The 288,358-nt window shown below is 40.2% G+C and overlaps 1 protein-coding gene, 1 long non-coding RNA gene and 1 other non-coding gene across 5 annotated transcripts; 1 reads left to right on the top strand and 2 right to left on the bottom strand.

Annotated features, from left to right (window-relative positions):
- Positions 1 to 68,251: 68,251 nt before the first annotated feature.
- TRNAA-UGC (transfer RNA alanine (anticodon UGC)) lies at positions 68,252 to 68,323 on the bottom strand. Its single transcript has one exon. It is a non-coding gene; the product is annotated as a tRNA-Ala (tRNA).
- A 34,015-nt stretch (positions 68,324 to 102,338) lies between these two features.
- Positions 102,339 to 126,380, top strand: LOC140687667 (uncharacterized). The gene is made up of 4 exons (XR_012062088.1): positions 102,339 to 102,451; positions 121,955 to 122,165; positions 124,369 to 124,527; positions 125,447 to 126,380. It is a non-coding gene; the product is annotated as an uncharacterized lncRNA (long non-coding RNA).
- COL21A1 (collagen type XXI alpha 1 chain) lies at positions 122,320 to 286,998 on the bottom strand. 3 transcript variants are annotated; one of them, XM_072944782.1, is made up of 30 exons: positions 286,807 to 286,998; positions 236,502 to 236,621; positions 232,465 to 233,016; positions 219,882 to 220,050; positions 219,574 to 219,790; positions 216,724 to 216,897; positions 215,584 to 215,661; positions 213,721 to 213,729; positions 213,328 to 213,411; positions 206,864 to 206,926; positions 193,594 to 193,647; positions 193,448 to 193,501; positions 183,398 to 183,451; positions 182,867 to 182,924; positions 182,241 to 182,290; positions 182,064 to 182,117; positions 160,350 to 160,403; positions 141,597 to 141,641; positions 139,526 to 139,579; positions 137,924 to 137,977; positions 134,861 to 134,914; positions 133,133 to 133,204; positions 131,413 to 131,448; positions 129,397 to 129,441; positions 127,394 to 127,426; positions 126,474 to 126,620; positions 126,332 to 126,386; positions 125,634 to 125,834; positions 124,764 to 124,841; positions 122,320 to 123,592 (listed from the first exon to the last, which is right to left on the bottom strand). In XM_072944782.1, exons 2-30 carry the CDS (start codon positions 236,581 to 236,583, stop codon positions 123,405 to 123,407), a joined length of 2,868 nt encoding a protein of 955 aa, XP_072800883.1. In that variant the 5' UTR covers positions 236,584 to 236,621; positions 286,807 to 286,998; the 3' UTR covers positions 122,320 to 123,404. The 3 variants fall into 3 exon arrangements, with proteins under 3 accessions (XP_072800883.1, XP_031544530.1, XP_072800884.1); XM_031688670.2 differs by lacking the exons at positions 213,721 to 213,729; positions 215,584 to 215,661; positions 216,724 to 216,897; ... (3 more) ...; positions 236,502 to 236,621; positions 286,807 to 286,998 and having other exon boundaries at positions 206,872 to 206,926; positions 213,328 to 213,403; XM_072944783.1 differs by lacking the exons at positions 182,064 to 182,117; positions 182,241 to 182,290; positions 182,867 to 182,924; ... (11 more) ...; positions 236,502 to 236,621; positions 286,807 to 286,998 and having other exon boundaries at positions 126,474 to 126,618; positions 160,350 to 160,388.
- Between the last annotated feature and the right edge of the window lie 1,360 nt (positions 286,999 to 288,358).

Genomic DNA, 288,358 nt, shown 5'->3' with positions numbered 1-288,358 from the left:
ATAGGAATTTGCTGGCATGCAGTGTTAGACTGTCCACATACACTGGCATCAGAACCACTTAGACGGATAAAAGCAGTAACTACAGTGCATGAGTTTAAAACTCATCGCCCTATAATCTCTATCCCGCCCTATAATCTCCGTGCTGTTTTCTTGGCAAGTCTCCAAATGCTGTCTGGATGCCTGACTCTTCCACTCGGCACCCTTTTCCACTTTATCGCTTAACACGTGCTCAGAGAATGTCAGTCAGGAAGCCAGATTTATATCTTGGTTTGGGCCACTTAACTGTCTGAATGACCTTGGAAATGTCATTTCGGAACCTTACAACTAGAGACACTTTTTTGAATCTAAGTTGCTTCATCTGTGAAATGGGGCAAAAAAAATAAGACCTCACCATGGGGAGGAGGGTGATTAAAGCCATTAAAATGAGAGAAGACATGAGTACAAGTCGATGTGGCTGTATTTCGCGTCTCATCGTGGGCACGTGACCCAGTGCAACTCATTCCTGTAAGTTTTTCCATTGGTCAGTGCACATTGATAGACTGAGACAATGTTTGTATTCCTGTTTAATCAGCTGATGGGGAGAAAAACGTTTCAGAATTGCTATGGAAAGATCATTCCCTGAAATAAGGTTGTTATGTCTGCAAATAGACAAAGATCAACAAAGCCAGGGATTTTACACTGTTATCTTTATGCACCATCTCCCAACAACTTGAAGGACATAAAACCTCTTTCTCCTTGGTGACACCCCCTCCTGGTTTTATCAGCTCATCTCAGTTCTCCACCCTATGGGATCCCAGTGCAGGACCAAAAAAAAAAAAAAAAAAAAATTGCTTGACTAACAGCTCCTGCACTGCACAAGAGGGAAAATGTAAAATGCACCCTCCGTGGAGGTTTTCGGTTAGTGTTCATGGAAACTCGGTGAGTGAATGAGAGGAAGAGAGAGCTTGCTTCTCTTGGACTCAGTGAGCAACACTGGACGGAGGATAGGGGAAAGGGACTGTCCAATGCATATGGGCACGTGTGCAAGGGAAGCAGAGATATTTACACAATTTAGAGCCCTGCATTTTGGATCCAAAGACTTGAGTCAAGTAGAGATTTTGGTACTGCCTGCTCTGTTCCACATGAGAAAGGTCACTTAACACCTCTGCCTCGGTTACATCCTCTTTTTTAAAAAAAAAAATGGTGCTACATTTATTACTCAGAACACTGTCATTGAGTGGTGGACTGGACAATTCTCATACTTTTAGCCGAGAGACTACTCAAAGCATTTAGCATCCTGGGGCACCTTTAGAATAAACAAAGTTAGGTTAATGGTGGCAGTGATGGAGCAGAGTTATAATATGCAGTGTTTTCCAAACAAATTTTATCATTTATTTAAGGAGCCAATTGCTGTTTTGCGAAATACATCCGAGGACTGATCTGCAGTCAGCACTTTTGGGGAAAGAATTCATCCGTGTCTTGTTATCATTGGGGAAGCAAGATAAAACCATGATCAAGACCCTGTGCTCAGAAACCAGACTGAATTTGAATCCTGGCTCCACTCTTTTGTGTCACCAGGCTTTGCCTCAATTTCCTGCTCTGCAAAATGGGGTTAAAAAACAGTTCCTCCCACACAGGGTTTTATGAGGATTAAATGAATTAATAAGTGTATAAAGACTCAGCACAAGGTCTGGCACAGACTAAGTAATACGTGGCAGGTAATAATGGATTTCACGACTTAGTGACCGGCTCCTGGAAGACAGGATTTTCTTCCGATGTCTCACGAGACCCCTCCATGCCTGGCATAGTGTTCAGCACAGAGGTGCTTAATAGAATAACTATCTACTCATCTGTTTCAAAAATGTTTACTAAGCATATACCAGTAGCTAAACCACAGCAACTATTAAACAAATCAGTGAGTGCTTGCATATCTTATTACCTGCGAATATAGTATCAAAAGCTAAGAAGGGTAGGCTGTGACTGCGACTGGTCCACAAAACTGTGATGCCGTTAATAACACAGCTCAACAGAATCTACCCTGCAACTGACCACACAAAAGGTCCAAACGCCCAACTCCTATAGGAGGTTTCCGTGCACCAGTGTGAACCTTAACATCATTAGCCACGGGCAGTTATCACAAAGGAATCTAGGACTATGTGCTTTTAACAGTAGTTTTCTTGAACTGAAAAGACACAGCTTCACTTTCTCAAATTGTACAAATACTTTGAGAAATACTCCATGGGAAAAAAAAAATAAAGATCATAAAAATGAGTCCAAGGTATTAAAATCAGTTCATGGCTTTTCATGCTTTCTCTTCCTCTCACTGACCAACTGGAGACAATCTGATTGTCATTCACATTCATTCTGTCAATAGGGAAGCAGGGCAGCAGAAGAAAGATGATATTAAAATGAATCAAACCTGCTCTGTCCTAGAAATTTTTCTTAGGTTGGGGGTAAAGGAGCTTTAAAGGAATAAATAGAGTGATTTTATTAAAAAGACTTCGTGCCTTAACACAGACAACCGAAAATAAAAGGTGTGCTCATTTTGATAAAATTAGTTATAAAAACTAACTTTGGTTCACCAGCTAAAAAGAGCTACCATCCGAATACAACAAGACTGTCTTTAGGAGCCATTCTAAAACGAGAAGTACTATGAATGGTTCATTAATTGGTCTTTGGTCTTTATTTGCCAAATCTAGCCAATTATAATTTTTATATATAGTAGGTGGACAGAGATAAAATCCCCGTGTCCAAAAATGGAGCTGTAATAAATGGAAGAGTTTACTTTTTCCCACATGCGTGGGAATGAAAATGAAAGTCTTCTGGTGCCCAGACCAAACTCAAAACAAAATTCCTAAACGTCTGTTTTAGGATTTTGATGCCAAGCTTTAGCTAAGGAAAGAACAATCCACAGCACTGTTGAGACGCTCTGAAAAAGGGGGTTTTATACAAACGCTGACAGGCTCTGACCACCAGTTGTGACACAAGGCACCCGGGTAATTGCAGACTCCTTAAGACGTAACTAATTTTAGACGAAGTAGGAGAGCCAATATTTTGTATTTTAATTAAGAAACCGGGACTTTGTTTATAATAATTGACTGTTAGGTCAATTCTTGCCAGAATACACTTATAAAAGAGGATTTTTGCCTCCTGCAAGCTTTCATTTAAGATTTTGGAGCAGATTTAGGGTTTGGGATTGAAATCTTTTTAAATTTATGTTAGTTGCTTTCATTGCAATATTCATAGCTTAAGAATATATTGGTGTATATTTTCAACCTACTTACTCATCGGTGGTAATAAATATTATTTGCTTCTTGAAGAAAACTTTCAGCCAGAGTGATGAAAATATATTGTCTGTGATGAACACAAAGCCAAACTGTTTCCCTCACTAATTACTTAGAGCTGAAAGTAAATCAAAAGCTGGCAGAGTGTTATAAAATGAATCCATCAATATTCAGGACAGAAGGCAACACCAAAGAGATCATCTAATAACAAATAAAATATCTTAGAAGAGAAACACTCACACGCTGATTTTGAAAATGTCTTTTTTTTTGGCTCTTCAGATTAAAGCATTCTATACAATAAATCCTCTAAAAGTGCCCATTGTCAAAAAAAATTTTTTTTCTTCTCAATCATAATTATCTTTTGGCACAAGTGATAATAGTAACATTGCTTAATATTTGTTTTAAAAGTAAATTAGAGGCAGGATACATCTGAAAATTATACATCTAGAAGATGAGGTTCCAAAGGATACCAAATGGAACACTGCCACCTCTTGGTTATAGAAACTGTAAAGTTGCCGAAGTTCACTGGAGGCTTTTTTAATGAAAATGTTTAAACATACTCTCAGCTTTTAGCACTAGTAATCCTATCTCAGTTGCTGTGAAAATATCCATCTTTAGATTTTTGTTTCTCAGTTGTAGTCCTTTAAGTATTTTGGTTTCCATTTTGCAAGCTGGTCCCCAAACTCTTGAACTTTAGAACCTGGAAACAATTCTTCCTGTTTATTTTGTAAAGAATGGGAAGTAATGACCCAGTAATGAGAAACACAAAGGGACGTTTATATCCTCGGGCTCTGTTGTGAATATTTCTATTACTTCTTCTTATACCAAACCACACCACTCGCCCTACAGAACAGGATTTTGCAGCGACACACTCAAAATCACTAATTGCATTTCTTTCAGCTAGAAGGATTTATGCCTTCCCACCCATAAGTGTTTTATGTATACAGTTTTAAATTATAAGGCAAAAGAAATGATACAGTAGGTGCCTAGGTGCATGTAGGGACTAATTGGTGGGTGAGACGGGATGGAGGGCTATAAATAGACAGATTTCATTTAGGGCAGCATCTGAAATTATGATGTTTTTCTCTGAATGGGACAAAACAAGGAAAATAAAGATTGGAAGAGTAGACAGACTTAATAAATAAATAAAGGAACTGGTTGAACAGCATATTATACTATTTTTTCAGTCCAGTTCTTACAATCTGGCCCTCTGGCTATAAAAATAGAAAAACAGTAAGTAACATATAATCAAAATAATAAGAAAAAAATACATGTGTAAGAATTTAAAGGAATGAAAGAGAAATTCCTAGGAGCCAGCAAAAAAGAAGAAATGTAAAACAAAACTTTGTAAAGTGACTCAGTAGGTGTTCATGAGGTTATTAGACTCAAGTAAAACCTCAGTTGTAGGGGCTACAGATTAAATGTCCATTTGGGATAAGAACATGACCTTGGACATACGTGAGGTTTGATGTGGGACCTGAGCTCACTATAAAAAGCTAAGAAAATGAAAAACTGACTCGTGAGTGATAGAGGAAAGGGATAAAATCACTGGGAAAGTAATGAGGATCTTTGGCTTAGCTTGAGGACCTAAGTGGAAAAAAAATTCTCCTTTAAAAATTAAAACAAAAGATTTCATGGTACTAGGCTGTCTTCCAAGATGATGGTAGAATCCCCAAGCCTAGAAATTAAAAAAAAAAAAAAACCTAGTCCTAAACCAATTGAACAAACATGAGTACCGAGCATCACTTCAACATTTGAGGGTACACAGTATTCCAGCAAGGGGAGAAATTCTCACTGAAGAGAAGTTCACAATCACAAATTACAAACTGCACAAGGAAACAATCTAACAGTAGCAGGTGCCATCAAATAAGACAGCAAGAGGTGTCACCAGTGCCAACCCAGAGGCAGAGAAATCATCTGAAACAGACTGTTTTAAAGTATGCTTACAATGGTGAAAGAGACAATAGAAGACATAGAAACCACAATTTTTTTTTAGAGCAGGACATTGAAAAAAGAACAGGATGATTTTAAAAAATAGAAAATTTTTAAATGATTTTCAAAATTTTAAAATTCAATAAATGATTTGAACAACCAACTAGACATACCTGAAAGAAAAATTAATGAACTAGAAGACTGATCTGGGACGTTTACCCAAAGGCACTACCAAAAAAAATTTAAAAATGAAGTGAAAAGACATACGAAGAGGAAGTGTTGGAAATCTCTGCAAAACATTGTGGCAGAGTTTCTCTTCAACAAACTCAGGGTGTTTGTCTCAATGTAATGTTTATAAACAGATTTCAGGAACAATTATTCAGTTGATCACCAATGTGGTACTCTCATATATTGCTTGAAATAATCACAGAAAAAAAATGTATGTGCACGTCGCCAAATAGTAAGACTGGCTTTTAAATTATTGCTCATTTTGTTTGTTTTATGAGGGGTGGTAATTAGGTTTAGTCATTTATTTATATTTGGAAGAGGTACCTGGGGTTGAACCCGGGACCTCGTGCATGCTAAGCATATGCTCTACCACTTGAACTATACCCTCCCCCCTTAAATGATTGAAGTTAAGAATTTTCACATGTTCTACACTGTGGAAATTTGAATTCTTGGAGATAATTCTAGCTTTGGCATTAGGTCCTCATGAGGAGGCAGCCTCTAAAATAGTTTCCTCGTGTTCACACCCTAGTGTCAGCGCCTCCCCTTGAGTGTGAGCTGAACTTACTGACTTGCTCCTACTGAGTAAAAGAAGTCATGGGGGCTCACCTCCACTCTCAGGTTATAACAAGGCTCGCCCCGTCTCAGGGGCTCTCTCTCTTTCTCACTCTCTGGCTCTCTTTCCTGAATCCCCAGCTGTCCTGCTATTAAGACATCATTCAGCCTAGGGGAGGTCCATAAGGTAAGGAACTGAGGCTTCTAGCAACTCCATCAGTAAGCCTACAGGCAGATCTCACCCTTCATCCACCGCCATCAACCCATCAGACGGGACCACAGCCACCACCACCAGCTTAACCGCAGCCCCGCGTCTTGAGCACCAGTGTCTGTTTATGCCAGGGTCAGATTTCTAAGAGAAAGTTTTCTTTTTTTTTTTTTGATGGCATGACTGGGGATTGAACCCAAGACCTTGTGCATACTAAGCATGTGCTCTACCACTGAGCTATACCCACCCCCGGGGTCAGATTCCTGACCCAGAGAAAGTACAAAATAATAGATGTTTGGTTATTTTAAGCTTCTGAGTTTGGAGGGTTGTCTGTTATGTAATAATGGATAGTTTTTTGCAAGAGCCTTTTAATTTAGGAAAAGTGTTGCTACCAGCATCTCAAAACTCATAATAGAAATAGTATCACCTGATGGAGCAGTTTCTAAAGACTCGGCGTCAGTCATCAATTAGCTTTACAGAGATCAACCCATCAAAGAACTTACCTCAAAATCTGTTTTCTGATTTTTAAAAATGGCCAGGAAACGAGCCATTTAGAAAAGATCATCTCATGGGCATGTTATCCAAATACTTCGTGAGAAAACTTGATCTAAGGATAAAGTGTAAAATAAGCTATGCTGGCTTAGACCTTCTATAATACTGATGTTGAGAATATTATCCATCTCTAAATATATCACTTGTAACACACCATATGAAAACTGTATTCTAAAATTTGGTACCAGGGGAAAATGCTTCTATAAATTCCATTCATTCATTCAACAAACATTTTATTTATTGCCTTACCATAAGTCAGGCATCTAGGTTGGTGCTGGCAGTATGTTCGTTAGAAAAAAAGTGTCCCTGCTCTCACGGAAGTAAACGTCTAAGAAGAAGCAAACGTGAAACAACTGACCACAATTACAGAGTGATAAGGTGGAAGCTTAACCAACACTTTCAAATGACAGATCGTAGACATCAGACATAAAACTGGCCAAAGGAGGTTTATGAAAATCAGTTTAAAAATCCCCTAAGTCCTTCACCTCAAGAGTAGCCAGAGGTCAAAAGTAGAGAAAACTGCTGTTGCGTTGAGAGTCTCTCCTCCGTTTCAGGGGAAGGAGTTGGGGAGGGTGTCTGCTTCTAACATCAAACTGAATTACAAGGATTTCAGTGCGCTCCCCAGAGAACACGATGTGCACATCCTAGAGGTGGGAGTTGCAGTGGGTCGTGTTTTACTCCCACCTAGAAAATGTTTAAGGCATAAGCCACTGGTTAATGGCTCCCATGGTGAGCAAAGGAAGGATGGAGGCAGAGCTGAGGTGGGCTCCTATTCCAAGAATACAATAAGGCCAGAGATATTTGAAGGTTTTCTACAGACCATGCTATAATTTGGGGATTTTATCCTAAAGGTTATGAGGAGCCTCTGAAAAAATGTTTATATAAGGGTATTGTAATTAAACAAGTTTAAGTCATAGTTCCAAGCCATATACTCAGGTAGGCAAAAATTTAGGATCATTTTTCTATAATTCACTTTAATCTCAATTTTTAATTTGCATTATCATACTGTAGTCAATTCTTTGAAAACACTTTTATTTCTAATTTAAATGCCTTCTACTCAAAATTTTCCTTCTTTCCCCTCCCCTTTCTCTTTGGATGGTATTTAATTTTATGTAATGATAAGCAGGCATCTGGTCTCCGGCCATCGGTATCTGTCCATTTTATCATCTACTGAAACGGTGAGTCAAGCACCCCAGGCTCCTGCGTTTCTAACTGCATCAAGTGGATGAATGATCTTACCATTTACCAAGATAAAAAAAAAAAAATAGAGGAATAAGAGCAGGTCTGAGGAGGGATCAGAATGAAAAATGCTGTCTTTGCCGAGCTGGATAGACAATCAAGGGGTTAACTCAAGCAGGCAGATGGGCAGCTGAGGCCTGGCGCTCAGAAGAAAGAGCTGAGCTGGAGATTGTGATTTGGGATTTGTCAATGCCATGCCTGGGAAAAGAAGATGCTCCATAAACACTGGTCTAAAAAGTGATGGTTAAAACCACAGGAATGTGCAAATATAGAATGATAAGCTACAATGGCTAAAAACAGAAGGCTAGGAAACACTAGTATACATGAAACAGGTTAAGGAAGCATCGTTCTTTAATGAGTCAGATATGTAGGAAAAGAAAAAGAGAAAGTGGTGTCACAGAGCCCAGATAACAGGGCGTGCAAAAGGGTGGAGTAGTCACAATTCTCAAATAGTTTAGTGAGGTCAAGTAAGATAAGGAATAGAAATAATCCATCGTTTCAAGCCACAGACTGATCATCAAAGACCTTTATCTACAATTTTTTGGTGGGGTAGCTTTGGTGGAAACCAGATTTCAAAGTGTGTTGGAAACAAAATCATGGAAAAAATAAATGAAAACAACTATTTTATGAAAAATCTGAAAAGTAAAAGGAAGGGGAGAGAGAAGTTTGCTACCAAAGAGTAAAAGGAAGTTGGATAGTTGGTTGCATTTAGATTTGTAGAACATGCTTTCGTCACTCAGTCTCAGATCTCTGGGGATGATCTTTTCTTCATTCTCTACATCACCTATATCAAAATCAAAAGTGGTCACTTGCTAAATGCTGAGAATTCTTTCTGGGAAGCAGATTCCACGTTTACTTATTTCATTTTCCTACCCACCCTCCTCTGAAGCATACAGCCTCCTCAACCTTCCTTCATCACCTTACACAGTTGTACATTATCTTACTGAAGTGTTGCTTCAGTCACATCGCATACCTTCACAATCTTTCTCTCCCCAGTGCTTTCCTATCACCTAGCAAATAAAGTAAACTCTACTTGTATGTTTACAGAGAAAAAGCACTCAAAGTTGTTGCTCAGTTCATACAATTAAACATTTTTTACAAGACAGTATCACTTTTCATGCCATTTCCTCTGCCCAGAGATAACATCCTCTCCACTTTCTCCACTTATCCAAATTCCACTCACCATCTAAGGCTCAGCCCAGACATCATCTCAACAAGGATATTTGCTTTGATCTCCTCGAGTGAAAGAGATCCCACTCTCCTGGGAAATCTGGCAGTCTTAAAGCTTGACAGCTCCTATCACATTTTTGACACACCGTGTATGTTAAAGTTATTGGTGTGTTTAACTCTTCTATTAGATAGCACGCAGCTTGAAGACAGAGATCATGGCTTGTGTATTTCTCAGTCCTCACAGAGCCTTACGGAGTAGATGTTCAATAGCACGAGTAAATATGTGAATCCATTTGTCAGCAATGTGAAAGCAAAAAGAGTGAAGAAAGGCAAGACGCAGAAGAGTGAAATAATAATTTTACTCTCTATTTAGTAACTGCGACACTCAAATTCCTCCATTATTTTTGCTATGATTTTGGAATTTCAAAGATCATCCTATGTACAAAGACTTCTTAATGAAGGCTGTGAAAAACAAGTTTAAAAAAGCAATTAATATACACAAGAATAATGATGTTAATAGAAAAGTCTCTAACATCCATTAAAAACACCATGGAACGGTGCAGCGGGAAGGGATTCTATGCCTTCTGGCAAGTGCTGGGTTTTTATCCAGAGGGAGTGTAGTAGTGAGTGAGGAGATTAAGGGTGACGGCCCCTTCCTTAGAGCACAGGGAACTACACTCAGTATCTTTAAGGAAAAATAATATGAAAATGAATATATATATGTATGTGCATGGCTGGGACACTGTGCTGTACATCAGAAATTGACACACTGTAACTGACTGCACTTCAATAAAAATTAATTAATTTATTAATTAAAATTAAATTAAATTAAAAGATGGCCCTATGGAAAGTTTTGAACTGACATATAATTCCAATTTGATTCAGAAGATAACTTGGAGTGTATTTTATGTCCAAGACATTTTGTGTTAACATAGTATGTAATAGAGAGATGGTAAGATGAAGGACCTCCTCCAGAATCTTGTAGTCTAATAAGAGAGACAGAAAGTTTTAAACAGCAGGAGGCCCCACACCAAACTTAACATGTCCATGGAAGTCACCAGGGATCACAGTCATGGCTCCACTGTGGCCCCCAACTGGCTGTCATCTGAGACCAACAGAGACCAGAACCAGACATGCCCCACTGGACAGCTCCCGTGTCTTCAGCTGTGGCTTCTCACCCTGTGGAGCTGGGGACCCCAGGTCTCACGGCTACAGTGCAGAGGTGGAGCCGGGCTCTTTCGCCATCTCGCCAGCATTCATGTCATGTCCACCCCTCCCATCCTGAACTAATGCCCTCTAACTCGGATTTCTGGTCGGTCAGAGCTGGACAGTAGAAATAGAATGCAATGCAGTGACCCACATATATAACTTTACATTTTCTACTAGCTACACTTTTAAAAGGTACAATGAAACTAGCGGAATTCATTTTAATAATATATTCATTTAACCCAGCATATCCAACATATTAGCATTTCATCATGTTATCAAAAAATTATTAATGAGGTAAGGTATTTTGCTTTTTTTGTATTGTCCTTGAAATACAGGGTTGAATTTTATGCTTACAGTATGTTTCAACACAGAATAACCACATTTCAGCCCCAGGTATACAGTCGCCCCCTTACTGCAGAGTCCACCTGGAGGCATCTGATATCCACAGGGAGACTGAGGTAGGAAAAGATACTCAGCACAACGCAGTTTTGATGTCTGCCTTGCCCACCCTAGACTACGCCACTTACAGATTCCAGCAGGGCATGCGGTCCTCTGAGCCCTGACAGTGGGAATTATCATAGACACTTATCTTTAGGACCAGGACATCCTAAACAAGGCTGGGTATAAACTGTGATGCTGAGCATTCCTCTTATCCCTGATTCAAAAAGGAATGTGTCTGACACTTCCCCACTAAGCATCATGTTTGCTCTATATTGTCAGTATACACTGCCTTCTATTCTTAATTTGCTAAAGTCTTTTTATTTTAATCAGCAATGGGTTTTGAATTTTATCAAATGATGTATGTACTCCTATTAAGAAAAGCATCTTGATTTTTTACCCCCTTCCTTCATCTATTAATGTGTCAAAATTAATTAATAGACTTTCTAATGTCAAGCCAAACTTGAACTTCTGGAATAGAAGAATTTCAGTTTATATATTTTGGGACATCATCTGAACTCAGTTTGGCAATATTTTGCTTAGGATTCTTTTGCATGCATGTTTGGGAGTAGATTGACCTGTAATTAACTTTTCTTTTATTGTCTTTATTTAATATTGATATCAAGATTATTTTAATATTATAAAATGTGAGGGGGTAGCAAGCCCTGGTTTTCTATTGTCTGGAAATTTCCATATGACTGAAATGATCCATTCACTTAAATGTCTGTAGGATTCACTTATAAAATTGCCTAGATCTGAAGTTTTCTTTGTGGAAAGATTAACTAATGATTTGATTTTTTTCAAATGTTATAAACTCCTCAGATTTTTTATTTAAAAAAAATCAAAAGAAAAGACAAACTCAAATAAATGCTCTAGTAGAGATACAGATGTAACTGCCGCAGAAACACCACGATCAAGGTTGCTAAGCAGAAATGGGAAAGAAGAGGCTGCAGCCCTGACTCTGGTTTGAAGGAGAGGGTAGATGTGATGGGCAGGAGCTAAGTCTAGTGGGTTTCCCAGGTGGGGCAGGAGAGGCGTGGAGACCTTACACGGCGTATCACAGGAGCCAAGTCCAACTGACATAATCTATTCACGGGGGAGCAAGTGGTCCAGCCCGGGTGTGCTGCATGGGAAAATATAGAACAATATGGAAAGCAGGTTGGAAATTTGAATTCAGGGCTTAAGTGTTTAGATCTGATCTTGCTAATGACCCGTAGGATGTCAAAATCATAGACCAGCTCTCTGATCTTTGTTCTTCGACAGACTGGAGTTGCCTAGTGGCATTGTGAATCAGCGTGTACTTCATTTTTCTAGACTATTTTTCTCAGATTTTTCTAAGTAGCAATTCCCTTCTTCTCTTGTGTTCTGAGAAGGCATCCTCTAGCCAGTAGTTAGTTACAGCACATCTTGAGTGGCCTTTGCCTCTTACATTTTATCTGAAAGGAGAGAGTCAACCCCATGATTTATCGCTTATTTCCTCAGATAAAATAATTATTTTATCTGGGGAAAGTAACAATTTTATCTGGGAAATTAACAATAAAATGGAAAAGTGTAAAATTTTAGACGTTGCTTTAAAACTGATTGAACATATATCTAAATTGTCGTTTTTTTAATCGTATATTGACTTCATGTTATTTCTCTCCTAGCTGGTTTAACGTTAGAAATTGTCATGAAATATTGTGAGACATAAAGTAAGAATTCCTGGCAGATTCCTGGCCCCAGGAATTTAGCGGCTTGAAAACTGCTGGGGAAGGGGAGATAACCACAGTTTACTGACTACTGGTCTGTCTAAAGCACTAAGCTAAATGTTTTGCATCTATAACCTTATTCCCTCCCCACAATAACTCTGTGAGTTTCCTTGGATTAATGATGTAGCTTAAGTTCTGAAATGTACACACATTCAGCAAATAATTTTACATTTTAAAATTGATTTAAAAATCAATAAATGGCATATCTGTTTCCAAAAAAAATATCTGTTGGCCAAAACAAAATTTAGTAACTTAGACAAGGTCATACTCCTACTACTTAGCAGACATGGAATTGAACCCAGGTCTCTGATCCAAGGACTGCAATCCTAGACATGTTTAATGGACGGCAGCATGGTTCATAAAACACAGTATTGACTAAAATAAAAAGGTGGTTCTTATTTCGTATAATCTAGATTTCTTAGGTATATAAACTACTTAACTCAGCACTGGGCACATATGAAACAATCAGTTGATACTGGTCATTATTACCAAGATCATTAATAATATTGATTAATAAGATAAGCCTAGCCAACCTACTAAGCAGTAAAATTTCTATTTTAAAAAATCGAAGTACTGTGTTGGAATTCACCAGATGACTATAAATTCTTTGCTCTGCTTTGGAATCAAAGAACTCTGGGGAGAAGGATCTCTGTGAAATGGACAGGGACATTCTGTGTCTGCTGCAGAGACACAGACACAGTAAGAGCCAAGGCATTCTTTGGAAAAGTTCAGAATATTTGTTTTTCTTTTCCCCAGGCTCAGATTTCCAGAGACCCCAAACATAAGCAAAAGAAGAAGAAGAAGAAGAAGAAGAAAAGAGTTGAAAGGTAAGGTTCAGATAAATGTGACTCATTTGTTCAGAGAGAGAGGTTGAATTCCAAAGAGATAACAGGACAGCAGCAGTCCTGAGGACCAGGATGGGCAGAGAAGGGGCCCAGGCTGGGTGTGGGTTTTGAAGAGCCACGGAAGCAAGTGTCCATGCTATCAGAAACGCCCAATCGAGACTCTGATGGCACAGAGAGCTTATAAACCAAGAAATGACTCAGAATTGATCAGGAAGCCCAGGACAGTACAGGATGACACAGTCGCATTTTCCACTCGGAAAACGGGTACTGGGGTACTCAACATTTGGCCCAAAGATATCAAGATGGAAGTTTTAAAAGTACACAAACCAAAATAAATGGTACTTAAGACAAAAATCCTTGTGTCTTATGAGATGATTTTAAAAAAAAGAGAAAATAAGGGATAAAAGCAAAGCTGTATCTTGGCACTGCTCTCTAAGCGACTGTCAGCAGTAGAAGTAAGCAAATGAGAGGCAGAAAATAAATAGAATTAATGAAGAGAGATGATGCCAGGACCTCTGACTTCAATGCCTAATTCAAAAGGAATGGTGATAAATACCAGCAACGAAAACATTTTACCCAGAAGAAAATTATTACTGCTAAAAGCATTTAGTAGTGAGCAACTATTAAGTAAACAAAATAGCTACAGAAAACTAATTTTTAAAAGCATTTTATTAAGGAACCCAAGGAAGAGATCTCCTATTTAATCTCTCTCCGGCTGAAATTTGGAATAGAATGTTTCCCACAGATTTAGAAATAATCCACTCAAAAAGAACTTAATCGTCTTACAAATGTAAGGGACCTATTCATTTTTTTCCTTCTACTTACAAAACACCCAGGCATTGGGTTCAATTAGTCTCCAGGGACTAATGGATGTCAATGACCCTGGACACAACCCAAGCCTGCAAAGTCCTGGCCAATATAAGGGAAGCCATTACATTTATTCACTTATTTATTTTTAATTGAAGTGTAGTCAGTTTACAATGTTGTGTCAGTTTCTGGTGTACAGCATTAATGGTTCAGTAGTACATATATATACATACACTCCTTTTCATATTCTTTTTCATTATAGGTTACTGCAAGATATTGAATTTAGTCCCCTGTGCTGTACAGTAGAAAATTGTTATTTATCTGTTTTATATATAGTAGTCAGTATCTGCAAATCCCAAACTCCCAATTTATTCCTTCCCACACCCGTTCCCTACTGGTAACCATAAATTTGTTTTCTGTCTGAAACAAATTTCTATTTCTGAAAATGGGGACATTTAAACTTTTCTCTAGACGCTCTGTTTCTGTTCGGTTTTTTTTTTTTTTTTGCTTTTGGTGGGGAGGGGGTGAATTTGGAAGGGAACACTTTCTAGGGGAGGGGCTATACACGTACGTGTTAACTTCATGAAACCAATACCATACTTATCATTGTTGGAGCTCAAATGTATCATCAAGAATGTTTCCTAGTTTCAAAGCAACCTAAATATCCATTGACAGATGACTGGATAAAGAAATTGTAGTATATTTATACAATGGAATAGTACTCAGCCAGAAAAAAGAATAAAATAATGCCATTTGCAGCAACATGAATGGACCTAGAGATCATCATTCTAAGTTAAGTAAGCCAGAAAGAGAAAGAAAAATACCATAAATCACTCATATGTGGAATCTTAAAAAAAGAAAAAAAGAGGACACGAATGCACTTACCTACAAAACAGAAACAGACTCGAAGCATAGTAAATAATCTTATGATTACCAGCGTAAAAGGAGTGGGAAGGGATAAATTTGGGAGTTTCAGATTTGCAGATGTCAGCCACTATATATAAAAATAGATTAAGAAAACAAATTTCTTCTGTATAGCACAGGGAACTATGTTCAGTATCTTGTGATAACTTTAAATGAAAAAGAATATGAAAACGAATATATGTATATACATGCATGTCTGTAACATTGTGCTGTACACCAAAATTGACACATTGTAACTGATTATACTTGAATAAAAAATTTTAAAAAAATTTTTAAAGAATGTCTCCTAGTTTCAGATAGCCAGGAGGCTATAAAGAGAGATACGATATTATTTCCTGTTTCCTTCCTTAAGGACTTGTCTCTGCCTCCTCTAGGAACTCAAAAGTCATTTTTTCCTTATTAACTACACTTTAAAATAATGACACTTATTAATTACACTTCAAAAGTATTTCCTTCATTTGAATTGTTACTAAAATGCACAGACGAAATCCTCCCGAATTGTTACTAAAATGCACAGACGAAATCCTCCCCAGACCGAAGAGGAAGGATGGAATTTGTAACCAGTACAATCAAGGAATGTTACCTAGCCATCACCGGTGTTGACATGAATGGGAAGGAAATACATGGTAAGAATGGAAATGCTACATCGGGCTGTGGGATGGAGAGGGTGATGACTTCAGACATGGTGATGTGTGAGCTGAGTCCTCAAGGAAGACTTTATTCTTTGTTACAGAATGGTCTTTCTTTCCCTGAAAAGGTCATTGTTTCCAAACTTGTGCTTGAGCCAGAATTGGGACCTGGAGGAGAATCAGGAAATCTACTAAGCCACGAGATAAATGAATTGTCACCACAGATTCCACAGGCTAGTTTTGCTGCCTATCAAAACCAATCCATAAGAATTTGAGATGGTAAAGAAGGTAAGGGAAAGAAGTCTGTGGCACTGACACAAATGTTTAAGACAAGAAAATTCACTTCACGACCCCAAGACCTTTGAGGAGCTAAATGGTAGGGTGTGTTTTGAAGCATCTTAGAGGGAAAAGAAGTCAGGAAAGTGCGATGGGGCAAAAATGTGGATGGTTTTGTTTTTCATGCAGAAACATTTAGTCGGGCAGGAGTGGGGAGTGGAGACTTTTTAGGAGAGACTTTGCATAATCAGCTACCAATGTGGAGACGCTGAAATGGGGGGACACTGAGAGGAGGGAGACTCGGTGGAGGCAATAATCCAGGGGAAAAGTTAGAACTTGAACCAGAAGGAGAGTGGCGAAGAGTGGATGGTTTTTAACTAAATTGCAGAGACAGATGCAAACAACTTTTGAAACGAACAGTTGTTTTTTTTAACCTCCCTTTTGGTTGGTGTAGATTTGTGACCAATTTTCCTACTTGTGAAATCAAAACAGCTTAGTCCACAGGATTTACCAAATTTTCATACCAACCATAAATCCATTCGATGAGTTCCCATCTTGTCATGACAAGCAAGACTTTCAACCTTTAAAAAAACAAGCATACAAGCATACGTTGGGAGTTTTTAAAAAGTCAAAACTTCAAATTGGCAAACTAATGATTGAAGAATGTGTTAGTCAAAGGTTGCCTTGAAAGGTGGTTTGGGAGGAAGTGGTCATGTTAGAATTTTTATTCAACTATCAGATTTAATTAAAACACCCTATTAGATGTCTCAGTCATAAATAGTGACCAGGAGAATCATTACTCACTTGTACAGTATATTTCTTTAAAATGTAGAGCCTGCCCAATCTATAAGGGATTTCAAATATTTGATAGATGTAATTATATACAAAGGAAAGAGGCTGATAAATACTACCAAAATACAGGCATCTCTCATGCTTTCAACTAAGCATTTAAAATTTAGTACCAAACTTCCTGGAAGCATTAATTTTTTTTAGCTATTGGGAAAAATTGTCCATCAGCCATTTAATCTGAAATTCTTGAAAATTCTATCACCAGCCATTTTAAATCCTCTATAGTCAAAACTGCTTCAAACTGACGTTCAGATGTAGCCAAGTGGATTTTTCAACCAGAGCCTCAAGCAGCATGTAAGCCATCACCTTCCCCAGCCAACCAGTAGCTTAAACCAGCTTCTCTGAAGTGCCTATGAACGGTATCATCATTTTTCCAAACCTCAGCAATCCATATGCATTGTCAAAATATAAAGCAATAGAGAAAAACACACTGACATAAGGCTTGCTAAAAACACATTTTCAAATATGCTCTACACAGCATGCATATTATTTTGTTAACGGTACAATAGTTTACATACTAGCCTGTGACCTACATTACTACTTAGATTGTGAATTTTTGATGTTCAAATATTTGGATTTATACCTTCATTTTTGGTGACACTCTTCTATTTTGCTGAATAAACTATCGATTTGTCCTAACTCGCTACCTCAGAAACAAAGCTGCAGTAAAAATCTTTGCTCATACACTCTAACAGGCTTGTCTGAATAGTCCCTTAATTATTACCAAAAATGGAATTGCTGGGAAAAGAAGCATGATTGTACTTTTGTTTTTATCATTTCTAGTATAAATTACCGAATACCCCTCTTAGAGATTTGGCTGATTTATATTTCCACCAACAATGAATGAAAGTTCCTCTTTATAAGACTGTGGGTCTTTGACCAATGGCATCTTTACTCCTCTTGTTCTTACTTATGTTGATGTTAATTACTGCAAATAATATATTCTCTCCCTGAATCACTGTATCCTTTCTTACAACCGCCATTATGGTACCCGACTGCCTCACCTCTCACCGGGATGATTGCACAACATTCTAACTGACCCCCCAACCTCCAACAATCTACCCAAATCATTTTAAACACACACTCTCTCTCTCGCTCTTTTCTTTTTAGTATCAGAAATCTAAACATCTTATTCTCACATTTAAACTTCTCAGTGTCTCCTTTTGCTTAGCAAATTAAGTACAAACTCCAATGTATGACACCATTCATAAGAAATGAATTTAAGATAACCTAAGATTGTTGACACATAGACACTTGGCAGGAAAAAGAAAATCAATTTCTTACTAGCAAAGGATAACCTCAACCCAGATCTCATTCACCTTGCGCCCCAGCCCTTACCCATCCAAACACAGACACATGAAGAAAGCATGGGAGTGAATCAGCACAGAGGTTTAAAAAAAAAAAAGCAGATTTGAACTCACAACACCTTAATATCAAAGTCTTGAATACAAAATACTGACATTTTTAAATGTTTAATGAAATAAAAAGAATGAATGAAAATGATGAAGAAATTTAAACTCTACCAAAGATGAACCAAGTAAATCTGGAAATAACTAAATAGATTTTCTAGAAATATAAAAACATACAATTATTAAAATTACACTCAGCAGGTGGAAGTACATATTTGCAACTTACATTACTTACAAAAATTATCTATCCAAAATATATGAATAGCTCCTCAAATCAATAAAAGAAAGGCCAATAACTCAATAAGATACTTCAACAGACATTTTGCAAAAGGGGACAACCAAATGATGGGTAACAACATGAAACTCATCAAGGGAATGAAAACCACAACTTGAACGAGATTCCACAACCAGAATTACGAGTGTTGGCCACAGGAACTCTCATACGTTGATCGTGAAAGCAGAGTTGATACAACCCTTTCTGAAAAAGAGTTTGACATTATCTACTAACATTGAAGAGGATCATAATCTACAAAGTCCCCTACTAGGTGACCCAGAAGAAATGCCTACGCATATACACTGAGAGACAGGATTGAAATGTTGACAGCAGCATCATTTGCAATAGCTTTAAACCAGAAATAACTCAAATGTCCATCGGTGGAAGAATGTGGTTTATTCACATGATTTCATGCTATACTGAAAATTAACATATTGTAACTATGTGCAACAGTGTAGGTGAATCTCACCAAAATGATGTTCAGTGAGAGAAGCCAGAAACAAACAAAAAGATATGGCATAATTCCATTTGTATAAAGTCAAAAAAAAAAAAGCAGAGTTAGCCCATGAAGTTAGAATTCTAAATAATGGTTACCTTTGGGGAGGAGGAAGAGGGTAGAGGTTGAACAGAGAAGTAGATTTGCAATGAAGCTGGACATGGCCAGGTGCTTACATGGGCCCCTTTCAAGGTCCTAAAGAAGCCTGCTCAATGTTCTCCCATGATCATAAGTTTTGTAAAATTTTCAGAAGAAATACAGTTGACTGCAATTAGTTAAGATTGATGGCTCATTCCTGTCCAGATTCCCCTCTGTCATACCTCCCCCTTTTATTGGATGCCTTAAGAGAGATAATAGGCATTCAGGGGAACTATCCAAAAGGAAGTCAAGTTGGCGCTCCATTGTGTCAAACTCTAGTGTCTAGTGTCAAAGTCGAGCGTCTAATATCTAGAATATTTCTTTGGTTCACAGTTACTTTTGTGGATAGCTAAGTTATTGCCACCATTCCAGTGTAGGACTGGCTTCTAGGAATAGGTACCCCCACTGTGTTGACTTGTCAGCTTTGTGAGTAACCGTGTAGAGCCAGTGGTCAGATGGTAATGTAAGTGGATCCTACAGCGCTAGGCTCTGGAAACGGTAGGGTAATGGGGAAGACACAAGGTGCAGTGAACAGGGCCAGAAACTACTCCATGGAAGCTCCTCCAGTCATGATCTATAAGATTACAGGCAGAAAATTTATTTCTTTGTCATGTCAAGTCAAAACAGAAGTTGTCTCTTGACAGAAATATACTAGAGAAAGCAACATACACAATTATAAATGCATCCTAAATACGTTTTTCCATTTGTATTGGGAATTAAGAGAAATCAAATTTATTAAAATTCTCAGGTTTTGGAACCTGAATAAACCCTAAGCAGAATTAAAAACAAAAACAAAACAAAGGAAACCCACTGCTAGAAATGTTGTGGTCAAAATAAAGAGAACTTAGAAGTGGCTGGAAGGAAATGAAAGATGACTTACAAAGAACAAAAATAAACTCTCCGCTAAAGTATCTGACAGCCACACAGGAAATAATAAATAGTGGGATCCTTTCAGACAGGGGGAGAAACGTCTCAGTATCCCAGTGCATCACTGCGCTTCCAACAAAACCATTTTTCACGAACAATGTGAAAAAGACTTTCGCATACAGAAATGGAGTGCTATGGAAAACAGTTCTTAGGAGTGATTCAAAAGGAAAGTAAATGATTCCAGAAGGAAGACTTGAGATTCAGGGAGGAATGAGCAAAGAAGCTGGTGAAAGTGTGAATATACCCACATAAGCCTTGACTATGAGGATAAAAAAAAGAAAGAACTAATACTAGAGAATAATTGCCTGAGAAAAGATGTTGATTCATAGAAATACCAGATATCATTCATATGTGGAACCTAAAACAAAAAGACACAAATGAACTTATCTACAAAAAGGAAACAGACTCACAGACATAGAAAACAAGCTTAGGGTTACTGGAGGGGAAGAGGGTGGGAAGGGATAAATCAGGAGTTTGGGATTTGCAGATACTAACTACTGTATATAAACTAGATAAACAACAAGTCTCTACTGTACAGCACAGGGAACTATATTTAATACCTTATAGTAACCTGTAATGAAAAAGAATATGAAAAGGAATCTATGTATGTTCATGTATGACTGAAAGATGATGCTGTACACCAGAAATTGACACAACATTGTAAACCGACTATACTTCAATTAAAAAATTTTTAAGATGTTGATTCACTTTAGAATTTATTATTTTAGGCTGCATGTTATAATTTCTAGAGTACTAATAAAAAGAATAGAGAGTAAATAAATCATCTCTTAACCAGAAAGAGAAAAAGGTAAAATAAGAGGGCCAAAAAGCAAATTTAATGTAAGAGACAGCAAAAAAGAAGAAGAAAAATAGGAGAGAAGAGGAGAGAGAGAGAAGGAAGGAAAGAAGGAAATGAAAGGGAGGCAGGTGGGAAGGCTGAGTTGCTCGGGACAAGGTGGTACAAATTACAGAGGAGATGTGCTGGGATTCAGAGACCAATACAGACTGAAAGTGAGAGACAAAAACTATTTCAACTGGCAGATCCCAAGGGTTGGCTTCACAGTGAGACAAAAGCTACCCATGGTGAAGATGTCACAATGAAAACAGGTCAGGCAAAGGATGCTGATTGTCAAAACTTACCTGAGCTTCCTCTGCTACCAAATCTCCTAGCTACTGATGGTGCTCTCTAGGACCGACCTCAGAGTCATCCTGGAGTCACATTTTTCAGAGCATCCTCAGAAGATTCTCATGGTCCTCCTCATGGTCACCCACTGATGGATGATACTTGCTATCCAACCTATCCAACAACATCTCAGATCATAAATTGAAGCCATCAACCATATGCATAACCCTATAGACATCAGTTTCCACTGATCCCAACTCTTGCATTACATGGGATTTTACGTTAAAATTGGAAGATTACTTTGAAAAATGGGAGGCAATTTCTTGAAATTGTTTAAAGGAAGATGTGTTTTTATAAGGATCCAAATTAGAGAAATAAATGAAGCTGGAAAAGAATTATTCTCTTCTCTTGTCTTCTATATTAAAGAGAGCGAGACAAATGATGAACATTTTTAATCATAATTTGGGGTCAAGTTCTGAGGTTTTGTAATTGTATAAAAAAAGGATAGAATACATTAGCAAAATATATCAGAGGCAAATGATCAAATCTCATTATATATAAAGGGTTTTATAAATTGATAAAGATATAAATATACCCCACAGAAAATATATAAATGATACGAGTAAGTAATTCATAACAGAAATATAGATGGGCACTAGACATGGCAAAGCCCTGTTTTCCACAGTCACTGAAGAAATGCAGACTAAAATGAGAAATCACTCTTAAGGATCACATTTGATTAACAGAAGTATACAGAACTATCCAGATCCTGTTTCTGATGCTCACAGTTTATCATATTAAGGGTTTTTTTTTAGTGTTTATGGGACTAAAATAAAGAATATAATTGCATTATGATTTGTTTAACATTTTTAGTTTATTAAATATCTTTGAAACTAGGCTCATATCCAGTTGCTAACACAACAACTGAACTCAGCATTTCCAAAATTAAATTCTTCTTTCTACCAAAGCTTCTCCACCTAGCACTTTGCCCATCTCAGTGATAGACACGCTGTCCTCCCATCCCAGTTCTCAGGTCCAAAACCCTGGCAGCATGCTCTATTTTACTCCCACATCCAATATGAAAAGCAATTCTGCTGGATCTGCCTTCAAAGTCTATTCTCGGGGTGACAATTTCTCATCATTTCCACTGCTAGTGGGATGGTCCCAGCCACCATCACTTCCCGTTAGTGTGATGGCAGGAGCCTCTTACCAGGTCTCTCTGTTGCTACTCTTGCACCTCTATGATCTGGTACCCACAGAGCAGCCAGAGTGGGACTCAAAATGTAAGTCACATGAAATCACTCCTCTGCTCAAACCCTTCCCTGGCTCCCCATCTCGCTCAAATTAGAAGGCAAAGTCCTTATAACTACTTCTGCATTCATCAGATAGGTTCCTGTTTGAAAGAGAAATCTTGATGGCTTAACACAGTGTCCCAACTGATGCAGGGAGGGTGTGTCTCCTTGATGTCTCTCTTCCCAGGGGTCTCTCAGGAGCCTAGTCTCCTTCCAGCATGTGACTCTGCTGCTCCCAAAGCCCCTCTTGGAGCACTCTGCTGAACCCTCCATCCAGCTGGCCAACAGTGCGGCACACGAAGAGAGACGGGGACAGAGGCAGATCGAGGAGGGGGCAGTGAGCTAGCTGAGATGCGACTGTCGGCTTTAGGGGTCACCATTAGAAGAGGCATACATCACTTCTGTCCACATTCAGTTGGCAAGAATTCATTGTATGTCCCCTCCCAGACTTCAGGGAAGAATAATCTAGGGTAATTACTTGATGGTAAGTTTTCTGCTAATTTCTCTAAAACATGCCATATTCTTGAATGTCCTCAATAACTCTAGCGATGGTTTCTTTTGAAAAACATTTAGAGAAGTTAAAATGATTTTAAAATGTGTACATAGAAATGTAGCAGAAGGTCCTTTTTTCCTTTGGTAGAGTAATTAGAGTTCCCTTTTGGAAAATAAAAAAGCGAGTCAATACGTCGGCAATTCCAATGAGTGTCTTTAAACGTTGGCTCTGCTGATTTCAAAAGACGCCGATGGTGCTGTATTTTGCCTCTAGGCTCTCAAGAGACAGCAGCCTCATGTAAGACCTGTCTACCTTGAAGACCACCTAATGTTTTACAGCTACAGTTTCTAAAGAAAAACATGACAAAAACACAGCCTGAGGCAGTACCATTACACGAACAAATGTTCCTAAGTCACAACGAAAATCCTACACTTGACCAAATTTGCGCACTTTCTATATTTAGCAGGAACAGTAGCCATTTAATACTATGGGAAAAACGTGTGCATGTTTATACACACATCTTTCCTTTAAATCGTATCTTAAGGAATTCTTAAAAAATAATGCCCTCCAAAGAGGGAGCTCTGATGAGGTTTAAATCAGAGTGACAGAAAAATCTGCTAATCTCCTATCAGGCCGAATTAAATCACAGTGTTACTAGAGAATTTGATGATTTTGGAGGAAAATTTAATTATGATATAAATCAAATGTTAAAATAATCCTCTAAGGAAACTTACTTCATTTGGGAGAAAAATAAAGTTTCACCAGTAACCATAGTGAGTTGATATTATTACAGTTGTTTTTATAAGTTGTTACCATGACTTTTTTGACTTTGGGGCTAGATTTTACTTCAAATACAACAGATGGCAATGATTATACTTCTGTAACTTTTTTTTTCTTGAATAACTAAACAGAGCACAATAAAATAAACAGTCCTATACACTAGAGAGTTTTGTTTTGTTTCCCATTTTATTAAAACTAAAACTGAATAAAGTCACTCAAACCAAATATCAAATGAGACCTCCATGTATCCCCAACTTTACCCGCAAATTTAAAAATATTAAAATATTCTATTTGGGACTTCTCTCATGGTTTTCACAGGACTAAAATAAAGTAGAACAAAAATTTTGTAAGCAAGAAAGTTCACAACACAGACAGCTCAAATTAGAAGCAAATGTTAAAACCGTAGGAGAAAGTCCATTTGCATCTGTCTCACGGGCTACAAAATTTGTGAAACCAGACTTTGATAGAATTAAAATCTGAAAAAAAAAATCTTACAATGGAATTTTTATTCCAAAGATTTCCAAATTGATTTCTTAGTATTATATGATATCTATCGATAACCCTGAATCTTCCTTTTCATGACCTCTCTGAAAAAAGAAGATTTGGGTCATTTTCAAAACTGAAACTAAAGCACACAAATAAAGCCAAATGAAGGTTACTGTTCACAGAGCCTATTTTAAGTAAATTAATTCTCTAAGGACTATTTAATAAAAATGGTGTAGTTGATGGTAAATGTACTCTAATGAATGTGGCACTTAATTCGATGTTAGGGACCAGATTCCCATTGCCAGATATTTAAAATGTTGATGTGTGTCCTTGGGTAAATCTTGGTTAAAAAAAAAAAATCTTGGGTAAAAACTTTCATTTTTTATTTTTCCTATTCTGATGAATAAGACAATAAAGCTTCTGACAAGATAGAATTTGTCAATCATGCTCAAATGTTGACACACAATTAAATAGGGACTTGGTATCATAATAGTATCAGTGTTAAAACGATTAGTCATTGTGATTTCATTGGCATAGATAAAAGCCTTTCTTAAACAGTGTGTGGAATGGTTTCTAAAGTGCCAAATTGCCTTTCTAATGATCTCATCGTGATTTCATTCTTCAGTTAACAGCCTGAACATTTGATGGAATAAAGTGTTCTGATTGAGCAATACCCAAAGTATTTGCCTATAAAATTTTTCTCTTTTAAAAACAAATTCTGCAACAATTCAGCAAAATTACTGAAGAAGACCAGCAAAATGAATCTTAGGCGTGCTTCAAGATCTAATCGTTCTAGTAATAACCATTGATCCAACAAATCGAAGAACTAATTACTCAGAACTGCAGACCTTAGGCTGCTGATCCTAGAACAAACAGACTGAAGTTTCATATTCATGGCATGTTGCCTGACTATGAAAATAATTCTTGATGATTATTTTTAAAATTCAGAAAAAAACAGAAAGCGTAAAACAAAGAAAATAATAAGCATGCATGTAACATTCCAAAACAAACTGTTACATTTTCACTATATATCCTTTCAGGATTTTTTTTTCTATGCAAGCCCAGGAAGTCCTCTGTTTACATATGGTTGCTTTCCTGGAAATATTTTAAAACTTAGAGGCCTAAAAAAATCAAAATTTTAAGTATTATCTGTAAATAAATCAGGTTATGTTCACAGGTAATTAAATTCATACACGCACACGTGCGCACAACACACAGGTTACAAAGCCTCCTTGTTTCAGTTCGGATGGGCCCAGGGAGATGCGACGTCACAGGCACGTAGAGGTCTCCAGGAAGACCCATGCCTTTCTCCCCAGAGCTGGTCTCTCCCCTCCCTCGGTCCTATTTGCAGGATCGGAAGCAGGAGCATCCTGCCTGGATGGGTGGCTGGGAGGGGACTGGTCTTCCCTTGCACACACCCTGACCTGACGGAGCTCAGCCAGCCCTGCTCACTGAGACCACCAACATGAGGGTCCCAATGTAGCTGCCTGTACTCAAGAAACCCCATACCACCCGCCACTCAGCCCACCCCCATTCTGCCCTGAATGCACCCTGCAGGAAGTAAGTACAGTAGCAGGAAAGCTTGGGTCACCTCTTCAGATGGTCATGGGACCTGAGAGTCCTGGGCTTCCTGGAGCTCCCTGAGCCAATGGGACGGGGGCACCGAAGAGCAGGACAGCCCGGCAGGCTGGGTCAGGGCTCTGTCTGCAAGACATGGGGCCAGCAGGACCACAGATTGGCCAAAACACACTTCTAAGACCGTGGCAACCTGTCCTTCCCTGGCGCTCTAGTACAGAAGACTTCAAAGGCATTCTGCAAAAATCAACTCTGTATAAAACTGTGCATGTACATTAATCAAAGAAAGGTGTAAGCTGTAGAAACGCCATGTAATAGGCTTGTGTATTGATATAGTCAAACATGCACACCTGTATACATCTGTAGATACCTGCATATGTTTAATTATAACATTGCACTATGTGACCTTATTTGTTAATATTGGTTTCTCCATGTTGCTCATTGTATTGTTTTAAGTTATTCTCACTTATACTAAGAATTTTATCTTCATGTCATCATGGCATCCAGGGGGGAATTTTATTCCTAGAGGTAATAATAAATACCACATTTTTAAAAATCATGGAGGGGGAGGAGGGTATAGCTCAGTGGTCGAGTGTGTGCTTAGCATGCACGAGGTCCTGGGTTCAATCCCCAGTACCTACATTAAAAATTTTTTTAAAATAAATAAACCTAATTACCCCTCCCCAAAACAAAACAATTAAAAAAGCATGGAGAGCTACTGGAGGTTGATGACAGTGCCCTCTTGAATATTCCTCATGTGACTTCCTAGGACTTGGTGGGGAGGAATGGTTTCAAAACTACTTCCAGAAGGCTTGCCTAGGAACATGTGGACGGGATTTGGAGTTAGGAAATCCCAGATCTTTCTAGCTCTTATTGGACATGAGATCTTGAAAATGACACTTAGATTCCCTTTCCTCCGTTTTCTTAAGATTCGCTTGGGGATTAAACCAACCTTTAATCCACCCCTTCCTCAATACTTTTAAAATGCAGGTGATTAAGGTGCTTTAATCCTTGCCAAGCAAATGAACAGGACGTGCTGTTAGGAGTCACAGCTATAGACATCACCAGCCAGGGAGAAGATGAGGCTTGAATGGGGCAGAGGATAAACAGAGACAAGTCCACAAATGATCTCCGGGGGAAATTAGGCAGAGAGATGGCGGGGGCAACACTGATGTGGAGGGAGAAAAGGAAGGGGAGGGGTGGTCGTGTGTCAGAGGTCTCAGAGGAGTCAAGAACAAGGAGAACACGGGAGCTCATCTGTTGTCATTTTAGTTCAGTAAAGACAGCGGACACCTGATGGCAATGGATGTGACAACTTGACACTTACCTTTTCAGAATCTTGGGGTGACACCTGTTAGCCAGGTGACAGCTTTAGTTTTCTTCAGGTGACGTCTCTAGTTTTCTTCTGAAGATCAGAAGAGGATCTGGGATCATCACTTAATTAATTAGTCATTTCCTCCTTTATTCCAAGGTTCTGCAATGCATAGAAGTTGCCCCAATCTGATTGAAGCTCTATTCTTACGCATCAGTGCGGGGGGCCACTCATGGCCTGAGGGCTGCCGAGCACAGAAACTGGGCCTAAACTCCCAGAGTGCGGGGCGTCAGGCTCTAAGGCTGACTGAGCAAAGACAATCTCTGTCCCGCCACCCCTTTGTTAGAAAAACAGCAGGTGCATTTGGAGTCGGAAAAACATCTTGATGCCATTGAGTTATTAAGAACAGGGGCTTCTGGAAAGAGAGATACAGGTCACACAAGTTAGTGATCTTAGTAACAATCACCTGAGTTACCAATACACAAGTTACATAAGTTAGTGATCTTAGCGACAATTACCTGAGTTACCAATACACAAATCTTAGCCTAGAGGAACAATAACAGTAATCAATAATGTTAGCTCTTGGGGAACGGTTAGTCTTGATTGATGAGAAATATAAACAATAATGATGTATGTAACTATGCACAAGTTACTGATTTTAGTACACATTGTTAAGAGATCATAAAAACAATCCGTTACCTACGATACTGTTGCCTATGGGTTAAAAGCATATAAATTAACTGCTGGAAATAAACACGAGGTCCACTCTTGACCTAGCGTCTTGCGGGCTAGAGTGAGACCCTCTCCCCCACCTTTTAGTCTTGTCTTCCTTTTAGTCTTGTCTTTCTTTTCTCAGTCCTGCAGCACAGATTTCTGGACCCGATCGACTGTCGGCTGGCTCCGACACATCAGTCACACCCAGAGCTTGGAGTACATAAAAGGACAGGGGCGAACTCCGCAAAGACACGTGACTTAGTCATCTGCGCAGCTGCAGGAACTACTGCTGGGCCATTTTCGAGTGTTCAATAGATGCTCGGAGCTCATGTCATCAGAGACCCTTCGCGTCACTGTGTTCAGAAAGGCTCACGGAAGGGTTTGTGCTTTTGGGTAGGGGGCTTCTTTATTTCACTTTTATTTTAGGCGGGGTGGACATTTAACTTGCTTATATATGAAGGAAAATGAAACAGCAAAGGGAAACGTACAGAAAAAAAGGGGGAGATTACCGACAGACTAAAGATTATCAAGGAGGTGACAGAGGATGAGACCTGGGACCCAGACAGGGGTAAGAATTCTTTCCGCTGAAGGGGGTTGTGATGGAGATTAGGATGTGTGCAGACGCAGACAGAGGTCTCCGTGCCTGTGGTGGGGAAAGTGGAGGAGTGGGAACGGGAGGAATCTGAGAGTTGCAGCCCATGAAGCAGTCAGGTTGTCTGCTGAGCGTGAGGAGTGAAGCAGGCAGAGTCTGACCCCAGAAGGGCTGCCGCGATGCTCAGAGCAGAGCAGCTGTTGGGGGCGACGGGCTGACTGACATAAATAAGTAAAAGGAATTCCTACATTATGAAGTCAGAGAGATGCACCAACTTAGATCCTTAATACCCTAGATGTAAATGTGGTCACATGATGTAATTTAACTGCAACTGGAACGAGAAACCACGTTTATTTTAAATAGATGAAGACTTCCAAACTGTCCAAGAAAGAAAAAAGTGAGAATCATAAATTCGTAAAACCTGTGGGCATACGAATCATAAAAAAAAATGGAAATAAATACAGGAGAACTTCAACTGCACCAGGAATCCAGTAATATCAGTTAACGTCACCATTCCTGCCTTTCAAATCAGAAAGTTGCGTTCTTCTATAAAACTTACCATGTGGGTAATACACGTTCATGTCATAAAAGAAATACTGAAACTAAAAATGTCCCAAAGGAAAAAATAACTCAATCACCTGAAATTCATCCACGAAGAGATAATTCACCACTTAAATTTTGCGCTCTCTGCTGTCAGATTTTTCTTATGCTCACACACGCATAAATGTGTGCCCACAGTCACAAATACATAGGTACCACATATTATTTTCTTTCACTTAATATACCAGGAATATCTTTTCATGTTAAATACCCACATAATCCTTGTTAACAGCCATTTACCATCACAATGTAATAACAGAATCTATTTAACAAAACCTCTTTGGGATATTTTGTTTATTGCTGTTACAGTGTGTTCCTATTACAAAGAATCCTTCAAGGAAGGATTTTTCTACATAACATCTTGGTGCATCTGTGTAATTATTTCCCACAGGAAAATTTTCCAAGATGAAATTTCTAAGTCAAAGATTTCGCCCATTAAACCCTTTGAAACAAGTGTCCTCCAGAAAAGTTATAATTTTTGCCCTAAGAGCAAGTTTTTCATTTCCCTACGTCTATTTAATCCTTGCCAAGCAAATAAACAAGATAAGCTGTTACTTAATTGACATTTCTTTAAATACAAGTGAGACTGTAATGTTTCAAAATTTTAATAGTCATGTGTCTTTCTTCCCTTTCTAAACTGCTAATTAATGTCTTTTGTCAACATATGGTAAATACTTCTAATAGTGATAATATTCAGTGCCAACGTCACCTGTTATTGGTAAACTTACAAGCTCATTCATTCTTGCCTCCAAAATTTTAATAGTCATGTGTCTTTCTTCCCTTTCTAAACTGCTAATTAATGTCTTTTGTCAACATATGGTAAATACTTCTAATAGTGATAATATTCAGTGCCAACGTCACCTGTTATTGGTAAACTTACAAGCTCATTCATTCTTGCCTCAGCTGTGAGGCAAGAATGTTATTTAACCCATTTCTTAAGTTTTCAACTTTTTAAAACTTTCGTCTCATAGATGTTCCTTTAATTCTTTTTTATTTCTGCTGGTTATTTTATAAGCCTTCTTTTCTTTCTGGTTTTCTATTTTATCTTTTATTTCTTCGTATATTTCGTAATTTAAATGACCAGGCTCTTGACCATCTACATTGTAGCTATTGCTGCTGTCCTTGCAAGTGTCAGCAGTTTTACATCTGGTGACATTTGAATGTGAGCTTCTCTTGATCAGTAAAGAGCTGGAATTCAGAGACAACGGAAGGAAATGGGCATTTTGTAATAGACCACAAGACACAGTGTGTCATCACTTTTTGTTAGGAATTTCCTAAATTTGTGTAACCTATTAGAGAAGGTGTCACTGTCCTGCCTAAGTTTCAACTGGTGAATCACCCTCAGCGGATTTGTGAACGTAGGTGACCATGGATGCTGGTACCCTAGCGGTGCTACTGACCCCCAGTGAGGTGCGGTGTCCCTGCCACGCTTCTCAAGACACTGCCTCTCCCTCCACTCACAGATTCTATAAAGTTTGCAGGCACTCTTCCTCAGGGCAAAAGCAATGCCTGCATGTCAACTCAGAGTAATTTCACTAGCAAGCTTCTTACGTCTATGAACATGCCATATGAATTCAGCATCTGTGTCTCCAAATTTTCTCCCTCTGAATTAGTTGGCGGACCATCAAATGAAGGGTTGGAAAACCACCTGTTTTGGGGTCTCATATAGTAAGAGATAAGATTGAAAGATGCTTTGAGAAACAAATCTTAACCAATTCATCTTAAACCTGGTGTGACGATCATATTAAAAGTGTGACTTCCCTGTGCAGACAAAATATTTGAGACATTCTCAAATGAGCACCCATTAAGTGCAGGGGAAGGTGAGTGAGGAAGCAAAGAATTAAATCAGCTTGAGCATCAGATATAGAAGAGAACTCTGAGGTGGGGACGGACACATGGAGATGGCTGGACGCAAAGATCTCAGAAGCCTAGAATTTTTGAGCAAAATGTGTCATCTAAACAACCAAGAGTCCAAAGAGTCCAGATGAAATTAAAGAGAAAAAAAGAAAACTTGATTGATGCAGACTTAAAAGTTCCTCTGGGACCCTAAACTTTCACTAGCAAGAGGCAGGTTTTAAATGTATCCAGCCACCTTTAAAACCAGCCCTTTCAGACACGGCCAAGGAGAATGCAGATCAGGAAAATCAATTCAGAGGGCAAAGGAAAGAGACACAAAAATAACTAGAGAAGAGATGCCTTCATGGAGACCAGAACAGGAGAGCAAGCCAAGAGCCTTCCTCACCGCCCTACATGGCAGTGTCTACGGAGCGAGCTCGCTGCCCGGGACCCCAGCTGCTGTGGACCAGTGACTTCTAGGGTGGGGTGTCTTCCTGCCTTTTTCCCCATGAGAGGTTTACAAAGTTTATCCCGTCCTGATCGCTATTATTTATCCAGTCCAGGACAGGGCGAGGTGAGGAGAGGGAGGGAAGACTAGATATTTTAGCATACAGATTAAAGTATCAAGAGCAGGTCTGTGTAGACTTGATGGAAAGGACCACAGAGCCCTGCGGTCCTGGACTTCAGGCAGATGTAGTGACTGCCCGGGATTTCATGCTGTCTCTCTGGAGGACAGAGTGAGGGACGGTGGAATTGACGGATGCTGCTTCTCAGCCTAACCCCCAAATGTCTCTTGAAGCCACTCTCCTTTCTCTCTATGGCTGGGACAGAAGGAGTCTGAGGCAGAGCGGCAATGCTGGAAAGAGGCACCGTCCCTGAGTGACTGCCGGGAAGAGAGCCACTCAACCAGCTCCAGGCAGCAGTGAGAAAGAAACCGGAAGACCTAACAGAGTGGCTAATGTCCTTTACCCTGAATAAGACAATGCAGATCGTTTAGTTGCTCCCAAACAAAATCAGACCCTATAACTGAGCCAGTGAAACACCATCTACCACAGATGGTCAACTTTTAGAAGAATGTTTCTGGGAGCAAAAGTGAGTGAGACAAAAGTGGTAATGGACTTACAACGTCCTCCCAGAGGATCAGTGACCTGTTTAAGGCCAATGATTTATCAGCCCCTGAGAAGGAGAAGGCGAGGAAGGTGGCGGGTAGTCATGTAACACAGGAGAGTGACTGTCCCGGACTGAACACGGAATTTGAGCTCATGCTTTCGGACATGCACTTTTCCCTGAAAGTTAGCTCCCACCTTGAGAGGAAAGGCAGGTCCTTGGATGACCTATGAACACTGGCTGGGACAGGCTTATGACCTGAAGGGGCCACCTCCTGATCCGAGATCGATGAGCTGGGGCAGATGTTAGAGAAACAAGGCAACCAACGTAGATGCTGCTAAATTCTGGAAACTTACGGATTTAACAAGATGCGTGACAGGTGACCTGGGTCGAATTGGCACCATAACCTGACCCCACAATGGCGAGAGTGGACATTTTCAGAGACATAAAAATAAAGAAGAGTTGTGGAAATTCGGTAAATCGCCGCTCTGGAGGATTGCTTGTGGTTTACAGGCAACAAATTCATCAATTTGGGCTCACGGCAGCTTGTATGCCTTATGATAAGTCCTCTACCGGCCAATTATACAAAGGTGGCAAGAGCTGAAATTTGCACACTGTAACGGAGATGTAAAAAAAAATGCACCTTTAAAATCCAAAGATGATGTCATCTGTCTCCAGTTGCCATTTCTACTCAGTAGATAAAGAAATCTTTCTAATACTTTCAAGGCACCTTGGTCCTTTCAGATTCAATAGACTCTCTGAGGTATTAGTAACTCAGATTTGTTCAGTATTACAAATTCATTGAGTTTCTGATTATTCTCTTCCTCCTTCTTCCTGTTTCCCTTGTGAGGGAACCTATAATCTTGGGGGTTCAGCAACCTGCCCCTGCAATCAGACTTAACCCAATTGGTCATGGAGAATCCTCGGCCCACATCATCTGCTGGGATGTGCTTGGTCCCAGCTGGTCCATTTGGTCTCTGTGCGAGCATCAGCTGCTGAAGTCAGCTGCCCTTCCACTGCATCAGGACAAATTCTCTGCCGCCCCCTCATATAATCTGGTCCTTTTAAGCACTTCCACATCAGCCGGCAGGGCACAGGGAACTTCTGGGTGGACGGGACACCAAACTCAGGTTGAGAGGCTGTGAGGCTATCATCTTAGTCTGATTTCCCCAGAAATTTGCTTCAATTGGTTCTAATTTACTGCCCTGTCTCATTCTCAAACCATACTGAGGAGAGAGTTCGGAATGTCCCAAGGTCTGTCCAGAGATGAACGGCAAACTTGCTTTGCCCAGATTTTCCTGTGTCTTGTCTCCGCCCTCCCCACTGGGGGAGGGGAAGCACAGACCCTCAGTTCTCCCCCTTGACTTAATCTTCACTCTCCTTCCCTTCCTCTCCAGCTCGACCACCGCACCGCGGGTGGGATTTCCATTTTCCATGCCTGTAAGATAATAATTTCCCTAGTGATGCTTTCTTCTTCGATGAGGATGAGCCTTGGTGTCAGAACAGCTTGCGGGGCTACGGAAGAAATAAGGCGATGGACAAGGACGGCTCACTCTCCCTGGAGGAAGGGGCATCTCTGGGGTTCCGAACTGAATTTGGGGAACAATCCAAACACTGGGAGTCTCTTCACAGGGAAAATCGGTCCCTACTTCCCCATGCTTATTGAGGTAGAACGAACAGATCGTAAGTCCCACCCTGAGAGCTAACTCAGTAAGCAGACTCAGTAAAAGAGGTCAGATGCAGAGTTTACAGCCTTAAGACAAATTAAAGTGGGACATATGCAAGCAACACGTGCCTACATTTTCACAGAAGTGGTCTTCTTACACATGAGATGTAAGGGTAATAAATCCTTTATAAGGAAAAGAACCCACTGTATACCTATTTATAGCTACCCATTTATAACTTTGGAGGATTTAATAAAATTTATATAAATATATGGTGTGGGTTCAGTCATTCTCAATGTATTTAGAAGTCTTTTTGAAAATCTAGGTTAAATCCCCTCTTTATTTTTATAGATAAACACTTGCATTGGGTAAATATAGCTGACAATCAGGGTCAAAATTCCAGTGACCAGTGACAGCAAAACCAGGTAATTAGTCCCCCTTAGCAATGTCTTAACCGAAAGTCTTTTCCAAGCATTTGAGCCTTCTTGATTTTTCTGGAAAAAACCTGTCTCGGGGCCTTTGCACATGCTGTTCCTGTTGCCTGAAATGTCCTCCACCCCACAAATCACAGAGCTCCCACTCTCCCTTCACCCACATTTCTGCTCAAAGGTTAGCCCATAAGATAAGCATTTTTGGCCTACACTTTAGAAACTAAAGCCTCACATACCCTCTTGCCTCCTTTCTTTTTCTCAAAGAACCTATTGTTACCTAACGTAATAAATATGCATGTATCTGTGTAATATTTTACCTCTAGAACATAAGCTCCTCTGTGAAGGCAGAAACATGATCTGTGTTGTTCTACTGCATTTCAAGCACACGAGAAATGTTATCAAATATATGAACTAGACTACAGCATCCTGCAAATGCTACCTATTACTTATATGTGTGGTCAAAGAATTGGAGAGCACTAAACTGCATGGGAAGAGTGATAATGTGGTGAGATTATAAGTGGGTTATTTTATGTGTTTAAACTAGAGTTTAGAATCTGTACACTGAAAACTGTATGACCTTGATGAAAGAAACTGAAGAAGACATGAATAAATGGAAAGCCATTCCATGCTCATAGACTGGAAGAATTAATATTGTTAACATGTCCATGCTACCCAAAGCAATCTATAAATTTAATGCAATCGTTATCAAAATTCTAATGGCATTTTTCACAGAAATAGAACAAATTATCTTAAAATGTGTATGGAACCATGAAAGACTCCCAAATAGCCACAGCAGTCTTGAGAAAGAAGAACAAAGCTGAAGGTATTGGGGGTCCCTAAGTTCAAACTATATTACAAAGCTGCAGTCATCCAAACAATGTGGCGCTGCCATAAAAACAGACACAGAGGTCAGTGGAACCAGACAGAGTGCCCAGAAATAAAGTTTAAAATTGTTAATAATGATAGTTTTATATATATATATATATATCATAACTTGGGGCTAACAGTACTTTCTCAATCTTCAAAAGTATTTTGGGGAGGATCAAATAAGCTAATAAATATAGAGCTGTTCTGACAATGATAAAGACTTTGGTTAATGGAGGAGACTGCATAAATGTAATGTTATTTGGGTTAAGGACATATGGTAAAAGTGAATTATTAAGATAATTAACAGCTCACAAATGATGCAGAATACAAGCAGATTTGGGGGGCCCTGAATAATCCATATCATGTATCTGCACTTCCTAGATTATCTATCCTTTCATTTTTTAGGATATAATCTACATCAACATCTCCTGCTACTTTCTCCTGTTTCTCAATATGTCAAGTAGACTTTTAACTATTTCCTGGATTATATATTCTCCAAACTACTTCCATAAAAATATGTCTCATATACAAAGGAAAACCATGTATATACTCTACTAAATAGTATGACCTCTGAATGAGTTCAATTAAATAGTATGAACCATACTGCAGAACACAGGAAATATTTTTAGATCACATATTTTAAGAGGAAACAAAACCCCTACTTTTATAACTAATGACAAAGTATGTCTCAAAATATTAACAATGATCTTGACCTCTGCTGCATGGGAAGAAAGAATAGACTGAAATATCAGAGATGACAGCATATCAGAGTTGACAGAGCACCTTGCTCTACCTCATACGTGACTCCCCAGGGTGAGGAGCAACCCCTAGAACTCAAATCACTTTTCTAAAACTTTCTGCAACTTCACATCACTTTAACACTTCTTATTTTACATGTAGGTAAATATTTTTCCTTCTCTAGTTTTCCTATCTTTTGAACACACTGGCCTCTTCCCAGAATACTTCAGTAACAGCTGTAAAATGCATTACTGTATCATTTTATGGCTTTGAATTCAAGCCCGTACAGCCAAGGAACCCAAAAGTAGACGATTATTTCTTAGACATACAGCCTTACTCATACAAAAAGTTATGATGAGTAGCACAATCCTGTAGGCAAATAATGTATGCCAATGATCTAAAAAAAAAAGTGAATATTCTGTCCTAGCATTATTTTTACAACAAGTACCTGGTATTCTAGTCAGGGACTGTTGGACCAATCAACAGGGTGTTTAATAGGCGTAGTGAAGTGTCAATTACGTGATAAAACACACCTGGTGGAAAAGCATCTCCAGACTCTCCTTCCTGCTGGGCGGACCAACAACCCTTGAGCTCCTGCGCTTGGACCTAATATTATTTACTGAGTGATCGATTTACCTTTTGCTTGTTTTTTCCCTCTTTACAAAATTAACATGTGCTTATTGTGGAAAATGCAAAGAATATAAAAGTAATGCATATCAACTACAGTACAAAAGATGAGTATCCTCATTTCTAAAATAGGGATTGATTATCATTAAAAATCCATTAGGTACCTACTCCAACATTTAAAGCAACTTTGACAATGTCTAGATTTTAGTATTTGTTTAATAAATTTTAATAAATATTGTCAATATTATTATTGATATTAATATAATATATACTATATCAATAAATAATATATTAACATATAATTAATTATTTATTAATAATATATTATTAATATCATTAGTATGTTAATATATTATTAATATCCTCACATCTGGAGTACCTAGGATAGTTCCTGAACAAAATAGGCACTTAAGAAATGTTCACTGAATTAACTTTTGAGTTTAAAAAATGGGCCAGTCGTGAGCCCCTTGGATATTTATTAATAATGAAAATTCCCCAGAGTATCAAGGTGGTTCCCAGCTTGGTCCAGAATTCTGACCATTTAGGAGACGAATTTTAGGAATTCAGTTTTTAGTTTTGTACACTTGTGTTCTAAAATGGTTTGAGTGATTCTCAAGGCATCCCAGAAACTCAGATCAAGCTTGAATATTGTCTGTTTGCCCAGAATGCAACTGAGAATGAGTAAGATTTAGTAAAGGATACACTCAGTGTGCTGTTCCCGCTCTGTGACCTCATAGCCAGGTGTGGCTCAGAGCAACTTCACACCCGATGAATCTGTTTCCTTGCATATAAAATAACTGAGGCAACACAAGAGATTCAAAGTGCTGGGAATACAGTGGATGCTCCAGAAAGGTCTGTTTCCTCTTTTAATTGCACGGTAGAAATGAACAACGCTCACTGCTAAACAGGAGGGGCTCAGGCAGAGCCAGAAAAGGTCTGTTACAGTCCCACTCTGCCAAGCTTCTCAACTGAGTCAGGGGAAGGTGTCTAATCCAATCCAGTCACAAGAACACCTGATCAAACCAAGTCTCGAGCCTGCAGTGCCAGGACATCAAAGCTCACACTGCTGTTGGCAAAATGCACCCACCCCATCCTCAGCCGGGGCTGCCTGGGAGCACCTTCATATCAGACCCCCACTGACTGGGTCAAGTGGTGTTTGTTTACTGGAGATCTTCACTCTATTTAAATCAAACTCATCTTCACCACCATCCCTTCCCAGCATGCTTCTACACCTGCATTCCTCAAGGAAGACCCGGCTCTTCCCAGAGATGGTTCCTGCCACAGCTTCCTTGGGTAGTGACTTCTCTTCCACAACCTAGTCCTTCCCTGCTCCACGTTCATGTTCAAAGTCTCTGCTCCTATGAATTTACAGCTGCTTTCCTGGTCATGTGACCAGGATAGTCCCATATTCCCCTGGATCTTTTGATAGCAAACTCCTAAGGTCCTTCCTTCCCACCTGCCAAGTGGAGAGTTCAGCACCTGTAAGCATTCATGCTCCTAAATCTCTCATCTTGGGCTTATTCCCATGTCGCTCTGTTTTCTTGTCCTGCACGCTGGCATATAATCCCAGGTCCCCATCTACAGCCCACCCGCCCAGACTCCCAAGTTCATATACTTTGATCCCCAGACTCTATATAGCTGTTTCCATGTAAACAATCTACAGGCAGCTCTTGTGCAAAGGCTGAGAAATGAATTTATTTCTCATCACCACCACTCAGTTGCCCAAGTCTAGTCAGTAAATGCCATCCTGATGTGGCCCCCTTTTCCTTTGCTTTCCAAATCTGAGCAGCCTCTGAGTTCTGAGAACTGCATTTAACTCTACCCACTTCACTGAACCCACTGACGCTGCCTTTGCCCCTGCTCAAATCCGTCGTATGCGTTGCCAGAATATCCTCCCAGCCAGCTTCCTTATTCCGTCTTAGCTCCTTCAGATCTACTCCCGACAGGGCTAAGGGGATTCAGAAACCCACATCGGTTGCTACTATTTTCCTACCTAAAATCTTGAATGGCTCTTCCAAGTTTTAAAGAAAATTCCAAACTCCTTAGCATGCACTGAAAGGCCTTTGCTGGCTTGTCCTCTTTCTACTTCACTAGACTCAGGGATCTACTTACATCTTCTAAACATCTCCTACCTCCAGACCCTTCACTAGGCTTATGTGCATTTCTCTCCACGCCTTCTCCTTCCACCCTAGTCTGGCTAATCCCTGAAAGATGTTTCAGTACTCTGTCTGAATCAGATTTTACCCTTTCAGGGAGCTTTTCCCCCAGGCTGTCTACTCCCTCATCCACACCACTTCCCCACCCTGGGTCAGACGGCCCTCGCAGTAGTCCCCGGGAATCTGTGCTTAACTCTAGTCCTGCAGGACCTGATTGTACTGATTTGTCTTTTGGGTTGTCTGTGTTCTGTCCCTCTTTCAACCTAAACTGTCAGTTCCTTGAAGTGCGGGTTTGGCTTGACTCATGTAATCCTAGAGGAATGCCTAACATTTGATACATAATGCCTAACATTTGATGATGAAGGAAGAAGAGAAGAAAAAAGGAAGGAACCTGGCTTTCTGGAGCAGCTGGGGTCCGGAGATACTCCCCAGAGGTTCTGGCGAACACCAGCACAGGCTCTGATCAAAACCATCACAGGAGATCAGGAACACCACAAAATACTTAGGATATGAACCAAAGAATTCTGTTAGGATAGCTAATCAGAGGTACTTCATTTGGCAAATAATGCTATGGCTTTTATCATGCTCACAGTATGATAAAAGCTACACCAAGTTTCTTGCGTATATTAATTAATTCAGCTTTACAAACGTACCAGGCAGCTGTACTGTTATGATACCTCTTTTGCAGAGGAGGAATTTGGGGCAAGGAGAGATCACATGACCTGCTCAGGGTCGCACTGTTGGGGGTTGGGGGTGGTGAGAACCCAGGGGGTCTGACTCTGCAGCTCATGTGCCCGTGTGTCTCTTTTAATTATATTCGTTCATGTGGAATTACTGTCCACTACTGATTTTTGGTTTTAGTTCTTATTTGTTTTATAACATAAGCCAACACGCACACACACACATGCGTGCACACACACACACACACACATACACACACACACACAAAATCAAGAACCGGCTTAGAACTGCAAAGGTAGGGAAGGCATTTTTCATACTTAGAGCAGCCAGGAGTTAAAGTAAGGAGTGTCTAAGCACCATGGATGAAATATTCAACAGGGAAGCTGGGGCTGACCTCTTCTTTGCCTACTAGGTAACATACTAAGCGGATGTTATCAGTTAGAACCCTCGAAGGGCTGTCCTCCGATACTCACCCTTCACATCTCCCTGCCTAGGAGCCAAGGCACAAGACATCAGGATGCTTAGAAAGCCATCAAGTATAGACAGACAGGCTTTCCAAGCACTGAGTTCAACTTCTAAGGGTTTACATCAATTCCTCTCTAGTTCAAGTCTCTTTCTGTATTGCTACAAATGATTCAGAGGAACTATTACAAAGAAATGGCATTGGACCAGTTTTTTGACCCCTGAATAAAAGAAAGCTCATCCAATTTTTTTTCCCAGACTTAACATTTAATGACTGATTAAATGGAAGATGCTCTATTTTTATAGCAGATTTGTAAAATCTGTATTGCATTCATAGTCGCCTTTCAATGGTCTTTCTATAGTTAATGGAAGATATTGGAGTCCTCAAATGTTAATGTGCTATAGCGTCGTAGGCAAAACTCTAAAGATTCTGGAGATTATAAAGCACTTCCTATAACATCTCAGGGTCACTTTACATAGGCTAGTGGCTCAGTCAGTATAAACTCTACCCAGCTGCCTGACCACTAGCAATTTTAATAGTAACGTCCATGGCATAAGGCATGGACATTAGCATTGGAAAGCTGAAAATAAGCCTTTAAAAGTAAATGCAGGATACGAAGCAAGATGGTGGAGTAGAATGACACTTGTAGCTCACCCTCTCCCACAAATACACCAAAACTCACATCTACGGACCCACTCAGCCAACCAGAGAACCTGCCCAACTCTGACAGAACATCGCCCTCTTCGAAAGACAAAGATGCCAAAAATCTGGTAGGAGAAAAGGAAAAAAGAAAGAAGAAAAAGCAAAACACTGTGGGACCGGTCCCCCAGGGAGGGAGTGGCAAAGGAGGACTGGTGCTGGTTCTCTGGGTCTCCCCACTCCAACGGAGAGGCCAGTGGGATGGAGGGGGAGCCTCCGACGCTCCGATCTTCCCCGAGCACCCCTTGACTGATAGAACTGAATTAAACGGGCACAAAGGGTCCCCACGACACCCAGCCTGAGACGCGAGCCAGCAGCTGGGGCAGGGACAGGTCGCCGGAGCCGGGCAGAGGACAGAGGCGGCTGCACTGAGACGGCCCCGGGGGACCGCAGGGGGCTGCGCACCGGGGCTCGGAGGGGATACGGAGCAGAACAACCTCGGTCCCCCATAAATTGGGAAAAAAGTGAATCAACACAGCTTGTGTGCCCTGGGGGGAGGGGCACCATAGCCTTTGTCTCCTCAGACCTGCATCGCCATTACTGGTGCTTCTCAAAGGAAGAGATGCCGGGCTCAGCAGCAGCCTCCATCTCCTCCTGTGCGCAGCACCTGGGCGGGGTGAGGCCAAGACCTGAATCCGCACCCGGGGGCTCCGCAACCTCCTAGGCAGGATTGAGACTTGTTTACAGCCGGAGGCAGAGAGGATCTTTCTGCCCTGGCACCTCAGAGAATTCGCACTGCCAAGACAAACAAGGAGCTGAGATTTGGCATGGAGCAGGGGCGGGGCCATTCCATGGTCTTCCCCGAGCCCGTCTAAGGAGCACCGACCTGAGGCGAAGCTGGCAGCTGCATTGAGCAGTGGAGCAGCTGGAAGAGGGCGGGCAGCCACCCGCTTTCCTGGCAGGAACGCAGCATCTGACCAAGGTACTGGGAGAGGGCACGATCCGCCCACCTACCTCGCCCAAGCAGCATCGGGAGGGGAAGGGGGAGTGACCCGCCCGCCCACCCATCGGATAAGAGCTCAGCACCTGACCCAGTGTTGGGAGGGGGCACAATCTGCTAGCCAGCAGCCACTGGGAGCAGCACAGAGGAGGGCGCCAACAGAGGGTCTCTGGAAACAGCAAGCTGTGTTTGGGAAACAGGGCAAAGACACAAAGACCTCTCAATAAAATCATTAAGAGCACATCGTCTCCAGGAGAACTACATAACTGATACTCCTTAAGCCACAGTGCCAGAGATATATGAGCAAGATAAAGAAGCAGAGGAACCACTCCCAATTAAAAGATCAACAGAAATCCCCTGAAAGCATGATCAAGGAAATAGACATTGATGGCCTACTAGATCAAGATTTCAAAGAAGGAGTGATCAAAGTACTGAAGGAACTAAAAGAAATAGTGTTTAGAGATATAAAACAAATAAAAAAACAATGAAAACAATATAAGGGACCTATGGGGTAATATAAAGCATGCCAATCTATGCATAATAGGGGTTCCAGAAGGGGAAGAAAGAACAAAGGGGACTGAAAAGGACTTTGAAGAAATCATGACTGAAAACTTCCCAAACCTAAAGGAATCAGATATCCAAGTACAGGAGGCTCAGAGGGTCCCAAACAGGAAGAACCCAAACAGACCCACACCAAGACATATCATAATCAAGATGGCCAGAGTCAAGGATAAAGAAATGATTCTAAAGGCAGCAAGAGAAAAGCAAAGAGTAAGTTACAAGGGGACCCCCATAAGGCTCTCAGCTGATTTCTCTACTACAGGCCAGAAGGGAGTGGCAAGATATATTCAAAGTCCTGAGTGAAAAAAAGATGCAGCCTAGGATACTCTATCCAGAAGGGTTATCCTTTAGAATAGAAGGAGAGATAAAGAACTTCACAGACAAGCAAAAACTAAAAGAGTTTAGCAACACTAAACCCATGCTAAAAGAAATATTGACAGGTCTACTCTAAACAGAAAAGAAGCAGGATGCTACGAAAATGACAAACTCACAACTGGAAAGGTGATAACTGCCATGAATTACAAATAGAATAAACATAGCACTGTAAAAGAAGACATCTAGATTACTAACAGTGGGAGAGGGAAGCAAGGAAAGCCACCATGGAAAACAGTATGGAGATTCCTCAAAAGACTAGGAATAGACTTACCATAGGACCCAGGAATCCCGCTCCTGGGCATATACCCAGAAGGAGCCCTACTTCAAAATGACACCCACACCCCAATGTTCATAGCAGCACTATTTACAATAGCCAAGACATGGAGACAGCCTAAATGTCCATCAACACGTGACTGAGTAAAGAAGATGTGGTGTATTTATAGGATGGAATACTACTCAGCCATAAAAACTGACAATGCCGTCTGCAGCAACATGGATGTTCCTGGAGAATGTCATTCTAAGTGAAGTAAGCCAGAAAGAGAAAGAAAAATACCATATGAGATTGCTCATATGAGGAATCTTAAAAAAAAAACAAAAAATAAATACAAAACAGAAACAGACTCATAGACATAGAATACAAACTTGTGGTTGCCAAGGGGGCAGGAGGTGGGAAGGGACAGACTTCGAGTTTTTAAAATGCAGAATAGATAAACAAGATTATACTGTATAGCACAGGGAAATACATACAAGATCTTGTGGTAGCTCACAGTGGAAAAAAAATGTGACAATGAATATATACATGTTCATGTATAACTGAAAAATTGTGCTCTACACTGGAATTTGACACAACATTGTAAAATGATTATCACTCAATAAAAAAAATGTAAAAAAAAAAAGACAGAAAACCATCTGGAAAAAAAAAAAGTAAATGCAGAGTTAAATCAGCATTAAATACACCAAGAGATGAAAAACAAAACTGATGTTCACTTCAAAATGCCTGTCACACAGGAAGGATTCCATGAGTTTTGTCTGCCTTCTTTTCAGAAACTGTTTTTCTTTTTTCCAAATTGCTCTTGGGTTTCCAACAGTTCGGACTTCTCTCTCCCTGCATGCACTCTTGCAAGGGCCCTCTGGAGACCCATAAAAACATTTTCTTGTATCCCAGATAGCCCTATTCCTTTGTTTTTCTTTTTTTTTTAGAGGCAGTACCACTTAATAGCTGATGGTGAGAAGTCCCTCCGCCGAGTGGACTGTTTCTGGTGTTTAACAGAGAGGACAATTCTCCAAGGAACCCTGCTTAAAGAGAAATGCAACAGCTACCTGTGTGCAGTGCAGGAGTAAATTCCGTCTTAGCTGAAGTCTGAAGTGTGCTTATTAATGAGCATCCAAGAAATACTCCGTTTAGAAGCTATAGACATACACACACACACTTTAATCCATGACATTCATTAGGTTTGTCAGTACTTTTTTACACATGGAGGGACTGAGAAATAAATTCTAAACTGTGAGTTAACACGGGGCCAGGTCTCAAAAGAACCAATGTTCCCAAACAGCGTCAAAGCCTGAGTCCAGGCCTGGGGAGCCGCAGGTCCAGGCACTGACTCTCTGTTTAACATGGTAACAGGACGCGGCAGATGTACGCGATTCCTGTCCCAGGCACATCATATCACATCACATCACCCAGGAGACCTTCTCCTTAACCTGCTTTCTTTAATCACCTACCTACCATCATCCATAGATGGCAGTGTAAGTAAGTGCCCATTACGGACTGAACTGTGTCCCCCCCAGATTCATGTGTCAAAGTCCTAACCCACAGAACCGCAGAACATGACTGGATTTGGAAGTGACTGAGATAAAATGAGGTCCCCTAATCCAGTACGACTGGTGTCCTTGTATGAAGAGGAGATGAGGACACAGACTTCAGACAGCACAGAGGGAAGGTAGACACCTGTCTACAAGCCGAAGAGCGAGGCCTTGGAAGACACCAACCCTGCCAACGCCTTGACCTCAGACATCTAGCTTCCAGAACTGGGAGAAAACACATTTCTGTTGTGTGAGCCCCCCGGTCTGTGGAAGTTTGTCACGGCACCTGGAGCAGACTAATCCCGACATAGGCCTGCTCCACTGGATTCCCAGCCCACCGCATCACATGACAGCCTCATCACCTTTTCCTTAATTCACCTGCCCAGCTAGTCATTTGTAGAAGGCAATGTAGTTAGGCTGGTCTGGAGCCCAACGGATACACGTGGCTTCAGAAAACAGGAACTACCTGAATAAGAGGAACACGCAAAATAGTTTTGAAAACCAAAAGCTAAGCGCTCTCTCCAGTAGTTACGCATTTCACATCGCCCTGGTTAAAAACCACGTGAGGAGAAAAAAGAAGGCAAAGAATTCACCTTATATCCAGTGAGAATATTGTCAACAGTAATAGTGGCAACACTGTCCTTTTCATCTGTGTTTTCTGTTTCTTACAGACTACTTGTTCTTTAGTCTGAATGGGCACCTTGTGTGGGACAGTCTCTGGTCCTCATCGAGCCTTCTAACACCTCGAGAGTATACTGCCATCCGGCCGGTAACAGCCACCAAGACGATCACGCTAATAACTCTGTATTTGAAATGGAAGCCTCAACTCTTAAATCACTAAGAAAACATCTTCGGAGTTGTATGGGATTGGAAAAGCCGTTTTAGCACTATCAAGTCAAAGCCACCGCACTGACTCGTATACAGTTGCTTGGTATAACCTGTTCCCAAGATCATGAAAAGGAAGTGTATAAGTCCACTTAGTGCTTTGTAAGTCAGGGTAAAAAGTGGTTCAGTGACTCATGAGAGACCCCTACTGACCTTTCCAGGTATTATGAGAGACTCTTCAATGAGATGAGGCTTCTCTGTGTTCCCTGGGGCTTGTGGTGAGCATTTGTGTTACGTCAAGTGTGCTTGAGATCAGTGGTTATGTCTTATTTGTCCTTGTTACTACAGAGCCCAATAACCTTAGCAGTCCAGTAATACCCATTTCGTAATACTGAATTGGATTGGCTAGAAGTGAACTGCTCACAAGTAGGAGACTATGTGCAATGGAAGGGAAGTTACAGAAAGGATGTGGGCACCTCTCACAATTCAAAGAATAGGACTAGAGTTGGGTCTTAGATACAACTGGAACCTGGCATCTGAGTGCAGTCAGGGCTCTCTGTCCAGCTCTTTGCTTGGTTCCTCTCTGTTCCTCTCTCTCATTTCTTCCCTCTCTGCTCCTTTCTCTGGTCCATACAAGGAATACAGAGAGATTAGCAGAAACAACATATTAAAAGTTGCATTTTTTCACTATGTTTGGAAAGCCTGCTTTGATTGGTCCCTGGTCCAGATTCTCTAGTGGAGTTTCAGCAGAGGAAGCTGCAAGTCTTAGAAGAAGACAAAGAGCAGACATTCCCATTGGCATCTTTTCCATAGAAGAATGAATGAATGAACAAACAAACAAACAAGTTGTCAGCCCCAGAATATTAAAATAGCCCGAGAATACAAGGACCAACACTGATTCTCTATGTCAGACAGCTGTGAAGGGTTCATGTAGCCAATTAATCTAGCAAATGATGTATTATCAATGTAGCGGGGAAAGTTGTTAGTAATAGAAAGTTCCAGAAATACTAAATAAGCTAAAAATCCCATTCAAAAACAATTATTTGATGGTGAGGCTGAATTGCATAAAATTCTTAAGGTGTGAACATTCTTTTCTTTCAAAAAAATAGCTAACAGATTTATTTAAAATGTGGACTGAGTAGACTACAACATTGGAATATTGGAAAACAGAGCCAAAAATCCCCCTTTTTGTTGGACATCTGATAAATTTACTTTAGTTTTAGAAGCACCGTCACTGCAAAGACAAGAGATTCTCCTGTGGCGATACTTATAGATTTAAGTACATCGTGTGACAGGCAGTTATGACTTGTATAGGACATCCAAACGCTTCTTGTAATTTACCATACAGTTCCTTTTTGCAACGTGGCTCTAATCTGGTACTGGAAAACAGATTAGGCTTTTGTACTTTTTGTAGGTTGTATGACAATCATCAATGTGAACAGAATAAAATAAATACATGTAAAATAGGGGGAAAAATGTGTTTCCCCTCCCCCAAGCATAATTAGTCAGATTGGGTGTGGATTTAATGTTTTGCAGGAACTTTTCTGAAGAACTAAAATAATGTTTCAGCAGCATCCTATCGCCTGCCACATAGGTTCTCAGTAAATGTATGTTGAAGACATGACTCTCCGCTGCTTACTTTCTCAGTTCTCTGGCTGCAGACTCTGCAGTTTTCTGACAATTTCCCAAGTGGAAAAAGAAGAGGATGACTAGTGAAGTGCAACGAGTGGAAAATGAGAGAATTTATATGATTCCGGAAGTCAGGGAATTCTAGGTTAAAATGCTAAATGATTATGGGATGGATATTTGGTCTGCAATCGAGATCAAATTAGCTGTTCCACGAAGCACTGGCTTCAGAGAATTGATATCTTGTAGGCTTGGATGATTCTACAGCTACTGAGTGATTCCCTAATGTTCCTGTCCATCCTCTAGAACCAGCAAATGTTCAAGCCACACAATTGGGTCGGCAGAGACCAAATCACCAGAAAATAGCTCAGTTCTTTAAAATCTTCGATAGTCCGATGATCTCCAAGAATCTCTAGAAAATATCTAAGGTGATGAAATGACCACTGGGAAATGTCCAGCGACCAACAATGCTAACGCAGCCTCATCTGAATGAAACATAGGGGAGGTGTCTGCAAGGCGGACAAAGAAAACAACCCTCACTTGATCTGTGGTCACCATTGCTCCTGTGTACCCCTAGGCTGACCGTGATAAGGTGAAAATGTGCCTCCCTCCATCCCTTCTCCACTTTCTCCTGGAGTTCTTGCTTAAAACTTTCATTTCTCCTCCTCATCCTCCACACAATGGTCCCTTTAACCAAATAATCTCTCATTGATCCAAGAAAAACCCTGGATTATGATGTGCACTTTCCTTGTTTTTACTGAATAATAGGATTGAGGTATTACAAATCCTACTAGTTTATCCTGTATAGCTGAAGTGTTATTAATAAGGGGCATGATTTGTTTATGTAGAGATAGATTTCACTCCATTTCCGTTCTCTATTTCATCTGGAAACCAGGGATTAAATAACCCTCCTCTGACTAAAAAGTACATGGTTCTACTGACACAATTCAAAGCAGGAATTAGGTTTAAAGATCCTATATAATCAATTTTAGTTCTCAGTTTCCAAATCCCATGAACCATCTAAATAAACTTTAGATGACTTCCTTAAATGTTCTCTTTCAGAGTATTTACTTACACTGCCCAAGAGCAAATGTGCTGTGTTATTCTTGATTAATGCCCAATTAAATGTTCCAAATTATAAATCTGGCATGTTTACCCAGGAGTTATTTTTCCTTATAAAATAAGGTATATATTATTTATTTTATTCAACATTTTTCTTGGATTTTATCTTTGAATTATATCATCAAATGGCACATTATTGCTGAACATGCTACTGAGCTGTTAAATTTCCATTATGCAAAGATGAAGTCACTATTAGTGCTCACCTTCAACTCTCGGCTTTTGACAGATATACTGGCTACACATTTTACTTTGCATTCTCTCAGTGTGCTACTGATTTACCCTTCTTCAGAGGGGATTTTAAACTGTTTTCATCATATCCACTCAATACCCACAAGGTTGGACGGATCTATATAATAGGCTCAGGACAGTGTCTTTACTTGCTTTGTTCTGCTATGTAAACATAAGAATTCAGGGCATGTTGATTTATTTGATAACATATTTTAAGTGCCTTAATAATTTAAGCTGCTGATTTTTTCACTTCATTTAGAACTAACCTCAGATGAATTAAGCCTGCTGTCAAACATCCATATTGTGTACCAGGACTCAGAAAAGGTCTTATATAAGAAAACTACCACTATCTCTTACCATGATAACAACAAAAAAAAAAAGGCAAAGGATATTCTCAGCTGACTTAATTAAATCTTGTGAATGCAGGTTTAATTAATATCCTAGGATACCAACCATGCCCTTGGGTGATTTAGTATTGGCTTCCGATTTCATCTAAATATTATAATTAAATTTAAGCTCACTAGCTTACAAAGCCCACTAATTTATAAAGTCACAAGTTTAACTACTAAATTAGAAACTTTAACGTATATAAGTTCATACAAAAGTGTCTTCTAAAATTCTTACTCTTTTCTTCAACTCTCTACCTTCTTTAAAAAAATCCTTTATAAGTGTTAAAAAAACACTTTTATCATTTTAATAAATAGATGTTATAGAACTGGTTTCTGAGACAGTTTTTGTAATTAAGTTTAGTCTTTTCAGTTTTCCATCTGCATGTTTTAAATAATATAAAGAATCTTACCATGGGGGACTAGGAAAAGGAGGGTGTGGGGAAAGTCTATTTATTTGGCCAGGGTGGAAAATAAAGAAAGGTAAATGGAACAAATTGTCTCACTCCCTAATATTTCATTTTTGGACAGAAGAGAAGAAATGCCCCCAACATTTGTGCTGTTCCTCAGATTGCGTGTGGCTGACTCAGCCTGGACTAAGACTTTTCTAGTAACCTGAGAATCCACAGACATCACAGGGAAATCATTACATATTTGACAGGATGAGGGTTGGAGGCTTGGGCCAATTTTATTCACATGTCTAACCACAGGTCTCTCCATATAGAAGCTCACCTTCCCCCATGAACACAGAATACACCTACATGTGGAGCGGTTCCCACTGGAAACGGACAGCAGACAGGCAGAAAGACTCTTAGACAACCAAGGCAGTAAGAAAGATCCACACAGAATCTGTTAGGAAGGAAAGAGACGCAATCAGGCGGGGACCTGTGCCCCTGGGAGGGGACTCAGAAGAGCAGGGCAGTCGTGCGAGCAGAGGCCAGGGAGTAAGCGGCTCAAGCCCAGCCCTGGGGTCCAGCTCCAGGAAGACGAGTCCCCGGGGCTGGCTGGAGGGCTGGCTGGAGGTCTGGGAAGCTGGATTCCACCTGTGAGAGCGCACAGGCTTGCTTACTCCCAAAACAGGAAGGAGAGGGTGGAATGAAACAGCGTGGGCCACTGGCTGGTAGCCCACGACTGCCCTGACAGGTGCCCCAGCCTGAGCCTAGCAACTGCTCCAGCCCCACGAGATTCACGATGCAGCTTCACACGGGGGTGCGGACTGCAGTGGCCAAGGAGAGAGCATGACTGTGAGGCACAAAGGTGACTCAGACCTGGAACAGCTTCTGAGCAGGGCGGGGGCGGCTGTTACTGCTGCTAAAAGAGACAGCACATCAGAAGCAGGCTGGGTGGCTGATTGCAGCCAGGGCTGACACAGTCCACGCCCAGACCCTCGCCCAGTGCCTGCACCAGCCCCTCCGGCCCCAGGGCTGCTCCTCTATGGGGCGAGGGCGCTGGTGCTGGGAGCGGGGAGAACACACACTTAAAGGAAATGGAGCAGCTCCAATCCATCCCTCAGGGCTTCTGCTCCAGCCACTTGGGAACTGACTCCTCCCCTGATACGGCAACAATGGCCACTGAGCAGAGGCGAATCCCCAGCTCACAGCTGGCTCTGGCCATTTACAGCCCCACCTTCTACCTTCCACACACAGACCCAGCTCCTAACCAGGTGACAGCTGCCAGCCCACCCCGCAGAAAGATGTGACTTTGTTCATCAGATCCAGCTTTCCCACCAAAGACAATGGGTGCAGGCAGACTGTGTAGGCATGCTGCCACACAAAGACACCCCTCATCTCTGTAAGACCACAAGAGGTAACTGTTTCACCTAATTTCAGAGAGAGAAAGTCAAGCAAAATGAGAAGACAGAGGAATTCATTTCAACTGAAAGAGTAATAGAAAACCCCTAAAAAAAATTAATGAAAAAGAAATAATTCACCAGACAAAACACAGTGAGAATTTTAACAAGGAACTAGAAACTATAAAAAAAAAAAGAATTAGTCAAAATTGAAGAATATGCTAACTGAAATGAAAAACACACTGGAAGGAAATAAAAGCAGACTAGGTGAAACAGAAAAATGCAGACGTGATCTGGAAGCTAGGATAATGGAAATCACCAAATCAGAACAGCAAAAGAAAACAACAACTAAAAATGAGAACAGTTTAAGGGCCCTCTGGGTCTAATATCAGTCATACCAACATTCACATTATAGGGGTCTCAGAAGGAGAAGAGAGAGAAGAAGGAGCTGAAAATGAAATTATGGTGGAAAACTTCCCAAACCTGAAGATGAAAACAGATAACATAGGAATAGGAAGCTCAGAGGGTCCCAAACAAGATGAATCCAAACAGATCCACACTGTGACATATCATAATTAAAATGACCAAAAGTTAAAGCTGAAGAGAGAATTCTAAAGGCAGCAAGGGAAAAATAAAAAGTCAGATACAGGGGAGCCCCCATAAGGTTACAAGCCAATTTTTCTGCAGCAACTTTGCAGGCCAGAAGGGCGTGGTACGATATATCCAAAGTGCTGAAAGGGAAAAACTGACGAACTAGGGTACTCCACCCCAGCAAGATTATCATTTAGAGTCGAAGGAGAGAGAAAGAATTTCCCAGACAAGCAAAAACTAAAAGAGATCATCGATACTAAACCCACCCTAAAAAGTGTTAACAGGTCTTCTTTAAATGGAAAAGAAAAGGCTGTGACAAGAGGTAAGAGTCTAAAGGAAAGGAAGGTTCCCACTGGTAAAGGCAAATACACAGTGAAGTCTGGGATCACCACTAAACAAGCTCGCTGGCGAGAGTATGGGGAAGCAGGCACACTCCGATGTTGCTGGTGGTGATTCGTCTCCACTCTTCTTGCAAATTTCCTGTAAGTCAGAAAGGCTTTTTAAATAAAAACTGAAAACAACATAACCACCCCACAAGCTCTAAGAAGTACAAGCTGAGCAAAGTTGACGTATAAAATGGAAATAATTATGTGCGTTGTGAAGCTCAGAAACAGATAGTGAAAGGGATGTGAAACTACGCTGAAAAAAATCATAACGTGTTATATAAATATAAGGTAATTTTACAGGAATTTTGAGGCTGGAGCTTAAAAGGGAATAATTGTCAAGCATTATCGATTGTCCTTCAGGTCTACAAAGCCAACTTGGAAAGCGCAGTAAATCTTGAATACATCACTCTTTGAAGCCAGTTATTTCGCTATTGTCTTTTGGCAACAAGTCTAACCTTCTGCACGCGCCTCTGTGATGCTGGAGCTGAAACGCTGCAAAGCACCTTTCCAAGAGTCCTGCGCCAGCTGGCTGCCGTTCAGGACTAACCAGAACCTACCCATCACCTCTGCCCCAGCAGTCTGCACCCTCCAGGTCACAGCCACGTCTGAGGTCTGACATCCATCAAGTCTGACCCCTACGTCAGAATCCCAGCACGGTTTGCAGAGCTTCCCTCCGGGTGTCAAAGCCCCAGCCCCACCCCACCACCCGGAGTCCCGCCATCACACTCCTAGGTTCCGTAACTCCCCTCTACCCTGCTGTCGCTCTTCCTTAAGAACTTCTCACAGTCATTAAAATTAGACACCTCAATATCCTCTTTTCACTCTTTAAGCCTTTCTACACATGTGCAACCAATTTCTAATACACCCAGTTTGAAATACCTGGTGGATTTTCCATAGCCGAGAGAGACTGCCTTCGAAGGAATTTCTGGGTTGGGGAAGGGCTTTGTTTATAGTTCACTGATATTATTTTTTTGTTTGTTTTCTTCTTTTTTCTAACTGAAGTATAGTCAGTTTACAATGATGTGTCAGTTACAGTTCATTTATTAATGTAATATTTCTAAGGCGAATACTGGGTTCCTGGGACAGACAGTGAATATATAATGATGAAAAAGACAGAGTTCCTGCCGTTAAGTGTTCACAATCAATGGGTGAGGTAAATATTTAAGCCAGTAACCACTCCAAGTAGATAAGCTCTCTAACCCAGGACTGCTGGAGGGGAGACCTGAGAGCATTCCAGATCACACAGACATCTTAAGGAGAGGAGGACATCCTGGCAGAGGAAAGGACATCTGAAAGAACCTCAGAGATTCAAGGGATGTTACCCATGGATAGGAGAGCAATACACATTGAAGCCAAACGGCCAAACATGGATGGTCCTGAGTGACACACCAGTTAATTTCAAATTCACCCGAAAGGGATGGAGAACCGCTGAAGGGTTTTTAAAAGATATTCCCTTTTTAATGCTACTTGTGCGATATATACATGTATGCATAAAAAGACATCCCTGAGCCCCTAAACCCACCTTCCAGAAATGTTTTTTACATCTCCTTCCAGAAAGAGGTTGAATAAAGTATGAATCCAGAGTCAACACTAATACAGATCTTATTACATGTCAGACGCTGTTTGAAGTAAGGCATCTTTAGTAACCCATTTAGTCCTTACAACAGCCTTACTCTGATAGTTACTGCTATCATTTCCATTTTACAAAGAGGAAATTGAGGCACAGAAAGAAAACCAACTTGCCCAGGGTGCGAGAACTAGTAAGTGGTAGAGACAGGCTTTGAACCCAGCAAACACGGGTCCACATCTATGCTGCTAAACCACTATGCTACGTTGTCTCCGATATTTATGCGAGTTTGTAGGTACGCCTGCAAACAACAGGAAATAAATATCCTAACACAAGTGACTCATTCATGCTCTTCATTTCACTTTGCACCTTGTTCTTTCAATTAATGATACACCTTGAAGGTAGTGCCTGTCAACACATTTTGGTTCACTTTATTCTTAAGACGGCGCAGTAATCCATTATGTTAACATTCCAAACAATACTTGAAACACATTTTTGTTGATTCATATTAACATTCATTACAGGTTTGGGTCTTAGGAACAACGCTGCAACAAAAATTACGGCCGAGGAATTGCTCCCAGGGAATATTTATTATTAAAAATATCACACCACTGCCTGTCACAAATAGAGATGCTCAACAGCCTGCTCATCAGGGTACCTATCCTCCCAATGGTTCTTTTTTTATGGCTGATCAATTTTTTTTAATATATATGTTTTTATTGAAGTGTAGTCAGTTACAATGTTGTGTCAGTTTCTGGTGTACAGCACAGTGCTTCAGTCGTACATGAACACACATATACTCGTTTTCATATTCTTTTTCACCATAGGTTATTACAAGATATTGAATATAGTTCCCTGTGCTGTACAGTAGTGCAACTTTTTTATCTATTTTATATATAGTAGTATCTACAAATCTCGAACTCCCAATTTATCCAATGGTGAGTTTTCATCACATTTTGTCTTAATTTTTTTTGCCCATCTGATAAGTAAAAAGTGATCCCCATAGGATTTGAGAAATAGCCTGATGGGATGAAATGTGTGTTTTAGAAAGATCAGGTGGAGGCAGGAGGCAGTATGGGGGTTAGCTTGGTCACGCCAAGACTCAAGGCAGAACAGACAGGTAAGAGACAATTACAACAGACTATGTAAGAAATAAGCATGACTTACCCAGAGCAGTGCCCTGACTGTATTAGGAGGAATAAACAAGAGAGAGGTGACATCAGAAAGGCCAGCTGAGTAAGTAGACCCTTGTTCATAGTATTTAATGTGGGCGATTTAAGATGGGCGAGAGGGAGGACGGGTTCAATGTATCTCCCTAGCTTTCTGAGTTACGAAGCTCAAGGATTTTAAAGATAACCATTCTATGAACCCCAGAAGAAGGCAAGGAGCTGGGGGTACGGGAGAGGCAATGGGATGAAAAAAGTCCTTTACAAATCTCAGATTCTATTGTTTATTTCTAGAAAACTACTTCCATCTGTGGCCGAGGCTATTTCAGAATCTTCATTTATCTTTTTTTCCTTTTTTTTTAATTAAGTTATAGTCAGTTTACAGTGTTGTCTCAATTTCCAGTGTCGAGCACAACTTTCCAGTTATACGTGAACACACATATATTCATTGTCACGTTCTTTTTCGCTGTGAGCCACCACAAGATCATGTATATATTTCCCTGTGCTATACAGTACAATCTTGTTTATCTATTCTACATATATCTTTAACGTCACTTAATGAATCACTGAATTTTGCAGCGATGTGGAGACCCTTAAATCACATCACCCAGCACGTGCAGGAAGCCGGAGCATTCTGTTAGTATCCTGCCATCTAGTGAGTAACACTCATCTGTGCAGCTTGGCCCATAAACGGCTACTTCAGAGAACCCTGAATTTTCTGCCTTTTCATCATAGATCTTTTCAGTTTCCACATCATAGAAAAGTAACCTGAATTGTGTCCCATTTGGGGCAAAAATCTAATCTCATAAGGATTAAATTCTTAAACACAGAGGAAAGAATGAAGGCATAGAACCTATCAGCTTAATCCCAAAATTTGATCCCAGGCTCATCTTGAAAATGCGTGTCAAGTCATGGGGAAAGTAGCTGGGAGTTTCCTTTACACCACTAATTAAAAATGACAACAAAAACACAAAATCAAAACATTTACTCATTAGCAACGTTCTTCTCTGTAATAAGTATTTTTTTTTAAATTAATTTAGTTTTCCTTTTTTTTAAATGGAAGTACTGGGGATAGAACTTAGGACCTTGTGCGTGCTAAGCATGTGCTCCACCACTGAGCTATACCCACCCTCTCCTTTTTAAATTGTCTTTTTTTTAGTTTGTGTTTTTGTATGTGTGGGTTTTTTTTAACATTTTTTATTGATTTATAATCATTTTACAATGTTGTGTCAAATTCCAGTGTTCAGCACAATTTTTCAGTCATTCATGGACATATACACACTCATTGTCACATTTTTTTCTCTGTGATTTATCATAACATTTTGTGTATATTTCCCTGTGCTATACAGTGTAATCTTGTTTATCTATTCTACAATTTTGAAATCCCAGTCTATCCCTTCCCACCCTCTACCTGCCTGGTAACCACAAGTCTGTATTCTCTGTCCATGAGTCTATTTCTGTCCTGTATTTATGCTTTGTTTTTGTTTGTTTGTTTGTTTTTGTTTTTGTTTTTTAGATTCCACATATGAGCGATCTCATATGGTATTTTTCTTTCTCTTTCTGCCTTACTTCACTTAGAATGACATTCTCTAGGAGCATCCATGTTGCTGCAAATGGCATTATGTTGTCAGTTTTTATGGTTGAGTAGTATTCCATTGTATAAATATACCACATCTTCTTTATCCAGTCACCTGTTGATGGACATTTAGGCTGTTTCCATGTTTTGGCTATTGTAAATAGTGCTGCTATGAACATTGGGGTGCAGGTGTCATCCTGAAGTAGATTTCCTTCTGGATACAAGCCCAGGAGTGGGATTCCTGGGCCATATGGTAAGTCTATTCCTAGTCTTTTGAGGAATCTCCACACTGTTTTCCATAGTGGCTGCACCAAACTGCATTCCCACCAGCAGTGTAGGAGGGTTTTTTGGGTTTTGTTTTTTATTTTAAATTTTTGGGGGTGGGGAGGTAATTAGGTTTATTTATTTATTTAATGGAGGCATGGGGGACTGAACCCAGGACTTCATGCATGCTAAGCACACACTCTACCACTGAGCTATATCATTCCCCCCCATAATATGTAACATTAAGTAAACAATTTTCATCCATTCATGGAGCTATACTTAATACTATCAAAACATATCTGAAAAATTATCCTACCTGACACATGAGGGAATGTATTTGAATGTTGTATATTATGAAAATTTTGTTTTCCTATATTTCTACGAAATCCTTTGCTGATTTCTCCGAAGTTGACTGCTTGTTTTGTGCAACAAATATACTTTTGTGTGGTTAATGCATATCAATTATCACACCTTATATATATACACTTTAAAATTATTTTTTGCAAGCCTAATTCCCCAAAGGGCCTATAATGTCTTGATTAAAGAGACAATGTCATAAACAGGTTTACATCCCCTCTAATTCTCATGATGTATATAGTAGCTATGAGTTTTCAATAAATGTTAATGAATGAGTGATTTGAAATGATTGAAAAGGATGACGGCAAATGTTTGAAGTTTCACTAATTTTTTATTCAAATTATATTAATATGCAATTTAAAATAAGCACTTAGCTTTCTTAATTAAGCCTAGAAGAGAGAGAGAACATACTTCCCGGGTCCCCGTGGGGCACTAACATATAGATGTCTGCTCATTAGAGTTATGAGAGGTAGGTAGACAAAAACCCTCCTTTGAAATTTGTCCTCAGGTGATGGCAGTGTCCCCAGGCTTGTTCACTTCTTTCCTTCAGCAGATCTCTGTGGTCCATCTGTTGAACGTGAATGCTGAGAAGCTTCCAAAATGAGCATGTCTTATGTGTATGTATCTTCACACAGGTCAGCAGAATATATAAACTTGAGCTATATCAGATGGTCAGCTGAAATCGTTCCCAAGAGAGTGCTTCATTGCCCTGTGGATAATGATTATGGCTGAAGCCTCAAAATTACAAAATCTGTCCTAAGAATTTGATTGACACTAGTAACGTACAGTGGTTGCAAAACCTCTTGATCCATCTACATGTCTAACCTCTAATTTTACTCTATCCGAATGAATTCTAAGGACTTCAGATAAGGGTCCCATCTTCTTTTTGTGTTTTTTTTTAATTGAAGTACTGTCAGTTACAATGTGTCCAGCACAATGTCTCAGTCATGCATGTATATACATATATTTCTTTTCATTTCCTTAAAGCGCTCATACCAACTTCTGTTCCTTTGGGCAGCTGTTGCCATTTTTCTTTTCATTTTAGCACCTCTGCTTTTAAAAAAAACAAGGCTGAGTACTTTGGGGGTCTTTACTTGTTTGTGTATTTCACAGAGCCCTTTCCCTGTTTATCTAGTTATTACTGAGGCCACAGAAAGAGAAGGAAAGTACCATTTCTCTTAGGAAACTTAGTCTACTTTAAAATTGATGACTGATCCCTATGATATCCCTTTTCCATACCTATTGTCTCTTGGACAGCGGTGTGTCTCAGCAAAACTTAGACATGACCGAAGTCATCTTCCTGGGCAGGTAGAGTCCCATCAGCATAACTTGATAACGGGCTCAGGAGAGGGAATGAAGCACATTCCACTTTTCCCCTTCTGGGACCTTCTCTCATTCTCCTCTTTCCCAGTGGCTTTTCCTCAAGAAACACCCATGTTCTGCTCCATCAGGCAGTGATGTTATAGGGCACACTCTGTCACTGAAGCTGGGGTGGGTGGGGATGGAGCTACAGTCATCCAGCTCTGGCTACGGACAGTAACTTAAATTTAGAACGGATTATTAGAAAATGCCATTTGGCCCCAGATCCCAGCCATAATTGGGATCTTAACTCAGCTTTATCTGTAATAAGCTGATGTACTGACAGGCGTTTGCCAGACGCTTGGGTTCCCCTAGATGGCAGGTGCTTTTCCGGGAGCCAGTCTTTTTTGGGTGACCTGGAACCAGCTGTTTCTGCTGCATTCAGGAAGGTAAGTAGAGTCAAGTGAGGGATGGAATCTGTCTGGTTCTTTTCATGAAGTCACTGTCATCTGGAAACCAACATCCTGAGTACTTCCAACCTCTGTTCTGTTCGTTTCCCTGGATCCATCCATTTATTCATATTCCAGTAAAACACAGGTTTCACTTCTGTACATTATATGGTAAGTTAACCTCTGGTGGGGGCTGGTGCACTTTTATTTTTCACCCTCTTAGAAGTTGTCCTGTGTGTTTTCACATGTTAATTTACTTTCAAATAAATTTTAGTATCAATTATCTCTAACTAAAAATAACTTCTTTTATTTGCATTGGTATTGTATTATGGAGATTTATTAAGGGAACATAAATTAAGAGAGTGTTAATACCTTTAGTTCAAGTGGAAATAGTTCATTTTTTATGGAAATGTTTCCATGTGCTGTGGCAATGATGCTGTATTTTAAAAGTATTTTTGTGTTTCTTCTGGCTGTTTTCCGCCATTAAAATATCAACATGTTGTGGGGAGGGTATAGCTCAGGGGTAGAGCACTTGCTTAGCATGCACAAGGTCCTGGGCTCAATCTGCAGTACCTCCATCAAAAAAAAAATTTAAACAAATAAGTAAATAAATCTAATTATCTCCCTCCTCCAAAAACAAAACTTTAAAAAAGAAGTCCTAATAAATAAAATTTTTGAAAAATTAAAAACCAACATATCTTTATTAAAAAAAGAGAGAGTGTTAATCATACTACACTATTGAATATTCTTCTCCAGAACACGGTATGTCTTTGTCTCTGTTTTCATTTGGGTCTCTTGTATTCCCTTCATTAGATTTTGACAGTTACTTTTATATTGGTAGTGTGCAATCCCTACTCACTTTATCCATAGGTAAATTATTTTCATTTTTATGAAATGTTGTATTCTAATATATCTTCTGTCCAGTTATTACCTGTATGAAGAATGCTAAATTTTTTTCTTATTTGTTTTCTAAGTAACTCACTCAATTCTGTAATCATTTTTACTATTTTCTCAGTTCAGAAGACATGTTCTCATGTCTTCCAGGGATGCATCTGCAAAGGCTGAAGATCTGCACCCTTGCCATTTATTTTGTGCTCCTTTCTAGCTAAATGAGCAGATACTTCAGGAACAGCCCTAACGATGGTGCTAATGGCAGCTCCCTCGCCTTCATCACAGCTGAAGGGGATAACGCCGGCCATTCATTTGAAACATACATGACACTGCTGTATTTAAAGTGGCTGCCTTTCTCCCTTTCTCCCCTTCTCCCCCCCCCTTCCTTTCTTTCTTCTTCCTTTTCTCGCTAGAAAACAAAACATCTTAACAAAACTGAGGATAACAAAGACAATGTTCCAGTCCAAACTGAAAAATAAGTTGTCAGATGTGAAAAACAGAGACAATACACCATGACACTTCTCCCCTGAAACGGGCCCAAACTCTAATGGATGCTCAAGGAAAACCCTGCAGCTCCAAGTAAGGAACCTTAAGGAGCTTTACCAGTGAACATACAATCCCAGAAGAGAAGTTTTCTCAGGAAAATTTTGAGCTGGAGGGAAATAAGCAGGAGTTGACCGATGTAGGCATGACGGCTAACCCAACATTCAGCAAGGACCTTCATCCAATAAGGAAACTCCAGAATAGACGGAGGCTCTGCAGATACTCTGAAGACACCAAGTTATTGTTTACTGGAAAGTCCAGGGCACCTGGCTCGATACTGCTGCTGAAGAAAGGGCTTTTGACAGGGAGGATCCACAAGCTACCTTCCTGAAACATCACTTAATGCACTGTTTCAAAGCTTAATCAAGGTCAAGTTAATGCAGAAATGTCCGGTCATAAAATTCCTCTGCAGAAAGACGGCCGAGCTCTGTCACCCCAAGCTGGCGGGTTATGTATCCATTCCTGATGATTGATCCAATGATGTTCTCTTCTAAGCTTAACAAAGGGAAATGTCTAAAATAGATGTGTGCCTCTGGATAATCACCCGCCTGGTTCTAGCACAGCCGCCGAGTTTTCTAGAAACACATCTGTCTCTGATCTGAGTTCCACAGCCAATCATTACTGAGACATGACCAAGATGACTTCTTTTTATTTAGTCCCTTTCCCTGTGAGCTGCAGATCTGAATACCCTTTGATCAGAGTTGTGTCAAGAAGTTGCTGAAAATTTCAGACCTGCCTCCTTCTGGTGCTGAGACACCAACTGAGGGGTAAAGAGAAAGCTGTCTCCCATCTGGACACTAGAGATGCTTCTTTGATGCACAGAAGCTAAGACATTTCTCTGCTCATGCTGTGAGTGGCCAAAAGCCTCGTTCCCCTATGGATAAAGGAGCAGAGAGACCAACAGCCTTGATTCACCCGGGACTGCCCTCACTTCAGCACTCAAAGTCCCACGTGCCAGGAGACTCCCAAACAAACCATAGCCATTAGCAATTCTCTTTTTTCCCTCCTGAATCTAAAGGATGTATGCCCTGGTATTATGAGAATAGCCCTGATCTGGAGAATAACGTGTGTTGTTTAGACAGATTTGTACATCGTATCTGGGCCCTAACATATCTCCCTGCCTTGGAACGAAATTTACTCTGGAATTAATTTTTTTTCTGATTACTATGTTTGCCCTTTTTAACACAACTTATTTTTCACTACCCTGGCCTTGGACATTCTTAAAGCAAATCATTCAACTCTGATCATACGTTTTTAACTAAATGCAGACCACCATTTAAATAACTGTCTACAGCTCTTGCATTGGGCAAGACAAAATACTTGTGCTTTATTTCAGTTAATGAAGCTCAGGATAGTGACAAATGATATAATAAGAATTTAAATTAATTCTTCACAAAGCCACGTCTATCCTGGAACCCTCCCCAGGGAAAGGTGTTCTATTTTTATTTCTGAATAGAGGTCCCTCTCGTCTCTAATTCCCATGTTTGGTTAAGCTCTATGGAATTTTTCTTTCCTTCCTGGATTTTCTTTTGATGCCCTACATGAATAATTCTTTTTTAAGAGAGAGAAAAGATGGGGGGAAAGGGAGGGGGGGAGACAAAATAATATAAATGAATATACTTGCTGAGAGAAAAAGGGAAAAAGTATATTAAAGATATATTCTATGGGGAGGAAAAATATTCATATAAAATCTAACTGAGATCCAGTGGAAGCAAAAAGTTAAGATCTTCACGTCAATTAATTAACTGTGTATTCTTGAAATCCATTGGTTACAGTGGACTCTGGGTTAATGTGATCCTTTAAATACTAGGTTGCCAAAAATTGAAGCAATGCCAATTCTAAGTGTTTTCCAATTAAAATTACAAGTAAAACAGAACAAAGCGAAAAGCAGATTTGGAGACTTGCGGAAACTTTTCGGCAAACGACTGAGACGGAAACTCGGTTTAGTTCCCCGTTTAATCGTGACCGCGAGGCGGGGTTCAGAAAGTCATCTTCACGCCCTGAGCTTCTCTAGTCAGAGGAGAAGATTCATTTGTATGCTCGAACACCTTTTTCCGGTTTTTAAAACAACATTATCTTAAATTTTACGGAAAAAAATTCATTTTTTTAAAGAAGAGAATTTAAGTCACCCACGATCGCTAATATCAGATTTTCTGTTTCATATTTTTGCAACACACTTTATATCGTACTTGGAAATGCATACTTAAAGGGGAAAGAACAGAATTAGATTCACACTGGGCCTGATTTTCTGTGGTGGGGGCAGTGGTGAGGATTGAGGGGGTAGTCTTACTGGAAAAATAATCTGGAGTAATTCCGAGGGAAATTGCACTCCCGGAATGAGGAGTGACCACTGCCAGGCGAGCTATACGGTCTACTCTGCCATCTATTCCGAAATTCTTCACAAAGCCACGTCTGCCCTGAAACCCTCTGCAGGGAAGGGTGTTCTATCTTTTTTCTAAATAGAGGTTCTTCTGGTCTCTAATTCCCATGCTTGGTTAGGCTCCATGGAATTTTTCCTTCCTGCCTGGCTTCTCTTTTGTTGCCCTATGTGAATAATTCTTTTTCTTAAAGGAGAGAAAATGTAGGGGAGGAGAGTGAGGAAAAAAAAAAAGAAAAAATGATAATAATATATATACTTGCTGAGAGAAAAAGGAAAAATGTATATTAAAGATATATTCTACAGGGAGGAAAATATTCTTATAAAAAACGAACTCATTTTGCTAAACAAAAAATGAACTGAACATACCTTAACAATTACCTTGTGAAAATGAATACTTATTATTACATTTGTGTCAAATCGTAAGATTATTACTTAAGTGGAAAGCATTGGCATGCTTGACCTCCTTCTGTAGCCTTAAGATAGGCTTCCCTGTAATTCAGTTAAGAAAGTTGATCTGAAGAAATCCAGGCTCAAAATATGCCAGTCTGATTGAGAATGAGTTCTCTGAAAATTAGAATAATAGCCAACACATATAAATTATGGAACTAATTACTATATTGGACATAACGTTTGTCAGACATTATTTTAAAAATAGAAAGCAATTAGAATGGACAGTCTACAGAAATGCTTGATCTGAGTAATTATTTTGAATAAAACTGTACAAATTATGGCTAAGCATATGCGATTAGTAGCTTCTCAGTCTTAGCTAGATGGTTTTGAATTTATCATTAAATATATTGGTCTTTATTTTGTTTTCTGATGACATTTTTATGCATTAACTTTCTCCTGATTTAAATTACGGGGTAACTTTAATCATTTTCTGCCCTAGAAGAGGAAGAACAAATTTCACGCTAATCGAGGCATAGCCAGCTCTTTCATGAAGTAGATACATGAGCTACACCGTTTGGTCTTTAGCTGTGAAACCGATTGATGAACTCCAAGGCTCAGAGATAGCTTTGCTGGAACAGAGAGACTCTTCCAGCAGAGGTAGGGAAGAATGAGGGGTAAGAGAGAAAATAAAATAGATACCTTTATTCCTTATTTTTCTTATAAAATAGGGTAATGGTAGAGGAAAAGCACATGAGAAAATAAATTAAAACCCATAGCTCACAGAGAAAAAAAAATGTGACAATGCTTATATGTATGTTCATGTATAACTGAAAAATAGTGCTCTACACTGGAGTTTGACACAACATTGTAAAATGATTGTAACTCAATAAAAAATGTTAAAAAAAATAAAACAAATTAAATTAAAATCCAAAAGGTATTCCTTTAGCACTCTCAGTTGCTCATTTTTTTTTTTTACCAGGATATTATGTTTCTCTGGATTTAATCTTCCAAAAGAAAAAAAAATCTTTAATGCGTGCCATTGTTTTTATTTTAACCAATTTTTAAAATTTTGTTTATTAGTTTTGGATACAGTAAAACTTGATTGCAATTCTGGGGCAAAGAGGAAGAATAATTTTCATGTGATGAGTGCTTTTTATTCCCTAATTTATGTTGTGATGGAAAATGTTTTTTGCAATCACAAGACTCACTTTGTCTTATTATGTTATGTAGACATAATTTTCCATGCCCTGAACCAAACTCTGAGTTAGAACGTGAAGTTTTTCATGGGGCAGCAGTAGAGTGAGAATAAGAGGGTAGGAAGAAAGCCAGCTGGGAGTTGAAGGATACCTGTGATTGACCCAAGTTCTTCCACCTGGGAACCTGGTTTCCAACTGACTCGAGGTGGGAAACTTAGCAGCCCAGAGGCTCACACCCCTCGTCTCTAAACGGAAATAATGATACCTGCCCAGCGGGGTGGCTGTCAGGGCTAAGTACTTAACACACCTGGCACTTATGAAGCATTCCACAAATATTAGAATACGCCTCATTCCTTTCCCCTCCAAAGTATATTTTACCAATAAGGACATTTTCAGTGAAGCATTGATGCCAGTAAGACAAAAAAATAAGGTATAGAGAACTGCAAGATTTCTTCCTAGATAATTTATTTTAAAATAAGAAGCAAATGGATACCATATCCAAACCAGTCAGTACTTTTTTTCCCACCTGAGAAAACATATCTCGTAACACTTTACTTCATTAACCAACTTAACAGCAGATACCTCCCTAATTCCCCTGGGCGCTGTGATTATTAAAATCCTTGGCAGCTTGATGTGCTGGAGATGAGAACAGATTCACTTGATTATAACCAGTGAGGCATGCTTTATTGGAATACTACCTTGCCTCTAATTACTTGGGTGTAGCGTGTCAAAAGTAACAAATAAAAGACTTAACTTTTTATAACTTTTTCCTCCCACTTTATCCATTCTAGCCTTCAATATCCTCAAAAGTGCTTTGTGTACTCCAGAGAAACCTGGACTTCGAAATCTTCGCATTTCAATGTAAAAATGTCCATAATATTTTAACTTTGCCAAAGTTTGAGCCAAATAAGAATCTTTTGTTAGCTTTCCATCCGAGGGCAAATTCTACCCAACGATTTTTCATGTGTTTATAAAGATGTTCTGTTAGCAACACTTGACTCTTCCCCGCCAATTGTGGAAACACAAAGAAACGCACGCCAACTGGAGGGCCCAGCCAACAGCCTCAGCGCTCCTCCTTTTAACAACTTCAGATAATAAACAACTTCTTTGGGCCAGATTTGTAGAATGAATTGATTTCTAAGTGCCTTTTTTCCCATCTGTTTCATGTATTTTTATATACTTCGTTGCATTTACTGCTGTCTATAAATTATATATGTTTCATTTTTTAATTTTTGGAGTATTCTTTTTTTAATTGAAGCATAGTTCATCTACAATGTTTCAGGTATACAGCAGTGATCCAATTATACATATATATATATATTCTTTTTCAGATTCTTTTCCATTATAGGTTATTACAAGATATTGAACATAGTTCCCGGTGCTGTACAGGAGGTCTGTGTTGTTCATACAGTAGTGTGTATACGTTGCTCCCAAATTCCTGATTTATTCCTCTCCCCTCATTTCTCCTTTAGTAACCGAAAGTTTGTTTTCTATGTCTGTGAGTCTATTTTTGTTTTATAAATAAGTTATTTGTATCAATTTTTTTAGATTCCACATGTAAATGACATCACATGGTACCTTTCTGTCGGACTTACTCCAAGTTCCTCTTTAGCTCCAAAAGTCTGTGTAACCATGAGTAGCTCAGGCACTTACTAGCCATCGTCAGGGGTTTGCCTATGAAAGGCTACACAATAAACACAAAATAAAATCTTGTTAAGAATCAAGGAACTTAAAATTCAGGTTTTCCTTCAACCTCAGTTCTTTACTAGTAATAAGTGGGTTCATTTGCTCAAGACACAAGGTAATTGAATTCTCATCTGCGTTTTTAATGTAGTATAGACATTGTGCAAAGGGACTGGGGTTGCAAAGAGAAACAGGAATGATCGTGGTCTCTATCCTGTCAGAGCTTGATGTCTACAGTGGGTGTCTAGTCCCTTCAGGCTGCCATAACAGAACACCACAGACAGGGTGGCTTTGTAAACCACAGAAATTCCTCACAGTTGTGGAGGCTTGAAGTCCAAGATCAGGGTGCCAGCACGGCTGGGTTCTGGCGAGGCCCTCTTCATTGCTGCAGACAGCTCTTCAGGGTCTCTTTTATAAGAGCATCAGTTTCATTCTTGAGGGCTCCTCTTTCATGACCTAATCTCCTCCCAAAGGCCCACCCCCAGGTCCCATCACATTGGGAGTTAGGATTTCAGCTTGTGAATTTGGGGAGATACATACACTCAGTCCATAGCAGAGAAAGACAGGCAACTAACTAAAGACAGGACAAGGGCTTTAAAGAGGCAAGTCTTTGAGGGTTTCCTGGTTTCTGCCTTGGACAACTGAATGAATAGAAATTACTGTCAGTCTTTAGAGAGAGGGCACAGTAATTCAGGGGAAAAGAAGAAAAATGATTATTTCGGTTTGGATTATTCAGTTTGGGATACTCAGCTGAGGGTTTTTTGTTTAACTGAAGTGCAGCCGATGTACAATGTTGTGTTGATTTCTGGTGTACAGTGCAGTGGTTCAGTTACACATGTATATTCTTTTTCATATACTTTTTCATTACAGGTTATTACCAGCTGTTGAATACAGTTCCCTGTGCTCTACAGTAGGACCTTGTTGTTTATCTATCCTGTATGTAGTCCTTTGTATCCTGCAGCAACATGGATGGATCTAAAGATTATCATACTAAGTGACATAAGTCAGACAGAGAAAAACAAACATCACATGATACCATTTACGTGGATTCAGTTGAGTTTTGAAGGCCTTTCCCACAAAGAGGTTTCAATTACACAATGCTTTTTAAAATCCTAATGTTGGTGCTTCAACTGGAATAGTCTGATCTAGAATTAAGGAAAGTGGAATCTCCTATGAGTATAATTTTGAGATCCCAATAAACCTTCAACCATGTAAGAAAGATGGTGACCAGGTTCTACGCCTGGCCAAGGAAGAAAGTCCCAGTGGTCAAGCTCTTCTTAGGCCACTGCTAAAACATGGGATGTAGAATGTAATGACAACAGAAAGATAACTTGGGCACTGGGGCACATGCTTTATTCTTATAAAGAAACAAAGTTGAACAGGATTTCCTGTGATTGGAAAGAACCCAGTCATAGAACTTTTAAGCTCAGGGTCCTGTGGACTTGTCTCTGTTTCCTCTTTAGTCTTATGAGTTGAAAAAAACCACACGCATCAAAGACTGTGCTGTGGATTTTTCTAATGCTCAGCAATACTGGGAGAATAAATTAAAGACCTTTGTTTGATTAGGTTGGAAATAAGGGCTCTCAAAAGGACAGTAAAAATAGATCTTGCTGAGAGAAAAGGACCTCGAAGCTCAGAGAAGGGCATTTGATTATCCCCTAAAATCCAAGTTGAGTTAACACAGGAAAAGTTACAGGTAACTGTATGCCATTGAACCTAAGTTCAAATTCTTTCACAATAAAATGATAAATGATCTCTGAAGTCTGTATTTTAATCAGTCACCTTAAAGTTTCCATCCTTCTGGTGATATTTCCAATGTTAGGCCTTGGTAGTCGCTGTTTATTTTGTCAAAATGTTAATGATATTGTGTATTTTGAGTAAACATATTGAGTTTAATTGCCACAAAATGCCCTCAGAAAGGTTGCGTTATGATTTAGCACTGAATCAAAAATTAGCATATAAAGGCATGAAGACAGCAGTGCAACATCATAAAAACATGCGTTTAATAATCAACAAAAAATGTTTTCAATAATTACAAAATAAAAATTCCCCCCAAAACAAAAAATAAACAGAAAGACAACAATAAAAATTTAAAAGAGAAAACAAATAAGTGAAATAAAAAATTCTAAAGAATGAGGAAGCTTGACATTGTTGAATTGGCAGTGTTTTTCCCTTCTTAATGGCACATAAAAGAGTGACACCAGCTAAAATCAAAGCCATCTTGGGCTCAGTGCTCGGTGGGAAGTAAGGGATCCCAGAGCAGTCCACTGTCTCTTCAAGTCTCTCTAAGCGTCTGCTTAGTGTTATTTCAGCTCAGTTGATTATCTTATTTTGAAAACTAGATTCTGGATCTCAAAGAATATTTTTTAAGGTAAGATTCTCTAAGTCAGAGTTTCTCAGAGAGAAGCACGTACATTTCGGGAGCTGGGCTTCCTGGGTTGAGGGGCAGACCACTTACACACACCCTGAATGCTGAGCGTCTGTTTGTGTAGGGAACTCCACTGGGCTCCATGGTGGACACGAGAATAAGCATCTGTAGTTTGGACGTCCATTTCCCTAAATGTAACGATGCTGCACACCCATGCATGTGCGTGTTGATCATTCTTGTATCATCTGCAGAGAAATAGCCATTCAAATCCTTTGACAGTTTTAAACTGGGCTGTTTTCTTGTTACTGAGCTGCAAGAATTCTTTATATGTTCTGGACAGAAGTCCCTTATTAAATTTATATTTTGCAAGTATTTTCTTCCAGTGTCTGGGTTGTCTTTTCACTTTGTAGATGGTGTTGTTTGAAGCAAAGACTCTTCATGCTTTTCAAGTTTAATAGTGTTGATATTATACAAACAACATATGGCTGTAATGAACCCTTTAAAGCTATTTGTCAAAGCAAATTTAAGTAATTTTATTGCTTTATTTGAATTTTTTAAGTAATAAAGAAAACTGTCCAAAGTCTGTCTTGTTCACTGCAACCCCAGCATTTATCACAACTCTTACGATAGACACCCAAAGAATAGTTGAAATAGTACAGGAAAATCAGGGTACTGCACAAAAACACAAAAACAAGAAAAGAGAAACACAAAATTTGACCAGTTTTATAAATACTCTAAAAGTATATCTTTTTGTTCAGTTTTGTAGCTGTCTTCTTAGAAAATTACTGTAATTGGAATTGCTACATTTAAATTTGCTATGTTGCTGTGCCCATCTTACACTGTAATACATCATGAATCACTGCCCTCCCAGAGGGTACACTGCTCTACACGTCATCACTAGTGCACGAGACCCCCACCGCCCAGACGTGCACTTTGTCAACTCTGCCATCTTGGTCAAGCTGATATGTAAAAACTACTCCTGCATTGCTGTTTTCATTTCTTTGATTACAAAATAAAAAGAGAATTTTCTGTTCGTTCACCTTTAATAGCTCTTTATGAATTGGTTTTTTGTTTCCTTCTCCAACTTTTTATTTTTATTTTGCGGGGGTTGGTAATTAGGTTTATTTATTTATTTAATGGGGAGATACACTGGGGATTGAACCCAGGACCTCGTGTGTGCAAAGCACGCACTCTACCACTGAGCTATATACCCCTCCCCAACCAACTTTTCATGAATTTGTAAGTTCTTTATGTTACATGTTACATAGTACCTTTTTCTATCAAGTATTGCCATTTTTTCCATTTTCTACTTGTTTTTAATGCCATCCACTATGCTATTTATCATCTGTCTATATACATATATATGTATATAATTACATATATACTAACAAAACCTATAAAAGTTTTCATTCTGTTTTCTGGCTTTGGTGTCATAACAAAAGTCACTAACAACCCAAGAACACATAATCATTTATCTGTATTTTTCCTAGTCTCATTTTTTTTCATTTAACTTTCAATACATCAAGAAAATGTTTTAATCTAAGCTGTGAGGTATAAATTTAAATTTGTTTTTCCAATCTGTTATTCTAATATCATTTAATAAATTGACCAATAGCCTTAAAATGCTATATTTTAATACCAAAAAATTATTGTGACTGTCTCTAGATTACTGGGGGGAGTCCTATGTCATTTATCTTTCTATTTTGATGTTTTTAAAATTATCATATCTCTATAATATTTTTGTATTATAATACATTTTGTATTCATATTTTATTGATAGGTTCAAGTCTTTAAGTGGAGCATTCCAATTTCTGAAACATTCTTTCACGTTTATTTTTTCTTATAAATATGAAAACGTTTAAGCAGGTTTTTCTCTCCTGATTTCTTGGAATTTGTCCTGGGATTCTCTGAATACAGTTTTAAAAACTTCCTACTACCTAGTTATTTTGTAGGATTTTATTTCAGAATAATTTCAATAACTATGAGACTTTCTTGGGAAGAAAACAGTAAAAAATGAAAAAATAAGTATAATGAGATAATTCAGAGTGTCCAAAATCTCACCAGCAAAAAGACCCATGGAACTTTCTAGGGTGGCTGGGATAAACTAAAAAAATAATAATAATAATACTGCATTTTAACCACCAGAGGCCAGTGCACTCTAAATAATGAACTTCAGTGATCTTTTAAGATAAAGCCCAGTTGCATTTATCTTGAAGGTCAAAGTTATGTTAAGAATAACGTTAGACTATAGGTTTTCTTCAAGCTCTGTAATATTACAAAACCTAATTCTGATATTAGCAGTATAACATTTATTTAGTATATGTATAGAGATACAGTCCTCAGTGAATTATCCATATTAAGCCTTCAGTCTGTACAGACACACTGAGGAAGACTTCCATGGAAGGGAAAGTTGCTATGTATGAAGGAGAACCTGGAAAGACAGGAACTTGTCCACCAGCTGTTTCTTCAGTACATGCACAGGATTCCGATATATATATATATATATGTAACTTTTCATGATACACAATTACAAGGTACTGTATATAATTTCCTGTGCTATAAAGTAGGACCTTGTTGTTTTTCTATTTTATACACAGTAGTGTGTATCTGCTAATCCAAAACTCCCAGTTTATCCCTTCCCATCCCCTTTTCCCTTTGGTAACCATAAATGTTTTCTACGTCTATGTCAGAAACATAAGTAGTTCTGTATGTTTCCATTCTGTAAATAAGTTCATTTGTCTCTTTTTTTTAGATTCCGCATATAAGTGCTATCATGTGATGTCTGTCTTTTTCTATGAGTGGAATCCCCCCTTGACTCTGCCCTTCATCCTTTTCTGCATCCCAACACATCACCCCCACTTCCCAGCCCCCAACCTGGAGCTGTCTCCACCCACTTTCCATGCCCCTCAGGTGCTTCCCCAAAGGAACCTTCCTCTCCCTCAACTCCTCCCTCCCTCTCTCTCGCTCTGTGCGTCCAGATCCCAGACCACGCTACCTCCCACCTCAGAGCTGTCACACCTGCCATCCTCTGCCTGGAAATTCCACACAGCACTCCCCACGCACCTGATGCCCACCCGACCCCGTTCCACATCTCCTGTACCTCTACGTACCTCCCATTCACACTTCTGGTCCCCAGCAAATGTCTGCTTCCAGGAGCAGCCCAGCTGCCACCTGGGACCAGAGCCTGCTTCTCAGAAAGTCAGATCCTTCAATTCCTAGAGCAGCTTGAGCTGTCCCCTCAGAGCATCTGTCTCTGATTGATCAGGTGCTCATGTGATCCTGTGATCCTGTGATCCGTGCCTCCTCCCTCTGTACCTGTAAGCTCCATAAGGAGGGGACAGAACTCTATCTCTTCATCCAACATTGTCAGTGCTTTGCCTTGGACACCCACTATATACCTGTCAGAGGGAGGAAGGGAGATGGGCTGACCACGGCAGATGCCAGACTGGTCCTTTGAGTTGATTAAGCTGCTGTCTGGAATCTTCTGGACTGAGCAGTGTAACTTCCTGTCTCTGGGAACCTGGTGAGGAGCATTCTCAGGTAACGCTGGGCCGGGAATCTTTCCAGGACCAAATCCCCACCCCAGGAAATATGGTATGGGGGTGACTGCTTCTGCAGTAGTAAGAATACTTTTCTTCCATCAGTAGATAATACCCCACCTCATGAGAAAGAAGAAATCTTTAGACAAATATCCTCTCAAAATCATACAGTTCTCAATCACTATTCGTTATCTAACAGGAAATTAAAGAATCCCACTGTGATAATAACATTTTCAGATTATCAGAAGCCACTAGCTACAACTCTCAATTCTGCCAATACTTCCAAACTGACTTTCCACTGGAAATCATCACCTTGCCCATACACACAGATGCACGTTTGTCTCTGTGTATGGGGAGGGGGTATCTGAGGAAAATCATAGCAGCAGGAACTGGCATTAAATCCTCTTTGAAATCTTGAAGGATGTAAGTAAATTAACAGTGAGAATAAAATTCAGTTTTATATATTAAAATGTTAACAGTAACAGAACATAAACATGACCCAGAAAAGAAATGAGTAACATCCAAAATATATTTTAGATGAAACACTACAACCACATACCTAGAATAAACACTAATAACATAAGGACTCCATTACGCTAATTCTGTTTTGGAACGTGCACCTGACGCGGATGCCTGAGCTGACCAAAACCCCGCAGCTTCAAACACAAACACACTTCCCTAACCAGGGATTAACAGAAAGTGGTTTCTGGAACTGAGTCACCCAGCAGGTCCTTGTTTACTCACAACTGAGACAATATTGGAAAATGTGCGTCTCCCACGGAAGGGAAGACCATTTATTAGCCATAAGGTAGCAAGTTAGGTAATTCCAGATGTGTCATGCAAAATCCAGTAGGCAGGTCTCCTTTTAATACATACCTTTTAAAGTCCTATTTTCTCTCCCTTTTCTCTGCTTGACTTCACCAGAATTGTTTCCAAATTGCTAAACCGACATCATTGTCTCCTTCATTCCTCAGTCAGTCAATAAACATCATTAAATGCCTAGCACGTCCTGCTTGCTGTAAAAGCACCAAAGATACAGATAAATAAAGTCACACTTCCTGATCTCCTGGAGCTTATGCTCCAGAGGCAGAAGATAGACGAAGAGCAAATAATTGCACAGACCTGCATCCCTAAAATGTTATATTAGAGGGGCCTCTCTAAGCTGGAAGTGATCTTAAATAAGAAGAATCCAGGCTTGAAACAGCCTAAGGGCACCTGCTCCAGGCAGAGAGAACAGGAAGGCATGAGGCTGCAGGAGTGTGGAGTGTTGTTTGGGAACAAGCCAAAAGCCAGTGTGGCTGGAGCATCCTGAGTGAGGAGAAGGATAGTAAGAGATACAGTTGTTACCGAGTCCAAACTCGTTCTGCTCGCTGCAGGTCAGGCCAATAAATAGGGAGATGAAGTGCTGGGACAAGGAATAATGACTTTATTGAGAAAGCCAGCAGACCAAGAAGATGGGGGACTAATGTCCTAGAGAACCATCTTCCCCAAGTCAGAATTCAGGCTGCTTTTATACTAAGAAGGCGAGGGGCTGTGGTCGGCTGTTGCAAACATCTTAGTGTCAGAATCTTTTGTTCTTGCAGTTGTCCGTATGGGTCAGGTCATGGTGTCCCTGTAAACCTCCAACAAGACAATTGTTATTTTCTATTCTGCAAATGTTTATCTTTGTATGAATGGGAAAGTGTTACACCCTTAAAGGTCAGAGCCTTGAGAATGGGCTCTCCTGTCTATTTCAGGCTCTAGGCAACATTCTTTTACAAAAAGTGCAGAACCAGCATGACTGAGCCCAGGAAACAGAGCCCAGGGTTAGAGACAAAGGAACAGATCTAATATGGAGTCAGATTTGTTCCTCCCTATTACATGGTTAGGAAGGAGTGGGGACCCAGATCTTGTAATGATTTGCAGGCAGCAATAAGGAGATTCATTTGTATTCTAAGTGATGTGAGAAACCACTCGAAGTTTTTAAGCAAAAGAGTGGAACCAAGATGTGATTTATGTTTTTAAAATATTATCCCAATACAATGTGGTGAGTAAGTTAGAGGGGTAAACTGAGCATGCAAAGGATAATTAGGAAGCCACTGCAGTGAATCCGGAACGGGAGGTAATGAGCATCTTCCCTAGGATGGTAACCATGGAAACAAAGAGAAAGGGATTGATGTGAGGTGTCACTTGGGAAGTCAGCTGGGAGGACCTGTTGATGGAGCCAAAGTGGAGGCTGAGGAAGAGAGGACTGAGGGACGACACCTATGTTTTGGGCTGGGCTCCCAGTGGGAATGCAAGATAATGCTGTTTACAAAGAATGGCTGTGGGTGAGGGGCAGTTTGGAGCAGAAGAAGAAAGGGAGAAGGAATCAAGTGTTCCTCGTTAAGCATGCAAAATGTGGAATGCCTAATAAAGTGATAGTTTACAAGCAAGGAGCCCAAAGACAATTTTTAGGGAACTTGCCTGGGGTTGTATTCAGCTGGTACACGGTCTAGTATTGGAAGCTCAGCACATCTCATTCCCAAGTGGATGCAGATTTGGAGGGGACCTCAGAAATGATCTTATCCATCCGGTATCCACAGCACAGAATTAGCCTGCTTATTTGCCTGAGACAGTCAGTCTTCTCTGTACCATTCTGAGTATTTGTTGAACACTATTACAGACAGTAAAAGCCAAAATAATGAAAGCATGATCAAATGGAGTTCTTTCTCAAACTTTCTGAAAGCTAAGGGTCACTTAGCACTCTGTGCTCACGATCAACTTTGCCCAGTGGAATTGGGTTGCAAGAATTTGAGTATCTTCCTGGAGGAGTTCGCTAACGAGGTCTAAATATAACTCCGATTGGATCCCGGAACCGAAAAAGGACATTAGCAGAAAGGCTTTGAAACCCAGCAAGAGCCTGTAGGGTAGTTAATAGCACTGTGCAGATACTGATTTCTTAGTCCTGACGAACATCCCAAGATTGTGGAGCGTGTCCATGTTAAAGGGAGGAGAGTGAAGGACGTGCTGGAACTCCCAGCCCTATCTTTGCGACTTTTGTGTAAATCTGAGACTATTTCAAAATGAAAGATGATATAAAAACAAACACAAAAGGATTCTGATGTATCTCATGGAATCCAAGTGGTTGAAATGCCTCACAAAGAGCTGGAACCATAAGAGAAGAATTACATAGTGATGATCACATACAAGGTAATGCTTCGCCAGCAACCGAAGAAACACATATTGACATGAGGTATTATGTGTTTCCTAGGAAATCAGCCAGTATAATGATAACCAATATTGAGCAGATTTGGGGACAATGATCCTGGACACACTGTGAGGATATTCATTGGATCAGGATTTTATATTGCTAATAGGAAACTGATTCCGACTGGGAAAGGACGGAACAGTTTGGCTCAGGTATCTGGAAAGTTCAAAGACAGGTCAAGTGAGGGTTGGCCTGGTAGATAAAAATCCCTGTTCTTCCTGCCTCTCCTCTCTGCTTTCTGTGGTGTCCACTTTGCCCAAAGCTGACTCCCATGCACCACAAGATGGACAGCAATTCCCACAGCTGTATTTGTCCTCCTTTTCCTCAAGGAGCCAAGAGAATGATTTTCCCAACAGTCCTGAAAAAGTAAATAATTCTAACCTCAGTGGCCTGAGTTAATCATGGGTCCATCCCTGAGCCGTTCACTCCGGCCACAGCTGGAGCCAGTGTCTCTAACACCCCCTGGATGAGAATATCAGAGGGAAGGTCAAAGGAAACGGATAACACTATTTCCAGGAAGGAAGGGTATTGATTAACTTCATATTTATGGCAGCCTTTTTCATATAAGGAATTTCAAATAAATCCAGCCTTTTAATTTGTTTCAAGTCATCAAAGCTGTACCAAAAAAGGAACCATGCATAAGAGATCTTCTGGTAATGTTATGCATAAAAATTTTGAAGTAATCTAAATTCCCAGCCACAGTATGTTTGTCACAGAAGTTACAATGCACTGCTTAGTGGACTGTCATGCTGCCATTACATATGATGTTTTCAAAGAATATTTACTGACAGTGAAGAAAAGTACTGGTAAGTTCAGTCACAAATTTATTGATGGCCTACAACGTGCCAGGACCTGGGATATATCAGTGAACAAAACAAAGAGCCTGATCCCCTGGAATTAATTAAAAAAAGAATATTCCAGAAAGAATATATGTCAATATCTTGTAGTGAGCTATAAGGAAAAAGCATATGAAAACGAATATATGTATGTATATGTATGACTGAAACATTATGCTGTACGCTAGAAATTGACAATTGATGCAACATTGTAAACTGACTCTACTTCAATTGGAAAAAAAAAGAATATGTGTCAATTTTTTAAACACCCCATTCTAAAATGCACACACACACACAAACACGTGCAAAAGAACCAACATCTTTATATGTCTGCAGACACAAATATCTGTTAAGTCGTACATCAATACGTTAACAGTAGTTTTTTTCTGGCCCGTGGTTTAAATGGGGTATTTTTAATTTCTTCATTGTTTTTTCACTCTATTTTCAAAACTGTCTATCATAAACATATGTTTCCTTTTAAAACTAAAAAATAAGAAAAAAATCTGCTGTTTTTTTAGAAGAGTGGAGGAAAACAAATTTCAAAATGGCAATAAACACACATCTATGAATAATTACCATAAATGTCAATGGACTAAATGCTCCAATCAAAAGACACAGAATGGCAGACTGGATAATATTACCAGAGCCTACAATAGGCTGCCTTCAAGAGAGCCACTTTAGGGTGAAAAACACATCTAGATTGAAAGTGAGAGGATGGAAAAAGATATTTCATGTAAATGGAAATGACAAGAAAGTGGGAGTAGCAACACTCATATCAGACAAAACAGACTCTAAAATAGAGGCCATTTAAAAAAAAATAAAGAAGGACACTATATAAAGATCAAAGGAGCAATACAAGAAGAGGATATTGCACTCAATATATATATGCACCCAATATAGGAGCACTTAAACATATAGGAGAGTGGATATTGGTTTCTGTGGATTGCTTGGTTTTTGCAGAACACCTGTTAAATGTTTAATTCCCTTCTCTCCACTCTCACCTAGTTGGGGGGTGGGGGGTGAGGGAGGAGGAGGACGTTCATCTTATGTTTCTACACTGGGCTCTAACGCCATCTAATTTGCCCAAATCACTCTTGGCATCCAATCCCATTGATTTCTGTAAGTGTTGTGACGACTTGATACTGCCCAAGACAGAACTGTCAGTTTCAGATTTGTATAAACCCAAGGTTGGAGGCAAAGAAAGAACATTAACTAGCTTATCATCTAAAATGTGACTGCAGAGAGAATTACTCTTTCACGTTTCAGAATTCCCACGGCATGACTTCTGCCACGTGTTAAAAATAACTCTAATACTATCCAAGACATTCTGTATTAACCCTGGTGTGTGAATTCCAAAGCCATTCCCAGAGCAGAGATGTTTTCAAAGCAATTTTCCCATGAGAAAATGAAGCATCTGACTTCTGGTGATATGAAAAAAATAAAAATAAAATGTCTGCTAAAATTGCCAGCTTCTCTGTTTCAGCTTCTCACTACCATAGCATCAGAGGTAACAAACTTCTTGGTAGGTACGGGCTAAAGGTAAGTGTTCTCAGGAAGCTGGAGGAGGAGAACCACATTTTCAAGCCTGGCCTGAAAACCTCCAGTGACGTACTTTGCACCCTCCCCCCTCCTCTTTTGTAGATGGCGGCACTTCCCAGCGGAAGGAAGCTGGGCCCCTAAATTAGTGATGGAAGGAAAGCAGCGAAAAAGCTGCCTCACCCTCGTGAGATTGGGATGCGTTAAGTTACTGAGTTTGGGGGTTGCTGGCATTAATTGTCCAGACGAATATAGTCCCATCGCAGTTATTTGAAGCATAGTGCTAAATGAATTCATTAGCTCTGGGAAAAGTCTACTTATGGATAAAGAAGAGTCTGAATTCCAAATGCAAACTACAAACCTTGCTTAGCCGTTCAAAAGCTGTGTCACATTTTGACATTGCTGACAGTTATATTTTATTCCTTTGCAAAGGTTTTTTAGGTTGCTGAGTATTGTAAGAGGATTTTCTAGTTGGGAGGGAATTTTGAGGATGCAGAAACATAGCACAGCTAAATGAACTGCCCAGCTCAGAGCCATAGAGAAGCTGGTGGCAAATCTGGAAGAGACTCCAATTCTTGCCTCTCCATTTCTCTCCTGTTCTATGTATCATTATAAAGATCTTCCTCTTCCAAAATAAACCTCAACAGTTTTAAAATAATTTTGTGTTCTGTTTTTTTTTTTTGAAACTTCTGTGTACATCACTTTCATGTTTGAGAACAACTTTACACACTCTAAATGCCTTGTATATTTGCTACTTCTGTGATTTTCTAAATAAAAATACCAAATAATAATTCCTTTCAATGTAGTCTTGTAGAAAACTCTTGAGTATCATTTCCTAATCCCAGAGTCACAAAATCTTTAAATTCAGTGACGGGATTGCCAGTTGTTCTTACTCTTTTTATAGCAAAAGGGTCCTAATTTAATATTAGGATCAAATGTGAGTTTCCAAATGATCATAGCAACAAGAAAGAAACTGGATTTAGCCGGCCTAGTCTTGTGGAAGTCCTTTTCCACGAGAGTTTCGGGTTAGAATCCTCAAAGCTCACTCACACTCAGAAGCTTTTTAATTGTCATCTGAATGTAATTTTCCTACAGTTCAACAAACTGCCAATTGTTTGGCTGCAGATTAAATGACTTCAGCTATTTCAGTATTGAATCAACATATGTTTAAATCACTTTATAGATTCTGCTGAGGCTAGCCCAGCAATTAAATACCTTTAATGTTAAAGAAGTAAATGTTTCTGGGTTTAAATTTACTATTTCAAGGGCTAAACTAATTTGCCATGTCAAATAGTAGTAGTTTAATAAATCCATTGAAGGATTTTTATCAGTTAGGACTCACCTCCCTCGTTTCCTGTCTCCCAGGGACTGCTGTCTTTGGTTCCCTGATGTCCAGTATCTTGAAAACTTTTGTTTCATACATTTGGTCTTTATTTTTCTTGTTGTTCCTTTGGGGGTTGGAGGGGCAAGGGGTAAACATGGTTCCTATTACTCCCCCTAGGCTGGAAGCAAAGTGGCTGGACTGATTTTAACGAGGAAGGAGTCATGAAATGCTCCTGGAAGAAGGAAAGCCTTATGCTGAGGTCATTGTTGGCGGTGTTGACGGTGACACTCCAGCACTGTGGAATAGCATGGAAAATAAAGAGTGAAATTGAATGGATTTACTTTTCATGCAGGCACCGAGAAATTGATTTGATCTGCTCCAGAAACATTGTGGAAGTCGACCATCTTCCTATCAGGCACCTCAGGGTAGTTTTTGCTGCAGAAACAAAGAAAACCCTAAAAGCTCACTCACTGCTCGGTGAGAGGACCCAGGCTGACAGAGCACCCCCTATCTGTGATGGCAGAGGTACAGCTGAAGGTGCTGACACTGCAAAATGTTTTATAGCTTCTGCTCAGATATGGCAAACGAGGCATTCAACCATATTTTACAAACTGAAATTAATCCCCTGTCTAGTCTCATCTGGACAGAGGTCCCTGTAAGGAAGGCCCCTCGCTAAATAGTTTCAACAATAGTAAAACCTAGCATGGTCAGTAAAAATTAAACTAGTGGTTCTTAACCTCTTTTGAATTCTTATGGCATCTTCTCAGAAAAAAATATAAATATGTAACAAACATGAATACTTTTCATTTACTTTCCTAGGCCTTGTGAAATCTCTGTAGTGTCCTCAGGGACCAGAGGCCACAGACTGTAGGTGAAGAGTCCTTGATTCTCTGGCTTTGATGTTCTGAAGCTTTGGGGCCAGGAGAAATCTTAGTCAGGTTACTATCAATTTTACAGAATTGAAAGGCCATATTTTGAGAAAACCAGAATAAACTCTTAATTTCATTGACTCTAAACTCTAATCTGTTTGTAAACACATAAAAATATATGAAATATATACAAAATATATAAAAAAATTCCACAGGGTAAGTATAAATGACTGTATTAAATATTTGTAATCTAAGAAAATTTAAAAATCTCTAAATCTATATGATTTAGACTCCATTTTCAGCTATATTGGTTGAGCCATCTTAACAAAACTATTCTTTAGACTGAAGCCAGTCTGCTAAACTTCATCTGAACTTTTAACTCAGTCATTTGATCGGGCCTGAGAGAATAACAAAACACCTGTCGGTCAAGCAGTGTTACCTCTGTTCCTTTCAAGAAATTCTGCCAGATTTGTCAGACTGTAAGCTTACACATGCTCCATTAAAAGTCAGACGGGACTGCAATAACACTGAAGCAAGAAATCAACGAAGGATTGTTTCATTTCGGTTTTGAAGAATGGAAAAGAAAATCAACCAGCACCAAGAAAGCCCAAAGAGTAAATGATTTCTGTGCAGGGCACCGCTTTACCCACCTCGTTATGCATGTGAGATCCGAATTTTTGTTGTTTCTACTGATAATCATTATAAAGTCCATGAAAAAGGGTGAGAAAAATACTTTCGTTTAAGAACATTATTTTCATGTTTGTAATATTTAGCCAGGTTCAGATCATCTGAAAATTATAGTTTCATATTAAAATAATAAAAATAACCAGAAATTAACACATTGTAAATCAACTATACTTTAAAAAAAGATTAAATAATATAAATATGCCACATAGATTTTAAAAGGGTTTTTTTTTCAAAACAAGGCCAGAATCAAATAAATATGATATAATAAGATGACTCAAAGAACTCTATAGTAATCAGTGCCAACATTCAAAACAGAAAATTTCTAGAAGCAGTTGTTACAGAGCCCAAACTCATTCTGCTCGCCACATGAGGGGCCAATGGATCGGGAGACGAGGTGCTGGGGCAAGGAATAAGGACTTTATTCAGAAAGCTGTCAGGCTGAGAAGACAGCAGTCTAATGTCCTGGAGAACCATCTTTTCAAAGTAAGAATTTAGGCTTCTTTTATATTAAAAAGGTGAGAAGGTGTGTGCGGTTAGTTGTAGCAAACCTCTTGATGTGGGAATCCTTTGTTCTTGCAGCCGTCCACGTGGGCCAGGTCATGGTGTTCCTGTAAACCTCCAACAGGACAACTTTATATTCTGCAACTTTTTACCTTCATATGAATGGGAATGTGTTGTACCCTTAAAAGTCAGAGCCTTGAGAATGGGCTCTCCTATCTATTTCAGGCTCTAGGAAACATTCTTTTACAAAAGGTGCAGAACCAGCATGGCTGAGCCCAGGAAACAGAGCACAGGGTTAGAGACAAAGGAACAGATCTAATATGGAGTCAGATTTGTTCTTCCCTATCACATGTTGATTTACAAAGAAACTCTTTTCAAAGTGTAGGTGGAGAGTAGGAGAGGCACAGGAACACTGCAGTATTTAGAGTTTTCTTGGAGGAAGAGGTGAGAGGACACAGAACCAAGGACCAGAGTCTTGTAGGGAAATCTGCCTAGGGAAGAGAAATGACTTTGGGTGGAAGTCACCATCTCCCCAAGACGACCCCCCAGGGAAGACGGGATCAAGGCTGACCTCCCTGCCTGCCTCCCTCTGATAAGCTGGGACTCCGGTTGGGAAAACCCAGCTCGAAGAAGCCAGAAGTCAAGGAAACCATTTGAAGCTGGGAGCAGATCTCAAGGAGGAAATAGGAGGGATCTGTCCCAAGATACGTAAGTACAGAATTGGATGGTTTTGAGAAAATTACATAATATGACCATATGAGTGGATTACACTCCAGCTCAATCTTTTAATTGCAAAGTAGCATTAAATCCTGCTTCATCATTACTTCCATCTACTTCTCCCATGGGGGTGAGTGAGAAGGGGGAACAGGCTTCCCCAGGCTTCCCTGGTCTACAAACTCCTTAAGGAGATGCCATATCTTATAAATCTCTCTGTCCTAAGCAACAGCACATATTTAACACACAATAAATATTTATTAAATTAAGTGAATGAATAAGTGGACAAATTATGTCTAAGTAGGAAGGGAGTGATGTAAATAAATCCCAAAAGTAGATGTGGAAATCTATGTAACACAGCTTGTCGGTCCCAAACAGAACTCCTCCGGTGGTTCTCGTAAACGTATGTGAAACTGAGATATTTTAAATTCTGTGACACTCTGACCTATAGTGCAAAAATTATTCCTTTAGGTAATTCCATACAATTCTCTGTATATCTAAACATACAATGGGCCCTGTGTGTTCAATTTATTTTATGGTGAGATGGTTCTCAAATATATCATTACACACTCCTCCAGTTTCTTTGGGTGTTATATGGGAATATATTCATCTCTAACTGAAAACAGGATGATTTGTTGGACTGGAACTGGTACTCACTTAGGCCACCCTGGAGAAATAAATCTCAACACTTTCAGGGGAGCCGGAGGAGCCTTGTTCTTTTGGCCTCCACTTGGCTCACACAGGGAGTGATCATCTTTAAATAGCATAAGTCAAAGTCCCTTAGAGACCTGAAACGTGTAGCTAAGTGCACTTCCAAGTCCGTTCTCACTTGACTGGAAACAGGGCTCCCTGTGTAACTCACTCTCAGAAAGCCCCTCTCCTCGGGCTAATTAGGAAGTCGTTTTCCTCTGTCCAGCCCTTTTCCTCCTTTCTCCCCCTACACCTGGAGACATCTAGAGGACTTCCCCAAGTGACATAGACAATTACGTGGAGAAGGAAGGAGGCCACAAGTAAATGGGCCACTTCTTGGTAGACTTCCTTATAGAACCCAAGGAGCTTTTGTTCAAAGTTTATGCATTTGACATTGAGTGTTGGTATGACAAAAATATCACATATCTAATAGATGGTGGAGGAAGAAATTGAAGAAAGAAGAGGACAAAGGAAGGAAGGGAAAGAGGGGTGCAGGGAGAGAGGGACAAAGGAAATGAGGGAGAAAGAAAGGGATTTTTTTTTCCCTTACTTATCCATTCATGATTCTTAGGTCGAAGTCTTCACATCAAAGTAACAAAGAAAACTAGAGAAAATATGTAGGAGAGACAAGATGTGTCACCCCTAATCTTCCTTAGACACGATCTCAAGGTCATAGTTTGATGGATTTTAAACTTTAAACTAGAGACGAAAAGGACTAGAAAGAAAAAGAGGCTTTTCTAATGCAGGAATAGTGTACTGACTTGGGTGAACTTTAAAGACTCTAAATTAAGAGTCTAATAAAAATTCTAAATTAAGACAAAGCAATTTTGGTAAAAAGATGTGACCTCCATATGAAGAAAGACTAGGGGCTTTATAGTCACTGTGTCTATGACACAGTGTCTATAGTTGTGTCTGTGACTCCAAACATGTCTTTCAACAATGAAAAACAGGATTCTGATCATGACACCATTAAGTGTTCATAAGACGAACTAAAAACAAACACTGAGAAGACACTTTCCTTGAAACTGAGAGGACTTCTGTGATTACTCAGAAAGAAGACATTACGTGATGCAGAGAAAACAATAAACAGTAAATTGAAGATATTGGTATATATGACCCATAAGAACCTTTCCAGCTCCTCCAGAGTGTTCCAAGGACTTGGAGGTCTAGTGGGTTCCTTCTTTAAACCAAAACATTCATCTTTGGGAGGCTGCTTTCAACAATCAGCCAGTGTACAGCTAACAGTCCTGCAAAGCCATCCAGTGAAGTTCATTATCAACGGGTACATTCTGACAACGAGTTTATCTTCGTGGCCACAATCTGAAATTATCCTGTCTAAAGCTAGACATTCGTTGGATGGTTGAGGTTTTAATGGTGGGAACTGAATGACATAATTTTTAACTTGATTTTTTTTAATGTTTTCAAACATACACATGCCTTAGGATTTGTCAGATGCTCAGATGGGTAGAACCTAGTGGGAAAGTGGGGGAAACACAAGATGAGAATGTCAAAGTTAGAAAAGAACTAATCACACAGGCCTGCCTGAGCCATGGTTAGAAATCATATTTTAGTCTCTGAGCAACTTGAAGCAATTAAAAAATTTAAAGCAGAGGATTAGATGGCCTGGTCTATTATTTCTATTTTGTTTGAAGACTCTATTTGCTCATGTGCTGGACTGGAGTAAATTTTCTAAGGACAGTGGCAGTAACTTCATCTGATATACTTGCTGAACTAACTACAATTGCGTTATGTCTGATTATCAGCACTTGTCGGGTGTGTGGTAGTCATCACCTCCCCATACTCATATCCCGTGCAATTCTCTACATTTGAGCGTAGACCAAGATTGTGCCTTGTTTCTAACTAACAAAATTTGCCAGATGTGATGGAAACTCACTTCCATGATGGCATTGGGTGACGTGACAACTTCCATCTTGCCAGCAGGCTGTGTATCTTTCCTGCCTTGCATACTCTGATAGAATAAGATGCCATGTGGGAGAGGTCCAGGTGACAAGGTATCGCCAACAGCCTGACACCTTCAACCCAACTTCCCTTAGTTTTGTCAGCTTCTCTACTTGCAAGTAGCTCCTTCCTCAGTCAAGCCTTTGGGTGAGACCACAGCCCTCACTGACATCATGACTGCAGCCTTATGAGAGACCCTGAAGCAGAGGAGCCAGTGAGGCCACGCTGAGATTCCTGAACTGCAGAAACTGTAAAATAACACGTATATGTTGTTTTAGGGCACGACATTTGTAGCAATTGATCATATGACAATAGATAAACAGAATTACAAGGAGGGGGCACTCAATTCACACTAATTCATTCTGCTCTGAGAATGTCTTTTCCATACACAGATGGGTGTCCAGGAATCCTATTTGGGCTAAGAGACCAGGCACACTGACCACACCATTAACCCACGGACAGTCTCCTGACCTGAACTGGGACATTCAGAATCTGTCTCCCGAGAACTGAACAGTTGGAAAAGAGAGATAATAGAGACAGGATGGTACATCACCAGTGCCACTCTAGAGAAAAGGCTGGAATAGGATACTCATTGCTGAGGGTACAAGTCAATAGACCATGAATCTCACAATGACAATGGCAAAGTGGGTATATTTCAAAGACTCTCCTACAAACTAGACACAAAACCAGAATTTATCTACACATCACTTTAAATCATAATGCAGGTGTGAAAAAACAATTTCAGAAATGTTTCATCTCATAACCACAGCCCTTCATTTTATATAGAGAAGAATTGAGTTAAACTTGTGGACAATATTTTTTTTTGTCAACAAGCTTTATTGTGGACAATGGAACTTGAGAATACAGGATGTCATCCCTACTCATGGGACTGTGGTTAAAGGCAGCAATCAGTGATAAAGCGTTTAAGCTGGAAGTAGAGGAAGATTAAATTACTTGTGATTTTGAGAGAATAATATGAAAAATGCACAGACATCTTTCAGGAAATGGAAACTATGTGAAGGGTAACATGTGATGAAAATCCATTTTTCTATTTGTAAAATAAATAGATTAGACCGAATGTATTCCTAACCTCCCTTGAAGTTGTAACTGTTTAGGACCCAACAGAGAACACATTATAAAGAAAAGAAAAAAAAAAGAATCGAGTGAGTATCTTTACAGCTGCCACTCCCTCCTCCTCCAGAAGAGAGCAGCACTAAGGAACAGGGTGGAAGATACAACACAGCTAAGGCTTCTCATTAAATGTCATAAATAAACCAAGTTAAAAGAAAGATGCTTGAATCCAAGAAAAAGGCAGGTAAGATATCTAGAAAGCTATTTGTGGAATTAATGCAAAGGTATAAGCTTGAATTATTATTTACAATGATTTAATAATTAATCCTGTATCATCCGTCAAACACAATTACTAATACACAAAAATCACCAACAATCTAACGGGGCCGTAAGTTAGCATCAGTTTCCTTTCTAAAAGAAGCACTATTCTTAGTTCACAGTGAGGCAGAAAATGATGCTCAAAACCTCAGTGTTAATTCGAGGCACCGGGAGAGGCAGCAGCCACTCTGACTCTAGAAACTGTAATCTGATTAGCGTGGCATTCCTGGCTGGGTGGTGAGAGCATGGAAATTTGAATAACTACTTTTCTCGTCTTAAATGTGTATGCATTATCGCAAGAGACGGAGAAACTGACTTGTCGAGCTGAAATAAGATGCACGTTTGTTTTTCTGTGCGGTCTTTCTTTTCTTGAAGTCGGATTCAAACTATTTACAAAGTCTACCAAAAATACAGACAGGAACAATGGTGGAACTTTGAATTATTTCAACCTCCTCTTTTTTCGCCCCTCGGGCTGTACACACACATAACCACCAAGAGCTAAATTGTGCCCTTAGCTGTGGAAAGGATGCCTTACAGAAAGTCTCATGTGTGGATTTATGGTGGAATTTGGCCCAATATCCCGTCTTAGGCTGATCCAGTTTTGTTTGTTCGTCACATTTTCCTGGTTCAATAGCCGTTACCTTAATTGTCATTTGTCTGTGTGTCTGTTAGTATATTCTGAAAAAAAGGCTAGAATTAGGCAAAACATTTCAAAAATAGGAGATATTGGGAATTTATTTAGTTCAGGGACATTTTTCTTATAATCTATGCACATGTGTGTATTTTAGTCATCAGTCTTTCATGTGTATGCAAATACATTTTGCCTGTAGGTAAAGGTTGTAGGAGATCCACTTATTTAATGGGTCCCTTGTTAAAATAACTCAAGAAGAGAAACATAATTCAAGAACAAAATTATTCAAGTGTAATATAATTCAAGTGTCAAAACAATGAGGCAGAATTCTGAACTTTCATGACACCCACCTAAGAAAAAATTCACATTTTTATCAATGAAATAATTGTGCTTTGGAATAGTATGAATGGCTGGCTCTGTAGATACAACATATGTAGTTGGTTTATGTAAAACATTCATAGAACCGAAATAAAACATCAAATCATTTGTATAGCAGTGAAAATTACAGTGTGGTAAATATAAAGATAAATTGGACAACAGTTCAAGAGACAAAGAATTGGGCGGGGGGTCTGGCCAAAAAAAAAAAAAAAAAACAACAGCTCAGCTATCAATTCCAAATAAGAGGAAACACCTAGAACACTTTGTTGAGAATGAGTTATGGACCACAGCTGGGATCTGTAGGACAAATTAATTGCAATTTTTACCACGTACAGGAATGGAAAGAAGTGTGTTTGGGGGTGGAGGGAGGGAGTCGAAATGTGCAGCACCTCTGTCCTAAGCAACGTTGCCCACAGGTAATCAACTCTGTGATTTCCCCCAAGTCTTTTTTCAGCTTCACTATTTATAAAACAACAAGGCTGGGCGACAGTATATCTAAGATTGTTTTCAGTTTTATTATTTTAAACCTGTGCAAAGTATACGCATGCAGCTTCGGGAATAAACACTTAAGATAACAGGTAACATGAAAACTTTGTAAACATATAACCCAACTTGATGTTTCTCTTAGAAAAACTGAGTGAGAAGACATACTTCAGGGTGATCCAAAAAAACCTGACTGAGATGCCAGTTACGAGTTTTGCTTGCTGGGTAACGTTACAACTATACTCCACACTTGGATTTATGAAAACAACATGTCCAAGTGTTTCAAGAAGAAATCACTGTTCACTGTTTCCACACCAGAGGCTAGAATCATTCCATAAAGCAGCCTCATGACATTAACAACATGAAACAGCACCGTTTAGGGATCTGTCTAGGCGTCTACCTGTCCCCCAGCTACCAAGGATCACATGCCTGTAACAATTCGGAAGACACTGTTAACAACAGATACAAATCCATCAGTATCTCGTTAATTTCTAACCTCAAGAAGGAGAAAAAAGATGTCGTCAAGATACGAAAGGCAAGAAAGGCTGTAGTAATTATGGCAGGACAGCTTAACGTGGCGTGTCTTAAATCAAACCTGAATCCTTGGTGTCTTCTGCTCTGTGTTGACCCAAACCCGAACCTGTGACTCCAACTCAAGTCCCAGCCTATTAAAACCTTATTGGTAAAATGCAGGTGGAGTTCCCTTCTACTTTGATCTTTTTTTCTGGCTCTTGACAGTTGAAAGGAGCAGAGTACATGGAAATAACTACCTCCTTCTACCTAGAAACTGTTTTATCTAAGAACGGTTCTAATATTCAGAAAGAAAACTGAAAATATTGAATGAGAAAAATCAGTGCTGAAGACACAGACTGATTTGTGACACTGTAATTCTGCTTCAGCAAATGACTGCTTGTCTTTAAGCGTGGGAGGGAGTTGGGATCAGGCAGTCAGAGAGAATAATTTAGACACACCATGGCCAAGGTAACTTTTCCTAATTTCAGGAAGGGCTTCACAAGTGCTGACACATGTGAGGGGAACAACCTTCCCTTCTCTTCATTCTTTGTTGTGAGAAGACCAGCAGAATCACACGATTGAAGGTGAAGTGAAAACCAACTGAACAGAGCAGAGAAAGACGCAGCAGAGGACTAGGCTTCCTCACATAGAGCACTGGTGGATGATGGCAAGAGATCCAGCGAGCAGGGTCATAAAACTTGATTATTTTCCTCTTAAGTCTTCTTTTGTTTTGTTTTGTCTTCTGTCTTTTGAACGATCTCTTTTTTCATTTATTTTTACTATTTTTTGGGGGGGTAATTTGTTTATTTATCTCATTTATTTTCAGAGGATGTCACCGGGATCGAACCCAGGACCTCGTGCTTGCTAAGCATGCGCTCTGCCACTCAAGCTCTACCCTCCCTCCTACCCCTTAAGTCTTAAGTAGGTTGCTTCTCACATAGAGTCCTTGAGCGCATTAAGAGCTAGACAAGGCCTATCCTCTGGAGTTACTCTGACTCTAAAATGCAGAAGTTTCCCTCTCAAGGAGGAGAACAAGTTAAGCTATAATACCTGTAGATTTCTGAGCAAGGAAGAAAATTGTACATAGCTATTTATGTCTTACTAAATCCTTCTTTGTGCAGTTTTCAAAAAGTCACTCTGGCAAAGATGGCTGGTTTTTATCAAAATCGATTCCTCTCTCTCTCCCGGCAAGAAGGTCGTAGCCAGGTGCATCACTGGGCTGGAAAGGCATCTCCCAGCCACCCTTGCCCCTGGTGGGGCCACAGGCATCAGTTCTGTGAATGCAACTGGACAGAAGTGGGGGGAGCCGCTTTCTGGCCTGGGTCCTGCTTTATTTAACCTTGGAAGTTCATGGTCTTTTCCCCCCTCCCGTGAGCTGGAGGGCACTCTCCTGTGACCCAGCGTGAACCGTGCTGATGAGGACAGAGCCCAGGAGGAGTAATGCCCCGAATGGCTGTGTGGGGCAGAGACCCCCACCCCAACAACCCAGATTGTTTCTCTAAGGTCTACGTGAGAGAAAAATAAGTTAAATTTCTTTCAGCTGTGGGATTTGAAAGGCTTTGTGGCAGCAACTGAAGTTTTGCATTAAATGATTTTCTGCAAGTATTTTTATATGTATTGTGCAGTGTCACATATATGATAAAACAGTGACTATGGAAGCGAATAGAACTGTGTATGCCCGAACCCCAAATACAAAGGCCCCTCCACGTGCCCTGCCTCTTGTGTGAGGAAAAGTTAAGTCTCCCAGGCCTCCCTGAGCCGTGAAAAGAGCAGATTCAAGCAGCTAATGATTAGGCCGGTGCAGCCACAGACTCAGTGTTCGGTGCACATCCCTGAGTCACTTTAATGACACTGTTAACTGCCCGCAGATGGGAAAAGCTACCTGCAACATGACCAGACTGCAGCCATGGCAAAAGCTGCTCCAGCCTGAGCAGGGCGGAATCTGTGGCTTGAATTCTAAGAATTGGACTTAAGAGAATGGGGTTAACACTATCGCTCAAAATAATCTACATCTTGGTGGGAATTAAAATAATTGTAGCTTGTTCTGCCTGTATATGTAAGCAGGTAACTAAAACTGTCAGCAAAGAGATGCTTCAACCTCATGTCAATATCTTCTTTAAGACCTCGATGTCCTTTCTTAGCATCAAGCAGTTACAGAAGACCGACTTCATCCCTAATCCCATACAAATGGGGTATCTGACGGGGGGGGGGCGTCATTTGTAAGGAGCCCTTTGCAGGAAACCACCCTCAGCAGGAAATCTCCTTTGCCTTGGCACTTTAGCAAAGCTACACTGTAACTAACTTTTCAATCAGGTGCTCCATGCTCTAACATCTCTGACCCTAGCACACCTTTCAGATCTTCTGGTCCCAGGTTCAGATGAAGAGGTTCAACCCCCAGACCTGACCAGTCTGCACACAAGCGGTCTCTCAGGAGGGGAACTGGGCCGCCCTCAGTGGGCGACTCCGGGAAACAGACTCGCCAGAGAGCCACGAGCAGCAACGTCTTGGCCACTTGTGTCACTAAGTCCAAGCCTGCATTGCTTACCACGAGACATGCCAATAAATCGAGAGACATGTCACTGGGCCAAGGAATAGCAACTTTATTGTATCTGTTTCCACAAGCGCTTTAGGCAGAGCACCATTTTAGGTGTCTCTGGATTCTTCCGTTGAGAAGAATAAAACTGGGGGGCCCTTGACCTGCAAATAATGTTCAGTCTGAAGATTTTTGCAACCAAATTCCACACAGGACAATGAGCATCTCCAAACTTCAGGACCAGACACTGACTGGATGCGGCCACCTGCGCCGCCATGAAGATGCAGCCGTGCTTCTCAGCCTCTGTCTGGGGCTTTCGACCCAACACAAGACCCCTTACCAAGCTCTCTGCTGAGAACCTCAGCCCCAAACATCCCCTCCGGCGATGCAAATCAAAGTAACTTTCCCCTTAAGCAGCTATGTTCGCTGTTGGTTCATGAGACATTTAACAACGACAAATCCTTTACCAGCAAACATATTGTGACACAGATCAGTGGTACAGAAAGACATGTCATTCATGTGGAGCAAGGTGCTGTTTAGGAGTTGAAACGGGACGGAGATGACAGTTAAAAAAGTGATGTTGGATTATGAATATCTTTTAAAAAAGAAACAAACCTTTAGCATCAGCAGTTTACTAAGCTTGTGCCTTTTACAAGGACAGCAAACTTAGGAAAACATCAAGGGTCAAACACTCACCCAGAAAAGCTTGGTACAAGAGGAATGGAAAGCTCGTGGTTCCGAGTAGACAAGCCGGTGTTAGAAACACGTTCAGAAGCGAATCGCCCTAATGACAGAGCTCTAGCATCTTAGGCGTCTTCAGACGTAGAAAGGAGTCATAATTCCCAGGGGTCTCCCTTCTCCACTGTGAAAAGAAAAAGAGAGAAAAGAACTGCCACACAAGCTGGGACGAGTTCTTTCTTTTCCGGGGAAGAAACCGTCACCCTGAACATCTCATTGCCCTTGCGTGGCCCTACTACTCGTGGAGGAAGGAAATGTAACTAGAAACAAAGGCAAAACTCTCTCCTGCTGTAGCTGCTTGTGATTCCACTTGACGGGAGCAATTCTCTCTGTTGCCATCCTTTCCCCTCAAGTAGTAACTATCACAAGTGGTGAGCGGGGTTAGAAATTCAACCAGGGACACAGGGGGCTTGATCTGAGCATCTCACGCCCCTGGCTCCTCGGAGTTTATTGGCCTCTTGTGTAAGAGGCAGCCATAGACTGAGGAGGTTTGGTGGTCTCTAACACGAGATCCAAAAGTGTTTTTAAGAGGAGAAAAAAAAATTAATTTTTTTTTTTAAGAAGAGGAGAAAAAAAATACACGGGATGATTTTGTCATGAGCCAAGCTTGCGAGACATCTTCAAACACACCAATGGCTACTCAAAACCCTTGTGTGTTGTGGTTGTACATTTTGAGTTAAAATGGAAGTTTAGAATGCACCTGCAGTGGACTGACGTGGTCTTGGTCCCGCCCTTCCACGCCAGATGCTCGCTGGTGGAGAACAGCTGTGTGGGCAAGGGCGCGATGATGTGACGTTATCAACAGATTTCTTATTCCAGTGCCTCCTTTCTTTTGAGGAAACAGGAGACCCTTTTCTCTGTCAATGACTTAATGAAGCTTTTTGTCTCAAAGAACCATCTCCCCTCCCAGACAAACACAAAAGAAAAGAGGGGGAGAGGGGGTAAGGAGGAAGCAATGGGGTGCCCCAGGGGGAAGACACCAGGTTGGGGTGGCCCGGCCGGAGGGCCACTCCTCCTTGTCTCGCAGGCAGCTCCTGGCAGCCTTAAAAACCTGAAGTTCTTGGTTATTCTGGAGGTAATGCTTTGGAAGGCTCTGGCGATGCCGAGACTCACTTAAATTGAACCAGGTTGAGACAGCACCCAGGTGGGTTGCACAGCCCTGTCTTCTGCTGCGCGAGGTCCTCTTGGCTCCCCAGGCAGAGATGTGGGGATGCGGGATCTCTGCTGTAGCCGCTGTCTGCTTGCAGCCCCTCGGAGCTCGCCAGTCCCCTAGCTGCGCTCCGGGGGCTGGGGCCTTAACATAACACATGGGGTGCAGTCAGCACAGCTAGCCTCGAAGACTCTCTTTCTCTTTCGTTCTCTGATTCTTTCTTTCCTTCTGTTTTTTGGTTTCTTTCCTTCTTTCTTTCTCTTTGTCTTTCCTTCCCTCCCTCTCTCCATTCCTCCCTCCTTCCTTCCTCACTATCTCAGCACCCACCATGTGAGCCTGGAGACTCTCCCAATGGTCTTTGCTCTCAGGTTCGCCCAGGTTCCTTCTGGCAAAACTGAAACACAGACTTCTGGGTTTTAAACTTGAAGCTGAATTTGCTGAAGAAGCTTCTGACAGCACCCTGGCTGTTGTCAGTGGGAGAGGGTGGGGTCAGGCCACAGGGCAAATCCTGCTGGTCACCCACCTGCCCCAGCTGCCAAGCATGGACAGAGATTCCTTTAGAAAGAGCCATGTGGACTTCGGTTCTGCCTGGACCTCCACCCCTGTGGCTGATGGTGTGGGTGGAGGGGAGGCCACGGGACAGTCTGAGGCAGGCGGCGCCTCCTGTCACTCGGTTACTGTCTACAAGCCACAGCCTAGAGGCCTGGCCAGGCTGGCTGCCTTGGATTCCCGGTGCAGACGGGCCGGCCCAGGGCGCCGAGGGCGAGCAGACGGCACGGAGGCCTCAGACCCTGGCACACAGGCTGCCTCTGCCGATCCGGCTGGCGGTCTGGCCAAGCTGGCCCTCTCCCAGCGCCATCCAGCTACGGGACTTCCTGTTCCTGGAACATGGAAGGCACGTGCCCACCTCAGGGCCCTGCACTAGCTCCCCCTTCTGCCTGGAACGTAATTCCCCAAAGACCCACACGGATCTCTCCTTCACATCTTCGCTCTAATGTCACCTTAGTGAGCCTCCCCGATCTCCCTACGTGGTATCGGAGCACCTCTTACCCATCTCATCCATCACCCTCGTTCACTGCTTTTTATGTTTTTAGAAAGCTTTGTACGTGGAAATGTTCAAACATAAAATTAGAAAGGACAGTATATACAGTCTCCTTCGTGTATCTATCATCCAACATCAATAGTTACCAACACTTCTAATCCTTCATTTTATCCATAAATACTTGTCTGTGTTTTAAAATAAGTACTTTAAAAAAAAATCACAGACACCATACCATCACCAAATTCAACAAATCAATAGTATCGTATACTACACCAGTCCACATTCAAATGCCCCAGTTGTCTCAAAGACAGTTTGTTTCAGACATGTTTGAATAAAGGTCCAAGCAAGGTTTGAAAAAGTAACCAATTACTACCTTTTTACCATTTATTCTAGCCTTCAAGCTTCACCAACAGTATCTTTTCATTTTGCTTCAAAAACCTGAGTGATTGAATGTATTTCAGAGGAATTGTGAATACATATTCTGCAAAAGCCAAGGTAAAAATGAGTTCCAAATATGACCTTCCTTCAGTATCATGATTATCCAGACTATTTACTGGAAAGCAGAGCAACAGATCATGTGCCAAGAGTCTCAATTCTTGAAAGTCCAAGGAAAAAAATATTTGTAATCCCCAGAGTGGATAGCTTCAGAGTTCATACAAATGCGCTACACTGTCAAACATATGTCAATAAAAAACTAGTCAAATACGATCTAATCCTCTTACTAAGAAAGAACAAGATAATAATGAATTCACAACTGGGAAACATGATTATTTCAAGAGATTAGCATGCATCCATTAAAAGACATGTACTAAATTCTTACTGTTCACGTCCAAGGTCCACAGTATGTGCTACAGCTATTCAAAGGCTATTAAAACAAAAACGTTTATTGATATTGCTTTAGACTGCAATGTCCACATAGATTTATGCGATATTGTTTAAAGGGTATTTTGATATGGACACAGAGTGGGGCAGCAGAGATGAGAAGAAAGAAAATATATTGCCCCGAGAATAAAGAGATCAAAGGTTTGGCATACTCTCTTTTTAACCAGATGCTTGATATTAGCAAAGTCGATAATTACTTGCCTCAGCATTCTTAGCTAAAATGAGTTAAAAATACTCGCCCTATTTAGTTCATAGGGTGTGAGTTATCTTTGAAAAGCAAGACTTCTCTAAAGACACCACTAACATTTTCCTCCCAAACATAGTCTTTCTGACAAGCTGTTTTCCGCCAATACAAGTGTTTCATAACTTACTTTTTCTTTTCTTTGCAAAAATTATAGATATCCGCATTTAATTTTGAATTTTAAAAAAAGCTCGTAAGATTGAGTTTTCAATACGTAGTAAGCTTGGTGGCTGTAAACATTGAGGGAACCGTGGCCTTCCACATTGGACTAAGGTCATTCTTTCCAGTCATGGTCACATCCAAGTGGATTTCACCACTCTCTCCACACGTTGATTGAAATTCATTGTGGTGCTCGCAGCAAGTTTAGAGACACCCACTGTCCTCATTTCAAAGTTCAGCCAACTCCTCTGCTCTTTATTGAAATCTACAAACAGGAAGGTACTGTACTTGACTTTTGAAAATACTTCCAGATAAATGTTTCTCTCTCCCCTTTTTCTTTTACAGTCAATTTTCTCTCTTCTCTTTCTCTCCTTTCCTCCCTCTTTCCTCTATTTTTCTCAAAATAGCAAACAGCTGGCTCTTCTATAGCACTCGGGGAAGAATCCTGAAGGACCTCATGGAAGATGACTGTATCTGATGATTCTAGTGTCCTTTTCCAATTCAAGCTCTCTCTCAAGTTTTAATCATGCACCATCATGTAGGAGAATGACTTTTGTAAGCCGAGAACCTGCTATGTAACGTGGTACCGTATTTGCTTTCATTCAGCTTGAATCCATCTCTTCTTAGAGTGTGTTGAGCTCTGCAGGAAGTAGACACAGAGACTGTCAGAATGCAGCTGGGCTCTGATTTGGGGAACCTGAACCAGGGGCTGGGCTGGAGCAGAATCCACAGTGAAGGAAAGAAAGGGCATTTGAAAAGCGAGCTTCCCAGGCTGGCTGATTCGGTGCAGGGCTGTCACCTGCTTATACAACAAATCCAGAGATCACTTCAGAAGAAACTCTGAGAAGTTTCCTTCCCTTGGTTCCATAAGTCAGACACAAAAAGTCAGTTGAGTCTCTCTGCTAGTTTCTTCTTCCTGACTTCACAAACATGATCGTCTAGGAGTTCCTTGGGTTTGGTATCAAGATTTTCCATTTGGGTAAATGCAGGTAAAGCTGTGCTGACCCTTGTAGAATCTCTTGGATTCTTCTTTGTTAGTTCATGTAGCTTTTTTTGTAGATTTGTGAGAATTTCAAAGAGCCAGATGCAGTTTTACATAAATGTTCAGTATGTTTTTTTTTTTTAATTTTCTGTTCGTTCACTTCTGCTACTGTTTCCTGTCCCCAGAGGGCCCCATGTCCAGAGCTCTTCCAGAAGAGCCTCCCATTCTGGCCTGTCCTCACGTAGACGACCCCATTCTCATGGCTTACAGATATTTGTTTAAACCTACCTAAAGATGGTGCATTAGGTATGTCATCACATGACATACGCATCCTCTAGATGGCTGGTATCATCTGGCATAACTTAAGGTATCTTCTTGGTCCCATGACATAATGATCAAGTGGCAGCTCTTTGAAAGTGCAACTTCTTGGCTTTCTAACAGTTGTCTTGCTAGAGAGAGCTGCCCACAATCAGCACCTAAACCTTCCTGCTCTTTTCTCCTGGGGAATTGAACCAAGAACCAGAAAAACAAAACATGATCCACGGACCCAGTAACTGTGCGTCCAACCTGATAGCTAAATTCATGTTGATAATGATAGGAGACATACTGATTTGCAGAGATTTTGACCTAATAGTTTCCTTTGAGCTTTTAGTTGTTCAGTAATGGAAATACTGCCCCTGTCCAAGCATAAGGAACACGGGCTGCAGTCTCCTACCTTCCTATGGAAAGATGAGGCAGCCCCTCCCCCATCCTGTCCCCTCTCCTCTTTCCCCTCCCCTCTCTCTCTCCCAACCCCGTCCCCTTCCCCTTCTCTCTGCTGGGCTTACAGCTCAGACTTCCTCCCTAGGGAAGATGTGTCCTTTCTTTAAGCTGATAGAGGAAGGTTGAAGGTTCATGTTAACAGCCACGGTGGCTGGGCCATGTTTTCTCCAATGTGTTTTTGCAGAAATTCACCTTCATCTGTGGATCAGTAGATAAGGGCGGCCGTCAAGCTCAGGTGTAAGTGATGACCAGTGCTGGCTCTGATGTCAGGGAGGACAGGCCAACACTCGCCACCCCTGGGCTTCTTGTGCATCTGGTTTATCGTGTGAGGTGTCACCAGGGAAATGTGGTTTGGGGTTCCTGAAAATACCTTGAACCGCAGGTGTTTCCCGGCTCCATTTTCTCTTTTTGTCCCTAGGCAAGATTTTCCTCCTCTTGGGTAGGATGATAGCCAGGGTGTTGTGGTTGGCTGTTACTTTGAATTCAGGCAAATGTTTCATTATCATGGAGCAAATGTGCCAAGATGCCCACCCCTGCTCTGGAAGGCGGGACTAAGAGCACAGGGACCTGATGTCAGGTCTGGGCCCCCTGCCGGGACCCCAGGCGCATCCTTACCCTGTGTTGTACCAGCCGGTTTCCATATATGTTGTGAAAACCAAAGTGCGTCATGGACAGAACCGCCAAGTAGAACCTGGCACTCTGGGTGCTCGGTCAGTGGAGCTGCTGCAAAGATGTTTAAAGGCATTTGAGGGGCTCTAAGACGCACTGCCACGCCAGGGCATTTCCTTTTTTAACTCCAGTGCTGACTCGGAGTTTGCTGTCAGACCCATGTTCTGACCCCAGGAGGGCCGGAGGGCGGTGGAGAAGGGAAAGGAGTGTTCGTTACTTGCCTCAGGAAGGTTGTGGGCCCCTGCAGAAGGCAGCCAGGCAGTCCCCACCAGGGGTTTCCAGAGAGCTGCTTTCCTGATGCTCAGGTCTCCTTGGCCTTCCCATTCCCCCCCACCCCCGCCTTCTGAATTCCTTCCCCACTGAGCCCTGCCCATCCCCAGACTTCTGCCTGCACAGATCTGGCCTGAACATTGCCCAGGTCACCCCAGGCTTTCAACAGGGCACATGGCCTCCTTTCCAGCTGTGATGTGTGAGTGGGGTCATGGGAAGTGCTTGCTCTGTTCAGGACCCTTTCTTTTGCAATATGTGTGATCATGCTTCTGGAGGACCTGACATTCCCCAGAGTCAGTTATTAAAAGAGGTTAAAATCTCAAACCCTGCAGATCTTAAGTGGCTGTTGAGCTGTGATATCCACCAGCACAGGACCTTTCTTTCTCACGGTTCTGGGCACAGTCTGAGCTGGAGGTCAGAGAAGCTGCCTCCCCCAGGAGCTTCCCAGTTCCCGAGCTGGTGCATCTATTTTCTGGCCACAAAGGGAAGACGCCTTGGCCCAGTGGTTCCCACCATCCCTCCCGGCCTGGTGGGCTCTTGTGCAATGTGGAGGAAGCATTTCATGGCCAGGTTTGGAGTTAGAGGAGGTTGCGAGCCCAGGCCTGGCATCTGCTCAGTCTCTGCCCTGGGTCACAGCTGACTCTGCTGCATTTGAAAGGGGGGGAGGGGCACCTGTTCCTCCCAGGCTTCTAGCTGAATGGGCAGTCCCCATATCATACTGGGGTGAGCATTCCCTTGAGAGAAACAGAGATGGAGAGAGAGAGGGAGAGAGATGGAGAGAGAGAGAGTGAGTGAGTGTGTGTGTGCGCACGTGCATGCTCGTGTATGTGTAAAGCAGATGGCCTACTGCCAGCACATTAGGGTGGAGTTCACCTTCGTCACCCACCTAGAGCAGTGCCAAGTGCATCCAGCACAAGTTCCAGACACCCGGGATCGTGCTGCCCACCAACGAGGAGAAGCCTGACCTGCAGGCCAGGCTCGTGTGGCCCACCAGGTATGGAGCGGTACTGGTCCCGTCAGCTGTTGACTGGGGCGGATGGGTCTGGGATGTGGCCGCAGCCCCATGAGAGCAACGATGGCTCAGGTGACATGGCTCCTCAGGGTGGCTTGGTTCCCGCCCAGGTTTGAGGAGTTCCTGAGGCGTCTAAGTGGTCGCCTGAGAAGCACTTTGGTCTGGAAGGCTGCGAGGGGCTGACTCCCGCCCTCAAGACCAACATCGACAAGTCAGGTGAGAACGGAGTGGTCACGTGATCGTGGGGGATGCCGCACAGGTACCTGGCCGCCGCCCACCTGGCTGCCCTTCGTGCCCGGGGGTGGGGCAGTGGGAAAGCTAGGGGCCTGGCTGCCTGGTACGCAGGCGCCCCCCTGCCCCCGGCTGACCAGCACCACAGCATCCCCTCACCCGGCAGTCGCTGTCACACCCAAGGCCGTAAGTGGTTTCAGACAAGCATTTTGGGTTTCAGACTGGGCATCTTTCTTCCCGAGACTATGCCCACTGTTCTCGGGAGAGCAGTCGGAGATATTCAAAACTCACGTGTAGAAGTCCATCTATCCAGATTCTTTCCTACTAACCTCCTAATTTTTTCTGCAAGCATGGATTCCCTCCACAGACAAGCACTAATTCAGCAACTCTCGCGTGATTAGCTTCTTTTCTCACAAGTGGGTCCGCAAATCTCTGGAGAGTGTCCCTCTCTCGCGAGACTAAGTCCACTGCTTTGGGGAGCATAATTCAAATTACTGCAAATCGGATCTCTTCTTAAGATGAGTGAAGAAACCCATCCATCGCCAGATCTTTCCTACTGCACTCCGGAGACTAATTTTTTCTGTGAATATGGATTCCCTTTTCAAGTAAGGAAGTCACACATCCACTCTCGCATGATTATCCCCTTAGCCTCGCAGTGAAGTCCGCAAACCTCGCGAGATTTTCCCTTCATTTCGCGAGACTAAGCCCACTGCGTCTGGGTCACAGCTGAGGGAGGTTAACGTAGACGGAAGGCTGCTCGGTGATGCGGAGTAGAGACCTGGGCTTGAGGGAGGCAATGGAGGCTGGGACTGGAGTGGTCCCCAAAGGCTGCCGGCGTTTCTCCGGTTTCTGTCTCTCTTCGTCTCACCCCCGTCATGACCTCGTGTGCCCGGCAGGCGGAGGCTGACTCCCACGTCAGCTCTGGTCTCAGCTCCTCTCGGGCTGCAGACTGAGGTGCTGCCTTGTCCCTCAGCGGGGAGAGGCGGGGAGACAGCATTGCTTGCTGCCCGGGGTGCAGCACTGCCTGTTCACCCCGGTGTGTCCCGGGGGCGGCTGAGCGTGCTTGCAAATGTCATCAGGTAGGAGCTGGAACAGATTTTCTGCCAGTTCGACTCAAAGCTCGAGGCAGCTGATGAGGTGAGACACCTGATTTCTTTTAGAAACTGAGAGCATAGTCCCAGCGCACACCAGCCCCTGGCGCCACCTGCTTGTCGGGAAACACTTCCCAGGGCCTGGAATCTTCCACATTCAGAAAAGAGGCCAGTGGCGACCTCTTGGAGAAAAGGGAAGCCAGAGGCCTGGCAGCCCCCACGGTCCTCCCTGCTGGGGATGGGCACGTGTCTCTCTGATTGAGGGACCTCCCTGTGCCCTCAGTGGGAACCATTCTGGGAAAAGCCTTCCCATCCTTCTAGGAATGGGGGTTCTGGGAATAGGAATCACACAGGACAGCGCTGTTGTAAAGAGTAAGCATCTCCCTGCCTGGAATAAAGACTCACTGTGCTCTCAGGGTTTGGAGACGTGAAGTACTACCTGGTCATGAATCATCGGTGAATCAACCATGTGACCTACTGGAACATCACCCTGTCACTGGTGGTGAGCCCTTCCCACCTCGAGGCCTCCGATCCCATGGGGACGGGCAAGACCAAAGCTGAGCAGTTTTACTGTGGGGACACTAAGGGGGAAAGGTAAGGCCACGGGGCTGGCCAGGGGCAGCCCTGAGACCAAAATATCCAGGACAGACTCAGGGGTCCAGGCACATCTCAGACCTCACGTTTCTGGAATTTAACAAAATATTCTGAATGGACTTTGCAAGAGCAGCAGTAGTGAGACAGTCCTGCTTATGGATGTGCTTTCTCACAAGCTGTGACCACCAGAGCTAGTGGTTTGCCTGCATTGTTACCACACCTGTGGAGAAGCCAGTCTTGCAAAGTAGCAGAATGGACAAAGAGGCGTTGTCACTGAACAGGAACAGAGTCTTGAGGAAGAGGTGTGGGTGAGCCTGAAGGAGGAATTGCAAAACTGACAGATATGAGGGAGAGATGGTTGAGTCAGTATCAGGGCGGCACCATTTAGAGATGGAGAGCAGCTAGAGATCTGGGTGGCCCTGGGACCTACATTTTCCAGGTGTGTGATGGGTGATTGTTTAATGCATTCAACCAGCCTGCTTGTGCATGGAAATCCTCCGTGGGCCGTTAATTGTTGTCATCGGTCATTGTTTAATCTCAAGATAGACGTCTGTCTGTAACAAACTGTATAGTTCTCATTACGGTAACCTCAAAGCCAAGCAATCAGAAAAACCAGGCTTTTTGCAGTGTCTGCGTGTGCATTCGTGGGAGGCGTCACCACCCTGCTCCCAAGCATCTCTCCTTCCTAGAAACAGCCATATGTGAGGAGCTAGTGGAATGTACACAGTGTGATGTAAAGCTGCAAGTTAACTGGTAAAGAACTTCAGAAGGGGGATGTATAGGTGTGAATTAGGAGGTGGAATAATCTCTCATCCATAGAGCAGGGAGTTGTCATATGTAATGGAAGAAATAGCGGGATTTGGGTAGATGGAAAGGGAAGAACATTCTCTGGAGATGAAAGATGGGGCAAAGATGGATGTGGGCTGGGGAGGTGCTTGGGGCAGAGCAGGAAGGAGGCGGGTGGGGTACAGCCTGGCCCAGGGATGCCCTGGAGGGAGCTCAGACTTTTTAGAGGCAGAACCAACTATTCGTTTCCCAGGTTCTGTCACTGAAGACACTGCAAGTCTGTTACTTCTGTGCTTGCAGAGTTAGAAGGTAACAGGATCTGGGTGGAGGTGGCATTTGGGACAGGAAGTGGTTCCTCCACTACAGAGAGACTGTGGCCCTTGGGGAGGATGTCAGGACAGGAGAGTTACTTCCATGGGCTTGGAGACCTGGACGGTGGCACAGAAACTCCAAGTAGGCAGAAAGGGGCCACCTCTGCAGCCCCTGGGACCACCGATGACACAGTGGCCGGGGAGGGATGAGGAGGAGTCCAGCATCAGTGACCAGTGCCTCCAGCATTTCCGCTGTCCTTGGCTCAGACACTTGCTAGGGCATTTAGGGCAGAGTAGGGAAATGAGATTTCAGAGAACTTTGTGTGACGTCCATATTCACAACTTACAGACAAAAAGCCCCTCGAGCATCACTTGCTCAGAATGCTGGATACATCCTAGAAAGAAATAAAATAACTAGAGAAAAGCCATGTCTTATGTTTCAAATAATCCCACCAACCAGTCCTGTGAGGCCAGGAGAGGCTGGTTAGCCCATTGTGGTCGCCAGGGAACAGCCCTGTCCACAGTGTGCCCTTGGCAGTGCAGAGAGCCCCATCCTGCAAGGCCCTCAGCCCCACCCCTCTACCTGAGCTGCTCCAACCCTTGCCTGTGCTCAGCAGGAGGTCCAGACCCCACCAGTCCTTCACACCTGCTCTCCTAGAGACCTTCCCAAAACCCCTGGGCAATTATCTGAGTTCTGTTAAATCCCGAATTCAGGGAGTGGGCGTCCTTGTTACGTAACCTTCAGCGTTTCAGAAAAACTATGTTCATTTCTATAAAGGTGCCCAAGGTTGTTCCATTACGTGGTGCAAGGCTGAGCCTTACCCCATTTGGCTCAGGGCTGACATGGCGGTGGGGGCATTTGTGTAGGAAAGCAGGGCCACAGGGCTGGCAGCCTACCAGGGTCCGGATCGGGCCACTGGGGCACTGCCAGACGTGTGATTTCAGCAGCCAGCACCACACTGAGGGGACACGAGGGACAGCCTGCAGCCTGCAGCCTGGCAAGGGGCACAGTGCAGCTCACAGCAAGGGGATACTAGCCCCAAAGATGGTACAGAGAAGACCCTGCAGAGAAGAGACACATCCTGGTGGTCAGGAAGACATGGCCTGGCAAAGCTGCCCTCCTCTGAGGTCCTTGTGCAACCATCCACCTGTCCTCGAGAGCATCCCTGCCTCCACCAAGGTGGGACACATGGAGTTCTGTCTACTAGGAAAGAATCCAGGTTTTGTCCCTGAAAAGCTGAGAACACACAGCAAGAGGGCATCAAGAAGTGGGGGTGGCAGGGACGTGGGGCCCCAGCCAGTGGGTGACGTACCGAGGGCCATGGGAACAGAGTGTCTCACGGTTTAGGAGGTGTTTATAAATGTGGAAGGAGGAAGGCTTAGGAAAAGGATTGGGATTGGAGGTGTGGTAGTTACACAGTATGTACCCAGAGACTTAAAAACATCTGTGTACATGAGCTGGTTCTGTGCTGAACAGGCCTAGAAGGGCAGATATGCTGGTAGCAATGAGCACACAGATAAGTCTCCAGTATCATCCTCTCCTGAAGGAGCCGGGCTCCTTAGGGAAATGTCTGACTCCGGGGCTGGGCAGGAGCCATGCAGCATGAAATCTCTCTTATGCCAGAAAGCAGGGAGGCCCCCGTGAACCACGGGGCCTGTCCAGACGGCACGGGGCTCCCACACCATATCTGGGACAACGTGAGCATCAACGTAACTTCTAGTCAGTTACAACCTGTTGAATAAAAACTCGAGTGCATATTAATACAAAGAAAGAAAAGGCAGGAAGAAAAGGCTCTTGCAGAACGCCAGTGAATAAGGGAGTGACACCTGATGGTACCCGTGAGGTGCTCCTGAGGCTGCCCGGCGGGGGCGTGCTGAGGAACAAGGTGTAAGGGTTCTCGTTCTCGTTACCAGGGAGGAATGGTCAGTTTAAAGGGAGAAACAGAGACAGCTGCCTGTCCAGGTGATCCAGGTTAACGTCATCCAGTCCACGCGGAGCAGGCCAGCCCGGGTGTCTCCTGGTATGGAAGGCGCTCTTCCTGGGTCTGGTCACAAAGGACCGTGGAAGCCCTGGGTCTGTCCAGGGCGTGAAGATGGGAAAATCGAGGTGCTGCCCCGGGTGGGAGGGGCTGAAGAGCCGTGGCCCTGACCACATACCCCGCGTGGGGTCTGGGTTGGACAGGGTCCCAGCCAGTGTTGCTTCCCTGATGAGAGGGTCCTCAGGGTGGATTTAGGGCGGTGGGCACTGGCTGTGCAGCGGGAGCTGGAGCGGAGGTGGGGGTGCAGGCCTGGAGCGGGCACACTGGGCTGCTCGCAAGTTGGGGGGGCCTGGAGGGCTTTGTGTGTTCCTGCCGTTTTCTTCCTCGTTTGAAATTATCTCAGAATATTTCATTTTTTGAAAAGCAGATTGTGACTTGATCACCAGCGTTCCTTGCGGACCTGGTGGTCAGGACCGTGTTGGATTTGGGGTCTCCTTTGTGTATCTGCAGGTGGTGCCCATCCTTCCGCATGCGGTGCAGCATTTGCCAGCAAGGGCGTCATCTACGAGACCTTCCCCCGCGCAACCTGCCATCCTGCAGGACTCGCATCCACGCCATCGTCAACAACCAGGTAACCCAGGCTCCGGGCGGGCTCTGGGGTCTTGCAGCAGAGAGGCCACAGTGCCAAGTAGACTGTCCTGAGGCTTCTCTGCTCACATCCGTCGTACTTAGAATGGCACGCTGTTATTTAGATGCTTGTTGTTTGTCGATTAATAGCTTGGACAACACAGGAAACTTTTCTCTAAAGTGGAGAGATTTTAATTACACTATTTAAGATCATGATGTTATTTTAGAAATGTTCACAAGCATATAGATAGCTCTTCTTTTTTAAGACACCAGGATTCTACATACACAGTTTTATATCCATTTCTTATTTACCATAGCATTTTTTCAGGTCATCATATAGTCTTAAAATATTTGGAGGGGGGCAGGTAATTAGGTATTTATTCATTTATATGGGGGTACTGGGGATTGATCCCAGGACCTCGTGCATGTTAACCACAAGCTCTACCTGACCTATATTCTTCCCCCGCTTAAAATATTTTAATGGAAATATCCATTATAGATTGTTTCATAAAACAAGATACTGCTCTATTGTTAGACTTTTAAGATTCTCATTTTTCACTGTTTCAAATAATGTGTGATGAACATTCTTGTATTTCTGCTCAACTCAAACATTTTACTGTTACGTGTGTTATTTCCTGTGCCACGTATCCAAAGGTGCATCTCAGCAACTCTGAACTTTCATGTAGCAGATACTCGAGTGCCTTTAAGTACAAGCACCGCGTTAGGCACAGAAAGGGTGTGCTCCCTGCCATCACAGAGCTTGCAGTTCAGTGCGATGGGCTGGGGCCTACCAGGTATTGGGTTAGGAAGCAGGTGTTTCTCTGAGGATTTAACCTTTAAGTGGAAACTCAAGGTCAAACAGGGAAGAGCTGGGGAGCAGAGGAGCAAGTCAGGGAAGGGGTCCTCTGTCCAAGGGAGGGGGCGAGGCCATCACACCTGAAATTTGTTTTTTGCGAGAGAAAGCGGCCATCGGCCAGTTTCTGCAAGGGCCCCAAGGAAAGAGGGTCTTACATCCAGTGCGCTGAGAGGCCATGGGAGGAACGAAGCAAGGAAGGGACCAGAGACTGCTCGTTTGTAATAATGGTTTGTTGCTACGTGCAGAGGAGCTAAATGGAGACAAAGAAATAGTTGCAGCTGTCCTAGCAAAGAATAGAGGGGAAGAAGGGAAATTTTAAATGTGATAGTAAACATGGTGGTCAGTATGTAGGAAATGCCAAAGAGCTGAAAATGTACAAGGCTTGACACAAAAAGGGGCGAAGAACACTGAGTATGAATAAAACACACAACATGATAACAGCTGCCGTTCATGGAGGGCCTGCTCTGTTCCAGACACTGAATTAGGCCCTGCACATACATTCACTTAATGTTACCATGCAGTAGTCGGTGCTGTCATTCCCTGTTTACACAAGAGAGAATGTAGCAGAGAGAGTGAAAAACTTGCTTGAAAGTCGGTATTTGATCTGCTTTCTTTCATAGAACAGTACCAGGAAAAATTTTGAAAAAATGTCAAGGAAAGAGGAAAGTCTAAAAAACAAGCAAGGATGGGGGATGTAAGTCAGTGGTAGAGTGCGTGCTTAGCATGCATGAGGTTCTGCGTTCAATCCCGTCTCTCCACTTAAAAAAAAATTCAAACGAACAAAAAACACCATCACTGAACTGTGTTTTAAACAGATTACCAAGAACAGAGTACTTCCTACTTTTGGGTAGGGGCTGAAGTGCTAACAGGAGTGGTCTTCAATCCGGAAAAAGTGCATCAAGAATCATTCAGAGACATTGGAAGCCTAAGATACAGGGGTGTTGTTTGTTTTGTTTTGTTTTTCTTTTCAGAAAAAAATGTTTCCATGGGAGGACCCACTTGGTAATCTCTTACAAATCCTGGCAAGTAGAAGAAGTGCCAAAGACTTTAAAATTTTGGTTTAAAGGAATAAAAAGGACAGGTTCTAGTCCCTGGGAAAAGACCTGAATAGATTCCCAGCTTAGAGGAGGGACGTGTCTCTGTTGTGGAGTGCCACCCAGGCCCTTGGCTAACTCCTTTCTTACACCTTTCTCCTTTATTACGTAGTCTAGGCGCGCGGCCCGGAAATATGATGTGGACAGTGGTGTAGCCGTGTGGCTTCTTACCTACTTCAGCAAGCCCGCTCGGAAAGCTCTGCTTCGTGGGTTGGTGGAAGCCACACGTGGTTCTCGCTGCCGCCCTGACAGGTCCAGCGCTTTATCAGCGACAGGTGGAGGCGCAGAGCTTAGGAGAAGAGCTCCTTGAACTCAGAATCAGGGTTCAAAGTTTTGAAGGTTGAGACATAAACAGCAAGGGTTAAGTCGAGAGACAAATACTGAACATTAAATTTTTATTAGCTTTTTTATTGTTGTAATTTACATAAGGTACCATTCTTTTTTTTTAATTGAAGTGTGGTCAGTTACAACATGCCAGTTTCTGGCATACACCATCACGTCCCAGTCATGCATATATATATACGTAGATTCATTTTCATATTTTTTTCATTAAAGGTTATAGCACTGGATTTACCCGTTTTGTTGTGTCGTTCTCTCAGCTTTGACAAATTCATGCAGTCATGTGACTGTCATCAGGCTATGAGTTGAATCACTCCAGGAAGCACTCCTGTTGTAGCCCAGCCCCAGGCAAGCGCTACGATTCTGCACTTTCCAGAACGGCTTTATTCGACATTGCCCCTTTGAGTCTAGCTGCCTTCCTTCAGTGTAACCCGCCCGACATTCGTCCATGGGCTTGTGTGTTTGTTCCTTGTGATTGCTGTGCAGTGTTCGGTGGTGTGGTTGTGCCATAGTTTGCTTATCCATTCATCTGTTGAAGGGAATCTGGATCGTTTCCAGCTTTTGGCAATTATGATTAAAGCTACTGCAAACACTCACATACTGATTTGGGTGTGGACATCAGTTTTTCTTACTCTTTGTAAATACCTAGGAGTGGAATTACTGGAGTATATAACCAGTGTGAAATATATCTCACGTGGCCTACTCTGTGTTTCCCTGAAGGAAATTGCGGGCTGTGGGTTTTTCGCTTTCTTGATACTGCCTTTTGAAGCACTGAAGTCGGGGGTTTATTTTGGTTTTGTTTTTACTTCTGTGTTTTCCTCTAAGAGTTTAGGTTTTTAGTTCTTCCATCGATGATCCATTTTGAGTTAACTTTTGTGTGTGACGCAGGGAAGGGGCCCAGCTTCATTCTTTTGCACCTGGATACCAGCTGTCCCTGCATCTGTTGTGGAAAAGATCTTTTTCCCCCCAAATTGACTTGGCCTCATTTAGTTTCTTGAATGTGTAGATTTGTATCTTTTGACAAATTGGGGGAATTTTCAGGCACCATTTCTTTTTTTTTTTTTCTTTTTAACCATCTTCACTCCTTCTTCCTGTCTCCTCACCCCCCACGTCTGGCAGCCATCAGTCTGTTTTCTGTGTCTATGACTTTGGGGTTTGTTCTGTTTTATTTTCAATTTCACATGTAAATGAAATCATACAGTATTTGTCTTTCTCTGTCTGACTTATTTCACTAAGTGTAATGCTCTCAAGTTCCAACCAAGTTGTCACAAATGAGAGAATTTCCTTCTTTTTTATGGATGGATAATATTCCATATATATATTCCATATATATATGTATATATATACCACATTTTCTTTATCCATTTGTCCATTGTGGACACTTAGGTTAACCTGTTTCCGTGTCTTGACCACTGTGAAAATGCTGCAGTGAACATGGGAGTGCAGACATCCTTTTGAGATAGTGGTTTTGTTTTCCTTCCAATAAATACCCAGAAGTGGAAATCCTGGACTATATGATATTTCTATTTTTAATTTTTTGAGGAACCTCCACACTGTCTTCCCTAGGGGCTGCACCAGTTTGCATTCCCACCAACAGTGCAGTTCCCTTGTCTCCACATCCTCCTCAACACTTGTTGTCTCCTGTCTTTTTGGTCATAGGCGTCCTAACAGGTGTGAGGCCACAGCTCACTGTGGCTCTGATCTGCACTTCCCTGACAATTAGTGATGTTGAGGACCTTTCCATGTACCTGCTGGCCGTCTGTGTGTCTTCTTTAGAAAAATGTATATTCAGATTCTCTGCTCATTTTTCAATCAGATTTTTTTCTATTGAGTTGTATGAGGTATTTACATTATGTTAGGTATTAGTGCTTTATCAGATACATGATTTGCAGATGTTTTCTCCCATCTGGAAGGTTGCCTTTTCATTTTGTTGATGGTATCCTTTGCTGTGCAGAAGTTTTTTAGTTTGTTGTAATCTTAGTGTCTGCAAATCTCGAACTCCCAATTTATCTCTTCCTGTACCCCTTCTCCGCTGGTAACCATAGGTTTGTTTTCTATGTCTGTGAGTCTGTTTCTGTTTTGTAAGTTCATTTGTGTCTTTTCTCTTAGATTCCACATATAAGTGGTATCATACGAATACCATACTGTTTTGATTATGATACAGCTTTGTAATATAGTTTGAAATCAGGAGGTGTGATGCCTCCAGCTTTGTTTTTCTTTCTCGAGGGTGCTTTGGCTGTTGGAGGTCTTTGGTGGTTCCATACAAATTTTAGGACTATTTGTTCTATTTCTGTGAAAAATGCCATGGGAATTCTGGTCAAGATTGCATCAAATCTGTTGATTGCTTTGAGTAGTAATGACATTTTAACAGTATTAATTTTGCCAATCCATGAACACAGAATATCTTTACATTTATTTGTGTCATCTTCAATTTTTTTAATCAAAATATTATAATTTTCAGTGTACATATCCTTCACCTCTTTGGTTAAAATTTAGTCCTACAGACATTATTTGTTCAGCCCTAACTTCTCTTTCCTTTTAGGACTCTGTAACAGAAATGTTAGATATTTTGTTACAGCCCCACATTTCCTGAAACTTTGTTCATACTTGTTTAATTTGGAGGGGAGGGTGGTAATTAGGTTTGTTTATTTATTTCTTTAATGGAGCTGCTGGGGATTGAACCCAGGGCCTCCTGCATACTGAGCACTGAGCATGCACTCTGCTTCTGAGCCATTCCTGCCCCCTGTTCATGTTTTTTTAGAGTCGGTGATTTCTATTCCATCTTTAAGTTCACTGAGTCTTTTCTTTCTTCTCTCTATTCTGCTGTAGAGCACTTCCATTCAGGGTTTTTTTTTTTTCCTATGTTTTTAATTTTTCAGTTCTTAAATTTCCATTTGGTTCTTCTAATATCTTCTATATTTTTCCGAGTTCTCATTTTTTCATATGTTTCAGGCATGTTCATAACTTTTATTGAAATACTTTATGATTCTACTTTGAGTCTTTCTCAGATAATTCTAAAATCTGTCATCTCAGTGTCAACTTCTAAATGATTGCTTTTTTTCTCATTCAGGCTGAGATTTTTCTGTGATTTTTGAATGAACCTGGACATTTTGGGCATGAGACTCAGAATCTTCTGTTACAACAGGTGTCCTATGGACATCTCAGGTGAGGGTGGGAGTCCAGGTTCCCCACCCTAGGTCTGTTGATACCAGTTGATACTGGGGGGGTGGGGGTGGGGTGAGACAAGGGTGCTTTCTTACCACTCCCTGCGTGACCTCCACTGACACCAGGGATGGGGTGGGTACCTAATTACCATCAGCCTAGGCTCCCCCTGGGCCCTGCTGGGATGGGTGGGGTGGACCACAGTGTGCCCTGTGGGGTTGGCTGCAGCCGAATGATTATCGCATACAAGTCTGGACTGCTCAGCAGCCTGTCCCTGGTCCTCTGGTCAGAGAGAGCCACTCTCGTAGGAACTGCTCCCGGTCTATGCCTGTTGGCGTTTCTGCGTTGCCCACTCCTCCAGAGCTAACTCTGGGATATATGAGGAAAAAGAGAGCCCCAGGAACTATCACGGTCATTCCTCGGGGCCTGAGGTCCCTGGCTGATCTGCCTCCTTCTCTCTGCCTTCCGAGTTTATGTTTGTTTTGTGTATATAAGACCCTGGGGTTTTAATTGTACTGAGCAGGAGAAATAGGAAAAAGTTCGTCTACTCCATCTTCCAGAAGTGGTAGTCCCTACGAGAACTTTTTCTTAAGTGTAAATTCCTTTTCTTTAGTAAATATAAGATGAACCAAGTTATCTGATTCTTCTGGAGGGAGCTCTGTTAGTCTCTGTCTTGCATGGAATTTGTTCATTTCACTGAAGTTGTGAAATTTGTGGGCATGATGTTTACAGTGTTCTCTTACTAGGGTCTGCTGTGGTAGCCCTTCTCTGACTCTTGATACTGGTAATTTGTGTCTTTTTTATTCTTCATTAAATAGATTTTTTGTTGTTTTCAAAGGAGCAGATGTGGTTTCATTGTGTTTTCTCTACTGTTTTCCTGTTTTCTATTTCGTTGCTTTTTGCTCTTTGTTATTCCTTTCCTTCTACTTGCTTTGGGTTTAATTTTGTCTTCTCTTTGTAATTTCTTAGATCATTGATTTGAAACTTTCCTTTTGGCAACATAAACATTTAATAATGTTTCGATTGAAGAATCTCATTACACAAATACAGTACAGGTAAGCCTTTGGTTTGTCAAACTTCTTGTGATAGAAAGTCAAGCATTTTGACTGACTGTGAGATCGTGTCCAGAGTGTCTTAGGATGGCATGATGTCTGGAAACTACCCTACAAGGAATGACTCAGGAAGACGTGTAGCCTAGGAGATAGAAGACTCCTAGAAGCATGAGAGCTGTTTTCAAATAAATGAATGAGTCACTAGCAAGGAATGTGATGGGCGGAGTCTGCAACCATGGGTAGCAATTACCAAGAAGCAGATTTCAGTTGGGTAAAAAGAACTTGCAACAATCAGACCTGTTCCATCCGGGGACCAGCTGCGGGACTGAAGCAGACGGGACTCCCAACAGGATAAACTAAGGCAGTGTGGTATCAGCCTAAGGGCAAACATACACATCAATGGAACATTTATGATCAATCAATTTTTGACATATTTGCCAGTTACTCAACAGGGAAATGACACATCTTGAATCTTGCTGACCACTGCACAACACTTATTCAAAATAGATCATAGACCTGCCTGAACATCAAAGCTAGAAAATATGGAAGCTTATAGACCTGCATCGTCCAGTATAGTAGCCACTAGACACATGTGGCTCTTCAAATATAGATAAATTCAAATTAAATTAAAAATTCAGTTCCTCAGCTTCCCTAGATACATTTCAAATGCCAGTATCTGTGTGTGGCTACTGGCTACAGATACAGAAGTTTTCCACCACTGCAGAATTTCTGTTGGATGATGCTATCCCAGTAGAAAAGAAAGGAAAAAAAATCTATAAGATCTTAGGGTAGGCAAAGGTTTTTCAGATAAAACACAAAGTACAGAGACTATGTTAAAAAAATAGAAAAATTGTACTTCATCAAATTTTTAAAGTTTTGCTCTTTGAAAGAATATATTAAGAAAATTAAATGCAAGCCACAGACTTGAAGAAAATATTTGCAATACATAACAAAGGACTTGTATTCAGAAAATACAGTTGCTTATAAAGTTAAGAGTACGCTTACAGTCTAATCCAGTAACTCTACTCCTGCTACCCAAGAGAAATGGAAACATCTCTATACAGACTTGTAAATGAGCGTTCACTGCAGTGGCGTTCAGTGTCGTTCTGCACTGGAAATAACCCAGCTTCCTCTAAACAGGTGAATGAATTATCAAAATGATACAGAGTCATACAACGGAATACTATTCACCAACAAAAAAGGAATAAACTATTGGTAGACAGAACATCCTGAATGAATCTCAGAAACATTATACAGAATGAAAGAAGCCAGGAACAAAAGGCTAGATAGTGTATGACTCCATTTATATGGCACCCTGGAAGAGAAGATTCTAATCTGTAGTGATTAGCAGACTAGGGGTTACTACAGCTGGACAAGGGGTTAATTATCTGGAGAAAGGCACAAGAAAATGTTATGAGGCCATGAAAATATTCTATAGCTTAATTGTGGTGATGGTTTCACAGTCACATACATTCGTCAAAACCTATCAAAATATATACTTAAAAATGGATGATGCATTTTATTGTGTGTAAATTATACCTCAGTTAAATTTTTTAAGTTAGCCTATTTACTGAATATATACAGTAAACAAAGTCAAGCTTTAGCTTATATTTTGGACTTTAGGAAGAAAAGGAGAGAAAGAGAAAGACAAGAGATAGGAAACTAGAATACAGGGGGAAGGGTACATAGCTCAGTAGTAGAGGGCGTGCTTAGCGTGCATGAGATCCTGGGTTCAATCCCCAGTACCTCCATTAAATAAAAAGTAAATAAATAAACCTAATTACCCCCCCTAAAAAATAAAGTAAAAACAATTAAAAATAGAATACAGATCGATTTCAGGCAGTTTTGAAATTGTGAAATGAGGAGAGAGGGAAATAGTCAGTTTGATTTGTTTATTTTTATTTGAAGGATCTTTTGTGTATCAGAAATACAACCATTACAATTATGTTTGCCTTCAGAATTTTCTTCCCACTGAGGAACGTTCTGTACAGATTTCATTTCATAAGCATTTATACAGATTTTTATATAAATACATATATTTGGGAAAAGATGTTTCTTTGCCAGTTTCCAATGCAGAAATTAGATAATAACAGGTATAAAAAGTTATGTGGTTGAATACTTCTCTTTAATTTCCATGCCAAAAGACCAGAATCTCTTAATATTCAACAAACTCTTATAATTTCATCAGCGGTTAGTCTTGTGGAATGCTCTGTTTGGCACCAGAAAACCACATCATTCCACTGACAATTAGATAATGTGGTCATGTCCTTAGAAAGCACCAATATAAATGAAACATCAGAAAAATGTAACTGTGAATTATGACTTTCCTTAGCAGCATAAGTATTTTTTTCCGGTTATCTACTCCCCTACTTTTTACCCAAACTGACTAATTTTCTACCTCATGTTCAACGTTTTCAAGGCATTTAATTAGCCTGAAATGTTTAAACTTCTTCAAAGCCCTATTTTCCTACTTACTGGAAGACAATATGGGATCTGGGGGTTTTAACCAAGACATCACATAGTGCTTTTTGTTTTTCACAAATTTTTAAATGGAAAAAATATGTTTTGAGTACATGATTTCTTATCTAGATATGGCAAGTTTCAGTCAAAGAATAAAAACCAGTTTCACCAGAAGAAAGTGAGGATTTTTATTGATTTCCAAGGAGTTATTTAATGAATGAATTTCATGAGGATGAAATAGGAAAATTAGTTGCAGTTATCAGCCACAATGTGGTTTGAGTCCACGCAATGTTCATCAAGTCAGATGGATTTATTCAGGAGAAAAATGTTATCACCTCCTCCAGGAAGCAAAGGAACCAAGCAGCATTGCCCATTGGCACTGCCAGCAATGAGCACAGAAGCCACAGCCTGGATTGCATGCAGCCTGTCTAGTTAGTGTTAAAAAAGAGATGTTCCCTTGTTGGCTGCGGTAACGGAGGTACTGCTAATGGTGATGATGGCATTAAAATAGCAAGGGCCAAAAAGAGGAATTCTGCTTTACACGTTTACAGTTACTCGATGGTAGGATATTCCTATGAAGAAGCTTTTTTAATTCTGTTACACAGAGGACTAGAGGAGGAGTTAGGATCAAAATCTGAGATGAGATCTGCCAATTGTCTGTATGGGTCAAACTTGTCCTGATAACCTCGGGATTAGTCACAAATGACGCAATGGTAGCTAGCCTGGGACATCCAGTGGTAACCATAGTAACGGCTCACCTCCACCAGGTATCCACCATAGGTTGGGCACTTGTTCTGTACTTTTAAATTAATTTTCGCATCTTAACACAGTCCTGCATTGGTATAATTGCCATTCTCTTGCCAAAGATGATTCATCTGTGTTCCAGGTCCCCTTTTAAGAATATTACTCTACTCACCAACATCCTAGGTTTGTAGGCACCACCATTACCCTCCCTTATATGATCTTCATACTAACAAATATGATTCAAAAATAATTTCAAATCAAGTCTTGGCAAGAGGTACATATTTTCAAACACTGCATGAAGCTGGCCCTTAAGTTCACAGACTCATTATGGAGGAGGTTGGTAGAAGAGGCCTGGGAGTTGACAAAGAACAATTACAAAATTGCAAAACAGGGTTAAAAACAAAAAGGCTATCATGACGGAATGCATAGGGCATTAGGGGAACACTTGGGAGAGCTCCCCAAATTGAACTGGGATAGTCACTGTGAAGGAATCCTGCAAAGGACGGGAAGACAGCACGCAAAGTCTTCAGCTGCGCTAGATAAATTGTAAGGCCGTGAAACAGTCCGCTAGATGAACACAGCTATGGAATGATGAGATGGCCTCCGGTCACCAACTAAACATTGCATTGCAACGTGGGCGATAGAGAGAGAGAAAGAGCACGTTTTAGTCACAATCAGATTGAAAACATGAGCTTCAGAGCCTGGCAGATGTGGGCTTGAATCTTGGATTCATCCTGTCTAGTCATATGAAGCTCAGTGTCTTCATTTTTCAAATGAAAATAATGTTACCTCCGCCCAAGGAATCTGTAAATACCAAAGGGGGCACGTCTTCAAAGACGTGGAATCAGTAATTCGATTACTGCTATTACTAACGTCTCTCTTCTGACTTCCTAATGTAACTGTCCTCCTTGACAGAACTCATGAATTCTGCGCTACCTACGCTCCAGTTCCGAGGGCTCTGGAACCTGCCTGGGGCCACTGACGCTACCTGGAGACAGAACAGCATTTATCTTCGACTCTCTGAGTGTTCCTGAGACAGCAGTCCTCTCTTCCTTGAGCTAATGCTTCTAAAATTTTCACAAGTTTGCCTTAAAATGAACAATAGAATCATAGTATAATGCAGCATAAAACCAGTTAGAGCCACCTGTCTTTTTCCCCCCTTTTCCTACGTGGGTACCATTTATTCCTATGAAGGCTTTAAAAGATCTTCCCCACTTCCCATTTCTTGAGATGATCATGTGATTTTTGACTTTTCTTTTGTTGATCGATTTGTATGTATGTTGAACCATCCTTGTGTCCCTGGGATGAATCCAACTTGATTGTGCTGTGTGATCTTTTTTGTATGTTGTTGGATTCAGTTTGGTAATATTTTGTTGAGAATTTCTGCCTTTATGTTCATCAAAGTTAATAGCCTGTAATTTTCTTTTTTGGTAGTGTCTTTGTCTGGTTTTGGTATCAGGGTGATGGTGGCTTCATAGAATGAGTCTAGGAGTATTCCCTCCTCTTAAATCTTTTGGAAGAGTTTGAGAAGGGTTGGTATGAGTTTGCATGTTTGGTAGGATTCCCCAGTGAAGCCATCTGGTCCTTTGCAGGGAGGTTGTTTTGGGTTTTTTTCTGTTTTGTTTTGTTTTTTACTGATTCTATTTCACTTCTAATGATTGGTCTGTTCCAATCATCTGTTTCTTCTTGATTCAGTTTTGGTGAATCCCATTTCTTGATAAGGTGTGAAGGAGTACTTGTCAGTAAAGTGAAAGCCGGACTAGCTGGCAACACTTATAAAAAGGAAAAGTAAATTTTCTTAAGTGGAGTTAAATATATTATTATCAAAGGGACCCCTGTACAGGTAGGTTAGAAATAAAGACTGTTTCTGAAATCTTAAAAGAAAATAAATTCTGAAAATATCTGTTGACTTGTAACATTCTTTCCTTTTATCCTCAACAAACACCTTTCTTAACCACAGACTTCCTGTTTCTTCTGCATTATTTATTTGCATACATAAAATGCTAATTTGCAATAACATTTTGCATCTAAAAATGATGTTAACTCCCACGATTTGTGAGAAAAGCAGTCCTTTAACAGTGCACTCCACTCCTTACCCTTCTCTAGTCTCCCTGTTTTTTTGTTTGTTTATTTTTTTTAAACTGAGATTCTATTTCCCTGGGCCCATAAATGTAGAAATAGAACACAGGGAAATATCAACTACACTTCATCTCTTCACTTATGTGACAGAGGCTCTTCCTTTGAATACAGGTGAGGCCACCACTGTGATGAACGCCTTCCTCCGTGGCAGTGCCACTCCAGCTCCGTCACCCCTAGTCTGTGTCCTCACTGGTTCCTTTCTGACCTATACCTGCGGTAGATTTTCCCAGTCCCCCATGCCTCGCCCACATTGCCTCAAGGATGTGCTCTTTCTACCCACCCCTCCTCACCAAACAAGCTGCCCTCTGCCCTTTTGCCTGTCAGTTGTGAAAGGACCAATCAGCCCTTTTTCCAAAGCACTGAGCAATCCTCAAAGGCTCAGCTGTCCAGTGAATTCTTTCTAGTACCGAAGTTTGAGTCTTGTGAAAAGGAAATACATTTCCAACAGTATTTCTGAAATGACTTCAAATACTCCTGACTTTCTTAGTGTTTTATCATTTTATTCCCTTGTCATTTATAACAAATTCTTAAATACATTTCTTTCCAGGATCTCTGGATCTGGAAATACTTACTTTCTTATATTGCAGAGAAAGAAGTTTCTTATATTGCAGGGGTGGGATAACCACTGTTCAATAAATGAAGCAAGGAGGCCGTTAGACCAAGTAGCTTCAGTGCCTTAAAGGCACCCCCCTCCCAAGCAAACCAACACCTAAGCCTGAAACTCCTCAAGGTTAAGAAATTGACACCTAAGGGCAGCCAATCACAAGCAGCCACAAGGCTTTCCCAGGGAGGTGGCTTCAGCGAAAGCCAATCAAATCATTTCCTTGCTTTGCTCCCGCCTCTTCTCGGTAAAAGTTTGTCCAGGTTCCATACGTGGAGTCCTACTAGCCACTTACAGTTTGTTGCTGTTGTGTTAAGATTAACCCCTGCTCAAGAAAACGCTCAACATTTTTACTGTGTCTCAGTTTACCTTTTAATGCCACAAATGACTGACTTGTGAGTTAAACATGGTTGCCTAAGCGCCTCCCCTTTCTAATATTTTTTTTTCTCTTTTTTGGGGGGGCTGGAGGGGTAATTAGGTTTATTTATTTTTAACGGAGGTACTGGGGATTGAGCCTGGTGTCTGCTAAGCATGCGCTCTACCACTGAGCTATATACCCTCCACCCTTAATAATTCTTAAGGAAAGTTCAGAACTTTAATTTGTTAAGGCTACTTTTGTGCCCGCGTGCATGCTCTATCCTAGAGAACGTTCCGTGAGCACTTGAAAAGAATGTATATTCTGTTTTGGGGGGATGTAATGTCCTAAAAATACTATTTCAGTCCAGCTGTTTATTGTGTCATTTAGTATTTCTGTTGCCTTATTAATTTTCTGTCTGAAAGACCTGTCCAGTGATGTTATTAGCGAGGTGTTAAAGTCTCCCTCTGTTAATGTGTTCCCATAAATTTCTTCCTTTGTGTCTGTTAGTATTTGGTTTCTGTATTTAGGTGCTCCTATATTGGGTGCACATATGTTAACGGGTGTAAACGCCTCATCTTGTATTGCTGCTTTGATCATTATGTAGTGTCCTTCTTTATCTCTCTTTATGGCCTTTGTTTTAAAGTCTATTTTGTCTGATACGAGTATTACTACTCTTGCTTTCCTGTCATTTACATTTGCATGAAATAGATCTTTTTCCATCCTCTATCGATCTGTGTGTTTCCTTCACCATAAAGTGGGTCTCTTGTAGGAAGCATATTGTAGGCTCTTGTTTTATTATCCAGTCTGCCATTCTGTGTCTTTTGATTGGAGGATTTAGTCTATTGAAATTTACAGTAATTATTGATAGATGCGTGTTTATTACCATTTTGAACTTTGTTTTCCAGTTGATTTGATATTTCTCCTTTGATCCTTTCTTTTCCTTTTTGTTTTACTTTGTGGTTTGATAATTTTCTTTTGTATTAGCTTGGTTTCTTTTTGGTTTTGTGACTCTTTTGTATGCTTTTGATTTGTGGTTACCCTGTTTTTCAAGTATGTTAAACCATTACTATATCTGTTTGCTTTAGACTGGTAGTCATGTAGGCTCAAACACATCCTGAAAAGAACGAAAAAAAAAAAAGGAAGAAGAAAAAAACAGTATTTCCTTGGTCCCCTCTCCCACCTTTTATGGTTTTAATGTCCTTTTTTACATCTTCACATTTATTCTCTTGCATTTCATTGTAGTTTTAACATTTCCGAGTGCAGTTTTCTCCTTTCTATAACTTCCTGCTTTTTCCCTATTTAGAGTAGACCTTTTAATATTTCTTTTAGGGTGGGTTTAGTGTTGCTAATTTATTTTAGTGTTTGCTTGTATGTGAAATGCTTTCTCTCTCCTTCTATTCTGAAGGATAGTCTTGCCAGTTAGAGTATCCTAGATTGCAGCTTTTTCTCGTTTAGGACTTTGAGTATATCTTGCCACTCCATTCCAGCCAGCAATGTTTGTGTAGACAAATCAGCTGAAAGCCTTATGGGGGTTTCCTAGTAACTAACTCTGTTTTTCTCTTGCTGCCTTTAGAATCCTTTCTTTATATTCAACTTTGGCCATCTTAATTATAATATGTCTTGGTGTAGGTTTGTTTGGGTTCTTCTTGTTTGAGACCCTCTGTGCCTCCTGTACTGGGATATGTTTTCTTCTTTGGCTTTGGAAAGTTTTCAGTCATGATTTCTTCATATACCTTTTCTATCCCCTTTTCTTTTTCTTCTCCTTCTGGGATCCCTATTGTGCGTAGGTTGGCACGCTTTATATTACTCCATAGGTCCCTTATACTGCTTTCGTTGATTTTTACTTGCTTTTTTGCTTTTCTGTCTCCTGTTCTGCTTGGGTGACTTCTTATGCTGCCTTCTAAGTCACTTATTTGTTCCTCTGCATTATCTAGGCTGCTTTTGACTGCCTTTAGTTTGGCTCTTGTATCAGCCATTGAGTTGCTGTTTTTAATTGGCTCCTCTTTATAGTTTCTATTCCTTTTAAAAAAAAATAGTATTCTGAGTGTTTTTATTCATTGTCTCTCTCATCTCCTTCAGTGCTTTTATCACCCCCCTTTTGGAAGTCACGATCTAGTACACTGTCTAGGTATGTCTCATTTTTCGTTCTTTCAGGGGACTTCTCTTGTTCTTTTAATTGACAGTGGTTCCTCTGCTTCTTTATTTTACTTATATTTCTCTGACTCTATGGATTTAGGAGTATCAATTATTTACTGTGGTCTTAAAGGCTGTTTTTTATTTTAAGTGGGAGCATTCCTTTGTAGACTGAGTGTCTAATAATTTTGTCATGAGGGCTGTTTTTATATGGATGGTTGACACATCTTTCTTCCATGTACATTGGCTGCCATCCCTTTGATTGGGGGTGTGATTGGTGTTGTGGTGATCAGATCCTGCCCTGATTGTTGTTGAGCATGGCCTCCTTTTTTGTTCTGTGGTTGTCAGAGCCCTGACAGGGGCTGGTCTGCTCCCTGTTGTTGGAATAGAGGCTGGTGGCCCTGTTTCTGAGCTGCACTGTGTGGTAGGCCGGGTTGGAGTGCTTCAGCTGGGCAGAAGAGTTGCTAAGTTTACCTCCACAGGAGACATCGCTGGGCAGTGCCCTCTGTGGTGCTCTCTGTCACTTGTTACGTAGGCTTACAAAGTACTCTTTGTTGACACTGCCCTTGTCCCTGCCTTAGTCATGGGAATGTCAGTGACCTGCTCTGGTGTCTCCCGGGTTCTTCACCTGCAGAGCGACCAGTGCAGGTCCGCTGATGTGCGGCATTAGGACCCACCAGGGGAGCATGCGGTCACACACAGGGATGCACGGCGCACCACGGGGTCAGTGCAGACTCCAGCCCTGCCGTGCACGGGCAGGTACGCAGGCCTGTTGTGAATGCCGTGCCTGCCCCTGCCGTGGGCCAGAGCTCCGCCTGTGGCTTGTTCATCTTAGCGGTGCGGGTGCACAAAGGTGCCAGCGGAGCAAATCCACTCCCTCTGCCTGGGGCTGTGAACAGATCTCAGTCCTGCCTGGGAGGTTGTAGGCCGCCTGGATGTGGATTCAGGTTTCAGCCTCACCTCCTCCTGGGATCAGGCACCAGCTGCTGCGCTGGCTGTGGCCGAGCCCTGCCCCTCTTCCCGTGAGAGCACACCAACAACGGAGCCAAGCGGACCAAGCAGCAATGGCGCGGCTGCATTGTGCCCCTCCCCGCCACGTGCCTCAGCAGGGGCACTTTTTTATGGGGCCCCAGGCTGTTCTGTTCCGCACGCCCCCCAGCCAGAGCTCATAGCGCCCTCTAGTCCCCTGAGGCTCCTCTGTGCAGTGAGCCCAGCCCTCTCCCTAGGTTCGTCACCTATCCCCAGCAGCCAGCCCCGGCCTGTCCCTGCCGGCTCGCGTCTAGGGCTGGGGAGCCCCGGAACCCTCTGCCGATTTCTCCTAGTTATGTCCGCCAAGTGGCCGCTGTTCTCTCCCCCAAGCCCTGGAAGCGCCACTTCTGTCCCCGCTGACCTCCCGGCTGGAGAGGGGCATCCCAGCCCGCAGGCACTTTTCCTCCTTTGCCGCTCCCTCCCCACAGAACAGTTCCCACACCAATTTTGTTTTTCTTTTTCTCTTTTTTTTCCCTCCTACTGCGTTTTGTGAGGAATCTTCTTGTATTTCGAAGTAGATGTTCTGCCAAAGCTCAGCAGGTGTTCTGTGCGAATGGATGGATCTGTAGATGTAACTGTCGGTGTACTCGTGGGAGGGGGTGAGCTGTGCATCCTTCTGTTCTGCCATCTTGGCACTCCCCCTCTGCGTAGCTTTTAAGATAAAGTTTTGTTAAAACAAAGTCTTCGCAGCTCAGTTAACTAAAAGCTCAGTTTACATCTGGTCTTTTCAAACCACAACAGACTCTTGAGTTTCCCTATTTCCCCTTATGCCCCATGGCCCTCAAAGATAAGCTCTTAATATTTTAGACACAGAGCTGCTGATTTGTTGTGTTGACAGTTTACACAGTGTACTGTACTATGTACAAGGACGTGTGGTGTGGCTGTTCACTGTAATCTCTAGCTTTCTGCTTCCCCCAGCACAGCCAGATCTAAAACTGAGGAACAGCAGGCGTGAGCTTGAACCTCTCCCTTGACAATACAGTCATCAATCTGAAGCTTCATTAGATAAACTAAATCATACCAAGATAAAGAAGTTAGACAAGACATCAAAATATAAACAACTCCATTCACTGTGGCTTAGGTGTTGCATTTATAAAAACTTTGTGATTTTTTTTGTCTTCTTTGGAATGAGTAAGTTTTAAGGAAATAAATCTAACCCTACTTACAAAACTGAGAAAATGTTCGGGCTAAATATACATAGTGGTAGTTGATATGATTAATGGAATGAGACCAAGCTACTGTAGGTGGTTCATGGGTACAGCTGTGTATAGGTGTACTTTGCTGCCCTCTACTGGGCACCAAAGGACGGTCCTCAGTTCCATCTTAATGGAAAATCTCTCCATGATGGAAATTAGATAATTATCTGGTAGAGTTCAAAGAACCAGGAATAAAATACAGTTGATATAACTACAGCTAGTAAAATAAAATACAGACCAAATACCCCAAGACTGTAAACCCCAAGGGTTTCTTGATTTTTTTTCCCCCTAAATTGTTCCCACTTGACATTTTAGACCAAGATGAGGAAAATCTGGCCAAGGGAGCCTTTACTGAAGTTCTACCCTGAAGGCTGAGAGTTCCACTCTGAATGGCAGTGATCCAGATTAGCTTTATCAGGATTAGTTACACAAACATAACATGTTTTGAATGAGTTTTTTAAATATTTCATCTCAAAATTTGCTAAGCCCACATTCCTGTGTGGCTCTGGTAAATTCCAGGTTATTCTGGAATTATGCCATGGATTAATTTTTTTGTTTTACCTCATTTAATTTTCATAATCCGAATCCTTATTTTTAGGTACATAGTATTTATATTCCCCCATATGATAAAGGAAGAAATTTAGGTTCAATGAGGTAAATAGATTTTTCTGAAGACTCATCCTAGGAAAAGTGGGACTCGAACCTAGGCTGCCTCACTACAGAAGCCATGTCCTTGTAACTACACCAGAAGTCCTTGCATGGAATGTGCTGATACACCACTCTGGTGTGAAATATACTTGCAGGAAAAAATCATTCACCTGCTCATTCTTAAAAAAAAAAATCGGTGTATCATGAGTTAATCTCAAATTCGTCCAAGGCAAAAAATACATTAAGACATAACATATCATGATAAATTACTGAAATATTTCATCTTGAGATGCCAACTTGAAAAGCAGATACTGAAAGTAAATACGGTTTGTATTCCCCTAGGTTTTGTCCTAAGAATTCTCCAGGATTTCCTGATCCCCCAGCCTTTGCTCATTTTCATTCCCTCAGCGTGACTTGGTGATCTGCTGATGCCTCCTCGCCTTTAGGTTTATAATCGTTGCTTTAGGGGGGCTTTCCCGACCCTCCTCTGCATAACTTGGGCGTGGACTGCCCCGCAAACACCGTAGACAGAGAGGCTTTAACAGCAGGAGTGTATTTGCTCTCGGTTCCTGAGGCAGGAAGTACTGAGATCAGGGTGGGCTGCCTTCCTGGCTCTCGGGCAGGCAGTTGCCTTATCATTGCGTGCTCACATGGCCCTCCCTCCCACGGGTGCAAGTGAAGAGAGAGGGAGATTTCCCTCTTCCTCCTTTTATAAGGCCACCAGTCCTATCGGATTAGTACCCTATTCTCATGCCCTCATTTAACCTGAATCACCGCCTAAAAGCCCCATCTCCAAACATAGTCACATGGGAGCTAGGGCTTCAACATAAGAATTTGGGAGGGACACAGTTCAGTCCAGAACATCATCCCATATGTTTCTTTAGCACTTTTTCCTTCCTTAGAACAAATGTATTGGAATCACCTGTTCACCTACCTGTGCCTCATCAGACAGGAGTGCCCTTGGGCCAGACCAGGTAACTGTCACCACTGTTCCCTGGCTCAGTCCCTGGCACATGACGGTCACATGCTCAGAGCTGGTGGGATGAATACAGAGCAGAATGAAGCTTCTGTTCTGCTCCCTCAGCAGGTCTCACAGGTTGTAAAAGTAATCAGCAGTAATTCAGCTGTTGGATGAACTTGAAAAATGGGGTTTCCAGTTGCATATCAAGCTTACAATTTAATGTAATTCCATATTTATTTTGGTTGCATGGTAACAAGAAAAGGTTGATGTACAGCTAAGTAGTTGCAATTGAAATTGTAGTAGCTAACATTTCCTGAGCACTTCTAATGCCCGAGTCACTTTTCTAAGTGTATGTTTACATCCTTTATTTCTTACAACCCTATGAAGTATGTACTGTTGTATTGAATACATGAGGAAATTAAGGTACAGGGAGATTTAGGAATTTGTCCAAAGTCATGTGGTAAATACCTGTGATCGAAATAACACCTCAACTGATTCTGGAGCCATTCTGCTTAACCATCATGCTCCATCACCTCCCAAATGGTAACAGTTTTTCAGATGTGTAAGAATTTGCCTTGCAATCTCAGAGTACTCTTCAGTTACAGAGAAATGTTTCATCTGAGATACACGCAATGACAATCCGATGGCAAAAAGTAACGCACTGTGAGCTTCATGTGTGTTAAGAGTATATGATCAAATGTATTTCAATGTGATAAAAAAATGCTGTCATTCCAGGGGGAGTAGGACCATCAGGCTGTGAAGCAGGTGCCTGGGCTTTGCTGGAGACAGAACATCAAAACAAGTCTTCAGTTGAGTCAGCTGCCGAACGTCGTGGCTGGAGCTCCTTCCACAGTCCTCACCAGTGTCGTGAAAGGACACGTCAGTTAAGCTAAGCTCGGATCACCAGCCATCCCTGGGCCAGGAAGCAGGTCCTGCACCTGCCCAGGTGAGTAGCACACCCAGTGAATTTCCAAGTTCTTACCAGTGATTTCAGAACAGGGTAAATAACTTATTATGTCCATGGAATAAATGGCCGTGTGATATGAATAATATACTCAACCATCAGTTAACACCAAGTTTAAAGAAGAAAAGACACAGAATTCAGGCCTGTACAAAACTTTATTGTACTTTGAATAACAAGCATGTCACGAAGTTTCAGGCAGGATAAGGATAAAAGATTCCAAATTATGTTCCTTACAGAAGCATTAAGTACAGTACATAAAGACTATTTGTAATATTTTAAAGTCTGCTAGAAATATCAAGACACACTAGGATCTGTGTTGTTACCTTTCCTGTCAACTAGAGTGTTTATTCCCATTAGCTTTGCTACAATAAAAGTTAACATATATGAACATACACATGTAATAAGTGAAATGGAAAATGAAGGCATACAACAAACATTCCAATTACTAAGCAAGTATGAACAAAGGAATCTTTTCAGTTTTCTAAACTTAGGATTTTGTTTGAACATATTGACCAGGTACAATGAAACTTTTTTTCCAGAATGTTTTCAAGGTTACATACTTTGACCCGTCCCAATGTAACCAATGTTTTCTTAGCATAATCACTCATGGAATGCTTTGAGAATTTGCCAGTGTAATCAGAAGCACGTTAATCTCTCTCAGTGGAGATATTCAGAACACTGAACCACCAGCAGTGCCTCGCTGCTGCCTGGGAAGCACCGACACTGGGGTAAGAACTGAAATGGTCTGTTCCGAGCTGAGTATCAGCCCTGATCCCCCCTCCCGTGGCCAGAGGCACGCCGGGGCTGCTGTAGAAGCATGAGCTACGAGATATGAAACATGAAATTCACACAGACAAGAAATTGAACTCAGACCCTCCGCTGCACGGAGGCTGAATGTGAAAGTCTTCACAGTGACTGAAATTGACTGGCTGACAGGCAATGGTGTGTTTTGTTTTGTTTTTATATTCGACTTTTATTAAAATGAATGGACTTACAAGAGACCCTTGAGATTTAGTTAATGCTGCTAATCCAAAGGCTCTGAATAACGGGGGAGCCTTTAAAATCAGTACACGTGACCTTTCTTCCTTAAGGAAAAAGCAATAGTGAAAACACCGAGGTACTTTAGTTTCTTTTCAAGGGATTACTGTTGTTATCTTCCTGAGATGCAAAGACCACAAAAGAAGAGCACCACGCCTGGGCTGCTGAGCGAGGCATCCGACACTAATAGTTTGGTCCTTTTCTAAAGGGATCTCTTCCCACGATGACGCTGAAACACAGCGAGGGGTCGCAGATGCCCGGGGGCCCCGGCTGCCCTTGGGTTCCGGGTTTCCCGTGATCTCCGTCTTTCCCGGGGAGACCCGGGTCTCCCCGAGGACCTTCTTTGCTTATTCCCGGAGGGCCCTCTGGACCTAGGATGGGGCGTTAGCAATACATGAACAGAGGAGTTTGTTTTGGTTGCAGACGCAACTGAATCTGTAAAACATTTAAACTGGGAAAAAGAATCTCTTGAAGGTTTTACATGTTTGCACTAATGTGAAAAGAGGAGGTGTCCTCTTGCTAATTCTGTGTATCTTCCGGTTTGAAAAGAACCATCCCAAACAAAGTTTCCTAACACTAGGCCAAACTGTGTTACTGTAGAAATCACATTGCTGGTTAAGACACCAGCTGACATTCTAGTATTTCAGCTTGTACACTGTCCAAACTGTTTCTTCCTTGTAGCTTCTCTTTTGCCAATGTTATTGTAAACCGCCGAGTGCTGTATCAGTAAGCTGGAACTCTAATAAAGGCACGTTTGTGCCGTCTCTGCAGTAAAGCCGTCTATCTCCATTCTACCTGGTTTTTAGTTTCCTCATCTAAATACACTGTCATGACCACAGTGTAATTATCATCAATACACAGAGGTGTTCTAACACTAATTTGTGAACCATAGTCTAGTTGGTTCAATCAGCATGCTCAAAGAAAGTTAACTTAGGATATTGGCCTTTTAAAATTGATGACCCCAAAATAACAAAAACAAAATATCTAGGTTTGGGGACGGAAGAGAGCGGTCTGGGGCACTTTCTACCACTAACACTTCCTGCGACTGCTGCTAATAAGCGTGTATGCAGTGCGTAACTACAGTGGCAGGTATTGTTCAGAATATTTAACACAAACAGTATTAACTCATTTGATCTTCTTCCAACAGTTTCATGGTGCAGATGACACGACATCACTATTTCCCAAATGAGGAAGCTGTCGCACGGCATAGTTAAATAACACCGCCAGCGGAGGCTGAGCTGAGAGTCAGTGTCAGCGCGATGCTGCTGCCCTGAGAATCAGGAAGACCTCACACGATCTACACTAGGTAAGCGTGAGCACCTAGAACCATGAGAATGAGTCTAGGAGTCTAAATGATAAGCCAGAGAGAACCCTGAACGGCTGATGAACGTAAGAAAAAACATTCTACTACTTAGAGCTCAATGTGTTGAATCTGAATCACTTGAAACAAAAGTCTTAGTTTCAAATTTTTGGACGTAAATTTATGATGGTTTTCTTAAGCAAAATGTGCAGCCACACTGCTGAGCATACACGAGTTCTCACCTGGGGGACCAGGAGGGCCTTGTGCTCCAGGGTACCCAAGCCCTTGGCTCCCCTTTTCTCCGTTTCGTCCTGGAAGGCCTGCAAAGTGCCAGAGAGGGGAGTAAGCTTACTTTGCCTACAAGATCCTTTCCTCCTAGATCGGTTCTTTCAAAGCTGATAATACACACATTGAAAGAAAAAGAAATCTTTTAAAAATAGCTTGCCACTGATTTATTATTACTAAGGGGAAAGAGAATTTTTGAAAAATTCTAAAATGACCCATGGTCTAGAAAAATTTAATGGAGATTAAATAGTAAGAAAGGAAAATGGTTTTGAATCATTAGCCCTTTCTGTTAATTGTAGTCCTTTTATTATGTTGATGGAACATCTGCATTGTTCATACAATCTTAAATTAAAAGGAACAAGTTACCCACCAGCATTTCACATAGACATTCAGGGGCACAGAGGAGGAAGTGATGGGCTACTGGGAAGTTTGGTTGCAAAACATAATTTTTCTTATAATAGAACAAAATTTTAAATAAGGAAACAGAAGTTACCAAAGTCAAAATAAAGGAAATGGGGGCTGTGATGTTCCATTTAAAGACCTTATTAGACTCAAGCAAAATTTCTGCGTGCATTGTCTGCATCTTCTGATGGACAGCTTCACGTGCTTTGTAACCTAGACCTTTCTCTCTTAACTTTAGGACAGTCTTTCAAGATACAGAAGAATTGTTCTATAACTCAGTTCACCAGCTATTTAAAGACTTAGGGATACAAAAAATGTTTTGTCTTCGAGAAAACAAAGATGAACTCTTGTCTGTTAAATCAGTTTAGGGTGTGAATCCAAAACATACCCTTTCCTGTTGTTCACTGGCCTGTGCACATAAGTACCTTTTAATCCTCTGGCACCTGGGCGTCCAGGAGCACCCATAAATCCAGGAACACCATCTCTTCCTGGCAAACCAGGGAAGCCTCGGGGACCTTCTGGGCCCACAGGACCCGGCGGCCCAGGAATACCAGGGGAGCCGTGCTGGGACTGGCAATGGTCACAACTTGGAATCCTTCCACTCTGCAATAAGACTGGTAGCTGGGCTTAGAAACAGAGAAACCACATCTCTTTTGTTGAAATGGTGAATGGGCATTAATAGTCTCAATTTTTTTTTAATTTACAGATGTCTACCCCTTGGACAGTAATTTCACCCCTAGAAATTTACCTGTGGAAATGTTCATTGCTCTGTGCAATGATTTTATGTGGCAGTTGCATCAAACAAGGGGAAAAAAGTTAAGTGCCCCCATAGAAAGAAATTTGTAAATTAAATTATAGCCATCATATTTATAAGTAAAATGACCAGAATGGTGGCAGAAAAGAAAATTTAACGGGTGGTGAAATAATTATAAATTGCTTTATTAAAAAGATTAACAAGGGGTACATATACTGTTTTATCTTTATAAAAATATTTATCTAGATAAAAATCAGGTTTATAGCTGTCCTGTATTTTCTTCTTTATCTTCTATCTTTTATAGTTTCTACAAAGAATTTGTATTACTTTTGAAATCTGAAAAGTTATTAAAATCTCTATGAGACTTACCTCTTAATACATCAGTGCAAACTTGTCGAATAAACTGTTCTGAAAATTCTCTCCCCTGCATCAAATTATTAGGGGTTATAACTTGCACGCACCAAATGAAAAGCAATGAAAATATGAAAACCGAAAGCAGCAGGATACATACGGGCTTCCCATCCAGCCCTGGAGGCCCCATGGGCCCTGCTTCCCCCGGCTGCCCCTGGGGACCCACAGGCCCCATCAGACCGTCCACCCCAGACTCTCCTTTGGGTCCAGTGGCACCTCTGGCACCCGGCTCTCCCTTTTCACCACTCTAGAAACAAAAGAAACCTTCATTAGTTCTATTCAAATATTTCGGGAGGTATAATTGCACCACAAGAATCCTCAAGGGCATGAATAAGAATATATACACATGTGTATATGTTAGTTACATAGGAACCAGCTGGGAAATACTGTTACTGATCAGGAGGGAAATTTTATGCTGTATTAAACCACCACTTGTCCAGCCAGCCAGCCAGCCCTGCAAGTTAACCACCACTTATTACGTGTACTGACTAGGCAGTACGCTTAGTGCCAAAGACGCAACGACCGTGACACGGTCCTGCTCCCAGGGGGTTTAAAGTCTAGAGAGAGATGTGTGGAAACACCGTGTTCTTCACTGAAAAATGTGCAGAAAAACCTTAGCTCCTAATTTAGAAATCAGTATTATTGGCAAGTATGTAATATTTCACACCTAATTCAGTGAATCTAAAATATAATATATTGTTTTTTATAAATACATTATGGAATATATAAAATATATAATACATAATATAAAATAATACCTATTATATAATAAATTGTGCAATTTATAATTTATAAAATATATATAAAATTATATATTTATATAAACTTAATATATAAAGATACATGATAAATATATATGAATAGTATATATAATATAAATATTCTGAAAAATCACTAGGAACTATTGAAGAATACAAAAAACACTTTCTATCTGCGATGTCCATAGCTAGATGTATATACAGTTTTGAAAGTCAAGCCAGAGGACTGAGCAGGAGTAGCAGAATACATGAAGAAACATACCTCTCCTTTTGCACCATGATGGCCTGGAATCCCCTTTGAAAATTAATGGGGAAAAAGAAAAAACAAAAATAAATGTGCAGGCTACAGGGCTAGTACTGGGGTGTGCACCTTTTACCACAGATTTAATTAGACTTTAATCTTACGTTTGGAAAACAGCATTAGGAGTGGTGACAGTTACACATACAAGAGACCTATTTGTGCCTTTTTAAAAGGAGACTCATGGCTAGGACGCATGCTAACTGGATCACTTAAAAAGGTTCATCTACATACCTGTCATTCTTATATATGAATATTTTCATATGCTGCAGGTCAAATATGTAGATTAGAATGGCGCTCTATCTGAATTCTTTTAAAATTCTATTGACTTTAAAATGTATTACTATCTTAATGAAAATTAAAATTCAAATCAGAGAACAAGCCAATATCTTATAATGACTATAAATGGAGTCTAACTTTTAAAAATTGCAAATCACTATATTGTAACCCTGTAACATAGCATCTTATAATCTTATAAGTCTTATAAAAAGCACATCAGCTATATACCGCAATAAAAGAAACTCCAATTAGGTAAGATGAGGTGTCTTTATTCTTTTATTCTGTGATTAAGATGAGTATTGTATTTTTCCCAAGTTTATATTCTTAAAGTTAAATTTTGTTTGAGTACTATTGATAAAAGCTGGGTTAAAGTAAAGGTAACATTCAAAGTGATTAACAGGGAAGGCAGACCAATCTGGCCTGTGCCAGCATCAGTCACTGCTGGTAATTTAGAGATAAGACGAGCAGTGTGATGGCAGTGCGGTATTTCCCTCCCGGTGACGGGAACACTGGGGAGCCCACGCACGACCCGCAGCATCACAATCATGGGTGCGGCTCGATGGCTCTGTTAAATTGCTTCCACTCATCTTTCACATCGTCATTCCAATGACATATCGTGTAGGTAGTAAGAACTTTCAGGACAGGCATTCCAATTTTCTGTCTTTTAAATTCATTGTGTAGTCAGGCTCTGAAATCACCTAATACTAGTTCAGGAAAGAGAGTATAGCTTTCACATACACAGGCAGGATTTCACTTATTCAACTTTAAAAATGGGTGTTCTGCAATTCAATTTGAACTTTAGTGTACAACTTTTCAATATGAAAAAATACGAATATCCAAATTAGACCAAAGGGGAGAAAAATTAGGTAAAATCAGTGTACGGCACAGAGAAAGGTAGATTCTCAAAAGGTGAGCATAAAAACAGTTAGGCTCCTATCACTGAGTAAAACACTCTCTGTAAGGCCATTCTTTAAATATTGAGGATTCCAAAGAATTGCAGGGGTGTTTCCTGCCAGTCGTAATCCTACAGCTGGGTCCAGGGTAAGAGGGAAGATAAGCCCTCAGGACTAGAACAAAATTAGAGCTGAAACTGAAAACAGCTGTCACCCGAGAATCCACTAAGATGATTTCACGAGGGAAACATCCACTTGGACTCCCTTCACAACACGAAGGCCAAAAAATCGCACGCGTGCAGCCCTTGGTCGGGTGTCAGGTAATGAGGACTCTGTTTGCTTGGAGAGCTTGGGACCTGAGAATCAGCAGCCGCTCCGCCCTCCCCTCCACCCTGGTTCTCCCTATAGACTCCGCGCCGGTGGTGGGCGACGGAGCTCCCGACAAACCCGGGACAAGCTTTCTAGGGAACCCAAGTCCTGCCCTGGGGGTGAGAAGCGAGAACCCTGAAGAGAGTATCATCAGTAACCAAGCGAGCTAGCGCAGCTGTGAGCTCGAATTCCAAAGGAAATACACTTCTTTCAGAGAGTTACTGTGCGTAATGAAAATACAACACACATGATTAAAGCAAGCCGTGGTCACCACCACCAGTGAGCGAACTCACTCTTCTGCCCTAGAATGCACGTTACGCCTCCCCTTGCCCCCACCCTCCTTTATTGGTAGGTAACCCTCTCTCAGCATTGTTCAGTTATGTGATTCATTATTTCATTTTCCACCAATAAAATAAAATGACATACCTGTTGCCCTGGAATCCCTTGTCTTCCATTTTCTCCCTTTTGACCCTTTAAAATTTAAGAAACATTAGTAATTAGTTTGCACACATATGATGCAATTACATATACAGCACAAACTGCCCTACACTGCAGTCTAGAAGGAATGGCATAAAAGCAGCAACACAGGCATGTAAAACGGTGTAAGAGGTGGAGAAGAAAAAAGGAAATGAGGGGAAAGGCAACGCAATCTTACACTTAAAATGGACAGAGACAAGGAACCACCGCCGGCTCTGAGGAGCACGGAAGTCATTTCCGACAGGTAGGGACATTCTGCTGAGTCCACGGTCACAGCATGAAAAGCACTTTGAAAGCTAGTAGCTATCATCATTCTATTAATCTCAATGACATTATCTATGTTCAGTGCTAACGATAAACATGTGAGGACAAGAAGCCCTCTTTAAACAAATTTTTTAAATTAAAAATATTCTGTAAAAAAAAAAGCTTTTTGAAGGAAGATCTTTATCTTTAAATCAGGACAAGTAAGCGAGAAAAAAGTCCACAAAGCTATAAACACATTCTGTCCGTTGAATCAGCACTTTGGGACGTCCAGCCTGGGTAAGACACTGGGCGAGTCTGCGCCCTGAAGTACTATCACTTCATCCCTCTGTTGAAAAGGGCAATCAGCGGTTTCCAGGAAAACATGTGCCTAGATACAGAATCACTGAAAGGGCCAGTGACTAAAATTTTAAATCACCACTGCTTGGCGGTTTGTGCATTTATTTACTTACATAAATGAAATTCCCCATATTTATCAGGAGGGCCCTATTTGCTAGCAGGACACTGAAACTGTCCCTAATGTCGCCTTCAAGTTGCTCATTGCGTGGTGCAAAAGCTAAGCAACCAAACCAGGAACGATGACACTGCTGTCTGCTAAGGACGCAGCATGTAACTGCCCATCTGGGACGGGTGCTCCTGGGGCATAGGATGGGGCACCTGACAAAGAGGGTCAGAAAAATGACTGCCTCTTGAGCGCAGCCCCCAGTGGAAGCGGTAGTCAACTGGAGAGGACAGGACGGTGTGCCAGGAAGAGGCGACGCAGGACAAAGGCAAGCGATTCCTTCTGGCCAAAGCAGCAGGGCAGGCGTGGATGACGGCGGGCAGAGGGCGGAGAGGAGACTGCGGAGGAGGACTCAGTCAGACCAGGAGACACTTCATGGACGGACTGTACCCTGAAAGGTGTGGGGCACCACTGAAGGGTTCCTGAGCAGACGGGCAGCTTAGGTATTGATGCTGGTGGACGTGGGGGGGAAAGGACACACTGGACTCAAGCAGACCACTTAGATTTGTAATTTATGGTTGGGAAAGTCTTTTATTTCTAAAACTTAAAAGATTGGAAGATCAGATATAGTCCATTCCAGATCAGTGTGTCAGTGATAGAGCCAGTGCCATCCGGCTTCTGGGTCAGGGTTCAGTTAATGAAAAAACCCCTCAAGGGCCACTTAATCCGAGGCGGACTCGTCCTTATCCCTCAAGGCAGCAGCGTGTTTCTCCTCTTTGCCTTTGTTGCTAAAGCACCCAAAACCAAACGTCCTTCTGCACCACCTAGATTTCCTCAGCCTGAGGCTACTTTCTGGCCATTCTCCTTCCATTTATTAGTTGGAATATGTTTTCTATTTGGTGTTAATGGTTTCTTACACAAATTTATTTGTGCCAGCAGCCATTTCAAATCATTTGTGGAAACACAGTATAAAACATATAACTAAATAGATACTAGAAGTAGGTAATAAAACCCGTATACTTATTTGGTTGAATCGCTTGGTTCCCAAGTTTTCTACAACAACGAAGTGGTAAAGGATCTTAAAGCTAGATTTGATGTGTTCTGAGTTTAGTAGCAGAAGCAGAAAGCTGGGATCTAACAGTTACTGATGGTGAAACAGGAAGGAGCTGGGAAAGCAATGTAAGAATTAAAAAGAACAAAGCCCCGATTGTATTTTGCCAAGCAGAAACAAAACAAAACAAAACAAAAAGCCAGCAACATACCTGAATGCCTCTTTCACCTTGATTTCCTTTGTCCCCCTGCAAAAAGGTAATTTAATATGTATCATAATCTAGTATGTTCTGTATCCTCTCAAATAAATATGTTTTTCTTCAGCAAAGAAAAATACATGATCTCATGCAAATTCCACAAGTGCCTTATAGACAAACGCTGACTCCAACGCAGTATTTGAGAAGCGAGTAAAACCACATGTATGTCAAAATGTCCTAAATGAATACTTTCTCATGCTCTTTCTTACACACAGAAGAAAATTTACTACAATTTCTATTTTACAAGGAAGAAGAAAACTTTTCTCTATTGATCGCAATCTGAAGTGAAACAAACAACAGAGGACTTATTTTTGACAAATGTCATTTCATGAAATCAGACTGAAAATCCTCTACTATTAAGCTAATAGTGGCCACAAATTAATAGGAAACAATGAAATAAAAAATAATGTTCACATGATATTTTAGAAAACATGTGCTTCAAAAATTAACTTTTGGGGGAAAATTCTTATTCTATGATAAAGTTTCCTGGAATTTCTCAGCTAGAAGAGACATTTGAAACCAACTAGTTCAATGTCCCTGTTCTTATAGGTAATGAACCCATAGATCATGAAAGGTAAGCACTTGCCCAAAGTTTAACTTGAACACTGTCTCCAAATTTCCTTTCAACCATGCTGTCCAAACAGAGAGAGTAGTGTGTTTACAGCAAACAAAATACAGATTTTAATGGCAAGTTTTTGAACAAGGAAATTCTCTTAAATCCAAACATATATCCACAGTAGATTGACTTAATATTCACTAAAGATCTAACACTTGATTCTGCTGTGAGGGTCACCCCTGCATCAGCTTATCAGGGCAGAAGGATCACACAGTACAGCAGTGCGGGGGCCAGGCAGTTACTACACGAGGGACAGAGAAAGGAAACAAAAACTGAAACAGCACGGGATACAGAGACGGAGACGTCAAGGTTTGTATCCTTTCCGTAATCAATGCCAGCATCCTTCCTTCTAACCTGAAATGTATACGTTTGCAGTGGCACAGGCATCTCTGAAGGTGGGCAGCCAGTCAGTGGCTGCGTAACCTTCAGACCAACAATAATAATATGTATGCACACACAGCTCAGGGTTCCTTTACCTAACCTGAGAGAGAGAGAACCCAAAGTGATGCTGTTTTATCTCACCAAACTGTTCTACATGAGTAGACAGGATTTCTATTTTAAACTCCTTAAATTAATTTTAAGTGAATTGTTATGTGAGAGAATTGTTTCACAGAGAGGAATGTCCCAGTCAAACATTCTGGCTGTAATTTTTATCCTTTACCCTGCAGAGGACAGAACTCTGCTCTCTGTTTGGACGGCAGAAGCTTTTGCTCCAGTCTCGGTAGGAGTGATACTCATATTTCGGTAAGAGTGCCTCACGCTGAGTAGTTTCCCGAAAAAATTCTTGACCCACCTGGATTGCCTAGAAAACAACCCGAATTTAGAGGGCATTACTTCATAGTACGTTTCTATTTTCTGATCTGCCTCTTCCAAGGCCCCACGCAGGGTCGTGAAAGTTGCCACAGCGCTTGGCATGGGGTGGAACACACTATACGCCCACCAAATACGTAGGTCAGCTTATCACTGAGTGTATAACTGGTCCTTCAGTGCTGTTTCACAAAAGGAGAACTTACATGGTAATAGCTGATTAACACTGAGTTAAAACCCTAAATATCATACCTTTTTCCCCTGAATTCCAGGCAAACCCAGGTACCCTGGTTCTCCCGGGGGGCCCGCTGCTCCTGGCTCTCCCTGGGTAACACAGAAATTGCATGACAGTCACAGACCTGCTGCTTGTGAAACACACCACTGCTTTCATCTCTACATACATGTCAGATTTAAAATTGATAGTTAAAAAAATGTGTTGACATTTATACTCATTACTACAGAAATAGTAAAGAATGACAAGTTCACTGCAGCCCCAGTAAAACTTCTTATATTTTTTTCTGTCTTTGCTAGTTAAGATATTCTATGCTAATTATTATACCATATAATATTCTAATTTTTTAGCTATTTAGTATTTTATTATATTTATAACGTCAACAATAAATAAAGCAGTGAAAGTCACAAACACAGGTATCTCTTTGTATTTACTAACACTTTCTCTTCCTCCTTGAGGCTGCTTTTTCTCATAATCCTCCTTTAAAAACCTTTATTGTTACAAAAGTAGTAAGTACATAGAAGTAATAAAATTATTGAAAATCTCATTATACACACTCCTTACTTTGTTGTACATTTTTCTCTCTACCGCTCACACATACAAAACTCAGTTACTGAAATGTGCTATGTATGCATAATTTTATAATGTATCTTTTACTTCAACATATATTAATATTATGAGGTCTTCATATGCCATTCTGTTTTTTAAAACAACTTTTAATTGCAGAATCACATTCAACTGTGTTGATTTACCATATTTTATTTAATAAAATTCCTATTGTTAAGCGTTCATTTTTATTTTTATAAATAATATTGGGGTGAACATCCTTATAGGTAAATATGCACACTTATGGTTTTTACATGTGTATATGTGGAATATGTATGTGACACATATATGTGGAATATTCTTTCCTTGGAAGTAAATTCTTGAGCTGTTTTCAGGATAAGGAATACTCCATGACTTCTCTTAATTTTTCTACTCCCTATTGTCTCATAGGGATTATTTCCTTTCTTTTAAAAGTCTTAAACAAGGAAGTTTTCTGAAGGCACAGAAAGAGGATGGATGTATCAACAATATTTGTGTTAAAAGTGTAGGAGATGGGACATACCCCTAACCGGCGCCATGGTTCGTTTTACCATTAGTTCCAAACTCTGTTACATTAACTGAAAAATAACCTCTTATGTGGAAACTAAGTTCTTTTCTTTCTGCTCACTGTGTCCACTACTCCCGAGCTGCTGACTGTTAGTCTAGATTTTCGAAGGCTGGAAGAGAACTGAAAGTCCCGTTGAAATAAACAGCAACCATTTGGTCTGGAGGAAGCTGGTAATAATAATAAGTCGTGTGTGAGCCCCAAAGTGGAAATCAGCTCCCGTCAATCAGCAAACAAAGGAGCAGCAGAACACCAGTGGTGGGGACACAGCCCTCTGGCGTTCAGCCGCGTAAGAGAGCGATGTTCTCTGGACCAGAGAGGCTGTTCATACTAGCATGTAACTGTTTCCGATTCTAGAACAAACAAACCAAAGCATATTGCATGCCTTTCTTACCCAAAGTGTGATCAAATATCCAAAAATCCGAAATGAAATTGGCCCACGTTCACCATTTGCTTTCACGTACCTTAATTTTATGATCGGGGTAATCCTTCATTTCACGTATCTTTTCTTAAGAGATATAAAGGTTAATCTCATCAAACAATGAGGGGAACTCTTAATTCTTTAAAGATATTTCCAAAAGCGTCAAATCACAATTACCTTGAGCCCAGAAGCCCCAGGCATGCCTTGAAGTCCAGGTTCACCTTTATTTCCCTGTCAATGCATCAAAACCATTTGACTTTTTAAAAATTAAGTCACACTACATCTGATACAAACACTTAAGGGAATATATTTAAAATAAGTTTACACTTCCCACCTCCCAGTTGTTTGAAACAGAATCTATATGTTAAGACTCCTATTAAGAAAAACCCTTTTAAGCAAGGAAGTGAGTTCACACATATATAAAGCTTTCTAAAAGCATGTTTTAAAGCTGGTAGCTGCAAGTAAAGAAAGAGATTCAAATCTTTAAGGACCAGCACTGATCAGCTAGGTCTCCGTGCTGCACGGGCCGGAGTCACGGATTTTAACAGCATCCTCCAGGCTGGGAACTTTCATCTTTCTTTCTGTCACTAATTTCTAGTTTGCAGCTGCAGGAAAGAAACTTAACTTCAAATGCACAGTGGCTTTTTGGGGGTGGGGGTGGTGGGGGGAAGAAGCATGAATCAGAAAATGTTTAGTTTGTGCTCTTTTTCAAGATTCCAGGCAGGCCTTGCTAACAGAAACTTGGAGAGCAAGACGGAGTGGACAGAACAAAGAACGTTAAGTCAGGAATAGAGGACTAGTTCTAAAAAGAGAGAACCCGCCTCTTGGCTCATCAGGAGATACAGTCAGAGGTGGTTCTGGTTTTCAAATACACTTTGACCTCTGAAATCACAACTTCATCACGGTCTGGCAAAACCCGTAACTAAAGCAGCTGGTGTGACACCTGGAAGGGAAGGGCTCACCGATCAGTAAAGGGAATCACCTTCATTTTCAGCTCATGTTGAGAAACATGTGAGCATAACATTTGGACTTAATTAAAGCATTTAGCACATGCCAGCTAACACAACACCACAGAACAACGGTTCCTTAAAATTTCTAATTTTACAAGTGGTAAGTTAAGCTGAAACTCACAGAGGTGCCGGGACTTGCTGAAAGTTACACGGCTTGATTATGTTACTCTACCTTGACGTCATTTAGATGTCTTACAAAACTGGAATTTAGTATGGTAAAAGTTGACTTATAAGTGGTTCAATGGCTATTTAAAAAAGAAGTATTATAATCTAAATTGGAAGTTTTCTAAAGATCTATCACAGAGTTTCAGCCTTATCCCTGCTCTGTTTCATACAGGTTTTTTTGCTTGTTTTTTGGTCCCTCTCTAGAACTTACATCACAGGCACATCCACACAGTGTATTCTAAGGCTGCTTTTGTATTATAATAGCTGAGTTGAGTAGTTGCAACAGAAACTATATGGCCCTCAAAGATAAAACATTTCCTATCTGGCTCTTTGCAGAAAAAGTTTGTAACACCTGAGCTGATAAGCTGCATGAAAAGAAGCAGACATGTTTTACTGAAAAGGTTGCATTTAATGTTTCACTGAAAAGTGGGTGGAAAGGGATGAATTGGGAGTTCAAGATTTGCAGATGTGAACTACTACATATAAAAACAGATAAACAACAAGGTTCTACTGTACAGCACAGGGAACTCTATTCAGTATCTTGTAGTAACCTGTAATGAAAAAGAATATGAAAAGGAATCCATGTATGTACACGCATGACTGGGACATGATGCTGGACACCAGAAATTGACACACTGTAACTGACTATACTTCAATTTAAATTTTTTTTTAATTTTAAAAGATTACATTTAAGAGGTATACTTTTAACATCTTGAATCTATTTTTAACAAAACAACTGCACAAATACAAGGTGAGGGAGATCAAACATTACAGTATATTCATGTGAAAACAAACACACTGCAGTGCTAGAAGCAATCTCCTGCCTCCCCAGCCAAATCAACAGATCCCCCAGGTGGTGGATGCCACAGATACATTGTTCTAAAACCTTCTATGGAAAGGCAGGCAGATTCAATTGACCTTCAGCTCAGTGTGAGCCAAGGAAGTGAAGTGGAAGTGAAGTGGCTAATGAAAAAGAAGCTGATGAACCCTTAGGCTTCATTCTTAAGAATTAGAGCATCCAGAACATCATGGGAGAGTCCCCTGAACCCCAGTTACTTAAGGAGTGTACAACTACTCTCTTTTTTTCTTACGATATGACCTTGAGAAACGATGGAGAACGTCAGCTCAGCAAGCGCACTCATACCGGTGGGACCCGCCGGGACCCACCCCTGGTGAGGGGGCAGCTACTTCTCCCTGATCGCTGGGCTCCCAGGATTTCTGATTCTCTCTCTCTCTTAAAAGTAGAACAGATTTGGCCATCTACTCATTTTGAATGTCAAGATCTGTTTCCCTGGTCTTGTTAAGGGTTGAATGCTTCCAAAACAGCAACTCCATCACTTCCTTTTGGAAGGTTATCCTAGAATCTACGCATTCAGTAGTTGAGCATAGTTTAAGTCAAGCCAGAAGGTACTTGATCTGATCCTTATAAATCAAGAAAAAAAAAGTTTTCTTCGCACATGATTCTGTACACCTAGAAAATGGTCAAGCCATGGTATGCAGAGTTTCATTTCCACCTGAAGAATAACCTCATCTGACAGCTAAATGTATTTGTCAAGCTTGCTTTACTTTTTTTTTCTTCTAAAAGTAAAGATAACATATGCCACCTCATTCCCGGTTTTTTGGGAGGGAATGCAAAACTCACTCCAAGGCATTTTACAAATAAAACTTCTGGACAGATTCCACTAAATAAAATACCAAGCAGAGGACTTGGAGGTTGGCAAGCCTATCCTCAATCATCACTACTAATGCTCTAGAGGCTGGGCCTGGCACCGAGCTCCGCGGAGCTCTCTGCATCCCTCAGTGCACTGGAGATGCCAGCAAGGAAGGAGGGGCGGAGTCGTGAGGGACTGTGGACTCTTTCCAGCTCAAACCAGGCGTGCTTTACATTATTACACATTACAGTGTGTGTTGTATGCTTAGTTTTTGCCTAAGACTTCATTCCTAAAAGTGATGGTTCACAGAATTAAAACATTTCAAAATTAAGTCAGTGTAGTTGAAACTTTGAGTGAAGTACATAAATGGTCCTTCTGCACAAAGCTCCTGACCATAATTTCCTTTTCTTTACCTTAGATCCTGGTATTCCAGGCTGACCCGGTGCGCCATCGCTGCCCATCAGGCCCTGCATTTTTCAGTGGGAATTTCAAGAGAGATTTAGAGAAGAATATTAAAACATATGAAATCAATTTTCAAGTTACACATTTTCATAATAATTAATCCACTAAAACATAACGCAACATATGGGAAACTTCCCTACGCACATCCAAATAAAGGGTAACAAAGAATCAGACTATGCAAGACAGCGTGATGGCCAACAAGGCCCTCATGACTTGGCTGCTCACATCACCTACGAAAAGCAAAAATTACTGGAGAGTTAGTAAAAGACAAATGTAAAGAAAAGTTTATTTTTTATACCCTCTTACTTTCTTCCTTTTGTCACGGTGGCTAAGAATTAGGTTTCTTCATACATCTTGGTCAATTTTACTCACATTTTTTATTTTCTTAAATAATATCTTGAAAGAGTAAAAAAATCTATTAAATTCTCTGAATATAATCATCTCTCTTCAATTTACAAATGGCCCTATTTTTAACTAGCCACATGATTCAAAATAAGACAAGGAACTGATTTAACTTAGATTCCATTTTAAAGACTCTTACATATATTTAAAATAACATTTCCTTTCTCTTAAACATAATAAAGGAAATGGGACGAGCAAAAATATTCAATACATTAATTGAAAATACCATGTCATCACTACTCTGATTTGCTGTCAATTTAGGACATTACTGCAACCATAAAATGTTAAATATATTAGTTCACAGTGTATAAAATACTGGAACTATTACATAGAGATATTCTGGAAGTTCAGTTAAGTTCTATTCATTACCTTCATTTCCTGGAGGCTAATAACATACATATTCGTAAATCATCAATTTTAAGCAAATATTTTAATGAACAAATAACTTGGTTGTGATGGCAGAGAAAGAGCATTCCATTTAAAAAGGAAGAATCTTCTTTAAACCTCCCCCAAAATTGAATTCATATGTGATGGGCAATATTTTTCCTATTTACTCTTACATGAACAATTCACCAAAGCTTTCCCCAAGCATTAGGTAAAATATCTGCTTTCTTAACTCACATAAATAAATGAAAAGTCCTATATGTTTTTACTTAAATTTTTTTTTCTTTCACATGATAGTATTTTCATAATTTCTATTGTCACACTCGTATGTCCCTTCCACTCCCAAAACTTCCAAAAGTATTTGTTAACTAATTTACAATCTTCCTATACTATCTGTTCTGAATATATTCTCCCTCATTGGTGTTTTTAAATTTGCAAGTTTTCTGAAAAATTAGAAGGGATATTTATTGAGTTTTACACTTGTTCCTGGCACTTGGGGTTTTATTTAATAAATAGAATACTTGTTTTCTGGTTTATCTACAGTAAGAGTTCTTAATCTTTACTTGGGTATTCAACTTTTTGAGAATCTGAAGATATCCAGACTCCTCTAGAAAAATGGACATAATCTTTTTTCTTAAAAATGGATGGAACTTGTGGACCCCCAAAATCTCATTGCTGAATCCCCCCTCGTTTTGTGAACTTCAGAATAAGAACTCCTGATACATAGAAACAATATTTAAAACACCATAATAATGACATTAACATACAGGTATCCCCGGAGCTCCTTTTTTCCCTACTGGTCCTGGAGACCCAGTTTCTCCCTAAAAAATCAAATAAAGGTCAAGTTTAAAATCATAAATTATCAATTCATTTTAAGGAATTTCCTACGAAAGCACTGTGGAATGAAAACTCAATACCAGTGAGCCTAATTTGCCTGTCTTCCCTTCCTTGACTGTAGGAGACAGAAGCAATGCAAGGTAGAAAAATCAGGAACTGGACATCTTAACAACCCAGGCCCAGGGTCCGTGCAAGTACTAAGTCAGATATTTCCTGTAGGAAGTCAAGAGCAACACTGTCATTCTTTCGAAGGAAGACCTAGCAGTGCACAGAGTTGATGAGGTGAGACAACAGAGGAAAACAAAAATCAAGTGAGAACTCTTCTTATTTATTATAATTTAAGAGCTCCGATATTAAACACAAATTCAGAAAAATTAGGGCACAGAATAATAGCATTTGGACATCAACTTCTGGGGCTGTGGCTGACCTCATGCTCCAAGGGAGTTTCTGAAACCAGAACAAAAACCCTGGAAAGAGCATCTTTGAGAGAGTGCTGGTCTTATGAGAAGTCGGCGACATCTTCAAGGATCTCTTATTTTAATAAAATATGCTCAGTGTTAGGGCTGTGAATGTGAGAATTTGGAACTGTGCAGAAACCTTGCCAAAGGTAGAGATGCAAGAAGCAAGAGGGCTGGAGGTGTCTGAGGGCACGTGCTCAGCATTTAGGAAACTGAAACTTGAGGAAGAGGGGAAGAGGGCGGAAGTCTTTAATACGTCTAATGATGCAGGACTCTCACAGGGGGCTGAAGTGGTGCCCACGGCTCCCAGCAGGAGGTGCTCACACCCCAGTTAGGCTGACAGGACTCCCACCAATTAAGATAAAGCAATGAGCTCATTATCAACAATAAAGACAGGGGAGGCAGAAACCGTAAGACTGAGAGTCAGCAGGAATAACAATGAACCACAGATAGCGTGGCTGGAAACGGAATTGAGAACTACATATGAAATCTTTACAAATGAAAGAATGGGCTCATGAAGGAATATTAAGACTGAAAATTGGAACAAGTGACTATCAAGAATAAAAAGTTATGAAAACTTGAACTTCAAGAAGTAAGAAATATAATTGTTTTGATTTTTTTATAAAACTCAATTGATGGTTTAAACAGTAAATTAGACACAGTCAAGAAAAGAATATATAGACTGGAAAATATATCCATAAAATTTAACCAGAATTTAAGACTCAAGGATATGAAAGATAAGCTATTTAGAGATGTAGTGGACAAAATGAAGAGGAATAAAATATGTCTGTCTAGAATTCCAGAAAGAGGGGACAGCAGGGAATGAAGAGAGGTAACATGGAGATAACAGCCATGTCTTCCAGAGTTAAGGGAAATAATTCCAGAAAGCCAGGAAGCAAACCGAATTCCCACCAGGATGAATAAGGAAACGCCCATATCTAGATACATCATGGTGCATTTTAAGAACACTAAAAACAAAATACCTTAAAAGTATCCCAAAGGAAGGGACAGACTGCTAACAAAAGAAGAGTGATTCGAACGAGAGCAGATTTTTCATCATTTACCATGGAAGCCGGGAGAGGACAGAAGAAAATTCTCAGTGTATTAAGAGGAAATAACTATCAACCTTGAGTTACACACCCTACAAAATTATCTTTCAAAAATAAAGAGTAAAGTAAATATATTTGTAATTCAACAAAAACAAAGTTTATTACCAAGATATCCGAAAGAATTTCTAAAGATACAGTTCAGGAAAGAGACAGTTCAGTTATCCCAAAAGGATGGTCTAGAAGCACAAGACAGAAAAGTAACCAGTCAAATAAAAAGCGTATACATAAACCCAAATTAATATTATCTGTATAAAAAAAAAACAAAATCTACCTGTAAGGGCAAAATAATAGCTTCTGAAATTATTTCATATTTGAACCTTTAACTGTTGTCATAAATGTGGTAAAAATGGATTCTGTCTGCAGAGGCACCACCACTTTGCCCTTTTAATAAGCAGATCCCAGGCCGACATCTTTCAATTTTCATTAATACTCACCTTTTGTCCCATTAATCCTTGGTTTCCAGGAAATCCTGGAATGCCCTAAAAAGAAAGAAAGATTTTTAATAAAAGCACATTTTAGACTGCATCATTAAGGAAGTATAAGTCACAAGTGGATTTTTAACTTGCAAATAATGCAAATCATCAAACATATCACCTGTTTACAGCATAAAACTGCACTTATAACAATCAAATTGTGAAAAAGACAAAATTTAGGAGATTCAGTATGGTATGAACACTTACTGATATTTAAAGTTTTAAGTACAGGCTTTAAAAACAGAGAAGCTATGACGATATTAACCTTGTTTCTTCTTTCAGACCAACACAAATGACAATATAAGACAGGTACTTCATTCGAACACATTCCTATATTACTTACAATGATTGATGCAAAAAAGACTGTAGGAGTTCAGATTCAGTATGGCAGTTCCAAAGGCCCTCACAGTCTCACAAGCATAATTAAAAACTAAAGAAAGCAAATAATTTCCTCCAAATTGAACCTTGAGGCACCCAGGAAACTATGTAAGATAAGGTAATCTTTCTCCAAATGATTTCCGTGCTGATAAAATTGTGGCGACTGTGCAGGCCAGTTTGTGGAGAGAAAAGAAGAAAGGAAGAAAGAAAGAAAAAGAAAGAAAAGGTGGGGAGGAAGGAAGGAAAGAAAGAGAAAGAAAAAGAAAGAGGGAGGGAGAGAGTTCGTTCATGTGGCTCAACCCAGATGCATAAGTTCTCTAGCAAAATTCAGGAAAAAAGACTGTTAATTGTCTAAATTTGAGAATAAAGTGAGTCCTTTTATTAATGGGAAAGCAGTTTTATTCACTGCATTTACCAAAATGACCATTTATCACCCAAAAGAGTGATGGTACTAATCAATTTTTATTTCTTCTTCATTTTTTTCTTAGCTTCCTTCTTGATGACACTTCTGAATCCAATCCTTGCATCAGCTGAAATGATGAACACGTGTGTATACATGTGTATATACACACTGACTCTCACAGAAACGGGAATTTGAAAGACAAGGAAATTGGGGCCCATCAGTATTTCTGTGAAAGCCTTCCGCATCATCAGGGGATTCAAGAATAACGGTGCTCCTGAGAAAACTGGTACAGACGCCACCATCAAAGAGATGAAGTGTCTTCTACAACAGGAAAGACCTGCCATTATTTTCATTTTCTCAGCTCAGCTCTTACAATACTGGTCCATGTGTTGGCCACAGTTACGGTGCAAGATAGAGCACAGAGTTCTAGGTTTAAGATCGAAACTTGAGTCATAAATTGGAATTCAATTTGATTCTATTCGACTCAATTCATTTCGCCACGGCACTGCACCTTCTGCAGAGAACAAAAGTTGTCCGAGAGCGGCGACTAGCAACAAGGGGCAAGCATCCTGGTTGAAAACGCAAGCCTTTGTGAACATCCCCACTAGAGAGTAACATGAAACAATATAAACTTTTCAAGTAACATTATAGAACAAGAGCACAGTGTGTACCCTACCAGCACTCTAAACTCAAAGCAAAAGTAAATAACTGAATCATGCATATGAGGAAATAGTGATGTGAATTGCAGCCTTCTAAGGCAGAAAATGAACACTCTCAATGCAATCAATGAAAGTCAATATTGGTCAAAATAAAGGCGTTCATTTCAATAGACCATGATTTGGCATGAAACCACCTATAACCATCTCCTATTCAAATACACGCTCACACAAACTCGCCATAATGATTAAGTTTTGAATTTAAAGAAAACCTGTCTGTAAAATCTTATCAGGTGCAAGGTGGCCACACATGTTTCTGCACTGAAACTGACTGCAGCTGTGTTGCTGTTGTGTCCCTTGGCCCCAAGGATCCTAAAGAGATCATGCAATTGCCCCGATAGTGTCAGACCTGAAGCTGAATTTCACACCGTGCAGAGAGCAACTGGTTACTCTTGTTTCTGAAGCCAGTCCCAGTGTCGGCCAGGCTACCCTCTCACTCTGGGAAAAACAAAATTATGCCCAAACATCCCTGAGCAGTGCCCTGGCCTCCATCCCCCAAGGAGGCCTTAAGACCCCCCACCTCCCAGTTCTGCTCCCTGGATTTGACTGAACACCTTTTTCCTGAATAATTCTAATTCTGAGCAGGGTCCACATCAGGATAGAGCCAAAAATCTTACAATATTTCAACATATCAGATATTGAGGGTATTTAGGGGAGATTTCAGATTAGGAAAAAATAGATTCCTTTTCCTGATGCCTGTCTTCATAAGTTCCTAAAGCATTAATACATGTCGCAGATACGAAAAGACGTCATTGTATCTTCTATGTCCCAGTATTACCAAGAATTATTAAATACTTTATAAATACCAAGCAAAAACACATAAAACTACATCCTATGAAAAAACAAAATGTAAAACTGATTTATAAAAGCAATTCTTGGCAAAACTGATAAATACCAAGAGCATGCAAGGAATAAAAGGCTATTGAGAAAGAGGCTCCCCAGAAGAGCTGAAATCACTCAGAGCTGTATTAGTTAATACAATTCCCCTTGACAATATTTTCCTGGGCTCCTCATACATTTATTGAAATTGACTAAACTTTGCCAATTTTTCATTAGTAGAAATATTATTCAAAACCATTTGAAAGTCACCAGTTTCTTGATCCAAAAGTATTTAGTGACAATTACTTCATAGGGTAAATGTTTTTCCAAGCAAACTATTTTCTATTTCATTGTCAGCCTGTGTGGTTTTGGGTTCAGGCAACTGTGAACGTGTATAAGTAAAGACAGAAACAAGTATTTTATCTGGTAGGAATAAAGGGGCATATTTCCTCCAGTTCTGTGATTTCAGTTTGGGCCTGAAGAAGAGCAGAAAGTCAAGTGGAAAATCCTGTGTAATGTTGTGGCGAAAGAATGCTGACATGAAAAAAATGTTCTAGAAGCTTCTTTGTAACCATTAAACCATTGCTGTATAACAAAAAAGTCACTAAAAATAGAAATGCATAATTTAGAAGAAAGGGTTTGGCCCCTATTTCCCAGAGGCCACTTTATAATGAAGGAAATGTATCCATAATACGTTACTTGGAAAAGACAGGTATCACTTTATACTTTTCCACATGCAATGGATGCATTTATTTTACTCCTGAAATTAGAGCATCTTGGATCAAATCAGCTTTTAATAAATGCAATAATTTCAATGTACTAAAAACTAATTAATTAATAGTGTTTTTAAATCAAAATTTTCAACCTTTCTATATAGTTATGGATTTAATATCGCAGTTATCAAAATATTAGAAGTATATTATGTTTTATTCTATTACATCAGGAATTGATTTGTTCATTCCTAAAGATGCAATCAATAAAAACACATATATTGAAAGCAGCATTCTTATTAGCTACAAAGATTACAATGATTATTATTTTTTATAGAAAGCATTTTAGTTTAGTTTATTTTTATTGAAGTACAGTCAGTTATGACGTGTCAATTTCTGGTGTACATCATTATGTCCCAGTCATGCATATACATACATATATTCATTTTCATATTCTTTTTCATTAAAGGTTATTATAAGGTATTGAATATAGTTCCCTGTGCTATACAGAAGAAATTTGGTTTCTTAAATGTATTTTTATTTATAGTGGCTAACATTTCCAAATCTCAAACTCCCAAATGATTATTAATAAAGAGCACAGTAGAAGCAGTTAAAAGTTTAGACACCAGAGCCAGCTAGCCATTATCTAGTGCTGATGGACAGCAGGCCACTTACTTAATTTGGAATCTCAGTGTCCTGATTTTATACATGGGGGAGGATAACAGAAGTTAGCTCATGGGGTTGGTACATTATATCATTAGCTCTCTCAAGGGCTTAGCTCAGCACTGGGACTAAAATGAACAAATTTTTATGACTTTTCACAGCTCCTTCCTGACCTTTGAAAGTTCCAAAATAGATGGAATCAGTTATCTCCATGTCTCAAAATTTGTCCTCCTCCTCCTTATCCATTTTGAGGAGTTTTCTCTTTTTTTTTTTTCTTTTCTTTTTCTTTCTTCTTCCTTTTTTTTTTTTTTTTCTCCTTTCCACCTTGCCTTTGTCTACCCTCACTCCCCAGTTTAATGTTGTATACAAGGTGACTCTGGCAATCTAAGGCTTCCCACTAGGGGGCGCAAAGAGTTTGCATTGCCCCTCATTCATTACCTTTGCCTTTCCATGTTTGGCTAACTTAGATTATAGAAAAATACTACAGCGGGGTTCCGGATAAAAATGGAAGAGTAAAAAGATCCTGAGCTCACCTCCTCCCACAGACACACCAAAACCACAACGGCACACAGAACACGTATCCCTGAGGACGACCTGAGGACTAGCAGCACAGACTTTCTACAACCAAGGTACATGAAGAAAGACCACACATCAGCATGGGTAGAAACTAGAAGAAGAACAAAGAAAGCCAAAAATTACTAGAAGGAAGGAAATAATAAAGATCAGAGCAGAAATAAATGAAACAGAGACTGAAAAAACAATAGCAAAGATCAATGAAACTAAGAGCTGGTTCTTTGAAAAGATAAACAAAATTGATTAAACCTTTAGCCAGACTTATCAAGAAAAAGAGAGAAAGAACCCCCAACAATCAGAAATTAAAAAAGTTATAACTGATACCACAGAAATACAAAGGAACATAAGAGATTACTGCAAACACTTACATGCTAGAAAAAAATTGGACAACCTAGAAAAAATGGATAAAAACATACAATCGTCAAGACTGAAGCAGAAAGAAATAGAACCTATGAAGAGACCAATCACTAGCAATGATGTTGAAGCAGTCATCAACAAAAACCCCAACAAACAAAAGTTCAGGACAAGAAGTCTTCACAGGTAAATTCTACCAAACTGCTTAAAGAACAGTTAATACCTACCCTTCTGAAACTATCTCCCCCAAAATTGAAGAAGAAGTAACACTTCCAAACTCATTTTAGGAGGACAACATTATCCTGATACCAAAACCAGATAAAGACACTTAGAAAAAGAAAATTAAAAAGAAAAGAAATTGAAGATGACACAAATAAATGGAAAGACAGATCAATGATGATCAGTATGTATCATTCTTAATAGAAAGAATCAATATTGTTCAAATGTCTGTGCTATCCAAAGAAATCTACAGATTCAAGGCAATCTCTCATAAAATACCAATGGCATTTTTCACAGAACTGGACCAAATAGTCCTAAAACTTGTATGGAATCACGAAAGAGCCCAAATAGCCAATGTAATCTTAAGAAAGAAGAACAGAGCTGGAAGCGTCATGCTCTGATTTCAAACTAAACTAGAAAGCTACGATAAACAAAGCAGTGTGGTACTAGCATACAGACCCACAGAGCAATGGAACAGAACAGAGAGCCAAGAAATAAACCCACACAGTCAAGGTCAATTAATTTACAACAAGGGAAGGAGCCAAGAATATAGTGGGGGAAAAAAACAGCCTCTTCAATAACTGATGTTGGGATCAATGGACAGCTTCATGCAAAATAATCAAACTGGACCACTTTCTTACATCATAAACTCAAATGGATTAAAGACTTAAATGTAAGACCTGAAGCCATAAAACTCCTAGAAGAAAACAAAGGACGTAAGCTCCCTGACATCGGTATTGGCAATACTTTCTTGGATCTGTCCCCTCAAGCAAGGATAACAAAAGCAAAAATAAACAAGTGAGACTATACCAAACTAAAAAGCTCTTGGCACAGAAGGAAGCCATCAAAAAGTGAAAAGGTGACCTACTGAATGGGAGATGTTTGCAAATGATATATCTGATAAGGGGTTAATATCCAAAATATACAAAGAACTCTGACAACTCAACATCAAAAATCCAAATAATCCAACTTAATAATGGGAATAGGATCTGAATAAACATTCTACCAACGAAGACATGCAGATGGCCAACAGACGCATGAAAAGATGCTCAACATTGTTAATCATCAGGAAAATGCAAACCAAAACCACGATATCACCTCACACCAGTCTGGCTATTACCAAAAACACAAAAAAATAAAAATTTGCTGAGGATGTGGAGAAAAGGGAACCCTTGTACACTGTTGGTGGGAATGTAAATTGGTACAGCCACTATGGAAAATGGTATAGAGGTTCCTCAAAAATTAAAAATAGAGTTCCCATAGGATCCAGCAATCCCACTTCTGGATATTTATTCAAAGAAAACAAAAACACTAATTTGGAAAGATATATGCACCCCTATGTTCACTGCAGCGTTATGTGCAATGGCCAAGATGTGGAAGCATCCTAAGTGCCCAACAATAGATGTGAATGAATAAGGAAGATATGATATATGTGTTCAGTGGAATACTACTCAGCTACAAAAAAGAATGGAATCTTGCCATTGGCAACAACATGGATGGACCTGGAGAGTATTTTGCTAAAATGAAATAAGTCAGACAGAGAAAGATAAATATATGAGTTCACTTACATGCAGAATCTTAAAAACAAAGCAAGTGAACAAATTAAGAAAACCAAAGAATACTCATAGGTTTAGAGAACAAAGTGGTGGTCACCAGAGGGGAGGGTGGGGTGTGAGGCAAAAGTAGGCAAAGGGAATTAAGAGGCCCAAACTCTGAGTTATAAAATAAATAAGCCACTTGTACAGAAAAGGGAATATAGTCAGTAACACTGTAATAACTTGCTATGGGCAGATGGTTCCTAGACTTACTGTGGTTATCAATTCATACTGTACATAAATGTCTAATCACTATATTGAACACCTGAAACTAATGTACCATTGTACATTACTAACATCATGTTATACATTACTAATGTAATATTATATTACTAATGTAACACTGTATTAGATGTTAACTACACTTCAATATAAAAAAGGGAAAAAATGCAATCAGGACTCTTGCTTTTTAAACAATTTAAGTATACTTCATTGCTATTTTTTTCAGAAAGAAATATGGCTAAAAGCTTCTAATATATTTGCAGTTGAATTCCACAATGGTTTTCAGTTTTTTTAAATTCCACATTAAGTGGCAGATCATTATGAATGATGTACAAAAGATCATTCTGGGATAAGATAACTCTAAAGAGAAATAACTCACAATTGTAGCGGCCAGAGCCAAAAGAAACCAATATACAATTACTTGCAATAACCCTTTTTTAAAAATTTTTTTATTGAGTCATAGTCATTTTACAATGTTGTGTCAAATTCCAGTGTTGCAATGACCCTTAATAAGGAAATTACCAGGTTTACTCCTCCCTTTTTAATACAGTTTTACCACTGTCCTTCATCTTAAAGGGGAAAAAAGTATTCTAAGTGACATTGGATGAATTTATTCTCTCTAGCCTCAGATGGCACTGGACCCAAAGTACCCAAAGATAAATAATTTCAATAGAAAATGCTTTGATAAATATTTTTGATCGACTCATGTGTATATACAACAAATTGCTACCAGTTTGACATCATAAGTTACAGAATGAGACCAGGAATATCTTAAGAAAAAGAGCTGCCTGGGGGGGTCCATGTCAAGTTGCTTTATCTTCCTTACATTTCTCTTTTGCACCTAAAGTCATGTCTACACTTTTTAAAAGTCAAGAAGATATTCTAAACAATTTTGCTGTTGTAGAAGTATTTTTTTCAGGACAAAAAAAAAAAAGATAAAGTTTTAGCAAATTTTAAAATAATACACCAGAGGATGCAGGGAAGAAAACTGAGACCCAGAGACAGAATCTGCATTGCCATGTCATGGGAAAGCCACATAACTGTCCTGAACCCCAAAATCCAGAGAAATAAACTGCCCCTCTCTATCAGTGAGCCCACGGAGATCTTGCACATGAAACGCTTTAATGAGTAAAAGGAACAGACGCGTACAGACGTGTGCAACACTGAGAACCAATTCACACTTGAAAGGATAAGTTCCAGACTAATACCAGAGTTGTTTTAATTGAGCCCTGAGCCTCTGAAAACCGAAAAAGTGCAGAATGTACTTTTGGGTCATGGAATGTCACTGTGTAACTCCAAACAAACTGTGGTGAATTTCTCGTTAAGGAGAAAACTGAAAATGGATTTTTCAAAGGCTTTTCTAGCTGACTCAGCTGCTACGTCGACGTGATACGCCCCCTTCCAGAGAAATCTGAAGATTGTATTAATATTTTTTTGCACTTTCCTATATGACAGAAGCCACCAAACAAAGGTATTTTAAGACACCAAATCAAAGGTGAAGTTAGTTTGATGAAGACAACAAACAGATGAATTTTTAACCTTACTTAATTCATATGGTAAAAAGGAAATAACCAATTATTTGGAAATTGTATCTAATTTGCTGTCTTCTGTGTGTCTTATTTCTTGCCTCTTTAAAAGCAGTTAAATAAATAAGAATGTATATTAAATAAAATGAATAATGGATAAAAATAATACATGGAACTCTATAACAAAATATAATTAAAATGTACAAATAATAATAGTTCACCCATGAAGTTTTTATAGTTCAAAAAATTCTCAGAAAAAAAGAATTCTAAGATTTTTTTCCCTCACGTTGAAGTCATCCCAGAAACTACTGTTTAAACATCAGTCTTTCAACATAAGAAAGTGTGTTTAATGGTTGTGGCTATTGTTTGCTTAAAAATGAGAAATTCTAACATGGGAGAAGTACGCTACAAACTGGAACATCACTGCTGAAAGGCTCTTAACATGACTCACACCGTGACCCCAGAGAGGGACAGGTGTGCCTGGCTCTCACACCTTGGGGAGTTATTTCCGCGGACAATTTCCCACACATTGCTAAGGAGACACTGCCAGACAAAAGGCAGCAGTGTTTCTTAGGGAAGGATAACACTGTTTAAGGAGCAATTTCTTTGACAAAACGCCTAGGAAGTCTGCATTTGACAAGATGAGCCCCACTAGGGAGCATGTCCCCGTTTTTCCTACCATAACGGAAATCAGCTTTTCCAAAACCAACACGGTAATGCACCAGACCTAAAGATCATTTTCCCTTTAAATACTATACCCGTCTGCAAAGTAAATTTCCAGGAGAACGAACAGCCTCACACTTTCATGCAAAATTGAAGATAAAACAAATGTAAAGGACCAAATTTCTATCTTTGTGAGGTTTTTCTCTACCTTCATGTAAACACATTTTAGTCTTGGTCAATTGCATATAGATAGAATTGAGATTTCGACAAAAGTTCATTAAGTATTTTAAATATGCCAAGAGAAGTGAACCTATTTGCAAATACAACTTCGTATTAGCATTTATGGCGATAGTAAAGGGTATTTAGCCAGAGAAAAACATTAAAGCGCACACAACCCAAAAGGATGATATGATGTCACACTTCCATTTTCCCTAACCAACGTCACAAAAACTCATTCGTTCTCCTGGAGTAGGGAGCTTTTGTCTCTACGACCTTTGTGTCCTCTTTTTTGATCTTCCTGGATCACAGTCTCTTTGTTGGGTTTTTTTTTGGGGGGGGGGTTGGTTAATTAAGTCTATTTATATTATTATTTTTAATTTTATTTATTTTTTTAATGGAGGCACTGGGGACTGAACCCAGGACCTCATGTATGCTAAGCATGTGCTCTATCACTGAGCTACACCCTCCCCCCTGGATCAGTCTCTGTATCATTAGTTATCAAACTTTACATCAGAACCCCATACAGAAGCCACTGAAAACACAGTTCCTGGGCTTCGGCTGCTGATTCTGATTTGTAAGGATAAGCCCAGGAAACTGAATTTTAATAAGCAATCTCTGGTGTTTCTCGCTACGGTTCTCTGGATCATAGTGTAGTAACAGTGCTCTCTCTCTCTCTCTCTCTATCTATCTATCTATCTATCTATATATATATTTTTTTTTTATAAAGACTCTCTTGAGTCTTTAAATATATAGTCATCAAGAAGTGTCTGACTTCTGGTTTCCTACCAATTGAATTTTCAAATAATCCATTTTATGCCTCTCTGGTTAAACACGACCATAGATCACTTGCCCACCAATCTTTAAACCTTCATCAAAATTCATAATATTCTGCCCTTCATGATTAACTTCACTTGTCTTCACGTGTCTTCACTTGTCTCGACCGGCTTTTCAGAGCCGTAATCCACCAAAGGGTTTCGACGTATATACCTCTGCGCGGTATGCTCACTGAGTGGATTGCCTGTTTCCCTACCTGGGGAATAAATATTCCATCCAAAAACACCTGGGGCGATGCTGCACACTCTGTGATTGCTTAACAAACGTTAGCACCTGACTACACATCTCAGTAAGACTCTGCAACAACTCTAAAGCTCCCTAGTGTGGTTTCAAGTCACTTTTAAGATCTATTGTTCAGAAGTTCTTCATACTTCACCCAAATCCATCCATTAAGTGCCTTCTTTTCACGTAGACAGCAGAAAGGAAAAAAGTTCTATGACCACAAAGAAATTATTCATAGCTTTTAGAACAGAGAAACCATATGCGACTCCTTTGCCCTGATTTAACTTTAATCAAATTACTCTCTCTACTTTGTATGCCAGAAGTATTTTCACTGAAAAAGCCTGGTACCTATGTTCTAATTAAATTACTGAAAGAAATTTATATTCTAGTATTTTGTGTTGATAATTTCCATTGGATTAAACTCATTGTGAACCATCGGAGTAGTACATGGCTTCTGGAACGTATTCATAAACACTGGTCTATTCAAGATTAATATAACCTTTTGTTAAAGTACACCTTGCTTTGTTTTCTCCAGCCCCCAAAGTGTGTATCTTTGCCAAAAGCATTTCAAAGCCACAATCTTTTAAACCACCAAAATGAAAACAAGCAACACCCCTATGACTTAACTGTGTCTAAACAACAGAGCACTTCAGCTCATATTCAAAGTTACAGAAATCATTGTACAAACATGTAAATATCTAGAACTATTGGCCATCAATTACTTAACTATTCGATGCTGACCTGGATCTCAACAATAAAAATGCATTTTTATATAAAGCAAAATTTTCAAGTGCTCTTTCTCAGAAATTCCCCATCTGTGTTTTCACATCCCTTAAACACACCCAGAACATAAATATGATTTGTATTATTTGTGACAGTGTTAACTCACAGAGATATTAAACCTCTGTGTAGTGCTCAATGTGGCACACTCTCAAGCATTTTGAAAAGATTTTTTAAACATAAAAAACAAGAAAGAGATCTTTCAAAAGAAATGACCTAGTTACCAAAGTGTGCATTCATCAGATCCTATAAAAGTATAGTTTCCACACTCGTGAAAGCAGGTTGAATGTAAAACATCCTCACTTCGTCTGCTAAAAATAACCATTTTAATGGATCATGAACCGAGAATTAAAATAAATATGCCTTATCTTGATCAACACTGTTTTCTCCATTCTGCATTTTCATGCTTTGCTAATGGAGAACGTAGTTGGACTAATTCAAGAATGTCGTATAAGTACCTTCTACCAAAGATTTTTAATGGAAGTACACAAAATCACCCCTGCCCCCGGAATGACTACCAAACAAAACTGTAAAGTCGAAAACCATGAAATCCAGACTCAATACCGTATACAGATGGTGGTACAGACGGTGGTGTAACTTTCCTCTCACCCACTCTCTTCAAGACAGAGTTGGACGCCACCCATCCCCACGCCGGTGGGAACCCTGAGCCCAGGGGGCAACAATGCCTTTCTGTTTACTTGGAGGAGATGTTACCCGTCTGAGAATTAATCGTGCATCATTTCATACGTTCAGCTGAATTTAGTCCTCTTGTCACTTCTGGGCTCGAGACAGCCTCTTTCAAACAATAAAGAAATGAAGAAAGAAGAAAGAAAACGATTCAAATAAGTGAACTTTAATGCTTATTAATGGTCTCACAATGAGCACATTTGAAATGATTTCTTCAAAAAAAATCAGTAACAAGAATGAGCACAGGCACAGAGCTTCTAAATTTCAAGTCTACGGTGTTGCTCCATGAAGTCATTTGATGACGGTCTGGTGCTACAATAGCAGTGAAATCGCTTGTAGTAGAAAGTACGCAGATCCACAGTCCAACCTCGTGGGACTTTATTAACTAGTTTATACAGATAATCGGCCAACCTTGGCTTTGTAAAGTTAAAAGAAAAAGATTAAAAAAATGTTTCCAGTCATTACAAAATGCCAAATGCCGTATTTGGGGAGACCAAAAATGCTGTAGCTATTACTTAAAAATTGAGCCACTCCTGCAGACTCACTGGACATTTACATGATTTAATTTAGATAAACCCTACTTCAAAGGGCATTCGGACTGTCAGTCTCAGTCAGGTTTGGAGACATAACCCTGGAACTAGCAAGTTGTCATTACAATAACAAATGCAATTGACTGTTCAAAATGTTCTGAACTGGTAAGCGTGGGTTGCTTTCCCACGAAGCAGTGCCATGTGCAATTCTTAACAGCAGGTATCAGGTTAAGATTGCTTCACTCAGCATGCACCAAGGGTGCGCCACTCCTGGTTCCTGAAAGAGGAGTGGGGCAAAAAAAGTTACAAATATGTACCGACTTTAAAAAGCTTGCCACACAATTGCAAATCAAATAACCCAAATCAAATAAGAACCCCGTCCCAACTTGTGCAATTTTTTTCCTCTTACTTTTCTTCTCAATCTAAATAAAAAAAATGTAGTCAAGTGGGTAAATAAAGACACCTCCACATTAATAAAAGTGGATTATTCTGTGTGGGAAACCACCATGACAGCTCAACATTAACCTCCCCCAAGGACTGACTGCATGTCTTTGGCCTCTGTGCATAAAAGGACATGTCACCTAATCACACAGCAGAGAAGGTGGTAAAATAAAAGAACTACTTGACTCTTAAGTAACTGGCTTGGCCCCCCTCAGCGGTTAACATACGCCATAAAGACCAGGGCAACATGCAGTTCAGCAAGAATTTGAAAAAGAGGAAAAGAAACAAAAGTGTCTATGAGCCAATGTCTTCAAACACAGCACAGTGATCCCCATGGCTTCAACCTTGGAAACATGGTACAGCAAACAGGTCCAGAATATGACTGAAGACATCTTTAGCTAAGAAAGATGTGCTCACCTCTGTAGGTCCAGAAAACATGGCATCCTTCCTCTCATCGTCGTGGAGTTCCAGGGATCTTGGCTCAAAGAGTGGAACTGAAGTCTTGTCTACAAGTCTTCACCGTGAGCCATCACCCCCTGTGCACTGGGGGGCAGGCTGGGGAACAGAGAGCTAGCGAGGGGTGGCTTGGGTTCTGCCTGAAGGGAAATGCCACACTAAACACAAGACATCATCGGGCCACTGCTCTGTCTTCCCATCCACCTACCTGCCTGAGGGAAACTTCGACTGAATTGGTGAGAAGGTAGGAATCCGCATTTCCAGCACCTGAGGATTCCTTGAAGCCACCTGATTGTTCCCCGTTCCCTGGCACAAAATTGCAAATGCAGTCTGACCAGCTTAACGTATTTGAAAAAGAAACACTGCCAAATACTCAAAAGCCAGGTCTTAATTTTTTTTTTATAATGTATTACCAAAACAAGAACAGGTTCACAGGAGAAAATAAAATACAGACAAGCAAAAATGGAACATAGCAGATGTCAAAAAGCAACCTGGAGGAAAAAATTAAGCGAAGTGACGGGAACATGATTAAACCACGTATTTGCCATATAAATCCTTTCTTATGCACACATATTCAAAGAGTATTATATGTTTATACTACAGTTTATATTCATAATCCATTAGTATCAGACATTTAGGTTGTTCCAATTTTTTGACATGAGGAACAGTACAGAGAAGACATACCGGCTGACAATTAACTAAATAGAATAATGTAAAAATGTAAAAAAACACTAAGTGGAGAAAAAGAAGTTTTTGAAAAACAAACGAGAGTTTAACAAAATTGATGAATCCGAAAATATGAGTGATTATGGAGCCTTCCTTTTAAGCAAATTGTCATTTAAACCTGTTGATCGACTTGCTTTGAGCCCAAATGTTTTGATCTAAGGAGGATGTGATACATACCAGGATGCACTCATGTGGCTTTACAGAGCTTCACTACATAAGTGATTGTTCAAGGTCAGACTAGATGAGGAGCCCAGGGGACTAGTCTCCTACGGCTGGGGTAAAAGTTGGCCATGAACTTGGTAGTTTAAAGCAACAGAACGCTCTTCAATCTCAGTTCTGGGGGCTGGAAGTCTGAAGTCTAGATGGGACTGCACTCCCCGCCGAGGCTCTAGGAGAGGGAGAATCCACCTCTGGCCTTTTCCGACTTCTGCCAGCATCCCTTGACTTGTGGCCGCATCACTCCCACCTCACTGCCTCCTCTGAGAAACTTCAGTTCTGCTCTTACATCCTTTCAACTGATAAGATCACCCTCCCCTTAGACAAAATTCAGAATAATCTTCCCATCACATGATCCTTGATTTAACCACATCTGCAAAGACCCTTTCTCCACATGCAATAACATTTACAAGTTTTAGTTACTAGGATCTGATATCCTAGCAGGGGGAGCAGTTTCCAACCTACTGTACCGAATATTTACAGAAAGAAATTCTGTAATTAAATGCCTCTGCTCTTGTCCCATTTGAAAATTTCGTGGATATTTCTACAACTTTCTAAATCTGAACATCTCACTTCCCCATTTAAAACCTTTGAGTGGCGGCAACTACTCTCAGATTTAAGTCCAAACAGCACAGACACACAGGCCCTTCCTGATTTGGTGTCTCCTTACCCCGACAAGCTCATCCAGTATTTCTATCCCATCGCCTCCGGAGTTCCTAGGCAATCTGAACTAGTAACAGCCTCTCCCAAAGTGTCATGATTCCTCTTACTTCTATGTTGCAGAACACGTTACACGTTCCTGCCTTGGCAGGCCCAGCCACCAGACAACTCTAATTTATCCTCCAGAATTTGGCCAATTGGGCATCTTGTTTCAGAATATACCCCTAAACTCTTTTTTTTTCTTTACTAAAGTCTAGACAGTTTACAATGAAGTGTCAGTTTCTGGTGCACAGCATTACACTTCAGTCATACATGAACATGCACGTATTTGTTTTCATATTCTTTTTCATCGTAAGTTACTATATGATATTGAATATATCCCTAGACTCTAAATGGGTAAATTTTATACAGCAGTATGTGAATTAGATCTTAATAGATAGTGATTTTTAAAAAGGCTGAATCCCTTTCAGTAATGTCCCCAAAACCCATTCAGTGTCACACACGTCCCCTACAACTTGGCAAGGCTCCCCGTCCTCACCTCACCCCACGCCTGCCTCTGTTAACATGTATACGATGTACTCATCTATCAGCGCATTTGACTTACTGAGGGCAGGACCATGACAAATTAATCTGCATTTTCTCCTCAATTAGCATGCTGCCTGGCACGAAGAGACAGCTGATGCTGGCTGAATGAATGACTAAAAGATGATAATCTTTAAACACAGCGAGACGTGGTTGAAACCAGTCATAATAAATTCAGCAAGTGTCAGAACTGAGTTTATCACCTGGGTTGAGGTTAACTGCATATAATTTGCCACTTAGAAAATTACTAAATTACCAAAAGGGACTAAATTACTAGGACTGACCAGAACCAGCCTTTAAATTTAAATTTCAAACTACAGGCATGTGAATATAATTGTACTTTAAAGCAGGAGAGTCACTTGCCAATGAAATACATTCTGTTTCCTCAGTCTGAATTCCAAGAGTTAGTGTTCATATTTATCAATCCGCTTACAGGGATAAACTAGCATCCAGCTACTATAAGCTGTGTTTAATTAGCTTTAAAGCATTTTTCTGAGAGCTTCTGTCTTTCCAACTTCAGCTCCATTAATGTTCTTGGCTGCCACATTACAGAACAAATAGTGAACCCATCCTTTTTACTGGAGCCAAATCACTCATCACAAACACTTAAAACCAGCGTCCACATGCAATGGAAGAGCCTTCATTTCTTTGCGTCACCATGTATAAAAACCTTCTCCTTTTTTTTCCTGCTTTTTCACTAATGGTAAAGCTCCATCTTCGTGGGACAGATTTCTAGCAACCAAGCTGTCATTAACTATCAAAAGAACAGAATAACATAACGCTATACGTTCTTCATTGGGAGAGAAAACAGATCAGAAGAATTCCACCCAGATAACATGGGCACATTTTAGATGCTTAAATCGCTTTCTTAGCCAACTGCATCTCCTGGCACAGGAAACCTGCGTTCCTCTCCACCACCTAGAGGGAAGGACGGAGCAGTGAGAGGGATGGAGTAAGGAGCCCTTTCTTGGCTTCTCTGGTCCAATCCTCCTGGTTTCCCAATCTGGCTGCTTTCGGAGGAGAGATTACATCTGCATACCTCCCCTATCCCTTATTCCTTGTCTCAGCGCCTCGCTTGTCTTTTTCTAGAACTCTGTCATTTTGATTTCACTTGTTTATCTCTTTCCTGCCTGTTTCTCCTGCGAGGCTGTAAGTCCCCCAGTTTCTCTCCTCACTAAACCCACTGCCTTACACCTGCTAGGAATGCAGTGAACGTAGCGAGGAAGGGAGACAAGATAGCAAAGGTTAAAATCTGAAGGGTTATGTTGCCTGGGATGGAAACAGACACCAGGGCAATAGCTCTATGTTAGGGTCAGGCTTGAATGAATTCGGAGGGAGCAGGGCAGGCACAGGGCAGGAGCAACTGTCAGTCAGGGAGCAGGCTGCCTGGGGAGGGGACACCCCCGGGGGACCCTTCGTTTCCCACGATGCTTTTCTTTGCTGGGTTTATTACCAGAATCACAACAGTATCATTTTCAAAGCAAAGGCTGTTCACGTTGCATGATGGTTTACAAAGACGGGCTGGTCAGTCTGACCCTTTGGAACATTGCTTCTGTGGGCAAAGGAGTCACAGATTCCAAGTCACTGACTCACACACATGAAAACAATCAGCTCCAACTCCAGCCCAGCTCTCGTGTCCACTGTCCCCCACCTCCCTCTCTCTCTCCTTCCTTCTCTCCTCTTCCCTTTCGACATTGTCTCTCCCTCCTTTGTCTCCACTCCTCGGTCCATCTTCCTGTGAGCACACGTGCACACGCACGCGCACGCGCACGCACACACACACTCTTTACACTCTGAAACAAGAACATAGACAAAAATCACCCAGTCCCATCCCAGTTACCAAGTCCTAGAATTCTCCCTTCAGAGTCGAAATTGCGGGTTGGGGGCCCTGAGCTCACACCACTCTCGCTGAGTCGTCCCCACTCTCCGGAACACCCCCCCTGACGCCTGGTGCCCAGATGCTGCTTTGTCCAAACAGCCCACGAATCGGCATCCTCATGCTTGGCTCACCTCCTTCTGCCCGCTCTGCACAGCAGTAGCTTATAATGGCCTCAAAGCACTTCTTTCCACCAAGTTACTCTTTTTCGCTCACAGGACTTCCATGACGAGTGAATACCGTTGGCTTCCCAAATGCACCATCAAGGGTCTCCACGCTGTGACCCTAACCACGCCCCCAACTCTGCTCCCACCGCCCATCACTGGGGACTCTTCACTGCAGCCAGAGACCCAGCTGCCATCGCTTCATTTCCTGGGCACAGCCCTCACCACCTCCCTGTGTGTCTTCACTCCTACGACCTCTCCCTCTTCCCCTCCCTTCACTCCCAGAAAGTCATGCTCTCACGACCAATCCAGCCCCAGACCCTTTGTAAAAATTCCTCAGACACATCACGGCACGAGGTTCTCCTCCTCCCCTCCTTCAGCACTGGGGATAACCCCGTGCGTCGAGGCAGTGTTGTCACAAATGTTTTCACGTGTTTTCTTTGTAAGCCCCACAACAACCCTCCGGAGCAGACGTGATGATTCTGTACACTTGTTCAGATGCAGAGAAAGGTTTTCAGAGACGTGGAGTGATTTCTCCAAGCTCATACAGCTGGGACGTAACAGAGGCTGTCTTCAAACCCTGGCCTCCTGACTCCATGTTAAACCCATGTTTGGCATCTATTGTGAACCGCCTCAGGTTGGTAATTATACGCATCCTTTTTTCTGTCTTTTGTACTAGATGATGGAGTTGCAGGCAGTAGTGAGGTAGAGCACTTGCCCCAGTGCATCATAACAAGATGGGAATTCAGTGAATATTTGATGAGGAGATTCTAAAAACACTTCTATCCGTCCACCCTCTGAGGAAGCCCTGGTGGTTCCTCTCCTCCTCTATGTCCAGTATCTCCAGTCTGAGCACCCACCTGAACACTGTGTGACAAACTGCAATATGGTATCTTGGCTATGATTAATTTCTTAGCCCATTTCCCCCTAAATAAATTGCAAATTCCCTGAAGACAGGTGCCTGGGACAAATAAAAGGAGACCTGCTGGTATTGAGATGTCAGCCTAAGCTGGCCATGAGTTATGAGAATAAACGGTGGGGAAATCTTTTATTTCCAAAACTCATCTGAAGTTAAGTCATCCAGCAAACTCACTAAAAATGCTTATTTCCAGGATTCAGATTCAGCACCTTCTTAATGAGATTGAACCCACGATCCCAGGAAACACAATGAACAGCAAAGAGGCAAAGTGACACTGATTAAAGACTCAGGCAAGACCACGCGGCTTGTGTTGGCGGGGGCGCGCGCTCTGTGATCCACACTGCATGTCAATTTCCTTGGCACAAACCTCTCCCTAATTGGTAAAAGGGGGTTGACTATTTTAATACTCTACAGCATTCCATAAAAAATGTCTACAACATCCAAATCCAGACGTCCCTGAAGTCGCAGCATAGGGCATCTGGGAGGAGCATTTAAATAGGCAAGGATTTCATGACCCGAGAAGAACTTTGTCCTTTAGAACAGAATCGAGAAGGTACTCACAGGCTCTCCCCGTGGTCCATCCTGCCCCGGGGCACCCGGAGGTCCAGCTTCTCCCTTTTCACGATAAAAAGAAGAGAGAATTCCATTTTCAGGTACGCATACTAAAATAATAATCTATAACATTACACAGGAAAGCACATTAGATACAAACAAAATAAAAATAACTTCTGATGAATTGATATTAATTTCTCTTGACAACTTATTCTGAAATTCATAAAGTGACTCTATAAATACCAAATCTATACATGACAGCAGATAACTGAGTTGTTTTAAAATAACTGTGGTACTTGCATACTCGTTCTTATGAGGACAGGATTATTATCCTCAAAGTAAAATGTGACTCACATCACATTGATATCAGCCCTTTTCATTTTTATTTTTACTTTAAAACTGGTCATCCTGTTGGACATAATGGGAACTTGCCTCCCACAGACTGCATTTTAAAATCACAACAAAACCTTGCATTAAGAATGGAGTTATCATCATCGTCATCAACAGATGACTGGATAAAGATGTGGTATACATATTCAGTGGAACACTACTCAGCCATAAAAAAGAATAAAATAATGCCATTTGCAGCAACATGGATGGACCTGGAGATGGTCATTCTAAGTGAAGTAAGCCAGGAAGAGAAAGAAAAATGCCATATGACATCATTTATATGAGGAAGCTAAAAAATAATTACAGTAAGGACACAAATGGACTAATTATCATTTTGATTTCTTGAGTACTTGAGTATGTGCGAGCACACTGACTCCTTTATGACTGAATTACCACATTCTGTTGATTCTTATTTTGTGGTTGGCTTTATTCCTTTGATAACTATGCAAGTTTAAAAAGCTAAAGCTCTAATCTGTTCTTAGAAACAATAATTAGTACATTTATGTAAACTAAAAAAAGTGCAGTATACTGTATATATGTATTTACACTCAATATAATGTGTATGTGCAGTCGAACTATAATAAAAAAAGAAAAGGAAAAAATCCTTTAAAAAAAGAATGGAGTTATTTATAGATTATTATTTGAAATTATTTGGCACTTTAGTGTCTATTTAAAATAAACATCTAAAATGTATGTTTTAGGGAGCTGTTAACATTGTTATAGTTTTCAGTTATCTATCTTTAAATGACTGTGCTCAAATTATGCACTTTATACCCACTGTCTGGCCAGCTGAATATTTTTTCCCAAATGCATCAATTGCTAGTGTGTACAAAAGTATCTGACCTTATACCTACTAAAATGATAAATCACAGCTGAATTTAATCCTAAGAAGTAGAATATTCACTGATCAAAACAGCTATTAAACTGCCTGGACTAAAATAAAGGGCAGTTGGGGAGAGCATCTTGAAACACACAACCCCTCAAACATTGAGACTTTGATCAGTCATCCAGAGCCATGATGTTCAGCAAATTATTTACATCTTAACAAGCAAAGTTCTCTGGAAACAATGATGCCACACTTGCCTCATATCAGGGAGAATATATCCTCCGTGAGAGCAAGAGAGAAAGTAAAATGAAAAACATTTTTCTCGTAAGTACCAAGTTTAAGGGGGAAAGGGTCTCAGAGTCCACATCTCAAAAGATAAGTCAACGCTTTTGCCATAGTTTCCTATTCTAATGAAATCCCCAAATTATGCAAAATGAACCACAGCGGGAAGACCCAGTAAAACGTGGCGACCACAACCACCAGTTAGAAAAAAATTCAACCATATCACGTCGTATAAACACCGCTTCTCCCACTTCTATGAATTCTGGCATTTCGTTAGCACAGTGAAAATGCCGACTGCAGCCAAAGAGTTCATCTGTCCTGATTTTTGTTTACAAACACTAGCTGATCGCTGAGGATAGAAGGAGGAAAGAATAATGCATTCCTGTAGATCCAACGGTTCTACAGAAAAACTTACGAAAGTATCAAAGAGAAATAAAGATGTGTGTTTGCGTCACAAAAGCTGCAAGTTAAAAAAAAAAAAAAGCCGGAACAGTTAGAGGAAAGGGCTGTCAGGTCCCAACATTAGAGGGAAATTGTACAGTAACTGTCCTGAACCCAACACTCACAGCAACCGTCAGGAGGAACCATCCCCGTCGGTGGTTCTCAAGGACGGTCCCCCATCCAGCCGGATCAGCCTCACCTCCCTCGGGAACTTCTCCAAAATGCAAAATTTCAAACCTTCCTACAGGCCTTCTGAGTCAGAAGCTCTGGGTGGTGGGGGTCCAGCAGCCTCTCTGAACAGCTGATTCTAATGATTTGAGAACCACAGCATTGCTGTAAGTCCCGCCTCCAGGGACTCTCAGCTGTGACTTGTTAAGCAAATCTGTAATTTAGGTCTTCTACACGTATATCAAAGGGGGTAGGACGGTGGTCAAACGGTAGAAACAACTAATTTGGGATTACAAGATGACTTTGGCTGGTAAAAATCTCCCCTGTTACTTCTGTTAACCCAATCTTAATCTGTTATTCTAATTAGGAGGTTTTTTAAAAAGTAACCATCAGCCACATATATCAATAATGAAGTTCCATCCAGTTATTTGAGAATTTAATTTCTTCTTATTCTTTCTACTTCTTGCCAGGAGAAATCATCAGAATGAGAACAAAGTATCTAAATAAAACAGCATCTTTTTTTTTTTTTTAAATCACGTACAGCAGTGATTCTCAAACTCTGGCTGCCTAAGGATCACCACCTGGAGGGTTTGATTAAACTGCAGATTGTGGACCGCACCCCAGAGTGTGTAATTTACCAGGTCTGGGGTGAATCCCACGAATTTGCATTTCTAACAAGTTCCCAGATACTGCTGGTCTTGAAACCACACTTTGAGAACTACCGCGTTAGCCCAGATCTCACGAAGAGATTCCACACCCTCTCTGCCCTCCCCGCCCGTCTCCGCCTGAGCTAGGAGGCTTTGTATGGCTTTACACCTGGCACTGAGGTGGTTTTTTTTTAATTACAAAAGATAGTCTCTTTTCATATCAAATTTAAAGGTAAGAAACTTGCCATACGGAGAATATGGGAGGGTAATGTGGAGTCATACATTTTACTGATACTGTTTACACCATAGCCAAAAGGGCGCAGGGCTTGGAGTCAATAAAGCTGAAATGGAATCCAAGTACCACTGTTTGGATTAGCCGTATATCCTTGGACGTGTTACATAATCTTTCTGAACCTGCATTATTTCTTTGTAATTGAAGCACAGTCAGTTACAATGTGTCCGTTTCTGGTGTACAGCACGGTGTCCCAGTCATGCGTATACAAGCATGTATTTGTTTTCATATTTTTTCATTAAAGGTTATTATAAGATATTGAACAGAGTTCCCTGTGCTCTACAGAAGAAATCTGTTTTTTTAATGTATTTTTATATATAGTGCCTAACATTTGCAAATCTCAGACTCCCAAATTTATCCCTTCCCGCTCCCCTCCCCTCCGGTAACTATAAGATAGTTTACTATGTCTGTGAGTCTTGTTTCTTTTGTAGATGAGTTCACTCGTGTCCTCTTTTTCTCTCCTTTTTTTTTTTAAGATTCCACATATGAGTGGTATCACATGGTATTTTTCTTTCTCTTTCTGGCTGACTTCACTGAGAATGACGATCTCCAGGTGCATCCATGTTGCGGCAAACGCTGGCACTGGGTTTTATTTGCAATGGCCAGAGGGTTCAGCAGGTGTGTCATTTATGCAGGCATTGTTTTCCTGGTTTGCACATTCTTTAAGAGCAATAAACATCCTGCATGAATTTTTTTTCACCGAGAATACTTAAAATAGTGCTGAACAGAAGACTATATGTTCCCTTCTTTACAACCATTGGAGCGTATCAAGGAAGGAGGAATAGACTGTTTATTCTTGGATGCTCAGTTTTGAGAGGATAAAGGAGGTGGGAAAAACATCTGTGGACAGGTCTGTAACATTTTGTTGGAAGACCATGCAGGGCGATTATCACAAGATGGCAGCCAGTAATCTTCACCTAGGAAACTTCTCCTCCTTGTTCTTGTAATAATGTTTCATTGAGGGATGAAAGGATGACTTCTGCTTGGTCACATTCCACAAAATTATCCAATGCAATACACAATGAGCATATGAAAATCAGTACCCTAACCAGAACTTAACCTGATTAATTGATTGCTTTCATAGCATAGAGAATCTGGTAAAGACCAATACATTAGGCTGGTAAAGGCCAATACGTTTGGCTGCTAAAAGGCACATAGCATGCCTCTACCTCTCATTTAGCATTTTGCTATTCTACTACTAATTCCTTCTTGATGTCAAATAAATGAGAAAACGTCCTGCTAAATATTAATCCTCAATCCAGTCTCTACCACTAACATCAAAGATGGTTTATTCCACAGCAGACCAGTTATTTTTAAACAGCAAATTTAACCAGAAACAGACATGTGAAACTTGCATTGCACGCGTATTTCCTTTCATGTTGTGGTATTTGCTACTCACCCACAAAATAAAAAAGGATGGGGAGTCATTCAGTCTGCGGCCATCACAACCCACAAAGTCAGGTGGAAGGTGGGTGACCATTAAGATATATAATTTAATTTGGAGGAAAACCCATCCTTTGCTGTTAATCATTTCAGTTTGACTTTGATCTCCCTGCAGGGTTTATTCTTCATCTGTAAACAAATCTCTAGAATGCCAGAGGATATGTTGAAGATAGAAGATTGGAGATTTTCCTGCCGGCCCAAATAAACAGGCAAGCAGTTTGGAAGGCACCTTGTGTAAAAGGGTTCACACAAACGAGGCCTGCAGTTTTAGCCGTGCCATGTTACTGACTCTGTGGTAAATTTTCATCTCTCTAAATCTGACCTTCATGTCAAAATGGCATTTATATCCCCAATGTCATAGATTGTCTTTTTTAGGAAAATAAGATAAGAGCCTTTGTGAAAGTGCTCACCCAGCACTAGAATCAGAGGGAGAGATCCAGAAAATTCAGCTGCTCTGCTATCACCAAAGAGCCGGAGTTTTAACAGCTCTTTATCCTTACGATTGGTTTTAGGCGACGCTATTTTCAAATAATAAGTTATTTTTTATTTGTACTGCTACGGTTTGGTATTATAACTCAGGCAAAATGAATTAGTTTTTCTAACTGCTTGAAACCACACACACTGATGATTTCACAGTGTCTGCGGGCCAGGAGTCTGGGTATGGCTTTCCTGGGTTCTCTGTGTTGGGTCTGACAAGGCTGTCATGGAGATGTCTGCCAGGCTGTGTTCTCATCCAGAGGTTTGACTGTAGAAGGATCTACGTCCACGCTCACTCCCTTCGCGGGGAGAATCTGTTTCGCTGTGGTTGAGGTCCTGGCTTCCTGTGCACTGAGGGCTGGGAGCCTGCTTCAGCTGCCTGCAGCCTTTCACAGTCCTTTTCTGTCTTTCTTGTGGGCTCCAAAAACGGCTACTTCCTCCATCAAGTCAGCAAGGAAAGTCTCTAGAAAAAGTAGGCTCTAAATGGAGCCTTTTGTAACATAACGTAATTACAGGAATCACATCTATTGGTTAGAAGCAAGTCATAGATCGCAGGGAACAGTCAGAGGGGATTATAAAAAAGGCATGAGCAGCAGGAGTTGGGGGCCCCTTTTGAGTCTGTCTGCCGTGATTACTGTGACAGACGCCTACAAGGGGTCTTCTGGTCTGCCTTGCTAACTGCAATGTAAGAGAGCACCTCTTTACTCACAGCCTTGCCACACAGATTGTACCATCAAGCTTTTGAACTTTTGCCAGCCTTATGGGTGGGAAATTGTATCTTGGCATAGTTTTAACTTGTAGTTCTCTTACGATGAGTAAAGTTGAACATTCATACGTTTAAGGGCAATTTTACATCTTTTTTGGTGTTGAGAATTATATCTTCATGTCTCTTCCCCTCTACATATTTTTACTGAAATATAGTTGATTTACACTATTATATTAGTCTCAGGTGCATAGCATGGTGGTTCAATATTTTTATAGCTTACACTCTTTCAAGTTATAACAAAACAATGGCTGTATTTCCCCATGCTGTACAGTAGGTCCTTGTTGCTTATCTACTTTATACATAGTAGTTTGTGCCTCTTAATCCCCAGTCCCTATCTTGCCCCTCCTCCCTTCCCTCTCCCCACTGATAAGCACTAGTTTGTTCTCTATGTGAGTCTGTTCCAGTTGTGTTATATACATTCTTCTGTTGCACTTTCTAGATTCCACATCTAAGTGATAACATACAGTATCTGTCTCCCTCTGTCTGACTTATTTCACTAAGCATAACACCCTCTAGGCCAATACGACATTTAACAGAAGTGGTGAGAGTGGGCTTCCTTGTCTTGTTCCTGAATTTGGTGGGAAGGCTTTCCAAAGATTTTCACCACTGAATATTATGTTGGCTGTGAGTTTGTCATAAATGTCCTTTATTAGGTTGAGATATGTTCCCTCTGTGCTCACTTTGATGAGAGTTTTAATCATCAATGGATGTTGAATTTTGTCAAATGCTTTTTCTGCATCTACTGAGATAATCATATGATTTTTGTCTTTCCTCTTGTTAATGTGGTCTATCACACTGATTGATTTGCATATGCTGAACCATCCTGTGACCCTGGAATAAATCCAGCTTGATCATGGGGTATGATCCTTTTTAAATATTGTTGAATTCAGTTTGCTAATATTTTGTTGAGGATTTACACATCTATATTCATCAAAGATATGGCCTGTAATTTTCTTTTTTTTGTAGTGACTTTGTATGGTTTTGGCATCAGGGGAATGGTGGCCTCATACAATGAATTTGGGAGTGTTTCCTCCTCTTCAACTTTCTGGAATAGTTTGAGAAGGATAGGTTTAAGTTCTTATTTATTTGTTTGGTAAAATTCCCCAGTGAGGCCGTCCAGTTCCGGGCTTTTGTTTACTTGGAGTGTTTTAGTTTTTGTTTTTGTTTTATTACGGATTCAGTTTCACTTTGAATGATCAGTCTGTTCAAATCATCTGTTTCTTCTTGACTCAGTCTCGGCAGGCTGTGTGTCTTAGACATGTGTCTATTCCTTCTATGCTGTCCAATTCGTTGGCACATAATTATTCACAGAATTGTCTTATGATGTTTTGTATCCCTGTGGTATCAGCTGTTATTTCTCTTTCATGTCTTATTTTGTTGATTTGGGTCCTCTCTCTTTTATTCTTGGTAAGCACGGCTAAAGGTTCATCAATTCTTTTTTATCTTTTCAAAAGCCGGCTCTTGTATTCCCTCCTTCTTGCTACTCTGGGCTTTGCTTGTTGATCTTCTCCTTGTATTTTAGGTGGTAGTTTCGGTTGTTTACTTGAGATTTTTCTTACTTCTTCAGGAAGGCCTGCGTTGTTCTTAGAACTGCTTTTGCTGCATCCCGTAGATTTTGGAAAGTTTTGTTTCCAGTTTCATTTGTCTTGAAGTGTTTTCTCATTTTCTCTTCAACGTATTCATTGATCCACTGGTTTTTTAGTAGCATGTTGTTTAGTCTTCACATGTTTGTGCTTTCCCCATTTTCTTTCTGTAATTCATATCTAGTTTCATACTATTGTGATCAGAAAAAAATTGATTGATATAATTTTTATTCTCTTAAATTTGTTTGAGACTTGTTTTGTGATCTAACATGTGATCTATCCTGGAGAACATTCCATATGCACTTGAAAATAATGTCTACTCTGATATTTTGGGATGGAATGTCCTGTAGATCTCTATTAAATATAACTGGTTTATTGTGTCATTTAAGACCACCCTGGTAGGAGGTGGGGCTGGAGATGGTGGTGGGCTAGAGCCAGGGGTGAGGCAGGCTTCCCCTCTGCTCAGTGGCTGTCACCACCCTATCAAGGCTGGGGTCAGATCCCAGGTTGATGGTACAGAAGCCCTGAGGGTCAGGCTGAGCTGGCTCTTTTCTCTTTAAGCATGTGCTCTCTCCTTTCCCAGCACTAGGATCCCTGTTCCAGAGGGGAGCAGTTCTGGGGAAGAAGAGGCTCACGCAGTCTCTAGACTCACGATGAGGTGTGGGCTGCAACAGGCTGGCCACATACAGAGGTCCTGGCTGCTTCCAATGCATCACCTATGCAACCACCAGCAATGGTAGCCCCTGCCGTGTCTGAGTCTCCTTTGACCCTCAAGGCCACTCACTCCTTCCAGCCTCTGCTGCCCTCGTCCTGTTGTGGAGTCACCCTGCAGGGCAAGTGGGGCCCATGTGGGCTCTTGGCTTGTACGGGACATTGGCTGCTGGGGTTCAGGACAATCCTTGAAGCACTGACCACTTAAGCATCAGCAATGGCTGCACCCACAGTGCTTAGATGTCTCCCCAGGTCCGAGTCACCTCTTAATCAACAGGCAGAGCTCTCTCCCCAGTTGCGGCAGCCCTCACTCCAATGGGGAGTTGCGAGGTGAAGTAAATGAGGCTGGAACATTCAGTTGGCTCAGGCAAGGGTGTGCACCAGAGTGATCATGGGAGAATGAGCAGCCACTGGGTTGGACCTCAGTCTGCCCTGTCCACCTGTCCAAGGGGTAAGCAAGCATGCGTGCTCCTCACTAGCAGAGCCCTGGCTTCCCATAGCCCTCCTGTCAGCCCCACTGGCCCTCCAACTGGCCCAGGGGGCTAGTCTTCCCTGTATGGGGCCCTAGGACTTGGGCACCTAATACGTAGCTCGAACCACTTACTTCTCAGGGAAGCTCCCCACCTGTGTTATCTCCTTTTTCCTCTGAGTCCCCTCCCAGGGCACAGGTCCCACCCTGATTGCTTCCTTTCCCTTCCTACCCGATTCTGTGTGGATCCTCCCACAGCCTTGGTTGTACAGAAGCCTTTTGTCAGTTTCCACTTAGTTTCCAGTGAGAGTTGTTCCCCGTGTGTGTGTGTTTTTGATGTGTTCATTGGGGGTGGGGAGTTCCATGTCCTCCTCTGCCGTCTTGATTGATGACTCCACAACATAAATTTTTTTTAAAAAAATAAGGTCAATCTTTATTTTAATCTAGTTAAAATGTCATAAAAATGTAGAGTCAATAGTCCAATCATCGTTTTCTAAATTTGGGAAATATTATCTGGGTATTACATGATTTTTCGACAATTTGGTGAAAGAAATTTTAATTGGATCTTTGACAAGTTAGTCAATCTCTCCATTCCTTCACTTTCTCATCTGTAAAAGGGAAAAATTTTCTCACTTGTAACACATAATGATTTATCAGATTAATGTGAGAATGCATATAAAGTGCTGTGTAAAAAGCCAGGCAGGTAGAAAGTATCCAATAGATTATGTCTTTTGTTAATACTCTCTCATTTCCCATGTTCATTTCTTCTTATATTCCATTTAAACATGTTTCAGTATTCAATTGCTCTCTAACTAAAAATGTTACCTCCTTACCTCACTGTTCATCTACTGCACTTTCTTATGCAAAAACCCCAATACTGAATAAACCAAACTGAAAACGTCTTCAGATCCACACTTGGGTTCTACATATAGCTATGGGAGGGGGAAAAGAAATATTATAGTCACTGAGATTGTAACTTCCAGCTTCAATTAGACTTCCAAAGCATCTTCTGTATTTCCTTCATCTCCTCTCCGCCACATTTCCACAGCTATATAAAAACTTCTCCAATCAACAAAAATTGCCATTTTCCCTCCTCTCAACAGATGACAATTCCCACTTCCTTAGAGAAAACAAAAGTCAAACATCCTGCCACAAATCCAGCATTCTTAACTGCATTTGCATCTACCCATTCCTTCCCTTTTTTTCTTTTTTACAGTGAAACAAGTGTCCCTCATACAACCTGAGATAATCCCTCCAGCTCTGTTCAGTCTCGCATTCCTTGTTCTCCCCAAAGGAGATGGAGCTCCTCATCTGGACCTAACTGCCTGCTGGGCATCTGCTCTTGGATGTGCACAGGAATCTTAAATAAACACGTTATACTTCTCATCTCTGCATCTCCCCAGTAGAAGATAAACTAAACTCTTCCCAGTAAAGACTTCCATTGATGAAAGAAACATCTAACTTCACTAAACATAAAAAAGGAGGCACTCTTAAACTAAGAAACCTACGAAGCCGTTCAAATGTTTACACCCATGCCCATTAGGGTAGGTCTAAATTACATAAGACATTTTAAGACATTTCAAGCTAAAAAAGAATTGGCAGGCAATATCCAAACACAACTACTAAAAGAAAAAAACAGAAAATGAGAATCAAAACATTTCAGTTTATTTCCCAAAAATAAACACAAAGCAGAAGGCTGCAGCAAGATGCTGTTACCTAGATCATCATCATACAAGCATTTTCAGATGTCAAAAAATGAAGCTATAAGAATTAAATTAATTCAGGAAATTAATGGGAAAGAACGAATCACCTCTGATATTATGATGAAATTAGTAGAAACCAAGGGAGAATAGATTTAATTTACCTTAAAATTTTAAAAGGCACTGAGGAGAAAACTAAACATATGCCCCCAAAATAAAATTTTAATAAGAAATAAAAGGGATCAGAAAGTGATAGTGGTAAACAAAGAAGTCTTAAGATGTCTATAATTGGAGTCCTTAGATATAAACTGAAACATTGTAACACAATGTTTAATACTGTAAGCCAAGAGAATATTCCAGAACATCCAGACATTTTTCTTGTGATATTTTTGGCTTTGGTATCAAGGCAATACTAGCTTCTATTTTCTGAAAGAGTTTTTATAGAACTGGTATCATTTCTTCCTTATTTGGTACATTTCATCAGTGAAGCCATCTGGACCTGGGCTTTGTACGAATGAGGATGATTTTAATTATTCACTAAATTCCAATGCAAAACACTAGGCTATTTAGAGCTTCTCTTACTTCTCAAGTAAGTTTTGATGATTTGTACCTTTCAAGGATTTTGTTCATCTCATTTAATTTTCAAACTTGTTGACATATTTTATTTATAACATCACATTATTCTTGTCTTTTGATGTAGGACTTGTAATGACCTCGTATATATTTTGTAATAATGACTTGTTATTGGTAGTCACAGTTGAAATCAAGCACTGCAGGGTTTTCCCTCATCTAAGCCTGGTGCTTTTTTTATTGAGTTTTTTTCCTTGATAACTTCCTCATTTCTTACATGAAAATTGCTTGGCTTAAGCAATAATAGTGAACTTCATTTTCTTAGAAAATTAGCCATTCCATGTAAATTTTTCAAGTGACTTGTATTGAATTGTGCAAACTCCTCTCATGATTTTTAAACACTTTTTTCTGTATCAATGATTATTCTGTTATTTCGTTGAATATTTATGCTTTCACTTTCTACTTTTTTGCTTGATTGTGTGAGCTTTTGGTTTCTCTAGTATGTTGGTTTTTATTTAAAGATCTAACATTGTAATTTAATTATTAACTTTATTGAAATTTCTAGTTTTTTAAACTTTTATCTCTACTACTTTCTTCTTTTTTCTTATATTTTTTCTAGCTTTCACAATTGGAAATTAAATATATTTAACTTTTAAATAACTCTTAGGAAAAAGAAAAATAAATCCAAAAATTGCAAAATTTATTAAAAAAATACTATTAATGGAAACACATCTTTTTTAAATCTATGACAAAGGAGACAAGAATATATATAGTGGAGAAAAGACAGTCTCTCCAATAAGTGGTGCTGGGAAAACTGGACAGTTACATGTAAGAGAATGAAATTAGAACATTCTTTAACACCATAACAGAAGTAAATTCAAAATGGATTAAAGAGATAAATGTATGAACAGATACTATAAAACTCATAGAGGAAAAACATAGGCAGAATACTCTTAGACATAAATTGCAGCAATGGTTTTTTGGATCTGTCTCCTACAGTAATAAAAACAAAAACAAAAATAAACAAATGTGACCTAATTAAAGTTAAAAGCTTTTGCACAGCAAAGGAAACCAAAAACAAAACAAAAAAAACAACCTATGGAATAGGAAAATATATTTGCAAATGATGTGACTGACAAGGGCTTGATTTCCAAAAATGCAAACATCTTATACAACTCGATATCAAGAAACTAAACAACCCAATCAAAAATGGTCAGAAGACATAAATGGGCATTTCTCCAAAGAAGACATACAGATGATGACAGGCACATGAAAATGTGTTCAATATCACTAATTATTAGAGACATGCAAATCAAAAATACAATGATTTGTCACCTCACAGCAGTCAGCATGGCCATCATCAAAAAGTTTACAAATAATAAATGTTAGTGAGGGTGTGGAGAAGAGAATCCTCCTACACTGTTGGTGGGAATGTAAACTGGTATAGCCACTATGGAGAACAGTATGCAAGTTCCTTAAAAGTCTCAAAATAGAATTACCATATGATCCAGCAATCCCACTCCTGGGCATATATCTGGAGAAAACTCTAACTTGAAAAGATACATACATGCCAATGTTCATAGCAGCATTAGCCAAGACATGTAAGCAACCTTAAAGTCCATTGACAGATGATTGGATAAAGAAGATGTGAGATATATATATATATATATATATATATATATATATATATATACACATACATACATACATACACACCACGGAATACTACTCAGCCATAAAAAATGAAATAATGTCATTTGCAGCAATGTGGATAGACCCAGAGACTATCATACTGTCTTGATTTTCAGACAATGTGATCACTTATCCAGAAAAACCTAAGGCATTTACAAAGAAATCTGCAGGAACCAATAAATGAATTTAGCAATACAACAGAATATATAATCAATATACCAAAACTAACTGCATTTTTACATGCTAGCGACAAAAAAATAAATTTTAAAAAACCTATTCATCAGAGTACAAAAAATATAATACTTGGGTATGAATTTAACGAAAGACATACAAGATCTGTACACTGAAAACTATAAAACACTGCTGAAATAAATTAAAGAAAACCTACATCAGTGGAATGACATGCCGTGTTGATATACTTCCCCACTTTGAGTAGAGGCTGGACTTGTGGACTCGCTTTCAAGGTGAATGTATAAAGAAAAAAGCAGTAACTTCACAGTGGAGAAACCTGACAAATAGAGTGGATCCTTGAACGGGTTTGAACTGCAAGGATCACTTCTATGCAGATTTTTTTCAACAGTAAATATCATATGAGCCTTGGTTGGTTGAATCCATGGATTTGGATCCGATACAGAGGAACCACAGACACAGAGAATTGACTATCAATTATACCTGGATTTTCAGCTGTGGAGAGGATCAGCTGCCCTAAACACTGCGTTGTTTAAGGGTCAACTGTAATACCATAGCCAAGTGATCAAGGTTCACATCACCGATGACCAGTCATGTGGATGGTATATACTCTCTGATAGGATGAGAAAGACACTCACTTCTGTTATCCTCCTTTGCCCCAAAAGAACAGAAATCCAGTCTAATCAAACCCAAGTTGAGTGACATTCTACAAAATACCTAAACAATGCTCTTCAAAACTGTCACAGTTATAACAAGCAAGAAAAGACTGATAAATTGTCACAGATTAGAGGACACTAACAAGGCATGACAAAAAAAAAAAAAAAAGCAACATGGTATATTCTGGATTAGCTCCTGGAATCAAAAAAAGACATTTGTGGGAAAACTAAAGAAATTTAAATGGAGTTCAAAAGTATGGAGTTCAGTTCACACAAATGTGCCAACACTGATTTCTTAATTTTGACAAATATATCATAGAAATATAAGATGTTAATATCAGGAGAAACTGGGTAAGGTGTATAAGGAAACTTCTCTGTACCAAATGTGCAACTTTTCTGTAAATCTAATATTATTCCAAACTAAGAAGTTTCTTTAACAAAGCTCAGGAAGCCTTTAAAAACAAAGTTCAAGCTGATACTAAAGTTTATGTGAAATTTATAGGGACCTAGACTGTCCATTACAATTTAAAAAAGAAAAATGAATTTATACACTTACACTACCTGATTTCAAGATTTATTTTAAAGCTATGGTAATCAAGACAATGTGTTGTTGATGAAAAAATAGAGTAGAAATAGGATCAAGAGTCCAAAAATTGTTTCACACATATATTGGTCAATTGATATTTGGCAAATATACTCATGTAAGTCAATGGGAAATGATAGTCTTTTCAACAAATGGTGCTGGAATACCTGGGTCTCCAAATGGAAAACAAAAAAAATGAGCCTTAACTTTGACCACATACCATGCACAGAAATGAAAATCATCAAAATGGATCATAGAACTAAATTTGCAAGCAAAGATGATATAATTTTAGAAAATATAGTGTTCTAAATATAAGTGTTTTGAAGATTTGAAAATATTTTCTTTTAGAAGAAAAGATAGGAGAAAATTTGTTACCTTAAGTTAGGGAAAAGTTCTTAAATAGGGCACAAAAGGCATGGATCAAAAAAAAGTTTTGAGAAATTGTACTTCGTCCAGATTAAACATTTTTCCCATCAAAAGACACCATTAAGAAAATTAAATGCAATCCAAAGATCAGCGGAAAACATTTGCCAGTATGTATCTGATAAAGGATTTATAGCCAGAACATATAAAGAACTCTTACAACTCATTCATAAAACAACAAACAACTCAAAGTTTTTTTTTTTTAACAGTCAAATGTTTTGAATAGACACTTCCCAAAAGGAGCTATACAATGGCCAACAAGCCCATAAAAAGATGTCAACACTGTCAGTCATCAGAAAAATGCAAACTCAAACCACATGAGATACCATCACACACCAACTGAAAAAGCTCAAATATAAAATATTAAGTCTTGGCAGGATGTGGTAAAACGAATTCTCATGAATTGCTAATGAGAATAGAGAAGAACGCAACCACTTTGGGAAATTGTTTCGAACTTCCTTAGGAAGTTAAACATACACTCAGCATACAATTCATCAATTCCACTAGGTACCAACCCAAGAAAAATGGAAATACGTCCAACCTAGATATGCATAAGAATATTCATATGAATAGTATTCACAAATGCCAAATATAGGAAACAATTCAACTGCTCATCAATTGATGAATGAAAAACAACTGTCATATGTCCAGATGAATAATACCATATGATTATATTTAATTGAAATTGCAAGAGTGGTAAAATTATAGTCACAGAAAGCTGAGTCCCAACAGCTGCATGAGACGATTCCTGCAAATGAATCAATCAGTATCTTGATTGTCTCAGGTCAAAAGAAATGGTGAGTTAGGACAGTTTTTGAACAATTTGAAAATGTTGAATATGGGCTCATATTAGAAAACGTGACTGTACTGATATTAAACATCTTGGACATCATAACACCATTTAAAGGATTCTTAGGAGATACAGGTTAAAGTGTATAGGAGAGAAATGCACAGTGTCCACAATTTATTTTTTGGTTACTCAACAAAAAAAAAGTATAGAAATAAACATTCATATATTTACATGTTTCAATTTTCTGTAGGACTGAAAAATTTCTGGAGGGGAGGGTATAGCTGAAGTGGTAGAGCACATGCTTAGCATGCATGAGGTCCAGGGTTCAATCCCCAGTGCCTCCACTAAAAAAAAAAAAAAACTAATAATAAATAAATAGACCTATTGACCCCCTCCTCCAAAATAATAAATAAATAAATAAATAAATGGATTTGAAAATTTTCTAAACAAAAAGCTGAGTGGGAAGAAAACAGGTTTTAAAAAGATCAGAAAAAAATTAGGTATGATTCTTCATTTAAAGATTCCAAAGAGGGAATACAAACTACTCAGACAAAAGAATATTATTACTCAGTACTAAAAAGAAGTGAGTCTTCAAGCCATGAGAAGACATGGAGGAATCTTAAACACGTATTACTAGGTAGAAGGCTGTATGATTCCAACCATATGACTTTCTGGAAAAGGAAAGACTATGGAGACAGTAAAAAGATCAGTGGTGGCCAGGGGCTGGAGGAAGGAAAAGATAAATAGGCAGAGCACGGAGGGTTTTTAGAGCAGTGAAACTATTCCGTATGATGCTACAGTGATGGATATGTGTCATCATACATTTATCCAAACCCACAGAATGTGCAACACCAAGGGTGAACCCTAACGTAAACTGTGGACTTTGAGTGATAATGATGTGCCCATGAAGGTGCTTCAACAGCCTAGATGTCCATCAGCAGATGACTGGATAAAGAAGATGTGGTATATTTATACAATGGAATACTATTCAGCCATAAAAACTGACAACATAACGCCATTTGCAGCAACAATGGATGCTCCTGGAGAATGTCATTCTAAGTGAAGTAAGCCAGAAAGAGAAAGAAAAATACCATATGAGATCACTCATATATGGAATCTAAAAAAAAAACCAAACAAAGCATAAATACAAAACAGAAATAGACTCACAGACATAGAATATAAACTTGTGATTGCCAAGGGGGCAGGGGATGGGAAGAGATAGACTGGAATTTGAAAATTGTAGAATAGATAAACAAGATTATACTGTATAGCACAGGGAAATATATACAAGATCTTATGGCAGCTCACAGAGAAAACAATGTGACAATGAATATACACATGTTCATGTATAACTGAAAAATTGGGCTCTACACTGGAATTTGGCACAACATTGTAAAATGATTATAAATCAATAAAAAATGTCAAAAAAAATTTTAAAGACAAACAGACTTATTTACAAGACAGAAACAGACTCACAGACATAGAAAACAAACTTGTGGTTACCAGATGGGGAAGGTGTTGGGAAGGGATAGATTGGGAGTTCAAGATTTGCAGATACTAACTACTATATACAGAATAGATAAACAACAAGGTTCTACTGTATAGCACAGGGAACTGTATTCAATATCTTGTCGTAACTTATGGTGAAGAAGAATATGAGAACAAATGTAAGTGACTGAAGCACTGTGCTGTACACCACCAGAAACTGACACAACATTGTAAACTGACTGTACTTCAATAAAAATATATTTTTAAAAAATAGGTACCACTCTGGTGTGGGAAGTTGATTGTGGAAATCTATGGTGGGGAGCAGACAAGGGCATATGTGAACTCTAGACTTTCTGATTAGTTTTGATGTGAACCTGAAACTGCTCGAAAAAATAAAGTCTATTTTTTAACTAAATAGACTTAAAAAAAAATTGTGAATGACTCCAAGAAAAAATTACAAATAGACAAGAAGGAATTAACCTAATTAGGTCCACACTACTCAGAAATGGGGATCATAACCAAGGTTAAAAATAAAGCGTAGCATGTACCTATCAAGAAAGCAAATACCAAGAGTAAACTGACCTCAAAATATTAAACATAGTTAGAAGCTCCACCATTCCACTAGTAGAAGTATACTTATGAGAAATGAAACACACATGTCCATGCAAAACTTGTATGTGTAATAGCCAAAAATATAAACAACCCAAATGTCTATCAACTGATGAATGAATAAAATGTATATATTCATACAATCAAGTATTATCAGTAATAAAAAAAGGAAGGAAATACTAATACAAGCCAAAACACAGATAAGCCTCAAATGTGTTACGGTCAGCCAAGAGGTTAGCCACAAAAGCCCACATGTTGTATCATCCAGTTTATATGAACTGTTCATAATGGGCAAATCCATAGAGACAGAAAGTGGACTAGAGTTTGAGTAGGGCTGGGAGGAAACAGAGTGTGATCACTAATGGGTACAGGGTTTCTTTTCATGGTGATGAAAATGTTCTAAAGTTAGACTGTAGTGATGATTGAGTATCTCTGTAAATTTAATTTTTAAAAACCATTGAATTGTACACATTAAATGAGTAAACTGTATGATATTTGACTTATTGATTGATAAGCTGCTTAGAAAGAGTGAACTTGAGTTTACACTTGAGGGTATGTGAATATGCCAACCAGATTAATCTCAGAAAGGGCAAGGAACTAGAAAAAGAACAAACTAAGTCCAAACTAGCAGAAGGACGGAAATAATTGATTAGAGTAAAAGTAAATGAAGCAGAAAATAGAAAAACAACAGTAAAAATAGATAAAGCTAGGGTTGATTTTTTTTGGAAAAAATGGGCAAATCCTTAGTGAGACTAAGAAAAAACAAAGGAGACTCAAAATCAGAAACAGAAGGGAAGACATTACAAATGATGCCACAGAAATTTTATTAAAAGATCAAAGGGACTATTATGAGTAATTATATGCCAACAAATGGGACAAACTAGAAGGAATAGATACATTCCTAGAAACAAATCATCTACCAAGACTGAATTAAGAAGAAATTGAAAGCCTGAACAGACTGATGACAAATAAGGGAGATTATATACTTAACAGAAGAAGAGAGAATGCATCCAAACTCATTTTATGAGTCTGGTATCACCTTGACACTAAAACCAGACAAGACTCCACAAGAAAAGAAGACTACAGGGCAGCATCCTTGATGATCAAACGTGCAAAAATTCCCAACAAATATTAGCAAGCTGAATCCAATGACACATTAAAAGAACCATACATTGTGATCAAGTGGGATTTATCCCTGGGAAGCAAAAATGGTTCAGAATATGCAAATCAATGTGATACACCACATTAATAGAATGAAGATAAAAATCACATGGTCACCTCAAAAGATGCAGAAAAAGCATTTGACAGAGTTCAGCACCATTTCACGATAAAAACTCTCAACAAACTAGGGACAGAAGAAGCTTATCTCAACACAATGAAGGCCACAGATACATGAAAAGCCCACAGCTAACATCATAGTCAGTGGTGAAAAGCTGACGGATTTCCCTCTAAGATCAGGAACAAGGCAAGGATGCCCACTGTCACTACTTCCATTCATAAAAGCACCAAAAGTCATAGTAGGAATAAACTAAAGCAAAAAGGTGAAAGATTGTACACTGAAAACTGCAAAACACTGATGAAAGAAATTAAAGACACAAATAAATGGAATGACATCTCTAGTTCATGGATTGGAAAACTTTTATTGTTAAAATGTTTATACTACCACAAATAATTTACAGACTCAATGTAATTCCTACCAAAATCCCAATGGCATTTTTAAAATAAATAAAAAAGGAATCCTATGTTCAATTATTAAACCAAAAGCACAAATGACAAAAGGTAAAGTGGACAAGAGGGTTTATATCACATTGAAAAGCTTCTGCACAACAAAGGAAACCATCAACACAAGGAAAAGACAAATATGTGCATGTATGTGCATGACCGGGACATTGTGCTGTGCACCAGAAATTGATACATTGTACCTGACTGTACTTCGAAAGCAAGCAAGCAAGAAAGAAAGAAAGAAAAAGAAAAGGAAAGGAAAAGAAAACATACAGAAAGGAAGAAAATATTGGCAGCCATATATCTGATAAAGGATTAATATACAAAATATATAAGGAATTCCTACAATCCAATGGAAAAGAAAAAACCCAAATAACCCATTTAAAAATGGGCAACGGAACTGAACAGTCATTTCTCCAAGAAGTCATACAAATGACCAACAAGTATATGATGCACTCAACATTACTAATCATCAGGGAAATGCAAATCTACACCACAGTGAGATATCACTTCTTACATGTGAGGGGCTTTGGCAAAAAAAAAAAAAAATGTTGTTGAGAAATTGGAACTCTTGTACACTGTTGTAAGAATAAAAATTGGCGCAGCCACGATGGAAAACAGTACGGAGTCTCCTTAAAGAATTAAAAAAAGAACTATCATATCATCCGGCAATATCACTGCTGGGTATACACCAAAAGGAACAGAAATCTTGAAGAGACAGCTAAACTCCCATGCTGACCGTAGCTTTATTCACAACAGCCAAGACAGGAAAGAAACGTCAATGTCCATCGACAGATGAATGAATACAGAAAATGTGATACAGATATACATAAACACACACAGGATTTTTTCAGCCTCAAAAAAAAGAAGGAAATCTTGTCATTTTCTGCAACATGGATGAGCCTGGAGGACAGCTGCTCGCTCAGTGGAAGAAGCCAGATGCCCAATGACAAATATTACACGATCCCACTTCTAAAACAGCAAAACACACAGAAGCAGAGAATAGAACGGCTGTTGTCAGGGGCTGGGGGAGGGGGAAACGGAAGTGTTGGTCAAGGGATATAATGATTCAATTATGCACAATGAATAAGTCCTAAAGGTCTACTGTACAGCTTAGTGTCTACAGATGACAATACTGTATTGTAAAATCTAAAGACAGTATAGTTAACAGGGTCAATCTTATGTTCAGTGTTCTTATCACAAAATCATAAATAAATAAAGAGGGAGGAAGGGAATTTTTCGAGGTGACAGGTATGTTTATGACATTGATTGTGGAGATGGTTTCACGGCATGTACTTATGTACAAACTCCCTAAGTTGTATGCATTAAAATATGTACCACTTTTTGTGTGCCAATCATAGCTCAATAAAGGGAGGGTTTTTTCCTTGAAGCTCAAAAAGGGATCTGAGAGCTATGTTCAAATTAAAAAAATAGGCAAATAAACCAATTCCGTATTGAACACTTCTTCTCTGCCAGATACTGCTTTATCTGACTCAGGCAAGTAACTTGGTTACCATAAGTAGGTAACAGTCACTCCATTTTTGAAATGGAGAAAACTGAAAGGTCAAAGAATTTGGCAAAGGACACACAGCTAGTTAGAAAAAGTCACTGAGAGGTGGAAGTCCAACTCGGTTCTATTCTCTAAACTCTGCTACTCCAAAAAAAAAAGTCTAATCTCATTTCTTGGGACACATGGGCTTCTGAAAAGAGATGACAAAGGAACACTGAGTTTGATGAATGCCTAATTTGCAGGTAAGGAGAATAATCTGAGATCTCTAACGTCGACAGAATAGATTACAAACACCAGAAGCGTTTTATTCTCTTCTGTGTGTTCAGCGCCTAGTAAGTATCAATAAATATAAATCATCAGCAAACAAGTGGGAAATAAACTACCAAACCAGTGAAATACATCAACAACACATGACTGAGCTCTCAACAATGGGCCCCCATATTTTACCTTAGGGAAGCACTACCTGTTACCTTTAAGGAATCACTGATGTTTGGAAAACTTCCATAACCCTTAAGTTAAAAAAAAAATAGACAATTTTTGCCAAGGAAGAGAAAACAACTATAGATCAAGAAAATCTGGATTGAATTTCTGAGCAAGTTTGGCCTTCAGAGCACTGCCCTTTAGGAAACATGATGACATCTCTAATGTCATCCAATGCTTGACCAAGTGGCCTCACTGGCTGATGGATCACAAAGAGCCTCTCCTTGGGGATCCAAAAAGAACTTACAGCAGGACAGTGATGCGGACTGTTGGCTCATTCCAGATGCACTGACTTGAATACATATATATACCCAATGTCCTTTGATTTGATAAGCCATTTCTATTTGATAATTGACCCCAAAGTGTTTCTTCATGTAAGAATAAGATGGTGTTCACCCACCATCATAAGGGAATGTATCTTTGAGTTTTCAGGACTGGGGAATGCTGGGCACTGTGCTTTAATTCCTCCGTACTCATAGCACAAACGTTGTCAGGGTTAAGGGTTCAGCCCCCTACCCTCTGGAAAAAATCTGAATCCCTTGGGAGACAGAGCTAAGTTCCACTGCCTCCAACCCACCAAACCAACCCATCTGAATGGCTCATCAAACAAACTCAACTTTCTGATATCCTGGGATTTTATTTCTCACACAGCACAATAGACTCAAAATAAATTTGGGATAATTTTTCTATTACTCTAAAACAATTTTTAGGTCATTAATTTTATACCAGACTCACATGTAGAGAAGTCTAATATCTGTACATTTTTCTCCTGTTCACTCACAAGTTACAGCAATCTTTTTTTTTTTTTGTAAATACCTTGAAACCGGGGCTACCCATTAGTCCATCCTTCCCATGTCTTCCTGGTTCTCCCTGAAAAAAAAAATACATGGATATTAATATATTTTTGTCCTAACTTTTCTTTTTAGAGGAAGATAGTATAGGATAAATTTTATGTAAAGTAAAACACTTAAGAACTTTTTCTATCAAACTCACAGCACGTCCAGGAAGGCCAGGAAAACCATCACTCCCCTTTTCACCTTTGGCTCCCTGTATTCAAAACAAACACTTAACAACAACCCTTATAGTAATGTCTTAAAATTCCAACTCACACATAAACAGGAAAGTAAGCCAACTTCCCTACGTAGTGAAAGAGCTCAGGGAACTACAGAACTTGTGTTGGCCCGGCAGCTTTGGGGAAAGCACTATTTTTTTTTACACCACAAGACATTGAGAGTAAGATGGATGCAGAACTGTGACAAGCATCTCAACACAGAAACCACATCTGGGCAAAATTAATGAGCGATGCAAATCGTAAATACAGAAAGAACATAATTCCCCTTCATCGTGAAGAAACAATTCTCAGCAGACACGTTCAAAGACTCTCTCTCTCTCTGTAAATATTTTTAAAGTTCAGAAGGATCAGTCACACGAAGTATTCTTATAGAACCCCATGCATGACAGGTACCAGTTATTTTTCCATTTTTTCATTGTTCTGAATAAATCCCCTGAGAAAGGTGAACAAAGCTATTGCTGCAACAGTGGGCTGGGACTGAAATTCAAATTTTCTATTTCCATTACACGGAAGGTTCAATATGGATACTCTGTTTTGTGATCTATACTTCCCTTTTTTCCATAAAATCCAGGTAATCCTTTATCTCCTTTGGGGCCCATTTCACCCTAAAAGACAAAAGATATATCCTGAATTTTAGAGGAAGGTGAGTATTTCTCTTACATATTAAAGAAAAAATACACCACCAATTATAAACAACAGAGTTTAATAGGCCAATATCAAAATAAAATAAAGTTTCCTTACAAACTTGAAAAGTCCCTATTTTCCAGGCTTTACAAAGAAAAGCAAGGACATTTGTTTCTATAACGGAGGCTTATACTATAAGGCTTATAGTTAAGAGAATTTATATATATAGTGAAACTTGCTAATCAAATTTTAAAATCTGTAAGATTTATGAAAACTTTAGAGGAAATCTGTAAAATGCTTTATGTAAACTATGATATTCATCTTAACCCAATCATTTACTTTATTTTAATTCATTTATGAGCATTTATTTATAACACATTTGTCACATAAAGGACTTTCAATTCGCAATAAAATACGGCATTGCTCAATTTAAAAAAGAATGGATTTCTCCAACCTTTGATCCTGGCATTCCATGAAGCCCAGGAAAGCCAGGAAGCCCACGGTCACCCTGAAAATAAAACCGAAATTAATTAAAGGAAACACATGTCAGCCTAAAAAAAAAAATCAATGTATATTCTTCAACCTCATTCTTGTCGAAATCTATTGGAAAAAAATCTGCAAACAGTTAAAGGCACAACTATATTAAAACCCTATCTCTAAAAAAAACAAGTTTCTTCTGTAGAGCACAGGGAACTATATTCAGTATCTTGTCATAACCTTTAATGAAAAAGAATATGAAAGTGAATATATGTATGTTTATGTACGACCGGGACATGATGCTGCACACCAGAAACTGACACACTGCAACTGACCATACTTCAATTAAAGGAAAAAAACCCTAGGTCTATGAAAAACTAATCCTCCTTTGTCCAGATTTCACTTATGATCAGAGACGGGAAGTATCTGGGGCCAAGAGAATCTCATCAGCAATCCTGACCCCACCCTTAGAGAGTAGTCACCCATTCTAAAAATATTCAGGCTCTTACAGTGCTAAGACAGAGGAGTTAAGAGGAATGATTGAGTGCCAACACTCTGGAGAGACCCATCCTCTGAGGTCCTGTCCAGCTCAGTAAGGACAGACCCTGAGCTGAAAGTCTCAAAACATTCTAGGAGTTTTGTTTTGTTTTTTTTGTTTTGTTTTGTTTTGTTTTGTTTTGTTTCCAATTGCTGATTTCAGGAAATGACTCATGGTAGGTATCTATTCAGATGTGTCTACGCGGATGAACGTCCATGGTGATCTCCGAAAGAGGAGAGAGAAATCACAACAGCTTGGCATTCAGTGGACATAGTTTTAAGACTTATTTCTGTGGGAAATACTGGGTGCAGCTGTCTTAGCTTCAAAATCTTAATTGTCAAGACACAGTTCAGAAAAGACCAATGGCCAGCACAGCACGATTTGGGTCCATTCCCTCTTATTTAGGCAAATTAAGACACTACATACAAACAATTCATGATATTCTTAGTTTGTCTGGTATGGGGAGAGGAGGCTGTGACTATTTACCTGATTGATGAAATTCTTTAAAATCTTAATTTTCATGAAGGTTGTCGATTAACGTGTTTTAAAGAGTGACATAGTTATTCAAGGCACAGAACCCTTTAGAGGCAACTCTTCTTACTCTGACTTTTCATCTCTCTGAGTTCAAATCGCCAAACCACGTGGTTACCACATTTTCAGTTCCCAGTCCTATCTACTGCTCATCATGAAAGATGAAAGACAAGAATTAATCTCTCACGCCACCAACACCGTCTCCCTATCTCCATTTCTAAGAAGCACAAATCCCTCAAACCTTCCATCACAGCTCTGGTTACATCAGTAGTCAGTATTTATGATAATAAGAGTCACAGCTAACTCATAGCCATGCTGACAGCTTGCCTTTTCCTGCCCAAATGCTTGTTTTTCTTACAGTTAAAAATAGCCTGATTTTTTTTTTGGTGGTGGTGGGGATTGACTGCTTAATTTCCTATAAATTTGCTGCACTATCAAACCTCAAACTATCTCCAACTGTCAAAATCTCTTCTAAATAGATATACTGAAACTTTCATATTCTTTAACATGTCCAGAGCCTCCTCATTTGTTCCAGCACAGACTTTGTTGTTCTGTCTGTGTTTATTCCCTTGGAATTCATGAGACACAACTTTCTTAGACCTTCAGTTTCGGGAAGTGTGTTTATACTAATCACGCATATAATTGATCATTTGCATATGCCAGTATAGTTTGGAATTTTCTTCCTTCAGACCTTCGAAGGCTCTGCTCCAGTCCCTTCTTGATTTCAGTGGCACCAGTGAGATGTTTGAAGCCTTTCTGATTCTGGTATCTAGTATGAGGAATGAGGAATATTTTTTTGGCTGCTGCTGGTGGTGGTGGTGGCTGTAGCATTTTCCTCTCAAAGAATCTTTTGTTTACAGTGTCTCAGACTTTTAAAATGTTAAGCACTGGTGTGGTCTACACTATCCATGATGTCAGGCGTGGTCTACACTATCCACGATACCAGCTGTGGCCTACAGCATCCACGATACCAGGCGTGGTCTACAACAATCATGATGCCAGGCATGGTCTACACTACCCATGATGTCAGGTATGGTCTACACTATCCATGATGTCAGGCGTGGTCTACACTATCCATGATGTCAGGTGTGGTCTACACTACCCATGATGTCAGGCGTGGTCTACACTATCCATGATCCCAGGCGTGGTCTACACTACCCATGATGTTAGGTATGGTCTACACTATCCATGATGCCAGGCGTGATCTACACTACCCATGATGCCAGGCGTGGTCTACACTACCCATGATGTCAGGCGTGGTCTACACTACCCATGATGCCAGGCGTGGTCTACACTACCCATGATGTCAGGCGTGGTCTACACTACCCATGATGTCAGGCGTGGTCTACACTATCCATGATCCCAGGCGTGGTCTACACTACCCATGATGCCAGGCGTGGTCTACACTATCCATGATGTCAGGCGTGGTCTACACTATCCATGATGCCAGGCGTGGTCTACACTATCCATGATGTCAGGCGTGGTCTACACTACCCATGATGTCAGGCGTGGTCTACAACAACCATGATGTCAGGCGTGGTCTACACTACCCATGATCCCAGGCGTGGTCTACACTACCCATGATCCCAGGCGTGGTCTACACTACCCATGATGTCAGGCGTGGTCTACACTACCCATGATGTCAGGCGTGGTCTACACTACCCATGATGCCAGGCGTGATCTACACTATCCATGATGTCAGGCGTGGTCTACACTACCCATGATCCCAGGCGTGGTCTACACTACCCATGATGCCAGGCATGATCTACACTATCCTTGATGTCAGGCGTGGTCTACACTACCCATGATCCCAGGCGTGGTCTACACTACCCATGATGCCAGGCGTGGTCTACAGTACCCATGATCCCAGGCGTGGTCTACACTACCCATGATGCCAGGCGTGGTCTACACTACCCATGATCCCAGGCGTGGTCTACACTACCCATGATGTCAGGCACTGTGGAAGACTTTCATCCACAGGGACCTCAGCTTGTACATGTGGGCTCAGACCACATATCCCAGCCCCATCCACACGTCACATAAACAAGCTTCCCTCAGTCACCTCCAAGCACGTAGACAGACACACAACTGTGCTGGAAGGCCCTCAGGAGAACAGGGACAGAGAAGAGGCCTGCAGACCCTGGGAATGGGACTGGGGTGATTTCTGCAGGGAGTGCCAGGGCCCAGGAGTGTGGTCTACATGGGGTCACGGGCTACACGTGTGCCTCTAGGCTGGCCCTGCGGCCCCATCACTCCCCACGGAGAAGCACAGCTGAAGCGGGGTTGTCAGGGATTCTGCTTCTCTGAGGGCATTAATGGCTAAGTTTTCTCAAGTCTTCCTCTCCAAGCCTTGTATCAGTTACTTCTAAGATTTTTTGTTGATCTTTAACTCTCCTAAGATATTTGATGGTTCCTGATTATCAGCTCATTGGAAGCTGACGATAAGCTCCCGGTGAGGACTGTTCATTGACTAGCTTCACTACAATACGGTCTGGTTGGGTCATTTCACTGGAGACCTCTGAGCATCAGTGAATTCCCCACAGTACAAAAGAATTTTAGTAGTATTCCATCAAGTTTCAAGATCAAAATAAAAAGAAAGATAAAGCCTACTCTTGAGCAGGAAAACTCAGCATTGAAATTATGTCAGTGTTTTTAAAAGTAGTCCATAAACTCAAAGGAATCCTAATTAAAATGTATATAGGAATTTCTAAAAAATTGAAGAAACAATACTGAGCTCTATCTGGAAAAATAAGCATGCAAGAATGGCCAGGAAAATTTTGATCATAAAGAATACTGAGCAAGGACCAGGCCTGCCAATATTAAATCATATTATGAAGTGACAATAATTAAATAATTTGGCAGTGGGGAAGATGTAGACAGATAAATGGAACAGAATGGAAAGCCAAAAACACCAGATCCAAATGAAAATGGAAATTTAGTGATAATGATGGCTTTTCAAATACATGGAGAAAAAAATGAAATTTCACAAACCCTGTTGTAGCAACTGGCTATCCTTTAGAAAAAGAAAGGGAAAAATACAAATGCTCATCTAACTACTCCAAATATCAAATATTTTAAGGTTAAAATATAAAATAATAAAAATTATAAAAATAAAATCATGAATAATTATATTCAAAATATTCACATTGAACTTTCCTATACAGAAACAAACATAGGAGAAAAAAAAACTTTATATATATAAAAATACATATAAATTTTCTATATGGCTAAAATTCTAAAAACCAGATCAAAACACATAATATAAGCCAAGAAAAAATATTTTCACACAATTTATGACATGCATATAAAAAAAACAATTTTTAAAAAGATGAACAGCCCAGTAGGAAAAAAAAATGGGTATGAATAAAAAGAAACTACAGAGAAGTAAGAATATTTCCAAAAACCACATGACAAGGTACTTTACCTTACTTACTAATAAAGAATTGCAAATCAAACCAGTAGCATTTTCAAGTTACATCGCTGAAAATTAGAAACGTTCATGAAATTCAGTGCTAATAAAAGTCTGAGGAAAGATATTTCCACACAGTTATTGCGGGAGCACAAGCTTTCTGAGAGGTAAACAGGCAATTTTCATCAAAGTTTAATTAGAAATTTAACCCATTGATTCTATAATCAATTCCACTTCTGGGAAATTTTCCTATGGACACGCTCAGAAAAATGTACTGAGAAATATATAAAAATATGTTCATTACAGTCTTGTTAATAACACACACACACACACACACACACAGACAGTAAGGAACCACAACATCCCTAAGTTAACAATTTCTTAAATTGGGTAAGAACCCCTATCATCTGTAACTGTGATTAACTTTCTGTTTCTAGTTCCTTCCAGGAGACCTTTTTGAATTTTCAACTTCCCTCTAAACTCCTAGAGAGTTTTACTCAACTCTCTTCTTTGGCACTTAACATACAGTTACTTTGTATGTGTTATGTGCTTGATTAGATCCTAACATCTCTGACAAAAGAAATCCATTCCGATTCATTCCTATTTTGTCACAGATACGATCACTATTTATTAAGTGCCCAGATTCTCTCTACGTCCAAGCATATGGGGGCATCACACTTTTCCAACTCTGGACATTGCTGTGGTTTACAAATTTTGCTCTGGCTAATTAAAGGTGAATGGAAGTGGTTTCAGGGCCCCTGTTTGATTCTCTGGGCACCTGCTACCATGATTAGTTATAACCTAGACAGTGAAACTTTCTGAGAGGACAGTGGAGGACCCCTTACCGCTGCTAATTAGCATGTAGTTTTATAAGCAAGAACCGTTTTTGTGTTAAGGCACAGGCATTTGGGATTTGTTTGTTACTGCAGCAAAACCTGCTCTCTTCTAGCTGATGTCTTGCTTGTGATTTGTGATAATTTACTGAATATACAAAATATTTTCATTTTCTAAAATATGATCAACACTCTTGAGTCCTCCAAGAAAATTCCAAAAAAATAATTACTTCAGGGAATCACACTCTTGGTTCCATCTGAGTTGACAAGAGATTAGAATCAATAAGAACCCACGATTTACAGTAAAATGGTTCCATTTTCTACAGGTTGCCTCCAAAGCTTTCATGAGGGATGAACATGCCTTCTTTGATGTGCCTGTCCATCTCACAAATTGATCCAGACTCCCAGTCTCCAAAGCGAAGTCGAGATTATGTATTTGAGTACCAATAGAATATGAAAACTAAATTTTTTATTAAAGTATAGTTGATTTACAATGTTGTGTTAGTTTCAGGTGCACAGCAAAGTGATCCAGTTACACACACATACATATATTTTCTTTTTCAGGTTCTTTTCCATTATAGGTTATTACAAGATATTGAATATTGTTCCCTTGTGCTCCACGGTAGTTCCCTGTTGTACATTTGAAAACTAATATTTTTAAAAATCTTTCTTTTAAAATTCCTCGATATGTGTCTGTTTTCAGTGCACACTGGCTTTGTTCACTAGCACAGCGTATACTTCATACGTATATATGGGACTATATTCCCCAAAGCCTTCCACTGGAAAGGTTTTGCAGCTTAAAATTAAGTTGGATGATCTGTGATCCAGACAGAACTCTCTCTCCTCCTCCTTTGAGAAAGCTTTTTTCTTTCTTTCTTAAAACCTCTACTTTTGAGACATGACAGAAAAATCTCACAGGTGCACATGGAAAAGTAAGACCATGAGCCTTCTCTCTCCTGGCATTTCACCTTGAAAGCGAGTCCGCAAGTCCGCCCCTTATTCAAAGTGGGGAAGTATATCAATGTGGCATGACACGCCACCGGTGTAGGTTTTCTTTCATCTATTTCAGCAATGTTTTGTAATTTTCAGTGTCCATTACACATGGACACTTCATGCATATTAACCAGAGAGCGGGTAGAGTATAGGTGCAGACACAGCCAAGAGGGTAAATGTAGCTGCAAGAGGTCTAGGGAACGCCTGTCAGATCGCTTCAGATGCGGCACTTCAGCATTTAGGGAAACGATGAAGGATAAACTAAAGGTATTGCCAAAACGGTGGCCTTAGGGAATCAGCAGGATGGCGGTCCCAAGAAGCAAATCGTCAATGTCGTCATCATCCCCTTCACCGTCACTAATCTGGTGTTGAATTTTGGCCATTCACAGGCACGGCCTTATGGAGTCTTCACAACAAGGCTACGAGGAGATGCTTAGGAGCCTCACTTTCTAGATTTTGAAAACCACATTTAAAGGGATTAAGAATATATGAAAATAAATATATGTATGTATATGCATGACAGGGACATCGTGCTGTACACCAGAAATTGACACACTGTAACTGACTATACTTCAATCATAAATAAATAAATGAATAAATAAATAATTTTAAAAAAGAGATTAAGAAGCATGACTAGGAGGTTTAAGCAGTCTGAACTCAGAGCACAGCCTGGAACCCGTAACCGCATTAAGCCTCCTCACCCTGCAACACACGCAGACAGAGACACACACACACACACAGATGTACACCTGTGTCTGGGCCATGGTGCCATCAGAGAGCATCATGGGAAGATCACTCTCCCTATTTGAGAAAGAAGGAAAAATAGTGGCCACTTTACCAAGCCAGTTCCATTTCTCCCTCTTAGGTTGCTCTTGGCTTTGTGTTAATTTAAAAAAAAAAATTTGTGTGTCTTCAGATACACTGCAAGAAGAAAAGCCACTAATATGCTAAATGTTAACGTATCTGCCCCAAACAACCCTCATGCTTGGTCCTTTATTACTGTTGTTTCAGCACATATACTGGAGTTCCTGGAGTCTGACCGACTACATGACAGATATCCTGCAATACCACTTCATTGTTTGTCTTTCAAAGCGCAGGTCACGGGGCTTGTCCACATAAGAAAGGCTGACACGCAGCACAGGATGTTCAGGGACCGATGCTGAGAGCCACGGAACAATGAGGTCCTCAAAGGACAACCCAGACGCTCAGTGCTCTAATGAAGAAACCATACAGAACGCATCATTTGTTCCATAGTGAAACCTCAGGGAGAATTAATAGATTTTATGTCTTAAGCCCAGAAAAACCAAGTGATGAGTTTGTACAAGGCCTGGCTAAATTGGAACATAAATTACTAGATAAACAACAAGATTCGATGCTATCGCACAGGGAACTATATTCAATACCTTGTAATGGCCTCTAATGGAAAAGGAATGAAAAGGAATATATGTATAAATGTATAAATGAGTCACTATGCTGTACACCAGAAATTAACACAGCATTGTAAATCAACTATACTTCAATAAAAAACATAAATTATTAATATTTCCTGTTTCCCCAGAATACTCAATGAGAAAACCCGTAAATACGTATCAGTTAACCAACACAGCCTAATATAAGTCTTAACAAAATATATTTCTCCACACAATTTAAACATACAAGCTGAGGAAGTGTTTGGAAGTACTTAAAGTATTTCTTAGCGAAGTACTTAAAGTATTTCTTAGCGTCCAAAGAATAGCCTTAAGGCATGTTATAAAATGAGTAACCAACTGAAGACCATTTGGCGGGTAAGAGCTCCTTTTAACTTTGTAAATTCGGGGTGGGGGACCCCTGCAAAATCTATACACATTCTGTTGTCTGAGGAACAAATGTCACAGTCAGCAAGAAAGTGCATGTCATTTTAATTATCTTAAGTGGAAATTCCTACTATGGGAGTTTTCGGAGGAAATCCACAAGATGGAAATTTATTCTGGGAAAATATTCTAACAGAGAACACACTGTGTGGAACAGTCCCCAAAGGCTATGGTGCGGTGCCCGGAAAAAGTGCCCTGAGCTCCCACAAGTCAAGACCATCGCTGGGGTGTGTTTTCCTCTTTTCTGAAAGTTAAGAAACTACATGATGGAGGAAGAACCAAAGAAAAGGCTTAACTTACTCACAAAGGGACTGTAGACCTGGATAGAGAATTCCCTGCAGCCACATGGAGTGGGGGGAGGGGACTCAGACAGCAGCACGTGGTGACTTTGCCCCCACAGGGACTGCATCAACCAGAGCTTACGCCCCGACAACAGACTGTAGGAAACAGCTCTGAACGAAATCAGCACTGGACTGAAAAGAGAGAACTTGACATAAACATAGACCTTACGCACCCTATCTGAGTCCACAGAAGCACGGCTTTGTAAAATTCACACACTTCTCTTTTCAAGGCAGCGCAACGACCCATCACGACAGAGCTGTTAAAGACGCAGCAGACACATTACGGCTCTTCATTTTTAAATGAGATATTTTACTCCAACTCTTTTATAAGATGAACAAATAAAAAGCCTCCTTTTTATCTTTGGTCTCTAAAACCCAAGTAATGGCAAAAAAATAAAGATATTCATTCATCCATTCCTAAGTATATTCACTCAAACATACATACACTTATATACCCCCTCCACCTCTGAATCAGGCAATTTGTGAGGATGTTAAAGAAACAGCTTATGTGAGAAAGACCCTGTACCAGGGGCCAAACTAAGTATTCTTCATACATCACCGCATTTAATCCTTACCACAAATCTATAAAGAAATCCCCATTGTCTCAATGAAGAAAATAAGATTCAAAGACATGAAGTAACGTGCCCAAGATCAAAACCCTTAAAAGCAGCCCAGCCATCATGAGATCTGCCAGAGGTCCATCCAGAGACGGTACTGTAACTGCTACAATTTTTTGCAACCAGCGTGAGCAACCATAAAAACGTACAATGGATGGAGTCCACATCTGTGTTTCTCAGTTGTGAGTGCTGGGCACGCTATTTTAAAAAAGGCAATAATTTTGCCAGAATGGTAGCTAGAAAATTCACATCATTTTTTTTAATCAGCAAACAGAATGCTTTCAGAGAATTTAGAAATAAGATTGAGCTTTACGGATCAAGCTAACCAATCACCATGGAGATCCGAGTAAATTCAACTGGGCATCTTGGAGGTGGACCAGCTGCCTGTACTCATGACTGAATCCACGTGGAGGGACTGACATAATGAACATATTTACCGAACATTGTACTTCAATAGGAAGCTTGGCAAATCTCAGAGTTGTAGAAAAAGGAAGTTAGCAATACAAGTGTTGTCTGAACCCACTGAACCCCTACGAGAGAAAGAAGTCCAGTAAGGCTGAGACAGGTTCCCACTGTGGCGATGGACACGTGGGTATCAGGCTAGCCCAGTGGCTAACCGGGGAACACATCCCATTCACCTAACTCTCTCTCCTTTAAAGGGGGAGCTTCCTATACAGCTTAACCACGGAGAGAGAACATGGTACCAGGGCAATGTCAATCCCTGTCCCATTTGACAGTGGGCATCTCGTGACAACCACTTCGATCTAGTGATAACAGTCTTCCAGGAGCTTGACTGGCCTGAGCCCACATCTTGGAATTCACCAAGGTGAGCACTGTTTAGTGGGTGTCGCCCTAGATCGTGTCCTTCGACTGTGAGTGACTGCAATGACTGGCTGCATTTTTGTTTGTACTTACCTTTTCACCATCTCTTCCTGGTTCTCCTTTGTAACCCGGTAATCCTCGTACTCCCTAAATTAACCACAAAACAAAATCCTGTTAATTACATTTTTTTGGTTCACTAGAAATGGTGTTTCTAAAATACGTACAAACGCAGTACATACTTGTATTCCTGGGGTTCCTGGAACACCGGGTGACCCTGCCATTCCCTGGTATCCCTGAAGAAAAATAAACAAGAAATAATTACTATTTCATCATATCCACAAAGAGCGGGTCCCCCATTTCAGAATTCACTCCCTCTCACGTTTCTTCCACCAAAGACTTCACTTGGGGACTGTTTAAAAAACCAAAATATCAAATAGTAAATGCTTCATAAGGAATTCATATCCCTCAGTCTGAAATAGCCCCTAGTTCAAGAAAAAAAAATCCAGATGTGCCTCCATTAAAAGGAAAGCTGTGGGAGGGAAATGCAGGGCCACTGTTCACAGTTCCTAGAGAAATGTTCTGCCCATGAGAAATAGATTCAATATATTCGAGAGAAAAACATGTAAGATTGGAGAATTAAACAAATGTAATGCATTTTTTAAACTACCTGATGAATGACCATCCGAGTTAACTTCTGGAATAAATTACACCTTGATGAGTGCTATTCTTCAGGGTAAGTCTAGAACAGCCTTTGGGTTGCCCAGTTCAGAAACCTGCTCGTGTTTACCCCAGGACCATGGCTGGGACACGTCCCCCCCACCTCCCAAGGCTGAGCGTTCTGCAGAGGTGAGGGTCACCTTCCTCTCCACTGCTTCCCACACGTCCCTCCAGAAACTGGAGCCTTGGTGAAAGAGCAGAACTACTTTTCAGAGACAGGCAAACCATTCTTTACTCAGCACACGGCAACTAAACTCCAGAGCAAACCTGCAGGCTCTCAACATTTATGTAGGTTTCCCCAGGTCAACGTCACGTTGACTTGGACCATCTGGCCCCTGCAAATATTCACCTTTCTCATCCACATCCCATCTTTCTCGGATCCTACAGTTTTGGGTACAGCTTTTTTATTGTCAACAGTTATGAACACAGGTCTAATTCTTGTTTCCAATTATAGCTTCATTCTTCCATCCAGAAGCTTCCTTTCCATGTGTCTGCACTGATCTTGGTATTCACTCACTCGTCACTACATTTTTAGCTGCAATTTTAGAGCCATCAGAATTCCCTGGTCTTCCATTCCCATTTTCAAATACTCCCTCTACTCCTCTTTGTTAGCTCTAATAACAGTAACAGCAACAATAATAATAATGGTTGTCTCAGAGAGACCGGTCTTACATCATTGCTTCTTCTCCTTTGGTGCACACATTTCTCATTTTGTAGAGTGTGCTCAGCCACTCCCAGAAGGATGCCTATATAATTTCTATCACCAGCCATCATCTTTCCCTTCACATCCCATTCAGTTGTTCATAGAATGGATCATAATGCCGTCTCTAGTATTCCTCAAACTCAAATACTTCTCTTGAGTCCAACTGCCCAATCTTTAAACATTGTACTTGTGAAGTCTCACAACCAACCGTTACCTATTCCATACAAAACAGCCTGCAGTTTTCAAATCCGCCCTATGCTGTCTGGGTTGGCACTGTCTCTGTCACTGAATTATGTGCCCCTTGAGATGACAGATCATGTATCATTTCTATATTTCTAGCACCAAACAGAGCATCTGTCACATTCTGTGTTAATCAGACACTGGAAAAATCCACCTCCCATCCACGCTGAACAGAAGGGTGAACAACCTCTTTCCCCAAGGAACCACATTATATGTGGGCTGCTTCCGGTCTCAAATGGAAACTCCAAATAATACTATGTGGTTCGTGTTCTCACGACGGGTGAGAAGAAAGAAGAAAGTCAATCTACACAGTTCGCTCGGCCGCTCCAGTTAACACAGAATCTCTTCCATGCAACCACTTTGGAATCAGGGGGGCTTAGAATTGTACTTCAATTGTCACTGCCAGCACATGCCTGCACAGAGCTAGGTTACTTATAAATGACGCCACTCAGATGGGTCAACGCCCTGTGTGCACAGTCTAGAGGCTGACATGACTTACGACATGCCATTGTGACTGACAGAAATCAATGTAGCACTGATTTATATAGTTATTTATCATGTTCCAGACTAAGTACATCACCTTTGCTAATTCCCTTAATCCTCACGACCGTCCTTTATTGTAGGTTCTGCCTTATCCCCATCTTCAGATGAGGAAACTGAGACACCGAAACTTAAATAACTTGCCCACAGTTACATCGCTCGTATATGGAAAGAACACGTGGAAACACCCTCATCAGAAGACACTTTATGGTGCATCAGACCTTTTGATTCGAGAGTGATTCATCAGATTCGAAGTCCATTTGCCAGACTACTTTGAAATCATTTAGAATTCTGAAGACCCAGAGGAAAAGAATGTTCATAAAATTCCTCAAAAGAAAGTTACCACAGAGACTGGCGACGTATCAGAATGGTCAGTCATCAGCAAAGTTCCCACTTCATGAACTGTTTTCTTTCACAGTTTTTCAAAAGTGAAGTCAAATGGCACATCAGCTTTATTATGTTTTGCAAAGAGCTAATCTTTTGTAGAAGATTAAAAGTTGCCACGCCATCACTCCCCGCCGACGGAGTTCACGTGTGCATCTCTGAGAGAGGACACATCACGTTCTGGTGGGTTAAGGCAACGTGGAGATGCCCCAGACAGTGTTCCCAGCTCACCTCTGACTCATACCGTGACCTCAGGCAAAGTCATCAAATCCCCAAGTCCTGGGAGGCCACACCGTGGAACGGAAAGACAATGAATTCTGAAATTGGAAAAGACCGTGGGCTGGACCTTCGCTCCTCCCTTCACTTTCTGCGGGACCTGGGCTGAGTCATCCTGCCCAGCGAAGCCTGAGCTTCTCCCCATCAGCCGGGATGACGATCCCCACGTCCCTTCTGGAAAGAAACGCACGGACTCACAGGTGAAAACGTCTGGCAGGTGTTAGGAACTCAGTAAACGTGTGCTCCTTCCTTCCCTTCACACTCGGCGACTGTTGCACGGAGCACAAGGACACTCGTGCAGAACACTGTTCTGTAGCCTTCGTGTCCACCGTTGGTGGGTGAGGAATAGCAGGTCGGGGCATCACGTCCTGACGTGGCCTTTTCTCATCCTCCATACGGATCTCATGTTGAATGCGTGTGTTTCCCAATGGTCCTGTTCGCTTTGCCTTTGGAAGACTGCAGTACGGGAATAACAGCCTCCTACCGTGTGAGGACCGGATTGTTGTTTTCCTAACTTACAATGAGACGCATTCTTGAAAACTTAGTCGTAGAAAGAAATTCAAAGGTTATTTTAGAAGCTAGAGGAGGCATGATTAGTAACAAAATAAGGAAAAAGCAAAACCGCATCCAAGCTGGGGGATCCCAGGGCAAATCACCAGAAGAAACTGGATGAAATTCAGAAAAACAAGGTTTGGAAATAAAAATCAGGAAAATAAAGGTTAATAGGGAGGACTATTACAACACAGAACAATTTCCAAGAGGAGCAAGAAATCAAATATCGGCTGACTCATAGCAGGGTACACTAGAACAAGAAAATGCCCAGAAACGGGAAAAATGATCAGTTTTTTATATAGCTCCCTCAGCTTTTATTTTTCTAACTATACAAGCCTGTGTTTTCTTGTAGAACTGTAACTTTCCCATGATCGTTGACTAATTAATCCTGCTTAATGTTAATTGCGCCATTTTGCAATTACTATCAGGTCCAATTACCCACCCTACCCCCGACTGCAAGATTCCTGACACTGTGTCTTTTCCATGTTCACACAAGTCTCTTTGTAAATGAGTCATTTTTTAGGGGAAAAAAAGTTCTCGCTGCCAAATTGTAGGGTTGAAGAGTACAGAATCAATTTATTTTATTCCATGATTCATAGTTACGATGCTCCAGGAAAGATGTATAGCTTTGAAAAGGAAATTAAGAAAAGAAAACCATCGAATGTGCAAGGGTCACGATCTCTTTTGAGCCTAATTCTCATTGTACCATAGAATATGCTGCCAATCTAAACGTATCCTTTTTTTAAGTAGTGAGGATAGAGTATTTCATTTCCTTTAAATTCTCTCAACTTGAAAATGAGAATGAAATCTAGAGAAATCATTTTGGATGTCACTCTTCTTTTTAAAACGTTAAGAATGTGATTTAAAGTTTATTCAATTATTACATAACTGTCGTCAATGTTTCCCAGAATTCCAACAGATTCTCTTAGGTACCCAGCCAGGGTAGCTAGGTAACCGAAATCAAGTGTATGGTTTTAACGTCCACAGTGGATTTTTCCAGTCATTGGCAGACGTTATAGCTCTACACAACGAAATGCTAGGAATATTCATAAGGTCTATGTCTTTCCAGGTGTATCAGTTTGTTGGCCACCAAATATGAGTCAAGTAGTTTATACGCTTTTAGCGATTGCTCAAATTACTTGAGTCACAGATCGAACAGATGTCAAATTACACCTGCGCGAAGATCTAAGAAAGAATTGCGATGCTGTGGGAGGCAGTCAGGGGAGCTTTCCGAAGGGACAAGCTCAAAGGAACAGGAAAGGAACACAGCACATTAGAGGAAGCCCTTCGGTGTGCCCTGCGTCATGGCAGGGTGACCACATCCCCGGAGATGAAAGAGCAGGGAGATGCAGGCTGCAGAACAGGACCAAAATGGGCGGCTGGGGGTTACACACTCAGCTTGAGAGGATGATGAAGGACTTCGATCTTTATCCAAGCCACTCAATCAGGGCGTCACACAGTCAGACTTGAGTTTTGAAAAGCTCACTTGCTGTGCTGCGGAGGGGAAACTAGAGGGGCAGGAAAATCGCAGCGGGGAGGTGGGAGGTTCTGCAGGGGAGACAATGGGAGGCAGAACCTGAGTCCCTTCAAGGGTATTTAGTCTGCCCTGACAACGGGTAACAGAAGGGGAGGAGCCTGGAGTTTGGGGATGGTGTCCAAGTTTCTGGCTACTGATGTCACTGACCGAGAGAGACTTTGGAGGAAAAGACAGTTGAACTGGTTGCAAAATATGAAGTAGCACAAACGTTTAAAAATATTTTTATGGACTAATATTTCTAGTTGACAATGAGAAGCTATATGTTTCTGTGGAACAAAAAAACAGAATTTCTACTTCAAATTAAAGCAAACTCTATTTACTATAGAGATCTTCTTCGAGTTATAATGGGGCTACGTCCAGAAAAAATCCATCTTAGGTTGAAAATATCATAAGTTGAAAATGCATTGAATACACCTAACCCATCCAGTATCGTAACAGTCCAGCCTCCCCTAAATGTGCTCAGAATACTTGCATCAGCCTACAGTGGGGCAAAATCATTTTACTAGAGAGAAAGAAGGTGAACTGACCAAGCGGTGGATACTTCGTTTGAGGCAAAGGGGCCATATTTTGGTTCATCAGTGACACTCTCATCGGAGTTTTGTGTGTGGGCCTGTGTGTATGTGTCTGTGTGTGTGTGTGTGTGTGTGTGTGTGTCTGCGTCTGTCTGTGTGTGTGTTTAATGGCAGTGGGAGGCAGTGAGACAACGAACATCTCGGATAAGGAACCCAGACTGAGAAGTGGGAGTTTCAGGTAGAAACTCTTCTCTCTAGAAGGATGTTTCATACACTTCATAATCGGACCACTTCTTGTAAATCTCTTTTCCAAGCTACATAATAGTCACTCCTTTGGCTTTTATCCTAATGTATCCCATTTTCCAAATCCTTCATCTCCATGGCAGGCAGCCCCAATTCCCCACAGCTCTTAAACCATCGGGTCCACAATTGGTACCATATTCACTGAAGCATCTGAAAAGAGGAAAACACAAAATGCGTGTCTCGTGTGTGGGTCCTACTGTTCTGTTATTAGCAACTGGCCCCTGTCAAGCTTACTTGGCAGGACTGAGTGCTAGTTTTCCGCCCTTTCTGCCCTTTCCGCACCGCCATTCTTGAGGACTTGAGAATTCTAGAACAGCATCCTTGCATAGATTACACCCCAAGCTACTGAACTCCTCCCTGCACGGACCATCTTCTGAGCGCTTCCCTCTTCTGAATGAATTCCAGATCCTATGTACCCTCAAAGCATAGAATCCTAAACCGAATCCAACACTCCAAAAGCAGAACTGTAATTTTTCTTAATACAGACATCATTATTTTACCAACAGTTGCCAAAATTTGCATTATTCTTTCAGGCTGCCCATTACGTATGCTAATTCCCCTTTTAACGAGGTTACATGTAAGTCCCATCTCCCAGACCAGTCTTCTGGTAGAATTCAACTTCACTCCGTTAGAGTAGCCATCCTCCCAGTTGGCCAAATCTTTTTGGATCTTTGTGCCACCCTAAAGGCCAAAATAAATTCCAGAAATGAAATCAAGACTTTACAATTCTTAAAAATCATATCAAGTAAATGAGCATATAGTAGACCATCTAATGCTTAAAAAAAAAAAAGAATCCTAGAAGAAATAAAAAAAGAAATATTTGATTGTGGGGAATTTTTAACATTTCTAAAATTTAAAAACAAATGTCTAAACCAGATAAAGACGTAGGACATTTCCGACGTATATATCAAAGGATGGATTATCTTGGAGTGTAAGAAGCTCATTAATCGATACTCAAAATACCATGACTTCGACAGAAAGCAGGTGGAGGCCGAGAAAGGACAGTTCACAAAAAGAGAACTCCCTCTGAATGCCAGACTTCTATATTCAGCCTCTCACTTAAAATATCTACCTGAACGTCTAACATAAAACTCTGATACATCCAAAAGCATCCTCCTGACTCCCCTGCCCAATTTTTCTCCACCCCATCCTTCCATGTCTCATTGGAGTCACCCTTGACTTCTCCGTCTCAGACTCACATCCAACCCACCCTCTACATCAGCAAATCCTGTCGGCTCTACCTTCCAAATATCCCTGGAACATAAGAGGTTCCCTTCACCTCACTCCCACCATCCTGACGCTAGTTACCATTATCTCATTCCTAGATTATTTCAAGAGCCCCCTGCTTTGGCCCTTGTCACCCTAAAATCTATTTTCAACTCAGAAGTCTTTCAACTCGGAAGTCGGAGTGATTTCCTTTAAAAATAAGTTACATCACATCATTCCTTTATTTAAGACCCTCTCAAGAGTCTCCCGAGGTCCCCTCGATGGAAAGTCAAAGTCAAGCCATCACAAGGTCGTAGAGAGCTCTGGGGGGTCCCCTCCCACCTCCCTCCTACCTCACGCCTTCCCCTCCGAGTACCTGCCCCATCCTCTTTTCACCTGAGAAGCTCATGTAACTTTGACCGTCATTTCCATCTTTGCATCTCCTCCTCTGACTGATACTCCCCATCCGTGCTGACTACCACTCCTGTAGGGTTTACTCCTCTGGAGACAGCAGGCCCCTTCTGGAATCTCCAGACCACTCAGAGGCGCCCTGGGGGCGGAGGGCACTGCATCACTGACGTGACTGTTGACCCATCCACCCCTTTGCCTATTGGCATCAGTGCTGGCCAGTCTTCCTGAGCCCCTTCTTAAGGCCAATATGGAAAATCCCCTCCAGAATTCCACAGCTCGGTCCAGGTCAGCCTGCCTTCTTCGCAAATACAATGGCTTTCCTGAAATCTTCCTGAAAAATCGGCGTTGGCCTCATCTGGCACCATCTTCTTATTTTCCAGATGAGAAACCTGAGGCTCATGAAAGGAAGGCAACCGTTAACAGCAAAGCAGAGGGCGACACAGCCCCAGATCTTTCCAGCAACTAGCTGGGCTTTGGTTTCAGCGAAGTCGTCCCCTTCTCAAAAAGTAATTAACAATGACCGAAAAAAGACAAGGAATGAGCACCATAAAAACATGAACTTCTACCAAATCATAAAATAGTCCTATTATGTTTCAGTAAATGGCCTCCTTTAAAAAAATCAGTGTCACAGCAGCACAAGGCCTTGAATAGGTGCGCTGCTCTGAATTATTGAGCAGGACACATAAGTAGTTCCTCTGCCCCTCTTTTTCTCAGGATAAAAGAATAAGACAGTCATAAGCTTGGACACTGAGCTGAGAGAAGTTATTTCACTGATAGAGAAATTAAAAAGCAGTGGAAGCGTTTGAAAAAGAGCTCTTTAATTTGGGTTGAAGGCATTTTCCTTATGAAAATGAGTATTTCTCCAGGGTGGAATAATTTCCTATTTAAAGCTTCAGTGGACTTGGCCGGGTTATAATGTGAAAAAGATCCAGATTGCTTACTGAGGGGGGGTTGCACAGAACCAAATCCAAACAAAGCAGAATTCCCTTCAAGTTGTTCGGCCAAGTTCCCTTGGCCAGATGGCTTCAATCACCAGCCAGAGGCTCCACCCACATCTTCCCACCCCTACTGTGCGCTGGCCCTGGACACACGCTAATGACCCTCAGCTGTTCTGGCTCCCAGGTTGACTTTCTCTTCCTGCCTGGCCACCCAACCTCCTATCTCCTGCAGAGGGGAAAAAAACAGGGGGGAAGGGAGATACTTAAGAAAAAAGTCATCCCATTGGGTAAACTGGGTTAGGAGTTGTGTATCAGTTTCCCGTTGCTGCTGTAACAAAGGACCCCAGACTCAGAGGCTTAACACAGCACCTACTTCTGGTTCTGGAGGTCAGAAGTCCAAAATAGGTATAGGGGGCTAAACTCTTGGTGTTTCTGGGGCTGTGTTCCTTCCAGAGGCTCTCGGGGAGAATCTGCTCTTACCCTTTTGCAGCTTTGGAAAGGAGGCTGCCTGCATTCCTTGGCTCATGGCAGCCTCACTCCCATCTCTGTTTCCATCATTGTGTCTCCTCCTCGGACTGTGATTACACCAGGCCACTCAACTTAACCAGGAAAAGATCTGCATCTCAATGTCCCTTTGCCCTGAAAGGTGACATATTCACAGATCTTGGAGACGAGGATGTGACATTATTCTGTCAACTACAGTTGGTTAGGTCTTCCTCTGACATCAGATACCCCAATACCATCTAACATCTAAACCGATGCTACATATGTGTAAGTGCATCACCTTGCTGTACACCTGGAACAATGTAAGTCAACTATACACCCATTAGAAGATTTTTAATAAATCTTAAAGAATAAAATAAAGATGTAAACAATTTAAATAAATCAGTAGATACTAAAGGGCCATATTTGTACATACACACACACAAAACACAAATATAGATGTACTGGATGAGATGAGACAATAAGTCAATGATAGCTCAAATAAGGGTCATAGAGCAAAGTCGACGGTTACTGCCTCAGGCTGACTGTAACTAATTTCCAGTACTACATTCATGGCAGAAAAGGTCCAACCGGAGCTCATAGCCTGTGGAAGGCACTCAGCTCTCAATACTGCCCAGGACTTCTCACCGTGGAAAACACAAAACCCGAAGTCACCTGGCAGCGCTGTCAGAGGGGCTCAGTGACGTCAAGAGGTACCAGCAGATGACACTTCAGGCCAAGTGTTCCGTACCCCGTGGCACGGGTCTCCAGGCAGACAAGGCTACCTTCATAAAACTCATCCCCCTCAGTGTGATTAGGGCAGAACCCCCCCAAGTCCCCGGGGCCGTGTCTTCAGCGGGAGGGAGGCGTTGCATCGAGGAAATGCACCATCACGTGACATTTGTGGCTATCGCGATAAAGGGATGGGTCATAAGAGGGACTACGAGGCAAGAGCTGGCCCGTCATGGGAGTTGAGGAGGAAGGCAGAGGGGAGATGCTGGGTTTGGAACCCATGCATTTCATTCAATCCAAATAGAAGCCGTCTCATGATAGACTTCTCCCCCTCCTCCCTGCAAATACACTACCTCGCTACTTCCGAACTTACTGCCTTGGGCGGCACCCCATTTAAAGGCTGGCCTACCCATACCCTTATCCAGTCCACACTTCCCCTCTTGTGGCTGGAACCAGTGCCCTCTCACCTACCAAAGGATTTTCTTCCTGCAAATATCCCTTATCTCCCAAATCGTCCAGTCGTCCCCTTCTGCCTCATTTTCATCATCATATTTTTATGATGCTGATAACATCTCCTATCTTAAAAAAAAAAGAACTTCATCTTCCCCACGCTACTGCTCCATTTCTGTTTCCTGCTACACCCCTCAGAAGCATCTATAGTCACTGTCACTGTGTTATCTCACACTCTCTCCTGAACCCATTTCAATCCAGCATCTCCTCAAAACCCCATTTATCAAGGTCCTCAATTACTTCTATAAAGCAAATCCAAAAGCGGGCTAGGCATAGAGTTCATTTTTATCAACCTCACAGCAGCAGTGAGTGACACGATGGATCACTCCCTCCTTCAGATGCGTTCCTTCCTTGGCTTCTGGGACACCTCACTCTCCGTGTTCCTCCTTCTCCACTGAGCGTTCTTTCCCAGCTTCCTTGGCTGGATCCCTCTCCTGTTTTTCCCATGTAAGAGAGCCCAGCACTCAGTCCCCTGTCTTCTTCTCTTCTCCAGTTCGTGCTTCCTTCCTGAATGATCGCCTCAGCCCAGGTGGGGTTACGTCCACCTATGTGCTAGGGTCCAGCCTGTGTGCTGTCATTCTCCAACATACTCCTGACTCAAGATGCCCGCCTCTACTATCCTCGGAGACGCCTTCGGCAGGTCCACAAACGCATGCTCAATTTCCCCCACAAAACTTCCGTCTCCCCCAGTGTTGCCAGCTCAGGAAATGGTACCACCACTCACCCCGCTGCTCAAGCTCAGATCCTCTGAGGCTCCCTTGACTCTTGTCACATTTCACTTGATGGAGATTCTGCCTCCCTTTACATTAAGAAATTATCCAAGGTGGGAGGGTATAGCTCAAGTGGTAGAGCGCATGCTTAGCACGCACAAGGTCCTGGGTTCAATCCCCAGTACCTCCTCTAAAAAAAATACATAAATAAACCTAAATTACCTCCCCTCTAAAAAAACTTTTAAAAAAGAAATCAGCCAGAATCTGATCACTTCTCTTCCCTTCCGCCACGACACCCTGGTCCAGGCCAGTCTTTCTTTTCACTCAGAATCTTGAACTGACCTCCTCCATGGTCTCTGGTCTCCTGCTCCCACTCTCGCCCTGTATGACCCGCTCCCCACAGAACATTCCTATGTCTCTTCCTAGCAGTAAGCCAGTTCAAGTCGCTTCGTCTCCCCAAGCCCCCACACGGCAGCCATCCTGAAGGAGGCAGGGAGCCAGGGAACCGGGACCTGTTGCCTAGAGACTTCTTCAAAGGTTTGAAACTAACTTCGAGCTGGCCTTAAGTGACACTTTTGCTTGAGTCATGGAAAAAGCCCCCCTGAAGGTCTACAAAGCCCTGGCTACATCTAATCTACAGCACCACCTAGTTTAAGGGTCTCGCCTGCTCGAGCTAGCTTGACCACGCTGTGTTAGCTTGACCACGTTGCCTGGGGGTCCCTCGTTTCCTAATTTTGGCCTGACTACAGTGTTTGAGGGTCCCGAGTTACCTGATCTTGTTTCTGCGGTGTGTTTGCACCGCAGAGCAAAACAAGCTAGAAACCAAGCAGAAAAGAGGAGCCCATGGAAAGAAGACAAGAAACACCAAAGAAAACAGATAGAAAGACCCTGTGAAGACCCCAAGAGCGGGAGTTCTTACATCAAGTCGCCTGGGCTCAAGGCTCCCCCACTCCAGCATCTTTTCCTTTTCTGGGCAATAAAACAGCTTTCACCCTGCCCCTTCGTCTCCACTGTGAATTCTTTCACGGCCAGAAGACAAGAACCCACCCTTTGGGGTTCTCTCCCTTTTAGGGGGCTCCCCTGCCTGCTAACAATCCCAGTGGGTGGGTCCAGCAGGACTGGCCCCCCTCCCAGGGGCTCCTCTGCTCTCCGCAGCCCCAGCTGGTCACCCCTCTGTCACCTTCAGATCCTTCCTTTGACCCTCTCTCTGGAGAGGCTCACCTGTCTATTTAACCCCTTTTCCACGCAGCCCTGGTGTACAAGATGCCCGCACATCGCTACTTCAAAAGTTGGCTGTATTTTTGGATTAAATGTCAGCAAACCTCTCTCGGGGACTTAGCAAGCTCTTCTTCTGCCCCGACGGTTGGGGTATTGGTGGTTTAACATTAGGCCTGTGGTTCTTCCCTGCCTTGAAAATTGCTGACTCACAGTATATATCCCCCCATTCTTCACGGCAAGAGTTGATGTCTCCCGATAAAGTCTCTTAGGCGATATCGGGGGTTTTTTTTGTTTTCTTGGTGACAATTATTAAATATTCAAAAGCTAATTCCTAATGTTTAGTTACTGTGATAAACATACTGACAGATAACTTACCGGTAAATATTTGCCTAAATTGCTTTCCAATGGTTTTGCTTTATGTTTCCTTAATTCATAAATATCCCTGAAGTTCTCTTGAACCTTAGACGAGATCTTTTTAAGTCCGATTATAACACCAGTGCATATATTCTTAGGTAACTAAGAGCCCCTTTAAAAAGACTTTTAGCTTGAAGACTTCAAGTCAGGAAGGGGATAAATAAATAAATAAAAGGATTTCTGAGCTCACTATTCATTGATACTGAGAATACTGGCTGGACAATTAAAACAAATTTTTTTCCTTCCAGTTTTATTGTGAGATAATTGACATCTAGCCCCATATACTTTTTTTCTTTTTCTTTTTTTCTTTTTTTTTTTTTTTTGGCAGGGGGAGGTAATTCAATTTTATTTATTTATTTATTTATTTATTTATTTATTTATTTATTTAATTTATTTATTTTAATGGAGGTTCTGGGGATTGAACCCAGGACCTCGGGCTTGCTACACACATATCTACCACTGTGCTATACCCTCCAATTTTTTTAAATGTAGCCAAGATGTATGCAATTTTTAAGATACCTAAAAGGCGACTTGAACACTAATTCTACCGCCCAGGTTGGCCCGCACGATGTCCTCAGCCTGAGTAAACTTTAGACAGCCTTCTTCCTGCCTCTAGGCCCCTAATCTCCCTTTTCTTAGGGAGATTAGGGCATTTACTTTAGAAAATTTGTTCTTTCTCTGCCCCCTTTGAGATGTGAATCTTTTTAAAAGCTTCTTGCCCGTTTTCCAGCCCAAGGCTTTCTCCAGGACCTGGGAGCCATCTATCTGAAGTGTAACTGTTAGGAAAGCAGCCCCCAGGTGCCCGCATCTCAGTGAGGGGGTGGAGCCTAGCCTTGACAGGTGCCACTTAGCGAACGCAGGTGGCCTGCCACGCTCAGGAATAACTCCATCTGCTCCATCTCATTGACCAATCTTCCCCCCTGAAGCCCTCCAGGACGCTTCTCCCAGCTCCGCCCAGCACTCCAGACCCTCCCTCCTTTGCTTCAGCTGAATGGAGTTGGCTCTCTCCCCTATTACAATAGTCTTGAATAAAGTCTTCCTTGCCCGTTCAGCTTCGCCCAGTGCAATTTTATTTTGACACTGTGATCCCAGGACTGGAGATGACTAAGCTTTCAGTACTCACAGGCTTACCATCTTGACCGGGTTGTCCAGGGTAGCCAGGGTTCCCAGGCTGTCCGGGGTCCCCCTAGAGAGGGAAAAAAACAAAAACGTCTCAGCACAAAACCACCAGCCACACTGTTTCAGGCAGAATCCATCAAGGTTCAAAGCCAATTTCATTACCGGGAGCTTTTATATATTAAGAAAACAAACAAACAAACAGAAACAAAAACCAGAAATCTCAAAGTCGGGTTAGAAAAATGACACTATATCTACCTTAACAGTGAAAGGCTTTCTCTTATGTAAAACTTTCAATGATGTAATTCTGTGAGCACGACAGATATACCAAAGGAAGTACTTTCCCCTGGTGTAAAATGTCAATATTCATGGCAGGAGATGTTTTTTAGAATTCGGAATAAACTGCACAATGTCACAGCAACTACGGTTTCAATGACGGCAACCCTTCACTCAGAAATGTACAGATTTAATTCTGTTCTTAATGTTACACTACAGATATCAGTGACCTACGATGGAATAATTCGGTTCATGATTCTAAAAAAAAAAAACCACAGTCCCCAGGACACGTGATCTCACACATGGGACCCAAGTTGAAAGCTGTACAAGAGTTATTTTGTTTTACTGTCAGTGCATCTCTGCCTGTATTTATAATCTCATTTTGACTCCTAAAATTCAAATATTTTCATGAGAGCAAGGCCCATGCCAAACAACTCTGCCCAAGCCCCATAGTCCCTGAATACATGTAATATCAAAGAAATGACCTTTGCCACCACAAACTAGAGCTCTCCAGGGGATGTTATTCCATACAGCCTGGCAATGAGCCCGGGTACATTCTGCGGAACTGCAGTACGTTGCATGATGGCATCGCTCACACGCACCCCAGTGATAACCCAGTGGTGTTAACCAAACACCAGGCTAAGGGTTCTCGCACGGAGCCAGATGTGCTGGTCTGAAATGCGACTTCAGGCTCCTGGGTCGGGAGGTTTGTTCCTGAAATATAACTGGAAAAGTGGAAAGTACTATGTGAACTCTATTAAGGAGCCAATGAAAGAGGGATGGGCTCTTTGCTTGGGGCTGCCCAAGAGGTCGAGCCCGTGGAAAGGGAAACGCCATTTTTAAAAGAGATAGAAAAAGACTGGCTGCAAATCCAGGGAGAAGAATGACACAGAAACGTGTAATTTCTCGCTGAAGAGGTACATTTGTTGACTCTGATCCAAAGCTGTCCAGTGTCAGCAGGACATGAGGGGGCAATTTTCCCGTTCTCCAGGGTGTCCAAAGTTTTTCTTCCTTTTTTTCAGAGGATTCACATTCATTTCTGGCCTCCCTGCCATCCTTCTTTAACCGTGTTCAGACTGGACTCACTGGCTTTCAACAAACCCCGTCTTTGGTTTTCTCATGGGAAGATGTCCTTTCTTTTCCACTGAAGAGTCAATATGACAAGATTTCTTACAACCGCACCTCCCTTGTTCACACATCTTCTCCTGAAGACTTTTTCTACTGAAATGCGACAGTGGCTCCTCTGTCACTGACCACTTATGCACAACTAGCATCTTCTCAAAGTTTTCCCTTGGTGGGTCCTCATTTCTCATTTGGATTGAGACTTCCTGAAAGCATGTCAACATTTTCTATTTTTTTTTTCTTTCTTTTTTTTTTTTTTTTTGGACAATGCTGGGTTATCAAACAGAGGTTCAGTAACCATTTGCTGATTGTTTCCAATCAAATCTCCTGTTAATGACCTCTTGACTTGCAGAATATTATCAGCAAAACCTAGCCCAACAGAATGATCTGAGAGGGTTTAACTTCTACTACGATGAGGCTGAAATAAAGCTCTGGCACAAGCAGAAATGGGATTTGTGTTTTTATGATGCATAAAAGTACAAAATAGACAATGATAACATTTTAAATAAATCAAAATGAAGTTTCTAGTTTGGGGGGAAAAATCACCCGCAAGATAAATCCAATGTGACTTCTTAAGGACCGTAACGCTGGCCAACAGTCCCAAGAGGGAAAGCGATCTCTTTTGTAGGTTCCATTATTGCTGGTGTAGGTTTGATTGGTTATTTTGACTATGGCTCCACTGGTTTGTTTGCAAAAACTCAGGTAGATTTGCTGTTGTTTCCATAAAATTGGAAGAATAAAGTAAAACTCTAACTGATTTTGAAGACAAGGCCAATTAGAATAAAAATTCAATTTTATTACTGCAATAAAAGCTGACACCTAATCTTTACTGATTGTTTATTATATGCTAAGCACTGCTCTAAGAGATTTATATGTATGAAATTACTTAATCCTCACAACAACTCCACGAAGCAGGTAATTTTACTATTCCCATTTTATATATGTGAGAAAACTGAGGCCCAGAAACATTAGGTAACTTGCACAAGGTCACACAGCAGCAGCAGAGATGGGACTTGAGCTCAGCTAATTCAGCTGCACGCTGATTTAATTCATGCTCCTAAACACTATTCTCTCTGCCCACACTGAAATGCATACACTGATCAGAACCCAACCTGGGGGCAGCTAGCGAATTTAACATGGAAAAAATTTCCAAATACAATAAATCAGACATATGACCTATTATTGTAAAACCGTGACTACGTTTCCAATCTATTTTCTTCTACTTTAGTTGAAACATTTGCAATTTTAAAAAATAAGTATTCAGCTGAAAAGCAATCTTGACTTATGTTGAACTGACTCTGCGCCATGGGATTTCTGAGTTGTCAACAGGGAACCTCATGGACTTAGCTAAACATCCCTGCACGTGGCCTCTCAAGTGTGCAAGTATGAATAATTAAAGTGAGAAACGGCTGGGCTTGCAAGTCAGCTAACATTTTTAGATGCTCATTCTAAAACAAATGTCTCCTAAGCCCAAATCCCATGCTTATGAGCTCTCTTCTCCAAACCCTGTGTCTCCACAAAAGTAGCTGACCTAAAACCTATTCCACTCTCCAAAACCAACCTCTGCCTTCCCTCAAAACTCAAACACCCACTCTCTTCATTTTTTTTTTTTTGGTCTTTTTTTTTTTTTTAATGGAGGTACTGGGGGTTGAACCCAGGACCTTTTTCTTGCTAAGCACACGCTCTACCACTGAGCTATAGCCCTACCCCGCCCCCTCCCCACCAGCTCTCTTTGGCTAGAAGGAATCCACTTCGTTTGGGAAAATTAACAGAAAACTATGAATGCCCAGTGGCCCCTGAAATTTTCCAAAGGCTTTTGTATTTTAGACAGAGGATACTCTGATAAGCCAAATGAATCTTTAATCGGTAGAGTTATCAGGCTGAAACAAAGGGCATGAGCAGGAACAGAATTGCAGAAAGAGTGGTATTCCAGAGAAAATAAGTTATTAAGAAATGGCTCCGACAAATATATGCATGTACATGCATGACTGGGACATTGTGTCGTACACCAGAAATTGACACATTGTAACTGATTGTACTTCAACTTGAAAAAAAAAAAGGTAAAAAATAAATAAATAAATACTTTTAAAAAAAGAAAGAAATGGCTCCTTCCTAAAATAGAAAGGAGGGGGAAACGCTTTCTTTCCACTTCTGCACTAACAGATCAAACACTTAAGATTACATCAAATGTGGGGAGTTTGTCCCCACAACCATTCCTGTAGCTTCAAAGTGGGGGAGAAGCAACCACTGGCATGGATAGGTCTTTTGGAAGGGAGCTGGTTTGCAAATTGGGGATTGTTTGGATCTTTTGTGCAAAACAAAGGCATTCAGTATAGCTTAATCGGGAGAAGGGTGAGTTTTAATTCTTTCAATCACTTCATAATTCATTAAATAAAAGACTATCACTATTCAGCTCTGCACTAGACACTGGAATTCCAAAGGAGAATTTAGTTTGTATTAACCTTCAGTGTGAAGTACTTGTGTATAAAAATCACTCTAAGAGATTCATGAATTTAATCAGTCCCTTTGTTTGGCATTAGGGACACAGAATGAGCAAGCCAGCCTTATTCAGGGGCTCACAACCCAGTGACAGATAGATTTTTCTATGTTTACTGGAAAGTTGTAATGCCATGATACATCTAAGTGTAGGACACCAGAGTTAACCTGGTTTTGTAATAGGGTTGTCATATTTGTTGGAAATTGAATGAACTTGAAGATGACTATCTTAGAATAGGTACTTTTCCACCCATCGACCCAAGAATTTCTCCTCTGTTTCAGTCTCACAAGTCAACTCTCAGCTCCCAGAACTCTCTTTCTGGCTTATCAGAAGACTAGACTGTTCTGCACGGGTAACTCTGTTGAAGGAAATGCGTAAAACTTTCCTGAGCGCACCTAACAAAAATGGCCAAGGAGTCTCGGTCAGATCTATAGTAAAATCACTTCATCTGTTTCAGATCTGATTCTGTGGAACTAATTAAAACCCTATCAACTTTCCAGGCCAGAAATTCTCTAGAGGAAGCACACCTCAGTGTGTTGCTAGGGCTTCTGTTTTTCACATCCAGGTCCCTGAGGCGGGTGAGGAACCACCTCCAGGGGGAAAGAGCCCTGAAAGGATGGAAGACTGTGTGTGTGTTCCTGTCCTGCTGCCAGGTTTTCCAAAGAAGATGGAAAGCAGATTAAGCAGGCATGCCAACTGGAAGACTGGGGGAAAACTGCGATTTCACTTAAAGTAGGAGGTGGCAATGGGGCTGGATTATGACTAAGAAAAGAGAAGGAAAATGAGGAACACATGAAACTGGGAAAGGCCGAAGAGCAGAGGCTTTACCAGATTAGGCAAAGGGTGTGCTAAAAACTTGCTATAGAAACATATGCGCATAAACATCAGCATCACTGTGAGCCACCTAGTAAACCACTAATGAAGAATCAGGAAAGATCAGATGCATCCGGTGCGGCCGCTCCCAAAGCGGGCAGCCCCCTGGAGCCCCTGGGGGTGGCCTGAACCTCACTGAGGGGCGGGAAGATGCTCTGGGCTTGGAGGTCAGAAGTGATGGGACTCTGATTTCCACATTGTATCTTTTGCAGATCAAATCATTTCTATTTAATATTCCAGGATGAATCAGCTGTCGAAATATGTTTTAAAAGTGTGCTGGCAGGTCACACCAGGCTGCCTTGCAAGGTATATTCTCCCAGGAGCATCTTAATCGGCATGTTTCATTTCTGCCAAGGCATCCTAAAAACGCGGTTACTTTAACAGAAGAACATTTGGATGAACTTTCCTAAATACAATCTAAAAATAGTTTACAACAGTAAATTGATTATAATGTATGGACATCAAATTCTAAGCCAAATAGGTTTACTTTGAAAGAAGTACTGGATGTATATTTTTATTTCTTAAGTTGCATTTCTTTCTTGATTTTAACAGCTAGGTATGAAGTAGGTCATGAACCAGCACCTGAAAAATGGATGGAGAAACATATGCAAAAGACTGGAAGAATTAAATTATCCCAGGTCAGCAGTCTAAACGCTGAAATGTCTTAGTTGTGATGACTGAAACTCTCAAAAACTTCCACCTAAATGAACATTATAATTCATACTTATCAAAATTGATTATGGCTACTTCAAGTAATAGGTGATCAATACACAAAACAGTCTTTCTGGCTAGGCAGTCATACTTGCTTTCAAGTTAGACACTGTTTTTATTTAGATGCTATTTTAAAATAATGTTAAATAAGCAAGATTTATCCATAATACACAAATCACTTCACTTCACAGCATCTTAGGCTGAGTCTAAGATGCCTCAATGAGCGTCAACTTGTTTAAAAATGTTTAGCCATTCATATTTAATAACATAGAAACCTATTCAGAACATTTTGTTATGTAAAATGTAACTAGTTATAAAATAGTATGCACATCACAGTTCCAATCATTTACAAACGTGAACACACATAGGTAAATACTTACACACATACACACATAAATACACATACATCGAGATAATATATATACACATACACACACAAAGATATAAATGGAACTGGAACATACGTATATATGAATATGGCTAAAAGAATATACTCCCTAAAAGTAATTATTGCATTATTAAGTGAAATAAATAAATGCGCACACACACGCCTCGATTTTTAGAATGGACATCAAACACAACATCCAAACTAACTTTAAATTTTTGCTTCATTTTTTTACCTGAAAATTGGTTTTTCAGATTAAAAATTTAGACATTGCAGGATGTAGAACATATCTTAACCAATGCCCTTTCTTCAGTTTTTTTCACCCGGTTATAAGGAGGTACCATTCTTGGGACACGGCAGTGGCATTTGAGGGAAAAAACAAACGCGCAAGTAAATTAGTGATGCTCCCTCTCTTTACTGCGGCACCAGTTTTAGGTTCAAAAGTAACTGCACATTAGAACACACTTTAAAAAAAAACAACTAAACTCGTGTGTTAAACTACTATAAGGTATTAGGCAGAAATTTCACAGCAGAGTCAACGGTGATGGGGATTTTGTGCTTGCTCAGCTCCCGAACTGACAAAGCCAGCACGTTAGGTCTTACTCACTTTGGGGCCTGGCAGTCCTGGTTTTCCCGGAGGACATACACACGGAGCTGCAGTTGAACCTACATCGCTGGGACCGTTGAGGCACTGAAAGACAAAAATGGACATTAAGCCACACGGAAAGACGCAGCTCTACGTGTTCACGTGCACAGGTGTGTCTGTAGGTGTGTGAGAAATGGTAACCATGTTGTACACTTACTATCCAATTTTTATTTATCCAATTTATAAGCCAATTAAGTAATTCCAAATCAACAAAAAAGCTATGCATACTAAATACACTGAAACTACATGAAAATGGGTTCTACGTATCTAATATACTCACAATTGATGGGAGGAAGACAAACAGCCCCACAATGCAAATACTACCTTAAGGAGAATAATCGTTTCCAGGCCTACCTCACCATTCTGAAAGAGAAACAGCAACAAATGTGTTTTAAAATACGTTTTTAATTGAAGTCCTAAGTTAGCTTCCTAATTTACATTCTTTTGTCCAGGGTAGAGATAAATGATGTATCAAAACCAGCAAGAGATAGAACATGTGCTTGCCACCATCCTAAAAAACTATTTATTTATACATGTTATTCCCACATTTAGATATAGGATAAAGGAAGGAAATTAGCAATAGTGAAGAATTGAAGGGAAAATGAAAACATCAAAGATTCTTAGCGTGACAGCCCCGCAGGGCAAAAATACCACAAAGAGGGACTTAGATGCTCTCTTGAACTTTCTGGAAACCATCAGAACCAGAGAAAAAGCCAAAAGGCATCTAACTAAGCAAGTCACAGACGACACGCATTCAATTTTATGCACTTGACTTTCGGAGAGCATCTTGCTGAACCATCTATGACTTATCGAATAACACAACTTAAAATAGGTTAATAATCTTTCCGAACAATAACAAATTAGATCAGGAAAGGAGAAGGTGGGAATGAAGATGGAAAAGTAAATGAGCCAGAAGTCACACCTGAGAGTAAGGAAGGGGCCATGAAAACACAGAAACGTGCTTGTGAGAACCCAGAGTCCCCCATCTCATGCTGCGCTTCAATTATACGAGGGGGTAAAGGACGGTCATAACGTTGATGGAGAAATAGCAATGAAACAAGCATGCATAATGCACTCTCAAAATGCAATAACTTAATGGTCTTAGGAGAGATTTATGTTCCAGGTTATAAGTACTTAAAATAAACATTATAGTGTTTAAACAAAAGAGATTTATCATCCAAGTTATAAGTCTCTACAATAAACGTTAGAGTGTTTAAACAAAAGAGATTTATATTCCAAGTTATAAGTCTCTAAAATAAAAGTTACAGTGTTTAAACAATTACTTAGCTAAAAAAACCCAAAATGAATCATTTCTAAACATTCCCATCTTTGATTTTATTATAGATCCCTTAAATGTGCTGCTCTGTGGCCTCAAATTTTCAGAACACGTGGATTCGTAAGTTGTTCAGTTTGATAGAAAAACAAGAAGATGACAGTATAACTATACCAACTAAAGGAACCATGTAGGGCTCAAAAATCACTGAGAATCCACACTCTCAAAAAATTTTACAACATTCTACCTTATCTGCACTAGCAACATATGCCTTTGTTTTTGTGCCCAAGGGAAAAGGGATTTAATCATACACACACACACGTTTATAATCAGATCCTATAACATTTCAGCTTACAATCTTTTCCTTCCTAACGCATTACTAAAAATAGCTAAATTAATAGAAAGTTGCTTGTGTCCTAGAAATATAAGAAAATCTTACTTGGCTAATAACAACAAAAAGAAAAATTTACATTCACCATGGTTTAAGAAAACATGCTGGGGAACAGGAAAATGAATCCTTTTTTTTTTTTTAATTGAAGTACCATCTACTCTCCAGAAAATCGTGCCATGTTAAGGTATTCTCCCCACACGTTTAATGATGCCTACAAATGGATTTCACACACTAGACATTCAGACAACAAATTCTATTTTTCTAAAGCAGCAACATCCCTGCTTCACTCAAGTAATGGAACAATCATGACCCAAGACAATGGGAGAATATGTCCTGTGGTCTTCGTTTGCACTTGAAGAATAATTCATTATAATTTTATTTCAGTTATGAACCTCAAAATATGTTTTAATCAATGCAGTTTCATTTGCATTGACAATTAAGAAACAAAAGAACCCCACATGTTAAATGAAAGCTCACGAATTATCTGCTTTTTATCGATTGCTCTGAAAGACCTGAAGCAAAAATTGGGAAAAAAATCATCCGTGCTACTCACAAATCCAGGAATCTCACATGCCGTCTCCCGGTTGTTCTGTTCTGGGTCACAGTAGATCCGCAGCTTTTGGACATCAAACTGGAAACATAAAACCGACCCAGTTAAGTGGAGGCACAAGCAAACTGTTTTTCACAAAAGCAACTCGGAGACATAGAAGTGGCCGCTATAATTAGCAATCGTGTAAGATTTCGACTTAAGCTGAAACAATAAAAATACAAAATGTGAATACTTAACATACAGTATAAAGATGCGATACCACAGAACTCGGAAGGAAAACTCGCCTGGCACCAAAGACAAGTCTCTGGTTTCTCTGGGAAACCCACCAGAGCTTCTGTTATATCATTACATTAAGAGCTAGTCTAGAGAGCATTTCATGAACCACTTAAAAGCTCTCCCAGGCTTTCTGTGTTTAGCCAACATGTCCCAACATCCCTGATTGCACAGGGTGGGCTCACCTTTAGTTTCAGAGATTCAGTCGTTGGCACGGAGCTCTGTGTGATGAGTACTCCTGGCACCTGCCACTCTTTAAATATTTACTATAATTTGACATGTGACATTAACACATAAAAGCCATGTGTATAATCATACATTTGAATATGTCACCGCCTTCCCTTAATAGAAAACAGAGTGGGGAAGACATACCTTTTCAAATACGGATTTTTCAAGAAATGGCTATCTTTTACATACACACTTCACAACCCACACATAGATATTCTAGTTCAAAGAGAGAACTAAAAACGTCACAATTTTGTTCATGAAGAACCCCGAAATGCATTAATCTAATTGTATCCTCACAGCTGCAAAGACATTTTTATAACTCCCTCACTCACAGCTTTAATCGTATTCACTTTTCCAAATTTATGATATAATCTATGCTTCTCTTGGGAAATATGAAACTAACATTTCACGAGAACATAGAATTCAACCCTGAGCCCAGGGGAATGGATTTCTATGAGTTATTATATGAAGTTTGATTTTTCATTTTCATGCACACACACAAGTATGCAATTTGACAAATGAACTGGGCCACATGTTGCTTAAGCTTCTTAAAGGGAATCAGTTAATACAGTTAAGTGCGATACATGCTATCACAAAAGCTCCGTTCTATACATGCGAAAAGCAGATGATTTTTTAATCCACCTGAACAGTTTCTTCTTTCCCAGAGTACTTTCCGATTTGGGTTTGCCCGCTGATGAAAATCCCTAAGACTGGATGCAAGGGCTTGTCTTCGATTTGTTGATCATCGATGTACAGAGTTACATCTTGCTCTGTCACCAAGAGACGGATCTGATGCCAGCCTTCATCAAACAACGTCTACAGGAAGAAAATATGGAAGATTTCATAAACAAAATCCCTTACAATCTGTCGTTTTCTTTGTTTCTATTCCTTTGCCATCAACCATAAATCCACACCGCAAAGACTGGCTGCATTACATTCTAATTCATCCTGATCCACGCTGGGCCTCAAAGGCCACCCACCAATGATTTTATGACTCCCTCGTGGAGCTCCCATTGCATAGCCCAAAGCAGCTGGACCAAACTATTTACTGAAACAACTCCTTCCAGGTCACAAATAAGTTCCAAAATGGTCCCGATCCAAATGGCTTCTCTCATTCCCTCATCTGAAGTACTTTGTAACTAGTCCATGCTCTTTCATAGTCGCAACTTCCATGATTCAAACCATCTTGATCATTTCATTCCTTCTTCTCCAACTGCCCCTTCTCCATCCTTCTGAGGGCCCATCGCTCTCCATCTGCCCTTTGATGAGGGTGTTCCACACAGGTCTGTCCTTCACCTTTCATTTTCCCTTCGAGTGGATCTCATCCACTCAATTATTCCTTTTATGGAATAACTTCCATCAACAGCCTGGACCTCCTTCCCACACGTGGTACCCAGAACTCTAACACAGGCTAGAATCTTTTCACCAGGATGTTTCACAATCAGTCTGACAGCGCGTGTAACAAGATGAACTTGAACTATCCCCCCAAACTTCCTGATTTCCCTGGGATAATAGTATCCATATGCCTTCACATCCTGCCCCTTCCCTCCGTTACTAACAACTAGATGCAAAATTCTACCAAGTCTGTCTCTGAAATATGACTCAAATTCACTTCTCCATTTCCTTTCTCATCACCATAAGTTAGGTCCATAGCTATCTTGCTTTATCTGAATACTTTTCAAACATACCTCTATCCTTAACCCTTCCTTCTCCAAGTCATCCTTATCACTACTAGAATTAACCTCCCTAATTAGAGTTTTGTCAGAGAAGAAGCCACATCTTATTAATTTCTATATTCCAGGACCTCGTCCAATTCCATGAAAGAGTCAAAAGTATTCTTTACAAAAGAAGAAGGGAAAAAAGGTGAGGAGAGAGTTACTTTGACCATGACACGCCTGTAATCAAGACCTTTTGATGGAATTCTGTCACCCACTGAATGAAGTTCAAAACCCTTTGTATGGTTCCCAGGTCCCTGCAAATTCAGCTTAGGGCTTTCTAGCTTTTTCTTTCCTGTACCTCATACTCCACAAACACAGGGGCCACCACTTCCTACTCTCTGAACAAAAACCCTGAATTTTACTACACATGACTACTCAGTAGTGAACCACGGACTTACACGTCCTTATCTCTCTCCATCAAAATCATATATATACATCCTTCAAGGTCCACTCCAAAAACCATCTCATTTATGAAGACTTTCCCACATATATGAGAATCCACTTCTCCTTTCACAGCTCCACTAACACACTGGACTTCTGTTAGATACCAGAAGCACTGACTATCCCATCATAAGTTAGTTCCCTGAAGGTGAGAAATAGGCCTTATTCATTTGTCACTTCCTACAGAACCTAGCACATTGCCTTTAATGAGAATGGCTGACAGTTTTTTTAATTTAATCTGCTTACGAAGCAAAGAAATTGCATAAATACATCACTTCATATACAGTCTTGTCTATTCCCTAAATTACATAATGTACCATTAGACTATCATCATGAAAGTAATGATCAAAACATAATTGCTTTTACATTGCATCTGTCTTCTGAATACATTTGACCTGGGAAATACACTTTTACTTTCAGTTTTGTGATTTTATTAAATATATGTTCCTTTAGGGGAAATAAAATATCTTCCTAATAAATGTGAATTCTGTATCCATTATCTACCTATATTTAATGTTCTGACAAATATGACTTTGTCTCAATATCCTGTAAGACAATGGCAGTATAAAATAGACCCACAGGGACTTTGAAATTGACCAGACCTAAATTAAATTCCTGATGTTGCCGCTTAGTAGCTGTGTTACTTTGAGCGGAACTTAGTATCGTTGAACCTTGGTTTCTTTGTCTGTAAAATGAGAGCAATAACTTCTTCCTTGGATGGCTGTTATAATGAAATGTTCCTGCCACCTCGTAGCAGGCACTCAAAAAATGTTAGTTTCCCCACCCCTTAATCTCATACAAATTAAGAAATAAATTTTAATTAACCACTACATATAAAAATAGACAAAAAGTAAATTTGTTCTGTATAGCACAGGAAACTATATTCAATATCTTGTAATGAAAAAGAATACGAAAATGAATATATGTATATAGACGCATGACTGGGACATGATGCTGAACACCAGAAATCGACACACTGTAACTGACTATATTTCAGTTAAAAAAAAATCTTGTAATAGCCTATAATGAGAAAGAATATGAAAAGAAATATGTATATGTGTATAACTGAATCACTATGCTGTACACCAGAAACTAACACGATAATATTGTAAATAAATCATACTTCAACAAGAAGTACTGAATTTCAAATAAAAAAATAAATAAAATTTTAAAAAAGAAACACATTTTCTTCTTTTCTTGCTTTAACTTGGTAAAGCAAAGTTAAAATGTAAAGCCAGTATCTTTCCAGTCATGTTAAAATCATGCCTCTCATCCCCTAAACCTGATGGCAATTTCCCCTGAGTACCAGAGTCAATAACCCAGGCATCTTTACCTTAACTCGAGGGTCAGCAAAGGTGACCACTTGCGAGCCATTAATTATGCTGGTAGTTGTAAATACTAATGTTTTATCCACTCCATTTAAGGTAACTGCTATTTGTGGCCTTCCGTCAAAGGTTGAAATTCTCCATAAATCCCACATTTTCTTGACCTTAAATCTCTGAGTGGAGACAAAGACATAGGATGGAGGAAGACCTTCTGGGAAAACATTGCTGGAAAAAAGAACACGTATGAGCTTAAGGAATTCTCAACTCATCTCCAGACATATCAGAAAAAAAAGCTGTATCAACACGTAATGTTTACCTGGTGAATTCTGATAAATCAACTTTTGATGTTATTTCATATCCCTTTATCTTTGTTGGTGAAAGTTGGATTCTTTTCTTTGCTTTTTTCTTGACACCCAAACCCAAAAGAATATCGAACCCCTTCTCATCACGAGCTGCCACCGGGATTCGTGTTGGACAGACAGATTCTACAAAGCAAAAACAAAAGACAGTCATCTAAAAGGTGATTAATCATGGGTTATTCAGCAAGAAAGGAGACTCAAGGGAGGACTCTTAGAAAACATAGAATTATAAAATCTCTACACACGCATGAAAGGATATAAACATATTTTCAGAGAAAACACATGGAAATGTTTTTGGCATTTGAGAATGAAATCTCATTAGTCTTTTTTCCCCCAAAAAGAGGATTAAAACAAAACAGAAATGTAAAAGGAACCATTGTTAACAGATCATTTTAAGGGCAATGCTACACCAAAATCTATAATTCACTATTTGAATATGAGGCAAGCTAACACCTGTCAGCTAGGAGAGCAATGGAGCAGGATTCGTGATGCTCATCCAGGATTTGCTGTCAGTCAGTCATGTGTTCTCGGTTAACACTCCTGTATTTCTTGCATCTAGGAGATGAACTCTGATTGCTTTCTTGCAATCCCAGCATTTGAGGGGGAAAAATGTGTTGCTCTTTTAGTCTTTCTAGTTCTAGAAGTTCATAATCTTTCAGTTCAATTACCTTGGTTCTTTCCCTTTGGAAAAAACTTAACTGTGGGTCCTTTCTTTTCATGGAAACTATTTACACGGGCCTACTGGCTCATCTATGATTAATTATATTATATATTATATTAATCATATTTATAAATGAATAAAGATTTTCCTTATGAAGAATCATGAAGGTTTACATTATACAGTCATCTGTAGAAATTATAAAATATCTTACGCTTTTTACTTCTCTGGGAAATGAGTGTCTCAAATTATGTGGAAAATTTTGTACAGCTGAAATGCTGTTCCACTGTTATACTGTAGGAATGTTGCAATATTTTCAGATTCTTCCAAAGCCATCACATAACATACACACTGAGCATGACTGCTTATATTTTATAGAGCAGCTAACAGAATAAAACGAGAACAAACTCCACTAAACAAACTTTACGAGAATCACTCTTACATGATGTTAAGGAGAGGGAAAGGTATCATATTTATAATACAATAAAAAATAATGAGATGGACTTAATTAGCCCAAAACATACTGTCATAATGTGTACTATGGAATATTGGAAATAAAATAAAGGTTTAATATAATTAAAATCAGATGTATTCCTTGGAAGGGAGTGGGTATGTTTCCCTTCAGGTCTGAAGATGCTGAGTTGGGAAGGGACCTAATCAATCACACCCTTCTTCCTTTGGTAAGTTTCGAGCTCACTGATGGGAAGGTATAGGAACCGGGCAGAGGATGCTGGTTAGAGGTGTGACCCACTGAGTCTGATGAGACTCTGCAACATAATCAACCACATCTGCCGCCGGGCAACCCAGCAGGGCTGATTTATTCCCCACCCATCTCAGGAGCAGGACCTGGCCACTAACCTCACACATGGTCTAAAGAGGAAACAGAATACCACCTCCACAGACCTGCTGATTCAAAGAGAAGAAAGCTGAAAGAATTTTGCAAACAATGACCAGCTACTTTTATCAAACTCCCTGGCCCCAAAACGCACTTTCCCATCAGAGGCGAGGAATGAAAGAAGGTGGGGAGAGATCAGAAAAGTCAGTCTACATACTCCTTGCAGCACTGCTTTTCATTCTGAAAAATGAGAACCAAAAAAACAAATTGCCTGAGTCAAGGAAAAAGCCAATTCAGGTGAATCTGGAGCAGAAGAGTGACAAATTGGACTTCGATATTGAACCATCTTTGCATTCTGAAATAATTCCTATTCTGATAAATATTAATCCTTTACGACATTACTGGATTTGCTAGTATTTTTTTAGCAAACATTTTCCACCTGTACTTAAAACTGGGATTTGTTATAATTTTAAAATTCATTTTAATAGTTTTAAAAGATGACTTACTCAAAAAAAAAAATAGTCCAGCTGAAGTCCCTCCACATGAAAACATAAGAAGCAGGGCATAAGTGTCTCAATAATGCTGTATTATGCCATTTAAATCATAAATCAATAAAAGAAATTAATTTTTTTTCTGTCATTATGATGCAGGCTTTGCTTTTAGGGGAGGTAATACAGAATAAAATGAAGCCTCACTTCAAATGCATTTTGATTTAAAACTGCAAAAGAAAGAAGTTCAGCTGCAAAGAAAATGTGTTAAACATGACATCATAAGAATATTCAGATTTGAATTGCTCCTTTGATTTGCTTTACAAAGAGAAGTTATAAGATGTTGGACAAAGAGCTCTAACTTTAGACCAGAACCTGAGGTTTTAGACGAAGCCTCTCTTAACCTCTCATGAATCTCTGGATTCCCATCTGTGAAATGAGAATAATGATCTCCTTCACAGGGTTTGTCGGAGGATCAAATGAGATGGTGTGTGTGAAAGCGCCTTGTGACCCCACAACGGCACGCAATGGGAGAGGAGAAAGCAAGTACTGTGTTCATCCCTTTTCTGTAATAAAATCTTTTGCGCTGTATCCTAATCTCTAGAATTCCGTAGGAAACAGTGTGGCACGGTTTGTCAAATCAGGAGTGTAAATTAATAGTCACAGTGTAGCCATGTTTAATTGACTACCTAGCACATCTCATTAGGGAAAACGTACTTAAATAATTAATATTTTTTCCAAGGAGTAATTTTTCTTCCCAGTTGGCTCACCTACAAGAACAAGAAGATACCCTTACACATGGGAATTGAAAAGTAAAATGTAGTTAAAATGCTCAAATATATGGTTTGTATGCCTAGCTATGAGAGACAGGTAAAAGAAAGTTTCCACATATAAAATACTTCTTTGATCTCCAAACAATTTCCCCACAAACTTCCAGGGAAACAGAGGTAAATGATTAACTTCCCCATTGTGTAGAAAAAAAAAACAAAAGAAATATATGTATAAATATACAACAGCATCCAGAGAGGGGCATGGAAACTGGAAATTAAAACTGAAACTTGAAGGTGTAATTTTAAGGACCAGGAAAATAAAATGCTAAGAGAGAGTCAGCTGGGGCCTGTTATAACACCTACAGCAGGGTAAGTAGAACAATCTAGATACACCAAGTTAATTTAAAGGAGTGTGTTCAGGAACAAAGGTGGAAAAAAAAAAAAAGGCCCAACTTGGAAGACCTAGGTTCACAAATGGTTCCCTACACGGACTACACGGCTACAATTTTATTTTTACTCCAATATCTTCAGAGAACATCCAGAAAAGGAAGGCTTTATGAGATGAGTACAGATTATTCCACGTATTTTAAACACTGAAGTCCAGTAATAATTGCTTTTCTGTCCAATCTCAAGGCTTAGCAGTATAAGTAATTCAGTCTTCTTGGGCTCATAAAAAAAATGTGTTTTATTTAAAAATCCCACCATGAAGAGGGACACAAAAACTGTATATATCTTGCGTCTAACCAGGGCAATCAAATGTGTCCAGCTACACCTTGCTACTTATAAGTTAATATGACAGGGCCACTGATGTACACATTATTCCAGAACATACCTAGCCTAGTTTACAAGTGCCTATTCAATCCAATTCCACACTTCCATTGCTTGTAAGTCACCTTCTGCAGAAGTCGCATATCTTATTGAGAACTGGGGAATTCTAACAAGATTTGTGGTCAGAGACCAAAAGTAATTTTACTGATGCAGCCCAATACAACGTAGTTGTCTATGGTGCCTCTGGTACAGCTCAGATCTGTGCAAGCCGACTTCTTTAAACTTTCCTGGGATGAACCTGGTTTTAATGGGAAGGCAAACATGAGGACACGTGTCATTGACACACACCCCTCAATGGTGTTCAGCGGCAAGTGATACACGTGCCTTCCTGAAGGTCTATTACACCATCATGTGCTTTAACATCATGTATACATCCGTAAAAAAAGGAGGCACATGCACCACTGTTGCAATTTAGTGCAAAGATTGTGAAACTTAGACTCTATCACATCATATTGGAAATACAATAAAGTAACAATAGCAAATCCAACATAAATTATCCAAGCAGACATCTTCCTACTAGAGCCCAAATTCACAAGTTTTCTTGTCGCATTACAGATTGATTGATCTCATCCTCTTTTAATAGCAAGGAATCCTACTGCCTTAAAATATAGGCTGATCTGGAGTCAACAGTCCTTCATCAGAGGAAGATGTCCAGCAAACGCATGGCCACCCGACAGTGGGACACAGTAAGCATAGACTTTTGACAACAGTCCTTACAGTGATGAGTCAATAGGAACAATAAACTCCAACCAGTCTTAGGTACAATTTGTGCACAAAACAGAAAAGTCAAAATCTTTTTCACCAGTTAAGTGGCCTCAGTAACATCAAATATATTATTTTTTAACAATAAGAAAACACATAAGAAATGGAAATCCATCCTTGGCTTAGAAAATAGTTAAGGAGAATACAGTTTTAAAGGCTTATGGGGGAGGGTAGAGCTCAGTGATAAAGTGCATGCCCAGCATGCAGAAGGTCCTGGGTTCAATCCCCAGTCCCTCCATTCAAAAATAAAATAAATAAATAAATACACCTAATTTACACCCCCCCAACAAAAGCAAAAATAAAAAATAAAATAAAGAGAACTTGAAAACACTTTGAAAAAAGGCTTATTACAAAATTACAAAAATAACTCATCTGTTTTTGCCATTTTTCATTTTAAAAGCATTGATTATGTGATGAAAATTTTTAAGTCAATCTTTCCTCTGACTGAACAGTATGGGTGGAGAAAGGTAATGTGTTTTGGCTTTACACATGTCCAGACAATAGTATGTGTCCAAATCCTTTAACTCATTCTTTACTCCTTCTCTTTTTCATTTTTAATTTGAATGGGAAGAGTTTTTGTCAGATATTACAGTTATGCATCATTTTAACATACAAACTCTACTGTTTTTTTTTAATCAGACATCCAGGCATCTTAACATGTCCCTACACTTCTCTAGCAGACTGATATTAATGTTCCTAAAATGTGGTCTCTCTCTTCTCACACTGCTAGGGCTGACCTGAGTAACCAATAGGGTATTGTAGAAGTAAAGGAATGTGACTTCCACTTGACCATAAAAGACACTGAGCCCCACTTTGCGCCCTTGGACCACTCACTCTGGAAGAAGCCAGACGCCATGTTGTAAGGACACTCAAGCAGCAATGGGGGTAGGTCCATGTGACCAGGAACCAAGACCTGCCAACAGCCAGGACAGACTTGCCAACCTTGTGAGTCACCTTAAAAGCAGATCCTCCAGCCCCAGTCAAGCCTTCAGCTGACTGCTGCCCCAAATGACATCTTGACTTCAATTCCTTAAGAGGACCTGAGTCAGGACCATTCAGCCCAGCTTCACCCATGTCGCTGAACCACGGAAACTGTACGAGATAACACATATTACTATTATTTAAACTACAAAAACAAAATTTAAAAATGTAGTCTCTCTCCACCAAGGTTGGAGTCCATCACTTGGCGTAAGATCACACATCAAGAAAGTGATGTTGACAAAGTCAGGAAACAAACCCGGATCTGGGCCTGACTCCAGAGACAGGGCTGGACCACCATAAAATCATACGGCCTCAGGTGTATTAAAAAAAAAACATCAAGTGCTTTACTTTAATAGATATTGCACTTACTGACTTTTTAAAAAAAAAAAAACATTTATTAAGATACAACCTCCATTCAGTAAAATGCCCTAATCTCAAGTGTTCAACAGCTCAACTGGCACATATGCATACAATCAAAAAACTAGCACCAGACAAGACAAGGAATGTCCAACACCTTGAAAGTTACCTCATGTTCCTTCACGGAGAAAAACCACCACCACCAGAAGCCACCACTGTTAAACAAATTCTATCCCCATTAATTTGTTTAGTTTTGTCTGTTCTTTGTTTTTAATTTTTTTTGGAGGTGGGGGGTAGGTAGGTTTACTTAGTGGTTTTTGGAGAAGGTACTGGGGATTGAACCCAGGACCTTCTGTGTGCTAACTGAGCATGCGCTCTACCCCCTGAGCTATACCCTCCCCTAGTTTTGTCTGTTGCTGAACATAATGTAAATGAACCATGCAGTATCTTTTTTTTTTTTAATTTGACTTCTCTTGCTCAACATAATGCCACGTTTTTGCACATAACAGTGATTTGTTTTGTTGGTGGTGGTGGTGGTGTGTTGCTGTGAAGGATTCTACTGTATGAATTATACTATGATGTGTTTATCCATCTTCCTGTGGGTAATCATTGGAGCTGTTTCCAGTTTGGGTCTATTTTTAATAAAGCTACTATGAACACTCTTGGATAGTCATTTGGTGAACATACAAATTTATTTCTCATAGTTAAGTATCTGGGAGAAGAACTGCTATTTCATAGGATAGCAGTATGCTTTGCCCTGGTAGATAATGTCAAAGGCTTTTCCAAGGTGGATGTACCAATTTTCATTCCAACTAGCATGCCAACTGTGACTTACAAAGGACAAAGCTGCTATGAGAATAAAGTATGTAATTAGTTGACAGCTACTACACACAGTATTTTAGAGAAAGAGAAAGGATGGGAGAATGAGCTGTTCATACAAGTTTTATCATTCCTAAGAAAATTATTCTGCAGGTTTTCTTGTTTATTCCTTTCCTAGAAATAATGATCTTACACAGCTGCATCGAGATCATAAACACTGTCAGCAAAGTCTGCATGCTGTAATTGGTGAATTTTCTGAATCATGCCACAGTTTTTCTGCTTTTCCAACTGAATACCCAAACATCACTTTTTACATAAAATATAAACAGATTATGTTTCTTTATTTGAAACATAGCTCCAGCCTCTCTAATTAAATGAATGGAAAATTCACACTTGGGGATATACTACAAGCCCTTGACAACGTAGGTTGCCTCCATTTCAGATTAGATTTAAATTCTCGCAATCTACAGCTAGAATACAAAGTGATTCCTCTGAATACCTGAGGAGGCTTTATGAACTAGTAGACTAGATCCTGTCCCATTTGCCAAACCTCACCCCACCCTCCACCCCTCATTTCTCCCTGCCCCATCTCAGAGGATGGGAATTCAAGCGTATGTGTACCAACAATGGGGAGGCAGAATGGAAGGAAATCAGTTTCACGTCAGGGCAGAGAAATTAATCACATATACGTTACGAAATCATGGAACCCAAAATACTCACCACCTCCAAAAACATCCCAGTTGTCCTGGCCACCGCTCCTGAAAGGTGTATCTTTACCTTTTATGGCTTCTATAGAAATGCAAGTTAAACTGAGTAGGGTGGAGTAAAAATCAGGCCATTATTACAAAGTATTATAAGGCTTGAGTTAGATAATCAAATTACCCAGCAATCTCCAAGCCAAGGGAAAGGCGCGTACAAAGTAGGAGTAATTTTTGATGGGAGGAAAAGAAATTCAGAAGCCCTGAGCATCATTCCAAGTTAGAGTGCACCACGATGGAAAGTGCTGGAGAGAAAAAAACCCCAGAGTTGTAAGGGATGAGAGACACTGAAGTTCCACTCAGGCAAGCAGTCTTTATCTCTCTCTCTCTTTCTCAAAGAAGATAAGCCCACAGCTACACAGTTAGTTGCCTTCTGACTTCTGGCTTCTCTTCAGTCAACCCCATATGCTCTTTTAAGAAGTAAATAAGTTTCCTGCTTCATCCAAAAGTCAAGATGGTGGGAAAACGGAACAGTAGGAACACACAGGCAGGATTTGAGGGTCGGCTCTTTTAACTACCCACACCTGTGCACAGGTAAATTCAGCTCACCTGAATAAAATATGGGTCCAGAAACCCAGTCACTCAAGCCACAAGCTGTTGGAAGCCCTTGAAGGGCTAAGTATCTAAGTAAGGTATGAAGGTATCTTCCAGAATACAGGGGAAATTACTTTCTTTTTCCGTCCTCATTCTGTTGTACCAAGCCCGTGCCCGGCTGATTCATAAAAAGCACAGAAGAGTGATGCCACCGAGGTGGCAGAATGGAAAGTCCCAACCCACGTTCTCCGACTGGAACACTGACCAACAATGACATATGGACCAGAATTCCTTTAGGCCAGATTCCAGGTAGGAAAGCTGAAGGCCCCCGGGGAAGACAAAGCCAAGAAGAGCCTCACTGAAACAGGTAATAAGAGCACTATCGCTTCACCCACATCAGTCCCTCCCAAGCTGACATAAATCAGCGCCCGGAGAGAGCGCACCAGCACGTAACGCCCCCTTCAGGAGGGAACGAGAAAAGCAGAGCGGGGCATCCGATGCCCCAGCTTTCTGGAGGGCTGCCCAAGAGACCGGTGCCATTCGCACCTCACCTGCAGCACTGAAGGGACCAGAATTACTTGGATGCCTGGTGACTGGTGAGAACAAAATGGGCAGTGGCTTGTGGCTGGCATGGTTCGGCGTGATCAAAAGACACATCCCTCGAAGCTTCTTCCGCAGGAAAAGAAAAGAGGGAAGCATGTACCCCGCATTCCAGCTTTTCAAAGGGCTGCCTGAGGGGATGATATTGGTCTTGCCTGACTAAGGCTTCTGACAGGGAACCAGCACACTTGGACACTTGGGGACCACTGAGAGCAAGGGAGAGTGCGAAGCTCGTGGCTACAGAACCAGGGAACTTGGAGTGGTGCAGGCAGACCCCAAAGGCAGTGAAAGATTAAGAGCTACTGAAAAAGAAACCAGCCCCTCTAATTCACAATGGCTCACATAGTCCCAGAGAAATCACATCCCTTTCAAAAAGGTTTCAGAATCTCCATTGAGACTGATTGTTAAGGGACTTCTCCCTGTGCAAAGCCAGCGGGTAAAAACTGAGAGGGGTCTGTTTTTTTTCAGATGTGTGGAACCCAGAACAAAGCTATGAGATACATGACCCCATCAAAGGAACAAACTAACTCCCCAGATACTGACTCTGAAGAAAGGGAGGTATATCTTTATCTGATGAAGAATGCAAAATAACCCTCATAAAAATGATCTATGAACTCAAGAAAATGATGCATGAACAAAATAAGAATATCATATGTGGAATCTAAAAAAAACAGAAAGAAAGAAAAAAGAGGATACTAATGAACTCATCTACAAAACAGAAGCAGACCCGCAGACATGGTAAACAATTTTATGGTTACCGGGGGAAAGGGGGTGGGAAGGGATAAATTTGGGAGTTTGAGATTTGCAAACATTAACCACTACATATAAAAAGAGATAAAAAAACAAATTCCTTCTGTAGAGCACAGGGAACTGTATTCAATATCTTACAATGACCTTTAATGAAAAAGAATATGAAAACGAATACACACACACAGACACACACACACACACACACACGACTGGGACACTGTGCTGTATACCAGAAATTGACACACTGTAACTGACGGTGCTTCAATTTAAAAAAAGAATATCAGCATCACTTGATACCAAAGCTAGAAAAAGACACAAGAAAAGAAAACTACAGGTAAACATTCCTGATGAATATAGATGCAAAAAATCCTCCCCCAATACTAGCAAACTGAATTCAAGAACGTATCAAAAGGATGAAAATGGATCATACACTATGACCAAGCGGGATTTATTCTGGGGATGCAAAGATGATTTCGCCCATGAAATCAATCAATGGGACACAACACTGTAACAGAATGAAGGATAAAAGTCATATGATGGACACAACATGCAGAAAAGGCACTTGAAAAAATCTCTTCATGATAAAAACACACACCAAAGTTAAGTATAGAAGGAATTTACTTTAACACAGTAAAAGCCATATCTATGAAAAGCCCACAGCTAACGTCATACTAGTGGGGAAAAACTGAAGGCCCTTTCTCTAAGATCCGGAACCAGACCAGGATGCCCACTCTCACCACCTCTATTCAACATCGTATTGGAAGTACTAGCCAGAGTATCAGAAATAATATAAAAATACTATGGAAAATACTTAACCAAGGAGACAGAAGACTTGAATACTAAAAACTACAAAACATGGCTCAAAGAAATGAAATAAAACACGTACACACAAAAAGACGTCTCATGTTCTGGATTGAAAAACTTCTGTTGTAAAAGTGTCCTTATCACGCAGAGTGATCTACAGATTCACAGCAATCCCTATCAGAACCCCAGGGGCCAGTCCCAGAAGGACAAATACCATCCTACCTTTATGAAGCATCAAAAGTAGTCAAACTCACAGAAACACAAGGGTTGGGGGAAAGAGGAAATGCGAGCTGCTGTCCAATGGGCATAGAGTTTCAGTCACGCCACGCGGAAGGTTCTAGATCTGACACACAAGATGGTACTTATTAACAATACTGTGTTATACACTTAAATATGTTGAGAGTAGGTCTCATATTATGTGTTTTTTTACCACAGTAAAAAAATAAAAAATAAAAAAAAAATTAGACTCTCGGACAGATAATGGAATCATTACTCATCTCAAAAAGGTGGTCCTGAAATAAGGAATGCATTGCAGAATACACCTCCAGGAAAATGGCAGGTCCATGAAGATGAAATCATCCACATGGAACAAAGGGATGGGTTAAATTTTGTTCACAGTGGATCAACCACAGCAGAGTGTAAAGAGGAACAGTATTGGAAAATGGTAATCGTATATGGTAATGAGCATCTCAAAGTAGAAGTTAACTGTATGTCCAAAAAGAAAGTGAAATTGTCAAAGAATCAAGTATAAATCACATGATCTGAGGCTGCTGCAGCACAGCGATGCTTTAATGTAGCGCATTAATCATAATCCAATACAGCATAAAAAGCCAAGTGCAAAAAAGCCCATATTTTCCATTAGTGCAATTTCAAAAAGCACACTTTGAAAGATGACCATTGTACAGTGTATATGTGAACTGAATAGACAGACATTACTTAGATTCTTTCTTTGAGTGTGGATGAAGAAATATTTGGCAAGATTTCCAATCCGTTTTTTTTTTTACAGACCATACATTTTAGCTGAAAAAATCTTTACCCCTATTAACAGACTTGACTCTTTCATTTGTATTTTTAAGCTTTTAAATGGAGAGAATGTAGTTAACAAAATACTTATCGACAGAAAAAAAGTCTCTGAAGCAAATACCACAGACATATTTATATCAAATTTCTATTTTAGGATAAAAAATGAATGGTAAGTGAAATTTCACCATGAAGAGTCTATTTTAATAGTGAAATATACCTAGCTTCAAAACCAAAAACTTCTAATCTAACAACATACTAAAAATCAAAAACCCCTTTGACGTGTCCAACACAACAAAAGTCAACACATTCTTACTGTTATGAAAAGAATGACTGCAACAATCATTTGTACTTGTTAGCACCTTTTTACAAAGTTTTATTAAAGAAAATCCTTAATTTCCATACTATTAAAAATAAACAAATCTAAAAAACTTTCAAATGTTTTTCTCTACCATATCTCCCCAAAATAGGAAAAAAAATAGAGGAAATCATTTTTTTTTCTAAGCCATAATCATTTAGAAATTTTTCTATCGAATGTGAGCCAAACTTTTTTGGAGTTTTCAGAAGTAAGCTGGAAAAAAAGCCTTTCTATTTTCCATGGGTATTATTTTTTAGGTATACAAATGCCTATAATATTAAAAATAAAAGATATGAATAAATAATTCTCTCCCAAAGTAATCTGAACACAAGTATGTCTATACCCTGACAGGATTAATGTTTACCAAGAATTGGAAATTTCCCACATCAAGGAGCTTCATAAACATGAAGTTAGATTTTTATGAAATAATATAAACATAATCAATAGACTGGTAAGTACTATACTTTCAAATGTTCCCTCACTGCTGGTGGGAGTTTAAGTTTTTCTCAAGTAGAATTTTTAACATAATTCCAAAGTTTTAAAACCGTTAGCAATGTGATCTTTGTTTTCTGAAGAAATGATGAAAGATTCCAATCCAGAATTAGGTACAAAGATATTCACTGGTATTTGTATTAGAAAAATAAACCAAACATACAAAAATGGAGAAATTATTAAATAAATTATCAGAAAAGATTGTCTGCTCTTATGTTAAAAGAGGACAAAAATTACACACAAAACAATAAAGTACATAATAAAATGAAAATAGAGTATGACATTACATATACAATATTGTCCTTATTTATGCATTTGAATAAACTCTCAGACACGCTGAAATAAAAAAGGAAAGGACTGGAATGAAAAAGACAGAAAAATTTGTTAACAGGAGTGAAATGATCACGTGTGGTTTACATATGTTTTTATCCTTTGTATATCTTTCTTTTCTACCTTCTCCACAATAAACACATTGTCACTGAAAAGAAAAAAGCAATAAAACAAAATTTTACATATTCCAGCTGTAGATTTTATAAGAAGCAGTTTCTAAAACCAAAACCTATCCAGAATAAATAACAACACGAAAATGTGCACTCACCTCAATTCTAACGGAAATACTTTGACATTAAATGTATCTATCTCCCCCCGTGTAAAAACAGTGAACAGGTTACACCAAATGTAGGAAAAAGGAATTACTAATCGTTTCCAAATGAAATGACGGCTTACCCTCACAAAGCTTCTGCTTCATCACCTCCCTTATTTTGGATATTGCGATATAATCTTCCACATAAAACACGTAAGTGGATGAAGGCTTGTTGGCTATTGCTCTGAGTTCCGCATCTTCTGTTTCGGAACCAACACCGATGGCAAACAAGGTGATCTTACTGTCTCTTGCGGCTTCTGCAGCATCCTTGACTTCATCCTGGGATTTACCGTCGGTGAGGACCACCGCGATCTTGGTCAGAAACCTCGAGGATTTGGCGAAGAGGTAATCAAGTGCAAACTGGATGGCTTTTCCAGTCCTCGTGTTGCCTCCCAAGTAGTGAATGGCTTCCATCGCGGCCACCAGCTTCCCTCCTGAGTCCTGGCTGCCTAGGGGGATCTCCAGCACCGGGTAGTCACTGTACTGAACCACCCCGACCTGAATAAACTTCGGCCCGATGTCAAAGTTTTTTGTGATATTGACAAGCCACTTCTTCACTATTTCAAAGTTTTCCGGGCCGACGCTGTAAGAGCCATCCAAGATGAAAACTAAGTCTGTTGGAGCCGTACGGCAACCTGGGTGAAAAAAATCATCAGAGTTTATTCACTATGTTAAAAAAAAAAATAGAAACAGAAAGTGAGAGGTTTCAAATGCATGATTGTTTTAACTAACCAGATGGAGAGAATCTTTTCACAATGTATGCGTACATAAAGTCACCACGATGTGTACGTTAAACATCTTACAATTTTATATGTCAATCATACATCAAGAAAGTTGACTTTTTTTAAAATAGAAAAAAATAATAGTAATCAGTTCATAGAAGTTTTGTTAAGATTAAGATACACTGCCTAGCCTGGGAAAATTCTTTACAAATGAGGCTATGATTTTTGTTGAGATGTTTGAATTATCTTGTTATATTTTAAGGATGAATGATTCAGCTCTTAAAATAGGGAATAAAAAATGGAAGCTGTAAGTGGATATGGGATCTAGATATCTCTTTGCAGGGGTAGGTATTACCATAAAGTAACCTTTTATTCTAGTTCTCTACTGAATTAAAAAACACAAAAAAAAATTAATAAATAAATGCATGATTTTAGCTCTACATTAACATCATCGTTTATCAATAAAATATGCTTATTTTAACCTGAAATATGTATAAAATGTATATAAATCAATGAGTGGGGGGAAGAAATTAAAAACAAACTTTCTGCCAACTTCAGGACTCAACTAGCCAACATAGATCCATATTCTTTCCTTTTTATTACTGAAGTATAGTTGATTTACAATGTTGTGCTGGTTTCTGGTGTACATATTCTTGATTGGGTTGATAAAAGTTAAATGAACCAAGATCACAAAAGCAGTCACTCTTGCACTCCATGCAAGATAGATTTCTGAAGGTCTGATCTCTCATCTACAGCCACTAATATAGTCAAAACATTAGCCTGTGCGAAGTGAATCTGTTTCCAAGGCTGTAAATCTCTTTCTTTCTCTGTAGAGATAGATTCTTGTTTTAAGATACCAGGAAACACATGTGATCGGCACATCTCAGAACTCGACCGGGAAAAAAACAAAGACTATCCAGGGTGCAAGTTATACCCAGACGAGTTCTAAACACTTGTGGAAAACAAAAAACACTTCATTCTCGTTTCCAGAGTACACAACATGCCCCTAATCTGGTTTCATTCTTTCAGGATGCATATACTGAATACCTACTCTGTGCCTGACATCATGCGAGGCACTGGCTTCAAGCCTACAGGAGATACCTCAAAATGCTCACAGCCTAGGAAGATGGACAAGCGGCTGGTTAGAGAAATTTCAGAGAATTTGGAGAACATTTAGGAGGGGGTGGCCACTTAATTATGGAAAGACAGGATGATTTTGAGGGAAAGTTGACAGGCAACCTGAGATGTGAAAGGAGAGAGCTTTAACCAGGTCAAGAGGAGGCCATTCTAATCAGAACAGCATGTGCAAAGGTCCAGAGGTGAGAGACAGACACAGCCCAAGAGACAAACTGGTTTGTTTGGGTAACTCCAAGGGTTTGTAGCAGCCAACAAGAGGTGCAGAAGGGAACAATTGTACTGGCCCTTTCCTTCCCCAACTTCTGCACTCAAAGCAACAAGAATATTGCTGTTTTTGGCCCATAGGATAAGGATCCCATGTCCCTGGAGATGATGAGTTGGAAGAAAATGAGATGGCAACTTTTAAAACCTATGGTTTTACTCAGGGTCTCCCTTAAGTAATGGTCAGATGCCCAATTTAGAGTTATAATAAGGATGATTTATTTTCTGTATATATTGCCAATAAGGTATCATAATTGCAAAGGATGGTACTGGTGAAAAAAGTTGCTCGGTGACAATTAGTACTAGTATTTTTGCCTCTCTTTGGAGTAAACCAATCAATCAACCTCTCCCTCTCTTCGCCTCCCTCACTCCCACCTTCCTCTCCTTTCCATTCTTTTCCTTATCTTTGTCAATTATGTATCTGGGATATTGACAAAGTTCACATGGAGAGGCCTCAATTTTACAGTGATCTCAACTCACCCATCACAGTAACCAGCAAAAGCAAACACTATTGTCAGGCAAACATGTATTAACAGTCAAGAAGTTACCCACCCCCCCAAAAATTTGCCAAAATATGGATTTGCCTAAAAACTGTAACTGTGATCATGACGTCCCTCCTCAGATGCTATATGGCAGGTGGTATCGAAGTATGCAGACAGGCGTGAGGGACACTAGTCTAACTGCCTGGCCACGGTGGCCACCGCGGGAGTTCAAGGCAGGGACAGCACAAGTAGAATTCAGCCCAGAGGCAAATTTTCTAACCCAAGGGAATCCAGTTCACCTGTTATTTTTGGAATAACAGGATGACAGGGTTATGCTTTTATTGGAGTTCTGTGGAATAGACAGACAGGAAGATCGTGTTTGTAGGATTCCTCAGTGTTGCCTTTCCTCAACCCTGTGCGGTCTGTTACTGCCTGGACCTGCGAGTGTTTGTGTACCACTCGATTCAGTGGTTATAAATTCTTGCAGAGTTATTCTTGGGCTCTTTCCACCCCTTTCCAGATCCATGGGGCATGTATTTCATAACTGCAAAGTTAGCCAAGCACATGGCTACGAAAGCGAGCACTGCCATTTATAAACCCCAGACGAACTGCCACTCCAAGAGACCTCCTTCTTAGAGAGGCAATCACTGGAGGGAAGGGATGCACTGAAGGTCAAGGCGTAGTTCAAATACTCATTACAACTCTAACCAGACATAGGTATGACACTAAGCAAGCCCCTTAAATGTGACGACTCTCTTTTCCCACTCAAAAAAAAGAAAGACTATCTGCCTTGTAGAGTGCTTGGCGGTGGGGGGGGGGTGGGCTGAACTATAAAAGTGTTTATGCAGACATTAAATATTATTGTCAATAAGTTTTAAGCCAAGCTGAACCAAACTGTCAAACCGTCTGATTTAACTGTGATAGAAACCATAATTCATTTACAGCAGAGGGTTTATGTTTATGAGTTTTAAAATATGAATCTAAGCAAACTTTTAAACAGAAGTATGGCATCTGTGAAGGATGGCCTGGGTAGCAAACTGCCACTCACAGAGCCTACCTTCTCCACCACAAGACCTCCTACAGGCGATCAGAGTACTAGTCACTGTGTGCTGAGACGTTTAAATGCCTTACCTTATTTACAAGGACTGTCCTATTATCTCTACGCAATGACCTCATAGGATGAGGTCCTGACAACCGTCCTAAGAGGCAAGTACCTTCTTTATCTCCATGTCAGGAAGCTTATCAACAGCTGAACTTGGACTCAATACCAGATGGTTTACTCCAGACCCTGATGGGTTAATAAAATGAACGATTCGCATAGAATTTTCTCCGAATGACCTCTCACAGCTTTTCCTCTCAGTTAATGGGTAACATAGCAATTCATCAATTTTAGGGAATCGCAGCATCAAAGACATGAAGAATAAGTTAAGCTTCTTAAAGCCATTGCTTGAGCTCCTCTAATCTGATTTGCACAATTAATTTGTTGATAACAAAAAAGACAATGTTGAGGGTTCTTACTTGATCTTATTTCCCCATCGTCAGCTAAGGCAGAATTCTGAAGAAGCAAAACTATCCAAAGGAATGTAATGTGATGAGCCATGTTTCTGTTTTCCTTCCAATATTTTGGTTTTAGGATTCCTAAAAAGAAAATAAAAAGTTAAATATATCAGAAAAATAAAGACAAATACCTAACTGCGATAAGTTTAATTGTTTAAATGCAATATCCAGTTGAAGTACAGTTACTAACCTTGGAATTAACTTATGCATCCAAAATAGCCACATTGCAAATGTATTGATGCAAGACAACACAACAATGATTGGGAGCTAAGGAAAGCCCGTGATTAGTTTTTTAATTCACAATTACCTTGGGAAAGCAAAAACTTATCTAAAACTTTAGGCTTTGCTCAAAATATTTGCTAGAATTGCCCCTTTTAAGCAGTCTGTAGAACCTTAGCACATTTTTTATTACCTCAATGGTAGCAAACATCCTTCTTTTAAATATGGGTTTTCATTTAAGAAACACTCAAAGGGTATCTGGTAAAAATATCTATATGATAAAGCTGAATGGCAAGAGTGAACTTTTTTAATGGGGTGTAAGTATAAGAATTAAGATCTATTTTATGTAACTCAGAAACACTCAGTTTAATACGTCTTCTAAGTTAGTCCAAGGGCTTCACTCCTGGTTAGAATGTGGAAAGTTACAAAAGACTATCACTCCCAAACATGCCAGATAAACTGTAAACCTATAGTCTTTTAAAACACAGAAGAAAAAAACAAGGTTGAAAGAAACCTAAAAGATCTAAATTCCAAAAGTTATTAATCCTTTATAGGACAGAAAACATTCAGAGGTGCTTTTGTCTCTAGCAGAAAGGGATCCGTCCTTCAGGAGGAGGGAGAATTTGCTACAGTATGAAAGATATCAGTCAAAGCTGGTGTGACAGCTTAGAATCCAGAAAGGTCCAGGCTGCAGAGAAAGGATGCCCCCATCCAGCAATTCCTCCCCACACCTCTAAACTGGGTACATGGAATAGACAGGTAGCACAGAAAACTGAGAGCAGTGCAAAGCAGTCTAGAGACAACCACTTCCTCCCTCCCCCTGTTCAAGAACCCAGGGAATTCCTCAGATACAAATCCTCCTCTTGCTGAATGTTAGGGGAGAAGCAACAGAATGGAGAAAAGTCGCTCCGAGGCATTCCAGCCCTACAACATGAGAAAAGAAGGAAAATGAAAAATCAGTATCTAAGCTTCCACCTAGAGAAATAACAACAAATTAAACCTAAAAGGTAAAAAAAAAAAAAGAACAATCAATAAAATAGAAACAATAAAATTAGAGTTCTTTGAGCAAATAGATATACTTAAAAACCCTAGAAAGAATAATCAAGAAATAAGACAGAAAACATAAATCACCTAAGTCAATATTGAAAAAGGAGATGCCACTACAGACCCTACAGACATTAAAAGGACAATGAGTAGACAGATGGAATGGACAGTCTTATAATACACTATTTACTGAAATGGATCTAAACAGAAATTATTAAAGAAATTGAATTTTTTAACCAAAAAGTTGCCCACAAAGAAAACTCCAGTTTCCAATAGTTTCATCAGTAATTTCTACCAAACATTTAAAGAAAGTAATAATAATAATAATCAAACACTTTGATGAAATGAAATGAAATGAAAATAGAGGAAAAATCTCCCCAGCTTCTAATATGAGACCAACATAACCCTAATAGAAGAGAAAGATATTACAAGAAAACTATAGTTCATTATCTTTCACAACCAGGGTGTAGAAATACATACTGAATTATTAGCAAGTCAAATCTAGCAATCTAGACAAAAGATCATGACCAGTGAGGGTTAGCCTAGAGATGCAAGATTGGTTTAACATTTAAAACTCAACTGATACAATTCACATTGCTAAGAAACTGAAAAAGAAAAATCACCTGAATATCTCAATTTATACAGCAAAGGCATTGAATAAAATTCAACACCCATTCATGATAAAACTCTCGGCAAACTAACAGTAGAAGGGACTTCTTCAACTTTATAAATGGAAGCCATCTATGAAAAAAATCGACAGCTTAAATCATATTGAATGGTGAAAGACTAAAAGCTTTCTCCCCCAAATCAGTAGAAAGTTAAGGATATATTCTCATATCACTTCTATTCAAAACTGTACAGGAAGTCTTAGGCAGCACCACATTCAAAATGAGAATAAAAGATACAAAGACTATTTAAAAAGAAAGAAAACTGTTAATTATTCACAGACAACATGATTATCTCCATAGAAAACTTTTTGAAATCTACCAAAATACTAGTAGAACTAACAAGTGAACTTAGCAAGGTCACAGGACACAAGGTTAATAGTTGTTTTTTTTTTAAGTGTAATCTATATACTAGAAACAAAATAGAGCAGTGGATGTAATATATCAAATACTAGCAAAAGCATCATAAAGCTAGAAATAAAACAACTGAAAAATGTGAAAGTCCTCTACATTAAACTATACAATAATACGTCATTGAGAGAAATTAAAGAGCGTGAATAGAGAGATCTATACTCATGGGTTAAAAGATTCAATATTGGTCACACATTAATCCTCCTCAAATTGACCTACAGACTCAACACAATCCCAATCAACACCCCAGCGGATTTTTAAAAGAAATTGACAAATTTACTGTAAAATTCTTATAAAATGCAAATGATTTTGAATTACAAGAACAATTTTAAATGAAGAACAATCTAGATAAAGAACAGTCACGATTAAGAAGAGCTAAATTGAATTTGCACCATCTGATTTTGACTTACTATAAAGCTACAGTAATCAAGAAAGTGTGCTGTTGATGTAAGGATAAATATATAGAATAGAACACAAGACAGTTCAAAAATAGACCCACACTTATATGGTCAATTGATTTGCATTAAAGTGCCAAGGTCATTGAATGGGAAAGGAAAGGCTTTTCAATAAATGGTGCCAGATCAACTGTATATACAATAAAGTGAGCCTTGACCCCATCTCACTCCACATATAGAAACTAGATGAAGCATAGATCTAAAGGTAAAAGCTACAACGATAAGGCTTCTTCTGGGAGAAAACATAAGAGAGTATCTTCCCAACCTTGGGACTGGGCAAATTTTCTTAGGACACAAAAACCACTATGAATTTTAAAAATGGATACACATTAGATTTCACCAAAATTAAACATTTCTGTTCCTCCAAAGATATCATTAAGAAGACAAGCCCATATTCAGAATAAAATACTTATGAAACATGACTCACATACAGAATGTAAATATTTTTTTAAAAGTCAACAATAAAAAGAAAAACAATCCAATTATTTTTTTAATGAGTAAAAGTCTTGAACAGACATGTCACATAAGAAAATACAGAAACGGCCATTAAGCATATTAAATGTTTCTCATCGTTAGTCATCAGAGAAAAGTATCTTAAAACCACAATAAGATATCATTTCACACTCACTAAAATAGCTAAATTAAAAGACTGGCAATATCAAATGTTTATGAGGCTATTGGAGAAATTGGAACTCACACACTTTTGGTGAGAGTTAAAAATGATGTAACCACTTCAGAGAACCGTTAGATTCAGTTTCCTATAAAATTAAACTATGACCAGCAATCCTTCTGCTAAGTATAAAACTTAGAGAAATGAAAACATGTGCCAACAAAAAGACTCTAACAATGTTTGTAGTAGTTTGATTCGTAATAGTGCCAAACTAAAAATAACTCAAATGCTAGCCCCAGGAAAATGGATAAACAAGTTGTTTGGTTATAGTCACAGAAAGGAACAGAGCAACAACAACAAAAAAAATGAACTATTGTTATACCCAAGAACATGAGTAATTTTAAATGCATTTGGTTAAATGAAAGAAGCCAAACACAAAAGAATACTGAGAGCATGATTTCAGTAATATGAAGTCCCAAGATACAAAACCAATCTGCGGTGTTAGAAATCAGGAAACATTTGCCTTTGATGAGCGAAGTCAACTGGAACGTGGTACAAATAAACTTGCTGGGTGTGAGAAATATTCTACATTTGCAGCGATGGTAGTCAGGAGCATAAATTGGTCTAAAGCCATTCAGCAGAAGGCTTAAAACCTGTACAATTTGTTGTATATAATTTACACCTCAGTGAAAAACAATGAATCCAAAATCATCACTGTCATTTTTAAAATGAGGCTGGTTGTCTGGACAAAGAGCTATAAAGGTCAAAAAATGTCAGTGAGAGGCATTTTTGGTGAGTCATTACCAGGATGTACTGTTTTATGGCAACAGTGTGTACTAATAAAAATTGACTAACTTCCTCCCCAAAAGCCTCAAAATTAAGTTATTCTGCTCCTCTACCAAAAAAAACCCCTCATTATTTGTATGCACCATCTAATTCCTTCAGAATCCTTGGGCTACAGTGCATGTCTAACTGCATTATATTTGAGATTGACAGCCGTTAAAGCAGATTATATGAAAAGGGCATTGAATACATACTACAGCCATGTGATTTAACCATTGAAAGACATAACTGGGATATTCCATAAATACATTTTACAGCTATTTTATTGTACAATATACTCAGCATATATACTGAGGCATAACCAGTTTTACCATTTACTTCAGTCACCTGAGGAGCTGGTTAACATACGGATGCCCTAGCCCTACCTACACATTAGTTTCAGATTGCAGGGCAAGGGGCCAAACATATAAAATGAAATGAAGTGAAGTGAAGTGAAGTGAAGTGAAGTGACGTGCCTCCCACTTGCTAATGTGCACCAAAGTTCTAGGAATTCTAGTATAAGGCAAAGCAGAAATGATAAGAAAAAAATAAGCCTCCTATCCCCCAGTAGAGCAAGGTAGCAACCCCAAATAGGAAACCCTAACTCAGAAAATCTTCACAAGCAAAATTTCTAAGAGTTGGCTACTAGACGTGTGGTCAGGCAACTTTAGCATCCCCATATTTTGAATGGTAACATGCACACAAGCCACTTAAGAGATCTTGTTTAAACTGCAGATTCTGATTCAGTAGGTTTGGTTTACAACCTAGGATCATTCACATCTAACAGGCTCCCAGGTGATGCTTTAGACATGGAAGATTCTGTTTTGGAAAAATGGAACCTTTCAATGCTACTCTTTCAATCCAAAGAGTTCTTTATGGATAATGAAAAAGGAGGAAATTACTTTTAACAGACTGTAAAAATTAAACTGAGCTCGCCTGTTCATGTGGAATATGCATGAGGCAAACTATACACCAGGCAACCCAGGTGATAGATTTAACACTGCCACCAACCAGCTATAATTTAATATCTTTCTTATAGTGGTCTACTGTTCAAAAAAAAAAGGGATGAAACTGGCTATCTGTAACCTTTCTTTCAACTACAGAGACAATGATTCATCTTCCGTAACCTCACAGGATTGTCATGATGAAATTTTACAATCTGCAATGCTGGAGACAACAGTGTGTCATTTAACCTGGGCAAGAGTGGAGGAAAGTGACTCTGACTTGGGTACCACGGCTTGCCTGCCGCAGGCATCAGTAACAGTCCCACAACCCCAACTCAGCTTCTCTCACTCCTAAATTCTTCCCCCTATATTCATACAATGACAAATATTTATCAAGTGCCTATGGTGTGACGGATAACTCTTCTATGGGCTGGGAATTCGGAAGTGACCCAGCTAGACAAGGAATCTGCTTTCATGCCGTTCATGCGCCAGAGACTAAATGATTGGGTGAGATCATTTCAGATAGTGGTGGGAGCTACCAAGAAATGGAAACAGTAACGTAACAGCACTTGGGCCAGGAGCAGAGGAAGGGCTGCTTCCCACTTGGAGGTCAGAGACGGCATCTGCGATGGGACCCTGAGCATCTTGACCGACGGGAAGGAGACATCCTTGCCCAGAACTGAGGACCACCCTGCCGCCTGCGGATGGAGCACGTGCGGCTGGTTCTAGGAACAGAAGGAAGGTCCAGGAACCAGAGTGAGGGAGCAGGAGGAAGAAGGGCAGGGGCTGCTGTGAGGTAGGAGGACCCCACATGGTCTGTTACCTTCAGAACGGTTTCCTCTAAATACAGCGTGAATCCTGGAGGGTGTTAGGCATGCGCGCATTACCACGAGATTTTCACACTGAGTAGAGCATCCCACTTTCAAAGTCAAAATTCTCTAGCATTTAAGAATTGGTTTGAAGTTTGCAAATACTAACTACTATATGTAAAATAAACAACGAGTTGATACTGTAGAGCACAGGGAACTATATTCAATATCTTGTAGTAACCTTTAATGAAAAAAAGTATGAAAACGAATATATGTATGTATATGTATGACTGGCACATTATGCTGTACACCAGAAATTGACACATTGTAAACTGATTACAGTTCAATAAAAAATAAAAAAAATTAGGTGATTCCCAGAGAAACTGTCAACTGATGATTATCCTATTTATTTTTCTTCTCTCTTCCATTTCTTTATCTGCTGTATCATAGTCTACTGCCACCACCACTAATATTTTATTAAAATCAAAATAGATACTTGTAAGTAAATTTCTGATAACACTGGATACAAATGAAAGCAAACGCCTGGTCTCCTTGCAATTAATGTATCTTTCCTTGGGTCCACTGGCTGGAAAGGCACCACCAGGAATGCAGAAATGCTTTGAAAAAGAGGGACTATCCTGAAAAATGCCATCTCCAAAAGTGATTGCTGAGCTTGGTTGTAAAACCTTCAGACAAATTTGAAGACTAAAAAAAGTCCCCTCGTGAGACATCAACCCTCATCTTTGAACTAAATTGTAAAAGAAGGAAAGGTGGGGAAAGAGAAATTCTGGTCCCCACGGTTTTACAAACACACGTGTATTGTGTTCTGTATTTCTAACATCAAGGTAGTAGAAGGAAGCGCCAGATGGGACAGGTGGAAGAGAGAAGGGCAAAATGCTGGCAAACCAGTGAAAGGATCAAGAATGAGTTCTTGTATATACGTCTGTGTGTAGACTTTGGTTTGTTCGAGTTATCATTAAAACAACAGAAGTACATTTAGAACTTTCGGAATTTCATACGTCAAATAATGCCCTCCAAAATATGTAATTCATCAATGCCACCTCGATAGTGGGTAACAATTAACGGTTAACTACACAACGGACATTTGTCATCCTATTTCTCTAGACAACAACTTAGCATGGTAGGCAGACAGGTAATTATAAATCCCCATTTAATAGGCAGGAGGCTAACAGATTCCAGGGAGCTTCTGTTTTGCACTTTGCAGAGTTTGCTTCGTACATTGCAAAGTGGGAGACCGCTTTCTTAATCTGTTTGTGGGACACGTTACATAGCATCCATTTAAGCCGCACAAGAAAAAGTGAATGACAGTAATTTGATTGTCTGTAGTTTGGGAGAGTGATTTAAAATCCCATCTGGCCATAGCAGCTTCTAAATAGTCAAGCAAAGAAAGAATATACGTGTCTGTGTAATCATCCGAAATGAGACCAGTAAAAGATGCCCAAGGAACATGCAGTACAGAGTATTTTATTTGCCTGTGGCACCAAGTCCACTGAAATCAGGCCGTGGGATGCCGCTGGTCATTTTAAGTGTGCTTATGAATGCAGCTCTTTTTTTCTATCCCGGAATTCCTCTTATATTAACATATATTAGCATAATTTTTTTTTCTTAACACAACTCAAATTTTTGCAACTATTATATCAGAAAAGCAAAGACATCCCCAAAGGAAAAGCTAATAAAATTTTAAACATCTAACCCAGGTCAAATTGTTCTCCAACCTCCTAATCTTCCATTTCTTCCACGATCCACCACGAAGAATGCGGAGTAACAAGTCATATGATGTGATTCTCGTCTTAGATGCGTGCCTACTTGGAAAATAAAATATAGGCATATGCAAAGCTAAATAGAAATCCAGGGTAATAAACAGACAGTAAATGGCACAGACAGAAGAGGAGCCAGGGTGAAAGAAAATGGGTGGAAATGAGCAATTCATATTCAGGTGATACAAATAAAACCATCAAAACAAAACTCTGGCCCCTCAGCTGTGGCTTCTAAATACCATTTCCCATTAAAAGAAACCAGGGCTCCTTAGGGAGAATAGCAGATTCCAGATCTGGAGGACATGAGACAGAGAAATCTTGTCATTCTAAAAACAAAGGAAGTCTCAAAAGCTGCCCGGATTAGATCAAAAGGACCCAAGAGCTAAGTTGAGGTGCTCCTATTAGCTAAAGATAAATCCGTTGGATCATTAAAAACACCAGAAATTGACACAGCATTGTAAACTGACTATAACTCAATAAAATAATAAGAAAAAGAAGAACTACAATGAATTGAAGTATAACAATTTACTCAACCTTTGAGTCCAAAAAAGATACATAAAAACAAAAACAAACATAAAAAAAAAAACCCAACCACCCTTGATCACTTTCAAGGTTGCTAGGACTCAAATAAACAAAAAGCATCAAGCATTTCTCCTCCTTTTCTTACAATGAATAATACTTCAGGGTAAAAAAAACAGTTAATGAGGCAAGAGATAAGAAATGCCAGAGGACTATAACAGAATGAGAGAAATCATATTTTGCAAGTGCTAATGACATACGAGGTCTAGCAGAGGCTCACCCGTGCTGCAATATGACTGGGTGAAAGGTGAGAGAGGAAACCAGGACAGGTGCACTGTGCTTGACCACGCCTGAACACACTCACCTACTTCAGCATCATTAAAGTAGGGTAAGACATATGTTCCTCCAGACATGACATAATGGAGCACATTTCCATCTGTGAGTTATTTTTGGCCAATAAAAAGGAAAACTTGAATCTACCCAAGTCTTGGTATTTACCCAATTATAAGAAATTCGGGACTGTGTTCAACGACACCAAGAGGATGAAATTAGCCAGAATGAAAACTTGTACAATTAATAAATGTCACAAAAACTCAAGTAGGGGGACTTAAGAGACAGATCAATTACATGCAATGGTGAAAGCTGTTGGAATCCTAAATCAAACAACAAATGGTAGATATTTTTGAGACAGAGAAAATTGTACGTGGACTGGATATTAGGTGATACTCACCATTTTAAAAAATTCACTGGGTGTGATAGGAGCATGGTGGTTTGTTTGTTTTAGCTTCTTATGTATTCAAAGAATAAAAATAATATAAAAATAGATATAATACAAATAGATATAAAAATAACAAAAGTACCAGTCACCCAGTGGGGAAAGAAAATTTGTAACAGACATAATCAACAAAAAATTGTACCCAGAACACAAATGCTCTACATTTTTTCTAAGATGAATAGTAAACCCAGTCTGTTTCATCTGTCTTTTTCTTACTTTAACCATTTTAATGGTCAGAGTTTACTAAAAGACATATGTCACAAACTAAATTCCTAGGTGTGGCTAATAGCAGCAGTACACTCACAGAGCACACATGATAATAATGTAGACACTAAGCCATGGAGGGAAGAAACTATATTGAATTATTTAACTCCATTCCAAAAAAAAAAAAAAAAAAAACCTTCCTCTGGTTTGCAGTGTTTCTATTCTAGACTAATTAACCAAATTGGAGGGTAGGGGGGCTGTTGCTTAAATGTGTATGTGATACACACAGTAATGAGTGCAATCCCCCCTTTTTAAAAACAAATGTTATTTCACTGGGTTATGCTCCAAAAACACAAATTTATTTTTCTTCATTAAGTAGCCCCCACACACAATTTCTAGTTTCACATTCAACTAATTCAAAACTGCCTAATTAATAAAACACTTCTATACTTTTATTAAAACTCAGTGAATGGTCATGCCTCTATCTGCAATTTTAAGCATGATGTTATATGAGAAGTTATTTTTCTGATTTTTTTTGTCACCAAGTCTGATGAGTTTCAAAGATTGTGAAATTGTCAAGAGAACACTGGAGAAAAAGATGGCGCCAATTCAAATTTCCTGGAGAGTTTAAGAGACGTGGTGTAACCTGAATAACTTACTCCTAAATCATTCTTAATTCTAAGAGAATCAGTGCTAAGCGTTTCATTAACATTCCTTATGTTCAAACCATAGTTATGATACACTGGAGGGTTTCCTGGAAATACGTCATGGTAACTTGGGGCCTCATATAATTTGGTATGTACTGTGTACTTAGGTTCATTTTTAAAGGTTTAGATCATTATTTGTCTAATTATCACGGCTCTAGGACTGTGACTGCGAGATAACCATTGACGTATTATCTAGTGTTAATTGCCAGTCAGGAACAGAGCCCCTTACAAAATAACAAGATTCCTACAACAAAAAAGAGCCACTTAATAAGCGATTTTATAATATAGTTTTGTTACAAATACAGTAACTGATCCTCCTCTAAGGTATCCTAGGTTTACAGGAGAAATTCTAGGTTTGTTAAATGAGTAACACATCCATAAAGGCAGCATTTAAGTAGAAGAATGATTATAATTATCTTCCTGCACTTACAACTTTTCCCTTTCAAGGAAAACAACTAATTGGAGAAAATTAAAACACATGGCACTTGTGTAAAACCCAAGAGAAGACAAGGGAAAACTAGAATTCAAAATCGTTGACAAAGAAACAAAATATCACCAAGGAAAAGACACGCAAAAACAGGCAAAGGATAGATACGAAGCGTCATTATCACCTAGTTTAATAATGAACTTGAAAGTCCTTCGGGATTTCTAAGAATGCTTTATACAAAGACGTTGAATGCATGGTTTCCACAGTTAGGAATTTCTACACTAGCTTATCAAAGTAGGACAAATAAGGGATATATACTCAAAAATTATTAGAATTGTTTTTATCCATGAATAATGAATATCTCTCTGCTACAAATCAATGAGTGAAAGCATTATGGGGCTTAAAAAACAGACTGGGTGTTGGAAGGCAATATTTAGCCTGATTCTGCCATCATTTAAATGTAAGCAAGACACAAGGAAAAACTCAGCTGGAATTGTCTCTGGGCCTTGGTTTCTTTTCTACAAAAAGAAAAGGATTGACCAGCCTGACATTCTGCGAGTCTGTGATAATCAGCAAAATCAATTTACATGGATTTCTTTTGTATTTTTTAAACAAAAGTATAACTATACAATTGCATTGCTGGCTGTTTTAAAAAAAAAAAAAAGCAAATCATAGACATTTAAGAAACAAGTCTAAGAGCTCAGATGCTGTATTCCAGCGGATAAAGTACAAATATGGGGTGTTGATTAGAGATACTGTGTAGAGTTCACCGCGTGGTAAGCAGTGCTTTCATTTTCAACTGTGCACGGATTATTCTCATCCACCCAATCGTTCCTTGTCCAAGATCCTCACAACCAGTCACATCTACTACTTCACTAATCATTCACTGTGAAGAATCATCTCTCCAACTAGTAAGTATCTTGTTAATGTGCCGCTGGTATTCACATCCTGCTCTACCGATCACTAGCCTGGGCGTGTTCTCAACCCTGGCTTGGTCACAGTTTCTTCATCTGAAACAACCAACAGCTCTCCTAGGACTACTGCAAAAAATTAAATGAGACAGTAAAACTCTGGCTCGTGTGAGGTTAAATAGTGAAAAGCGAATTTATAGTCATTCCTTACCCTTCCTAATTCCTAATGACCAACAGGAGAGTTTCTTCTCTATGTGTTTTTACCCTGCAGAGTCCTTCCCAGTGCTAAGTCCACAGAAGGCACGGAAATATTCGTAGCATCGCTGGCTCGAGAAGAATGTATTGACAATCAACCTGTGTCAGGCTTTGGGGTAGGCATGGGGAAAAAATTAAAATGAAGAAGGTGACAGCTCTTTGAAGATTTCTAGACCGGCTAGATACCACGTAGCTGGTTACTAGAAGTATGAAGTCATTTTAACATAACTTGGGTCAACTGTAACTAGAGGTTGACCAAGTATTTAAAAACTACAAGACAAAAGTAACCAAAAAATGCATATTAGTACCTAAATAGGAAAGATTTTAGGCTATGGCCATTGTTCACCTCCCTAAATGAAAAGGTCCCTTGGAGTTAAACTTTAATGGGAAAAATGTGCATTTTTGTCTAACTGGAAACCTGTTTTCTTTTTCTTGGAGCAGGAATCGCAGGAAAAACATTGCCGAGATTCAAGTTCCATGATAAGAAGGTTAAAAAAAAAAAGTTTTCATAGACGGGGTGAAATCATGTTTCCATGGAAACCCTGAACTGGTTTGTTGGCGATTTTGGTGATAATTTCAACGACAGAAAACACATCTGGCACCTTCAGAAATGTACCCCAGCTTACCATGAATATCGTTTTCAAGTGACAACCAAAGACACGGAAAGCACCTCACTGGATTAAAGACATCTTTTAAAATTTCTTTAATCATTACCAACTTCACCTGGCAGAGAAATCATTTAAATTGGAAACAAATCCGGTGAACCGAACTGTGCCAGGACAAACAGCATCCAGAAAATGGTTCTCCTGATCCCAGTGCTGGAGCAAGGGCTTCCTCCATCCCAGACTCACCGAGTCTGTGGGCTCAACAGCCTTTACTGAATCACGATATCAAAAACAGACTCAAAGTCCAATCCCTCACAGGCAAGGCTACTTTTTTTTCATTTAGATTATTATTTTTTCCAAATTAGAGATCTATTCGATCATTGGTATATAGTTGTTATGCCACAAATAAGACATGAAAATGATTTTTTATATATTTTTGCCCCACGTTCAATTTTTTTTAATTTTTTTATTAAAGTGTAGTTGATTTACAATGTTGGTTTCAGGTGTACAGCAAAATGGTTCAGTTATACATACACACACATATGCATTTTTTTCTTTTCAGATTCTTTTCTATTATATGTTATTACAAGAAATTGAATAGAGCTCCCTATGACCTACGGTAGGTCCTTGTTGTTTACCTGTTTTGTATCTAGTAGTGTGTGTCTGTTACTCCCCAGCCCCTAAATTCATCCCTCCCCCGCCTTTCCCCTTTGGTAACCATAGTTTTTCTATGTCTGCAAGTCTGTTTGGTTTGAAAATAGAATCTGTAAAGATTTACCCTTCTTTAAGGACTTCACTGTCATACAGGGATAGCTCCAGCCTCTGAATTTGCATCTTATGAATTTCTTTGGCGTGACTCCGAGCTTTCAGACGTAAGAGACAAATATGTACCTGAACAATCAACTCTGAATTAAAACTGTCACACAGCCTTGTTCGGCTCTTCATCACATCCGATAACTCTCTCACAATCACATTTCACTGAAGCTTCATCTTCTACGCTTTATGCACCCAACAATTTCAAAACTGGGAAACTGGCAATTCATTCTGGAAGGATCATTCTTGTCTCGACTCTCTTGCTTGCAAGTTGTCTCCCTCCCGTCACGGCCAAGCTTCCCGACCAGGGTCTCCGTCCTGCTCCCTCCGTTTCCTCACCTCCCGCTGCAGCTGCACCCCCGCCAGCCCAGCGCCTGACTCCAGCGGGCTGTGGAAACTGCTCCCGTGTAAGGGCTCCGGTGACTTCCCAGCTGCCAAAGTCAGTCAGCTCTGTCTGGCCATCTTTCTTAACTTGCCTGCGTTTGGCTCATACAGATGGCTATTTTTTTTCTTTTTTTCTTTAATTGGAACTTTCTCCCTAAGGCTTCCTGACTTATTTTCAGACTTTTCTGTGGGTCCCCTCTACTGTCCGATATGGATTTGGGTTCCTGGGGTTTAGCCAGAGCCTCTACCTTCTCTTTGGGTTTTTTTTTTTTTTTCCTATGGGTATTTTAATGGGAGTTTTTTTTTATTATTTTTTTTAATTGAAATATAGTCGGCTTACAATGTTGTGTTAATTTCCAGGGTACAGCATAGTGATTCAGATATATATATATACACATACACACACACACACACACACACACACACACATACATATATTCCTTTTCATATTCTTTTTCATTATAGGCCATTACAAGGTATTGAATATAGTTCCCTGTGCTGTACAGTAGGACCTTGTTGTTTATCTATCTTATATATAATAGTGTGTATCTGCAAATCCCAAGCTTCCAATTTATCCCTCCACACCCCCTCCTCACACCCTGGTAACCACAAGTTTGTTTCCTATGTCTGCCTCTACTTTTCTGATTCTGCAAACTCTCACTGGAGAAATTTAGCCTCCCCTACATCTTTAACTACCATGTTGATACTACTGAATCACAAAGTTTTATCTTCAAGAGCACACTTCACTCTTTCAGTCAAGAGTCTATTTTCAAATAATTATATCCAAAAATGTAACGAACATCAACTTTTATATAGCTGACATGCATCTCAGTTCCAACAAATCTTTTTGTGAGCTCAAAGTCTATTTGTAAAAATTTGCTATCCTCTTCCCGTCCTCTCTTCAAGTAACGACTCTACCATTTACACCGCTACCCTAAATCACAACCATGAGTGTCTTCCAAAGCTATTTTCTGTCCCTCCTCTCTCACCGCTAACAACTGCATCCACTGCCACTGTCGTAGGCTTGGGGATTTATCATGCTACATCCACCCATGCTACTGAAATAGATGCAGAAGAAAACATTTGCTAATTTCAACACGTATTCATTATTTCTAAATATACAACACCCATTCTTGATTTTAAAATGAAAAGACAAGTTTTTTAAATACAACAAAACCAAAAACCATGAGTAAATATAATATTTAACGGTGAAATGTTAAAAGAATTCTCTTTCAATAAAGTTAGAAATAATACATGAATGTCTGCAATCACCTCTACTTAGCACTGTAACAGACACTCTAAGAAAATAAGAAAACAAAAATAAGGTAAAAGGATTGAGAAAGAAATAAAATTATCAATATTAGGGAAAATTATCTAAATAAAAAAACTTCCATAAAAAATCATTTAAAATAACAATAGATGTCAGCTGAGTTGTTGCAAACAAAACTAAGCTTTTTAAAACCAAATACCGTTCCCTTATTCCAGCAGCAAGAAATTCCAAAGTGTATTTTTGAAACTATTATTCACAGTAGCCATAAAATAATGGCATGTCAACAGAACAAAATTATAGTTGAAGGAGAAAATGTTCTAAAGATATGGAAAAATATGTGCATTCATATGGCAAGACTTCATATCATAAAGATGACAGATTTTCCATCCAATTAATCTGTGCATTCAATGCAATTCTCATCAAAACTGAGATGTTTCGTGTCTGAGTGTAAGTGTGGAAAGTATAAGCTGATCAAAAAATGTAAATGGAAGGAAAACAGACCAAATTCAGCTGAAACAATTTGGAGGAAGGAAAATAAGGAAGGAATCATTTTGTACTACCAGATCATAAATTTTGTTTAAAAACTACAGTAATTATAAAGAATCACTATTGATAAAAGATTAGACTGGAATAGTGGGTCTAAAGAAAGATTCAAGAAACAAACCCAGCTATACACGGGAACTTGTTATAGGAGAGAAGTCACACTATAAATGAGCTGTGAAGAGATGGACAGTTGCATAAATGTGCTGTAATTGGTAATCATACAGGAGAGGGTTAATGTGAATAAAACCATAGCCCTGTTATGCTGTATAACATACAAAAGCCAAGCACAGCTGGGTTAGAGACCTAAGTGTGTAAGGCGAAACTGTGAAACTCTTGGGGGAATATATAAGGTAACTTTTTAACATTGGGAAAGGAAAAAATTTATATTTTCATTTAAAAGGTATCATAAAGTTAAAAGACAAACTTAAGAGGGGAGGGTAGCGCTCAGTGGCAGAGCACATGCTTAGCAGGCACAAGGTCCTGGGTTCCATCCCGGGTACTTCCATCAAATAAATAAATAAATAAATAAACCTAATTACCTCCTCCCACCAAAAAAAAAAAAAAAAATTAAATAAATTTTAAAAATAAAGACAAATCTAACCCAGAATGAAATATTTGCCATGTGTATTTCTAGCCAAAGACTGGTGCCTTGGATATATTTTATAAGACTACACTCAATAAGAAAAATACAAATAATCGAATAGGGCAATGGGCAAAGATTACAAACAAGAAACTCAAATGAGAAACCCAAATACCCAATAGGAAAATATTGAGCCATCTTTTTTTTTTCTTATTTCAGCTGATTTGATTGATTGATTGATTGATTTTTTGTTGGTTGGTTGGTTTTTAAAGGAAGTACTGGGGATCAAACCCATGACCTTGTGCATGCTAAGCATGCGCTCACCCACTGAGCTAGACCCTCCCCTTGAGCCAGTTGATATTAGGAAAATACCAACTAAAGCAAAATACTACCCACACCTACAAAAATACATTAACACCAAAAGCTAGACAGGATATAGGGAAATTGAAATCCTTGTTCCTAAAGAGAGAATGAATATAGTGGCACAACCACTCTGAGAACCAATTCCCAATGCTTATAGTAAAGCTGAGAATTAAAAAAAAAAACAAAAACATGTCTTACAATCTCATGCTTCTATTTTAAGGAGTATACTCTGAAAAACTGACCTGTGTCCACAAGGAGACACGGAGGAGACGTATGTGTCACTGCAGCATGGTGTGTCATCAGAAAAAAATGGACACAGCTTAATCTTCCGTCAGTAAAAAGGGGAATAAACAAACCCCAGCTATTTTAAGGCAGTAAAAATGGTTGTTTTAGAGCTTTTCGTGCCAATATGTTAAGCAAATACAGGAAGTTCTGGGAGAAATAAACAAGACGCTATCTATGTAAATTTTTAATTTACAAAATAATAATATATGTTGTTTGGAGGTACATACATATATAGGAAAAGCACAAAGGTATACATTGGAATAATACACAGCAAGCTTCAGACAGTGATTATTTCTGGGTTTGAAGACATGAGGGTAGATCTTTAGTGGTTCATCTGCAACTATGAGTGATAGGTTTGTTGTGGCTTTCTATTCTTTTCCTATGTGTTTAAAATAGTCTCTAATTAATATTTTTTATTTAAATCCTTTAATGGTTTCCTATTGCCTTCAGGACAGAGTTCTAGCTCCTTCTCAAACAAGCCCTTTCATGATGTGTTCCCATCTACCATTCAGGAATCCTCCGTGTCCACAGTCCTTGTGGTACCTTCCATCGTGGTATCTTTCCCAACTCAAAGAGAATTAGGATTCTGTCTCACATGGAAACTTCAGATGACTTCTGATGTAATAATTTCTGGTTTACATGTCCATCTTCTCCCACCAAAATGTGAGTTTCTTTTTTTAATTGTGTAATTTTTTATTGAGATACAGTTGATGTGCAATATGATATAACTTACAGGTGTACAACATAGTGATTCACGATTTTTCAAAGTTACAGTCCATTTACAGTTATTGTAAAATATTGGCTCTATTCCCTGTGTTGTACAATATATCCTTGTAGTTTATTTTACACATAATAGTTTCCATCTCTTAATGCAAATCAAAACTACAATGAGGTATCACCTCACACCAGTCAGAATGGCTGTCATTCAAAAATCCACAAATGACAAATGTTGGAGAGGCTGTGGAGAAATGGGAACCCTCCTACACTGCTGGTGGAAATGCAGTTTGGTGCAGCCACTATAGAAAACAATATGGAGATTCCTCAAAAGACTAGGAATAGACTTACCGTATGACCCAGGAATCCTGCTCCTGGGCTTATATCTAGAAGGAACACTACTTCAAAAAGACACCTGCACCCCAATGTTCATAGCAGCACTATTTACAATAGCCAAGACATGGAGACAGCCTAAATGTCCATCAACGGAAGACTGGATAAAGAAGATGTGGTATATTTATACAATGGAATACTATTCAGCCATAAAAACTGACAACATAATGCCATTTGCAGCAACATGGATGCTCCTGGAGAATGTCATTCTAAGTGAAGTAAGCCAGAAAGAGAAAGAAAAATACCATATGAGATCACTCATATGTGGAATCTAAAAAACAAAGCATAAATACAAAACAGAAATAGACTCATAGACACAGAATACAAACTTGTGGTTGGCCAAGGGGGCAGAGAGTGGGAAGGGATAGACGGGATTTCAAAAATGTAGAATAGATAAACAAGATTATACTGTATAGCACAGGGAAATATATACAAGATCTTATGGTAGCTCACAGAGAAAAAAATGTGACAATGAATATATATATGTACATGTATAACTGAAAAATTGTGCTCTACACTTGAATTTGACACAACATTGTAAAATGATTATAAATCAATAAAAAAAAGTTAAAAAAAAAGAATCAGGGAAATATGACACCATCAAAGAAACTCAATAAACTTCCAGTAACTGAAAAAACAAAATAGTTTCCATCTCTTAATCCCCTCTCCTTATTCTGCCCCCTCCACTCTTCCCTCTCCCCACTGGTAACCACTAGTTTGTTCATGAGTTTCTTGAGAACAGAGATATATCTGGATTTCTCCCCTTCCCAATGGTATTTCATAAAGCTTTCATATATTAGAAATTCAATAAATGGGGGATGGATAGATATAGACAGACATCCACTGCTGAATGTCAGCCCTGTTTCCCACCAGCTTTTGGTTCTTGGAGAGACGTTCTTTGTCCATCAAGTATTGGACATCACTCTTGTCCATCCCTGGGGTTCAGAGATGGGGTGACCTCTCTCTCCCCCTACATGCCCACTTATCCCAGATTGCACGTTTTCAAAACCTGGTGCTACTACTTACACTGTAGCTGTACCTGTACTTTCACTCTTGGACCATACCATCTAATCACAGAAGTGCAATTACCTACAGATCAAGATGGAAACGTTTTGGGAGATTGGCCCAAATCTAGGCGCTTCTGTATTTTCATCTACATCCTGCTGGAAACCATGGCATAGTTGAAAGAGTACAGGTTTTTAGTGAAAACAGATTTAAATTCTTAATCTACCACTTACTGTGTGACTTAAAACAAGTTTCTTAATCTCTCTGGGGCTTACTTTTCTCCTCTCTAAAATCAGAAATAAAGCTACCTTTTAAAACGGTTTTATCTCTCAACAAGTTGGACTTCCAAGAATAAACTTTGTTTACCAAAAAAATTATTAAAATATTTTTGTATACTGTCTTCTAAATGCTTGTTTTGCCTTAAACATCAGATAAATAAACTACCTAGATCTGATTTTTTAAAAAAGAGCTACCCTACCTACCTTTAAGTGTTGTTATAAATGCTGCACAAAATGGCATAAAAGCACTTTGTAAAGCCTCTCTCACCATTGGAAAGACTCAATAATATTTTTCTTCCATTCTCCTTGAATTTTTTAACACCAGGATTTACAAAAATGAGTGGAAAAAGCAATGATTGCTACAGTTGAAAAGAATACCCCATTCCCTAAATATTCATAGGCCATTATCTGCACATTTTAAGCAGGCATCCTTCATGTTCCTGTAAGTGTGTCTCCTGTAATTCATGTGCATGTGTATTTCCTAGTTGGCTGACGTGTGTGAGTTCCTAGAGGGCAGGGTTTAAAGCCACTAATTCCCTAAGCCACACTATGCTTTTCGTGTTATATGTAAGCAATCAGTTAAATATTTTGATGGCCCATCCACCATTGGTAAGCTATTTCGTTGTATCTGTTTTCACAGTGGTGGTAGAGTTATGCTAATCCATCTGCACTTTCCGAGATGCCTTCTTTTGGGGTCACACATCAGCGGGATGACTGGCTAAGACAAAGTGTACAGAATGTGGTTTGTGGAGCTCTACAGAGTCAACTGGCATGTGGGACCTTGGTTCCAATCGACCAACCAAGCCAGCCGAGATACCATCCAACCCCACAGAGAAGACCAACATTATTATTTTTGGAGAAGAGTTGATTTTTAGAAAAATCTGTATTTTAGCTTTGAAATTGTGAACCAAGTAGGGCCAAAAAGTGGTGATAACAACAAAAATATCAAAACAGCAAAAAGAGTGGTAGCTCACAGAGCAAAAAAATGTGACAATGAATACATGTATGTTTATGTACAACTGAAACATTATGCTCTACATTGGAATTTGACACAAGATTGTAAAATGACTATAACTCAATTAAAAAAGTGTTAAAAAAAAAAAAACAGCAAAAAGATAGCCATTCCCTGTTTACATCCAGAGAATCTTCCATTCTGGCCAAGGAGGTCCTTTAGAACCCGTCCACACTAGGATGACTCAGAGAGATGCTGAGAAGCCCACTTTTTCTCTCCTTCTACTGTGCTCTTTGTGAGCCAGATAATCCCCACTGGAATCATCACCAAAGCCTCTTGATTACGGTCAACCTCACACAGATGTGAGGGTGGACAGCTGTACGAAGCCAGTGCTAGGTCAGCATTATTCGCTGCCTCTGACTCCGGGAACACTCCAGTTCAAGTCCCATCTCTAATACCTGCAGAGTCCCTGGAGCCCTATTATCTTGACACTGCCTTTTTACCCAGGTCAAAACTTCTTACCTAAGCTGCATTTTTCCACATCTTTTTGCAGGTGTAAACTAAATAATCTTTAAAAAGTATGAGATCCTTTGCTTATATATTTTTATTGAAGTATAGTCAGTTTACGATGTCATGTCAATTTTTGGTGTACAGTACAATGCTTCAGTCATACATGAACATACACATATTCATTGTTATATTCTTTTTCACCATAAGTTACTACAAGATAAAAAGTATGAGATCCTTTGCCTCAGCATCTCTCACATGTTTAAAATAACAAGATATGTAGTCATTTCTTTCTGAAAATTAAGTACATGAGAAAATAAATCTGTATGTTTAGAACGTGAGTCCTAATTACAGATTCAAAGCAACTTATAAGTATTTCCTGTATTAAGCAAGCAGGTCCTATTCAGGGGTACACAGGATCTTCATATGTCTGAGTTTTTCCAAAAATGTGGCCAGTCACATTTTTAAGATGTAGAGTTTGAGTGCCAATTATGAAATATATTAAGTTTCAAAATGAGAAGAAATAGTGTTGGAGAGTACTACTCTCAAAAGTGATCGAAATATGATGTTAGCTTTTTAATTAAAATGAGATTTCTATGAATGGACATTCTGTGAGTTTCACTGAATGGTGTCCTCTGTCTGGACAACTGGACCAGCGAGTGAAGAGAGCCCCCGTTGGCAGGGTCCCGCTGCTGGGTCATCTGAAAACAAACCACTGATTAAGTCCAGCTTCATCTCAGTTAACCCAATCACCGGGTTAGCCCAGAAGTCCAGCCCAACAGTGACAACCAAGGATTGACTTTCCTCAGAGACTCAGAAGAAGATGCCTTAAATACATTTAATGAACAAGAAACTCCCTAGAAGGAGGAAAATCAAGGGAATGGCCCTTAAGGAAAATTAACCAATGAACTGAAAGGTTCTAGAATGTCCCTCTGACCCAATTTCATTGTTTAACAGATGAGCATCTGGAGCTCGATGAAATTAAATATTCTAACCAACATAAAATGCAGTGACAGAGCCAATGTCAGAACTGTGTCCCCAGAACAGTGTTCTTCTCCATTGAGCATACTCCCTCCCTTAACTGGGAAAAGGTTTAATGTTATTGTTCCAGAAGCTTCCCATCGGAGTCAGCCTCTGGCTTAACCACATGCGGCATCAGGAATCTCAAGAAGACTCCACCCACTGCTTAACCCGGAGCAGCACCGTCGCCCTCTTGTCCTGGCTCTGCAAAGCGTCCGCTCCGTAATCCTCCTGGTCACTGGATCTCAGTGAGAGCTGCAGGCCCCCTGTGCACAGAGAGGGGCAGCCCGCCCTACTCCATGAGGACCAAACGTGATCAGGAAAGCTCAAGAGTTTCTCTTACTATGACAGACATGCTCTACAAAGTACTGAAAAGTGTATGTCCCCAAATGAGAAGATGCCCAGTCTTTGATCTATACTATTAAACTATCTGAATAGGATGGTGATTCCTTAAAAAACTAAAAACTGAGTTACCATATGATCCAGTAATCCCACTCCTGAGCATATATCTGGAGAAAACTCTAATTTGAAAAGACACATGCACCCCAATGCTCATAGCAGCACTATTTACAATAGCCAAGACATGGAAACAACCTAGATGTCCATCAACAGATGACTGAATAAAGAAGATGTGGTATATTTATACAATGGAGTACTATTCAGCCATAAAAAAGAATGAAATAATGCCATTTGCAGCAACATGGATGGACCTGGAGATCATCATACTAAAGTAAGTCAGAAAGAGAAAAACAAATACCATATGATATCACTTTTATGTGGAATCTAAAAAAATGACACAAATGAACTTATTTACAAAACAGAAATAGACTCACAGACATAGAAAACAAACTTACGGTTACCAGTGGGGGAAGGGGGTGAGAAGGGATAAATTGGGAGTTTGAGATTTGCAGATACTAACTACTATGTATTAAATAGATAAACAACACATATCTACTGCATAGCACAGAGGACTATATTCAATATCTTGTAGTAACCTGTAATGAAAAATAATATGAAAATGAATACATGTATGTTTATGTATGACTGAATCATTACGCTGTACACCAGAAATTGACACAACACTGTAAACTGACTATACTTCAGTAAAAAAAGAAAAACAGAAAAAACTATATGAATACAATTTAGTACCTTTTTCTTTAAAGAAGAATGTATTTAAAATATACATAGAAAACACTAGCTTGGTACAAAATATGAGAAAGGTACCCAAACTTTTCTAAGGTACCATGCTTTCAAAGTATCGAAAACACGACGCTCCCTGGTGGTGGTCTAGTGGTTAGGATTCGGCGGTCTCTCAAAGTATAGAAAGCACACACTTGATGAATATTCAATAATTTTTTACTCCTAACTCTACTCCAACATGATTTCCAGGCATAAATGTAGCTGGGGACCAAATCAACCCCACTGAAAATCACTGATTTCATCAATAGAGACTCGCCTCAAGGATTGGTAATTAGAAGATCTTAATGAATGAAAATGCATCTGAACTTTGTAAGTCTTAGATTTCCTAGCAGGACTCAACCACCATGATCATAATCCTCTGCCCAAAGAATAAGGCAATGAGGTAAAAAGTTATGTTTAGTTAAGATATTAAAAAGAACGTGATGTTCGCCTTTCTGTTTCAGACTTGATATAAACTCTACTCTTTGACTATCAGTGTTTCTGGGATTTTGCTTCTATTTCAGAATCAAATGTTCTTAAAACAGTAGATCAGATATTTCAACAAATAATCATAATCGAAAGAGAAATAAATACGCCACACAATTTCACTGCTTGTATTTGCTTGTCATTTTTTGGCCGTGAACAAGAGAGTCCTTTTAAAACTGGGAGTGTTTCCCTTCTATTTTATTCCGGTTTCACATACAACTAATTGTAAAACATTGTAACAGTGTTGCCGATGAGAATTCTTATTATACTTCACTTAGTGGCCTGATAAAGGTGGTTGTGTTTTTCACATTTCTCAATCCATACATCTGCGGAGCTCTAACATCACATGCCTAGAGTGAAACTGTTACATAAGCTGAGTCTGTGGTACATTTAAAGAATGTAATACAAAGGAGGTACTGCCTCTCTAGGGAGTAAAGATTAAGGCTTATAATTCATCTCTGTGATGAGATGCAGATTTCCCCTCAGAAGACACAGCATTCATTTGAATCAGTCGAGGAGGATAGTACTGAAGGAAAATTCATCTGGCTGCATTTAAGGTTCAGAAAAAGGCATGTACAAAAGGATTCTCTGGCTTTCAGCCTGGAGGATTTTCACGTGACTGTCAATTGGATATATTTTCATTCAGTTTAAATCCATATTTTTTTCAAAAAAAGGGGTGGGGGGGTACTCCCAGGGAGGCGGCTGGGGGAATTTCAGAGCGGATCACACAGATGAGAACTCCCATATTTCAAAAAACAAAACCTAAGCCTACTTGATGACTTTGGCAATGGCAGGTCAGTGACTTCTGTCCTGTCTTTGTCTCCTCTTTCCCATTTTTGTTGTCATACCCAAGAGATCGCGTGTGAGTGGCTCATACATTTGTGTTTTATTAAATGCTGAGAAGGTACATAGTGATGGAAGAAATATCCTTGGTCTAGTCAAAATTAAAAAAAAAACTTTTGCCTTCCTTAGCTAAGCTAGGGTGGGGCCAGTCGCTTCTGGGATAATCTGTAGTCCCCCCAAAATTACTTCCCATAATAATCAGTCCATAGAATAGTTGTGTTCATCTGAACACAGGCAGGTGGTCACAGTGATACCAGTAGCAGGGAGAACTAGAAACATGTGGTTTCTATATTCTTTGCTTCTTTAATTATCATCTTGATTTTATCTTTCCCTTTTCACTGCCAAGTGTCCTCCACGAAAGGCAAGATGAGGGAAAAGGCCTGTAATTTCTTATGTCATATTTTTATTCAGGCTCTATGTGGATGCCACAGGCAGTATTCCTCATTCTGCGACATGCCTTGCAGAAACACCCATTTACTTGCTTTTCCAAATAACTCAATCATTCCATTTTTAAAATAAAAAAATATATGGAATTCTTCTAAGAATTTAGGTACCAGGTTTACGTCACTTTCTGTATATGTTGGCAAACGACATGCATTAAAATTTCCTGGAGTAAATGGTTTCTGGTACAGTTATTCCATTGGACTTTCACGGGTGAAGGAATAATTCTAATAATTCAAAAACTACATCAACGTCTTAATCAGTGTAAAGCTGTATTTGCACAAGATATTCATGGTAAGCCACCTTTAAATCAAAGACGCTCAGGGAAATGATATCATTAGCTATTGCCAAGGTAACAAAATGCAGCCTGGTTCCTCTTGATAATCACCAAAAATGTTTCCCCCAATAAGAACTAAATTAATGGATATGCAAAATAGATTCAAATTTTACATTTTGACTTTCAACAGTAAAGCACTGGGAGACAATTCTGCATGGTGTTTCTGAACCTCTTAAATCCGCTTTTCTCTGGACTACTTCCAAGGATGCTGGGAGATACCCAAACAGCCTTGGGGGTTATCTGCCTTGTGGGACAAGGGCAAACTTGTTTCCTGGCTGGCAGAATAAAGATGATTTCTTCCTCCAGTACAAACACTGGGCAAGTTTTCTCGTACCCTTTTTATGAAAGGCTTTCTCAAGCTCAGGGTTCCTCAGCTGTGACATAAACCACTGTGTACCTGGGTCCCTCCACATCACTCTTATGGGACTTGGGGTTGGGAGAGCAAGACAAACCAATGCGAACCAATCTGAAGCCCATACTGTTTGCTGTGTTGTAAGTAATAAAGTCCTTTGTCTCTGACCCAAGAATCTCTTCTCTGCCAACCTAAAACCATGGCAGACTAACTTGTTAGATTCCAAGTAGGGTAAAAATCTCAGCCTCTTCACAATTCTTGACATAAGCATGGTCAATGCACAATAATTGTTTGTTATAGAATACAAATTTGTGGTTGCCAAGGGGGTGAGGGGTGGGAAGAGAGAGACTGGGATTTCAAAATTGTAAAATAGATAAACAAGATTATACTGTATAGCACAGGGAAATATATACAAGGTCTTATGATAGCTCACAGAGAAAAAAATGTGACATTGAATATATATATGTTCATGTATAACTGAAAAATTGTGCTCTACACTGGAATTTGACACAACATTGTAAAATGATTATAAATCAGTAAAAAATGTTTAAAAAAATGAACAGTACATATATGTAAATTAAAAAAATTTATGCAGTAAAAAAGAAATAATCTATCAAGCCATGATAGACATAGAAGAAACCTAAAAGAAATATTACTAAATGAAAGAAGCCAGTCTGAAAAGGCTACAAACTATCCCATGCCAACCAAATGACATTCTGGACAAGGCCCAGCTACAGAAACAATGAAAAGATCATGGTTTCCAGGGGTTTGAGGAGAGGGAGGGAGCGAGGAATGAATAGATGGAGCACAAGGGATTTTTAGGGCAATGAAATTATTCTGTATGATGCTACAGTGGTGGCTACATGTCATTATGCATTTGTCAAAGCCCATAGAATGGACAACATCAAGAGTGAGCCCTAATGCAAACTGTGGACTTTGGTTGATAATAATGTGCCCGTGTTGGTTCATTGATTGTACCAAATATGCCGCACTGATGAGGGAGGCTGAGGGTGGGGGAGTATATATGAGTGGGTGGGGAGGGCTGTGTGCAAACACTGTATTTTCTGCTCAGTACTGTTATGAACCTGAAACTGCTCTAAAAGAATAAAGTCTATTAAAAAATTATTATTATTATTATTATTATTATTATTATTTGTTAAATGAGCAAGCCAAATCACTACATATAAAACTGAACTCCATTATTTATTATGTAGATTTACAATCTTCTTAAGCAAAAGTATCTATGATAGCCTATACTTTGTGCTAGATACAATTAAAACAAAAAATTCTAATGATTTTAGTGTTTTCCATTCTGTTATCTACATACTTGATTTCAATAAGTGACAACTACTCAAGTCTCAATCTCTTTGGAACGTGGTCGACGTAAACAAAAAGTCGTATTTAACACTCAAAAAAAGATTGTGTTTCTAAGAATCGATAGATTTGACCAAATCAAAACATTAAAAACAGTAACACCATGGGCTGCGTTTTCCTGACATGGCTTTATTTTACCAAGTCCTTTACTGGAAAAAAATACGTCAGTAGGAGCCAGTTGATGAAAGAATGACAGAAGTCATTTGGACAACCATAATGAAATGCTACCATTGGACAGTCTCCCATCTATGTAACTCCATAGATTATTATTTAAATGTATTTAACATTTAATGTATTCAAGGGTATTTAACAAAAATACTGCTTTAACTTCCACAACTAGTGAACCAAATCACGCCCACCCCTTTCCCTAACCCCCTCTGACAGTGATGGGAATAGCAAAGACACCATGCAATGCAAATTATAACATAAAACAAACACTTAAGTCAATAAACAGGGAAAGGAAGACAAAATCCTGACCCTCCAGGAAAACAAAATCAGAAAGATTTCCCTTTTCTCAAAATTCTAAAAATGATCACCCTAACCACTAAACTAGTTTAAACACCACTGACTCCTTCAAAACCACAATTTCAATTTTCCCCCCACAAAACCCTCAAAATATTCCATCTTCCTTTAACATGATGCAAGTTACAATAAGGCCATTAGTAAAGCAAACAACTTCCTCTGTGCTAACTGGCCGTGTCTTTCAATCATTTTGAAACCCTGAGCTCACAAGAAACTGTCTAACCACTTGATTGACTGATCGCACTGATGCAGAACACCTGCTGCTGAGTGAGGCAACGATGCAAATGTTTTGCAGCCCTTTCCAAAACTCACTTTCAGTGGTTGCTACTAGTTCATCAGTAAGAAAACTTGAAAGCTTGACGTGGTTAAATTCTCCGCTCAAGTCAGAGAGAACCTACGTAATTGGTGGAATGAGAGCCGGTAGGTTTCCACTCTGACCGCAGAGCCTGGTACCCAGCTGCCTCACAGTCACTACTTGCGTGAATTTTCAGCTTGTTCCTGGCCAAAGGAAGATGCTGTTTCAGGTACTCACGGAAAAGAAAATCATCTACGTTATAAGGGAATCTGGTAAGGACTTGGCACAAAAGATCATTTAAAAAAAAAAAAAGGACTTCAAATGGTAAGAAAATGTCACTGAAATAAATCACAGGCACAATTTTGAAAATGTTCAATCTATTAGTGGCTTTTCACTTTTAAACATATTGATCATTTAACAGATCCTCTTATCTTTTTTAAGGTGTCTATATTTCTAGACGTTACAATCAGTATTACGCCTGGTATTTTGTGCTTTTCTTCACCATTTTTTAAATACTCTTCCCAAGAACCAATAGTGTACAAACACCAAACAGAACAAATACTAAACAGAACTGTCTGAAGAATCCATATGTCTTGAATTTCACTTTTTTTCCTTTCTCCTCATCCTCTTCAACACTCGTTTCTCATCCCCTTGGTAACAGCCATTCTGACATATGTGAGGTGGCATCTCATTGTGGTCCCAATTTGCATTTCCCTGATAGTTAGTGATGTTGAGCATCTCTTCGTGTGCCTGATGGCCATCTGTACGTCTTCTTTGGAAGAACGTTTATTCAGATCCTCTGCGCATTTTTCAGTCGGATTATTTTGTTGCTGTTCTTGAGTTGCTGAGTTCTGTATGTATTTGGACATTAACCTCGATTGGATGTACAACTTGAAAACATCCTCTCCCACTCAGTAGGTTGCCCCTCCACGCTGTGATGATCTCCTTCACTGTACAGAAGCTTCCCAGGAGAATTCATACCCAACATTAGAAGTGCTACCCGTCGCTAACTCACTCACCCAGTAGAAAAGTGCTGAACCCATCGGCAGAGCAGAATACCCCACTGGGTAGCTTTCGGTCAAGTCTATAGTAAGATAAATCACTTTGATATCTTCACCTGGAATAATAGGAGCGTTGTATTATTTCTTTCTAGAAACTAGAGAATGGTACCTTTTTACCAAATTTCCCTCATCATTTAATTGACACGGATCCATCTACTAAATTTTTCCACTTTTTGAGAGATCAGTGTTTGTCCCTCTCCTTCATAATCCTGGAGGGAAAAGATAACCCCTATGAGATGTTTTCACTGCTTTCTGAATTGAAACAACATGAAATAAACCAGTTCCTCCATTATACTGATGTTATCTGGCTTTTCAGGACAGGAGTCACTGGGGACATTGAGAAGATGAACAACACACCAAAACATCAGCCTTGCAGTCTAACCAGCAGATTTGCTAACTAGCAGGTCTGTTTTGAGTCACACAGTAATCAGAAAACCCCATTTTCCTAACTTAATTTAGTTTGCGTTGTTTGTGCGATGTGTTCTCTGCTTTGTTTTGCTTTTACGGAACGCTGTATGCCGCCTGGTGTCTTCAGTGTCACCGTTTATGTGAAAATCAGACAGTCCTCACTTCCAAGAAGAACAGAACAAGGCAACAAAGCTCACAGAGGCAAGATTTATGTTAGCAGGAGAAGGAAGCCTCTGATGAGACGATTAGACGTGAAAATGGGTCATTAAGAAAAACTGAGAAATGCTTTCTTTGGCTTTTTTTTTTTTTTAAGACCAGTTTCTCATCTTTGTGGAATGGCTTCCAACACTTGAATGGACTCTGAATCACCCAACGGCTTTTTCAAGCCTGTAACGGCAACATGGAGGGTCTTCAAAGGCACTAGGGAAGCAACTTTCTCAATAACTAAGAGCAGAGCGCCCCTCCAGATCACCGAAACCCTGCAATGCTGGTTTTGTGACCTTGACTTGGAGCCACTGGGACGTACCAGGAAACCACAACTCTGGGCAGATGCACATGTCATGTGCAAACATTTACCAGATGTGAGATTCCTATGATCTAGGCTGAGCAGTAGAAACAAAACAGGAATTTGCTGTGTAATCTGACGGGCCAGTTCCTCGGTGGGTTGGCAGGTGAGAGGCCCGGTCTCACCTTTAGGCAGAGCTGATGAGGTGTGATTTGGAAGCAGAGGAAACCTCTTAAGCCCCACCCCACCCCCCAATTAAAACCAAGCCCAGACCCTTGGTAAGCTTGCAACTCCACCAAGAAAGATTTACTTCTTCAGATGAGGAATTCTATCCCTGTTAAAATGAAAGCTCCCTTAGGAGACATAAACTGTTAATCAGCTATTTATACTTCAGTAAATGAATTTGAAATCCTGTCTTGACAGCTGGTTTTGATAAGAATACATGAAGCGTGGTTGTTTGGATTGTAATAGAGAGGGGGAAAAGTCTTTAAGAGAGAGAAGTTAATAAAGGAATGACTCTTTTACCACTCTTATTTGTCTGTTCATTCAACAATATTTACGACTTCCACATTTCGGGCAACGTGGCATTAATCTGAAGCGTTGGGAATTCAAAGACGGAAAAGCTTAGTTAATGGCCTTTAAAAACGTAGGTTTCAGCGGAAGACAACAACTACACAGTTCCCATCGAAGAAGAGAGATGTGAAAGGAGGTGTGTGCAAGGGGAACTCAGAGAAATGAAGACCTAAATCCACCCACCAGAGAGGAGATGGCAGAGTTCTCCAAGAGGAAAATAAAAAAGGAAAAAGAAAATTTATTTTTGGGGGGGTGGGTATAGCTCAGTTGGTAGAGTGCATGCTCAGCATGTGTGAGCTAGTTGGTTCGATCCCCAGTACATCCATTTAAAAGAAAGAAAGGAAAAAGGAAAATTTTCCAAGAGAAGATTAAGTCTGACCCACGACTTGAAGGAGAGCCAGGGATTTGGAGATAACCTCAGGAGAGGAAGACAGTACCTGATTATGTCCCAAAACATTAGCAAGCAGGATGCACTCACTGAAACAGCATCCCTGAAGTAGCAGTTCTGGAGTGAAGTCCCTGGAGGGGGAAGAGGGGCAGGGTCTTGATCAGCTCAGGCTGCTGTAACAAAATACCAGAGCCTGGGCGTGGTTTAAACAACGGACATGTATTTCCTCACAGCTGTGGAGGCTGGCAATCCGAGATCAGGGTGCCAGCATGGCTGGGCTCTGGTCAAGCTCTCTGTGGCTTGGCCGCCATCTTGCTTGGCTGTGTGTCTGTACTGGGTGATGGGGGACAAGCTCTCTGACGTCTCTTCTTCTAAGAACACTAATCCTGTAGTATTGGAGCCCCACCCTTATGTCCTCATGTTCACTTTATGTCTTCAGTTCTCTCCTTATGGGACCATTCTCCAGAGACAGGTGAGGGCTCTGACACCTGAATGTGGAGGAGACACAATTCAGTCCACAGCAGGCGGTGAGGGAAATGAATGACGATGGTGGAGCAGGTACTCAGCAAACAAACCTTTTAAATAGAGTGAAGAGGAATGGACTTTGTCTTTAAAGATCATTCTAGGATTCTACAGATTTTCGGTAGAGGGGGACAGATTCTGATTCACATTTTAGAAAGCTCCCTATGGCAGCAAAAGAGAGAAGGATGTTCAGAAAACAGAAAGGTCCCTGTGAAAAACTACTGTATATAAAAGAGATAAACAAGGCCCTACTGTACAGCACAGGGAACTGTATCCAATAGCTTGTAACAGCCTATAATGAAAAAGAACGTGTATGTGTATGTGTGTGTGTGTGTGTATCTGAGCCACTATGCTGTACACCAGAAACTAACACAACACTGTAAATCAACTATACTTCAATAAAAATAAATTAATAAAATAAAATCTCTGTATTAAACAAAAATAAATTTCTAACAGTACAAGAATAACTAAATGCTGGTTCATGTGCATGCTGGATATACACACATATAGAGGCATGAAATGCATGTGTTGCAAGAACATTTAATATTGTAAAAAATAAGAACAAAATTCAAAATACAAAACTATACAGTAAGCTGATTGTGTAGATATATACATCTCTCTTTCTAGAAATGTCAAAAATTATTTTCTAGATAGTAGCATTATGAACATAATTTTTTCATTATGTTTTCCTGTGTTTTCCCAATATTTTTATAAAGAACATATATTGTTTTAAAATCAGAAATAATTAACTTACTTTTAAACTTCTAAATGTCTTTAGGCACGGGTAACATATGTCAAAAGGAGGGTTCTTCCCGCCACCAGAAGAACACATAGTTGAATTATTCTCTTCCAATCAGGAAAGGTTAAGCTGTGCTGAATGGCAAACATATCCAAAAATGGTAGTGCCTTTTAACAACAAAGGCTTATGTTGTGCTCATATTATATACCCACCATGGGCTGCCCAGGGGCTCTGCTTATTCATATCACTCATGTTAGGACCCATCCTGAGGAGCGTGGCCATCTGCCTTGGCAGAGATAAAGACCTCTGGAGGGTCTCAAACCAGCAATAAAATGTTCCAATCCAGAAACACATGTTGATTTCCACTGAACTCATTGACCGGAACTAACATGGGGCCAGGAGAGGTCAACCTATCGTGTGCCTGAAATATACTGGGCAAACAGAGTTAGTTAAGGATCACATATAACTACAAATTCATCAGCCCCCACCTCCAGAAAAGAAACCATGGAGGGAACTTTATGGCAGTGTTGTTCAAACTGCAGACCCTGACCCATCAGTGGGATGTGAAATCAGTTCAATGTGTCACAACCAGTGTTTTTTCCCAACAGAATCAGTGGAAGAGGAAACGTCAGAACATAATGCCTGTAGAAAAGGTAGATATTTATCATGAAACAAGATTCGATACACATCTATCAAAAAGTACAGATTGTGCCACAATGTGAAACAGCCTCCTGTGGGTCCTGTAAAAAAAATAAATTTTAAAGCCATTGTTCTATGGGAGCCCCAGGTAGGCCAGATACATAGAAACATAATAGCTTCCAAACTGGCTCTTCTGATGCAATGTTGTGTGACTACCCCTGAAGGGAAACCAATCAGTGTCAAAGAACGGAGTCCAAGTCTTACCCTTTCTTTAAATATAATGCTCTCTCACTAATAAGTAAATAAAGAAATACCATGAAGAGACTTGTATTTTAACACCTTTCAAGTATTAAGAATTCCATACCTTTTCATTTCTCCTAAAACAAAAAACTTCAAGGACCTACTGTATAGGACAGGGAGCTATATTCAATATCTTGTAATAACCTATCATGGAAAAGAATCCAAAAAGAATATATATATGTGTACATATACACAACGAATCACTTTGCTGTACACCTGAAACTAACAAAACATAAATTACCTATACGTCAGTAAGAAAGGAAAATATAACAGTACTTATCTCGTAGGGATGTTGTGGATATGATATTGAATATTCATATGTGTTATATTATTTCCTCCTCTGCCTTGCACATAATAAACACTCAGTGTTAGCAATAAATGCGATCATTATCATGGATAAGAAGATTTCAAGCTTCGAAAGATTTTTCCACACTTCAACAGATAATTCTACAGAGCCTCATTTTATTTGGTAGGAACATACACAATTCTTACATTAATGGCATACTTGACCAAGATGAATGGTAATAAAAATTCTTTGACTTTGTCTTGCTGTAAGTTGATAAACTTACAACACAACGTCGTGGATGACTTTTATCAGGCTTATGTTCAGGGCAGAATGCGTATGTCAAAATTGCAAAATACCTATTGCCTCTAACTCCTTGTCACAGACAATATTCCCAATTTCCAACATTCTACTTCATATGGCCAGCTAACAAAATTCAAATCTGAAATATGCACATTCTATGTGAGGTTGGGGGGGTGCAGTATTTATTGAGTTTTAAATTTCTCCTTTACAAAGTGAATTTATCTTAACTCTTACTTTCTATCTTCCATGTGAAATGTTTATAAAGCACTGACCAAAAAGCCAGCACTTCAACCCATTTCAGTGTTTTCTCCCTTCCCTTCAAATACACTGCCATGCTTTTTCTTACCCACCCTTCACAGCCCTGCCAGTTCAAAAGACAGCCTTTTGTTTTACAGGGAAAATGCTTGCTAAACTGCCAAGGATCACAGACAAATGCCTCATGCAATCCAGCCTTCCTTTCTCTCCCAGATGCCCCTCTGCCTCCCTAGGTATGTCAGAGGTTTCCGGAGGGGAAAAACGAGCCGACACGAACTAATACAATCGACCATCCTGACATTCAAGAAAACCAGATAAAACATGACTAGCTGTGCTGAGAGAACGGAAAATGGAAAGACCATCCTCAAAAATACGCGCGTGTGCACTTTCTTACCAGGTAAAAGGAAGCCCGGGCAGGGAAAACCGATGAACATCCTGCATTTGTTAATTAAAGCAGCATTATATTCAGATCAAGAATAGTGCCTTGTCTGAAAGTGATGACTCACCATACCCAGTTCCTTCCTGGACTTACTCAGTTAGGTGTGGAGGAAAAGGCTTGTCCTGGCAGCCGGACCATCTGTTTCCCAGGCCCGGCGAGGCCACTAAGACACCAAAGGAATCTGGGCAAGACAACTTGAAGCCTGGCTGGACTGCAGTACCTCCTCTATAAAGTCCCAAGGGGAAGACATGAGTGAGCCAAAGGAGCTCTTCCATTTCAAATTGGCCGTGGTTCTGTTCTCTTGAAATTTATCTTCTTACGTTTGCCAGTAAGTACAAGGCTAATAATTAGCTTCTTAAAGCCGACCTCCCCCGGCGGTCATTTCTTTCCACTTTCCCCAACTGAATCCACTAGATCTAATACATTCTGAATTTTCTGTAAGTGTGCATTTTGTACTCAAAATGATCATGTCTATTTCTATGGTATTCAAAGAGCTCCAGAGAGATGCCCGGTACCATTCTGATCATTCTCTTCCCATGAAAGTTTCATTGTCATTGCTGCCAAGATTTCAGACAAAAAATAATCCCCTGAAAACCGTCCTCCTTTCAAACAACTGACAAGTACCACACCAATCCCACCGAATGCCTGAAGTATGGTTTCGGATCCTAAAATGTGGGATTTCTTGAACTGTTTTACATTGTTCTCCCCAACACACACACACACACACGCACACACACACACACACACAAAAGTTAGCAAATAAATACTACAGTCAAATTCAGATTATTTGCCAACTGGGATGGTGAGAGAGAACTAGTCCTGATAATCTTAAATGGCAGAGAGTAGAGGTACCTCTGCCATCAGGCACTGGAATGTCTTTTACTCTTATATTTGGGGGGAAAAAAAAGTATGCCTGGCATTCTGGAAGGTGACAATACTGTACTTCAGATGGCGTACATAATAAAAACTTTCCTAGGAAAAACCAACCCCAGGGAACTAGAAAATGTTCCACTCTATAAATATTTTGGGTCACACCTTGGCCAACGAGAACAGGGAGCAATGTTTAAAAAGATTATCTTTCAATCCCTGTTATGTGAGACCAGGGGGATTAAGAGACTGAATTAGAGGAGGTGACACTGTCATTAAATCATTATAAAAATTCTTGCAGAAAGGGGCCCTAAAAGGGAACGTAAGACCCAAACTCAAGATAGTATTTTTATCACCAGACTGGCCATCTGCAAGGCAAGAAAGTCAGGAGGGAAATTCTCATCCCTTGCTGTTCGCTCCAAAGCTGGTCGGTTACAGTCTCTCATGCAGACTTCCAGATTCCACGGTGAAAGCAGAAACAGCTGCACTGGTCTGTCCCTGCTGGAAGCTGACTTTTTTCTAGCAAGTGCCAAGTGCAGGCTCAGAAGTACAGTCAGACATTATCCAAAAGGAGATGTTCTTTTTTTTTTTTCTTTTCTATATCATCCAAATGCTGTTCAGAAGAAATTGCGAATGAGATCTCTAAAGCCATATCACCCATGGCCCAAAGGAGCCAAATGGCTGTCCACATATTTGCTTGGTCCAGAATGTTCACAGCAGAAGTAATAAAGCAGACACCCAAATGACTTTTGTTCCTTTCCACAATTTCAGGTATTTTAGAAGACTGTCAGATGAATACTTGGCGTGACCCTGAACGCCATGGCCTGTATTGCTGGGGAGGTCAGTGGAACAGTGCTCTCAGAGCTGGAAGAACAAAGATGCTCAGAGCAGGAGAAGGAAAAACACCCTGACAGAGGTGGGTGCCTCTCAGACTGAGAAGGAAGTGGTTTGTGCAAATGAGGAAGAACCGTGGCCTCCTGGACACTATGCAGCTCTCGGGAAGCCATGAGTCTGGGCTCTTGGACTGGATGGGCAGAGCCGGTCTCAGGTGGGTTCCCCCACGAACAAACCCAAGAGGAACAGGAAGCAGCCGTGTCCAGACGACATGGCACTGTACTCTGTATGACCCACAATCATTAGGGGCAAGTTACAGGAAAGAGAACAGATCCCGGAAGCAGGAAACACGAAACTGCAAACACAAAGATGGAGCAACAAAAACTAGCATCATGGAGGAAAAGCCCACAAACTCAGCAAATGCAGTAACTAACAGCCACAGAAACAGAGTTAACAACAGCACAAAGAAGCCTAGCTTCACTGTCATTCATGTAATTAGAGAGATGTGTAAGAATATTTGAATATGCATATTAATATATTCAGAGGTATATGTGAGAATGATTGAAGAGGGAAGTAGCCAGATGGAAAAAGCAAGCTGAAGAATTCTACCAGGTTTCAATGCAGAAGGATACAGATCTTACAAAATATTAAAAAAGAGTTTCCAGAAGAAAAAAAAATACAGTGACATATATATTGAAGAAATAATAGAAGAAAAAGTCAAAGAAAAGCTTTCTGAGCTAAATAATGATTTGAACCTTCAGATTGAGAGGGTCTCACAAGTAACAAATTGTTTGAATGCGGTGGGAAGTCGGGGGAAACCTTCTAGACACATAATGATGAAAAATCATAATTCAAAGGATAAAGCAAAATATCCTGAGAGTTTCTAGTGTGGGGGAGGAGTTGTGGGAGGGAGCAGGGATGAAGGAAATCTAAAAAGAAATAAAATTCAGATTGTCTAAAGTCTATTATCACAAAAGAAAAGCTAAAAGACAATAGGTCAAAAATGTTCAAAAGTTCTGCAGGAAGACAGTTTTGGACCTAGTCAAAGAAACATTCATTTTTGAACATTTTGAACATCTGAACATTAAAGAACTCTTAGGTCTACCATCTAGTCACTCTCCAGAAAAATAACCAGAAGATAAAACTAAGAGCTATTTGTGGGATAGAAACTGTTTTTTAAAAAAAATCAACAAAACTGGCTGCCCTCCCCTAACCATTCTTTCAAAATAAACTTCATTCTAACATTGTTACTAAAAAAAAAAGTTAATAACATTCTAGAAATAAAACACGAGCTCTCAGATTGTGAGCTGGCTATGGAATGGGGGATGGGAGCAGTGTATCACGGGATGCAAATGTGAACATGACAAGTAAATTATCTTGAGGGAGGGGATAGATACCAACTAGCTATTAGTAGGAATATACAAGTTTTAACTGATATATAGAAATGATACAGTAATCACTATCCTATAAATAGGAATATAACTTCCAGAGATAACTGGTAGAGGAAGAAAATGAAGTAAACTTAAGTAATTCTAAACAGATGGAAAAACTAACAGTAACCATTACAATAAAGAATAAGAAAACATGATAAAAATAGAAAGGAAAATGCAAAGAAGGAGTTCAAACATATTAGTAATCATAATAACATTTAATACATTAAATTCGACTATTTAGAATTCAGAAATATTTGATTGTTTTTAAGCCCACCTATATGCTTCTTACAAGAAACCCACTTATAATTCAGTAACAACAAATGATGAAAATAAAATGGCAGAAAAATATGCCTATAAATATTATATTACTTATTAGAAAGCATTTATTAGAAATAATGCTAATAAAACAAAATAGAGCACATAAAATAGAACTGAAGGCAAAAAAGCATTAAACAAGACCAAGAAAGGAATATTTCATATCTATAAGAGATCAGTTTCCTAAGAAATAAGTTATAAAACTGTATCCATTTGTATCTGATTATTTTGACATGAACATTTCTGTATATAAATTTGTTTACTTTATTCCCTATCTATTATGTCTAAAGACACATTTACCGTTAAACATCATTTTTAACACTGTTGCATGATCAATGCAAACATCAACCTTCTCTCTCTAGTCTTACACATTTAGGATATTTTCTGTATCTAACTTATACAAATAGTATAATAATAAACACCTCTAGAAGTATTCTGTCTGGGGGAAAAAAAAGAAAGAATACAGATGTGGTGAAATTGACAACACAACTGACAGATCCACCAACCAAAGGAGCCTCAGATCCTCAGACCCCCAGAAAGAGAAACTGACGCTGGTAACACGGGAACTGACTGGTCTTCTCCAGCTCAGCCCAGACACTTCTGAAGAGCTCAGAGCCACAACACGCACACCAGGCAACCGTTAAAGGCAGACACGTGCTCTTCCCCATGAACAGTACTGTCTCTACTAATACGTTGGAAAGCTGAACAATGCATTGCAAACCTTTGTCTTCCCTCTTAACATTTCTTTTCATAAGAATATCAGCTCTGTAAAGTAAACACAAGGCAAATATTCAGGGAGAAGAGGACTCTAGCTCAGGTATTAAAGCGAGGTACCACCATTGCCTAGAACCACTGGGGAAGACTTATTTGGAATTCACAGTGGTCCACAGAAAACTTTCCACAGCTCCTCCAGTGGGTCCTCATACCTGCCCTCCTTCTTCCTTCTGCTCAAAATCCCTTCTCCTTTGCAGATTCAGAGATGGCCACAACTGAGGATTTCTCCCACTGGAGGGGCACAGTGCCTGGTACTTTTGCTTGGAGGAGATTCCACAAATTAATCAGCACTGGAACAGCTGAGCTGCAAGGGTTTTTCAAGCAAGGTGTAGTCCATCGGGGGAACTGAGCAGTCACACTGCATCGTTTTCTTTAATGAAGGAATCTATTCTAGGAATGACACTGTAATGATAACTCGAAAGGCAGAAAAGGTATGTTTCTCTGCTGAAATCTGCCTCCTCGAGATTTTCCCTATTTTTCTCTGTTGACCAAACATTCCGAGCAATTATCACACACTTCTTACAGCTTCCAAAGCTCATCGTTCATTTTTCCTAAAATTCAATAAAAGCGCATTTACTCATCACCAGTTGACAGGTGCACCTGAATACTGATGACCTCCTTCTCTCCCAACGAATGGCTTCCATCACCTGCTTCCCTCACTTTTATCGCCTTCTTTAAGAAATACACTGCATGAGAGTTATTCCTCTTCAAGATACCTTCCTTTTACAGTACACTTCCCTTTACAGTACATATCTCTTGAAAGATATCCCATGTCTTGATGGGTCATCTTCTTCTGGATTTTTCCTCTTTGGTTGGCTATTGACAGATCTATGCTCAGCCAACTGACCATGGCCTTGCATCCAGAAATGACAACACGCTCACTGCTTCAGTGACCACTTCTACAGAAGGGCTCCAGGTCCCATGTATGGACTCTTATTTCCTACTCTCCCAACACTAAACTCTCCACTCCCATCAGGCAAGTCCTCCAAACCCCGTCCATAAGCCATACCCATCCCCAGTTTTAAGCCTCTTTTCAACGACACATCTTAATTTGTGAAATGTAGACCAGGGCTCAGGGTCTGAGCAATAAATAGGAGAAACTTACAGAAAGGAGAGAAGAAATCAAGATCTGAAGACCAAGAGCACATGGGCCTCCGGGAAACCCACAAGGCTGATGGTTAAGAGCAGGCGTGAGCCCAGCCACGTCAGCCGGCACAGAGCAGCACCGATGTGCAGGCTGTACAGCAGTGAACTGCCCTGTGCCCACGCCGGGCGGTTGATTGCCCTGGCTTTTCTGGTTTGTTAAATATTCTAAACCTCACTCCTGTCTGTGAGCACTTGCAAAACCTACAAACGGACTGTGTTGTAAACACTACACGACGCTTGTTACCTGCCAAGAACAGATCACATCACACTGACCGGTACTTTTTTGATCGGAGTACTAGGCTGACATCAGGAGAAAACTGTACTTACAGTTCTTCCACAATGAAAGCAGATAAGTGTAATCTGGATATAAAAGTAATTAACTGGCACCCCAGTGGAGAGTAACAGCTGATGACAACCCAGCAGGAGGTTTCTAGAGGCAGGGTTTAGAATTCTGCCATCTGCCCTGTCCCGTTCATTGGTTATTCACAATTTGAGTGAGGAGAATGATGGTCTGCAAATCAAATTTCCAGACAAAGCAAAGCTAAGGAAGATTTCTAACTGACTGAGCGCAAGTCTGTCAATTTCAAGAGATCTCACCTGGATCCATAATGAGCCGACTGCAATAAGACAGAATTCCAAAGAAACACACAAAAATCCTGGGATCCAAAATCTGGACTGTAGAATGCTTAAGAGGAGTCAGTTGGCCTAACAGCAGGAGGGCTGAACAGACAAAAAGGCCTTAGCTAATGGTAAACTGAAGTCATTAGTGTGAACTGGCTGCCAACAATTAGTTTGCTCTTGGGCTACAGCAAGAAAAGAACAGAGCTACACCCTTTCTATTCAGCAACCAATGGTAAGAAAGAGTCAAAATTCAGCATGTCCAGGGAAAGCTGTCCAGACTGGAGATGTAACTCCAAACCATTGCGAAAAAAAAAAAAGAAAAAGAGTTTCAGAATATGAGGTTCTACGTGTCTTCAAATTCTGGCAAGACTGCCACGTGGAAAAAAAATTTTTTTTTTGTCCTTGTCACTCCCAGAGCACAGAATTAGGACCAGTGCTTGGAAACCCCAGGGAGGGATTTTCAGTTGAATTTAAGAAAACAGTCTTCCATAAATACGGATGTCCCTAAAACTAAAAATTTCCCATCACTAGAGGTGTCCGGCATCAGATCGTGTGCTCATTAGGGATGCTATAGAGAGAGGTTAAAACACTATTTGTACTATAAGCCACAATTACTTGTAAGTGAATTTCCAGCCCTATGATTGACGTTGACTAGAGTGTGCCTAAACTGAACCATGTTTCAAGAAGCAGTTTCAAGGCAAAGCAAATCACAACAGACCGTATCTTCCACAATGCCCACCTCCGTATTAGGCCATTTGGAGCTCAGTTAGAGTCTTGCTTTGCTTCCAAAAATTACATTTCAAACAGCCCATCTCTCAAGCATATCATAAGCGACCCAGGGTCATGTCCATAATCTACCAGGCACCCTGGGAGCCACTGAAATTTAACTTGCTGACTCATCGATGCTGTTTTCCCCCCCTATATAGCACGGAATCAACATTCTTACAATCACCCACAGGTCCCTGTCGTGAAACTGATGAAATGCATAGAAACAGCTTCCTGGGGCATTCCTCTGCCCCCTCTTCCCTCTTGATAGATCAAAATTCCTGTCTTTTCCATATAACATTTCCCAACTCCCCAGTGAGGACCATGGTTATGGTCACTGAAACACATTCTGCAGCTTTTGCAGATAATAAGATATGCCTTCTTCCCTCCTGCTTTGCCTTAGAACATACCCATAGATGGTTCTGAGAAAACAGAAATCCCAGGAGAAAGATTTTGAAGGAAAACAAGTCAAAATCCGAAGTTCCCTAGAGTCTGGAGCAAACTCTCGCACTCTGGAGAAGCAGCGCTACGTCTCCTCTTCACTGCCCTGTGGGAAGACTGCAGCCCTGTAACAAGTGGATTCGCGGAGGACACTGTCTTGAAGGTTAAACAGATAGGTCTTGCCTAAGGACTGGCAAAGCTAAAATGATGAAAGGGAAATAAAGGCTGCTTCCGCAGCTAATTTTATGATAAGTGCTCATGTTTGCGGAAAATCTGGAAGAGGGGATAAAGTGGAAAGCACGCACACGTTTATTTTTAAATTCAAGTCATTAGTATTCAAATCAAGTTTGAAAATATGAAATTATAATTGCTTCCCTTCATCTTACTTATTCTGCTTTAAGCCCAAAGATCAAAAACATGGCAGGATATTAGAGGGGAGATGTGGAATTCAACTCGGCAATCTTATCCAAAATGATGTAGAAACATTTAAAATGCAGACTACATAGAAAACAAACTTACGGTTACCAAAGGGGAAAGGTGGGGGAGGGATAAATTAGGAGTTTGGGATTAGCAGATATAAACTACTATATATAAAAATAGATAAACAACAAGGTCCTACTGTATAGCACAGGGAACCACATTCAATATCTTGTAATAAGCTATAATGAAAAAGAATATGAAATATATATATGCATAACTGAACTCACTATGCTGTGCACCAGAAACTAACACTGTCAATCAACCATCCTGCAATAAAAAATAAGGAAATAGTAAAATGCACAAACTCATTGCACTACTCAAGCTTAGCACGTAATGATGTTATAGGACCAATATGAAATTACACTACCCAACTGAAAAATTAAAAATCTTTAGAGACACAGTTAAGGAAACACAGATGCACAAATGGCTCTGACTATCCTATACTGCTAACTGGCCAAGCGTTCATTTAATTAACTAATGGAGAATGAATCAGAGCTCAGAAAGTATTTACACTTTTTCCAGGGCTGTGACATGTGTAGTCTAAAAATAATTGACTCTGGTTTTCCCAGTGTCTCCGTAACTTCCTTCTGTCTCAGTCTATTCAGTTCAGTGCATCACGGTTTTCTGTTTAGTTTTTGGGTTAGTCGACCACATGCCTAATCTAAATACTTTGTAGAAACTTACTAAGTTACGTTGTATATGTAGATTTCATCGCAGTTTTAAGGAGAACATAGATCCAATAGGGACCCTAATAATAAATCTTCAGATTAGTGGGTGTGGGGGCAATTAACACATGAACTCAACCACAAGGAACTCTTTGAGGCATCAAGGGAATAGGGTTAGGAGCTCTGTGGTCTGACAACCAGCCCTGACGTACGAAGAGGCCATGGGGAAATTTGCAAAGAGGTTGTGGGTCCTTGAGGACGGGGATCCTGCTGCATCCCTAGGATCTAAATTAACCTATAGAAAGAGCTGAAACGCGGTTTGCCCAGTGGATGAATTAATGCATACCCTACACGGATGCACCGAAGTCTGGGCTGCAGCAGCATCAAGTCACCTGGTCGAGGAGGCAAACTGATACCAAAAGCCAGGGCTGCATCCACCCAAAGAAAAGCTATCTTCTAATGTCACAAAGCCGGACATGTGCCCTGAGCAAAGGGACCTCTACGATTGCTAAGTCCAAGAGCTCATGACAAACCACCTGCAGCTGCAAGACAGACCCGCGGGCACCGTCAACCTCACCCAACAGCCACAGTGACTGCGGCCTGGGTCATACGGCAGAGGATGACAGCCTCAGGGCTCCAGGACCAACACTCACACAGCAGCTGCTCGTGAGAGCCTCTGCTGTCGCTGCAAGTGCACTGCCAGCCTCTGCAGACACCCTCCCCTGAACCCAGGCTCCTCGCCCCCCAGCACGACACGGAGAATGATGAGAATCCGGAATTGCCTCTCCTCCGGGACCCAGGCTGCATGGAGGAGATTCTTGTTGAAAGAATTAACACGCTTTCCACGAGATGGATAAGCCACTCACAAGCATGAAGAGGCTTCGATGTAGGGAGACCATTATACTTATCTGAGCTAATTTGAGGATTTTTAACTGCCAAGCGCTTATGCTAAAGGGTTCATGGACGTTAATCCATTTAACCTTCCGGACCCCACTTTGAAGTAGGTCCTGTGATCCTCTCTTGACAGATGGGCAAATTCAGCTTAAAAAGGTTAAATACCGTGTAGAAGGTCACACAGGTGCTAAGTGCCAGGGCCACGCCCACAAAGCACCCCTGATCTCAGCACTGACCTTCTATAGCTTTAAGATATCAGAGTCAAACACTCTTTTGGCATTCTTCAAGGAGCCATAAAGTGACTTTCTGCTGTTAAAAAAAATTATTGTGTCATTTTAGCCAACTTTTACTCTCTGTAATTAGTGTGTCTGGTATTTAAAAGTCCATCTGGCACAATGTGTGCTTTGTGAATTATAGGAACACAAATTAATCACACTGGAACATCATTCTCATGTGTATGGGAATTCACAATGGCAATTTCAGATGGTCTCATCTACAAAGCACATAGTTATGCATTCATTTTTGCATTATAAAAGTAATGTGTGTGTTAAAAAATAAAGAACACCAAGAAAAGCAGGAAGGAAAATATTTATCATGCTCTCCCCAAAATACAATTGTTAACATTTTGGGAAACATGCAATTTAGAGCTCAAAAATAATTTGATTGCTCATATAAACATGATTGCCCTCACAAAACCCATAATTAAGAATCAGAAAAAATTTTTTTTCAAATGTTGAAAGGCCCAGTGAACATATTTTTTATATGATCCCCACATGGAGGCCAAAAAAACTTTCGTTTAGGCATTGTGAAAGGAAAATACAATTCTCTTGAAATAAAAAGATCCATTTTCTCATTATTTCTCATTCACAGTAGCGTCCATTTTCAGTCAACATTCCAGAAGTTATGTTATAGGAATTTTAGGAATGAATGTGCCACTTCTCAGGAGACTAATTCCCTAAAGGACGCTACTTGGAGTTGACTTGAAATCTGCACACAGATGCTCTAAAGCTGCAGTTCTTTACAGTTCCGTGATGGTCTCAAATGGTGCTTTTCATATGTGAACAGATAAATATGTGAACAGAAAAATGAAAAGAAGACTTCGCAATCACACCTGCCCAGCTCCCCGCGTCGGCAGGCTTCTCTGAGATACCAACTTCTCGGTTAAGTTGGTGGTAGGCTGGGATGAAAAACAAGGCTTCCCATTTCCTGGTCCACAGCCTTCTTGGAAACAATGAGAGTGTCCATTTATTTAGGATGCCACAGACATTAATTATCATCATGACTATCATTCAAATGCTTGAATAGAAATGACACTAACTTAGATGGTAGGTACCTACCTACTCACTCACACTCCACATTTATGTGCTTACAGCCACAAAATACAGAGGAGCTTGAATTAGGTTCCATGTGCCTCCATATCCCATCCCACCTTTTCTTTCCATCCCTGCTCCCTCCTCATTCCAAAGGGACCTACGTGGAAACTGCTTGTACCATCCCAGCTAAGACAGGTACCAGGGCATCCCTGCTTCCCATAGCTTACATCTCATTCTCTCTCATTTCAAACTTCAGTTCAGAGGTGCTGGCTAACATGTGATTTGAATGGGACATGAAAACAAAGGTACTATGAAAAGATGAAAAAGGCAGGCTGCCAGAGGGAAGGGGGGTGCTTCTACAGGGAGGCAGAAGATCTGTCTCCATTCTCAAGACGGGTACGTCTCTTCTCCGCAGCGCCTCTCTCTGGGACAACCTCTCCACGTCTCACCTAGATATAAATTCAAATCGTAGTCAGCCCTTTCTAAAGACTGATCCTTGACATTCTGTGAAATGAGACTCAAAAATGGTTTGAGAAGACACGAAGTGACACATCACGCTAGGCTGGTTGCGTTTTCTAAATTTAAATCAGAACTCGTTGTGCCTTATACAGTTTTTCACTTGAAAATATGCACAAAGTGTTATTTTTGTATAGTAAATTCCAGGGAGTTTTCCATTTAAAAAAAAAAGAAAATGAAAAAGGCCACTTGGCAATTAATAGACTTAGTAAACCGAACATAGCAACTTCTCTGAATCCCCCAGGAGAACCAAGCACTTGGTAAGCACTTCATTGGTGTATGGTGAACGGCTGACCACTCACAAGGAATGTTCCTCCCTGTCTTCTCTGTAAGCACCTAATTCTCAGGACCACTGGAAAACACGTGCGTGGACACTCCCCAGGAGGCAGAATCTAACTCTCCCTAACTAGGTAAAAAATACATATTCAGCAAGGTTTAGCATTTTTACAAGTACATAATTCAATAAGGTGTTTCAATCCTTGAATCACCTATGGATTTGAAAGTTACCATAAAAATATAATACACATTTTCCGAGTGTTGTTTTTTATTTACCCCTGTTACATCAGTAAAAGGTAAAAGATTAAATTTCCAAAGAACGTTTTTAGAAGGACTTCCTATAAAGCTCAAACTTCACTAGAACTTCTTTCTGACTTCGAATTTAAAAAGAAAATTTTGTTGGTCCTTAACCTTTTCTTGACACCAATAACCATAAAAATAAAGTTAATGGATAGCGTAACACTGCAATCATAGGGAAATCCACCTAGATCCAAACAAGACAAGTCAAAGCAAAAATTCAACCCTGAATCCAGCGCAGGCAACTGGCGGGATTCCCAGAAGGTCACCAAACTTGGACTTGAGGAAACTGTCAAGGTTTCCTGAAATTTTCAGAGCTATCTCTCAGGTTTTTCATTAGTAAAAACCAAAATGCTAAAGAAAGAGCAAAGAGAAAAAGCTAGATTGAATCCTTTGAGATGATACACCTAGTGAAAAACAAAAATCATCCTTTACACAACTGAGAGCTATCGAGTTATTTTCCGAACATGTTGGCCATATTGGCTTCAGCGTTTTTTTTTTTTTTTCTCTCTCATTTAGAAAAACTTTTCAATAAATAACCCCGAAATGAGTCTGGGCCAAGTGGGACAGGCAGGTCTACAGCAGCCCCACTACTGAATGGGATTGCTAAGTTGGGTTTGTGTCTCTGTCACCTTACTTGGTTTTTCAGAAGACAAGATAACTGAATGGAAAATGTCCTGAGTAGAACGCAGGAAACCTGAGTTGTCACCTGGTGTCACCACTGACTCTTCCTGAGCCCTTAGACTGGAGTGACAATCTCCAAGACTCTGTTTCCTCATTTACGTTAGAAAGATTCTAGTATTCCTTATCGTTCTAAAAATTCCATGAGGCCATGGGAATCCCATGTATTGAGTTAATATGTAATGCTAAATAATCTCTCTTTTGTAAGGTATGTGAATACTTGACTCTTTTCACAATAAATTAATCAAACTGATTAATTTTTCTAATCAGCTTGGGCGTCAACATGCTAGAAAACTGTTCCCAGGTGATTTTAATGTGCAGTCCAGTTGGGGGACTAGTGGGTTGAAGCAGTGACTCTCAAAGTATGGCCTCAGGCCAGCATCTGGAAACTTCTAGAACATTGTTCAAAAGGCTGTATTATTTTCTGAGAAACTTGTAGTGCACTTATTCGGAAACAAAGTGTCCCCCTTACAAAAACAGAAAAACCATCCAATGAACATAACCTAAACGATGGCTTCCTTTTTAGGGTCCTAATTTTCAGAGGTGAAAATAGTAAAGCAAATTTTAGCTTAAACCATTCGTTAACGTCCAACGTGAGATGAGAGCAAATTCTTATTAAGCGTTTACCGTGAGCCAGGCGCTGTTGGTAGAACTTTCTGTAAGTTAACTTATTTAGTCCTTATGACAATCCCACTGAGGTAGGCACCATTATCCCAATTTTACTAATGAGGAAACAGAAGCAAAGAAAGGTTATGCGACTCGTCCAAGTTCAAACAACTGAGTGACAGAATCAGGATTCAAGGCCTGGCAGTCTGGCTGAAGAGTGTGTGCCCTTAACCATGAGACAGAGGAAGCTGGCGAACCCAACCTCCATGGACAATTCTCTTTGCCTGAGACTGGCTCACCTGCCAGAAATAAGACATCTCAGCTTTGTTCCTCCCAAGAATGATAATGAATCAAGGTAAAGAATTACTACCTCAGGCTGAGAAACACAATCCAAAGATAACAAATACAAAAGGACAATGTGTATCCTTTTCCTGTGATGGGTTTAATTCATGAGACTTTCCATATTGGCCTTAAGGGTAAAACCATCAACTTTGGAACAACTGGGGCCCTCCAAATAAGGGAAGCTAAATGAATGCCATCTCTGCCTTTCTCAGGGAACCAGGTTATGGAAATCAGATGCAATTACGCTCACCTCTTTATGGCTGTCTCTGCTCCTGGCCTTTGTGTCTCTTAATGGAGAATCATAAAATCATTGTGGGGCATTGTAAGAATGATCACTCCTAATGGGCCACTCTGCTGCGACACAGTGACAGCCTGTCACTGCCCTGCGACATCACAGACTCTCAGCTCTTGAGTTACATTATCCAGAATGTATAACTTGATTACTGAGCGTTTGAATTTGCTTCCAAGCACCTTCATTTTTCCCATCAAGAGATGTGCCTCTGGTCTTTCCTTTCCCTGCCCAGAGCTGCATCTCACTTCATCCGCAGGGAGCCAAAGAGAAAACCCTCCTTACATTAAATGATAATTATATTTCATTTAACAACATGACATTCTAATTATATTCAATTTAATAGCATTAAATTGTCATCTCCAAAGGATCCTAATGAAGACATGATTTTCTCACATGGAGGCGTCACTAAGATGTTTATGCGCTGGAATCTGCATTATGTTTAGTCTTCTAGAAGCTTCAGAAGATTGGTAACAGGAAGGGTACAACCTCTTACATTTAAAGATGGGAAATGAGTCCTAAAAAGACACTGTACGCTAGCGACCTGAGATTCAATTCGTCCCTGGAATGGAAGGAGAATCCAGACTAATTTCAAAGTCCAGAATGACTTGGCACCCTTTTTGGAAGTAATCCCCATAAATTTATTTTATGAGAACTATTTGATCCTAAGAGGACCATCCAGCTCAGTTCCACTCAAACACCATGAAAGGAACTGCTTCTTCTGTATGTGGTTTCGAAGCATTTTGAAATGATGACAGTGAAGGAGGAAAAGGACACTTAAATTTCCTCACCTACCCGTTCTGCCAGTTTGGGCCTGTCCTTGCTCTGTGTCCTCATTTTGTTCTCTCTTACACTGTCTTAAACAAACCTTGATGGAACTGGGTACGGTTTCATTTTTTTCTCTCTCTCAAGAACCTACAAAACATCAGACAGTGCTTCTTAAACTGGTTCTCCTGGAGCCCAGAGCATGCCACTCCTACCATCTGAATTTTCTCTTATGAGGAATGATATTCTGGAGAGAGAGCCAAATTTTAAGGCTATTTAAAAGTGAAGGGTAACAGAGCATAAATTCCACCAGATGGTGAAAACCATTACCACAGACACTGAGAAGATAAAGAACTAGGCTGTTGATTTGAAAATAATCTACTAAAAAATTTTTTTCTAGAATGTTCTATATAAAATATGCAATGAAAGTATGAAGATAATTTGATGATGTCCATATGTTCACATTCTAGGAAGAAGGAGAATCTATACATTCTAAGGAAGAAGTTAGTACATAAATACATGTCAATAAAGAATGTGACCATGTCAGCAACAGATTTTTCATTCCAAGGTGTTTGGGGATTGGGTTTCAGTTTTGTTTTTTAGTTTGTGTATTTGTGTGTGCACATCTTGAGCTAACAAATATTTAATTTACTATGCTAGATACTTTTAGAAGCATTGTTTCCTTTCACTTGGACAACAGAGTTACAGGGTATGCATTGTACTACAAGAGTCCCCATTTTACAGATGAGGAAAGTAAGGCTCCGGGAGTTAGGCACATGTCCCAGAGCATGGAGACGCGGAACCCGCAGCTGGGGCCTCAGATCAAGGCTCTTCATTCTAACCAGCACCTTTATTTCCCCCAGATCTCTAAACACAACTTCAGTACCTGTCCCATAAGTCTATGTACCACTTCACAGACTGGCACTGAAATTTGTGATGCTCGGAAGCTTGGAAGGTAAGCATTCTGTGCACAGAAAGTCTTGGCCCAGTCAGCACAGTGTTCACCCCGGCACACATGGGCTGGGACTGGAGTCATGCCTCATCTAGCTTTTTATTCCAACTGCAGATTTTCTAATCCATGTAAGCTTATTTGCAAAGTCATTCTATTTCTGTACTAACGACTTAGGAACAGCTGGAATTCTTTCAGCCAAAATTCTGAAATCTCAGATCTTTATTAAAAGGGGGGGAAAAAAAGCCACTCAGATAATCCAGAGACCTGCAATGCTGAATTCCCTTTTACTCTGGAGAATTGGCATGAATCCCTTCAACTTCCCATTGCTAAAACAAACAAACAAATAAACAAAAACTTCATCTGAGTCCTGTACTGTGCATTGAGGACAGGTATCAGGGGCCAAACATGCATGTTATTACAACCAGAAGACGTATGAACATTTCTTCTTTGGCTTCCTTTCAACTCACTGAAAAAAAAAAAAAACAAAAGAAAAGAAAATGTTCTCTACTATGCAAAAATTGCTCAAGATAATGGCTAAGTCTCAGTCCTTTACAGGATCCTCCAAAGTCTTTTTTTATATGGGTAAAATCCTACGGATAAATACCTAAGATGTTCTGAAAAGTGATCTCTTTCCTCCCCCCTCTGGAGGGGGATTTCGAAGATGTTTGCCCTTTCCTCCACTGGGATCCAGCCCAGTCATTTTCAGACATAAGCAACCCCTAGCATCACCTGGAGAGCCCATTAAAACACAGGCGACGGGGCCCCCACCCTCAGAGTTTCAGATTCAGGAGATCTAGGGAGGAGCCGGGTCCTAGATTTTGCATTTCTAAAAGTTCCCTGGTGACTCACCAGGGAGAGACCAGAGACCCACCCTACCCGCACCTAGACCCTCTGCTCTAACTCACTGGCTCCCAAACCACTCCACGTGGCATCACCTGAGAAGTTTTTAAACTGTGGGTGCCCTAAACCCCACTCCCCGAGATCCTGATTTAATTGGTCTGCACCAGATTTTTTAAGCTTCGCGAAGTGAGCTTCCTGGGCCGCAGCCTCCGAGAACCTCGGTGCAGCCCGCACAGCCCCCGGCCCCGCGCGCTCGGCGGCACGCCCCGGGGCGCCCCACGTGTGGACGCCGTGGCCCCTTGCAGAAGTCCGAGGCCGAGGAGGAGGAGCCCAGGGGAGTCAATCGCCGCGCACTCTTCATTCCCGGAGGCCAAACCCTCCGAGCAGAAATCAGCGCCCAGGGAGGCTCTGGAGATTACATTACCTACCGCCCAGTCACTTTGCAAGACAAATCCTGAGCCCCAGCCGCCGGCCTGAGCGCGGGCTTTACCTCACGGTTCACCCACCGCCTCCGCGCGCGCGGGGGAAGAAACTGCACCCTCGGGGCTGCAAAATGCAAACTGCGTTTGCGGGAGGGCCAGCCTGAAGTCCCCTATTTGTCATTCTGGGGGGGACAGAGGAGGAAGAGGAGATGCCTCCGTACCTGGCGCGCGTCCCGGGTCAGGGGTGCCCTCGCAGCCAATGCGCGCTCCGCGGGGGGCCGGGTGTCCCAGGAGTGACCGGCCGCAGCCCCTGGACCGAACCTGGGCTGGAAGCGAGGCGGCCGCCCTCCCGGAGCCCGGAGCCCGTCTGCCCGCAGCGGCCGGTGCAGAGCGCGCGGGACGCTCCCGGCCCCTGGAGGCGGAGCTCGAGATAAGGTTCGCGCCCCCACCCGCCCCCTTTCCGGGGGCCGCGGCCAGAGGGTGGGTTTTGGAACTGGATCCCCAGTGCGAGCTGCGAGGGAACCCGGGTAGAAACATGCTCAGATCACGTCCAGCCGGGACTGGGGAGAGGCGGGATGAGGCACTCCGGGGAGCTGAAGGGAGAAAGGCCACGCGGAGGTGGCCGGGGCGAGCGCGGAGGGAGGCAGGACCCGCGAGCCGCACCTGCGCAGATCCAAGGAGGCCCCCTCCCCGACCTCTGGGCGCCGAGGGCAGCCGCCCGGTCCGCCCCGCCGCGGACGGTGGACCTGCCTTGGACCTAAGGTTGTAGCAGCCTGAGGGGAGTTCAAGTTCAAATAGGTGGGCAGGCAGTTCCCTTCGAGAAGTGAGGAGTTACAGGGAAGTCTCCTGGAAGTTGACTGACTGACTTAAGACCATAAAGGGATGCTCTGCCCCTTTCAGTCCATTCCACACGGAGCATCCAGAAAGCTCTTGAATTTTCATGTGCTTAGACTCCAGCGTGCTCTGGCTCTGGCTGGCTCTCACCTGTCACTCTCGCCACTTTTCACCAAGTTTCTCCTCCCACCCCCCACCCTGCCCCTAATAGGGCTTTTTGGCTCTCCTCATCCACACCAGTGGGTTCTAGTATAGTTACTTCTTATGCTTCCAAAGCGCTGTCCCAGACCTCACAGGTGCCTCCGTCTCTTCATTCAGGTCCCAAGTGTCACTTCCAGAGAGCGCTTCCTGCACGTTCCCTCCAGATGGAACCCCCGCCACCACTCCCATCCCCTGACCCCACTCCGTTTTCAACAGATCACTTAACACGACCTGAAACTTGACTCTCTGCTAGCTGTTCTTGTGTCTTGCATCCATCTCAAGGAAAATTCCATGAGGATAGAGGCTTGGTCTTCCTTCTAGCTTTATCCTCAATATCTGGAATGTAGCAGGTGCTCAGTAAGTATGGGCTGAGTGAATGCATGAACTGATTTCTCCCCAGGGGGAGAACCTTCACAAAGAAATGCCTTCCGTCCATAACTGAAGCCTACTGATTTCAGGTCAGATGCAAACCTCTTGGGATAATCACCATTTCCCTCATCTCCCCATTCATTTGTTCACGTTAGAGTACGTTGTTATGCAAGTGTGTTTTTTTCACCCATCATGTCAATGAAAATGTAATAAGCTGATTTTCTAATATGAAGACATGGAGAACAATAATATTTCCTAATAATAGTCTTACTAATGAAGAGAATAGATCCCAATCTCTCAGCAAATGGCCTCTTCCCTACTTTGCAGAGGAAACTGAAGCCTGCCAAAACCAACTCTGGCCCCAATTGT

This window comes from Vicugna pacos, chromosome 20, assembly GCF_048564905.1.
Source record: "Vicugna pacos chromosome 20, VicPac4, whole genome shotgun sequence".
NCBI classification, from domain to species: Eukaryota; Metazoa; Chordata; class Mammalia; order Artiodactyla; family Camelidae; genus Vicugna; species Vicugna pacos.
The sequence above is the reverse complement of the archived record's forward strand: the minus strand, read 5'-3'. Positions and strand labels throughout refer to the sequence as shown.

Bases quoted from the DNA above. Each gene is read 5' to 3' on its own strand.
- COL21A1 (XM_072944782.1), bottom strand. From the start codon at position 236,583: ATGGCTCATCACATTACATTCCTTTGGATAGTTTTGCTTCTTCAGAAT. The intron at 206,927-213,327 runs GTGAGTAAGACC...TTCCCTCTCTAG, and splicing joins CAGGACTGCCAGGCCCCAAA to GGGGACCCCGGACAGCCTGG. The intron at 126,621-127,393 runs GTATGTTTCTTC...TTTTGTTTCTAG, and splicing joins ATCATGGTGCAAAAGGAGAG to AGTGGTGAAAAGGGAGAGCC.